Source organism: Eurosta solidaginis, chromosome 5 (genome assembly GCF_040869045.1).
Source record: "Eurosta solidaginis isolate ZX-2024a chromosome 5, ASM4086904v1, whole genome shotgun sequence".
NCBI classification, from domain to species: Eukaryota; Metazoa; Arthropoda; class Insecta; order Diptera; family Tephritidae; genus Eurosta; species Eurosta solidaginis.
This window is the reverse complement of record NC_090323.1, coordinates 136,357,950-136,646,307: the sequence shown is the minus strand read 5'-3', so window position 1 is coordinate 136,646,307 and position 288,358 is coordinate 136,357,950. Positions and strand designations below refer to the sequence as shown.

Genomic DNA, 288,358 nt, shown 5'->3' with positions numbered 1-288,358 from the left:
ACGTGTTTCAGGTAAATCTCCCATTGATTGCTTGCCGAGATTACGATTCAAAATAGTGCACTTAACGCATTTGTGATAAATGTTTCGTATCAAGCTTCGAGCTCCTATAACCCAATATCGTTATTGTAAAACTGTCTGCATGATGCGAGGCCCAGCGTGTAATGTATATTTGTGCATATCGTGGATGATCAACTTCGCAAGCGGAACGTTTTTGGGTAATATAATGGGATGTATAACGTCTGTCGACAACCCTACATTCTTCAACCTTCCTCCAACGCGTAAAACGTTTTTCTCATCTAAGTACGGCTGCAAACGCAAGAGACAGCTACGCAGTGGAATGGTCTTTTTGGCACTGCAAAGAGAGATCTCGTTAGAAAAATAGAACGTTTGGGTATACCTGATTAAACGCAGCTCGGCTTCAGAGATCTCTTGGCAGGTGGGAGCCCCGACTTGTTTCGCAGCGTGGATTCGAGTGGCAGCTCGGGCGTTGTAAGCAAATCTTAAAACATATGCAACTATACGACGAAGCTTTGAATACGACGAATACCTCGTCATAATTGACCAATGCTCGCTTGAAATCGTGACATGCGTGGTGACATTGTTTCTAATGCCAATCTCGGTTGTATGCTGCTCTGTTGACGTTTGATGCCAGAAAGGTTCATCGCCTTTTAAGAACTCTGGACAGTTCCACCAAAGATGATGATGCAGCAACTCCGATGGAGCCACTCCTCTGGAAGCACAATCTGCGGGATTCGACTCCGATCGAACATGGTTCCAACATTCAGCAGGCAGCACTTCTTGGATATCAGCAACTCGGTTTGCGAAAAAACGTCATCCATCTGCTGGGATGTGCCTGCAGCCACGCCAACGTAATTGTCGAGTCCGTCCATACAAATATGGGATAATTCAAATCATGCCAACTCTGTTGAATGTTCCGCACCAATTTAGCGGCAAGATGCCCACCGCATAGCTCCAATCGCGGCAGCGTGGTTGATTTGAGGGGGGCTACCTTACTCTTTGATGAGATCAATGCGACGGTAACCGTTCCATCTTTTCTTACCGTCCGAGCATATGCAACCGCAGCGTAAGCACGCTCGGATGCGTCAGAAAATATGTGTAACTTCGTGCTCGACTCAGTCGTCCCCAGGCCCAGCCAACGGTTAACCCTTAAATTTGAAAGAATTTGCAACTCAGAGCGATGTTCCAACCACTTCATTGCAATAGCTTCGGGAATAACGTCGTCCCATTCGACTTTGTTGCGCCAAACCTCCTGGAACCATATTTTTGATTTAACTACTGCGGGAGAGAGAAGTCCCAGGGGATTGAATAAGGTGCTTGCGTCCGACAAAAATGCTCTTTTTGTCATAATTTTAGGGGAGTTTTTCAAATCAACGGTGAACGTGAGATAATCTTCCTCTGTATTCCACATTACACCCAAAGCGTGGATCTCTTTGCTGTCGACTAAATAGTGTGAAATATTTTCTGGCGTATTCGAAATACTACTGTTGAACTCTGCACAATTCGAAGCCCATTTCCATAGCTCGAAACCGCCTTCCTTTAATATGTCTGTTACGTTTTTGTGCAAAATTAAAAGGTCGTGTTTTGATGATGTACCAGTAAGGAGATCATCCATATAAAAATCCTTTAAGATGACGCTGACAGCTTTCGGACAGTCGATCGCCGACTGGTTTGCGGTTTCTTGCAGGGCCTTCACGGCTAAGTGGGACGCAGCGGCTACACCATAAGTTACACGTAACATGCGAAAATCTTGTACAGGTAAACATGGATCTTGACGACAAACAATATGTTGTAAGTCGATGTGATCCTCAGAAACGCGTCCTTGTCTGTACATTTTTGCAACATCCGCTGTTACAGCATATCGATGTGTTCTGAAACGCGTCAAAATAGAAAATAAATCCTGCTGCAATTGTGGACCGACGAGTAAAGCGTCGTTCAGAGAATTTCCTTTGGTGGTTTTAGCAGATGCGTTGAATACAACCCTCAACTTAGTTGTAACGCTCGACTCCTTAACAACGGGATGATGAGGCATATAAAAACATTGGTGAGTTGATTCCTTTGCAGCTTTCATGTGATTCATGTCGATGAGTTCCTGCATGAACTCATTATAGCGCATACGAAGATCATCATCACAAGCCAACCGTCTTTCGATACGCAGTAGACTTCGCACAGCAAATTCTCGGGAATCACCTAAAGAAATGTTAGACCTTAGTGGTAGCTCTACAATGAATCGCCCGTCGGATGCTCTTCTATGCGTTCTTTCAAAAATCTCTTCACATTGACGTTCTTCAGCAGTGAGATGGTGCTTTTGAGGTCCTTCCTCTAATTCCCATAACCTGGTAAGGGCCTTATCTAACTTTACGTCGCAATGCAGCGACTGTAGACAAGTCGTAGCGGGTTCAAATTCATCGACACAGCCAAATAACGTCCAGCCGAACACGGTTCGTTGAGCCATGGGTGTACCAGGTGGCCCCTTCAGGAATTCGGGGTAAAGGATGAGCATGCCGGCTTGTAGAAGAATCACCAGTAGCGGTATTTAGTTGCGATGCGGTGAAATGAGCGGTAGTTACAACGGCTGCGGCGTTGGGCGTAGAAGTAGTATGATGTAAAAGCGTGTGATGTCGTTGATGACAAACCCTGCATCCAGATAAACTATTACATTTCGCTTTGTAATGACCAGGGCTCAGGCAATTCGTACATAAACCGGACTCCATAACAAATTTTGATTTCGCGCTTGAATCGAGATTTCGGAACTTTTCACAGCTATATACCTTGTGCGGCCCCTTACAATGCGCACATTCTACGCTCTTTTGGTTTGGCATAGCGTGAAATACATTCGCCAATTTGCCTACGGTGTTAGCCTTAGCTTTGATGGGTATTGGTGTGGTTGTTGAAAGAAGCGTTGAGAGTGAGTGACACCTAACTTCCAGAAATGAGACCATATTCTCGAATGTTGGCGGATCATCGCTGACGAGTGACAACTCCCACTGCTTCCGCGTCTCAAATGCAAGTTTGTTCACTACTTCGTATATGAGCCAAACATCCCAAAATTCAACAGGGCACCCTAAAGCCTTAAGCTCGCGTATGTGTTGCTGAAACGTATCTATTACCTCCTTAATCGACTCACCGGAGTCACTAGCTACCTTCTTCACGCTCGACATGGCTCTGAGATGCCCCTCCACTATTACACGCATTACCTTATAGCGCGTTTTTAGGAGCTCCCAAGCTTCTTCATAATTTGCGTCACACATTTAAAACCCATTTATAATTTTCAAGGCGTCACCTTTCAAACAGTTTCGGAGATAGTGGAGTTTTTGTCCGGCCGTCAATGCGGTGTTGCGATCAACCAGCGAAGAGAATGCGTCGAAAAACCCCATCCATTCCGTAGAGTTTCCGCAGAACGTAGGCAACTACATTTTAGGTAAGCGTATTGCTGCAGACACTGTTGTCGTTACCTTACTTACTTACTTAATTGGCGCTTAATCATCTAAACGGTTATGGCCGTCCAACAAGGCGCGCCAGTCGCTCCTTCGCTCCGCCAACCGGCGCCAATTGGTCACACCAAGGGAGTTTAAATCGTTTTCCACCTGGTCCTTCCAACGGAGTGGGGGCCGCCCTCTACCTCTGCTTCCATAGGCGGGTTCCGATAGAAACACTTTCTTGGCCGGAGCATCATCTTTCATTCGCATAACATGGCCTAGCCAGCGCAGCCGTTGCTTTTTAATTCGCTGGACTATGTTGATGTCTGCGTATAGCTCGTACAGCTCATCATTAAACCTTCTTCGGTACTCGCCATCGCCAACGCGTAGAGGTCCATAAATCTTTCGAAGAACTTTTCACTCGAACACTCCCAAAGCCGCTTCATCTGCTGTTGTCATGGTCCATGCTTCTGCCCCATATAGCAGGACGGGTACGATAAGTGACTTGTAGAGTATGATTTTCGTTCGCCGAGAGAGGACTTTACCTTTCAATTGCCTACCTAGTCCAAAGTAGTATTTATTGGCAAGATTGATTCTTCGCTGGATTTCGGTGCTGATGTTGTTGCTAGTGTTGATGCTGGTTCCCAAATAATCGAAGTCTTTTACTATTTCGAAATTATGGCTACCAACAGTAGCGTGGTTGCCAAGGCGCGTATGCGCTGACTCTTTGCTGAATGACAGCAGGTACTTCGTTTTGTCCTCGTTTGTATTCTGTTGTTTTCTTCCAGCTCAATGCTTTCGGTTCCGCACGAGATTTCAACCGTATCCTGTGCAGTATTAAAACGGACCCACTGCTCATTAAGTAGTTGTAGGTAGCTTTTCACATTTTCGGCATCCATTGTAAGCGATTCATCAGCAGCCTTCGTCATATACCGCTTGGCGGCATGGAGTGCGGAATCGCGAGTTTTGACTGCGTTTAACATTTTTGCAATTTATTAGTTTTGATTTATTTTGTAAATTTTTCCTTGAAAATGAATGTACGAATGTTTTTATAGTATGTAAGGATACCCATGCTGATATTTTGTTTGTTACTGTTGCAGATGGCAAATTAAAGTTAGTATGGATTATGAAAAAAACATACGAACGACGTGTGTAGAGAAAATTCGTAGAGGGCAAATGAAAGTTACGGCGGTTTTGCAAATATATAACTTTTCGTATTGCAATATATGTATGTATATTTAGATTTTATGCAATTATGAATTTTTGAAAATATATAAATATATTTGCGATTTTATACTTGCACACTGGTGAATTATGCGATTCGGTTCGATGGACCAAAAAATGTTGCGGCGTTTTACCTGTTGCGGGTGATACGATCTTCAGTTGATGTTGCGGTTGTTACCTTTGCAATTAGGCGGTGTGATACAATTAATAGACTAACGCGATCAAATGCTTTTGATTTATACTATTTAATTCGACTTTAATTAATGTACAAAAGATTGGAATTTATTTAGTTTAATTGCGGCGGCACTAGTGGACTGTATAGCAGAAGGTATAAAAAGCAATAATAAAAGAAATAGGGATAACACAAACGTCAAACACACGAGCTTGATGTGATTGAACGTTAACCCTTGCACGACTAACATATTATAGTTTATGATTTTAAGATATGCAAATTCGACCACAACACTGTAGATCAGGTTATTTCTGATAGAAATGCTCTTTATATTATTCATGAAAATACTCGTAGTCTACGGCAGAACTTCGATTCATTACTGTGCAACTTAGAAACATTTCCAGTCTACCCAGATGTAATATTTGTATCCGAAATATGGATATATTCTCATGAGACGAATTTTTACAATATTCCTAATTACGATTTTTTTGCTAACTATAATGATGAATATTCTTGCAGGTGGAGTAGGAGTTTTTGTAAGCATTTCACTGGATTGCAAATTTTTTAAATATAGTTTAACGAGCCCAGATATCTTGAAAGTTTCAATAAAATATGATAATAAGGTTTTAGCCCTGATTTGCGTTTACAGGTTTCACTCTGAATCTAGTCAATCCTTTCTGGAGGAATTCTCAAACCTTTTAATTAATGAAAAATCGAGTGTTGCAGTATACTAGGTGATTTCAATTTAGATATTTTACCATTTAATGCGAGTTCTGAGAACTATCTAGCATTAATGGCGAGTAACGGACTTATTTCCTATTTAAACGAACCAACAAGGATTTCTTCTGACACATGCTTGGATCATATTTTTTGCCGTTCCAACAGTTTCTGCACCTTCACTGGTATTAATCTGGATCTGAATATTATAGATCACTCCATGACTGGTGTCAAGATAGGATTTCCCTTTAAAAAAAAAGGACAAACCAAAAATAACAAAAATTAACTATTCGCTACTAAATGAAAAATTTCGTCAAGAGGATTGGGTTGATTGTGTAAGCAGTTACAAAAGAATATTAAGTCGCAGAGAGGTACTTATTTTCGTAATAGGTTACTAGAATGTAGCGGCAACAAAAAGAAGGAATGGGAAATTGTTAATAGTACTTCAACCCAAACGGCATCGGTGATGAGAAGTCTATTGCTCTAAGTGATCATGGCAACATGATTGACGACTCCTCTGCTGTATCTAATATATTTAACGATTTTTTTGTTTCAGTCGGTCAATCTAATGCCTCTTCCTGCAATTGTGTGATGTCAGGTAGGGAAGGAACTACTTCAGGCAATAATTTTTTGTTTGAACCTTTTCTGGCTCTGAGATCCTAACAATAATAAAACAATTTAACAACTCCGGTTCTTGTGGTCATGATGCTATTTCCAACCAATTGCTTAAAAATATAGCCCTTAACCTACTAGACATTCTGAAACATCTCTTCAATGCTAGTGTTTACTCAGGAACTTTTCCAGAAGACTTGAAATGCGCGATTATTTTTCCTCTATTCAAGAAGGGTAACAGGGAAGATAAAAACAATTATAGGCCAATTTCATTAGTACCTTCCATTTCTAAGGTTTTCGAGAAAGCCCTTAAAAGCCGAATTTAATATTTCTTGAAAGCAAGAGCTTTTTCAGCCCAAGGCAGTTCGGATTTAGAGCCAATCGGTCAACCGAGGATGCCCTATTAGATATTTGTATATTTATTCACCAAGAGTTGGACAGTAAAAAACATTGTGCAATCTTTTTTGTTGACATCACAAAAGCTTTTGATACTGTGGATCATGTAATTCTACTTGATAAATTATATCATACTGGCTTTCGAGGATTTATACATGAGTGGTTCAAATCGTATCTTACTGGAAGAGTACAACGCGTAAAAGTCTTCGGAACCCTCAGTAGCTCTGATCCAATTAAAGTTGGCGTTCCACAAGGTTCCGTCCTCGGTCATATTTTATTTCTGGTTTACGTAAATTCAATTTTCGACATGCCGATAGCGATAGCTTACGGCTCATCAAATACGTTCGACTTGATAAGTAGCATAAATCATGATGTACATATTTTAAGAACGTGGTTCGCTAAACACAAGCTCGTTGTCAGCAATAAAACCAAACTAATGTTTTTTAGCTTGAATGCAAAAATAAGGCTAGATGTAGACATTGTTTTCCACTCCTCCAGTTGTGAGCGTCTCTCTCTCCACGATAATTCGTGCCAAATGGCTCAGTATGATATTTTTAATCCGCTCGCTATTTGGCTATTTATAATAACGAATGCTTTATAATTGATGTTGTTGAAGACTTTCGGTATCTAGGTGTAACTGTAGACCAAAATATGAACTGGAGCATCCACATATCCCGCCTAAAGCATTATCTCCAATATTCTTTACGTTGTTTATATCATCTCAGAGGTTGCTGCTCTAACTATACCCTAAACAGTTTATTATGCGCTTTTTCATTCTAAATTGTTATATGGTATCAGCTGTTGGAGGGAGCGAGGGGGGGGGGGGGGGGGGGAGCATCCTTTAATAAAATTCAGTCTATCCTAGTTTTACAAAAATTCGTTATTCGTAAAATATCTAATGTAAATCGACTGCATCCCTCAAGAGAGCTTTTTAGAGGTCAAGAGATTCTTCCAATAAGAGACCTTTCTTATTTTAAAGTTTTAAAAATCTTTTTCATTAGGTGTGGTTATCTACAGAGTATGAGGTCGGAAACTTATATCTTTAGGATAAACTTTCATCCTACAGTTATTGTACCTCCTTCCAGAACAACACACTCAACAAAGTTTTATACAATTGTATCCAGGAAACTCTTCAACATACTACCCTCCGAAATTCGGGCCATGAGGAATATTCTACAATTTACAAAATGTGTTTGAGTTTCTCACATAATGAAATCGAAGTTTTGCTACGACCTAGTCAATAAGCAGTTTAATAACAGAGACTAAAAGAAAATAATAGTAGTAACTTTCTTTACTCTATTTTATATACCTACACCATTATTTTTTCTTTTACTTACTTTTAGCTTTTCCAATAGTAGCATCTTGTAATTACGCTAAAAATCATATGTAGGTTTAAAAAAAAAAAACATTATAACTTAATTTCAATATTTAGTAGTCACCCCACAGCACTAATATTTCATATTGTAACGAATTTGCTGCAAATCCTCTTATTTGCCCTTTTGCTAGGTTCGTATCGCTAAACTGTTGAATAAATAACTCCAATATTGAATAATGGAAAAAATGGCCTTTATTACAATACTTCACAATAACACTCAAACTGTGCAACGAATAGTTTAATAACCAAACTGATAGCTCAAATGAAACTCCACTAATACTGCTATTGAAATGAAAAAAATAAAATCAGCTGGTGAGATGAGCCAACCATATAGTTGAGCCATTGTAGGACTGAACTAAATACGTGTACATTGTATACATAAAAGATCTCGCCATATTTAAAAGCAAAAACACTGAAAGAGTAAACAACTTGAAGATGATGTAAGGAAAATAAATAGTTTGCTTGCGTGCGAAACTATTTAAATGTTAATAATTCTTTCAGTATCTTAAAATTTTGTGTACGTTTCTTCTTATTTTCTACAAAACAGATGTTTCATATTAGTGCTGCCAGCTCTCATAAAGTTGATCCAGATCGTTCTAATGAGATTTGAGCTAGAGCCAGAGCTCGATAAACCAATGGAACGGCCCTATAATGATTGAATTATTGATGTGCATTCACGTCACTGCTTAGCATCGGCTTAGAGACGGCAGCACTCCTTAGTTTTTCTAATATTCGTGACAATATTTATTTATTTGTTTGTTTACTCCCTTAGCACATTTAGACGCTGAGTCTTTTTTTGTACGTTTTACATATAAATTACAGAGTTTACTGATATTGGAATATAAAGTAACTTAAATTAGAAGAAACCTCATGAACGAGGCAGAGCGGGATGTAAGAGACATCCCTATGAAAAATGATTTGCAACTGCCGCCTTAAAGCATCTATCTGATTAAGTACATTTAATTGACATTGGCAATGAGTTCCATAGCCGAACAGCACTAACAAAGAACAATCTAGACCCCGGTAGAGTAACAATTCGTGGTACTACAATATTATTAGTACGGGAAGATGTTACAAAGCTGAGTTTTTCATAAAGATAGCCGGGTTTCTGGTACCTAATAATTTTAAATAAAAGAATTAAGTTCCTAGTCTGAAGGTAATTTTCCAAGCTCCTTCCAAGAATATTTTTTGTGTAGATGGGATGTGATCAAACTTTCTCTTACCGTATATAAACCTCACAGCATTATTCAGAGTTAGGTTTAATTTCCTATTGGATTCTGAGTCAAGATCTCCATATACAAGTTCGAAATAGGTGATTTGTGGGACAACGAGAGCCTTTACTAGTTTAATTTTTGTATTAACTGGAAGAGTAGCCACTGCCGCTAGTGCTCAAACGTATTTTGCTTACGTGTGAAAAACAAAAATCTGTCATAGAAGTACAATCACAAAGTCTATAGTACGAGCGTTCCATGGAAAATCTTGAGTTTTCGCCGATTTTCGAATTGTTCTTCTTATTAATTTTCAATGCAAGTATTAAATAAAATATATCACAACATACCAAGGAATAAATTAAAATTAGTATCAGGTTGAGAAAAATATTTAAAAACAAGTAAAGGTGTCTAAGTTCGAGTATAACCGAACATTATATACTCAGCGTGAGCTTCAATTGTACATTTCGTTTCAGATAAATTACTTTTCTACATAACACGTGGCACCGCCCATTTAAAAAAATTGTCTCCCCATTTCCTCTTACAATAAAACTTGATAAGTGAAATATCATTGATTCAAAACTATTTTTTTGCTAAATTATAGCTTATTATTCTAGTCTACGACACTTTTAAACTTAGTTTATATCTAAGTTGCCGTGCTCTTCAACCGATCTCGTTCAAATTTGTTTAGAAATATGTCCAGGGTGAATTTGTGTACCCAATTTTATTACGATCCGTTAATTTTTCTTCGAGTTATGGCTCCCGATTAGATGAGAAAATAAAGTTATTTAACGAGTGCGATGGAATATGGACCGGTTATATTAAATATGAAAATTTGTACTACTTTTGGAAAAATTTGAAGGAACTGAGTCCCGAAGGCAATGGGATTTCGCTTTTAAGCGGGTTTACTAGTCTATTGGCGGGCGGGTGTGGCTCAATCGATATAGTTGACATGACCGTTGACTTCCTTGATTTATGTGGGAAAGTAATTGACTTCGATTCTACTCAAAACGTCCCTATGAGATGTTCAACTCCAACATGCAACGTAATGGATACTCAATCTTATGTGCACAAAGAAATCAACGCTTCTAATAAAGGCCGTTGAAAATGGTGCTAATGATGCTTTAAAGGACAATCAAAATTACAACAACAGGTTGATTGATAACCTCGTGCCACTTAATAACGATTTGCCTGTGGATAGCTTAACCTCCAAAAAGGAGGAATTTTCAACACTCTTCGTAAAAGCTCTTTTCTGGCCTGAACCTTCTTCAACCGATCAGAAGACGAAACAAGTGAAGAAAAAGCTCACTCCAACTGTGGTAATAGCTTCAGACTATATGGAATATCAATGACGCTTGATTGAGGAAAAGCTTCAGAAAATGGCTTTAAATAGAGAAACAAAAGAAAAGAAATCAAAGGAAAAACTTCGGAAAACAGCCCTGAAAAAAGCAACAAAAGAAAAGGAGCCTCGTGAAAAAGTAAATCTGGAAAAATCTTTACTTCCTGAAAAATACTATAATGCAGAAGACTTTGTTGCTATCCAGTATGAAGGAGAAAAGTTTCCCGGAAAAGTTTTAAAAGTTATCAGTAGAGATCCTTTAAAATTTAAAATAAAAAGTATGTCCATGAGCGGATTTAGTTGGCGTTGGCCAGAAAAAGACGATATTCTTGACTATGAAGCAGACGAAATATTAAAAAAAATGTATCCGCCTCAGCAAATAAATAAAAGAGGAATATTTTCAGTAAACGACTTAAATTAATTCACTTATTTTAAACAAATTTTTCTTTGTTTAATAAGCTATTTGCATGTATAATGTTCAGTTTTATCATATAATTTGTAATTTCAATATACAACTTTTATTTTTTTTATATAATTATAGTAAAACGATTTGAATACTTAAAGTAAGTTTTAATTACTTTTGCTTTCATGAATTTTAACCGCACGCAACTTCTAAAAATGTTCAAATTATTCAAAATATGTTAATTTACTACGTACATATATGAAATCTTAAGTACGCAATCTAAATAATATATAATTAGCAATGATTTTACTTTTAAAATTACCTTTTCTCTAGTCAACACCAAAACTAATGGATTTTTCTGTTTTTTTTTTATTGCTGTATTGAGTACATAGGAATGTACTTTGTACCCAAATGGCTTGTCTTTTTAAACGGTTTTAGGTTTTATTTAGCTTGAGTTGACAGGCAGTCCGCATGCACGGCCGTTGTGAACGAATCTTGTAATTGAAGTTTAAGTAACTTCCCGATAAGCTACAAGCTTGAAACTTGGAATATAGTTCAGAACCCGATGACAATGCAATAATAAGAAAAAAATCGCCGCTAGGTGGCGCATGGATCGAGATATTCGCATTTGTGGTCCGATTTGGCTCATATTTGGAACACATAATACATGCAAGAATAGAAATCGACCTGTGAAAAAAAATCGCCGCTAGGTGGCGTAAGGATCGAGATATTCACAAAAACCGTATTTGTGGTACGACTTGGCTCATGCTTGGAACACATAATACATATAAGAATAGAAAGCGACCTATCAAAAAAAATCGCCGCTAGATGGCGCAAGGATCGAGATATTGACAAAAATCGTATTTGTGGTCCGATTTGATTTGGTCCATATTGGGAACACATAATACATACATGAATAGAAAGCGACCTATGATGCCCGATTTGGCTCATATTTGGAACAAATATTGCATACAGCCCAGTAGAAGTGACATCAAAATAGTTTGGAGTTGGAGGAGGGACAAGCATACGTGGCGCAGAGTCGAGTAAAGTCTTTGGAAGGATTATGTATTGAGGACTTAGATTGAAACAAATTGTCAGGAAAGAGTCCTTGTAATAATGAGTCACTAAATGAACTAAATAGAATGAGAAATAATACGCAATTAAATAAAGACTAAAAACTTGAAAATAAAATAATTAAAAAAAAATGTTTAAGTTGAACGGTTTTACTGAAAACAATACTTACATGAAATAATAATAATACGAAAAGCTAGAAAATAATTAGGTAGGTCCTAGGTACTAGTCATCACACTCCTCATCAATCTAGGGCGTTGATCAGACAATTAAATAAAAGCGTTGGACGCGTCATATTTCTATTGATAGTCATAAGTAAAACCAACTGAACATTAATCAGGTTATGCTACGCCTCACATTTTTAGAAATTGCACGATCCCAACGCTTTTATTTAATTGTCTGGTCTACGGCCTAGATTGATGAGGAGTGTGATGACTAGCACCTACCCTGCAAAAATCGCGAGTACTCCATGCATGCATGTATGGAGTACTCGCTATGGACCAACCGAGTACTCTAAAATTAACCACAATTCATATAAATAATATGGTCCAATTTACATTGCGATGTCCTAGGACTGGACCATATTTTATTCCCAAAATATTTAAAATATAACCGCAAACCCATTTTTTTAAATTTATAACGGATATAGGAACGCTTTTGCACGCGCAGTTAGGAACCGCACCAAATTTTCGCACGGATTTGGGAACAAAATACGTTTGTCGAAATATGCGTATAAAGCGTTAAAGTTTTGAAAATAAATTTTTTAGTAAACATCGTAAAGTCCGTAACAGATCTCTGAACCCACAGAAATAAAAAATGGATTTCAACGTGTGCATGTCTTAATAGTACTACGTAAATAGGGTACACTTATTTTACATAATACATAAAACTGTTGTTCTTGCACATTTCTCGAAAGTCTTCAGTAGCGCTGCACAGGTGAAAATCCTTGTTGGATATGACGCGAATTCAAATGGTTTGTTTTAACAAAGACCTCTTTCAATTTTTTTGGAACAAATTAAACATACTTAATTAAACATACGTAATGGAAACATCAATAATATGAACGCAATAATTAAGGACGACCTTACTTATGGAAGCCCACACCAAAGATACCCAAATATGAATCCCTGTAATTAAATCCGGTAAAGGTCCATCAATATTTTTTTGGGGAAAAGAATAATTGATTTTTAATTCTGTTAAATTCCTCTGCTCAACACAAGAATTCTGTTAAATTCCTCTGCCCAACACAAGAATTCTGTTAAATTCCTCTGCCCGACTCAAGAATTCTGCTATCACTCAGAAGGGCCGTTCCATTGGTTTATCGAGCTCTGACTCTAGCTCAAATCTCATTAGAACGATCTGGATCAACTTTATGAGAGCTGGCAGCACTAATATAAAACATCTGTTTTGTAGAAAATAAGAAGAAACGTACACAAAATTTTAAGATACTGAAAGAATTATTAACATTTAAATAGTTTCGCACGTAAGCAAACTATTTATTTTCCTTACATCATCTTCAAGTTGTTTACTCTTTCAGTGTTTTTGCTTTTAAATATGGCGAGATATTTTATGTATATACAAATGTACACGTATTTAGTTCAGTGCTACAATGGCTCAACTATATGGTTGGCTCATCTCGCCAGCTGATTTTATTTTTTTCATTTCACTGGAGTAGGGATTGTCAGAAGGAGATGGCAAACTTAAAAAGAAACCAACGAATTTACAACATTTTCTTACTACTTACAAATGCTGGTAAGTTTTATGTTTTCATTCCATTCCATTCGTCTAACACCAACACGCTAATTTTGGCAATGTGAACAAAGGTATGTTATTGCTGTAGAGATGAGCCAACCATATAGTTGAGCCATGAGTGCTACCAACTCAAAAGTGGTTAGCTGTCAAATAATCTACTACAGAAAACGAAACGAACAGAACTGCTATACGGATCAGAAATTGAGCCAGATAAATATCAGGATCACAACGTTGTTGTTGCATTTGCATGTTAAATTTCTATCCGTATCTCGCTCAAGTCTCAATGGAACGTAACTAGAAAGTTTCTGTCTGAACAGAATTCTTGTGTTGGGCAGAGGAATTTAACAGAAAAATGAGAGAAATATGAGAGTATGAGAGAAAATAACTGTGAATCCCCATGGCCCATGGTTGCTTTCAAATTTCAAAGAAAATTTCAACGGCCGTCTCATTATTTGATTGATTGATTTCTATTCGGTGTGTCGAGTTGAGATTTAGTTAGTTAAAAGTTTAGAAAATTTAAAATGCCGAAAATTAGGAAGTGTCGCGTTCTCGGTTGTACTTCGGGTAGTACAAAAAAACACTTAACATTTTTTTCGTTTCCGAGGAGGAAGGAGGAGCAGCAAAGGTGGAGGGATAACCTGCAAATCCCCACTTGTGAAGACCTTCCTCCTAAAAATTCATTTGTGTGCAGCCGCCATTTTGAGGAAGGTGAAAGAACGGAGAAGCGTTTGAAGCTTGGTGCTATCCCCACCCTTAATTTAGGTAAGTTATTTTCAATATACATAAGTAATACGAAGGCATGACATGATAATACGTGTCCAAAAATATCGGGAGGTGCAAAAAGACGCGCATTGGCCTCGACAAACAATAATCCGAAGGCGGAAAAGAAAAATTGTATCTCGGTTCGGAGATATTTACAGTTAAAGTTTGAGGTTTCAAAATTGTGAACATTAGTGTTTTGCGCGGATATAGTTTTGGTATTGTATTTATGTCCGGAGATATTTGCAGTTGAAGTTGGCATTTTCGTGTGGTTGTTGTTGTTTTCGTACCCACCAAAAAAATTGTACATCCCCGTGGCGGTAGCCACGGTTATACCACACACCCGGACTTGGCATGGCGTAGCCCAGGGTTATTTTTTATAAGCGCGGCCGAAGGCCACCAACGCAAAAAGATGTTCTGCGCAAAAATACTATGGATCCCACCCCCGGTTTCGGAGGTACCCGCGGGTCTTTTTTCGGTTTTTCGTTTCTTTCCCGCCTTCGGATTATTGTTCTCCAGACAGCCAGATTAATTCGCGTCTTTTGACACCTCTCGATATTTTTTGATGCGTATTAGTAGTCGAACCCTCAACTAGACCAAAAATACTTACCACGGATTATCTTTACATCGCTCTTAAAGGTTTCTAGCAATTATAGAATATTTACATCTATTCTATTCCAAAAAAAAAATATTTTTAGGCCTTTGAGCTCGGTTCGAACCTATGATCTTTCTCATTAATACGCTCATAAAACAACTGTTTATATAACTTTTAATTCACTTACTAAGGATGGTCATAGATTTGTGATTAAGCCAATTGTAGAATGCAAAACATATTAGATGCAGGTTCTATTTATTTTACGAACAAATTTATGCATAAACCATTTTCGGGGGTAATTTCCTTTCATATTGGCGCCGTTATGTTGTTGTGAATAGAGTGGAAGGCAGTGGACTGGGCAGTCGAATGTCATAAAATGAAGGAATGGTGTTCGGAGTTTTTTCAAAGTTAAAAGAAGAAAATGATAAAAGCTTTAATAAAATTAAAACTATTGTTTTAATAACAACAAAAACGCCTTATATATTACATATACATAAATTCGTAAGGATTATCTCACTTTAAAATTTGAGTTAAATAATCTAAAGTTTTGTTTTGAAACTGAGTCGAGAACTGTTCGTGTGAATGTGCGAATTTTCACCGATCAGCTGTTAGTTGCGCTACTTCGTAAAATTTACTATGATTTTCAGGTGTTTCCCTGCAATATTGCCAGCTCGAAAGTTTTCCGAAATAACAATATCCCAAGGGTTGCTGCTGTTGAATTTTTTAAGTATAAAAAAAGAAAACATAATATCCAAAAACAATTTTTTTTTGTTTACATATAATTTTTAATTTAATTTCCTAACATTTTTGTTTTGTTTTGTTAATTTCTCAACATTTTGGGCGTGTTTTAGCAGTCAAGTGCTAAGGCAGAAAATTAAAAAGTTTTGGGTCGGCTATGCATTAAGGGACCAATTGGTTTTATTCGTAAACCAAAGGGGTTTGAACTTTCAAATTTTGCACATAGGTTCTCAGGGAATTCCTTAACGAGAATCAGTAAGTAATTTTTAATTGTTATTAACAATTTACTAGTAATTAGTAGTAAAATTACCATGGTATAACTATCACTTTTTATCTACGAACACTTTCACAAGAATTTTATACATAATTACACTTTATAATGTTTATAAAACCACAATCAACTATTTTCATTTGTTTAAATTTGCGTATTATTGTAAAATTTAATGATTTATTTGTTTACTTTCCGCGAACACAAGCATACAGCCATTTTATCTAATTCACTGCTTGCTTGGTGCTACCAGATGCTTTAAATTGTTCCATCGAATGAAAAATTTTTAAATAGTACCAACGTCGTCGTCACTCGGCATAGTGTTTCAAGCATTATACGGCGTTATACACACTACTTTATTTTCGTGTATTTTTTCTTGTATTTTATCTCCAATTTTTTGTGGTACACATACAATGAAAAACTCAAAAAATTTAAAAGAAAGTACCTGCGTTATCGTCCGCAAAAACTAATTAATGAAACATGTTGCATATATTGTATAATGCATATATTGTATGCATATTTTGCATTTATATACCTAATTCTTTATGTATATGTTCTAGGGTACGAAGATGTTGATCATCAGTGGGAGAATTTGAAACAAAAGAGGAGCTGCTGCGTAAAGAGCTGCGTTACCGAGGTAAAGCAGACTCTTTACGAATTTCCTGGGGAAGAAAATGAGCGGAATAGGTGGGCCCAGGCTTGCAAAGTCAATGCTTCTTTCGATGTAATGTATGTATGTCAGAGGCATTTTAAACAGGAATATGTTAGTAGGAAAAAAAATCTTCCTGGGGGATTCCCTTGTCTTTGTTTAGATTTCGATTCAAAAGTTCGCTCCCCTTGTGATGGCTCCGTTTTGGAGTTTCCCCCTGTCGAGAATACTTATGAAGTCGTTACATTTGAAGCTTATTCTGATGATAACGTTGATGACTCAGATTCCGCAGTTCGCGATAAGTCATATCATCCGACCTTGTTTGGCCTTAACTTGGAGGATATAGAAGAAAAAAACCGACAACATCGAGTTGCTCATGCTACTCGAATATTAATGAAAAAATAGGTTGCAAGGGCAAAAAATTAATATGCTTATTAAAAAAATCAGGGACCTTAAAAAAGAAAATAAAGAATTGCGAAAGAAACGGTCAATAGTTGCTAATCGAAAAGCCAGCAAAGAGGCTATTATTTTCGCCAAAATGATAGTCAATGCAGGAAAGCGCGTTTATTATACGGAAAAAGAAAAAATAATTTGCCAAAACTTAAACTTGTTGTCTACTAAAACTTTTAATTTCATGCGCGAAGATTTGGGTTTCGCTTTGCCATCAGCAACGTCCCTTTTAAGATGGCAACCCATAAGATATGTTGCACCGGGCTTTAATGTGAACATCTGTGATAATTTGGTAAACATAGTTAAAAACTTTAATGAAGTAGAACGCCTTTGTTGTCTAGATTTTGATGAAATGACAATATAACCAAATCTTGCATATAATAGGTCGCATGATTTAGTAGATGGCTTTGAAGATCTTGGAGAAGGCAATCGTAAATTGTGCATTGCAAACAAGTGTTCCTTATTCATGATAAAAGGCATCGCTTCCAATTGGAATTAAACGTGTTCGTGATACTTTACATAATAATTATATTGAAACCAGTGATGGTGTCGCGAGTTTTGACGTAATTAAAGCGTTGTTTGAAATAGATAAAGAAAACCCTATTTTTAAAATATGTCCGAAGCTCACAGAAGTTCATATATCACCCCCATTATTCGAAATGAATGTAACACATGCAGCGCAGTTGAAACGCTGAGCAATTCGGTTGCTGCTGGAATTGATTTAGCGATAACTTATAATTTATTCAACAAAAAACATTTTCAAGTAATGAGTTACGCTAAAGATACCCAAGTTTTTGTCAAAAAATGTAACGACTTATTTGATGAACTCGACGCAATAAGTTTTTCTTCCAAAAATCGTCTTAAGTACCCTATTAAGCGAGGTAGTTCAGAAAAAATCGAAAGGCTTAAGAACACCCTGAAATATTTGCATTCTTGGAATGTCTTTAGGCTCAATGATGGAGGAAAAAAGGTCTGTAAGAATAAAGCAATTTTTTGCATCGCTGGTTTTCGCACCACCATCTCTGCCATGTTAATGATGTCAGAAGAATTATTTGAGCAGGAAAAAGATTTAAATTGTATTTTATTAGGAAAATTAAATCAGGATTCCTTAGAGAGATTATTTGTTAAAGTTCGCGCTAGCAAAGAAGCCAAAAATGCCACGGCATATGAAATTAAATACATTCTTGCTTAGTTTGCGTCTATGCAAATTCTTAGACCAAGGTTTGGAAAAAAAGATAATACTTTTGAGGACGAATTTGGAGAAAGTTTAGACTGGACTCTCAGTAATCACTTAGAGGGGCAAGAAAGGGAGAATTTTAAAATAAAATCAGCGACTCTGATAAATATTAGCGATAAAACCTTAGATTTAGCCTTATTAGATTTAAATATTCCGGAAGAAAGTTCCGTCAGCGCAAAGGACAAAGCTGTACTATACTGCCTATGGTATTTGCGGAAAAGTAGAAAGTCAGCTGCAGTGTGAACGTTGCACCACTTTTTTGACGAAGACACAACAAGATCACAAAAACTATATCGAAGCCCTGCTCAAAACAGGGGATTTAAATCCGAAGGACAGGGTTTTCGAAGTGTGTCGGATGCAAATGAAGTGGTTGGATCAGCTATTTCCTGAAAACGCGAATAGGGTACATATTAAAGATTTCCTGCTCCCTGTAATTCTTCACGAAACTGAAAAAGTATTTCCTGAATGGTTTGCTAAAATAGATCCTTGTTTCCTTCATCGTATTACCTTATTAGATTTCCTAATAACATTCCTCCTGTTTGAAACTGCAAAGTGGATGTTGCGACACACAACACAGTCGAAGGAAGCATTCGTTGGCTAAATTTTAGTTTGCAAGAGTGGGGATTCAAGGCGCTTAAGCAAATGGTTAAGATAAATTTTAAATTGGTAATTATATGGATGAAGTGAAGAATTCCCCAACATTTTAATAAACACCTGTATTATAGAATAATTATAATGAAATTATGGAAAGATACAAACTTCTATTGACTTACATTAAAAGTGCTGTTACGCGTCATCACTCGGAAAAATCCATCAACTCCATCTTGGACTATATTTCCACATCCAAAATTGTAAGTCATACTAAAGATGGAAACTACCATAAATTTTCAAATTACACACGTTTTATTCTAGATGGAAATCTTACAAAAGTTCTATGAAACCACACTGGATGCGTTGAAGGATGCCAAAAATGATAGCCTTTGGTTCAAAACCAACACCAAATTAAGAAAACTATACTTTGATCTTGGCGATTTTATTAAGTTACAAAAAAATACTTAAACAACTGCCCCAATCCTGTCAAACAGATGATGGTGAGGATGATTTGAAGAAGGGGACGTAATTGCTGGAAATTTATGCGTTAGAAATTCAAAGGTATACGGTGCAGAAAAACAATAAAAAAAAACTAAAAGCTTTGTATGAACAATCATTGCATATTAAATCGGCAATACCTCATCCCCTTATAATGGGCGTAATACGTGAGTGTGGCGGAAATGCATTTGCGAGAAGGGGAATTTGAAAAAGCGCATACTGATTTCTTCGAAGCATTCAAAAACTATGATGAATCTGGCTCCCCACGACGCACAACGTGCTCAAAATATTTAGTTTTGGCGAACATGTAAGTAGAGAAAAATATCTTTTATGAATACACTGCTAAATTCGATACTGTTGCCTTCGGGAATTTACCTAATTACTGGGAATGTCATTAGCGGTTGTATGAAGTTGCATTTGATAACCGCACTATTTACAGGGAGTTTTTTTTTTAACTCTTATTCACAGAAGCTAAATTAACTATATTCAAAGTTGTGAACGATAAGCGAGCGTTATTGTAACGATAAGGACATTTTGCGAGATTTCCCAGTTGGTTAAGGTGCTTAGAACTCTTCCGGCGGTAGGCATGTCTTTCTTTCCTGAGCCAATCGGGCTGGTACAATGTGTTTATCCGACAAATAATTGTCCATACTAGCAACACTTCCTTAATCTCCCCTCAAAATAATCAAGGAATCGATTCCAAACAAGTATCGAGGGAAACTACTCTTTACTGCTACTTTTTATAGAAGGCAATTTATTAGCGGAATGCAATATTATCAACATCAAATATATTTTTTGGGGAATTCTTATATTGGAACTTAGAAGTGCCAAGAGCTGCAAATCTTTAAATCGAATCATAGAAGTTTGAAATTGTCGGGGCAAAATTTGACAAGAGTAATCTTGCCCCGATACTGTGTCCATGTATACGATACCTAGGAAAGTATTTATAAGAGGTAATCGACTACTTGGTAGGTGGTGAGGTGAAAAAATTTGAATAAAACTTCCTTTTTTAGCATAACTCATTCAATAAACATCCATGTCGTCGGGACGTTGCCGTTATAGAATAGTTTTATACAAGTGTTGACTGTATATCGCTATTTGACATCTTCCTTTAATCTTTCTAGTTTTATATGTTTCGGTGCCTTATTCCACATACAAATAACAAATCTGTTTAAACACTCATCAAAGGTATTGTGGATAATTTGATAGGGGATTGTTGTGTATACATTCATGATTGTAAGAGGATTTCCCCCGTATAGACGTGGTTGTTGTTATTGCTGTTGTAGCAATGTTTCGCCCCACCTAATAGCTGCGACCGATCACAAATTGTCATCAATATCCTCTAACGGGAGTCCAAGGAAACTTGCTGTTTCGACAGAGGTGGACCATAATGAAAGGGGTGTTAGAGGCGTTGGTTCCACATTACAATTAAAGAGATGGTTGGTGTCATGTGGGGACACATTGCAAGCGGGGCATACATTTTGTATGTCGGGGTTGATTCTGGATATGTAAAAGTTTAACTTGTTACAGTATCCAGAACGAAGTTGAGCCAGAGTGACTCGCGTTTACCTGGGGAGTATGCGTTCCTCTTCCGCTAGTTTTGGGGACTGTTCCCTGAGTACTGGATTCACCGGGCAATTCCCGGCATAAAGGTCCGACGCCTGTTTGTGGAGTTCACCAAGGTCCTGCTTATGTTTTTTTGCTTATTGTTGTTGTTGTAGCAATGCTCGCCCCACCTAATAGCCGTGACCGATCACAAGTTGTCATCATCTCTCCAGTTTTTTCGCCTCGCGAAACCTGGCATTATCACCGACTAAATCTGCCGCTACCTTATTTACAACATGGACGTCCCAGATGTCGACCATTTTGAACATCCACGTCGATGGCACTATGCTACCGACTGCCCTACACCCCAAAATCTTGGGTGTGACGTTTGATCAAGATCTACACTTTGGTGAGCACGCAGCCGCAATTGGTCCGAAAATCCAGAGCCGTAATAAAATCCCCAAATCCCTTGCTGGCAGTACTTGGGGAAAAGACAAAGAAACGCTCATTACCACATACAAAGCAATCTTTTACAGGTTCGATTTATGTTTTATATGTCTTTTTATATTTCTTTGCAGAAAATGAGCAAAACACACAGGCACATTCAAAAATATCGTAAATAGCGCGCGCAAAGGTGCGGTGGAAGGTATTAAACATAAAGTTGCCAAGCCTTACAAAAAATTATAAAATTATGAAAAACTGCATAACGAAAAAAATTTATACCCATATACTTACTGATATATGTATATTTTAAAGTTATCTTGCTGTTAAACTAAGGAGTTATGAATCAAAAATGATAAGCAGAAAATAAAATTAAATAACATTATATAAACTGTAATAAATGCAGTCCCATATAATTATTTAAATAAGAGATTAAAATTAGTTAGCAAGTACGTAAGTATATGTGGATTAGAGGTTTACGGAGTAGCTCCTTACGGAGGGATTGCCCCTCGTTCACTTACTCCAGAGAGGCTTCGAACATAACCCCGGTTTTTGGAAGTGCAGCGTCTGCTGAAAAAAATGGTCACACTTTTGTCGGTATATCTCGGGGTAGTTTGTGGCTCATTAGTGGTCACGCACAAAGGCGACTTACGGTTGCTATTAATGGTCTTTTAATACTCATGCCTCTAGTGGCACATGTAGCTTCCAGATTTTTCGGCTGTTTTTAGGAGCTACAATTCCCGATATGCGAACAGTAGCAATCCCGACCACCAGTCGCTACCACACCTCCAGACCCTCACACCATATGACAGCACGGATGCTATAGGACTGCGAATCCGAACTCATACCTTCGTCGACGTCACTGTCCTAGAAGCTCTTGGTGTATGATATAAGAGCTCATTATGGATGACCGCGTTTCATACTAGTTCGACTGTCCACCACGGCGGCGGCGTTTATCGGCGGCGCATATCTCTAATGTGGATACAATATTTGAACCGTTTATTGAAATTGGCACAAGTACATTTTCGAAATCATTGAACTTATTGCAATTTTGGTAAGCTACAGTTATTTCCATTCAAGCAAGCATTCTTAAAACCGTATTCGAAAAAATTTAACTAAACCATTGGCAAAAATATGAAATTTCTTTTTTAGTTTTTTTGTTAATAATAATACAGACATATGAGTCCAGTTGATAATAAAATAATCGTAAAATTGAACATGTTTATAATCCAGACTGAACTCTACATAGAGTAAACCTACGACCGTTTTCATACTAGTTCGACTGTCCACCACGGCGGCGGCGTTTATCGGCGGCGTATATCTCTAATGTGGATACAATATTTGAACCGTTTATTGAAATTGGCATAAGTACATTTTTGAAATCATTGAACTTATTGCAATTTTGGTAAGCTACAGTTATTTTCATTCAAGCAAGCATTCTTAAAACCGTATTCGAAAAAATTTAACTAAACCATTGGCAAAATATGAAATTTCTTTTTTAGTTTTTTTGTTAATAATAATACTGACATATGAGTTCAGTTGATAATAAAATAATCGTAAAATTGAACATGTTTATAATCCAGACTGAACTCTACATAGAGTAACCTACCTTTACCGGTAGTTAATAATCAATCTAAATAATACATAGAAAAATGTACTTCTGACACTCTACAAAAAAACGGCTCATCTGTATGGTTATGCGCTGTTATTAAAAATACTTTTATATTGTTTCACCTGATTCACCAAAAAAGCTAAATAAAATGTGTTTTTAAACAAAAAAAATACAAAAACTTTAAGGCAACTTTTCACTCATTTTATTCACTTTCTTTCATAACAACATAACATAACAGCATAAACATTTCATACATTTAGTAATTTTTTAAATTAATTCGTTCTTAAATTTCATAAAATATAAGGCAATTTACAGATTCTATCTGTTTAAAATTTTTTTAAAACCACCAATTTCATAAAAAAACAACCGTTTAAACATATCATACTTCTAGTAGAAATTAAAATTAATTTGTACTTCAATTTCCTAACATATAAATCAATTTAAAAGGAAAGATAGTGTTTTATGCACACGTTTTTAAGATTAATAAACATCAAACATTTTAATAAGGAACTTACACCTGCGAACAGAAAAATAGCAGTCTCAATTCTTAATAAATTTCGTCACTTAAATCCTTCTTTTATTTCCGATACTTCACGAAAAAACTTCCATGATTTTTTTTTTTAACTGAAGCTATGAAAAACAACATCTAAAGCTTTTTCGAAAAGGTAAAAATTTACCGAAATTTTGAACTTCTTATTTATGGTTCTATGCATTTTTGGAGTTTGTAGCAAAATCAATTTTAGTATAACAAAGGACATGCATGCTATAGGTCTCCAAAAATTCTCGTTGATTTTTGATGGTGTTTGAGATTTTCTTCTATACAAATTGTGAAACAGTTTTTTATGAAAGAAAATCTCAAAGACTTTTCGGTAAAAAATACTCAAAAATCAATGCGAAATAAAAATTGTACTTTGTTCTACTAAAATTGACTGGGCTCAAAAAAGTTTTAAGAACCCCAAATAAAAAGTTCAAATTTAGGTAACATTTTCTCAAATTTTTGAAAAAGTTTTTGAGAAGGATTTGCAAAGTTCATAGAAGCTTTTTCTTGAAATATCGGAAATAAAAAAAAGTATTTAAGTGACGAAATTTGTTGAAAATTGACACTGCAATTTTTCTCTTCACAGTTTTATGTTCATCACAAGTATTAAAAATTTGACTCAAATTTTTTGAAAGTAAAACTAAGCTTAATAAAAAGATATTCAGTCCAACAAATTCCATAAAGTCCAAAAAACTTAATCGATATTACTCTAATAATTAAACATATGTTTGGCTCGCAAGTAAAATATAAAGATGTGTAAGTTGAAGTAATCTAAATTGGACTGTAGCACACTGTTGAAGTAGTGGAAGTACTGAAAATGTTTACATGACCACATAAGGCGCTCTACTTGATTTCGAATAGTTTATAAACTCATTAATACACAAATTTTCAAACCATCTCGAAATGTTTTCTGTATTGGTTCAAACACAAAACGTGTTCTAATACGTCGGTCGCTATTGTCGTGTAAACATGGTATCAGAAAATTAAAAAAAACGTCTTATTTCATAAATGGTTTGAACTACTACTACTTATAAATTTTATTCAAAAACATATCAGAGAATTTGTTTTAAAAACGCTCAGAATTTGTTTCGAAAAACCTTATCTGAGCGCGAATGCAATACATTTTCATATGAAACAAATTCTGAGATATGGCGTTTTCGAATAAAATTTATAAGTAAACGACAATAGCGACCGACATATTAGAACACGTTTTGTGTTTGAACCAATACAGAAAACATTTCGAGATGGTTTGAAAATTTGTGTATTAATGAGTTTATAAACTATTCGAAATCAAGTAGAGCGCCTTATGTGGTCATGTAAACATTTTCATTACTTCCACTACTTCAACAGTGTGCTACAGTCCAATTTAGATTACTTTAACTTACATATCTGTATATTTTACTTGCAATATGTAGTACTCGCCATTGTTATTTGCCTGCCAATTTTTCTAACAGGGCAACTTTTCGTTTTTCCAGCTCAAATTCCCTTTCAAACTTTTCTTTTAAAATTTCTTTGAACTGTTGTATGGCTTCGCTTCTAGCCCTTTTCTTGTCTTCCACTTCTGCTTTTTTTAGTTCAATTTTTTTTTCATAGTATATTTCGCGAGCAGTACGTTTTTTGCGTCCGACTGAATCAGATGAAGAATTATAATGTGAAGAAAATGAAGAGGAATTCGAGCAGGAAGGAGAAGGAGATACCGATGAATGTGGCGCAGCCGGTAATTCTACTGTCGATGTTGATGGAAGTGGAGAAACCGCTGATGATGGTAGTTGAGTTGGCGATGAGATATCTACCGACACCTTCTCGAATGGCCTGAGACCCTCGCAAACTGTATGGTCGTTTTTAATAATGGGTGTATTTCCAAAATACCGTGGTGTGATGGTAGCGTGCTCCGCCTATCACACCGTATGCCCTGGGTTCAACTCCCGGGCAAAGCAACATCAAAATTTTAGAAATAAGATTTTTCAATTAGAAGAAAATTTTTCTAAGCGCGGTCGCCCCTCGGCAGTGTCTGGCAAGCGCTCCGATTGTATTTCTGCCATGAAAAGCTCTCAGTGAAAACTCATCTGCCTTGCAGATGCCGTTCGGAGTCGGTATAAAACAAGTAGGTCCCGGCCGGCCAATTTGTAGGGAAAAATCAAAAGGAGCACGACGCAAATTGGAAGAGAAGCTCGGCCTTAGATCTCTTCGGAGGTTATCGCGCCTTACATTTGTTTATTTTTTTATTTTATTTCCAAAAATTTCATCCATGAGCTCCATATACGGAGCAAAACATGGACTTGCACCTGTGCTGCGATTGTTGTCCCGCGCCGCCTTATAAGCCTGAAGGAGTGTTCTAATCTTTGACTCCAAACACACCGGAGTTCTGTCTGAGTCCTAAGAGGAGGAAATATATACTTTAAATTTTAAAAATAGAAGTATTACAATTTTCATAACATACCGAGATACCAAATGATACCATGTCTTCCAAAACATTGGCGTAGGCCACTCTCTTCTTTTTGGGGTGCTCGAATTCTGTTTTTCGAGCCAGATAGCATCTCAGGAATCCCGTTGTTTCTTCACGGGACCATCTTCTGCGTTTTTTATCCTCAGACCTAAATAAAGATAAAGAGTAATATTTTTTTTAATAATTATTAGTAACATTTGCTGAGGAGAAGTGAACAGCTAAGTCGCAGCACAGCTGAACAACATTTTTGAAATCTGTCCAGCAGGGGTATCACCGAGCCTGGTAATGCATTGTACAAACGGGCCCTTGAAGTTGTCCACATGTTGTTTCTAAAATTTTCCGAAAGACATGCTGATGTTTGGCAAGTTCCAGGTTTGCAGTGAAAAAGGGGAGCAGTGTAGCTTCTTGACTGCTAGCTATAAGAGATATCGGGCGATATGACTCTCCATCGTTAGTTGGTTTACCAAACTTTAGTAGCGGTACCACCACAGTTTCGACAGTAGCGAAGACTTTAGAAACCGTTATGCTCCCTCATTTTACGACGAATTTCGATTAGACATAGCTTCCGCAAAATGGACAGCACTATCACCGCGCTAAACGCCATAAACACGAACTGAACCAGCAAAAAACTCATCATAGGACAGGGATCATGGCACTTTACCTGGCAAAAGGTATTGAAACATTCAACCAGGGAACATAACTCGAAGAAATAGAAGGTTCTCCCCCCCCCCCCCCCCCCCCCCCCCCATCTAAAAAGATCGGCCAAAAATTATCCTAGTGGTCGGAAAGCGTCGGTTAAACAGGGGATATCGCAGGGTGGTATTTTCCCCACTTGTTTAATTTCTACATATCAAAGCTGCCTTCCCTACCAAAAGGAGTTACCATAATTTCCTATGCCGACGACAGCACAATAATGACTTGAGGGCGTGCCCCCAATATAGGCGAATTAGTTTCCAAAATCTCCTGTCTTTCTGGTTCTGTCTCCTCGCACAATCTGGTACTGGGTACCGGCCAAGTCGACGGCCACGCTGTTTACGACGTGAAAGCAACAGATGACGCAAATATTTGAGGTTGTACCATTCGACAACACTCTTACCTTCAAGGCTTCCGAAATTGTCTCTAAAGTACAACACCGCAACAAGATCCTCAAGTCACTTGCCGGCAGCACCTGTGGGAAGAACAAAGAAATGCTACTATCAGCTTACAAACCATTTGGCCGGCCGCTCATGGCCCTCACGTCACCAGTCTCAGCGCCTGACTTAAAAAACACACACTGGAAAATGCTGCAGGCCAGCCAAAATACTGCGCTTATAACTGCTACGGAATGAACACAATTTAACTGCCGGACAGAATTTGATACTGTGCCGTGGACGAACGTGGTAACTATGGATGGATGGAAGGGCACAATATGCATTGTGATTACAAATCCTATCTAAAAGATCATTTGCAAACTCACGCCGCATCTTGAAATATGGATGCCGCTAATTTAACTACACAACAACTACAACTGAGGGCAAAATGCGTAATATATTACCATTTAAATCTTCATAACTTAAATAACTTTGATTTTCCTCCATTTTGTTCCAAAAAAATGTTCCTCCACCAAAAAAATGACTACTTTGCGTTTTATTTAATTGTAAAATGAAATATTTTTACAATTTTTGTTTTGTTTTGTTTTGCGCTTTTTGAGTGAAGTTGGCTGCGATAGTTCTAAATGTCAAAAAATTTCCTTGGTGTATTTTAAACCTCATTCACAATAGAGCAATTTTTTCTATTTTCAACACTACCTCTCAACTCGGTTATTGATTAGCCGACTTCGCGAGGACTGGATAAAATAACCGAGTTAGTGTTGTTGCTTTGAATGTAATTCGATGAATAAGCGAGTGTTCTTTTCGTGCTCGCATATATGCGCGTTCTATTCTAAGCGAGTGCGAAAAGAACGCCAAACTCGGTTAAAATTTCCCTGCATGTATTTAACAACCAACACTGGTAACATTTCAGCTGTCAAAATCATCTGTTGTTTATTATTGACGTTTTCTTTGTTATTTATATTACTGCAATGTCCGATAACGAGGATGAAAAAAGCTGCTGTGGTCTGTTGACGATGATACACTATTCCAGCCGCTTCGCTTAACCAATCATGGTACAGATGCTGGATGACGGTTTTTGTAACATGGAATGATGAATATTTGCTTAATTTTGTATTCAAAAGAGCGCGACGTACAAAGAAAATCAATTTGACCAAGGTGCGCTTGCCGTTGCCATTGGGAGAAATTGTGAACGTTATATTCATACTAGAAATTAATGCTTTCTTACTTATGCGAAGCGGTCAAGAATACATGCAGTTGACTAGCTAAATGATACTGGAGGTGGCGTACGTTGTATGGCTCCTGCACCCAATGTAGGATTTAGCTGTATACGTTACGTAGCAAGTGAAAAGGCACTTACATTGGAAATGTATCGCGATGTGCCAGATGTAGGTCGAAGTGTACCCATACTTTTACAGCGTTGTGATATAACGTTTGATGATAGAAATATATTCAACTGCTCGTGGGAAAGTGAACGTTATACGCTCGTATCTGAACAAGTAACAGCGGATAATTTGGACTTTTTGCACCATTTATTAAAGGGCGAAATGGAGTTAACTACAAGACAATGGCTGCATATCTTCACGGTATCCACAATTATCTTTGCTTTGGTTGTAGGTACTTGGAATGCTATACTAAAATAAAGTTTGTTATATATATGACGAGTATATTTTCCTACTTATAGCTTTATCGGAATCGAATAATTGTGAGTACGATATACACCAGCTATGCGCATATGCGACTAATATAGATTGCGAGGAGCGCCGTCGTCTTATATTTCTACAATGTGGAGCATTGACATTTTGTATTATTCACAACTAAGCAACACCATACAAGAGCACAGTATAGTCATAACGTATATGCACCACGTAGGCGTTGCTTGTATTTTACAGATGAAGAGCAGGTGGCGCAATTGCGTTTCAGCTACGATAACCAAATGGATACTTGTTTAGTTCAAGAAACGTACAAAGCCATACCTGGGATTGTGGCATGTACTTGGGTTGAAACACAGCAACATTTAATATGTATGAGTTGCAACAATATATTTTATAAAACTAATTTTGAAAATCCTGCCAATTTTCACCTCAAAAGTTATAAGCAGAAAATAAAACTAAATAACATTATATAAACTGTAATAAATGCAGTCCCATATAATTATTTAAATAAGAGATTAAAATTAGTTAGCAACTACGTAAGTATATGTGGATTAGAGGTTTACGGAGTAGCTCCTTGCGGAGGGATTGTCCCTCGTTCACTTACTCCAGAGAGGCTTCGAACATAACCCCGGTCTTTGGAAGTGCAGCGTCTGCTGAAAAGAAATAGAGATACATAAAATGGTCACACTTTTGTTTGTATATTTCGGCGTAGTTTGTGGCTCCCATGCGGTCACGCACAAAGGCGACTTACCGTTGCTATGGTTCTTTTAATACTCATGCCTCTAGTTACACAGGTAGCCTCCAGTTTTTTCGGCTGTTTTTAGGAGCTCCAATTCCCGATGTGCGAACAGTAGCAATCCCGACCACCAGTCGTTACCACACCAGTCGCTAACCCCAGCGGGTTATGGAGTCAGAATATTCCCGCGGTAGGTATGCCTGTCGTAAGAGGCGACTAAAATATTAGATTCAAGGGACTGTGCAGGGAGGGGATGGGCTGAAGGTTTAATGTGGCACATAAATCGTTCCCGAGATGGTCGCGCCAGCACTTTAATGGTGTTGTGGTCCCGGAGCGCACGGGATGTGTATCCGGCTAAGGACCATCACATCGATAACACTCCCCAAAGCCTTCGGGGAGCAACCTTATCGCTACAACAACAACAACAAAGAAACGCTGATTGCATGCTGCGCGTCCACGATATGGTGGGCAAGCCTGAAGAAGCTACAGGCCTGCCAAAATACTGCCCTCAGAACCGCCACGGGTTGCCTTCTTATGTCCCCAGAACATCTACATAATGAGTCGAGAATACTCCCATTACGGAGAGAAACGAAATGCTAACCAAACAGTTACTGTTGAATACCCAGAAACTTAGACATCCCAACAGACAGCTGATTGAAAAGGAACACCTCTCAGGGGGTTAAGATATCATCTCCGCAAGCATTATGAGGAAATACGGCACCTGAAAACACAGCCGTATGAAGAAAAAATTACAAACAAGCCCTCAGTTATATGCACAAAAAGGCTTCGAACATCTTTGGCAGGAAAATTGCCCTGTGAACCCAGTTCTTAAAGACAAACACACAGAACTCGCAGAAGAGGAACGCACTCTCTCTAGGGAGACGCGCGCCACTTTAATAGCAGGATAAACTCTTACATATTCAGAATCAGCCCCGAAATGCATAATGTATGTACTGCTTGTAACGTGAACCCACATGACACCAACCATCTTTTCAATTGGAATGTGGAACCAACGCCTCTAACACCTGTTTTTCTCTGATCCATCCTTGTTGAAACTGCAATTTCATCGGACTTTGGTTGTGTGACTTGTACGCCCCTACCCTTTGTGCCACCCTAATAATGTTCACAACAACCGGGGAGAGCGAACGTCATAGCTCCGTAGATATGTATCTAGACGGAATTTCGCAAGGTTGTATTGCTGGTGGGGTGGGGTTACACTGAAATGACAGTCCTTGGTCGGGAAAAATCCCGAGTCGCTCCGGTACATAGAACCGACTTGCCTTGGGAAGTGTTGTTGCTGGTCGAACCATCATATGTGGTAACGAGCTTATGAGGGTATAATACTCAATTTCAGTACTTAATAAATACAATTGCGGTTCCACCTAGAACTATAAATTATCAATTCACAAGTAATATTTACATGCAGAGGCATGTCTAAATACCTACATACGTCTATACGTCTATTTACAATTGCTAGCTACGCTACTGTATTTTGTTGCTTTCACTTTATAGCAATTGTGTTAGTACATACATAGCCGACATTTGCGATTAATTGAAAGTTCAAATGTTTATATTTAAAATATGACATTTTATTTTTTCGATATGATTTCTTTCTTTCTCGATGTTCAATAAAAATTAATTCATACAATCAATGCACATCATTTAAATATTTTCTTTCTCTAAAATACCTAAAAATATGTACAAACATGCATTATAAGTATAATTTTAAATTCAATTATATTTGCTTTTAGCATTGAACTAATTTAATTTAAAAATTATCCGGAAACAAAATTGTATTGACCACGTATTTAATGTTATTTTATTTTCTTTAACTCATCGAGATTATCCGCAAGATGGTGCTCTTCAATGTTGTTGTCTTCTTTACTTCTTTAGCATGTGGAAGTGACTCCTCTGTTGGCCCTGCAAGTGGTGTGGTATATAGTTTGCGAAACGTTCTTGCAGTCTATTAATTTCTTCATCTTCAGCAGCATGTAACGCTTGTAAATTGGTAACAACTCTTGCTGGCGTAGGCGTTGATTGTTGCTCATTCTCGTTTTCAATCTCCATCTCTTCTACCTCGTCCACTTGCCCTTTTTCATAAACAACCCCCTCTGCAGCTACACTTGGCGCATCGCCTGCTCCCATCTCGTGTTGACGCTCTACTGCAACTTGTGTATTTGATATATCCATTGGTGTTGCTGTTGTAATAGTTATATTGGGTGCATCAGTCAATAAAATACGTGGCGTTGCTGTTGTTGATGCAGTTGGCATTTCGCCGACAGGCTCTATCGGGAATACATTTTACGTTAAAGTGGTTAATTGGATTTGATTCGAACAATATAAAAAGTTTTACTTACAAACTTACCATCATCCATCATTTTCCGAACCGTTATCGCTTTCTGACGATGATGATGAGTTAATGTTACGTCAATGGTGAGTATTGCTGCTCAGGTAGCGATGGTGCAATGGGACGTGTTTTTCGTGCTGGGTTTAATGCATTGCAAAATAGCGCAACGAAATGTGGTATAATCAAAGTCTTCTTTTAAAGCCATGCCTATGTATTTGTTAAATACAAAATGTTCAATGTATATAAAATTTGTCTTTCATTCTATTCACACTCACCATTATGTGCATAGCACTCTTTGCTAGGAAAACGATCCTTTGGCCCATCACCAATACGTTCAAGCACACCTTTACCCTGCTGATTGACAATTGGAAAGGGTGTACGTCTACGTAACTCTTGTCCAGCAAAAATACCTGCATTAACATCTAATGGTCGCCGTTGCGGTGTAATTGGTAACGGTACACGTGGTAAAAGTGTTGGACCGCCAATTGACGTTGATGTACCAGTAGCAGCTGGCGAGCTGCGTACACCAGCCAACTGACGTAGTGTTGTTGTAAGTGTGGTGCTGCTAAACCGCTGGCGCAAGCGTAGATCTTATTCTTGACTACTAGCAGTTGCAGGACCACTCGGTAAATGGCCAATAGAAAGCCGTTGAGTTGTGGCATTTATTGGGCCGGCTGCGGGTGCACGTGGAATCAGAGCAGGATACAAAAAATTATTAACATTTGCAATTATGCCTTAGTAAATATTAAAAGTAACGTACATACCGTATAAAGATTTTTGTCCGCTACTTTTATCCCCATATCGTGCTAATAATCAATCAATGATGACATGATATAAAACTTCTCGCTCTCTGAGAGCGCGTGAAAATGTGCATTTTTTATAACATTGACCATAGATGCCATCATCCTCAAAATCAAATTTGGGCATTTCGGAATAACTTTGGGGTATTTTACATGGTAAAGGTTTAATTTATGATTTTCACCGAAAACTTACTCAAGATTGTCAAATGGGATATCAAAAAACTCGAATTTTTTCAGGATCACAAATACAAAAAAAAGCTTATTTTACCCGTTAAAAATTTTTCCGTGACAACACGTGAAATTTAATTTTTTGATAGCTAAGATAAAATGTACTTATCTCTTTTCGTGCGTTAATATAACAGCTCATTTAATTTTGTTATTTCTTGTACCTTTTTTACAAATTTTTGATCCGCTTATGTAGTTGAATACACTTGAAATGAAAAATAATGAAAACGCACCGATTTTCTTGGAATTTTTTTTGCGCGGTTTACGCAACTCTGATCTTCAAGACCCATTCTTGGAAACGAGTGAAGTTTGTTTACAATCGAATGAACCAATGTTTACAATTGAATGAACTTTAAGACCCATTCCTGGAAACGAATTGAGAGAGAATGAATGTTTCGTATCATGTCATCATTGCTAATAATTTTACGGCCACCTAAATGAGAAAAACCCTGGCTTTAAACTCAATGAAATAAGCGTATTTTCGTCTTTTGTTATATTCTTGATTTGATGCTTGATGAGATGATTTTTTTTTTTTTTTTTTTTTGGAGATTTGATTGCATGGAGGAGGACCTTCTTATATTTGAAAGTCCCAGTTCCAGGTTATTGTCCAATGCATAAAATGATTAATTTCTGGATTAACTTTCCAAAGTATGTAAGTAATTTAGGCTCCACTAGTACACAATGGTAATACCAACTGGCCAGAACCATGTGTAGTAGCTTGCTATTTGTATTTAACTAAGTGCTTTGTAAACTGGTTTTTTCATGGCACCACGCCAGGTTATTTTCAAATTATAGTTATATGTATGTTTGTTATTTATTAAATTTGTGTTTATGTCCAATTTAATTTAGTAAAGGTCTTTAATTTGTTGATATTTTTCCAAATCTTCATATCACAATAGTTTAAATTTTTGTTTATTTTCAGTTTAAGTTGGTATTTTTGTCCACTTTCTTTGTTTAAATTTTCCAAACTCCAATATCACTTTATGGTTGTATGATTAAAATCCAGTAATTTGTATAATCCGGTAAGTTTTAATATAATATATACAGATTCTCTAGCCCATTCAATTGTTGTTTTTGTCCAATTATGGTAATTATTTTCCGTTTATTTAATTTTTGAAGTATTTTCGTCTTATCAGGTGTTATATTTTATAATCAGGTAAGTTTTAATATAATATATACAGATTCCCCAGTCCATTCCATTGTTGTTTTTTGTCCAATTTTGGTAATTATTGTAAAATTTTGTAAAAGTATTATCGTCTTATCAGGTGTTATATTTTATATTTATTCTGGTTATGTGTACATGACTGTACATTAGTATATAATAAGGATATTTTCAATCCCGTTATTAGTTACTCCGTTAAATTGTCCCGTTTATTTCCGAGAATTTTATTTCCATTAGTATGTGTGTATATGAACATTAATTTTCAGTGGCTTGTTGCCAAGTGTCGTTTGATTTTTATGGCATCACGCCAAGTTTTCCGTTAGTTTATGTATGTATTTATAATTTTGAGGTTAGGTTTTTAGTTGGCACCACGCCATTTTTTAATGTCACTGATTCCTATTAGGAGTGCATAAAACCACCCTAACTCCAGGTCAGGGAGGCACTGCATCTCCTAACACCGCCAAAACGCCCGAGGGAAGCAAAGTAGCCAACCTTGAGGCCTATTTTATATTTTCCACTCAACGCAAAAAAGCCCGAAAATTGACGTTGAGTTGAGGATGACACTGCACGTCCACTCGCGCGAAAAGACAAGAACGGAATGATGAGATGATTTGTTATTTAAAAGCTATTTTCTTTGAAATTTGAAAGCAACCATGGGGGCCATGGGGATTCACAGTTATTTTCTCTACTCTCATATTTCTCTCATTTTTCTGTTAAATTCCTCTGCCCAACACAAGAATTTTGTTATCAGATGAACTTTCTGACAAATTAACGTTAATTTGACGATCTTAACGTTAATATACGAAACGAAGTGACTTCGTTTCGTTTATTAGCGTTGATTATCGTAACGAAATGATATCGTTTCGTTCGTTAAGCATGCCTGCTTTCTGAGTAGTGATAGCAGAAATCTTGTGTCGGGCAGAGGAATTTAACAGAATTCTTGAGTCGGTTTGAAATAAAATTAAAGAAAAAAAAAAACTTTTTTAAAAATAAGCTTTTATTATTTTGGTTAATAAAATTAACTAAAAAGTAAACAATAAATTGACTCTAAAGAAATATAACACTTTATAAGTTCATTGTAAGCTTAAACGATAATTAGGCTTTTTCGTCTGCGACAAAAAAATTCTATATTGTACATAATTATATATTTTTAACATTAAAACTTTACACCTAAATTATTAAATCTTACAGTTTATATCACAGTCCTAATTGTTCTATTAAGAACATTTAGGATCCCATTTTCTTGCTATCGCAATGTAACACGCTTTTATTAGAACAATTAGGACTGTGATATAAACTGCAAGATTTAATAGTTCGTTTTATGAACAAGTAATAGAAGCTTGTTCTTAGAAAAGCTTTAAATATAAGTATAGGGGGTGAAACAAAAACACATATTTCAGTTACATCTGCGTATAATGCGTATTGGAATTTATTAGTACACATTTTATGCGCAGCAACTTCAGAGGTGTATTTAAAGTTTAAAGCATTGTAAATATAAGTATTGAAGTCATGAGCCTGGGCATTCGCGCAATTTTAGTGATGTAAATTGCATGGCGCCAGCGCCAATGCGGTGCTAGCTCAATGGTAGCTCATTGACGAAATGACTCCAAGCGAATTTTTGACGCTACTTAGTAGTGAGTGCGTATTGAGTGAAACGACTTTTGTGTGTCAGGCACGAGTTTGGTGTTATTGGCGCTACTGGCAATGATGACACTGAGCTGTTGACGGTAGCGCTGGTAGTTCAGATTTTGAATCAGAGAAAGAATTGATGACCCGTGTGAATTATTATGGCTTTGGCCGTGTAAATTATTATGGTGTATTTGTATATTTTAGATTTAATGCACAATTAATATTTGTGTGTTTGAGCGGCCAAATAATAAGAGTAGTATTGCTAAAGTGCTGCTTAGTTGATGGAATGTCGCTAATTTCCTAGCGATGATCAGCATATTGTCAATATTTCGTTCAACGGACGCGCGAAATTGCCACATCTGCTCAAATTTTCCAAGATTTTCCATTCCTGATTTAACTTAAGCTGTTATGCCAATATTTTTCAGCCAGCTTTTTTCAAATAGGTAATTTTTCCAAAAGCAAAATAAATTACAGAAAAGATTACAGAGTTAAACAGCCTTAAAAATTCAGCTATGTTGGTTATACACAGAAATACAACAGAGGGTTGTGTCACCGCTTTTCGAAAGCGTTGAGATTCACCACGCGTAACACGCGTGATTCACCACGTCCAAATATCACAATCCACGGATAGGTACCGGCGGGTTTGTATGGGACTTAGGCTGTTATGCCAAAGTAAATACAAATCTTTACCGATAACTCTGTTATCGATTAATTTATCGCATTCTAACAAAGTAATATTGCATTGTCATCGGAGTTATACATGTGTGCAAAATTTCAGCTCAATCGGACACCGGTAAGTGTATCAAATTTAACTTGCAAGATTCCATTACAGACATCAAAAGTGAAACTAAATAAAAGCTTATAATAATTATAATAAAAAAGTACTAAAACTACCATACTGCCACACAGACAGATAATTTGCAGTCCACCTTTTAGATTGAGTAGATACTTTAAAGTCCAGCGGCAACGTTCTGTGATTGACGTGTCAAAGGTCTTGATAAGTCTATCGCTTCGAGTACTGTTTTATAATGGGGTATTGGTTCATTTCGCAATTTACTTGTGTGTTGATGTCATTTAGAGCAGTGGTTGGTAAGCAATTTTCGAAAGCCATGCTGATGATTGGCAAGTCGCAGGCTTTTGGTGAAATTACTACTGGCGATAGGAGAGAGTTCGGACGATATGAAACTCGTACGTTAGCTGGTTTTCGAAGCTATAGTAGCGGTACCGCCCTCACCAGTTTCAATTTGTGAGGCATTCAGGGACGGGCCTACTGCTTTAGATGATTTAGAATATTCGATGGCTTCTTTACCCTCTCTGGTGTTGATGGTAATAGAGGACAGACGCTTACCTAATAAAATTTATACAGAATAAATTTGAGTACATATGTATATATAAAGACAATGATCAAATCACAATTTTGCAAACAAGTTTCCAATAACTAGTACTTTCATATTTAAAATAGAGTATTATCATGGTTTAGCGTTTTTTGCTTCATTTCAAATTACAAATTTAATGTAGTTAAATGACATTTTTTAATACTGAGAATATGCCTGACCAATGATATAAAAACAGTTTTTGTAACGTATGGGTGATTGAATTTCTTAGACCAACGTTTAACGAAAGCCAAAGTACCTTTAGCCCTATTCACGCAAGATTCAATATGAAATTTAAAAGTCTGTGAAGGGTCCATTGTAACTCCTAGATCAATAAAGTTAGTGACTTGCTTAATTAAATAATCGCCAATAGCATAATCATGGGTTTGGAAGGATTTCCTTGTAAAACACATGAACTTACACTTAGGGAGGTTTAGTGACATGGCGTTTACATTACACCAATCAACTAGACTATTCAAATCCGCTTGATAGGCATTACAAGGTTGACATCATCAGCGTACATCAACGGCTTGCAGCACTTCAAACCACTTGGAAGGTCATTAATGAATAACAGGAACAAAACTGGACCAAGGTGGCTGCCTTGTGGAACATCTGAAGTTACGTTTATGAACCGAGACCAGCAATTATTAAATATAAATGTTTGTTTTCTTTCCTTCAAATAAGAAGAAACCCAAGAGAGGAACAATGGAGGAAATCCTAACCGATTAAGTTTGAATAACAGTATACAAAGGGAAACTTTATCAAATGCTTTACTAAAATCAGTAGAAATAACATAAACTTCACAATTAGTCTTAAAACTGTTGGATACAAAGGTTGTAAGCTCAAGCAAGTTGGACACGGTAGACTTACCCTTGCAAAAGCCATGTTGTGAAAAGTCAACTAATGAAGATACTCTAAAAGCTAAAGACCCATTCAGTGTCAAAACACTCAAAGATTGAGTGATCAAAACGTTTTCTCTATCATATATCGAGTCTTTGTATATTAGAGATGCTATTCGCTAACCCAAATTACATAAAACGGTCTTTCAATTCAAACAAAGTTGTATGGGCTTCATAAGAAAGTTACCCCACTGATCCTCAAATCATAACTTTCAATTTATCTTCACCAATTGTGATTTACTTCAGAATCGTTTACTCAACGATTAATCAACCTCTTATGTTGTTGTTGTTTTAATAATAAAGACGCTTGCTGAAGGCTTTGGGTAGTCAAACATGGAGTTGGGCATTAAATATACTATTTGCGTTACTCAAAAAGGTCTAACGCCTGAAAAAGAAGCATGCAAATCAAACCATTTTGAGGAATCTGCACGCCATAAGCGTTGTCTCCATTTCGCTTCTGCGTAGGATCTTGCGGGACTGTGCAAAGCTTAACACCCGCTTTCTCCCCTATTATCCTGCATTGATATCACTTTTCCATTTTAAAGAAATCTAAATAGTTAAATTCCTTTTATTTTACACAAATTTGCAAAACGTTTAAACAAACATTGCGTAGTAAACAAAAGTAAATAAACAAAAAATGTAAACATAAACATAGTTTGACATTTTATGATCATGATTTTATACCAACCGGAAATTGATCATCATCGTTCTTCCTCTTTTACATAGTTGCATTCATTCTCAATATCATATATTTCGTAATCTAGTACAATACAATAATACAATTCACTAACAGTTTGCAGAGTAACCATCTTACAGTTTGTAAACAGCGTTTCATTGATATCAGCAAATCGAAATTTATATATTTTAAAAACAATTTTTGTTGTTATATCGGCCTACTGATTTTAAGATCGCGGGTTCGAATCGAGCTCAAGGCCTAACAATAATTTTTTATCATTATTATTGTTATGATTATTTTAAAAAGTAACGTTGAAATTGTTGAAAGACAATTACAACAAAAATATTATTATGTTTTTAGATAAAAGAATAATACTAGGTTCACACACACCAAATTGGCAATTTATACTATTTGGGCAATTTATTACGCAATTTGTCATACAATAAATTGTAATAATAAATTGCCAATTTAAAACAAATTTCTTAATAAATTGTTTCAAACTGCAAATGCAACATTGTAAAGTGTGTTTATTGAGTATATTTAAAAATCAGTTACGCATGGCTGAACTATATGGTTGGCTCATCTCATCAGCTGATTTTATGTCACTGTAGTAGGGATTGTCAAAAGAAGATGGAAAAATCAAAATGAAACCAAAACATTGAACACATTTTCTTACAAAACACAAAAATTTCAAAGTTTTATGTTTTCATTCCATTCCATTCACCTAATACCAACACGCACATTTTGAAAGTCTCAACAAATATATGTTCTTACTGTAGAGATGAGCCAACCAGCTATCAAATTACTATTGTGTAAGCTAAATAGACTTGTAAGAACACCACTCAATTTAAATCGAAATAGCCTCAATTTATTTTTCTGTTTGAACATAGTATAACATCATTATGCAGCCTTGGTAAATTGTCCTATTGGGAATAGTTTCGTCCAAATCGAAGAGTACTTACATATAGGTTACGTTCAGTTGAACTGGCCGGTCAATAAAAACCTCACATAGATTGAATGTGTAGATGGTGATACCAGAATTTGTTCGACGACCAAACGGAAGAAATCCAATTAGGCACCAGGACGTGGGTTATAGAGGAACTCCGTTCTCTTTGCAAATACTAGAACATTTCTATGACCTGGCTAAATATTTTCCTCGAGATCTGGGTCCGAATCGTGGTATACGATCACGGTTGTGTACGCATTGTTCCTAGCTCAAATATCTCACTAATCCGGATCACCATTTTAGGCCTATTGAGGTTTAAAAAATGCATTCCGATCACGGATCGTAAAACATGGTACGGCCCCTGGCAGCTCTGCCGATGCTAGTAGCTAGAGCCTTGATCTCGCGAGCGTAAGGCATGAACACAGAACCTGCTCAACCGTTCCTTCCTGCAGCTCTCATTTCATATATCTGCTATTACAGACGAGGCCTGACTTACAAGCATGTGACGCCAGAAGGCAACATCCAGTTAAAATGTCCATCGTCAGCCTTAAGTTTTGAGGTATAAGAAACTTTGTGAGTCTAACGTAGTAGGATTTGCACTTGATCTTAGAACGTTTGCATCCCCGTACTTCCTGCTTTATGTAGCCTATGCAATTACTGACTCCTTTTGATTTCTCCCGAACGGATTGGAACCTCTACCGTTGATTCATCGAGTGGTGCACGCTTCCTCCAGAATTTCTGCTGCTTTCTTCCCGGCTACAATTTCCTCCTGAAGGACACTGCGGTGGCCTACTTATTTCTGCATCGACACAGTAAACATCAGACCAGCCCCCTCCATTAATTTGGAGTCATCGGCGTTTGGCCATTACATATAGGTAGTGAAAGGTAGTGAAGGTAGACAAAAGTTCTCTTGCTGAAATTAATTTTCTCGAGCTTGCCTCGAAATCGATTTGAATCCGCAAAATAAAGCATTAAATAAAACTAAATCATGACATCATCCTCGTTTTTGATTTTATTGGGCTGATTTTAACTGTGGAGGTGTTGAACTTTCTATAACCCCATAGTAGATGAAGAAAAAAGGTAGTGAGAAGATCTTACAGATGCTGTTCTCCAGTATCTAGAGGGCCATACCAATTTTATTCTTTAGATGATTGCTGCAGTGCTTTCATTTCGAGATAATGGGAGTTTGTTTAAAATTCATGATAAATCCCCCGTTGTACAACATTGCCTTTTCGCTTCAGAAAAAGCAACTCATTTACCAACTCACTTCTAGAGGATGAACAAAAGAAGCAGATGCGCACTGCTATTTCCTAGAAGCTAATATGTTGTGCCCGCCGTGGTGTGGTGGATGCGTGCTTCGCCCGCCTAGCACACTGAGTGTATTTCCGCCATGGAAAGCTCCTCATGAGTCTGCTTAAAACATGTATGTCCCGTCCCGCCAATGTGTAGAACGAACTAAAAGGAGCACCCCGCAAACTAGAAGAGAAGCTCGGCCCAAAATATCTTCGAAGGTTATCTCGCATTGTATTTATTTGTATACCTTTCATGAAAATCAAATGGTATATTAAGTTTGTTACGAATCTCAAAATTTTGAGTCCTAAAGGAAAAGAGATAGGCCCAACAATAATAAACCAAAAGGAGCAAGATGATGAGCTGAGTTGATTTAGCCATGTCGGTCCCTCTGTCTCACCGTCCATCTGCGTGTGTGTCTGATTGAACGCAAACTAATCCCTTAATTTTTGAGATATCTTAATGAAATTAGGTGAGCTGGTATATTTGAGTGTCCGATTGATCATTTGTCGGAACTGACCCTATATATAGCATATATCCCCCATACAACCGAAAAAGAGGGTTTTTGTCATTTATTCCTCATTTTAACAGCTAGAAGATTGAAATTTCAGATGCTCACAGATACGGCATGTAAAATCTTCCACATTTTAACAGCTAGAAGCTTGAATTTCACAAGACGCTTACACATATGTCATACGTTACTGCCTGAAAAAACCGTCAAGATCGGTCATATATATTATATATATCCCATACAACCGATTTTTCATATGAAAGGTTTAACGCAATTTCTTCTTCATTTTAACAGCTAGAGCCTTGAAATTTCACAGGTCGTATACATGATATACATATATCCCATACAACGGATTGATCAGATTTTATGAATTTTTGAAATTTCAACACGTTATTGTTCAGCTCCATTCAGGAAAGGTATGAGTATGAGGTCTTCGGCACAGCCGGAGACAGTCCCTTCCTTACTTGTTTTTATTTATAATAAGTCATCTCTTATCAAAGGGCATTACCGCAACGTAACGTAATCGAAGATTTCTTCTCAAAATGTTGCTGAGTGATTCAGAAGAGTTTGGGGAAACATGATCACAAATGCTGCAAATTCAATTGGAAACTAACGCTTGTTCATAGCTTTTGTGGATTTTTTTCTCATATGTTTATTGGGTAAGTATATAATTGGCCACATATATATCACGCACCTCAATTGAAAGGGGGGCAAATCAAAAACCACGAATTTTGAAATTTTTCATACTACCGTAAACTCTAATTCAATGCCTATCAAACTGTATATGGTTTAATAATAGGTCGACTAGTTACCAAGACATCGCTCTTTAAAAACAAAAAATTCTTTCAGAACATATGGACAGATACGCCAGTTTCTCGCGTTTTCCTAATAACGTGCTATCATTAGGTTTATCAATGTAATGCGCTTCTTTATGGAAAATGCAGTAAGTAAAAACGGGCAGTAAGAAAAATTGAGTAGCTTGCATTATAGATGCTTTTAGCTTCTATGCAATCCACTATATGCCATACGGGAAAACACTAGAAGGCACACACGCATGTATCCATAGAAATGTTGTGTGGAACACTCATGAGCCAGCCCATTTCGAGTAATTAGTATGCACATGTAGACATTTCAGTGGCGTCTAATATATTTTAGGTAGTAGCCCTCTAAGGGCACGAAAGCCCTCAATAAAAGTATTTTGAACTTAATTAGTTAGTTTCGTTCTGGTTGATGTTGACGTTGAACAAACTTATATCTAGCAGCCTTGTGATTGTTAGGTTTGGGACTTGGCTACAGTGGTGAGGAATAAACTAATTATAAATGGCCTAATTGCAGTTGTGACACTGGCTAGAGGTCCCTCCTCTAGCGTTTAATCAAAATTACCATATCATATTCTTCTTGTTGTAGTAGTGCTCCGCCCGGCCAATAAGTGCGATTACTCAATATTTGTCATCTAATTACCATATATCAAATTAACTGGGTATGTGCAACAAAAAATTCATCAAAAAAATCTATATGAATATTTTAAAAGTACTCTTTGACACTGGTTCATCTTATCAAAATGTTCTATGTAAAAGCTGTAATATTTTGGCAGCGAATGGAACATAGACCATCTACTTTGCTATTGTCTACTCGATGATTATGAAATGAGGGAGCTCCTTTATAAGGATGTTTGGAGTCCAAGGTCAGTTTTTCTAAACTTGGTGTGAATTCATGAAAACGTGAGAAAAATATTGAAAACATTCCTGAATAAACGGTTAAAAATTGAACACAAAATTTTAAGCTTTTGGAATACACAAGAAAATGAGACTTCTGGGTTCGATTTAGATTATAAGCTGTATGGTTTCAAATTAAACCACATTATTTTTTACAATAAGTTTTAAAATAAAACCTCTCAAGTGATAAACTGACTCTATTAAAATTTCCTCTTCGTGACAACTATATGTACTTTAAAATTTTTTTTATTCCTCCATACTTTTTCAATACATTTTGAAATTTCAACGTATCAATTCAATTCATAGTTGGGGGTAGTGCACTAAATTTTGAGGGCATAACACTTATTCATTAGCATTGCACTATAGTGGAACTATTTGGTTGCGCCCAATTTTTTTTAGCTTAGTCAACCATTACGTGTAATCTATAATAAAAAAATGTTCACTCTACTTCGAAGAGTGGTTCCCGTTGGAAATATAAAATTAATTTCTTATAGCTTTGGTGTAGCAGAAAGGAAATAAACATAACTATGGCAAAGCACGACGATACTACCATGGAAATTTTCATTTCTAAACAACTTTTTTCTGCAAGGTATTATCTTACTCCCAGTTTATTTCATTAATTTGTCAAACTAGAAACTATTATTAATGTAGCGATATGTGAGTAGAAGGTAGACTTACATATATCAAAAGTATAAGAAGAAGGTATAATTGGCAAGCTCACCCTGGGCCTCTAAAGCCGTCTTAAAGATATGTTAATGTTTTTATAAGAATCTTGAGTTTTTATCAAACCGGCAGCTTGGTATTTAACGTTCGATTTGACCTTTATTTTGTTATTGTAATAAATAGAGTGGTGAAGTGAGAAATTAATTACATTTTACAAAAAAAAAAAAAAACACAAGAAATTACGGAATCTTTCAAGCTTGTTCAATAATTTTCCCGTTATATGTATTAAAGGGCAACAAACAAATTGTTTCTGAGAACATCCGAACATCTTAAGACGCCCCTGTACACATATCCATGCACACATGGCGATTCTCGCTTTCTTAGAATTTACAGTGTTTTCCATCGCAACAACAATTACAAATCTGGATATGGATGCGATCTGTGGAAAAGCGTCATACTTTTACACATCTAAGCATTTTCGTAGGTATATCTATAGATTCGCTTAGTTGTGTTGATTTTATGTGATATATGTATCTATAGATACATACCTATGTCAGTATATACATATGTATGTGTAGATACAAAACTGCTTGGAAAAATCAGTTTTAATATTTTGGAACGTGTGCCAAGTAGTCCACTGTCAGTTGGAAGACGATCGTTGAAGCTTTTGGTACATTACTTAATAAAGTTGAAAATTAATCAAATATTTTAATTTATCTGAACCGGGGGAAAAAAGTAATGATGAGTTCCGTGGTAAGTTCCCGATTGTTAAAGAACAGTGACCTGTAAACAGAAATACTAAATAACCGATCCTAATTTTTCTTTACATACAAATTTGTGGTTGGGCTTCTTTCTGCAGGATGATGACCTTACACCAGAGCAAATCGCAGGTTTGTTTCCCCATTAAAATCTGAGACGAACTTTTGATCACATACCTATGGAATTATTTTATTTTGTAGTGCTCCAAAAAGCTTTCAACAGCTTCGATCATCAGAAAACCGGTAGCATCCCAACAGAAATGGTGGCCGACATATTACGCCTAATGGGTCAACCTTTTGATAAGAAAATTTTGGAGGAACTTATTGAAGAAGTAGATGAGGACAGTAAGTAAAAAATACCCATTAAAGAGCAGTCCGTGTGCACGGAAGAAGAAAAAATTCATAGAAAAATTGCTGTTTTGTTTTAGCATCTTTAAAATCTGTTGTAGAGATGCCGCAATGACCGTGCTCTGCTGGTTTTAAACCCATCGAGGTCGTTTATTAGGTCGAACTTTGTGCAAACGTGCATCACTATCGTTTTCGGCACTCTTTCTTCCGCAATGGGTCTTGGGTCGATATAGCCACATCTGCTAAATATACATAGGTAATATATACATATTAGTGAAGTATTATTTACATCCATTGATAAGCACTTGTTGACAAGGTTGATTTATTTTTTATGGTGACATTGTTTTAGCTGTTAACGCAGGCTTCCAAATAAACAACTGCTTTATAGTTTCGAATTAAAATCTGTAAACAGGAAAGTGGATGCTAATACGTGGATGTACAGATTTGTAGGCTAACCAAGACCCAATCAGTTCGCCGACGGTGGGCTTCCGATTTGCGCACTTTGCTCCAGATAGATAGAAATGCGGTATTAAGTGGGCTGACTGAATTCCAACCATATTTTACGTACGAATTGATGCATAATTTTTACCAAAGGCTCCGAGATATTGCTATTCTCACAGGCGGGTGTTGTAAGCGTCTTCCGTCGCCAAGGTTATGGGGAGTCGGGGGTAGGATTTCTGTTATAAGATATTGATTACAAGCTTTTCAGTGGACGTGACATTCGGGAGGGCGGATTAATGCTATAACGACAACAGCAAAAGCGTTATATTCTAAAAATCAAAAGTTTTTATAAAAATTTAAACCATAGCGCTCTTGATAGCCAAAAGTCTTCATTGGCCTTAGGCCCTATTTTTCGTTATATAACATTGGTGCAACTATATTTAATATTTTCAGAATCAGGTCGCTTGGAGTTTGAAGAGTTTGTTCAACTGGCCGCAAAATTTATCGTCGAAGAGGACTCCGAAGCTATGCAAAAGGAGTTGCGCGAAGCATTCCGACTCTATGATAAACAGGGCAATGGATTTATTCCAACCACATGTCTAAAAGAGATCCTAAAGGAATTAGATGATCAGTTGACCGAAGCTGAGCTCGATATTATGATCGAGGAAATTGATTCTGATGGCTCAGGAACCGTAGACTTTGATGGTAATAACACTTTAGCTACATAAATATACATATCACACACCTAGATCTAAACGGCGATCAATTAAAAACATTAAAGTTGAGAAAAAGCAAAACTGGCTGTCTCCTCCATACGACCTAATGTTTTAAATCACTTTAGATCTAGATGTGCTGTACGTTTGTATGTATGTTTTGCATTATTGGTACAGTGGCTAGAGTTTCTTGTCTATCATACGGAAGTTTCCAAGTATAGAACCGGACCGCCCACTGCCATAAAACGCTCCTTAGCAACAATAATTTTGCCTTAACAGATGCCGTTTGAAGTGCGCCCAGCAAGTGCCGATTGTAAGTAGGAAGAATTAATAATAATACAGTAGATGCTTACAAATTAGAACCACTTTGTTTTTGGGGTAATTCTAATTTTTGAAAAATTCAAACTCCTGGACGTTTTTTTATTGTATAAAACCTTAAAAATTAAGTAAATTTACGTAAAAAAATTGCTATGAAATTTTGTCTTACTCAATTATATTAATTAAAACGAGAAAACATATGGTAAGAATCCAGTGCAATACATATTACATGTTTTTTTTTAATAAAACATGCATATATCTATAAACTAAATCAAAAAAGATTCAATTAAAATAAACATATTTTACACGACAACTCACAAACACTGTAAAGAACCGCGACGAATACCTAATGTAAGATGAAGGAATTGGGGATTCCCCTTTTTATACCTTTCATGAAAATGAAATGGTATATTAATTTCGTCACGAAACCGAAAATTGTAAGTCCTTAAAGGAAAATAGATAGACCCACCATTAAGTATACCGAAATAATCAGGTTGAAGAGCTGAGTTGATTTAGCCATGTCCGTCTGTCTGTTTGTATGCAAACTAGTCCCTCAATTTTTGAGATATCTTGATAAAATTTGGTGAGCAGGTGTATTTGGGTGTCCGATTAGACATTTGTCGGAACCGACCGGATCGGACCACTATAGCATATATCCTCCATACAACCGATTTTTCAGAAAAAGAGGATTTTTGTAATATCTTACCCAATTTAACAGATTGAAGCTTCAAACTTCACCATATACTTTCGTATATTGCACATATTGTTGCCTGAAAAAATTTATGAGATCGGTCGTATATATAGTATATATCCCCCACAACCGATTGTTCAGATAAGGAACTTTTCGTAATTACTGCCCTATTTTAAGAGTTAGAGGCTTCAGATTTCAGCGAATGCTTACGTATATAGCATATATTGTTGTCTGAAAAAATCATAAAGATCGGTGGTATATATAGTATATATATGGTGGTATATATAGTATATATATATAGTATACATATATATATTTTCGCAAATTTTAGCCCCATTTTAACAGCTAGAAGCTTCAAATTTCACCGAAAATTTACTTATATAGCATATATTGTTGTCTGAAAAAATCATAGAGATCGGTTGTATATATAGTATATATCTCATACAACCGATTGTTCAGATAAGAAACTTTTCGCAATTTCTACCCCATTTTAACAGCTATAAGCTTCAAATTTCACCGATTGGTTACGTATATAGCATATATTGTTGTCTGAAAAAATCATAGAGATCGGTTGTATATATAGTATATATCTCATACAACCGATTGTTCAGATAAGAAACTTTTCGCAATTTCTACCCCATTTTAACAGCTAGAAGCTTCAAATTTCATCAACTGCTTACGTGTATAGCATATATTGATGTCTGAAAAAATCATTGAGATCGGTGGTATACATAGTATATATCTCATACAACCGATTGTTCAGATAAGAAACTTTGCGCAATTTCTGCCCCGTTTTAACAGTTAGAAGCTTCAAATTACACAAAATGCTTTCGTGTATAGCATATATTGTTGTCTGAAAAAATCATAGAGATCGGTGGTATATATATTATATACTTCATATAAACTGTCATATTGACCCCTTTTTTACGGCTAGAAGCTTCAAGATTCATCAAATTTCATCAAATAGTTACGTTTACGTCATATATTTTTGAAATACGTGATTCGTAGCCATAGTTTTTACATGCAGACCACAAAAAACGTGAAGCTTTGCATCCTAACACAGATTACCTACCTATTTTTTATTTTATATTTATCTTAAAAATCGTTTAGATATGTTCAAATTTCACCAAATGCTTACGTATATAGTATGTATTGTTGTGTCAAAAACTCATAGAGATCGGTGATATATATAATATATATATGATGGTATATATAGTATATATATATAATATATATATATAATATATATATATTTTTTTACGATTTCGGCCCCATTTTAACAGCTAGAAGCTTCAAATTTCACCAACTGCTTACGTGTATAGCATATATTGATGTCTGAAAAAATCATTGAGATCGGTGGTACACATAGTATATATCTCATACAACCGATTGTTCAGATAAGAAACTTTGCGCAATTTCTGCCCCGTTTTAACAGTTAGAAGCTTCAAATTTCACAAAATGCTTATATTGTTGTCTGAAAAAATCATAGAGATCGGTCGTATATATATTATATACTTTATAAAAACTGTCATTTTGACCCCTTTTTTACGGCTAGAATCTTCAAAATTCATCAAATTTCATCAAATAGTTACGTTTTCGTCATATATTTTTGAAATACGTGATTCGTAGTCATAGTTTTTACACGCAGACCACAAAAAACCTGAAACTTTGCATCCTCACACGAAGTACCTACCTGTTTTTTATTTTATATTTATCTTAAAAATCGTTAAGGTATGTAGATCTGTTCACTATATATTTCTTATCTTATACATCCGATTATTCGGAGATTACAAACGGGATAAGATTATTGTTCAGCCCCATTCATGAAAGGTATGAAGTCTTCGGCACAGCCGAAGACAGTCCCGTTCTTACTTGTTATATCTATTTTTCAACAAACAAACAAACATAAATACGCCTAGAAGTTAGAGTTTTCGATTCTAATTTCAGATCGTGTAAAGAATTGCAAAAGTTGATTATAATTTCTGGAAATTGTAATAACTGAAGGTTCTTATTTGTGAGTTACTACTGTAAAAATAAAAATAAAAGCTTGGTGCGATATACGCACGAAGAGGTCTAGACCGAGCTTCTCCTCCAATGTGTGTCGTGCTGTTTTTTAATTTTTCCTACAAATTTGGTGGCGGGACAGGACCCAAGTACATGTTTTATGCCGATTTCGGGCGACATCTGCGATACAAATAAATTATCGCTCAGAAGCTTTTCTTACCAACATTGCTGAGGGGCAAATTCTTTTAGTAAAACAGTTCTCAAGTATATATTTCAAAGGTTCCGCAACTCAAATTTGAGAAGAAGCCATTCCTATATATTTTAGAAGATAATGGTGCCAAGTTATTGCCCCTATTGCTAAAGTCGATCGAGCCTCTTAGGTTTCGTTTGTCCAAATCAATAACTAAAATAATTTTTTAAATAAATTTAATTATGCTTAAAATATATCCCTGTAGAAAAATTCCGCTACGAAACGGTAGGAAGTTATGCAAACGAGGTAATTTAAGGTTTGAAAATAAATTAAATTTTGAAACAGGAGAAAATCTTGTTTTTCCATGCAGGTTTTTAGATAGTTGTTTGTCCTATAGTAGTATTAAAAAATTCGAAAAAATATGCAATTAAATGTTTGGTCTGATTTCATGCATCCGGAATAAAAACATATGTATCTGTAGATGGTATTTATTTGGATGTGAGGCATCGTATATCGAAATTATCTTTTAATGCAAACATTTCGCAAGTTTTATTGAAAACAGATGTAATTCAAAATTTAATTTAGTTGGGAAAACGGAAACAAAGTTTTATTTTTCATAGAGTTCCATCATAAAAATGGGCTTCAAAGGCATATTTTAGTCTTTCTGAGTATTCTTTAAATGCAGCATAATCTTCTCTGTTAGTATATCAAAAAATCTAAGAAAGTCAAAATTTTGAGTTGAATCAGTGGCTGGTTTTCAATTCTATGTTGAAAAATTTACTACAGCTTCTGAAGTTGCATATTTGCAACGGCGTAGCATATGCAAGGCTGGATGGTTTGTTAGTGTATTGTGTAAATATACTACACCAGTTTGCAAATGCATGGATGCTATACAATTTGCACAAATCCCGAATTCCCTTACTAAAACAAAACACATAACAGAATATCTCGTCTCCTATGCTCAGCACTGAATTTCATTTCACTTTTAGTCGGATTTCAATTCATCTTTGAGTCATGGCTTTAAAAAAGTAGCTAGCTTTCTTCAATGAAAAAAAAAAAAACAGATAAAATTGCACTTTGGTTTATTGGAAACCAAATTATAAATATTTTGTCGTTGGCTTTTTATACTGCTGGAATATATTGGTTTTATTAGGAGGACCCATTAAACCTTATAAATGCCTTATAAAGTATGTAAACGTATAAATTTATCTAGTGCGTAAATTAACTGTCAACTTGTATATGAAAAATCATTTACACAATTTGTATAAATTTACGCGAACATTTCATTGTATAAACCTGGTAAACGTAAACAAGTTCTTGAAAACTTTTATTTGAAAGTCGAATACGATATATGTATTTATGAGGAGACAGATTTTGAAAACATCTTAGCTGTAATTTATTTTCGCACAAATTTATAAATACTTGTGTTAGTGCAGTTATGGATAAGTATCTTTTTATTTACAGAATTTATGGAAATGATGACGGGAGAGTAGACATAAGTCTGAAAGTATTTGGCCTCGCTGCTGCCGAAATTTGCAAAAATGATTGCTGATGGGCGAAGTAAATGTGTTAATTAGTTGTTATTATTATTTGTATGTATGGATGAGTAAATGTCGATTAATTGATACACATATGTACATATTTATTGCTATTGAATTTTAGCACTTCTGGTCACTCACGAAATAAGTAAAATAGTTTTTATTATTTTATTTCTATTAAACAATATTGATCTATTTTTACAACAATCTTTATTAAAGCTTTGCATTAGAGCATATCATGAAAAAATTTGAAAACATTGGATTTAAATACTTATCTTGGAAGATTTTAAAAATTGGGAAAATTGTTTTAAACACCTTGTAAGAACTGCGAAGTTCATTGTTTCCCAATAATATCTCTCCTTGGTATTCAACTTCAATGAGCGATAAATTGTTTGGGAACGATTAGAAAACGAATCGAATTCTAATGTATTTCTCTAAGGTAGAAGGTTAGAGTATGATATGCGAAACTTTCCAGCATCATACCATTCTCAAAAGAAGGGGATTTGTTCTTGATATCGAGAAAAATGTTGGAATTCCAATCGAATTCTGTCATCGAGCTGTTATTGGATTCTAGTGTTAATATTAAATTGAAGCGCAATTATAGTCAATTATTTAAAACCAACAAATTTTTTTTTTGTTTAAATATTTCAAATACTTTAATGGGCTATAAGCTTATATACTTAATATCATCAAAAAAAAAAAAAAAACGCTTCTAATAACCATTCAAAACCTAACTTAACGAAATTTTCGCTGACACTTACTTTATCAGTATTTGCCTCTGCACTGATTTGAGGTAGGTATGGATGGGGGCAAGATTTCTTCTTTATGCTGGTTTGCTTATTTTCCATCTATACATTGTTTTATTAACTTTTAACTAATAATTTTAATTATTACAAATGAAAAGCTGATTTTGCAACTACCAATATTTTCACATTTGGCGGCCACCGTGGTGTGATGGTAGCGTGCTCCGCCTACCACACCGTATGCCCTGGGTTCACACCCCAAACATCAAAATTTTAGAAATAAGGTTTTTCAATTAGAAGAAAATTTTTCTAAGCGGGGTCGCCCCTCGGCAGTGTTTGGCAAGCGCTCCGGGTGTATTTCTGCCATGAAAAGCTCTCAGTGAAAACTCATCTGCCTTGCAGATGCCGTTCGGAGTCGGCATAAAACATGTAGGTCCCGTCCGGCCAGTTTGTAGGGAAAAGCAAGAGGAGCACGACGCAAATTTTCTCGATTTTTATTTCTTTTGAAAAATACTATAGAGGAGTTAACATGCAGTACAAATTATCGATAACTGTAAAAACATCACATATCTAGTGTTTCTCAAATCGTTCTCTAATCGAATTCCAACCTAATTCTCTAACCTATTTTTTCGATTAGAGATGCATTAAAGAGTATTTATCTAACGTTAGAAATTTGTGTTTTTTATTTAACGGGCTCTCTTTTTTATAGCCCGACCTACGAAAAAAGCGGATAAAATAAATGGGTAAATAATATACCTACTACTAGTTTAATTTTTTGCCACAGTGCAAAAGTGAAAACCTTAGATAAAACAGAGGAACCAAAGGGAAAATCCAAGTTCGCTGTTTTTACAGGGTGGATAGAAATATTATATTCTTTATCGAAAATCTTATAAAATAAGTACCTACTCAAGCAGGAGGAACAATTAAAAGCTTTAATTTTTCCATGGTATGCTTTATTCTACATACATGCATACAAATGTATGTATTTACGTTATTAACTTTTGTATTTGAAGAGCCTTTATAACTAATTATAAACAAACAATAAAATATTTAGAATTCAAATTATTAAAGAAGTGTTCTATTTTATAAACATTATTGATTGCCCTCATATAACCAACGTAACATTATAGTTTAGCCAGTGTGTTTTGAATGATAAAAATTTTATGATTGACACTATCTTGAATCATCATACAACTGCACCCGAAATATGATAGACTTGTATTGAATAATATCAAAGGCATCTGGGGTCCCACTTGAACTAATGCCAGGTTTCAAATGTACATATACTACGTATTCCTTGAAATTCGAAAGCGCCAGTACACCATTGTTACTAACGGCCCGATTCTGAGCGTTACCGGTAAAATAGTACCTAGAAAACTATGTAACCGAATATCGTTACCAGTTCTTTTATTCGCGATTCTGGCCAAAGTGGTAACGCTGTCATCACCGAAAAACTCACCAGTGTCTATGGTGAAATTTAAAAGTTGGTTTTCTTCGCTTTACCCATGGCGGAATGATACAAGGTGGTAGCATGGGACAGCTGAATATAAACTTCTTTTATTTGATTTGATACATCAACTTCCGGCGCAGTACGATTTTGACATTTGTCCATCGAATTTACAAAAACAAAGTACATGGAATTTTTATTTATGTTTGTAGGTATATCATGCTGCCACCTTGTATGGTTCGGCCATGGCTTTACCGAAAATGTGTCACTCGTAGATACGAGACGAGGTTAACGAATAAACGGGGCCGATGTGTATATATGTACATACATGCATAACTTTTTACATAGCTATATTGTAATGTATACTATGAAAGTACATAACGTAAACAAATATGTATAGCAAGAGGCAACACTTTTTTACCTATTATGTTTACTTATTTGCGCCTACAGTTCTTTATTATTCAGTATTGCGTTTTTCTAAACAACAGCTTTTGTGTGGTGACATCGATGTTACCACCTATTTTAGTGGGCAAACAATTATCCGGCTACTTTCGTGGGCAGAATACCAAAGGGTGCAAAAGTTGCCACATGAAGAAAGTTGCCGTGGTGAAGAAAGTTGTTACCACATTAGAATCAGGCTTTAAAAGTGGAACTCTATAGCACGCAAAGACTTATGCGTGCGTTTGATAGATGGGTAAAATACATATGTTGGCCATTTCGGAAAGATCCGAGGTTTTAGCCTCAAGATCTCGCAGACTGTTCAAACATTTTCAAAACCTAGCCCCGGTCTTTGGAATTGGTACTGCTGGGTCTGCTGAAAAGAAATAGAGATACATAAAATAGCCACACTTTTGCCTGCATGTCTCGTGCAAAGCGTAGTTTCACCTGGGGTTAACTCCTAATAATCGTCGCGAACACAAACTCTTTAAATCATATGTGGCTCCTTGGCAGCCACGCACAAAGTTGACTTACGGTTGCTATTAATGGCCTATTAATACTCATGACTTTCGTGGCACAGGGCGCCTCCAGTTTTTTTCGGCTGTTTTTAAGAGCTACAATTCCCGATGTGCGAACAGTAGCAATCCCGACCACCAGTCGCTACCAGACCTTCTGACCCTCACACCATATGCCAGCACAGAGGCTATAGGACTGCGACTTCGAACTCATACCTTCGTCGACGTCATTTTCCTAGAAGCTCTAGGTGTAGCTCCGAAGACTTTCCAACGGATGCTTTTGCCGAGCTACACCAGAGAAACAAATTGAAACGTTAGGGAGTGCGGCCAACGATGCCGTCATTGCGTAATGGGTGAAAATCGTATAATCGTCGGCGCATCTACATAATTAAAATTTTACAGGAACCTTGGATAAATTTTTTAAAATGTAGACCAGAGTTTGTAGACGTTTGTGTTCACATAATTTATTTCAATAATCTTCGGTTAATCAAAACGATATTGTAACGAATTTACTTGCAAATCCTCTTATTTGCAACCTTCTGCTAAGTTCGAATCACTAAACTGTTGAATAAATAACTCTAATATTTAATAATGAAAAATGGCCTTTATTAAACTACTTCACATTAAATAACTCTACTATTGCCCGACAGATAGCGTGCTTAATTGAAACTGACTCTAGCGCCTATATCTGTCGCTGCCTTTTATACTCTTTGATTTCCTCGTTCGCATCTTTTAGGCGCTTCCATTTCCAGAATCTACTATTTGCCGATGAGCTATCAAATTTCTCAGCTGTAACTACAATTGCACGATTTTATAGCTTTTCTCATTGCATACTTTCGGGAGTATCTCAGATATATGCATGGGGTTGTGCGTTGATTCTCAGCTGCGTATACGTACATATGTGTAGACATAATGATTGATTCGTTTATGTAGATACATAATGATTGATTTATGGATGTGCATCTTAGAGATGACAGTACCCCTTAGTGTTGCTAATATTCGTAACAATATTGTAGAATGAAAGTCGACCGATTTTAAATTGAAAGATGTTTACTGCTGTTTTCCGCCCTAATGATATAAGAGCTCATTATTGATGACCGCGTACCTTCAGTTTTCAGACTAGTTCGACTTTCCACTTCGTTAGGGTAGTAGCACACACGGCCATTTTTACCACTGTCTTGGGAAAGCTTTTGCTTCACCACTTTGAGTCTTCTTGCGTAGGACAAAGCTTCACCTGTGCCTACGTATTCACATTTGTAAAAGGAGCCGTAACGTGTAGGTGATATTTAAACTTTGTTGATAGGCTATAATCAATGTGATTAACTCCAAGGGAATAGTTTTGAATAGGGCCGCCAACTTTATGTCAAACCGGGAGACTTGGGTGTTGAAGGATGAAGTGTTAAAATTAAAATTACCATTTCAGACGCTATTGTATAGTTTCGCAAATAAACAACAGATGTTTGAATGTAAGCCCAAGTGATTTTTCAAACGCTTCTCATACGTACATATATTCTCAACTTAAGTTACTTACTTACTTACTTAATTGGCGCTTAACCGTCTAAACGGTTATGGCCGTACAACAAGGCGCGCCAGTCGCTCCTTCGCTCCGCCAACCGGCGCCAATTGGTCACACCAAGGGAGTTTAAATCGTTTTCCACCTGGTCCTTCCAACGGAGTGGGGGCCGCCCTCTACCTCTGCTTCCATAGGCGGGTTCCGATAGGAACACTTTCTTGGCCGGAGCATCATCTTTCATTCGCATAACATGGCCTAGCCAGCGCAGCCGCTGCGTTTTAATTCGCTGGACTATGTTGATGTCTGCGTATAGCTCGTACAGCTCATCATTAAATCTTCTTCGGTACTCGCCATCTCAACTTAAGTATGAGGCAAAAAACATTTCAAAGAAGTGTTTATGCCTCTAGAACCTACTAAAGGATTTTGCATCACTGATTTCGCTTATGCTTTCAGCCAATCGCAATATAAAATTAAAAAAAAAACGGCACTTTTTTTTTGCTTTTTTTAACAACTTGAAAACAATTTGAAACGCCTTGGGTAATTTTATTTGAATTCATTGGGCATTATTTTTTGGAAAAAATATGCAAAGTGATTATATAAATTTATTATATAACGTTTCTTTTAGTGTTTTGTTTTAATATCTTGGTGAATTGGGTGATGCAAAGTCCGTGCTAAGCTGACATCGAAAACACCTGTTTTTTTTTAAATAACTCTTGAACAGTTAGAAAGAGTTAAATTTCGCAATTAGTTTCTTATAACTGACAGTGATGCGCATCCGTTAATACCACTTTCGACCATATCCGACCAATTTTCGATTTGAACAATAAATGGCTTAGACAGTCTTAAACGAGTAGAAAATATAGTACCGCGCCGGACGCCGCCGCCGCCGCGCCGATATTTTTCACATTCGGTGGCGGCGTGCGAAAAACGACTCTAATCGGCGGCGGCGTTTATCGGCGGCGTATATCTCTACTCCATAGGCACGCACGTATAAAAATTCGAAGTTAAGTCCGAAAACGCGTTCCAACGCATCAAAGTAGCATTCTTTTTACTTTCATGCGGCCAACTTCAAGCTTTAATAGCAGAAAACGTCTTGTTATTTACTGTTTTTAAGTAGACAGACTTAATTTGCGGTGTATTTTTGTGACTTTGTACGAATTTTTGTGAATATTTATTTGTTACGCCAATATGCTTTTATAAATTTTTTGCTTGTATTTCATTATTATAAAAAATTACGTAACGCAACCGCGCTCAGTTTCGAACTGTCAAACGCATGTACATATGTTAATGCGTACTATGGAGGTGGCCGATTTTTTCCCACGAGAACATTTAGAAACGCTTATACGCCTATCTACGCGTGCCAATGGAGTTTCGCTATAAGACTCATATGCTTAAGTATTATTTTTGCAATATTATAAGTTTTTATACTCAGTTGAGCAGAGCTCACAGAGTATATTAAGTTTGATTGGATAACGGTTGGTTGTACATATATAAAGGAATCGAGATAGATATAGACTTCCATATATCAAAATAATCAGGATCGAAAAAAAATTTGATTGAGCCATGTCCGTCCGTCCGTTAACACGATAACTTGAGTAAATTTTGAGGTATCTTGATGAAATTTGGTATGTAGGTTCCTGAGCACTCATATCAGATCGCTATTTAAAATGAACGATATCGGACTATAACCACGCCTACTTTTTCGATATCGAAAATTTCGAAAAACCGAAAAAGTGCGATAATTCATTACAAAAGACCGATAAAGCGACGAAACTTGGTAGATGAGTTGAACTTATGACGCAGAATACAAAATTAGTAAAATTTTGGACAATCGGCGTGGCACCGCCCACTTTTAAAAGAAGGTAATTTAAAACTTTTGCAAGCTGTAATTTGGCAGTCGTTGAAGATATCATGATGAAATTTGGCACGAACGTTACTCTTATTACTATATATACGCTTAATAAAAATTAGCAAAGTCGGAGAAGGACCACGCCCACTTTTAAAAAAAAAAATTTTTTGAAGTAAAATTTTAACAAAAAATTTTATATCTTTACAGTATATGTATATGTAAATTATGTCAAGATTCAACTCCAGTAATGATATGGTGCAACAAAATACAAAAACAAAAGAAAATTTAAAAATGGGCGTGGCTCCGCCCTTTTTCATTTAATTTGTCTAGGATACTTTTAACGCCATAAGTCAAACAAAAATTAACCAATCCTTTTGAAATTTGGTAGGGGCATATATTTTATGGCGTTAACTGTTTTTTGTGAAAATGGGCGAAATCGGTTGATGTCACGCCCAGTTTTTATACACAGTCGTCCGTCTGTCCTTCCGCATGGCCGTTAACACGATAACTTGAGCAAAAATCGATATATCTTTACTAAACTCAGTTCACGTACTTATCTGAACTCACTTTATCTTGGTATGAAAAATGAACGAAATCCGACTATGACCTCGCCCACTTTTTCGATATCGAAAATTACGAAAAATGAAAAAAATGCCATAATTCTATACCAAATACGAAAAAAGGGATGAAATATGGTAAGGTAATTGGATTGTTTTATTGACGCGAAATATAACTTTAGAAAAAACTTTATAAAATGGTTGTGACACCTACCATATTAAGTAGAAGAAAATGAAAAAGTTCTGCAGGGCGAAATAAAAAACCCTTAAAATCTTGGCAGGTATTACATATATAAATAAATTAGAGGTATACAACAGATGATGTTCTGGGTCACCCTGGTCAACATTTTGGTCGATATCTGGAAAACGCCTTCACATATACAACTACCACCACTCCCTTTTAAAACTGTCATTAATACCTTTAATTTGATACCCATATCGTACAAACTCATTCTAGAGTCACCCCTGGTCCACCTTTATGGCGATATTTCGAAAAGGCGAACACCTATAGAACTAAGGCCCACTCCCTTTTAAAAATACTTCTTCGCGCTTCTGTAAATGAGAATAAAATTGTCATTAAACCGAAAAAGAAGGGCAAAAAAGCTAAGGAAACCAAGGAAGCTCTAAAAAAAGTTGTCGAACCTACCGAAGGCCTTGTTAAAAATGTTAAAGAAGTAAATAGTGGTGCGATTATTGTAGAATGTAAAAATAAAGACGCCTGTGAAAAAGTCCAGCTAAAGGTAAGAGAAGGTATTGGAAACGATTACGAAGCAGAGAAAACAAAAAATATGGATGAAATAAAAAAGAAAATAAAAATTGTTGGTTTAACTGAAAAAGTTAGCAATGAGCGTTTGGTAGAATGCTTAACTAAGCAAAATGACTCATGTAACGGAAAGGATTTTAAAGTGTTAAAACTGTATGAAAATACCAATCGTAGAGAAGTAAGCTATATTGCGTTAGTGGAAACAGATGCAGTAACATTCGATAATGTGTTGCAACAAAAGAAACTATATATAGAGTGGGATACTTGCGTCACTTACGAGCATATAAGTGTTCTGAGGTGTTTTAAATGTCTGGGATATAAGCACAAAGCAGCTGAGTGCACGAATAAAGTAGCTTGCAGCAAATGTGCTGGACCCCATGATAGAAAAGAGTGCACATCTAACATTGTTAAATGTGTAAACTGTAGCGAACTTGTTCAAAAAAAAGTTATTGACGTCGATGTTAGCCATTACGCCTTCAGCAAAGATTGTCCTGCGTATAAAAAATATTCGCAGCCAAGAAATAAGGCACGAGTTTAGCAACGAATACCAGAGGAGCTAAGTTGTATATATTTAAATATTAGTAGTATCGTCGCCAATAAAGCTGAACTAGAGCGTCTGATAGATGTACATAAACCACATTTAATATTTTGTTCGGAGACTTGTTCGACTGAAGAAATAACGAATCAAGAGCTACAGATACAAACATATAAACTTGTACGGTGCGATTCCCACAGCAGGCACACAGGCGGTGTGCTAATATATATAAATGAAACAATTGAATACTCAATAAGTTACAACAGAACATTAAACAAGAACATCTGGTGTATTATACTAAAAGTTAAAAATATTTTCCCCCAATATCAAATAGCTCTGATATATCACTCACCGAGCTCAAGTGATGCAGAATTTATAACGTACTTATACGACATTTTAAATAATAACTGCGTAACTCAGGATAATATTATCTTCGTGGGCGATTTCAATATAAACCTTTACAAGAGCACAACTTATAGTAAACAGTTAGTTGACTTATTTCGATCCTTTGCTATGGAGCAAAAAATAGATTTTTATACACGAAAGGGCGATAAGACAGATACATTGATCGACTTGTTATTTACAGATAGTAGCTCTATATCATGTTTAAAATTAGAAGAGTTTCAGATTTCAGATCATGAAACGATTAAATTCAAAATCAAATTACATAAGTTATTTCAGATGAGAACGAAGAGAACAATAATTTCCTGGGAAAATTATACAAGCGACAGCCTTGTTGATGAATTACGCCAGCTTAACTACACTGACTTTGAAAATCTGAGCATCGAAAATAAGGCAACATTCCTATATCAAGCGCAGTGACCACCCTGACATACTCTAAAGAAGTCAGTGTCAAACTTATGAACAAGTGGTATGATTTTGAGCTGGCTAACTTAAATAAACGTAAGCTAAATCTTTACAAGATCAGCCTATCCACTGGAGAATGGAGTGAATATTATAGTGCGAAACGCCAATATAAACGGCTAATTAAGATAAAAAAAGCCAAGTACATGGAAAACAAAATCAACCATAGTGCTGGTGATAGTAAGGTCATGTGGAAAAACTTGAAAAATTCCATAAGCATGGCTAAAGAAAATAATGGTATTAAAAAAATTAAAATAAACGACCAACTCTACACAGAGGAAAATGAAATAGCGCAGTCTTTGAATGACTATTTCATTGATAGTATATTGGAGATTAGCATGAATATTCCTACTTCTTTTAGTAATGAAGGTACTATAGATGAGCAAAATGGCCCTAATGTTTTTAAGTTTCAGAAAGTATCCACTTCAGAGATAGTTGATATAGTAAGTAAGTTTAAAAATAAAATTGGAGGGAAGAAACTTGTGTCGGAAGGAGTCGTTAAATACTCCATAACGTATACAGGTTTCTTCTATTCTCAACTTGTTAATGAGAGCTTAGATAAAGGTCTCGTTCCTAGTTTATGGAAATCTTCTATAGTTGTGCCATTAGAAAAAGTTAAAAATACCATCAAAGCTGAGGAGATAAGACCTATTAACACGTTACAATGTGATGAAAAAATTTTGGAAACAGTGGTAAAAAATCAGCTGGTAAAATATTTAGAAGATAATGTAATTATTATACCTCAACAATCTGGTTTTCGAAAGAAACATTCATGTGAAGGTGCTTTGAATTTGGTTGTAGCTAACTGGAAAGAAGACTTAAGCAGGAAAAAACACATATTAGCTGTGTTTTTGGATTTAAAGCGTGCATTCGAGACGATCGACCAAAACTTAATGCTGAAAAAGCTTTCTTGCATTGGCGTTTCTGGTATAGAACTAAAATGGTTTCAAGACTTCCTAATTAACAGATACCAAAGAACAGTGATTGGAACGTCCGTATCGGATAAAAGGGAGGTACCTGTTGGTCTACCTCAAGGGTCTGTGCTGGCACCCATACTGTTCAATATATATATTACTGATATAACTAGCTCCATTAAGCACTGTGAAATAAAATTGTTTGCTGATGATGCATTGCTGATGATAAGTGGGAACAATATTACTGAAATATATGCTAAGCTGCAAGAAGATCTTAACAGCGTATATGGTTGGTTATGCGTAAACAGACTAAAAGTGAATGTCAATAAAACGAAATTTATATGGTTATATCTAGACGCAATTTTCAAAACAGTGAGCTACAAAACTTAAATATAAATAACGAACTAATTGAAAAAGTCAGCACCTTAAAATACTTGGGAATAAAAATAGATGATAAGCTGAATTTCAACGAGCACGTGGATTGTACGGTAGGAAAAATAGCGAAAAAGTTATATTCTACACAACGAACCTGCAAATATTTAAATAGAAGGTATAAAATCATCGTCTACAGATCTATAATCGAACCTCATTTTATTTATTGCCCAACTATATTTTTCATCTTGCGAGATAGTCAGATATACAAGCTACAAAAGCAACAGAACCGCGCTATGAGATTCATTCTCAAAAAACGGTATGACACACCTATCAGAGACATGCTATGCTCTCTTAATTGGCTTAGCATTAGACAGCAACTTTTTTATTATACCATAAAATTTATTAAAAACATAATAGAAGGAACTTTGCCTGCGTATTTGAGGACGAATATAAAATATGTAAAAGATATACACTCTGTAAATACTCGTAATAAAAATGATTTTAATCTGCCGGCTTATAAAACTGAAGCAGACAAATGTAATCTGTATTATAAAGGTCTTAAATCCTATAATGAACTACCGAATGATATTGAATCATGTCATTCCAATAAATTTAAACAAAATATGTACAATTATTGCAGAACACTACCAATTTAGTGCTGGACAGGCGGACTTCCATAGCATCGATAGAAGTGCAGCGAAACTATACTCTATATTGCTATGTAGCGCCAAGACTTCCAAGCTCTTGTACGCATACAAAAAAGGTTGCCGAAGCACATACTGAAGCGCATCACTCGATTAACTCAGTGCATCGCCGTGCAGATGTTGCCTTCGCGCTTTACTAACATGCGTAAAATGCCTACATACTACACAAGCACAACGCTTTGTTCGCATGATCTGGAAGTCTCCCATCCATAGTACTCCAAGGTAGGACATAGATGTAACTATTCTAGATTGCATAGTCCAGAAGACAATTATAAACATGTAAAATAGATTTAAGTTAGGCTTAGGAAAGCCGTAATAAATAAATACATTACATTATAACACCTTTCATTTGATACCCATATCGTACAAACAAAGTCTAGAGTCACCCCTGGTCCAGAAAGGCCCACTCCCTCTTAAAATACTCATTAACTCCTTTCGTTTGATACCCATATTGCACAAACGAATTCTAGAGTCACCCCTGGCCCACCTTTATGGCGATATCTCGAAACGGCGTCCACCTATAGAACTAAGGCCCACTCCCTCTTAAAATACTTATTAACTCCTTTCGTTTGATACCCATATTGCACAAAGGAATTCTAGAGTCACCCCTGGTCCACCTTTATGGCGATATCTCGAAAAGGGGTCCACCTATAGAACTAAGCCCCACGCCCTTTTAAAATAATCATTAACACCTTTCATTTGATACCCATATCATACAAACAAATTCTAAAGTCACCCCTGGTCCACCTTTATGGCGATATCTCGAAAAGGCGAACACCTATAAAACGAAGGCCCACTCCCTTTTAAAAATACTCATTAACACCTTTCATTTGATACCCATATTGCACAAACGAATTCTAGAGTCACCCCTGGCCCACCTTTATGGCGATATCTCGAAACGGCGTCCACCTATAGAACTAAGGCCCAATCCCTCTTAAAATACTCATTAACTCCTTTCGTTTGATACCCATATTGCAAAAACGAATTCTAGAGTCACCCCTTGTCCACTTTTATGGCGATATCTCGAAAAGGGGTCCACCTATAGAACTAAGCCCCCCGCCCTTTTAAAATAATCATTAACACCTTTCATTTGATACCCATATCGTACAAACAAAATCTAGAGTCACCCCTGGTCCACCTTTATGGCGATATCTCGAAACGGCGTCCACCTATGGAACTAAGGATTACTCCCTTTTAAAATGCTCATTAACACCTTTCATTTGATACCCATATCGTACAAACGCATTCTAGAGTTACCCCTGGTCCATCTTTACGGCGATATCTCGAAAAGGCGTCCATCTATAGAACTAAGGCCCACTCCCTCTTAAAATACTCATTAACTCCTTTCGTTTGATACCCATATTGCACAAACGAATTCTAGAGTCACCCCTGGCCCACCTTTATGGCGATATCTCGAAACGGCGTCCACCTATAGAACTAAGGCCCACTCCCTCTTAAAATACTCATTAACTCCTTTCGTTTGATACCCATATTGCAAAAACGAATTCTAGAGTCACCCCTTGTCCACTTTTATGGCGATATCTCGAAAAGGGGTCCACCTATAGAACTAAGCCCCCCGCCCTTTAAAAATAATCATTAACACCTTTCATTTGATACCCATATCGTACAAACAAAATCTAGAGTCACCCCTGGTCCACCTTTATGGCGATATCTCGAAACGGCGTCCACCTATAGAACTAAGGCCCACTCCTTCTTAAAATACTCATTAACTCCTTTCGTTTGATACCCATATTGCACAAACGAATTTTAGAGTCACCCCTGGCCCACCTTTATGGCGATATCTCGAAACGGCGTCCACCTATAGAACTAAGGCCCACTCCCTCTTAAAATACTCATTAACTCCTTTCGTTTGATACCCATATTGCAAAAACGAATTCTAGAGTCACCCCTTGTCCACTTTTATGGCGATATCTCGAAAAGGGGTCCACCTATAGAACTAAGCCCCCCGCCCTTTTAAAATAATCATTAACACCTTTCATTTGATACCCATATCGTACAAACAAAATCTAGAGTCACCCCTGGTCCACCTTTATGGCGATATCTCGAAACGGCGTCCACCTATGGAACTAAGGATTACTCCCTTTTAAAATGCTCATTAACACCTTTCATTTGATACCCATATCGTACAAACAAAGTCTAGAGTCACCCCTGGTCCACCTTTATTGCGATACCTCGAAAATGCGTCCACCTATAGAACTAAGGCCCACTCCCTCTTAAAATACTCATTAACTCCTTTCGTTTGATACCCATATTGCACAAACGAATTCTAGAGTCACCCCTGGCCCACCTTTATGGCGATATCTCGAAACGGCGTCCACCTATAGAACTAAGGCCCACTCCCTCTTAAAATACTCATTAACTCCTTTCGTTTGATACCCATATTGCAAAAACGAATTCTAGAGTCACCCCTTGTCCACTTTTATGGCGATATCTCGAAAAGGGGTCCACCTATAGAACTAAGCCCCCCGCCCTTTTAAAATAATCACTAACACCTTTCATTTGATACCCATATCGTACAAACAAAATCTAGAGTCACCCCTGGTCCACCTTTATGGCATTATCTCGAAACGGCGTCCACCTATGGAACTAAGGATTACTCCCTTTTAAAATGCTCATTAACACCTTTCATTTGATACCCATATCGTACAAACGCATTCTAGAGTTACCCCTGGTCCATCTTTACGGCGATATCTCGAAAAGGCGTCCATCTATAGAACTTAGGCCCACTCCCTCTTAAAATACTCATTAACTCCTTTCGTTTGATACCCATATTGCACAAACAAATTCTAGCGTCACCCCTGGTCCACCTTTATGGCGATATCTCGAAACGGCGTCCACCTATGGAACTAAGGATTACTCCCTTTTAAAATGCTCATTAACACCTTTCATTTGATACCCATATCGTACAAACGCATTCTAGAGTTACCCCTGGTCCATCTTTACGGCGATATCTCGAAAAGGCGTCCATCTATAGAACTTAGGTCCACGCCCTTTTAAAATACTCATTAATACCTTTCATTTGATACCCATATCGTACAAACGCATTCTAGAGTCAACCCTGATCCACCTTTATGGCTATATCCCTAAATGGCGTCCACCTATAGAACTATGGCCCACTCCCTCATAAAATACTCTTTAATGCCTTTCATTTGATACACATGTCATACAAACACATTCCAGGGTTTCCCTCGGTTCATTTTCCTACATGGTTATTTTCCCTTATGTTGTCACCATAGCTCTCAACTGAGTATGTAATTTTCGGTTACACCCGAACTTAACCTTCCTTACTTGTTAAGCCTTGGTTTTTGTAAAAACCTGGGACTGAATAAAATATAATTTCCAAAAACAATTTTAATCTCAGAATGTTGATTTTGAGTTTCAGGGTGAAACAATCGTCTAAAGGTTGCTGAGCTAAGGGGATTGGTAATGTAACCAGTTTCGGTAAATACTTTCTAATGAACAAGAATATATATTTATTTAGGGATTTCCAACATATCGTCTACGAAGACCTTCATAATCATAAAAAAAAGTATAGAAATACTGAAGCACAATACATAAATGGGATTTCCACAAACCATTTGCTCTGAAAAAAAAAGATTTTTTTTACCATGACATGCGGTAATAATAAACAAATTGTATTTCTCTAATAAAGGAGTTAATTAACTACTTAGTGGAGTTTTGTAGTGACAGCTTTTGATTTATGACCAATAATATTTCAAAAATGTATTTTGATAGAAGGCGGTGCCCCCCAATTTGAGCATTTAAAAAAATTTAAACCATTTTCTGGCAATTTCGTGATTTATTTAGAGGTTTCACTGACATTTGACCCTATATAACTCCTTGAATCCTGCAGAGTAGACCGACTAGGCTAAACTTCCTGTATTTCCTTGCTTGTCAGCTTATTTGACATTTTTATATCAACAACCCAATGTAAAAAATCCGGCTCTATACTAGGCTAAACATAATTTTATTGTTTTTGTATATTTCTTTAATCCTTGGTTCGAATCTCTGTGATCTGAACGTATTACGAAATTGCCTAAAGATGATTACGTGGTGGTTTTCGAAATTGAACCGTAATTAATTTTTGTTTTTTATTGTTTTTGTTTTAGATGAACTGCTAACAAGATTCGAGATGGGATCAAAAAGCAAACTCCGATTGTTAACCAAATACGTTGACGACTTATTTGCCATCGTCAAAACGAGCGAAATGGAAAACATGCTTAAACTACTAAACACATATTACAAATCCATACGATTTACTATAGAAGTGGAGAAAAACAACAGACTTCCCTACCTTGACACATTAATAATTAAAAATAATAATAAATTATACATTGATTGGTATAAAAAACAAACAGCTTCGGGTAAACTTATCAATTATAATTCCAAATACGCACCCAACACTATTTTGAACACAGCGAACAATTTTATAAGAAGGGTTCTTAACATAAGTGATAACGCACAACAAAAACATAGCGATAATTAGAAAAACCCTGGAACAAAATTCTTTTCCTAGGTCCCTTATAAACAAACTGATTCACAAACATCACACAGCGAACGCCAATTATAATACAACCGAGAAAGGTGATAAAATTTATAAATCAATGACATATATCCCAGGAGTGTCTGAAAGAATCAAGGGTTCAAATTTATATGACAGAGAGAAATATGAAATCTCGTTTACTTACAACAACACTACGACCAATTTATAGTAATTTAAAGGACAAAATACCAAATCATGATAAATCCAACGTGGTGTACAAAATTCCATGCAACGGCGACGTGTCCCACGTATGCGAACAAGTATATGTAGGGACAACTAAACTTAAACTAAAGACGAGGCTTTCCGCCCACAAATCAAATATTAAATTGAGAAATAATAATCCAGAAAACAAGACGGCCTTGGCTGCGCATTGCAAAGACACGGGACACTATCCAGATTTTGAAAACGTAACCATTCTGGAACATGAAAAACATTATAATAAGCACTTCATTTTAGAAACCTTACACATTTTGAACACCCCTAATGATATAAAAATGAATTTTAAATCAGATGTAGACCACTGTGCACAAACCTACAGAAATTTGGTCTTAAAACAACAACATCACGCTGCTGTCAGTTAACCACACTCACTAAACTTAAGCTGGAACAATAACTCTAGCAATGCTGAGAGCATAACATACATTAAATACGTACATACATACATATATATGGGGTATTCCAACCCATTTCGACCAATTTTGAACCCGACCCCTTTAGAATTGGCTGAAAGTTTCTATATCAAAATGAAAGGCGTTAATGAGTATTTTAAAAGGGAGTGGGTCTTAGTTCTATAGAAGAACGCCTTTTCGAGATATCGCCATAAAGGTGGACCAGGGGTGACTCTAGAATGCTTTTGTACAATATGGGTATCAAACGAAAGGTGTTAATAAGTATTTTAAAAGGGAATGGGCCTTAGTTCTATGGGTGGACACCTTTTCGGGATATCGCCATAAACGTGGACCAGGGGTGACTCTAGAATGCGCTTGTACAATATGGGTATCAAATGAAAGGTGTTAGTGAGTATTTTAAAAGGGAGTGGGCATTAAATCTATAAGTGGACCCCTTTTCGAGATATCGCCATAAACGTGGACCAGGGGTGACTCTAGAATGCGTTTGTACAATATGGGTATCAAACGAAAGGTGTTGATGAGTATTTTAAAACGGAGTGGGCCTTAGTTCTATAGGTGGACGCCTTTTCGAGATATCGCCATACAGGTGGACCAGGGGTGACTCTAGAATTTGTTTGTACGATATGGGTATCAAATAAAAAGTGTTAATGAGTATTTTAAAAGGGAGTGGGCCTTAGTTCTATAGGTGGACGCCTTTTCGGAATATCGTTATAAAGGTGGACCAGGGTTGACTCTAGAATGCTTTTGTACAATATGGGTATCAAACGAAAGGTGTTAATAAGTATTTTAAAAGGGAATGGGCCTTAGTTCTATGGGTGGACACCTTTTCGGGATATCGCCATAAACGTGGACCAGGGGTGACTCTAGAATGCGTTTGTACAATATGGGTATCAAATGAAAGGTGTTAGTGAGTATTTTAAAAGGGCGTGGGCCTTAGTTCTATAGGTGGACGCCTTTTCGAGGTATTGCCATAAAGGTGGACCAGGGGTAATCTAGAATGCTTTTGTACAATATGGGTATCAAACGAAAGGTGTTAATAAGTATTTTAAAAGGGAATGTGCATTAGTTCTATTCGTGGCCGCCTTTTCCGGATATCAACACAAACGTGGACCTAAAATGCGTTTGTACAATATGGATATCAAATGAAAAGTGTTAATGATTATTTTAAAAGGGAGTCGACCTTAGTTCTATAGGTGGACGACTTTTCGAGATATCGCCATAAAGGTGGACCAGGGGTGACTCTAGAATTTTTTTGCACGATATGGATATCAAATTAAAGGTGTTAATGAGTATTTTAAAAGGGAGTGGGCATTAAATCTATAAGTGGACCCCTTTTCGAGATATCGCCATAAACGTGGACCAGGGGTGACTCTAGAATGCGTTTGTACAATATGGGTATCAAACGAAAAGCGTTGATGAGTATTTTAAAACGGAGTGGGCCTTAGTTCTATAGGTGGACGCCTTTTCGAGATATCGCCATAAAGGTGGACCAGGGGTGACTCTAGAATTTGTTTGTACGATATGGGTATCAAACGAAAGGTGATAATGAGTATTTTAAAAGGGAGTGGTCCTTAGTTCTATAGGTGGACGCCTTTTCGAGATATCGCCATAAAGGTGGACCAGAAGTGACTCTATAATGTGTTTGTACGATATGGATATGAAATTAAAGGTATTAATGAGGGTTTTAAAAGGGAGTGGTGGTAGTTGTATATATGAAGGCGTTTTCGAAATATCGACCAAAATGTGGACCAGGGTGATCCAGAACATCATCTGTCGGGTACCGCTAATTTATTTATATATGTAATACCACGAACAGTTATCCTTCCAAGATTCCAAGGGCTTTTGATCTCGCCCTGCAAAACTTTTTCATTTTCTTCTACTTAATATGGTGGGTGTCACACCCATTTTACAAAGTTTTTTTCTAAAGTTATATTTTGCGTCAATAGACCAATCCAATTACCATGTTTTATCCCTTTTTTCGTATTTGGTATATTATTATGACATTTTTTTCATTTTTAGTAATTTTCGATATCGAAAAAGTGGGCGTGGTCATAGTCGGATTTCGGCCATTTTTTACACCAATATAAAGTGAGTTCAGATAAGTACGTGAACTGAGTGTAGTTAAGATATATCGATTTTTGCTCAAGTTATCGTGTTAACGGCCGAGCGGAAGGACAGACCGTCGACTGTGTATAAAAACTGGGCGTGGCTTCAACCGATTTCGCCCTTTTTCACGGAAAACAGTTATCGTCCTCGAATCTAAGCCTCTACCAAATTTCACAAGGATTGGTAATGTTTTGTTCGACATATGGCATTAAAAGTATCCTAGAAAAATTAAATGAAAAAGGGCGGACCCACGCCCATTTTGAAAATTTCTTTTATTTTTGTATTTTGTTGGACCATATCATTACTGGAGTTGAATGTTGACATAATTTACTTATATACTGTAAAGATATTAAATTTTTTGTTAAAATTTGACTTTGAACATTTTTTTTTTAAATGGGCGTGTTCGTTCTCCGATTTTGCTAATTTTTATTAAGCATACATAGAGTAATAAGAGTAACGTTCCTGCCAAATTTTGTCATGATATCTTCAACGACTGCCAAATTACAGCTTGCAAAACTTCTAAATTGCCTTCTTTTAAAAGTGGGCGGTGCCAAAATTTTACTAGTTTTCTATTCTGCGTCATAAGTTCAACTCACCTACCAAGTTTCATCGCTTTATCCATATTTGGTAATGAATTATCGCACTTTTTCGATTTCTCGAAATTTTCGATATCGAAAAAGTGGGCGTGGTTATAGTCCGATATCGTTCATTTTAAATAGCGATCTGAGATGAGTGCCCAGGAACCTACATAGCAAATTTCATCAAGATACCTCAAAATTTACTCAAGTTATCGTGTTAACGGACGGACGGACGGACATGGTTCAATCGAATTTTTTTCCATTCTGATGATTTTGATATATGGAAGTCTATATCTATCTCGATTCCTTTATACCTGTACAACCAACCGTTATCCAATAAAAGTTAATATACCCTGTGAGCTGTGCTCAACTGAGTATAAAAAAAAATTTGTATGCTGATACCCGTTTGTTTGGGTACACTTGTCAAATGTGGTTAATTGTTTAATTGGACTTTGATTCATGTATGTTTGTTTGTACGTATGTAGGTTGTTTCATATGCATAACACATGGCTCAACTATATACAGGTTGGCTCATCTGTAAAGCAACAAAATATGTCTGTTCAAATTGTCAAAATCTGTGTATTGGTGTTGGTGCGAGTGGTATGGAATGGAAACATAAAACTTAGCAGTTTTTGTATGTGTAAGTAAAATGTTGGCAATGTGTTGGTTTCATTTTGAGTTTGCCATCTCCTTTTGACAATCCCTTCGACCATGCAATGACATAAATAAAATCAGCTGATGAGATGAGCCAACCTGTACATAATTGAACCATGTGCATAACAGATAAGCCGAAGAAATGTCATCTGTGTCTTTTTTTCTGTTTACTGTTCTGTTTCTGTCTTGTAATATCCTTAAACTCTCTATTGTGAATCTAACCTTTTCCCGTTTCGCTTTGTCTAAGATTTTCGCGTTATACAGATCAGCTGTATGGCCGCTTGCTGTGGTATGTTGCGATAATGCAGTGCTATTTTTGTTTTTCCTTATAGCTGGAGACATTGGAGCTTTATCGGTAACCGTATCGGTAACCTTATAACAGCTGATTCGACCAACCTTATGAGAATCAATGCAATCGATTATTGGTGCCGCTAATACGCCAATTACACGGCTCAAGTATCCTTGTGCCAATTACCAATTTGCACAAGGATTTGACCGGTGTGTGCACTGGTTGCGCTATTTGCGCAAATGATCAAAATGATTTTGATATTTACGCATGTCTGCCAATATTCCACATGCTTTTTTCTTCGTGTATGGTGAATCTTACACAGTTTACCTGTGGTTCCTGATAATATAACATCAGTAATTATTGTTAAAAAATGTTAATATCGAAGGCGTAAGGACCATCTCTAGCTTGTAACAGGAATTCACACAAATTTAATAATACAAAATAATTTTTTATACAATTAGAACACATGTTTTATTTGTTGCGCTAGTTGAAAAATGAATATTGCGCAGTGATGCAATGAGTTGAGCTGGTCTTGAAATTAAAATATATATACTATAAATACAATGGAAAATAAAATCTTCTTGTGCGATTTTATCGACTTATACCGTGAATTACCAGCACTGTGGAAAATAAAGAATGGTTTTTTATGCAATTAGTGCCTTTTTTACACAATTAAAACACATGTTTCATTTGTTGCGCTACTTTAAAAACGGATATTGCGCAGTGTTTTTGTGCCGTGTATGTCAAAATTTTCATTTGCACCAATTTCGTCGTTTTATATTTGCGCATGGTTTTTATATCATGTATGGGCCGTATAAGGTCGTAACCGTATCGTAGCCAACCAATTGGGTTTTGGTTTACCGTCGTAACGATAAACAGCTGATTACGTTAGGGATACGGATACAGCGATACGACATACGGCACCAATGACTCCGGCTTATGTCAGTGTCGTGTTCTTTTAGACGAACGCCTAGTGCGCGTTTTGTTGTTCCTATGTATATTTTATTGCATGTTTGGTTTTCATCTCTTTTACATGCTATTTCGTAAGCAATGTTATTTTGTTGTGTAGTTGGAACTGGGCGTTTAGCGGATGTTGTCTAAATCTCTCCTCTTTACAATGGCAAAGATGTCGTCCACATACTTAATTAGAAATGATATGTTTATGTTATATTTTTCTTTTAGTTCTGACATGCTATCTTTTAACAGGTGGTCCATAACTATGTCAGCTATGGTGGGGGAGAGCGGATTACCCATCGGCATTCCAAACGTTTGGCCGTATAGCTTCTCATCCCACATGAAATAATTATTTTCCAATAGGCAAAAATTAAGTATGTCTAAGAATTGTTTTTTTGTTATTTTAGTTATTTTTGTAATTTCATCCCATTTCTTCAAAATTATTTTTATGGCAAGCATCGGAGGTATATTGGTAAATAGCGATACCACATCAAAAGACACTAGTATGTCGTCGTCACTAACGCTTGTGTTTTTAAGCCTTTCTTTAAATTCATACGAATTTTCATTCAAGGTTCGAATCGAATTCGAGCTCAAGGCCAGAACAATAATTCTTTTCTAATTATAATTATTTTTATTTTTTAATTTTTCTAAATTTGAAAAATTGTATTTTGTTTTTGGAATAGTAAGTAGAAAATTTTTCAGACAACCTGCCATAACTGCGCAGATAGATCCATTTCGAAGGGTGCTAAGCCTTCATCATCAGTACGCTTTATGCATGCTGCGCTAACCATTTAGCTATACAGCGGTGGTTTGTTTGACTGGCAAATTTGCTACTTCTATCCCTTTTTACCAACTATATTTATTCAGTGTTGCGCCATCTGGTGCAAATCACTGATAATGCTGGATTTTTGTTTATTGTCAATTACTTTGTTTGACATTCCCAAGTGCTCATGGTTTATTAACAATTGTTTTTGTTTTTATCGGCCTATTGATAAATCATTCAAGGTTCGAATCGAATTCGAGCTCAAGGCCAGAACAATAATTCTTTTCTAATTATAATTATTTTAATTTTTTAATTTTTCTAAATTTGAAAAATTGTATTTTGTTTTTGGAATAGTAAGTAGAAAATTTTTCAGACAACCTGCCATAGCTGCGCAGATAGATCCATTTCGAAGGGTGCTAAGCCTTCATCATCAGTACGCTTTAGGCATGCTGCGCTAACCATTTAGCTATACAGCGGTGGTTTGTTTGACTGGCAAATTTGCTACTTCTATCCCTTTTTGCCAACTATATTTATTCAGTGTTGCGCCATCTTGTGCAAATCACTGATAATGCTGGATTTTTGTTTATTGTCAATTACTTTTTTTGACATTCCCAAGTGCTCATGGTTTATTAACAATTGTTTTTATTTTTATCGGCCTATTGATAAATGATTCAAGGTTCGATTCCAGCTCGTAGTTATTGACAATAAGCAAAAATCCAGCATTATCAGGGATTTTGTACCAGATGGCGCAACACTGAATGAATATAGTTGGTAAAAAGGAATAGATGTAGCAAATTTGCCAGTCAAACAAACCACCGTTGTATAGCTAAATGGTTAGCGCAGCATGCCTAAAGCGTACTGATGATGAAGGCTTAGGACCCTTCGAAATGGATCTATCTGCGCAGCTATGGCAGGTTGTCTGAAAAATTTTCTACTTACTATTCCAAAAACAAAATACAATTTTTCAAATTTAGAAAAATTAAAAAATAACAATTATTATCATTAGAAAAAAATTATTGTTCTGGCCTTGAGCTCGAATCGAACCTTGATTATTTGACCAATATTTGCTTTAGTGCAAGTCAAAAGATTCCACTAGTACAATCCGACGTTTTGCTAATCATCTTAGCATCCTCAGGGGTGAACTAAATTTATTTTAATTATTTTTCCAATATCAATCAACAACAACAACATTATAACATATAAGATAAAAAAACAATAGTTAAGAATTAAATATGTAAACCTAACTGATTAATATCACAATTGTATATGGAGCACTTACAATTTTTGTATACGTCAATATGTTATTCTAACATATTGCACTTAACTTTATCTTCAATATACATATTTTAATTTAAATTAAATTAATTTAGTCAAACAAATTTTTTATGTTGATACCCGTTTGTTTGGATACACTTGTCAAATGTGGTTAATTGTTTAATTGGACTTTGATTCATGTACATATATTTGTTTGTATGTATGTAGGTTGTTTCATATGCATAACAGATAAGCCGAAGAAATGTCATCTGTGTCTTCTTTTCTGTTTACTGTTCTGTTTTGTAATATCCTTAAACTCTATATTGTGAATTTTCCGTTTCTCTTTGTCTAAGATTTTCGCGTTATGGAGATCAGCTGTATGGCCGGTTGCTGTGGTATGTTGCGATAATGTAGCGCCATTTTTGTTTTTCTTTATGTCAGTGTCGTGTTCTTTTAGACGAACGCCTAGTGCGCGTTTTGTTGTACCTATGTATATTTTATTGCATGTTTGGTTGCCATCTCCTTTACATGCTATTTCGTACACAATGTTATTTTGTTGTGTAGTTGGAACTGGGCTTTTAGTTTTTGTGAAAATAGTAGACAAAGTTTGGTTAGATTTGTAGGCGAAGCATATGTTGTTGTTGGTTTTTGGTATGCTTTTTTCTATGTTGTCTGTTAACCTAGGTATGTATGTTACGCTGTAATATTGTTTTGGTTGGACATTGATATTAGCTGTTGGGTTGTTGTTAATTACGTATTTTATTTGCGTTTTCTTTTTTTCAATTAAATTTTATATGAGACCGTAAGGGTAATTGTTTTTTCTCAATATTTTGGTTATTTTGTTAATGTTGGTGCGGCGGATTTTGTTCGATTGATTCGTTATACAAAATATTATAATATTATATTTATACTCTGGCAGTCGTATATGCACAAAAATGCATGTAATTTCACAAATTATAATTATTTAGGCAGCGGCGATCTTAACGAGATGAAAAGCACGAATCAAAGTCAGTCATTTTACTAGTTGTTATTAACTAACTATTGGAAGTTACGAACGATAGAATGAAAATGAATGAGAGAATGCAACTGTGTAGACTTGCATGTTAACCCTTATGCCTTTATGTTATCTTATTTGCATAAGCTCAACATTTTTAGGTACTCAACACAATATGTTTAAATGAACTCAACAAATGTTGACGTCCCAGAATTTTTCATGGCTGATTTTTAACACTTTGTCGATTAGGTTTTTGGCCGTGTTAACCTTATATTTAAGTGGTTGGGCTGATAAGTAATTAATCAGTCGTCCCGATGAAGTGGGTTTAGTATACCAATCTAGTACAAAATGCGCGTATCTAAAAAGGGGACGCTGCTATTATTTTCTATTTCCACAGTAAATTTAAGTTTATTGTGGTCCTTGTTTAATGTGTGGAGGATGTTGTTTAAATCTCTCCTCTTTACAATGGCAAAGATGTCGTCCACATACTTAGTTAGAAATAATATGTTCATGTTGTATTTTTCTTTTAGTTCTGACATGCTATCTTTTAACAGGTCGTCCATAACTATGTCAGCTATGGTGGGGGAGAGCGGGTTACCCATCGGCATTCCAAACGTTTGGCCGTATAGCTTCTCATCCCACATGAAATAATTATTTTCCAATAGGCAAAAATTAAGTATGTCTAAGAATTGTTTTTTTGTTATTTTAGTTATTTTTGTAATTTCATCCCATTTCTTCAAAATTATTTTTATGGCAAGCATCGCATGTATATTGGTAAATAGGGATACCGCATCAAAAGACACTAGTATGTCGTCGTCACTAACGCTTGTGTTTTTAAGTCTTTCTTTAAATTCATTTGGACAATCTATAACATGGAGCATTTATGGGCGAAACTATTGGACGGAATGGAAGGTCCGGCTTGTGTATTTTTGGCAGGCCGTACAGCCTTGGAGCATTCGCTTTTGTGCTTGTAAGCTGTTGTTTTTCTCTCAAGTCAATTGCTTTGTTTTTGTATAAAGTTTCGACTAACCTGTTATTTTTCCTTTGGAGTTCGTTAGTTGGATCACTCCTGATTGTTTTATGTACTTTTGTCGTCTAATATTGTATTGATTTTTCCGATGTATTCCTCTTTGTATAGTACTACTGTTTTATTACCCTTATCCTCGTCCGTTATAATAATATTTTTGTGTTTTCAAAAATGACCTAGCTTTGTTAAATGCTTCCAAAATGAATTTTTCTTTTGAGTTTTGTTTGTTTTGCTCCGCTTGTATTGTAATATTGTATTGCATAATTTGTTTAGAATATTACAATACAAGCGGAGGAACAAACAAAACTCAAAAGAAAAATTCATTTCGGAAGCATTTAACAAAGCCAGGTCATTTTTGAAAACACACAAAAATATTATTATAACGGACGAGGATAAGAGTAATAAAACAGTACAAAGAGGAATACATCGGAAAAATCAATACAATATTAGACGACAAAAGTACATATAAAACACTCAGGAGTGATCCAACTAACGAACTCCAAAGGAAAAATAACAGGTTAGTCGAAACTTTATACAAAAACAAAGCAATTGACTTGAGAGAAAAACAGCAGCTTACAAGAACAATAGCGAATGCTCCAAGGCTGTACGGACTGCCAAAAATACACAAGCCGGACCTTCCATTCCGTCCAATAGTTTCGTCCATAAATGCTGCATGTTATAGATTGTCCAAATACATTGGTGATATTCTCAAGAATCTGGTTTCTGAAGAATACAATATAAAAAATTCGTATGATTTAAAGAAAGGCTTAAAAACACAAGCGTTAGTGACGACGACATACTAGTGTCTTTTGATGTGGTATCCCTTTTTTCCAATATACCTGCGACACTTGCCATAAAAATAATTTTGAAGAAATGGGATGAAATTACAAAAATAACTAAAATAACAAAAAAAAAACAATTCTTAGACATACTTAGTTTTTGCCTAATGGAAAATAATTATTTCATGTGAGATGAGAAGCTATACGGCCAAACGTTTGGAATGCCGATGGGTAATCCGCTCTCCCCCACCATAGCTGACATAGTTATAGACGACCTGTTAAAAGATAGCATGTCAGAACTAAAGGAAAACAAGTAAGGAAGGCTAAGTTCGGGTGTAGCCGAACATTACATACTCAGTTGAGTGCTGTGGAGACAAAGTAAGGGAAATCACCATGTTGTAAAAGGAACCTAGGGTAACCCTGGAATGTGTTTGTATGACATGTGTATCAAATGGAAAGTATTAAAGAGTATTTTAAGAGGAAGTGGCCATAGATCTATAGATGGACGCCATTTAGGGATATCGCCATAAAGGTGGACCAGGCCTGACTCGAGAATTTATTTGTACGATATGGGTATCAAATGAAATGTGTTAATGATAATTTTAAAAGGGAGTGGGCCTAAGTTCTATAGGTGGACGTCTTTTCGAGATATCGCCATAAAGCTGGACCAGGGGTGACTCTAGAATTTATTTTGTACGATATGGGTATCAAATAAAAGGTATTAATGAGTATTTTAAAAGAGCGTGGGCCTAAGTACTATAGATGGACGCCTTTTCGAGATATCGCCATAAAGATGGACCAGGAGTGACTCTAGAATTTGTTTGTACGATATGAGTATCAAATGAAAGGTGTTAATGAGTATTTTAAGAGGGCGTGGGCCTTAGTTCTATATGTGGACGCCTTTTCGAGATATCGCCATAAACGTGGACCAGGGGTGACTCTAGAATTTGTTTGTACTATATGGGTATCAAATGAAAGGTGTTAATGAGTATTTTAAAAGGGAGTGGGCCTTAGTTCTATAGGTGGACGCCTTTTCGGAATATCGTTATAAAAGTGGACCTGGGTTGACTCTAGAATGCGTTTGTACAATACGCCTTTTCGAGATATCGCCATAAAGGTGGACCAGGGGTGACTCTAGAATTTGTTTGTACGATATGGGTATCAAATGAAAGGTGGTAATGACTATTTTAAAAGGGCGTGGGTCTTAGTTCTATAGGTGGACGCCTTTTCGAGATATCTCCATAAAGGTAGACAAGGGGTGACTCTAGAATTTGTTTGTACGATATGGGTATCAAATGAAAGGTGCTAATGAGTATTTTAAAAGGGTGTGGGCCTTAGTCCTATAGGTGGGCGCCTTTTCGAGATATCGCCATAAAGGTGGAACAGGGGTGACTTAGAATTTGTTTGTACGATAAGGTTATCAAATGAAAGGTGTTAATGACTATTTTAAAAGGGCGTGGGTCTTAGTTCTATAGGTGGACGCCTTTTCGAGATATCTCCATAAAGGTAGACCAGGGGTGACTCTAGAATTTGTTTGTACGATATGGGTATCAAATGAAAGGTGTTAATGAGTATTTTAAAAGGGAGTGGGCCTTAGTTCTATAGGTGGATGCCTTTTCGAGATATCGCCATAAAGGTGGGCCAGGGGTGACTCTAAAACTTTTGTGTACGATATGGGTATCAAATGAAAGGTGTTAATGAGTATTTTAAAAGGGTGTGGGCCTTAGTTCTATAGGTGGACGCCTTTTCGAGATATCGCCATAAAGGTGGACCAGGGGTGACTCTAAAATTTGTTTGTACGATATGGGTATCAAATGAAAGGTGTTAATGAGTATTTTAAAAGGGCGTGGGCCTTAGTTCTATAGGTGGATGCCTTTTCGAGATATCGACACAAAGGTGGGCCAGGGGTGACTCTAGAATTATTTTGTACGATATGAGTATCAAATGAAAGGTGTTAATGAGTATTTTAAAAAGGCGTGGGCCTTAGTTATATAGCTGGACGCCTTTTCGAGATATCGACATAAAGGTGGACCAGGGGTGACTCTAGAATTTGTTTGTACGATATGGGTATCAAATGAAAGGTGTTAATGAGTATTTTAAAAAGGAGTGGGCCTTAGTTCTATATGTGAACGCCTTTTCGAGATATCGCCATAAACGTGGACCAGGGGTGACTCTAGAATGTGTTTGTACGATATGGGTATCAAATTAAAGGTATTAATGAGGGTTTTAAAAGGGAGTGGCCCTTAGTTGTATATATGAAGGCGTTTTCGAGATATCTACCAAAATGTGGACCAGGGTGATCCAGAACATCATCTGTCGGGTACCGCTAGTTTATTTATATATGTAATACCACGTACAGTATTCCTTCCAAGATTCCAAGGGCTTTTGATTTCGCCCTGCAAAACTTTTTCATTTTCTTCTACTTAATATGGTAGGTGTTACACCCATTTTACCAAGTTTTTTTCTAAAGTTATATTTTGCGTCAATAGACCAATACAATTACCATGTTTCATCCATTCTTTCGTATTTGGTATATAATTATGGCATTTTTTTCATTTTTCGTAATTTTCGATATTGAAAAAGTGGGCGTGGTCATAGTCGGATTTCGGCCATTTTTTATACCAATACAGAGTTCAGATAAGTACGTGAACTAAGTTTAGTAAAGATATATCGATTTATGCTCAAGTTATCGTGTTAACGGCCGAGCGGAAGGACAGACGGTCGACTAGGCGTGGCTTCAACCGATTTCGCCCTTTTTCACAGAAAACAGTTATCGTCCTAGAAGCTAAACCTCTACCAAATTTCACAAGGATTGGTTAATTTTTGTTCGACTTATGGCATTACAAGCATCCTAGACAAATTAAATGAAAAAGGGCGAAGCCACGCCCATTTTGAAATTTTCTTTTATTTTTGTATTTTTTTGCACCATATTATTACTGGAGTTGAATGTTGGCATAATTTACTTATATGCTGTAAAGATATTAACTTTTCTTTTAAAATTTGAATTAAAAAAAATTTTTTTATAAAAAGTGGGCGTGGTCGTTCTCCGATTTTGCTAATTTTTACTAAGCAGACATAAAGTAATAAGAGTAACGTTCCTGCCAAATTTCATCATGATACCTTCAACGACTGCCAAATTACAGCTTGCAAAACTTCTAAATTACCTTCATTTAAAAGTGGGCGGTGCCACGCCCATTGTCCAAAATTTTACTAGTTTTCTATTCTGCGTCATAAGCTCAACTCACCTACCAAGTTTCATCGCTTAATGCGTATTTGGTAATGAATTATCGCTTTTTTCGATTTTTCGAAATTTTCGATATCGAAAAAGTGGGCGTGGTTATTTTCCGATATCGTTCATTTTAAATAGCGATCTGAGATGAGTGCCCAGGAACCTACGTACCAAATTTCATCAAGATACCTCTAAATTTACTCAAGTTATCGTGTTAACGGACAGACGGACGGACGGACATGGCTCAATCGAATTTTTTTTCGATACTGATGATTTTGATATATGGAAGTCTATATCTATCTCGATTCCTTTATACCTGTACAACCAACCGTTATGCAATCAAAGTTAATATACTCTGTGAGCTCTGCTCAACTGAGTATAAAAACAAGTAAGGAAGGTTAAGTTCGGGTGTAACCGAACATTACATACTCAGTTGAGAGCTATGGTGACAACATAAGGGAAAATAACCATGTAGGAAAATGAACCGAGGGAAACCCTGGAATGTGTTTGTATGACATGTGTATCAAATGAAAGGCATTAAAGAGTATTTTATGAGGGAGTGGGCCATAGTTCTATAGGTGGACGCCATTTAGGGATATAGCCATAAAGGTGGATCAGGGTTGACTCTAGAATGCGTTTGTACGATATGGGTATCAAATTAAAGTTGTTAATGAGTATTTTAAAAGGGAGTGTGCCTTAGTTCTATAGGTGGATGCCGTTTCGAAATATCGCCATAAAGGTGGTCCAGGGTTGACTCTAGAATGTGTTTGTACGATATGGGTATCAAATTAAAGGTATTAATGAGGGTTTTAAAAGGGAGTGGTGGTTGAATGATGTATATTGGTGGTTGTTGTATACGTGGTCGCCTTTTCGAGATATCGCCATAGAGGTGGACCAGGGGTGACTCTAGAATGCGTTTGTACGATATGGGTATCAAATGAAAGGCGTTAATGAGTATTTTAAAAGGGAGTAATCCTTAGTTCCATAGGTGGACGTCGTTTCGAGATATCGCCATAAAGGTGGACCAGGGGTGACCCTAGAATTTGTTTGTTCAATATGGGTATCAAAAGAAAGGTGTCAATGAGTATTTTAAAATGGAGTGGGCCTTAGTTCTATAGGTGGACGCCGTTTCGAAATATCGCCATAAAGGTGGACCAGGGGTGACTCTAGAATTTGTTTGTACAATATGGGTATCAAAAGAAAGGTGATAATGAGTATTTTAAAAGGGAGTAATCCTTAGTTCCATAGGTGGACGTCGTTTCGAGATATCGCCATAAAGGTGGACCAGGGGTGACCCTAGAATTTGTTTGTTCAATATGGGTATCAAAAGAAAGGTGTCAATGAGTATTTTAAAATGGAGTGGGCCTTAGTTCTATAGGTGGACGCCGTTTCGAGATATCGCCACAAAGGTGGAACAGGGGTGACCCTAGAATTTGTTTGTACAATATGGGCATCAAACGAATGGTGTTAATGAGTATTTTAAAAGGGAGTGTGCCTTAGTTCTATAGGTGGATGCCGTTTCGAAATATCGCCATAAAGGTGGTCCAGGGTTGACTCTAGAATGTGTTTGTACGATATGGGTATCAAATTAAAGGTATTAATGAGGGTTTTAAAAGGGAGTGGTGGTTGAATGATGTATATTGGTGGTTGTTGTATACGTGGTCGCCTTTTCGAGATATCGCCATAGAGGTGGACCAGGGGTGACTCTAGAATGCGTTTGTACGATATGGGTATCAAATGAAAGGCGTTAATGAGTATTTTAAAAGGGAGTAATCCTTAGTTCCATAGGTGGACGTCGTTTCGAGATATCGCCATAAAGGTGGACCAGGGGTGACCCTAGAATTTGTTTGTTCAATATGGGTATCAAAAGAAAGGTGTCAATGAGTATTTTAAAATGGAGTGGGCCTTAGTTCTATAGGTGGACGCCGTTTCGAAATATCGCCATAAAGGTGGACCAGGGGTGACTCTAGAATGTGTTTGTACGATATGGGTATCAAATTAAAGGTATTAATGAGGGTTTTAAAAGGGAGTGGTGGTTGTTGTATAGGTGGTCGCATTTTCGAGATATCGCCATAAAGGTGGACCAGGGGTGACTCTAGAATGTGTTTGTACGATATGGGTATCAAATGAAAGGTGTTAATGAGTATTTTACAAGGAAGTGGGCCTTAGTTCTATAGGTGGAAGCCTTTTCGAGATATCGCCATAAAGGTGGACCAGGGGTGACTCTAGAATGTGTTTGTACGATGTGGGTATCAAATGAAAGGTGGTAATGAGTATTTTAAAAGGGATTGGGCTTTAGTTCTATAGGTGGACACCTTTGCGAGATATCACCATAAAGGTGGACCAGGGGTGTTAATGAGTATTTTAAAAAGGGAGTGGGCCTTAGTTCTATAGGTGGACGCCTTTTCGAGATATCGCCATAAAGGTGGGCCAGGGGTGACTCTAGAATTTTTTTGTACGATGTGGGTATCAAATGAAAGGTGGTAATGAGTATTTTAAAAGGGAGTGGGCCTTAGTTATATAGGTGGAATCCTTTTCGAGATATCGCCATAAAGGTGGACCAGGGGTGACTCTAGAATGTGTTTGTACGATATGGGTATCAAATGAAAGGTGTTAATGAGTATTTTACAAGGAAGTGGGCCTTAGTTCTATAGGTGGAAGCCTTTTCGAGATATCGCCATAAAGGTGGACCAGGGGTGACTCTAGAATTTTTTTGTACGATGTGGGTATCAAATGAAAGGTGGTAATGAGTATTTTAAAAGGGAGTGGGCCTTAGTTATATAGGTGGAATCCTTTTCGAGATATCGCCATAAAGGTGGACCAGGGGTGACTCTAGAATGTGTTTGTACGATATGGGACTCAAATGCAAGGTGTTAATGAGTATTTTAAAAAGGGAGTGGGCCTTAGTTCTATAGGTGGACGCCTTTTCGAGATATCGCCATAAAGGTGGGACAGGGGTGACTCTAGAATTTTTTTGTACGATGTGGGTATCAAATGAAAGGTGGTAATGAGTATTTTAAAAGGGAGTGGGCCTTAGTTATATAGGTGGAATCCTTTTCGAGATATCGCCATAAAGGTGGACCAGGGGTGACTCTAGAATGTGTTTGTACGATATGGGTATCAAATGAAAGGTGTTAATGAATATTTTACAAGGAAGTGGTCCTTAGTTCTATAGGTGGAAGCCTTTTCGAGATATCGCCATAAAGGTGGACCAGGGGTGACTCTAGAATGTGTTTGTACGATGTGGGTATCAAATGAAAGGTGGTAATGAGTATTTTAAAAGGGATTGGGCCTTAGTTCTATAGGTGGACACCTTTGCGAGATATCACCATAAAGGTGGACCAGGGGTGACTCTAGAATGTGTTTGTACGATATGGGAATCAAATGAAAAGTGTTAAAGAGTATTTTAAAAGGAAGTGGGTCTTAGTTATATAGGTGGACGCCTTTGCGAGATATCGCCATAAAGGTGGACCAGGGGTGACTCTAGAATTTTTTTGTACGATGTGGGTATCAAATGAAAGGTGGTAATGAGTATTTTAAAAGGGAGTGGGCCTTAGTTATATAGGTGGAATCCTTTTCGAGATATCGCCATAAAGGTGGACCAGGGGTGACTCTAGAATGTGTTTGTACGATATGGGTATCAAATGAAAGGTGTTAATGAGTATTTTACAAGGAAGTGGGCCTTAGTTCTATAGGTGGAAGCCTTTTCGAGATATCGCCATAAAGGTGGACCAGGGGTGACTCTAGCATGTGTTTTTACGATATGGGAATCAAATGAAAGGTGTTAATGAGTATTTTAAAAAGGGAGTGGGCCTTAGTTCTATACGTGGACGCCTTTTCGAGATATCGCCATAAATGTGGGCCAGGGGTGACCCTCGAATTTGTTTGTACGATATGGGTATCAAATGAAAGGTGTTAATGAGTATTTTACAAGGAAGTGGGCCTTAGTTCTATAGGTGGAAGCCTTTTCGAGATATCGCCATAAAGGTAGACCAGGGGTGACTCTAGAATGTGTTTGTACGATATGGGAATCAAACGAAAGGTGTTAAAGAGTACTTTAAAAGGGAGTGGGCCTTAGTTCTATAGGTGGACACCTTTTCCAGATATCGCCATAAAGGTAAGCCAGGGTGACTTTAGAATTTGTTTGTACGATATGGGTATCAAAAGAAAGGTTTTAATAAGTATTTTAAAAGGGAGTGGGCCTTAGTTCTATAGGTGGACACCTTTGCGAGATATCACCATAAAAGGTGGACCAGGGGTGACTCTAGAATGTGTTTGTACGATATGGGTATCAAATGAAAGGTGTTAATGAGTATTTTACAAGGAAGTGGGCCTTAGTTCTATAGGTGGAAGCCTTTTCGAGATATCGCCATAAAGGTAGACCAGGGGTGACTCTAGAATGTGTTTGTACGATATGGGAATCAAATGAAAGGTGTTAAAGAGTACTTTAAAAGGGAGTGGGCCTTAGTTCTATAGGTGGACACCTTTTCCAGATATCGCCATAAAGGTAAGCCAGGGGTGACTTTAGAATTTGTTTGTACGATATGGGTATCAAAAGAAAGGTTTTAATAAGTATTTTAAAAGGGAGTGGGCCTTAGTTCTATAGGTGGACACCTTTGCGAGATATCACCATAAAAGGTGGACCAGGGGTGACTCTAGAATGTGTTTGTACGATATGGGTATCAAATGAAAGGTGTTAATGAGTATTTTACAAGGAAGTGGGCCTTAGTTCTATAGGTGGAAGCCTTTTCGAGATATCGCCATAAAGGTGGACCAGGGGTGACTCTAGAATGTGTTTGTACGATGTGGGTATCAAATGAAAGGTGGTAATGAGTATTTTAAAAGGGATTGGGCCTTAGTTCTATAGGTGGACACCTTTGCGAGATATCACCATAAAGGTGGACCAGGGGTGACTCTAGAATGTGTTTGTACGATATGGGAATCAAATGAAAAGTGTTAAAGAGTATTTTAAAAGGAAGTGGGTCTTAGTTATATAGGTGGACGCCTTTGCGAGATATCGCCATAAAGATGGACCAGGGGTGACTCTAGCATGTGTTTTTACGATATGGGAATCAAATGAAAGGTGGTAATGAGTATTTTAAAAGAGAGTGGGCCTTAGTTATATGGGTGGACTCCTTTTCGAGATATCGCCATAAAGGTGGACCAGGGGTGACTCTAGAATGTGTTTGTACGATATGGGTATCAAATGAAAGGTGTTAATGAGTATTTTACAAGGAAGTGGGCCTTAGTTCTATAGGTGGAAGCCTTTTCGAGATATCGCCATAAAGGTAGACCAGGGGTGACTCTAGAATGTGTTTGTACGATATGGGAATCAAATGAAAGGTGTTAAAGAGTACTTTAAAAGGGAGTGGGCCTTAGTTCTATAGGTGGACACCTTTTCCAGATATCGCCATAAAGGTAAGCCAGGGGTGACTTTAGAATTTGTTTGTACGATATGGGTATCAAAAGAAAGGTTTTAATAAGTATTTTAAAAGGGAGTGGGCCTTAGTTCTATAGGTGGACACCTTTGCGAGATATCACCATAAAAGGTGGACCAGGGGTGACTCTAGAATGTGTTTGTACGATATGGGTATCAAATGAAAGGTGTTAATGAGTATTTTACAAGGAAGTGGGCCTTAGTTTTATAGGTGGAAGCGTTTTCGAGATATCGCCATAAAGGTGGACCAGGGGTGACTCTAGAATGTGTTTGTACGATATGGGTATCAAATGAAAAATTTTAATGAGTATTTTAAAAGGCAGTGGGCCTTAGTTCTATAGGTGGACGCCTTTGCGAGATATCGCCATCATAAAGGTGGACCAGGGGTGACTCTATAATGTGTTTGTACGATGTGGGTATCAAATGAAAGATGTTAATGAGTATTTTAAAAGGGAACGGGCCTTAGTTCTATAGGTGGAATCCTTTTCGACATATCGCCATAAACGTGGACCAGGTTTGACTCTAGAATGTGTTTGTACGATATGGGAATAAAATGAAAGGTGTTAATGAGTATTTTAAAAGGGAGTGGGCCTTAGTTCTATAGGTGGACGCCTTTGCGTGATATCGCCATAAAGGTGGACCAGGGGTGACTCTATAATGTGTTTGTACGATGTGGGTATCAAATGAAAGGTGTTACTGAGTATTTTAAAAGGAAGTAGGCCTTAGTTCTGTAGGTGGACGCCTTTGCGAGATATCGCCATAAAGGTGTACCAGGGGTGACTCTATAATGTGTTTGTACGATGTGGGTATCTAATGAAAGGTGTTACTGAGTATTTTAAAATGGAGTGGGCCTTAGTTCTATAGGTGGACTCCTTTTCGAGATATCGCCATAAAGGTGGACCAGGGGTGACTCTATAATGTGTGTGTACGATATGGAAATCAAATGAAAGGTGTTAATGAGTATTTTAAAAGGAAGTGGGCCTTTTCGAGATATCGCCATAAAGGTGGACCATTTTTGACTCTAGAATGTGTTTGTACGATATGCGAATCAAATGAATGGTGTTAATGAGTATTTTAAAAGGAAGTAGGCCTTAGTTCTATAGGTGGACTCCTTTTAGAGATATCGCCATAAAGATGGACCAGGGGTGACTCTATAATGTGTTTGTACGATATGGAAATCAAATGAAAGGTGTTAATGAGTATTTTAAAAGGAAGTGGGCCTTTTCGAGATATCGCCATAAAGGTGCACCATTTTTGACTCTAGAATGTGTTTGTACGATATGCGAATCAAATGAAAGGTGTTAATGAGTATTTTAAAAGGAAGTGGGCCTTAGTTCTATAGGTGGAAGCCTTTTCGGGATATCGCTATAAAGGTGGACCAGGGGTGACTCTAGATTTCGTTTGTACGATGTGCATATCAAATGTAAGGTGCTAATGTGTATTTTAAAAGGGAGCGGGCCTTAGTTCAATAGGTGGAAGCCTTTTCGAGATATCGCTATAAAGGTGGGCCAGGGATGACTATAGAATTTATTTGTACGATATGGGAATAAAATGAAAGGTGTTAATGAGTATTTTAAAAGGGAGTGGGCCTTAGTTCTATAGGTGGACGCCTTTGCGAGATATCGCCATAAATGTGGACTCTAGAATGCGTTTGTACGATATGCGTATCAAATTAGAGGTATTAATGAGGGTTTTAAAATGGAGTGGCCCTTAGTTGTATATGTGAAGGCGTTTTCGAGTTATCGACCAAAATGTGGACCAGGGTGACCCAGAACATCATATATCGGGTACCGCCAATTTATTTATATATGTAATACCACGAACAGTATTCCTGCTATGATTCCAAGGGCTTTTGATTTCGCCCTGCAGAAATTTTTCATTTTCTTCCACTTAATATGGTAGGTGTCACACCCATTTTACAAAGTTTTTTCTAAAGTTATATTTTGCGTCAATATACTAATCCAATTACCATGTTTCATCCCTTTTTCATATTTGGTATAGAATTATGGCATTTTTCTTCATTTCTCGTAATTTTCGATATCGATAAAGTGGGCGTGGTCATATTCGGATTTCGGTAATTTTTTATACCAAGGTAAAGTGAGTTCATATAAGTACGTGAACTAAGTTTAGTAAAGATATATCGATTTTTGCTCAAGTTATCGTGTTAACGGCCGAGCGGAAGGACAGACGGTCGACTGGGCGTGGCTTCAACCGATTTCGCCCATTTTCACAGAAAACAGTTATCGTCATAGAATCTATACCCCTACCAAATTTCACAAGGATTGGTAAATTTTTGTTCGATTTATGGCATTAAAAGTATTCTAGACAAATTAAATGAAAAAGGGCGGAGCCACGCCCATTTTGAAATTTTCTTTTATTTTTGTATTTTGTTGCACCATATCATTACTGGATTTGTATGTTAACATAATTTACTTATGAACTGTAAAGATATTCAATTTTTTGTTAAAATTTGACTTTAAAACTTTTTTTTTTAAGGGGTGAGTTCTAGAGGTTTACGCCGATCACTTTATCGGCGTACGCCGGTGTTCTTACTTTAAAAAGCTTGATTTTTCTATCTAAAAAAATATTATTTAGGAAAGGTTTTTTTTGTATGTATTAAAGGAAATCAATGTGTTGGCCATTTCGGAAAAATTCTGGGTTTTTGCCTCAAGATCCCGCAGACCGTTCAAAAATTTTCAGGAGTAGCTCATTCCGAAGGGATTGTCCCTCGTTCGCTTACTCCAGAGAGGCTTCGAACCTAACCCCGATATTTGGAATTGGTACTGCTACGTCTGCTGGAAAGAAATAGAGATACATAAAATAGCCACACTTTTGCCTGCATGTCTCGTGCAAAGCGTAGTTTCACCTGGGGTTAACTCCTAATAATCGTCGCGAACACAATTTCTTTAAATCATTTGTGGCTCCTTGGCGGTCACAAGCAAAGGCGACTTACGGTTGCTATTGATGGTCTATTAATACTTATGACTCTCGTGGCACAGGCCGCCTCCAGTTTTTTGGCTGTTTTTAAGAGCTACAATTCCCGAAGTGCGAACAGTAGCAATCCCGACCACCAGTCGCTACCACGCCCCCTGGCCCTCACACCATATGCCAGCACAGAAGCTATAGGACTGCGACTTCGAACTCATACCTTCGTCACTTTCCTAGAAGCTCTAGGAGTAGCTCCGAAGACTTTCCAAAGGATGTTTTTGTCGCGCTATTCTGCCAGCTACACCAGAGAAACACCTTGAAACCTTAGGGAGTGACTATTCGGCCAAGGATGCCGCCTTCGAAATCATAAGCAATCTAAGTGGAAGTCATTGCGTAATGGGTGAAAATCGTATAATCCTCGGCGCATCTACATAATTAAAATTTTACAAGGACCATGCATAAAATTTGTTTAAATGTAGACCAAAGTTTGCAGACGTTTGTGTTCACATCATTGATTTCAATTGTCTTCGTTAAATCAAAACGATAGTTTAGAATGAAAGTCGACCGATTTTAAGTTGAAAGATGTTAACTGTTGTTTTCCGGCCTTATGATATAAGAGCTCATTATGGATGACCGCGTAGCTTGGTTTTAAGACTAGTTCGACTGTCCCCTGCGTTAGGGTAGTAGCACACACGGCCATTAGTTCGACGGTCTTGGGTAAGCTTTTGCTTCACCACGTTGAGTGTTCTTGTGAAGAACAAAGCCTCACCTGGTAAATATATGTGCCTACGTATTCACATTTGTAAAAGGAGCCGTAACGTGTAGGTGATATTTAAACTTGGTTGATAGGCTATAATTAATGTGATTCACTCCAAGGGAATAGTTTTGGATAGGGACGCCAACTTTAGGAAATGTCCAACCGGGAGACTTGGGTGTTGAAGGATGAAGTGTGAAAATCAAAATTAACATTTCAGACGCTATTGCATAGTTTCGCAAATAAACAACAAATATTTGAATGTAGGCACAACTGATTTTGCAAACCCTTCTCATACGTACATATATATTCAACTTAAGCATGCGGTAAGAATCATTTCAGGGGAGTGTTTATGCCCCTACAACCTACTAAAAGATTATGCATCACTGATTTCGCTTATTCTTTTAGCCAATCGGGATATACATTTTTTTTTTTTTTAATCGGCACCTTTTTCGGGTAATTTGCGTTTTTAACAACTTGAGGAGAATTTTATTGGAATTCATTGTTCATATTAATTTTTTGAAAAAAATATGCGAAGTGAGCATATAAATTTATTATATAACTTTTCTTTTAGTGTTTTGTTTTAATAACTTGGTGAATTGGGTGATACAAAGTCCGTGTTAAGCTGACATCGAAAGCGCCTGTTTTTTTAAAAAACCTTTGAACAGTTAGAAAGGGTTGAATTTCGCAATTAGTTTCTTATAACTGGCAGTGATGCGCATCCGTTGATACCACTTTCGACCATATCCGACCAATTTTCGACATGAACAATAAATGGCCTAAACAGTCTTAAACGAGTACAAAATATAGTAACGCGCCGGATGCCGTCGCCGCCGCCGCCGCGGCAATATTTTTTACATTCGGCGGCGGCGTGCGAAAAACGACCCTAATAGGCGGCGGCGGCGGCGGCGTTTATCGGCGGCGTATATCTCAGGTGTGTTCGTCATTCGATTTTGTTAATTTTTATTTAGCACACATATAGAAATAGGGGTAACGTTTCTGCCAAATTTCATCATGATATCTTCAACGACTGGCAAATTACAGCTTTGCAAAACTTTTAAATTACCTTATTTAAAAAGGGGGCGGTGCCACGCCCGTTGTCCAAAATTATACTACGCTTCTATTTCGCGTCATAAGGTCAACCCATCTACCAAGTTTCATCGCTTTCGCCGTGTTTGGTAATGAATTATCGCACTTTTTCGGTTTTTCGAAATTTTCGATATCGAAAAAGTGGGCGTGGTTATGTCCGATTTCGTTCGTTTTAAATAGCGATCTGAGATGGGTGCCCAGGAACTTACGTACCAAATTTCATTAAGATACCTCAAAATTTACTCAAGTTATCGTATTTACGGACAGACAGACGGACGGACATGGCTAAATGAATTTCTATATCTCTCGATTAGCTTATGCCGTTACGGATTACCGTTATGCGAACAAAATTAATATACTCTGTGAGCTCTGCTCAGCTGAGTATAAAAATCAAGCTTTTTAAAGCAAGAACACCGGCGTACACCGGCGCGCCGGCCACGCCGCTGGTATATAATAGAGCCTACGCCGCCGCGTATATCTCTAAAGCCTACTCACTCTACCACCCATATTCACACTCCCATTACCTCCCTCACTCCTACTCTCACACCCAGTGACCGTACAGGAACTTCTTTTACTGCTGCTGTTTCAAATGATATATTGAGCTTTGCTGATATTCAAAGATAACTTTTGCTCATCGAACCAAGTCGCCTGGCCCATAGTGTTCGATTTATTGGCTAACACACACTGCTATATACATTTGCACGTACTATGTAGGTATATTTATACAAATTTATACACACACTTATATAGGTAATACCTATATGTTGTATTAAGTTTGGTTCGCATGCTCTTTTTGATTATTTTGCCTGGTTATTCAACTGTTTTTCGAGATTGTCTTCACAAGCTTTTTGAGCGCTTATTTAAAAATGTTACAATCAGTTGCTTAATTCACTTAGTACGATTAGTACGCCGCGGCGATCGCACCCGTCGTCAACGCGACATATAATCGTTGTTGTATGTTGTCAGTCAGGAATATTTTTTTGGACGGAAATTCTCGTATTGCAAACGGTCATATTTTCATGCAATATTAATTTTATTCATAACATTGCAAATGAGTTTTGTGAATTTTTAGTAAATACCCGGATAGTTTTTGGATGTATAATTATCATACGCGTACATGTGCTTAAATTATACAAAGATCCATATGAACAGACATTCATAAATACATTCGTTGTGTTAAAATATAAATAAATAAAAAAACATATTTACAATATAAAACAAGCAAAAGTGATCGTCATGCCACAAAGGTACGCGTTAACAAACTCACACACACACGTACACGTTGTCACCCAGTTAGCACTTTTAAACAAACACGACCCAATTTCAGAAATATAGCATTTTCAGGTCAAATGAAACTTTTTTCAAGTCAAATGAAACTTTTTTCATTTCAAATGAACCTTTTTTTCATTTTAAATGAAACTTTTTTCATTTTAAATGAAACTTTTTTCAAGTCAAATGAAACCATACTACTAAGGTAATGTCAAAATATATTTATATCGTACTTTATAACGCTATTTATCAAATTTTTCTTTAAGACAACTATTTCTAATTAGCCACATTGAAGGCAAAATTTTTGCTTCAATTTTCTTTGTGAATTTAAGCTGCAGTTAAGGTCGGCTTAGTTTAATTTATTTATTTATTTTGATCGTTTCATTTTTTTAATAGATAAAGTAGCAGGGTTATACGCTAGGCAATTTATATACTACAGTTTAACCACCCACTTAAAATAAGCACCTATATTTTTTACTTGCATCTACTCCTCTTATATATAAAGCACATCTTTCGTTAATAACGTAGGAATAAAGCAACGTAGAGAACAAATAGAAGGAACCAAAGAGCATGATGCGAGCGTATTTCGTATTCACTGTCTGACACCAACTAACACATCGGTTGAATCCTCTGTATTATGCTTTTCTCTTTGACCAACGGCTTACCAAACAACATAGAACGATATCAAGGTATTGAAAGAAACATTACTTTTACCAACTATATAGTAGGGCATGTGGACTGTTAACTATGCTGAAAAACATAACGGTAAAAAGTGATCTTTTCTACTCTATGGCGTAGTTACATTGCACTTCACTCGTTTGGGCCTTTGAAAGTATATATATTTGTTTTTATTTTATTATTTTTCATTGTATATTATATAAAATGTAATATTTAGAATATATATATTAGAATGAGCCGATTTATTAACCGGTATCGCGCCATCGGTGTTTCGATAGGATTTGGGGTCAGGAAAAAAAGTTTCACTACGCATACCCAAACGAATAATTTTTGAGCCTGCGAAATTAAATTTTTTTTTTTTAATTTTTTTGACTTTGATTTTTAAGGGTTTTTTCATGACCTACTAAAAAAATGTCATACGTCCGACCCAAAAGCGTCCGCTAAAAACGCTGGTATACATGAAAATTATACAATCAAATGAAAATTTTATAGTGTTCATAGTGTTCAACTATGGCAAGGCTAAACTACGCCGACCTTAACTGCAGCTTAAATTCACAAAGAAAATTTAAGCAAAAATTTTGCCTTCAATGGGGCTAATTAGAAATAGTTGTCTTAAAGAAAAATTTGATATTAATATATTTTGACAATTACCTTAGTAGTATGGTTTCATTTGACTTGAAAAAAGTTTCATTTGAAATGAAAAAAGTTTCATTTGAAATGAAAAAGTTACATTTAAAATGAAAAAAGGTTCATTTGAAATGAAAAAAGTTTCATTTAAAATGAAGAAAGTTTCATTTGGCCTGAAAATGCTATATGGCGCGGTCGTTATATGTACATATATGTATAAGGGCAGCCAGAATTAAAAATTTACTGAAACTGTCGATGCGGCATCTTTTACTCAATTCCGTTATTGATGCATATTTTTTATTTTTTGCTGCTTCATGCCATTAGGGTGGGCCAAAAAATATGTATTTTTTTCTTTGGTATAGTGAAAACATTGTTCACGATAACTCAAAATATAACCTGTAAAAATTTCAGCTTCTTATTTTAATGTTTACAAGAGCCCCAATTTGAGGCTGAACTTTAATCTGATGATAGTTTAGCGGATATAGTGATTTAGGAACTTGGGATTATAGTTTTCATACTGTAACGAATTTACTGCAAATCCTCTTATATGCAACCTTCTGCTAAGTTCGAATCACTAAACTGTTGAATAAATAATTCCAATATTTAATAATGCAAAATGGCCTTTATTAAAGTACTTCACAATAAATAACTACTATTGCCCGACAGATAGCGTGCTTAATCGAAACTGAATTATTGCGCCTCAACTGTCGTTGCCTTTTATATTCTCTGATTTCATCGTTCGCATCTTCTAGGCGCTTTTATTTCCAGAATCTACTAGTTGGCCATCAGCTATCAAATTTCTCAGCTGTAACTACAATTGCACTATTTTATAGCTTCTCTCATTGCATACTTTCGGGAATATCTCAGATATATGAATGTGGTTGTGCGTTGCTTCTCAGCTGCGTATACGTACATATGTGTAGACATAATGATTGATTCGTTTATGTAGATGCATAATGATTGATTTATGGATGTGCATACAAGGCGCTGCTTAGCATCGGCTTAGAGATGGCAGTACCCCTTAGTGTTGCTAATATTCGTAACAATACGTTCTTACGTAATTGGCGCTTACCGTTTGAAGGGTGCGCCGATCGCTTGTTCGTTGTGCTAACTGGCGCCAATTGGTATCACCAAGTGAATTTAATTCGTTTTCCTCTAATTTTCCAAACGGGCCGCCTTCCTCTGTTTTCATGTGCGGGATCTGATAAGAATACTTTTTTGATCGGAGAATCATCTTTCATTCGCTTATCATGTTCAGCGTAGCCGATTTATTTTAATTCGCTAGACTCTGTTGATGTTTACGGAAAGCTTGTACAGCTCATCATTGAGTCTTCTCGGGTACTCTCTAAAAGCTCATATGTACATATTTTGAAGAATACTTCTCGCGAGCTATGATACACTTTTTATTAAAACTGGGAATTACCCCATACGATTTATATGGAAAAACTAAAGTCACGATAAGGCACCTGTAAAAAGCTGACATTTTTACAGGTTATCCTTTTGGATGTCCTGATCAATATTTTCACTATACGAAAACGAGACAAAAAAAATTTGTTTGGCCACCTTTGTATGCATGTATCGCACATCTACATCAATAGGAAGCTAAGTCTAAAATCTGAAAATTTGAAGTTATGCACACCACAGGGTTTCCAATTTCAATAAATAGCGATCTGTATACTCCATTTAATATTACTTCAATTACTCTCCCAGATAGAGCTTGATAAAATTTAAAAATTCCACTGCCGCATATGGGAAAGTCAATCAGTTTTTTACCTTTCCAGAATATTTTCATTTATTTAGTAGATCGCTCTCTTGATCTAGGTGTACGATATATGTAATATGTTGAATTCACTATTATACTTAAAGGGCGGTATCCAGATCGCAATAAAACACTCAGGAACTTATTTTATTTTCCCTTTTTAAACTCCTGCCCTTGTTTATTGATTTTCATTATACATTTTTTCCGAGATGCGTTCTGCAACCATAAATTTAAGCCTGCAACTATTTATTTAGCATAGAAGTATTTGTAGGTTCAAATTTGTTCTTTCTGACACGTCTGGAAAGAAATTTCAAAAATAACATGAATAATAAGAAAGGAAAAAACCTAAGAAAACTTACAGTTTTGCTTGATCCGGATATCGCGCTTTATATACAAAAACTGGTAGAAAATATCGCTGAGAGTTGTATAAGACCTATAATTTGATTAAGAGCTTAGTTTAGACAGTACGCACGGTTGAAAGTAAGACCCATTCAATTTATAAATTTACTTCTGCCAAGAGAATTTGGTCCGATCTGATTGTTCTTGGTCTTAGTTAAAGCAAAATGAATGCATCTTCATTAATATCCTCAAGTGCGCAGGTGTAACATAGATCGTGGAAGTGGCATGCCATAGGCCTCTAAGTTCAGATTATGCTATGAAGACTCAATACATTAAAAAAGATACTTAACTGCTTCCCGTCAGGACCAAAAATTGATGTATATATTACTATAATTAAAATTAAAAAAAATTTATTTGGATTTTTTAAATATTCATAGAGAAACCTTAACTTTGATCCCTGTGAGACATCTCCTAATTGTCTCCAATCGGAGATCAAAATTTAAATTTGATATATTTGACTTTGATAGTACCGTTTGAATAGGAAAAATCGGAAATTGATAAACGACCACGCTAATATACGTACATACAAGCATACACTATACATGGCAGGAATTCGTTGAGATTAATGATAAAATATCTTCTAGGAACCTTTCATCAGAATTTCCTGGAAGGTCTGAAAGAAGAGATTTTAAAGTGGAAAACGTTCTATCTATCTACTGGTACCTGGGTTGAAGGAACCCCAAAGATAGCTTGAGCCACTTCAGTTAACCCTTTGCTGGATTCTTATGTATTTTAAAAGTTTAATATGTATATCAAAATAATAATCGGAAGCCACTTTTTATTATCAAACGATTTGATTTTATCTTTCAACGATTTACTTTTGACTTGGGGTCATTGCTCCCTATTTCTTTTAAAATTGCCTTAACGGCATTAAATTTTGATGAGATTGACAGTGCCAAATAGTAAACAGTTTGATAATGCATACAAAAAAATTAGAAAGAAAACAATTAATCTATTGTAAATTTATTGAATGAAAAATTGTACCCTTCAAAAATTAGTTCGACTTTCGGTTCGGATCAGATATTTGTAAACTATTTTGGTTCGGTTAATAAAAAAATATGTTAACCGGTTGCAAAACTTTTAAATTTTCTTTTTTAAAATATGGGTCGTGCCATGTTTAACAAAATTTTTATTTTGAATGATCGGATGTAAATGGTGGAACGATGGGTGGTTGATCGAAGTCTAAGTTGTACAATAATGGTAGAAACGGTAAACGATGAACTAGTGGGTTTTTGATGATGAATAGTGGGTGGTGGCTGATTACCCGTGGAGACAGATCGGTGGCCGAGAACTGATGTCCTACTTAACCAGCGGATCAGTGAATTTTGCCCAAATTCAGTAGGTGGTCGGCCTTCGTAAGTACGGTGGCAACTGACGTACCAGCGTCTTGGGATCGAGGAGGATGGGAAGCATCAGCCCGCGACCGCTACAAGTGTCAAAACCGTTGGTGAACGAAGGTACCTTATCAAAATCGCGCTTTTGATTCCTTTGTAAATTGTAAATCATTTATATTTCAATATCACTCGTGATTAAGCTTTTGCGCACTATGCCTGTATAATTTCATTTTCTTGCGGATAGTTTTTATGTGGAGGCGAGTATACTGACAACAAGAAGTGTGACTGCTACTGAAGAAGTCTTGCGGATCGAGGTGTGGGTACCTGTGATGCTACTAAAATCACCATTACAAAGTATCCACGTACAACTTTTTGTGTATAAACTGAAAATTTGAAAGTTGAAATAGTAGTGACAACATACAGTCGTATGGCAACAATGCACTCTTTTTTTTAGAGATTTCCCAATTCAGTCAGACCACAAGTGTGAACATAACCCTCATCCAACTAGATTCACATTCGACCAGGATTATCACAATAGCAAAATTTCTTCAAAATATCCAGGGAGCAGTGTGGCCTCTTTAAACCAATTGCCTTAAGCAAGTTCGTTCAGAAAATAACTTAACTTACTTTATACAAACTTTACGATTTTTTGGTTCTTGAGTTTGCCAAATCTTTTGTAAAAATATCTGTAGACAGAAACACGGCTGCCTCTTTGGTCCGTTTGGACCAAAAATAGTCCTTTCCAACTTCATTTGGTCCGCTGTTCCCATCTTTCCAATTTTGGTCCTTTTTAGGCAGGCGCAACGATTTTGGTACTTTTCTTTCTTTTTCTTGGCACTTCCCATGCTAAAATTTTGAAAGTGTTACCTCTCGCTTGGCACACCAATATATAATTTCTTCTCACACAGTTCAAAGAAATCAATGAATTGCAGACCCGAATTCCAACCTTCGCTAAAACTCCAATGCTAAAAGTATCTAAAATAGTATTAAGTGCACAGACAAGTATGCAACATTTAGTACCATATGATCGTAAGGGATAACCGCCTAAGTCCCATATAAGAGTACTAAAAATAGGCTGTTATTCTTTATAATCTACTAAACGTTGCACATTTTTGCGAATTTGTTATTGTTTTGGATATTTTTAGTGTTAGCGAATGTTGGAATTTGGGCGCAGGACTATTACTAAAGAGGATATATATTGTAACGATTTTACTGCAAGTCCTCTTATTTGCAATCCTCTGCTAAGTTCGAATCACTAAACTGTTGAATAAATAACTCCAATTTGTAATAATGCAAAATGGCCTTTATTAAAGTACTTCACAATAACACTCAAACTGTGCAACGAATAGCTTGCTTAATAACCACACTGATTGATAGCTCAATGAAACTCTACTATTCAAAATAATTCTGCTATTGCTCGCTAGATATTGTCTCAAACGAAACTGCTTGACAACTCAAATCAAACTGAATTTCAGCGCCTCTACATCTGTCGCCTTTTATACTCTTTGGTTTCCTCGTTCGCATCTTCTAGACGCTTCCAGAATCTACTAGTCCAGTAGCTCTCAAACTTCTCAGCTGTAACTACAATTGCACAATTTTATAGTTTTCCTCATTGCATACTTATAGGAGTATCTCAGATATATGCATGGATTTGTGCATTGACTCTCTGCTGCTCGTACACGTACATGGTACATATATGTAGACGCGGTCGTTTATGTAGATACATGATGATTGAATTATTGATGTGCATTCACGTCACTGCTTAGCATCGGCTTAGAGCTGGCAGCACTCCTTAGTTTTGCTAATATTCGTAACAATATAATAAGAGACGTCGCTCGTTACTTGTAGACATATGTTTTCTTCGAGGTAGTCGCCGTTTGGTTTTTTTTTTGCGAAATGTGCATAAAATATCTTCGATACATTTTCGTGGGGTATTTGTGTTTATTTTTCCGACTGTATTTAATTAATTAATTAATTCTCTTTCCAAAAATAAAATAAATAAATTAAAAATGTCCCTCTTAGAAAACATTAGGCATACATTTTTTTAATTTCCAGCGAGTTACTCGCCGCTCGTAGCAGACTGGTGGCTCTTATTATGTTTATCCTCTTTGCTATTACGATATTAAGCCACGCAAAATACTTGGCATTTATTTTACTCGTTGGCTCACTCTGGAAAATGTTTTCGGGCGTACGGCCCACTGTTAACTCAAAAGTCTAAAGTTTAGAACTTATGTGTACCTCCGAATTCCCCAATTCAATACGAACTGTATACTCGATTTGCTAATACGTTCACTAATCAGCAAGAAAAGACGTTGTAAAAAAACAACTTTAATTGGCGCATATGGGAAAGCCCCTTAGTTTTTTGCGTTTTCCGAACATTGAGATTTTTTGAAATTATCGCTCTTTTGATCTAGGTGTGCAATATGTTCTATCTTCGTGCCTAGAAGATAATTGCGTTTCCGCTATACCATTGTCAATTTCCGGCCTAAATTAACTGTATTTGCTTTGTTGTTCTGACAATTGAAAATTTGGTTTTTATTTCAAAAATATTGTGCACTAATATACAATAAAAATCAAGTTATTTGCGAAGTAAGTTAACGAAAAGGTATGCAATAATTTTAAATGTAATATATGCTATTTTTTTGGGAAACGATTTGGTAAAAATAATTACAATAAACAACATAAAGTTATTAACAAAAACATGTCAAACTCATTTATTAAGTGGGAAATATTGGTCTTTCTTACTCTTGTTGGAAATTGTTTTTGTAATTTTATTTTCCGCTACGTTTCGTCAGTATTTCAAGCTTGAAGTCGAGGCAGAAGTAATGCCATTTACCTACATAGGTATTGCACAATAGAGATACTTTTAAGATGTTTGATTATAGTCTGAGGCCTGGTACGGACGTTTCAACCTTAAGGGAAAAAGTAAGCATCTATGAAATTGGCATCAACGAGAATGCTTTAAATAATTGCTTACTTTCATTAATGGTTTACTTAGTTAAATATGTACATAGCTCGGTAACAACATAACGCAAATTTTTTGAGACGTGCCTTGTTAAAACCTAACTGCGCTATAAGTTTTAGTTATTTCAATCAACAACGTAATGTTGGAACTAAGAACTTTGTGAGCAAAACTAGCCTTTAACTACTGAGGTGAAATATTTGGACGTAGTTATTGTGGTGGGGGTAAATTTTACCACTTTATAATCTATAAATAATTTTTGTCAACGAAAAATTTTTTTTATATTATTCGTTTTTAATTGGAATAATAAAACGCATTTTTAAATGCATAAAATAATAAATTTAAAGAAATCGAACTTCTAGTTTAACAAAACAAGGACTTTGTTTCATAGCCACTTTTCTTAAAACTAAAAAAAAGCACAAACCACATAGCCACTTTTCTTAAAACTAAAAAAAAGCACAAACATAACTTAAAAAAATTAAAAAAAAAAACCAAAAACACATAAAGACACTTTTCACAGCCAAACTTATGACATTAGAATCACAAAAAGAAAACAAACAAAAATTATGTTATTTTATATATAAAATTATGTAATACGTAACCCCGGACGAGTGGTAATTTTGACACCAGCCCTGGTATATGTCCGCTTATACAATACCCATGACTGTCCAAACACAACTGAATAATACTAATAGAATAAAGAGAAGATACCAAGAGAATGAAATTGATCGCACTTAACTCAAGATAGTAAGAGAGAAAACAAACTACGAAGGGTAAAATTGACCACCACCTCAGTACTTAAAGGCTAGTTCAACCACGTTTGGTTGGTGAAAGACATATGGCTAATCCTATGTATTGAAAAAGTGTTATGCATAAAAAATAATCTTTATTTTTATTTGTGCAGTAATTCTTCTGTTAAGTAAGTGCTATGATTTAGCCAGTTTTATATAGGAAACCATGAAAACAACCTAAATTAAGGATTTTACAGCGAATGAATGAATTACCTAATTGTTTGTATACTAATAAAATGATACAAACGTTTGATCCTTTTTTCGTTGAATATGGTCCCAAATAAAATACTGGTGTGGCAACCGTGTACAGAAATACGATTTTTTATTTTCGCTTTTGGTTGTTGATACCGAAATCATGTATACCGAGGTCAAAACATGTATTTTTTTCAGTTTCAAACCTTCATTTTTAAATCCTGTTGCTGCAGTAAACAGGCTATTATTATAGTTCCCGAGATTTCTATACAAATTTAGGCCCTTTTGGTTTTTATACTAAACATACATATGTTGATTTTGTATAAACATTTTTCGGTAAAAAATATGGCATGGTTGTCGCATGTAGACATTGCTGCAGCGGCCTAGATGTGCGCACTGTTGAGGTATGAAGGAGACATTTAGTTACCTGGAGTTCCTTTATTAAACATTTTACACTGATATGACATAGCTAAGCACAAGTTACAAATGAGAAAATTGTATTTGAGTAATGCCGAAACGCCCCTGCAAAAAATCGTGTTACTTATTCCATAGATCTCTTTTGTCTACAATGGGCTATAATTCATCGCCACTAGTCTCTTATGGGTATAATTTTGATTACTCCGTTTTATATATATGAAAGCGACTCCAAGGAATAAGAAGATAAAACTGCATTGAAATGGGTGAAATAAAGGAAATCCTGTTAAATAAAATAAAACTTAATCAGAAAATATTTAAGATAAATGAGAGCTGCATATCAAACCAAAATATTAGTACCTTTTTTGAATTATTGTAGCGTTTTCTGTTTTTCTAAAATATAAAAACTATACCCCCAGCGGGTTAGGGGGTCAGAATAGCCGAGGCTCTGGCGACCCCGAACTCCTCATGGATCTAGGGGGTGGGAGGGCGGTATGGCCAAAAAGGTTGCATGTGGTTATAACAAATCGTTCCCAAGATGGTCGGACTTGGTACCGGAACGTACCGGATCTGCATCCGACAAAGGACCATCAATATCGATAACACTCTCTAAGGCCTTCGGGGAGTGTCCTTATCGCTAAAACAACAACCAAAACATTAAAAATAGGTTATAAAGAAGGCGTGTCCGACAGCACCCGTAGCGGTACATAAAGGACCAGCCTGATAGTACCCCCGCAAGCAGAAACAGGTATAATTAGTCTTTCCACAGGACACGCTCAAACAAAATATGTCAGTTTAACCTTATAAACATTGAAACTAGATACTGTCGCATGCCTCTTTTCAATCCCTTTCGAATTCATCAGAAATTATATATTTACATATACATATATCGCTAAAAAGAAAAGACATCTGTTCTATGCACAATAATCTTGCAAATGCGAACTGCGTATATGTACATACGCACACATGACTGTGTTTGTAATTTAAATATATACATATGCGAATAACCCTGCAATAAATGCTAATAAAGTGGAATGCCTACCGGATATTACAAAAAGGAACATATCATCAACAGAATTTTGAGACAAATTTAAAAACATATGAAATCTACTATCAGCGGAAATGAAGTGAGAAGATCTCTATGACACTAAAATAATTCAAATATACCTTACTAATAAAGAAGAAAAAACCAACGTTTCGAAACTTACGAGTCGAAGGCTGAGATGTCTTTAGAAATAAGATGTTTACGTGAATTAAAAGAGATAATTTTCCGCTGCACAAGTTGGCCTAACCAACTTATTTAATATCTTATATATTATTTCTAATTGTTCGCTCTTATTTGGAATCCAAATATATAAATAACTAGCAGACCCGCCAGACGTTGTTCTGCCCTAAATTTGGTCTATCTGCATACATTATAATAAGCTTTTCCGTCTAACTCTGCCCTATCCCCTCTACACTTTTTCCCAATCTTTTTATTCACTCCTCCCTCCGTCTTTTTCGCTTCATCTATCTCCATCTTCGTCTCATTCTATCTCTTTCTCAGTCTCCTTCTCTCTTTTCTCTTCTCTCAAGTTTTTCTCATTCTTTTTCATCTCTTATTGCCAGTCCCAGAGGGTGGTATGTATTTTGTTCCAGTCCCATTCCTCGTCTCAGTCCCAGTCACACTCCGAGTTTCAGTCTCAGTCTCTGTCGCAGTTCTAGTCCTAATCCCAGTCCCAGTCCGTCTCTGGTCTACTTCCCTGAAAAAAGCATCGTAAATACTAATATAGAGAAATTTATATAACAAATTTCAGGCAAATCGAATAGGACGAATGTAAATAGGTATGTGGGTATTATTAATTCATGTCTTTATTTCGGCTTCGCATGCATTTTATCAGTTTTGCCAGGTTGATGCGACTAAATCGAATATCACAATTAAAATTACTTTAAAGCTCTCAGCAACAATTTCATTTGATATCCATAATACACACACATTCTAGGGGTATCCATGTCTTGGCCTATATCTCGAGACCCTAGTCACCCAGCGGTGTAAAACTTACTCTGAACTAAAGCACACATCAAGAGCTTTAATTTGATACCCATAATGTAAAAACACATTCTAGGTGTATCCGGGTCCTTGTTTTGTCCTATATCTCGAGACCCTAGTCACCCAGCGGTGTAAAACTTACTCTGTACTAAAGCACACAGCAACAGCTTGAATTTGATACCCATAATGTAAAAACACATCCTAGTGTTACCCTCTACATAAAGCACTAATCAATCACTTTTATTTGGTATCCATATTCTATAAACACATTCTAGGGGTACCCGGGTCCACGTTTTGGCCTATATCTCGAACCCTAGTCACCCAGGGGTATGAAAATTACCCTCTACTAAAGCACTCATCAAGAGATTTAATTTGATATCCATATTCTATAAACACATTCTAGTGGTACTCGGGTCCACGTTTTGGCCTATATCTCGATACCCTAGTCACCCAGGGTTATGAAAATGACCCTCTACTAAAGCACTCATCAACAGATTTCATTTGGTAACCATATTCTATAAACACATTCTAGGGTACCCGGGTCCACGTTTTGGCCTATATCTCGAGACCCTTTGCGTCGATCGTAACCAAACCACCGTGCAAACCACCGCGTGAGGTATACGCAACTTATGTGAAAATTTGAACAAAATCGACCGGATAGTTTTTGATTTTATAAGCCCCACACAAACGGAGATTAATTTTTATATATATATACATATATATAAATATATATATATATATATATATATATATATATAAAGTTTTGGTTGTAAAGTTGGGGATTCGTGCTGTTAGCGAGCTTTGGGCATAATTAGTCGTAGCGCTTTTTTTTAGCTATGTATATTTTATTAAAATAATTTGTTAAAAATAAACGATTGTGAGCACACAAAGAAATATATTTATACTATGGCACTATTGTGAATATTTGATTAGAACTAACACTGCATTAACGGCAGTTGCTAACATTCGTCAGATGGCAGCGAAGTTAATAGATGTTTGCCATGTAAGTTTATAGATGTTTGATTGATAGAACGGCTGATTTCTGTTGATATTTGATTTGAGACTTTTATATTTGTTGCGCAAGCAGCAGCCATGCCAGTCATAAGGGCTGATTACATTCACGACGGCGGTGTAGACGCCACATTTGTCATATTATTTTTACACATGTTCTTATGAGCATCGTTATTTTCGGCGCGACAGAGCAGTACGACAATCAATCACGAAAGCCGTTGTAGCTAATTATATTTTTGGGAAGCGACAGTGAGTAGCGTCCTTTTTATTTTGTCAATAAACACTAAAACAGAAGTAAATAAGAGATAATAAAAGCTAAAATCATTCTTTTGGGATTTTTTTAAACATAATTCATATTTTCATATATTTTTCGCTACTGTTTGCTGTAATTTATATTGGTGGCGGCCGCTTTCAAAGTAATCAATAAGCCAATGATTGCTACGGTTGTCGTCAAGCTTTGCCTTATTGTGGTTTTGGTCTGTAGACGCCGTGTTGAATGTGATCAGCCCTATACGGATATTCTCTATATCTTAAGGCCGAATTAATGGTGACTTATAACCATAAAGCCATAACCAGATAAAACAGTTGATCGAACTTATCTTATGGAAATCAATGTAATCGATTAATGGTGCCATACCATAACGCTAACTTGATTACATTGATTTCTTTAAGGTAGGTTCGATCAGCTGTTTTATCTGGTTATGGCTTTATGGTTATAAGTCACCATTAATTCGCCCTTTAATTTTACTTATGTGAGGTATTGCTGCGTATATTTGTCAATACATATCGCGCACCCATGATTCAATCACTAGAGGCTAGAGGTTTGTTTTTTAATTTCAGCAGTCCTTTGACACTCCCAGAATTCAAATTGTACTAGAAAAGTTCCTTAGGTAGTATATTACTATTGATAGTAATTTTGAAAATGCTAACAGGTTTTGGGGAAATTATTAAATTTTTACTTAATATTTCGTGATCGTTGGATCATATGGTCCACTGGAGTATTTACCATTATACTCCACTGTAATGCAGCAATGGATCAACTCATGTTTCTACACGAACATATTGTAAGCCGATCATTGCTCGCTTTTAACGATTGCAATCACTACACGATGTTTATTGGGCTGTGGGTACTCCAAGGATTACTCTGATGTATGCGGAGCTGGAGTATATGGTCAGTCCTAGGACATCGCAATGTTAATTGGACCATGTTTTTTGTATGAATTGTGGTTAATTTTGGAGCATTCGCTTGGTCCATAGCGAGTACTTCATACATGCATGCATGGATAACTCGCGAGTTTTGCAGGGAAGGAGTTATATTGCTTTTGTAATTTTTCCAGAATTATTTGATTCAAAAACACACTATCTCAGAATTTAATTCAAAACCACCCTATCTGAGCATAAATTCAATACATTTTAACATAAGAAATGAGGTTTATAAAAAAATTCTAAGAAAGACCGTTCTTCAACCTTATTCTGAGATAATGAACTTAAAAAAAAGCTCATATTGAAAATTTTTGAAAAGTACTTTGAGAAAAGTTGCGTTCGATATAGGGTGATACTCCACTCAGCAGCAAAATAGAAAAAATGCTGATTTGCTTAGAACTTTAACCTTAGGCTTTGACTTTGACAGAAGAGTTCAGCTTATGATTGGTTTTGTGTTCAGCCATGAATTAAACTTTCATTTAGGTTTCGTATGTGCGTAGGTTTACAGAAGTGCCCGATTCCATAGTTTTCATAAAAAACCTTTCTTCATCCTCACTTATTTCTTTACTTACCTAATTGGCGCTTAACTGTTTAGACGGTTATGATCGTTCAACAAAGCACGCCAGTCGCTTCTTCGCTCTGCTAACTGGAGCCAATTGGTCACATCAAGGGAATTTAAATCATTTTCCACCTTCCTTCCAGCGGAGTGAGTGGGCAACCCTCTTCCTCTTCTTCCATAGGCGGGTGCCGTTAAATATACTTTCTTAGCCGGATCGTCATCTTTCGCATAACATGGCCTAGCCAGCGTTGCCGCTGCGTTTTAATTTGACGGACTATGTTGACGTCTGCGTAAAGCTCAAACAGCTCATCATTCAATCTTCTTCTGTATTCGCCGTAGCCAACGCGTAGAGGTCCATAAATATTTCGAAAAGCTTTTCTCTTCCTCTTCACTAATCCAGGATATACTACGACAGAATAAAAAAAATATAAGTGAGTTTTAATATAATTAATTTTATTAAGCTACACTTAACTAACAAAACTTACCTTGAAATAAAAAAAAAATTGTACTAAACAAGCAAGGAAGGCTAAGTTCGGGTGTAACCGAACATTACATACTCAGCTGAGAGCTTTGGAAACAAAACTGTCTTTTTCATGGATACATACAAATGGTAATACTAACAAGTAAGGAAGGTTAAGTTCGGGTGTAACCGAACATTACATACTCAGTTGAGAGCTATGGTGACAACATAAGGGAAAATAACCATGTAGGAAAATGAACCGAGGGTAACCCTGGAATGTGTTTGTATGACATGTGTATCAAATGAAAGGCATTAAAGAGTATTTTATGAGGGAGTGGGCCATAGTTCTATAGGTGGACGCCATTTAGGGATATAGCCATAAAGGTGGATCAGTATCAAATGAAAGGTGTTAATGAGTATTTTAAAAGGGAGTAATACTTAGCTCCATAGGTGGACGCCGTTTCGAGATATCGCCATAAAGGTGGACCAGGGGTGACCCTAGAATTTGTTTGTACAATATGGGTATCAAAAGAAAGGTGTTAATGAGTATTTTAAAAGGGAGTAATCCTGAGTTCCATAGGTGGACGCCGTTTCGAAATATCGCCATAAAGGTGGACCAGGGGTGACCCTAGAATTTGTTTGTATAATATGGGTATCAAAAGAAAGGTGTTAATGAGTATTTTAAAAGGGAGTGATGCTTAGTTTCACAGGTGGACGCCGTTTCGAGATATCGCCATAAAGGTGGACCAGGTGTGACCCTAGAATTTGTTTGTACGATATGGGTATCAAATTAAAGGTATTAAGGAGGGTTTTAAAAGGGAGTGGTGGTAGTTGTATAGGTGGTCGCCTTTTCGAGATATCGCCATAAAGGTGGACCAGGGGTGACTCTAGAATGCGTTTGTACGATATGGGTATCAAATGAAAGGTGTTAATGAGTATTTTAAAACGGAGTAATCCTTAGTTCCATAGGTGGACGCGGTTTCGAGATATCGCCATAAAGGTGGACCAGGGGTGACTCTAGAATTTGTTTGTACAATATGGGTATCAAAAGAAAGGTGTTAATGAGTATTTTAAAAGGGAGTGGGCCTTAGTTCCATAGGTGGACGCCGTTTCGAGATATCGCCACAAAGGTGGACCAGGGGTGACCCTAGAATTTGTTTGTACAATATGGGTATCAAAAGAAAGGTGTTAATCAGTATTTTAAAAGGGAGTGATGCTTAGTTCCACAGGTGAACGCCGTTTCGAGATATCGCCATATGGGTGGACCAGGTGTGACCCTAGAATGCGCTTGTACAATATGGGTATCAAACGAAAGATGTTAATGAGTGTTTTAAAAGGGAGTAATCCTTAGTTCCATAGGTGGACGCCGTTTCGAGATATCGCCATAAAGGTGGACCAGGGGTGACCCTAGAATTTGTTTGTACAATATGGGTATCAAAAGAAAGGTATTAATGAGGGTTCTAAAAGGGAGTGGTGGTAGTGGTATAGGTGGTCGCCTTTTCGAGATATCGCCATAAAGGTGGTCCAGGGGTGACTCTAGAATGCGTTTGTACGATATGGGTATCAAATGAAAGGTGTTAATAAGTATTTTAAAAGGGAGTAATCCTTAGTTCCATAGGTGGACGCCGTTTCGAGATATCGCCATAAAGGTGGACCAGGGGTGACCCTAGAATTTGTTTGTACAATATGGGTATCAAAAGAAACGTGTTAATGAGTATTTTAAAAGGGAGTGATGCTTAGTTCCACAGGTGGACGCCGTTTCGAGATATCGCCATAAAAGTGGACCAGGTGTGACCCTAGAATTTGTTTGTACGATATGGGTATCAAATTAAAGGTATTAATGAGGGTTTTAAAAGGGAGTGGTGATAGTTGTATAGGTGGTCGCCTTTTCGAGATATCGCCATAAAGGTGGACCAGGGGTGACTCTAGAATGCGTTTGTACGATATGGGTATCAAATGAAAGGTGTTAATGAGTATTTTAAAAGGGAGTAATCCTTAGTTCCATAGGTGGACGCAGTTCCGAGATATCGCCATAAATGTGGACCAGGGGTGCCCCTAGAATTTGTTTGTACAATATGGGTATCAAAAGAAAGGTGTTAATAAGAATTTTAAAAGGGAGTAATCCTTAGTTCCATAGGTGGACGCCGTTTCGAGATATCGCCACAAAGGTGGACCAGGGGTGACCCTAGAATTAGTTTTTTGAACAATATGGGTATCAAAAGAAAGGTGTTAATGAGTATTTTAAAGGGAGTAATCCTTAGTTACATAGGTGGACGCCGTTTCGAGATATCGCCATAAAGGTGGACCAGGGCTGACCCTAGAATTTGTTTGTACAATATGGGCATCAAACGAAAGGTGTTAATGAGTATTTTAAAAGGGAGTGGGCCTTAGTTCTATAGGTGGACGCCGTTTCGAAATATCGCCATAAAGGTGGACCAGGGGTGACTCTATAATGTGTTTGTACGATATGGGTATCAAATTAAAGGTATTAATGAGAGTTTTAAAAGGGAGTGGTGGTAGTTGTATATGTGAAGGCGTTTTCCAGATATCGACCAAAATGTGGACCAGGGTGACCCAGAACATCATCTGTTGGATACCGCTAATTTATTTATATATATAATACCTGTCAAGATTTTAAGGGTTTTTTATTTCGCCCTGCAGAAGTTTTTCATTTTCTTCTACTTAATATGGTAGGTGTCACAACCATTTTATAAAGTTTTTTCTAAAGTTATATTTCGCATCAATAAACCAATCCAATTACCTCACCATGTTTCATCCCTTTTTTCGTACTTGGTATAAAATTATGGCATTTTTTTCATTTTTCGTAATTTTCGATATCGAAAAAGTGGGCGTGGTCATTGTCGGATTTCGTTCATTTTTCATACCAAGATAAAGTGAGTTCAAGTAAGTACGTGAACTAAGTTCAATAAAGATATGTCGATTTTTGCCAAGTTATCATATTAACGGCCATGCGGAAGGAAAGACGAACGACTGTGTATAAAAACTGGGCGTGGCATCAACCGATTTCGGCCGCTTTCACAGAAAACAGTTAACATCATAAAATCTATGCCCCTACCAAATTTCAAAAGGATTGGTTAATTTTTGTTCGACTTATGGCGTTAAAAGTATCCTAGACAAATTAAATGAAAAAGGGCGGAGCCACGCCCATTTTGAAATTTTCTTTTATTTTTGTATTTTGTTGCACCATATCATTACTGGAGTTGAATGTTGACATAATATACTTATATACTGTAAAGATATTAAATTTTTTGTTAAAATTTTCCTTTAAAAAATTTTTTTTTTAAAAGTGGGCGTGGTCCTTCTCCGATTTTGCTAATTTTTATTAGGCGTACATATAGTAATAGGAGTAACGTCCCTGCCAAATTTCATCATGATATCTTCAACGACTGACAAATAACAGCTTGCAAAAGTTTTAAATTACCTTCTTTTAAAAGTGGGCGGTGCCACGCCCATTTTCCAAAATTTTACTAATTTTCTATTCTGCGTCATAAATTCAACTCATCTACCAAGTTTCGTCGCTTTATCTGTCTTTGGTAATGAATTATCGCACTTTTTCGGTTTTTCGAAATTTTCGATATCGAAAAAGTGGGCGTGGTTATTTTCCGATATCGTTCATTTTAAATAGCGATCTGAGATTAGTGCCCAGGAACCTGCATACCAAATTTCATCAAGATACCTCAAAATTTACTCAAGTTATCGTGTTAACGGACGGACGGACGGACATGGCTCAATCAAATTTTTTTTCGATCCTGATTATTTTGATATATGGAAGTATATATCTATCTCGATTCCTTTATATATGTACAACCAACCGTTATCCAATCAAACTTAATATACTCTGTGAGCTCTGCTCAACTGAGTATAAAAAGTGGAGCAATTTGCTTTGCTATCTTTCTTCAGCTATCAATTCGTTTTATTTGAATATTTTTTTAAATATGAAAATTTGGTTAAATTTGAACGCATTTCTTTATCACTTTTTTCACACCTGAAATATTTTCGAAGCGCTCTTGGAACGATTTTCCTTCATCCTTTGTGAAATAAGGGAAAATCATCATGTAGGAAAATGAACCTGAGGTAACCCTGGAATGTGTTTGTATGACATGTGTATCAAATGAAAGGTATTAAAGAGTATTTTAAAATGGAGTGGGCCTTAGTTCTATAGGTGGACGCCTTTTCGAGATAACGCCATAAAGGTGGCCCAGGGGTGATTCTAGAATGCGTTTGTACGTTATGCGTATCAAATTAAAGGTATTAATGAGGGTTTTAAAATGGAGTGGCCCTTAGTTTTATATGTGAAGGCGTTTTCGAGATATCGACCAAAATGTGGACCAGGGTGACCAAGAACATCATATGTCGGGTACCGCTAATTTATTTATATATGTAATACCACGAACAGTATTCCTGCTATGATTCCAAGGGTTTTTGATTTCGCCCTGCAGAACTTTTTCATTTTCTTCTAATTAATATGATAGGTGTCAGACCCATTTTACAAAGTTGTTTCTAAAGTTATATTTTGCGTCAAAATACCAATCTAACCGCCATGTTTCATCCCTTTTTTCGTATTTGGTATGGGATTATGGCATTTTTCGAAATTTTCGATATCGAAAAAGTGGGCATGGTCATAGTCGGATTTCGCCCATTTTTAATACCAAGATAAAGTGAGTTCATCGATTTTTGCTCAAGTTATCGTGTTAAGGGCCGAGCGGAAGTACAGACGGTCGACTGTGTATAAAAACTGGGCCTGGCTTCAACCGATTTCGCCCATTTTCACAGAAAACATTAATCGTCATAGAATCTATGCCCTTAAGAAATTTCACAAGGATTGGTAAATTTTTGTTCGACTTATGGCATTAAAAGTATTCCAGACAAATTAAATGAAAAAGGGCGGAGCCACGCCCATTTTGAAATTTTCTTTTATTTTTGTATTTTGTTGCACCATATCACTACTGGAGTTGAATGTTGACATAATTTACTTATATAATGTAAATATATTCAAGTTTTTGTTAAAATTTTACTTTTAAACATTTTTTTAAGTAGGCGTGTTCGTCATCTGATTTTCATTTAGAACACATAGTAATAGGAGTAGCGCTTCTGCCAAATTTCATCATGACTTCTTCAACGACTTCCAAATTACAGCTTGCAAAACTTTTAAATTACCTTCTTTTAAACCTCGGCGGTGCCACGCCCATTGTTGGAAATTTTACTAATTTTCTATTCTGCATCATAAGGTCAACCCACCTACCAAGTTTCATCGCTTTATCCGTCTTTGGTAATGAATTATCGCACTTTTTCTGTTCTTCGAAATTTTCGATATCGAAAAAGTAGGCGTGGTTATAGTCCGATTTCGTTAATTTTAAATAGCGATGGCTAAATGAATTTCTTTTTTCGCCCAGATCATGTCTATATCTATCTCGATTAGTTTATGTCGTTACGGGGTACCGCTATGCGAACAAAATTAATATTGTTACGAATATTAGCAAAACTAAGGAGTGCTGCAATCTCTAAGCCGATGCTAAGCAGTGACCTGAATTCACATCCATGGATCAATCATTATGTATCTACATAAACGAAACAATAATTGCGTCTACACATATGTACCATGTACGTATACGAGCAGCGGAGAATCAATGCACAAACACAGGCATATATCTGAGATACTCCTATAAGTATGCAATGAGAAAAACTATAAAATTGTGGAATTGTAGTTACAGCTGAGAAGTTTGAGAGCTACTGGACTAATAGATTCTGGAAGCGCCTAGAAGATGCGAAGGTTGAAATCAAAGATTATAAAAGGCGGCAATTGTAGAGGCGCTGGAATTCAGTTTGATTTCATTTGTCAAGCAGTTTCGACTAAGACGCTATCTAGCGAGCAAGAGCAGTATTATTTTGAATAGTAGAGTTTCATTTGAGCTATCAATCAGTTTGGTTATTAAGCAAGCTATTCGTTGGACAGTTTGAGTGTTATTGTGAAGTACTTTAATAAAGGCCATTTTGCATTATTACAAATTGGAGTTATTTATTCAACAGTTTAGTGATTCGAACTTAGCAGAGGATTGCAAGTAAGAGGATTTGCAAGTCAAATCGTTACAATTGGTGTCAGAAGAGGAATTGTTGAATAAATTCCGGAGGACAACAAGGACATGGCAAAGTTCAGTGAATTGAAGATCCAGCAACTGAAGAAGGAGTTGGAGAGCCGTGGATTGAATACAAGCGGCGTTAAAGCCGAACTTCAGGCACGGCTACGAGAGGCAATGGAAGCAGAAGGAACTGATGTGGACGAGTATGTCTTTTATCCTGATGAGGATGAGACAACAGCAAAAAATGAAGAGCAAAATGAAACACCGCAGACAATGGCGAACACAGACCTGAACATGATATTGGCTGCAATATCGGCACAAATGTCCGAAATGTCATCACAAATATCCAGCAATATGTCATCACAATTGGAATCGCAGGACACACGCATAACATCGAAGATTGAAGCACAGGAAACACAAATTTCTACACAGCTCGAAGAGCAGAAGACATATATGGCATCCCAACTGGAGTCGCAAGAGACACGTATAACATCTAAGATGGAAGCACAAGAGGAGCGCTTATCATTGCAGGTGGCGCAAATGTCTTCTAAGTTGGAAGCACAGGAAGCAAGAGTAACATCAAAGCTTGAAGCACAGGATACAAAAATTGTGCAGCTCGAGGACAAAATTGATGCTGAGATAGAAGCTTTTAGAGGTCGTATACAGGAGTTGCAATTAAATCGCCCAACAGTTTCAGCGAGTAATCCAAAGGTAAAGACACCATCCTTTGACGGTTCCGTTCCTTTCCAGGTCTTTAAGCTACAGTTTGAGAAGACCGCAGCAGTGAACAACTGGAATGCTGAAGATAAAGTCGCAGCTCTATTCGTAGCGTTAAAAGGACCAGCTGCGGAAATCTTACAGACCATCCCAGAGTACGAGCGGAACAACTACGAAACATTGATGAGCGCTTTAGAGAGACGTTACGGAAGCGAGCATAGGAAACAGATATTCCCAATTGAGTTGCAAAACCGCTACCAAAAAGCAAATGAGACATTGTAGGAGTTTGCTTCAGATATTGAAAGATTGGCTCATCTGGCAAATGCGGACGCACCCGTGGAATACACTGAAAGGGTAAAAATCCAGAGCTTCATAAATGGCATATGAGATGTGGAAACGAAGCGGGCTACATATGCGAATCCAAAACTAACGTTTGCTGAAACGGTATCGCATGCACTGACTCAGGAAACAGCCTCACTTTTGAGTAAGCCAGCGTACAAAGCCCATCGCGTGGAAGTGGAAAAGCCAGACTGGGTAGACGCAATTTTGGAAGCATTGAAGGGTACGCAGCAGAAGAATAATGATGCAGTCAAATGCTTTATTAAGTGTGGAAAGCCAGGGCATATTGCGCGTTATTGCAACACCAACCCTAACAGTTCCAACAATGTGGGTGGTCGTAAACGCAGAGCAGAAGGAGATGAGCAAATCTCCAAGACAAATCAATCGTTAAACTAAAGCGAGTCAGCGGAAAGGAGCGACAGCTGACTCCCTCGAATGCCCCATAATCTCTATCTCACAAAATGGAAGAAGGTCGAGCAATCTTACTGTCGGAGGACATGTGCATGGAAAGGAACGTTTACTGACTGTAGATACGGGTGCATCACATTCCATCATTCGAGCGGATTTAGTCAACAAGAAGATAAGACCATTGCATGGAGCAATATTGCGTACAGCCACTGGAGAAGGCAGCACGGTTCTAGGAGAAGTATCATGTGAAGTTGCAATTGGGAACGTCACGGTAGTACACAATTTTATAGTGGCAGAAATTGTTGATGAAATCATAATTGGAGTGGACTTCTTAATCGACCAGGGCATCAAGATCGACATGCAAAGCAAGACGATGCGATATAAAAACATGGATGTCCCACTTAATTTCGGCTACGAGAGAGGCTACAGCAGTAAACGAGTGCTGGTGGAAGAGAGTCAACAAATACCACCAAAATCCGAAGCAGTCATCTGGGCAAAGATTGATGGAGATTGTGGGACAAACAAATTGTGGGTTGTCGAAGCAGCAAACAAAATAGCACTAAACATACTTGTAGGAAAAACCTTGGCTATGACAAACAAGATGGACGTATTCCGGTAAGAGTACTCAATGAGTTCAAGTCACCACTCAAACTGACTAAAGGAGCTATTTTGGGAAGATGCCAAGAGGCTGAAGTAGTTATTAACTGTGAACAGCTCCAGGAACACTTTTCAGCTAGTAATACTGATCTTTCAAATGACATCACGGCATGGACGCAGGGGCTAGAGGAAGCATATCAGAGTAAGGCAAAACAACTGCTCTTAAAGTACGCGAACATATTTGACCAGGATGGTTCTAAACCAGGCCGCACCAACGTTGTGAAACATTAAATTGACACTGGAGATGCGAGGCCGATCCGTCAAGCTCCACGTAGTGTTCCACTGGCGAAGCGAGAAGTTGTGAGTCAAATCATTTAAGAAATGAGCGACAGCGGCGTCATCGAACAATGAGCTAGTCCATGGAGCTCACCGGTAGTACTTGTAAAGAAGAAGGATGGAAAAATGAGGTTTTGCGTGGACTACCGGAAGTTGAATGACGTAACGAAAAAGGATAGCTACCCATTGCCAAGAATTGACGACACTGTGGACTCGCTATCTGGTACGAAATGGTTTTCCACGCTGGACTTGAAAAGCGGCTACTGGCAAGTGGAGGTGAAGGAGGAAGATAAAGAGAAAAAAGCCTTCAGCGTCGGTGATGGTCTTTGGCAATTTACAGTGATGCCTTTTGGACTTTGCCATGCACCAGCTACTTTTGAGAGACTCATGGACCAGGTACTGATAGGACTACATTGGAAAACATGATTGGTGTACCAGGACGACATCATCGTATTGGGCAAGAATTTTGATGAAAATCTTGGAGGAAGTTTTCCAAAGAATAGCTGGCGCTGGTCTGAAGTTAAGTCCCAAAAAGTGTGCGCTGTTTAAAAAGGAAGTAAATTATTTGGGTCACAAGGTAACGACAGAGGGCATCTGCACTGCGAACGAAAAGATAGAGGCTGTAAAGGATTGGCCAAAACCACAGAACCTACATGAATTAAGAAGTTTCCTTGGGCTGTGCACATATTATCGCCGATTTGTACCAAATTTTTCCAGCGTAGCCCATAGCCTCCATAAGCTTACAAGAAAAAATAAAGCTTTTGAATGGAAGAAGTCTTGCTCCTTCTGGCTTTCCAAACATCGGAGGAGCGTTTGTGCACTGCCCCAATGTTAGTATTCCAGGAGCAACATTTATTCTAGATACAGATGCAAGTGGATATGCTATAGGAGGCATTTTATTACAACTGGTCGATGGACAGGAGAAGGTAGTTGCATATTACAGCCGTTCGATTGGAAAACCAGAGAAGAACTACCGCGTTACGCGGAGAGAGCTGTTGGAATTGGTAGGGTGCATTAAACATTTTCACAAATACCTCTACGGCCAGCGATTCCGTGTCAGGACAGATCACGCAGCTTTAAAATGGCTTCCGCAGTTCCGTAATCCGGAAGGACAATTGGCACGGTGGATCGAGCGACTACAAAGCTATGACTTTTCCATTGAGCATCGAAAAGGTAGTACCCATGGAAATGCCGATGCAATGTCACGAAGACCATGTAGTTTGGAATGCAAGCACTGTTCAAAGGCCGAGGCTAAAGAAGACATTATAGATGTCGGGCTAATGACTATAACATGTACAGATGAATGGGACAAGGAACAGCTAAGAAAGAGTCAGCTAGAAGATACAGATCTGCCACGTGTTATGCAAGGGCTCGAACGAAATGAAAGACCAAACAGAGAAGAGATGTCAGCAGAGAGACCCATTGCGAAGTCATATTGGGCACAGTGGAACAGTTTAGAATTGATATCCGGTTGCCTTCATCGAGTATGGGAGAGTGAGGATGGTAAATGCAAGAAGAAACTGATAGTTGTTCCCAGAAAGAGGATTCCTGACGTGCTCAGCGAGCTGCATAATGGTCCAAGCGGAGGTCATATTGGAATCACGAAGACGGTTGCAAGGTATGGTGTACCAATGGAGTTACATTCTGACCAAGGCAGGAATTTCGAATCAGCTGTGTTCCAGGAAATGTGTAAATCATTGGGCATTCGAAAAACACGAACAACTGCATTGCATCCTCAATCCGATGGTATGGTAGAACGATTCAATAGAATATTGGAGAAGCACTTAAGGAAAGTAGTAGACAAGTACCATAAAGAGTGCAATACCCGCATACCATTATTCTTGATGGCTTACCGATCAGCAGTGCATGAGACAACGGGCCAAACCCCTGCAAAAGTAATTTTTGGCAATGACCTTAGACTGTCAGCTGATTTGAAGTTTGGGATAGATGCCAATGCGAAGAGAAATGTCAAGAAATCCACTAGTAATTTGGAAGAAGAGCTAAGAGAAATACATGATCTGATAAGGCAACGAACAAAGATTATGAGTGACAAGATGAAAGCCAGATACGATAAAGCAATTAAGGAAGGAGATTTGGTGCTGTTATACTCCCCACAACGTAAAAAAGGTTTGTCTCCGAAATTACAGTGTAATTGGGAAGGCCCATACAAAATTGTAAAACGGATCAACGATGTAGTGTACCGCATACAAACCATCGGTAAACCACGAACCAAAATGAAAGTGGTCCATTTGGAAAGGCTGGCAACGTTTAGATCGGGAGATTTGTCTAATCGGGACGATCAGACTTAGGTGGAGGGCAGTGTTACGAATATTAGCAAAGCAGTGACGTGAATTCACATCAATCATTATGTATCTACATAAACGAAACAATAATTGCGTCTACACATATTTACCATGTACGTATACGAGCAGCGGAGAGTCAATGCACAAACACATGCATATATCTGAGATACTCCTATAAGTATGCAATGAGAAAAACTATAAAATTGTGCAATTGTAGTTACAGCTGAGAAGTTTGAGAGCTACTGGAGTAGTAGATTCTGGAAGCGCCTAGAAGATGCGAAGGTTGAAATCAAAGAGTATAAAAGGCGGCAATTGTAGAGGCGCTGGAATTCAGTTTGATTTGAGTTGTCAAGCAGTTTCGACTAAGACGCTATCTAGCGAGCAAGAGCAGTATTATTTTGAATAGTAGAGTTTGATTTGAGCTATCAATCAGTTTGGTTATTAAGCAAGCTATTCGTTGGACAGTTTGAGTGTTATTGTGAAGTACTTTAATAAAGGCCATTTTGCATTATTACAAATTGGAGTTATTTATTCAACAGTTTAGTGATGCGAACTTAGTAGAGGATTGCAAATAAGAGGATTTGCAAGTAAAATCGTTACAATATACTCTGTGAGCTCTGCTCAACTGAGTATAAAAATTATGCAGTTCAGTACCTACATGGTAATTGTGAATTGCTTGCCTGATTTCTACTACTAATATATTTCATAAGTTTGCAATGAAACAACGCAGTCATTGTGAATTCATATGAAATCGTAATGTTAATGGGTGTCGATTCAATTTGGGAGTAAGATGGCTGCAATTGTCATAAATTTTGTCAGCCGAACAAACCTCTTGTGATTGAATCGTGTAGTCATAACGTATTTCGAAGTAGAGCTGGATTTCGATTCGATTCTCAATCGATTTAAATGATTTCACTACTGCCTGCCTCGAGGCGGACCGTGGTTACTTCAGCATTGCTGAAATTAGAGAGAATAAAAGCTTTAATCTCTTTTTTAACAAGCACACAGGATCTAGGCCTACCTGCCTCCCCATGAACCGAGGTGTTGAATTTTCCAGTCCTTAATACAGAAATCTTTCTGCCGTTACTACTCAGCCACGGCTCCTAGACAAGGACTATATGCACTCCGCCTTTTTCAAGGCACAGCAACAAATTTGTGGAAGCCGCCTTAGAGTGCTGAAGACTGATTTGACGGATTTCCATCAAAACCGCTCTTCTTCCGCACCCCATACTTGGCGGATTCGTGTTAGTCTTGTCATTCTAAAAAGTCCCCCCTACAGGTCGCTATCCGGAGCCGATTATGTAGTCGCCCTTCAGCGGTCTCGTGGTTATCTGTGCTACGCAGGGAGGCCACGCGAGGGTTGACGCATTACCTTATGGGCAATGCGTTCAAAGCCAGATCGGACGCAAAGCGGGAAAATTTTCAACCGCACCTACACCACCAACTTAACGGCGACGGAGCCGGAACGTACCTTGAGGCCCGCCACGGTTTTAACGGGACGTGGGCAGGTGCAGCATTAGCCTACCAGCCATTTCGGCAAGGTATCACCACGACCTACTAAGGTGGCAGAATACCGCACTGCCATTGCCAACTTAACTAGAGTTTAATCCTGCCAAATCGGCCGCTTAAGCTCAGCTTAAACTTCAGTTAAAATATACTGAAAATCTCCAGAAAAAGTTTAAGCTTAGTTTAACTGACAAACTAAGTTGAACTTGTATTGAAAAACTCGGCCTAACTAAACAAATCGCCCGTTTTTTGTACACATTGGTGAAACTATGTTCACATTAGAGGTTTACGCCGATCACTTATTCGGCGGCGGCGTGGTCGGCGCGCCGGCTTACGCCGGTGCTCTTACTTTAAAAAGCTTAATTATTATATTTAAAAAAATAATATTTAGGAAAGGTTTCTTAGTATGTATTTAAGGAAATCAACGTTTTGGCCATTTGCCTCAAAATCTCGCAGATCGTTGAAAGATTTTCAGGAGTAGCTTCTTGCGGAGGGATTGTCCCTCGTTCACTTACTCCAGAGAAGCTTCGAACCCGGTCTTTGGAATTGGTACTGCTGCGTCTGCTGAAAAGAAATAGAGATACATAAAATGGTCACACTTTTGTTTGTATATCTCGTGCAAAGCATAGTTTCACCTGGGGTTAACTCCTAATAATCATCGCGAACACAATTTCTTTAAATTATTTGTGGCTCCTTGGCGTTCACGCACAAAGGCGGCTTACGGTTGCTATTAATGGTCTATTAATACTCATGACTCTTTTGGCACAGGGCGCCTCCAGTTTTTTCGGCTGTTTTTAAGAGCTACAATTCCCGATGTACGAACAGCAGCAATCCCGACCACCAGTCGCTACTACACCTCCTGACCCTCACACCATATGCCAGCACAGAAGCCAAAGGACTGCGACTTCGAACTCATATCTTCTTCGACGTCACTTTCCTAATAGCTCTAGGTGTACCTCCGAAGACTTTCTAACGGATATTTTTGTCGCGCTATGCTGCCGAGATTCACCAGAGAAACGCCTTGAAACGTTAGGCAGTGACTATTCAGCCAAGGATGCCGCCCTCGAAATCATAAACAGTCCAAGTGGATATTATTGCGTAGCTCATGGGTGCAAATAGTATAATCCTACATAATGTGACGAATATTAGCAACACTAGTATCCTTTAGTCTCTAAGCCGATACTAAGCAGTTACTTGTATGTATATAAACATATGAGACATTATGTATACACATATGTACATACGAGCAGGGGAGAGATAGTCACAAAAGTATGCAACCATCAGTGGAAGTATTACTCACACATACACGCGGCTATGCGAGAGGCTATAAACGTGCATCTGTAGTTTATAGCTGGTAAGTTTATAGCTGGTAACCAAGTAGAAAATTCTAGCAGAAGAAACGCCTAGAAGTATGCGAACGAGACAGCAGATAGTATAAAAGAAGCGATGATGATTTAAGCACGCTATTGATTGCGAAGTATAAGCAGGCTATCGGGCCGCCGCCGCCGCGCCGCGCCGATATTTTTTACATTCGGCGGCGGCGTGCGAAAAACGACCAAAATCGGCGGCGGCGGCGGCGGCGGCGTATATCTCTAGTTCACATAAGAGCTGCAAAAGTATCGATATTCGGCTTACTCGATATTTTCGAAAGCGCTTACTCAATTTAAAAGCAATATCAGGTAGGTTAGGTTAGGTTAGGTTGCAAGGGCTGAACTGGACACTATGGTAATAGTTCACTACTTAGGCCACCAGTGGGCCCATTGTAATACCCTATACGGTCTCAAAGAGGACCCCTACCCTGCCTAAAGCGGGCCAAACCACCTCGTGGAAATTATAAATTTTGCTAGAGCCTTTACTTCAAAGCAAGAGACCTCAGCGAGGTCATGTAGAAAAGGTTTACCAAGGATAGCCATCCTACGCCTACTAAGCGCTGGATAGTGACAGAGAAGGTGCTGGACGCTCTCTTTCTCTTCTGTACATCTGCAGCTGCGACAATAGTCGAAGGTCGTTACCCCCATTCTAGCACCATGCGTGCCTATTAAGCAATGCCCTGTTAGAACCCTTATCAGGGACGATAAAACTGATTTGTTTAAAATCAGAAGCACTTCTGTGCGCCCCTTGTCATATTAGGGCCAGGTTTGCCTGGATGTCTCACACGATGATATGGCTGACCATAGTCCATTTGCGATTCTTATGGTGCTTGTGTTCACACGAAGTGGCCATGGGTATGCCTACCGAATCATTTCCCGGAAGGATATGGTCGGTGGTGCCTCTTCTGGCCAGCTCGTCTGCTCTGCAATTGCCATCAATATCCCTGTGCCGAGGTACCCTTATAAGGCTGATACTGAAGTGCTGAGCCATCTCGTTAAGAGATCTGCGGCATTCAGTGACCGACTTTGCGTTGTCGACGAATGAGTCCAGGGCCTTTAATGCGGCCTGGCTGTCTGAGAAAATAAACACCCGTTTACCATCCTTAGGCATAGACCCTAGATGGTTCACAGCCCTGTGTATTGCCAGCATTTCCGCTTGGTAAACACTAAAGTAATTTGGTAGGCGAAAAGAGATCTCTAGACCCTGATCCGGCGAAAAGAGGCCTGCTCCCACCTTCTCAAGCTTAGAACCATCCGTGAATATGTTGATGGTACCCGGTACCGTATGTCGTCTGGTATTCCAGTCCTGTCGCGATGGTATATATATACTATAGTTTTTAACGAAGACGTTTTTGGACATGCAGTAGCCTGTGCGCACCGGTATTGGGACTGGGGCGTTCGTGCCCAGGATTGTTGCGTGTCCAATAGATCCATTTGACCAGAGACCTGTTTCCCTTATGCTTAGAGAGGCGATGACCGCTATTTCCTTCGCCACCAGGTCAAGAGGTGGAAGGTATAGTATTGTGTTGAGTGCTTTAGATGGAGTGGAGCCGAGAGCCCCGGTGATGCAGAGCTCCGAACTCCGTTGCACCTTTTGAAGCGTATTAAGATAGGTACTTTTAGCTAGTGCAGGCCACCAGACCAAGGCACCATAAAGAAGAATCAGGTGCACAATGGCTGTATAAATCCAGTATGTCACCTTGGGGGAGAATCCCCAGGAGGTTCCAATTGCCTTCTTGCAGGTGAACAGCGCTGCTGCTGTCTTCTTGCATCGCTCCACTATATGGTCACTCCATAATAGCTTCCTATCCAGAATTACTCCCAAATACTTGACTCGATCGATAACCGCTAAAAATGACCCCCAATTCTTGGCGGTGTTATATTTGGTACTTTGTACCTCCTCGTGAAGAGGACAAGCTCGGTTTTATCCGGGTTGACTTCCAAGCCTGTGGATGTGGCCAAGTGCGAAATTTTGGATAGTGCCCCCTCCATTAGGTTGCAAAGAGTTTGCGGAAATTTCCCCCGCATGGTGACGCAGATGTCATCTGCATACGCGATCACTTGGTGACTTTCTGATTCCATGAGGCGCAGTATTGGTGACGGTAACCACCCAAAGTAGCGGAGAGAGAACACCTCCCTGCGGAGTGCCTCTGCTGACCGGTCTGCGGATCACGCATCCACCTAGCTCATTTTTAATCTGCCTACGCGTAAGCAGATTGTATATAAACTCCACCAGGCACGCGTGCACCCCCAGATCGGTCAGCGCCGAGGTAATGACCTCCGGGAGAACGTTGTTGAAGGCACCCGCTATATATAGAAATGCCACCAATGTGTATTCCTTGAGGTATAGTGACCTTTCGATAGCGGATACCAGTGAGTGCAAGGCCGTGTCAGTTGACCTGCCCTTAGTATAGGCATGCTGAGCTTGCGAAAGAAGCGACGGCTCAATCCTCCTCCTGATGTGGTCCTCTAGATGTCTTTCGAGCGCTTTAAGTAGAAAAGAAGATAACCTTATAGGCCTATAATCATTTGGTTTTGAGTGGGAGGGTTTCCCTGCCTTGGGGATATAGACCACGTTCACTTCCCTCCACGATACTGGTACGTAATTGAGCCTAAGACAACCTATAAACATCTCTTTAATCCAGGGCCTTATAAGTTCGGCAGTACACTGGAGCTGAGCCGGAAAAATTCCATCCGGCCCCGGCGATTTATAGGGCTTGAAGGTCTGTAAAGCCCAATCTATCCTTTTATCATCTGTGATTTCGCTTATCAGCTGATCATTAGGTGACCCTCCGCTGACAATACTTGAAGACACGCTCGTACTTGCTGAGAAGTGCGTATCCATTAGCAAGTTTATGGTTTCAGCGCTGGAGTCCGTCCAGCCCATCCGGATTTTGTACGTAACTTAGCTGAGTTGGAGATTTCGATAGCACCTTCCTTAACCGGGATGCCGTGGATGTGGCTTCAATCCTGCCGCAGAAATCCCTCCAGGAGGATCGCTTTCCATTCCGGATTAGTTTTTTCTATATATTTATTTTCGCTTTATAAGCAGCCCATGAGGATTCATGTCCATCATGCTTTGCTTTATTAAAGGCCGCCCTACATGACTTCCTAAGCTTATCAAGATCAGACGACCACCATGGTAGTTTGTGAGTTTACAAAACCGTTTTAGTCGGGCAAGCCCTATCTAAAGCATTCCTACATTTTTGACTGAAATTATTTACAAACACGTCTAGCTCCTCCTCGCTGGTACCTCTTCAGATAGCTTTTTACCTATTATCTTTTTATAGTAGCCCCAGTTAGTTCTTCTAATATTTTGTATGTACTTAGGACTTGCGTGCGCCTGTGATATAGGAAAACTTTTATATCTATGGTCAGAAAAGGAGTGCTCCTTTAGAACTCTCCATGAAACGATCAGGTCACTGAAAGAGTCTGTGACCAGTGTTTTGTCAAGGACCTCTTCGCAGTTCCTCGTAATAAAAGTGGGATCATTTCCCCTATTACATATACTTAGATTATGCCTAACAGATAGTTAAATAAAGACTCACTTCAGCCATTTGTATCACTGCTGCCCCACTGGGCGTGATGAGCATTGGCGTCGCCTCCGAGTAGGATGAAATCGTTTCGTGGATTTGCCGCTCTCACGAAATCCCTGAAATTATCCGGTGGTAATGATCCTTGGTGATCGAGCGCTAGGTAGAAAGAGGCAAGTTTAAAGCTCCTCCCTAGCACCTTGACGCTGACCGCTGTCAGATCCTCATCGCTATAATTGGGTAGACGAAAAACATTAAGAGTACACTTAGCCAATATACATGTGCGAGGCTTACCCTTTTCCTGAGCGCTATAAAGCTTATACGTTGGCGTCCGCAGGCCACAGATCCTATTGGCAGCGATCCACGGCTCCTGGACTAGTACGATGTCTACCGCACCTGAAGACAGGTGCAGTAGGAGTGCAACTGATGCTGCTTTGCAGTGATGCAGGTTTATTTGGAGGACCCAGATCACTGTTTGTTTGTGCTCTCTACCATGAGCGTCGCGTCCGAGTCGCCACCCTCCAGAAGCTGACCCTCAGAGTACAACCCTCTGAGGGCCAGGCTTCCGCTCAAGCCTGACGAAGCGTAGCCACCAGCTTCTTTGCCCTCGTCTACCTCCATCTCGTCTTCACTGGGGGGAGTTCACCTCCGTACGAGACGCAAGGTTTATCAAGGCTTCAACGTCAGCCTTATAAACCTTAAGGCTTATATTTTTGAAGCCGTAGCTTACCCTGAAATCCTGCCTTTTCAACGCTTCGACGCTTGCGCTGTCGAGCAGCAGGACTATCTGCATCGTGACCCGTTCAGTCTTCTCCACGTTAACCACCTTCCAGTTTTGGGTCGGTAGACCCGGGTTGTACTCCTGGAACAGCTCCAGCATATCAGCGGGGTTCTTTGGCGTCACTGGAACCCAGGCTCTCGCCCTTGGTCGTGAGGGGATATCACACGCCTCCACGCGCGCGCCCGGATACACCTCCCCTATCAGCGAGACGGCGGCTTTGTAAAGCTTCGCCGACCTGGCGTCGTCACACGCAATTAGTTTGATATTGCCCTGGAACCACCCCGCATCGGTATAAGAAATCGACGGACCAGGGTTATCTTTTTTGACCTTAACGGCCACAGTAGCGAGCGCTGCCTCAATCCACTTCCACTGCTGTTTCGGGATCCTGCCATCTTCGCTCTCGTCCATAACACCAATAATCTGCCGATCCTTAGCTATTTTGGAGAAAGACCGAGTCCAGCCTCCCTGCGTCTTGGTCCTTTTCGGTGCCGTAGGGTTGGATTCATCCATAGACCGCTGGCGCTTCGAGGCTTCATCGCTGTCGACCCAGTCCAGCTTGAACTCCGGCAACATCTGCTTCGCCCAAGCAAGGTCGCGCTGAGCCTTCGTCCAGTCCTATGCGGAAACTTCCCCCTCCCTTATCGTCGAGGAGGCATTCCTACGCAGGATCCGGGCAGCCCAGCGCTTGTCCTGATGACTGGGCTTTGGGTCTCCCTTGACCCTATAGCCGGCCACCCCACACCCCTGGAGCCCCCAGCAGCCAAACCGCCAGACGCTTGACGCCGAGTGGCAGCCCTGCTGGTGGCTACGAGATGGGCGGCAGCCGCCCCAAGGGCCTCACGGTCGGTGGCCCCTCCCCGAGGGGTACCGGCATTTGGAATACCCAGGCTGAATTTTCCCCATCTCCCTGAGGCCCCCAGCAGTCGACCCACCAGACGCTTGTCGCTGGGTGGAGGGTTTGCTGGTGGGGTCCAAGGGAGGGGCGGTAGTAGCACTGATGGCATCCCGGTCAGTACCCCCTCCATGAGAGGTACTGGCCCTCGGACTGCTCGAACCGGATAATCTCTCTGCCCTTTTCTGCCTATCTGCCGCTGCAGCAGCGAACCTCTAGTTCTAATTTGAGGCCCGGCTGAGTCATAGCCTTTGCGGAGCAAGCTTCTAACGACTTCTTATTTGGAGAGCCGCCCTCCTTACTATTTTTGAAAAATTTTTCCTCCATACTAAACATCCCACGAGTAGCGGAGAAGGGGAAAGGGGAAACATCGCGGATCTTTGTCCGGGTAAGGCTTAATAGCATCGAAGGTCGCCCGGTATTCAATGCACTACGTTAACGACTGGGCTATTTATGGGCCCCCAGCCAGGCTGATCCTCGGCACGGTTCGTATAACACCTTGATCCAGCCCATTAAGGAGAAGGGGAGAGAAAAAGGAAGAGGAAGAAGAAAGGAAGATAGGGTTGAGGGGGGTTGGAAGAAAGGTCGCCGCTCGAATTAGCCGCCGAAGCGTTACCAGGTGCCACCACGAGGAGGCCCCTGCATGAGGGAGGGAGGGTGTAAAAAACACCTACGAGTCGACGGTTTGGGTTGACGCCGGTGAGTGTAAGGTGCAAGCACCCCCATGAAAGGCACCCCAATATCAGGTATATATCAGATATTTATGTAAATACAATATGTACATGTATATATATATATATATACATGTATATGTAATATTGTCTTCATAACTTCGAAACGATTATAAAACACATTCTGCAAAGTTTTCCGCGATGGTAGCTTATACAACGAAACGAGGGTATATACAAAGTTACATAACCCTTCGTCATCCACTATGCGAAAAGGTCGAACGTCTCCGGTGACTAAACCCTAGTAGGGTGCTGTCAAAATCCTTTTTACGTGGTGATGGATTTTCATATGTTTTTTTCATATAAAAATCAATCTTATTTGGCGAGCTATGTGAACCTAATTTGCAGTTGTATGCGATCGTTCTAGATGGCGAAACAAATTGGACGTATTACCGCTAGTTTTATAACATTTCTTGCAATAGTGGCATTTTGCAAAAGTATTACTGATTTTGTCAAAATGGATCCAAATGCTTGACTTTGTACTTCGTAGCTTTTTGGCAACACAATTTTCGTCTTCCAACTCAATGATATCTTCTGTTGCGTATATATCTACATATACGAATACATGTATATATGTGTATATAATATGAAAAAATAACCCACCTTTCACATTGAATTTTTCACTATTCAGAGCCATCAACTTGTTAGGTATTTATCTAAAATAAACAAAAATCTGACATAATGTATGTAATTTTATTTATTCATGTTTTATTTGTCTTATAAAAGTTTAAACGCTGGTAATTGTGGAATAAGAAATGGGAACATAGTACTCGATACTTAGAAAAAAACATCGATAATCGCACCATGAACCTAGTACTCGATGTATCGATATTTATATCGATACTTTAGCAGCTCTAGTTCACATACATAGAGTACTCCTAGGGGCAAAGATGTTTGTTATAAAGCTGTATAAAAAATTAATTTTGTTTGCGTTTTCCCAACAGATTGAAATTTTGAATTCCATCTGCTATAAATGTAAAATGTTTCTGGTGTTAGTTAGGTAAACCTCGAAACAAGTACTATAAAAGGTAATTTTTTATTTTCTCAAATATTTTTAATTTGTCTTTAATTGGGACAAAAACTGTAAAAATACGTACGGTTTGTGCCTCACCCACCGTGGAATGCTCCATATATACTATGGATTTTTAGTAAACAATTTAAAGTTAGCTTTTCGTAACAAAAATATTGACAGTTTGGACAGAATAATTCCCTGTTATTATGTACACAATTCATAAATCTTAGTGTCAACATTATTTTTGCTCCTAATGACGTATAAATGTACACCTTGCTCTAAAAGAGGCTAAGTAAAAAATTTACATTTTGGAAAATATATTTATCCCAGTTACTTTAATATAACGACGACCGAACCGTATATCCGATTTCTTCATAGCCTCCCCCTCTCACCGAGAAATGGTTTGGTAAACATTTGAAATTTCTCGGGCGTATGAGAATTTCCGTAATTTTTTCGCGTTTCCCAACAACGTCCATTTTTACGTTGTTTGCATGTGGTTAGCAATATGTCAGTTTATATACACAATTTTATCAAATTTTTTATAATCAGTAGTACTTTTTGCCATCTAATAAATTAACCAAATATAAGCACAATCGATTGTGTAATCATAGGTACTTCAGTTACTTGTTATTTTGCCTCGTGCGTAAAATGATTAATACGTAGTTAATTTTAAATAATAAACTTTGTATATTCACATTTAATGTGGCCTATAAACATGTAATTGAAATTATTTTATTAACAAGGAATTGTTAGGTATATACTTGCTAGCAACACCGAGGATTAGTAATAATCCTGGTTATCTTCTACAAACAATGCCTCAAAATCTTTATTAAACGTAGTCATGTATGTAGTCACGTATGTAATTGGCGTAAAAGGGTTTCTGATTTTTATCAACCCCATTATTGAGGAGTATAGATCATGGCGAAAACTAGAAGCATAAATAAAAGTTCTATGTACTTTGTTTTTGTAAAGGGCCTGCCAATGTTGACATAGTCATAATGCCATAAGGGCCAGTTAATGGTGACTTAACCATAACCAGATAAAACATCTGATCCAACCAACCTTATGGAAATCAATGTAATCGATTAATAGTGCCATATTATAAAGCTAAAGCCATAACCATACCATAGCCAACCAATTGGTTTTTGGTTTTTCGCCATATCCATAACCTAAATATATTTGAGTTGGATAATTTATAAGGTGGGTTTGGTCAAAGGCTGAGGTATGCTCAAGTCAATCCAGAGTCGGATGGAGGTTACACTTCCCCCACCTAAATAAATACACAGTAAATTAGTGTTTTGATTTCGAACACACACACACACGCGGCTCTCAGGCTAAAATATCCACAACCTTGAATCCAGGAGAGAGAGAGAGAGATGTTCATTAGGTAGTGTCGCTGACAATATAGTGTAACCCAAGGACGACGGCTCTCCACAGAGAGAGGGAGATAAAGTGCTAGCTAAGCGGTGGCTGAGATGGTGAAGACGACGGTGGCTCTCGCTAAGGGGTGCTAACGGCGATAGTAATGACGGCGGTAGTTAGGATAACGCCCGAAGAGAGAGTACTGAGTGACGGTGGATCTCACCAAATAGCTATGACGACGGTGGTGGCTAGACTTCGGGATGGGATGTCCAAGAATCGGTATGGCGATGATGTTGTACCTACGGCGAAGTGTCGATATTAGTATAAGGCTAACTAACTACAATATATTGGCTCGGGTATTCGGCTAGGGTAGTAGGGGAGTTTGTCCCGCCGCAGGCGTTGGGAAGTGTTCCCCTCTTACCTCAGCCGTATATCCGTGCATTACCCTTCCTCTGAGTATAAGGGGGGGGGGGTGAGTCCCGTCGTACTCAGAGGAGATGATAACAAAATATTAGGGTTTCCCAATAGGCCGGGGGGAGAAGTACCATCGGCAGAACCGACCTTGTAACTTTACCCCCCCTCGACCCAAAGGGAGTCCCTGGAATATGGGTAAGGCTGCCCAATAGGCCTGGGGGAAGTACCATCGGCGGAGCCGACCTTGTAACTTTACCCTCCTCGACCCAAAGGGAGTCCCTGGAATATGGGTAAGGCTGCCCTATAGGCCTGGGGGGAAGTACCATCGGCAGAGCCGAACTTGTAACTTTACCCCCCGTCGACCCAAAGGGAGCCCCTACAATGTATTTATATTGGCTCGGGCAGTCTGCCAGGGTAGTGGGGAAATCCGCCCCGCCACTGGCGTTGGGACAGGTTTCCTTCCTACCCGAGAAGGCTGCTCGTGCATTACCTTTCCGAAGAGTAATAAGGGGTGTAAATCCCGTCTTACTCACCGGATATGTAGGTAAACCTGCGGGGTGTCCGATAAGCAGGGGGGCGTACCATCGGTGGAACCGACCTTGTAACGCACCCTCCTAACCCAAAGGGCACCCCTAGTCGACCGCCAATGGCGGCCGACACGCACTTCACTTACCTACGGCGAAGTGTGCCTGGTGTATTCCGGCCAATCATTTTATTCATAGGTAACTATGAACACGTTGGGAATTATGCTCGCATTGTCGCGCACAGCGCGTCACGAATGAAAATTCCCAAGCATTGTGCGTTCACCATCGCTGGCTTGCTTTGTGCTTGCGCGATGGTTGTTGGGCCGGTATGTATGTATATATGTATGTCGGTACATAAACTACTAGGGGTGGGCAGTAAATGGAAAATATGATGTTAGGGGTGGGCGCTAAATAGGAAATAGATATTGTGGCGTAGCATTTGCTACGTTACAGTCCCCCTCCTACTTCGGCGGACGAAAGGTTGTGGTATTCTACGGTTTATGCGCAGAGGCCTGAACTACCATAGGCAGAGCCCAGGTATGTTTTACCATCGGTTGAATCCGATGGCTCGGCCGACATGTGTGTATATGTGTTCGTTGATGTTTTTATTATTATGATTTTTTTTTTCTTCTCTTTTTTTCAACAATAATGTGTACATTTCATTTCTGTTTAAATTTACATTGCAAGTACGAAATTCATTTTATTACATTTCAAGATTAAGGTATTTACATTTCATGTATAGAAAACTTATCAAACTAGGTCGGATCTTGCTTCTCCTCAGCCGAAGCGAATCGTACCATCTTGGAGGGTTCTTTCAGCTTGATTATGGCGTGATCTTCGTCCACCCTACGCGCCGTGTTACACCCTTTTGCGATTTAGCCATAGTCCGGGCGAAGAAGTCTGGGGCGTGGTTTCCATTAATAGTATCGTGTGGCTCTCGGTTTGGTGCATAAGGTATAGTGTCACCAGTGGTTGGTTTGTCGCATACGATGGCGTTTGGATGGCCGGCTATTAATGGCTGGCCCCAGAATATCTTAGCGTCCAGTATTCGTGGCTTATTTGCGGGCCACGGTACTGCGTCGAATGGAGGCGGTTCTTCGGGCATGGCATATTTTGTTCGTGCTTCTCTCAGCCCCACGAAGTAGCGGTTAAAATTTATTTCGACGGTTGATTTGTGTTGGGTCGTATTTACGGCGAACGCTTTTTGTGGTAATTCCTGTTGCCAGTTCCGATGGTCTTGTTTCGTACGTTGTGCCACCCTTGTTTTGATAACGCGATTAACGCGTTCGGTAGGATTTTTGTGGGGGGCACACGCTTTGGTAAATCGGTGGGTGATGTTATGATCCTTCAGGATCGTTGCCGGAGCGTTAGTGACGAGTTGCTCACCGTTGTTGCTGAGGAGGATGGCCGGGTAATAACGTTGTTTTAGTGTTTTGTTGTGTCTGTGTTCTGCGGCAGTGTTTGGCCCTTTTAAGAGTATGGGTGCTTTTTGATGTGTTTCTATAAGCTCTAGGTGTTCTCTCTTTCGCTCTTCGTTGAGGTGTTCCGCTTCTCTTATGTAATGCAGAGTTACGTGTGCGTTTGCCTTCGTTGTACCGGCTGTCGTAAGGGGCTTTCCATCCAGTGTGACGGTAACGTTGCGCTTTGCCAAAAAGTCCATACCCACGATAACACTCTCAGCCAAATTAGGGATAACAGATACCAACGTACTGGCTGTTTGATCATTGTATTTGACCTTGACCGGGTAGGAGTGGGTGCTCGCAATGCATGATTGGTCGGCGAGTTGCACGTTGCGACGATTGGATAACGGTGGAATCTTTCGTCATTCCAGATGCCTTCTTATAGCTTCATGGATGTATGTCACGGTGGCCCCCGTGTCGATCAGGGCGCGGCACATCAATCCTTCGATGGACACCTGTATGTAAAAACGTCCGTCGTTCCCCTTCTCTTTGGCTACGGATGATAATAGTGCGGGTGTTATCGGATTATTTCGGTTCATTCCGTAGCATGCACATTCCCTGGTGAGCGTTCCGTCTCTGCCACATCTAGAACAAACAAGTCGTCTTTTGTTGGTGCAATGGGAGCGGCGGTGGCCGCGTTTCTTGCATCGCCAGCAGGTGTTTCTTGCATCGTAAAAGTCAGTGAGTGTGGGCAGGGAGTGCGTTATCTGATCATTCTGCTCCTCCAGCTCCTCGATTATTACAGTGCTTAAGCTATGTGCTAACAGTCGACTCTGTTTGACTTCTTCGCTCCGCAGTAGTTCGTAATCGTCGGTGAATTGCTCTATCGTTTGGAACTCGCCCCGCTTCACAAAAAGTCGATACTCCACCCGTAGTCCGTCGTATATGCGTTCTAGATGATCTTCTTTGCACAAAGTCGGGTGGCGGCGAATCATCGTCTGGAGGGCGAGGATATAGTCCTTGGCCTTTTCTCTGCTCGTCTGTTTTCTTTGGCGGATAGCGTCCTCTAGCTGGCTAAGGTGTCGCTTCGGCAGAAAGAATTTTCCGGCTTCGGAGCGGAAGTCAGCCCATGTGTGTAGTTGTTGTTTTCGCAGGCGGAACCATTGAAGGGCTTTGCCACGCAGTATCTCTGGAAGGGTTGGGAGGAGTTGATCTGGCTTAATCAGATAGCATTCTGCCAGTTCCTCAATCCTTTCCAGGAAGTCGTATAATGTGTCGCCTCCAGCGTAATGTACATCCCAGCGGCGGACTATGTTCATGACCTCCGTGTTACCTATGCCGCTCTGCTCGCGCTGGGGGGATATTGCTTTAATTGTGACGACCGGCGTGGTGTTTTGCGTAGATGTGACTGGCCGGGCCTCTTCGGCGGCGATCTCCATCTCTACCTCTCTCAAAAGATTTTCTGTTGACATACGCTTTCGTTGCTCTCGGACGTATGCGCTGAGTGTGCTGCGCAATTCGGCGACGGTATATCCTTCGGTGTAGATTCGGTAGCGTTTGCATTCTTCGATTAGCCTCTCTTTCTTCAGCAGGTAAATCCAGCCTAGAGAGTCGACGTTGAGCGTGGTGGTGGTGTTTTCGCTTATCTTTGTGTCAATTGTTGGTGGTGTGTTCGGTGAACCCGTTCCTACAGTGTTGGTGCTCTCGCTGGTTTTGGCACAGTCGCCTGAGAAGACGGGTCCCTGCTCGGGCGCCATTTATAAGGTGGGTTTGGTCAAAGGCTGAGGTATGCTCAAGTCAATCCAGAGTCGGATGGAGGTCCCACTTCCCCCACCTAAATAAATACACAGTAAATTAGTGTTTTGATTTCGAACACACACACACACGCGGCTCTCAGGCTAAAATATCCACAAACTTGAATCCAGGAGGGAGAGAGAGAGATGTTCACTAGGTAGTGTCGCTGACAATATAGTGTAACCCAAGGACGACGGCTCTCCACAGAGAGAGGGAGATAAAGTGCTAGCTAAGCGGTGGCTGAGATGGTGAAGACGACGGTGGCTCTCGCTAAGGGGTGCTAACGGCGGTAGTAATGACGGCGGTAGTTAGGATCACGCCCGAAGAGAGAGCACTGAGTGACGGTGGCTCTCACCAAATAGCTATGACGACGGTGGTGGCTAGACTTCGGGATGGGATGTCCAAGGATCGGTATGGCGATGATGTTGTACCTACGGCGAAGTGTCGATATTAGTATGAGGCTAACTAACTACAATATATTGGCTCGGGTATTCGGCTAGGGTAGTAGGGGAGTTTGTCCCGCCGCAGGCGTTGGGAAGTGTTCCCCTCTTACCTGAGCCGTACATCCGTGCATTACCCTTCCTCTGAGCAATGGGGGGGGGGGGGGGGGGGTGAGTCCCGTCTTACTCAGAGGAGATGATAACAAAATATTAGGTTTGCCCAATAGGCCGGGGGGAGAAGTACCATCGGCAGAACCGACCTTGAAACTTTACCCCCCTCGACCCAAAGGGAGTCGCTGGAATATGGGTAAGGCTGCCCAATAGGCCTGGGGGGAAGTACCATCGGCAGAGCCGACCTTGTAACTTTACCCCCCGTCGACCCAAAGGGAGCCCCTACAATGTATTTATATTGGCTCGGGCAGTCTGCCAGGGTAGTGGGGAAATCCGCCCCGCCACTGGCGTTGGGACGGGTTTCCTTCCTACCCGAGAAGGCTGCTCGTGCATTATCTTTCCGATGAGTAATAAGGGGTGTAAATCCCGTCTTACTCACCGGAAATGTAGGTAAACCTGCGGGGTGTCCGATAAGCAGGGGGGCGTACCATCGGTGGAACCGAACTTGTAACGCACCCTCCTAACCCAAAGGGCACCCCTTGTCGACCGCCAATGGCGGCCGACGCGCACTTCACTTACCTACGGCGAAGTGTGCCTGGTGTTTTCCGGCCAATCATTTTATTCATAGGTAACTATGAACACGTTGGGAATTATGCTCGCATTGTCGCGCACAGCGCGCCACGAATGAAAATTCCCAAGCATTGTGCGTTCACCATCGCTGGCTTGCTTTGTGCTTGCGCGATGGTTGTTGGGCCGGTATGTATGTATATATGTAGGTCGGTACATACACTACTAGGGGTGGGCAGTAAATGGAAAATATGATGTTAGGGGTGGGCGCTAAATAGGAAATAGATATTGTGGCGTAGCATTTGCTACGTTACAGTCCCCCTCCTACTTCGGCGGACGAAAGGTTGCGGTATTCTACGGTTTTTGCGCGGAGGCCTGAACTACCATAGGCAGAGCCCAGGTATGTTTTACCATCGGTTGAATCCGATGGCTCGGCCGACATGTGTGTATATGTGTTCGTTGATGCTTTTATTATTATGATTTTTTTTCTTCTCTTTTTTTCAACAATAATGTGTACATTTCATTTGTGTTTAAATTTACATTGCAAGTACGAAATTCATTTTAAATTTACATTTCAAGATTAAGGTATTTACATTTCATGTATAGAAAACTTATCAAACTAGGTCGGATCTTGCTTCTCCTCAACCGAAGCGAATCGTACCATCTTGGAGTGTTCTTTCAGCTTGATTATGGCGTGATCTTCGTCCACCCTATGCGCCGTGTTACACCCTTTTGCGATTTAGCCATAGTGCGGGCGAAGAAATCTGGGCGTGGTTTCCATTAATAGTATCGTATGGCTCTCGGTTTGGTGCATAAGGTATAGTGTCACCAGTGGTTGGTTTGTCGCATACGATGGCGTTTGGATGGCCGGCTATTAATGGCTGGCCCCAGAATATCTTAGCGTCCAGTATTCGTGGCTTATTTGCGGGCCACGGTACTGCGTCGAATGGAGGCGGTTTTTCGGGCATGGCATATTTTGTTCAGCCCGACGAAGTTGCGGTTAAAATTTACTTCGACGGTTGATTTGTGTTGGGTCGTATTTACGGCGAACGCTTTTTCTGGTAATTCCTGTTGCCAGTTCCGATGGTCTTGTTTCGTACGTTGTGCCACCCTTGTTTTGGTAACGCGATTAACGCGTTCGGTAGGATTTTTGTGGGGGGCACACGCTTTGGTAAATCGGTGGGTGATGTTATGATCCTTCAGGATCGTTGCCGGAGCGTTAGTGACGAGTTGCTCACCGTTGTTGCTGAGGAGGATGGCCGGGTAATAACGTTGTTTTAGTGTTGTGTTGTGTCTGTGTTCTGCGGCAGTGTTTGGCCCTTTTAAGAGTGTGGGTGCTTTTTGATGTGTTTCTATAAGCTCTAGGTGTTCTCTCTTTCACTCTTGGTTGAGGTGTTCCGCTTCTCTTATGTAATGCAGATTTACGCGTGCGTTTGCCTTCGTTGTACCGGCTGTGGTAAGGGGCTTTCCATCCAGTGTGACGGTAACGTTACGCTTTGCCAAAAAGTCCATACCCACGATAACACTCTCAGCCAAATTAGGGATAACAGATACCAACGTACTGGCTGTTTGATCATTGTATTTGACCTTGACCGGGTAGGAGTGGGTGCTCGCAATGCATGATTGGTCGGCGAGTTGCACGTTGCGACGATTGGATAACGGTGGAATCTTTCGTCGTTCCAGATGCCTTCTTATGGCTTCATTGATGTATGTCACGGTGGCCCCCGTGTCGATCAGGGCGCGGCACATCAATCCTTCGATGGACACCTGTATGTAAAAACGTCCGTCGTTCCCCTTCCCTTTGGCTACGGATGACAATAGTGCGGGTGTTATCGGATTATTTCGGTTCATTCCGTAGCATGCACATTCCCTGGAGAGCGTTCCGTCTCTGCCACATCTAGAACAAAAAAGTCGTCTTTTGTTAGTGCAATGGGAGCGGCGGTGGCCGCGTTTCTTGCATCGCCAGCAGGTGTTTCTTACATCGTAACAGTCAGTGAGTGTGGACAGGGAGTGCGTTATTTGATCATTCTGATCCTCCAGCTCCTCGATTATTACTGTGCTTAAGCTATGTGCTAACAGTCGGCTCTGTTTGGCTTCTTCGCTCCGCAGTAGTTCGTAATCGTCGGCGAGCCCCATAAGCTGCTCTATCGTTTGGAAATCGCCCCGCTTCACAAAAATTCGATACTCCACCCGTAGTCCGTCGTATATGCGTTCTAGATGATCTTCTTTGCACAAAGTCGGGGGGCGGCGAATCATCGTCTGGGGGGCCAGGATATAGTCCTTGGCACTTTCTCTGCTCGTCTGTTTTCTTTGGCGGATAGCGTCCTCTAGCTGGCTAAGGTGTCGCTTCGGCAGAAAGAATTTTCCGGCTTCGGAGCGGAAGTCAGCCCATGTGTGTAGTTGTTGTTTTCGCAGGCGGAACCATTGAAGGGCTTTGCCACGCAGTATCTCTGGAAGGGTTGGGAGGAGTTGATCTGGCTTAATCAGATAGCATTCTGCCAGTTCCTCAATCCTTTCCAGGAAGTCGTATAATGTGTCGCCTCCAGCGTAATGTACATCCCAGCGACGGACTGTGTTCATGACCTCCGTGTTACTTATGCCGCTCTGCTCGCGCTGGGGGGATATTGCTTTAATTGTGACGACCGGCGTGGTGTTTTGCGTAGATGTGACTGGCCGGGCCTCTTCGGCGGCGATCTCCATCTCTACCTCTCTCAAAAGATTTTCTGTTGACTTACGCTTTCGTTGCTCTCAGACGTATGCGCTGAGTGTGCTGCGCAATTCGGCGACGGTATGTCCTTCGGTGTAGATTCGGTAGCGTTTGCATTCTTCGATTAGCCTCTCTTTTTTCAGCAGGTAAATCCAGCCTAGAGAGTCGACGTTGAGCGTGGTGGTGGTGTTTTCGCTTATCTTTGTGTCAATTGTTGGTGGTGTGTTCGGTGAACCCGTTCCTACAGTGTTGGTGCTCTCGCTGGTTTTGGCACAGTCGCCTGAGAAGACGGGTCCCTGCTCGGGCGCCATTTATAAGGTGGGTTTGGTCAAAGGCTGAGGTATGCTCAAGTCAATCCAGAGTCGGATGGAGGTCCCACTTCCCCCACCTAAATAAATACACAGTAAATTAGTGTTTTGATTTCGAACACACACACACACGCGGCTCTCAGGCTAAAATATCCACAAACTTGAATCCAGGAGGGAGAGAGAGAGATGTTCACTAGGTAGTGTCGCTGACAATATAGTGTAACCCAAGGACGACGGCTCTCCACAGAGAGAGGGAGATAAAGTGCTAGCTAAGCGGTGGCTGAGATGGTGAAGACGACGGTGGCTCTCGCTAAGGGGTGCTAACGGCGGTAGTTAGGATCACGCCCGAAGAGAGAGTACTGAGTGACGGTGGCTCTCACCAAACAGCTATGACGACGGTGGTGGCTAGACTTCGGGATGGGATGTCCAAGGATCGGTATGGCGATGATGTTGTACCTACGGCGAAGTGTCGATATTAGTATGAGGCTAACTAACTACAATATATTGGCTCGAGTATTCGGCCAGGGTAGTAGGGGAGTTTGTCCCGCCGCAGGCGTTGGGAAGTGTTCCCCTCTTACCTGAGCCGTATATCCGTGCATTATTCTTCCTCTGAGTAATAGGGAGGGAGGGGCGGGGGGGGGGGGATGAGTCCCGTCTTACTCAGAGGAGATGATAACAAAATATTAGGGTTGCCCAATAGGCCGGGGGGAGAAGTACCATCGGCAGAACCGACCTTGTAACTTTACCCCCCTCGACCCAAAGGGAGTCCCTGGAATATGGGTAAGGCTGCCCAATAGGCCTGGGGGGAAGTACCATCGGCAGAGCCGACCTTGTAACTTTACCCCCCATCGACCCAAAGGGAGCCCCTACAATGTATTTATATTGGCTCGGGCAGACTGCCAGGGTAGTGGGGAAATCCGCCCCGCCACTGGCGTTGGGACGGGTTTCCTTCCTACCCGAGAAGGCTGCTCGTGCATTACCTTTCCGATGAGTAATAAGGGGTGTAAATCCCGTCTTACTCACCGGAAATGTAGGTAAACCTGCGGGGTGTCCGATAAGCAGGGGGGCGTACCATCGGTGGAACCGACCTTGTAACGCACCCTCCTAACCCAAAGGGCACCCCTTGTCGACCGCCAATGGCGGCCGACACGCACTTCACTTACCTACGGCGAAGTGTGCCTGGTGTATTCCGGCCAATCATATTATTCATAGGTAACTATGAACACGTTGGGAATTATGCTCGCATTGTCGCGCACAGCGCGCCACGAATAAAAACTCCCAAGCATTGTGCGTTCACCATCACTGGCTTGCTTTGTGCTTGCGCGATGGTTGTTGGGCCGGTATGTATGTATATATGTATGTCGGTACTTTAACCGGCTTAATGCCCACGCAAAGTTGACATATCCATATCCATATAAAACAGCAGATCCAACAAACCTTATGGAAATCAATGTAATTGGTTAATGGTACCATACCATAACGTCGTAGCCATAACCATACCGTAGCCAGCCAATGGGCTTTTGGTTTTTCGCCATATCTATAACCTGCAAATATTTGATTTGGTGAATTTATTAACTTTTGTATATTTTATTTACTGTTTTGGATATGTTTTAACTAAGGGACTTATTATTTGTGGAATGTGTTTGTAATTTTTTGCGTTGTCATAATTTTTATGAAAATTTCACGATTTTTAGGTTAAGGCACCAATAATGATGCCAATTTGATATGGATAAGTAAAAATGTGGTTATGACTATGGCGTTATGACTATGTCAACTTTAACTGGGCCTATATTCATAACCATGTTTTTACTTATCCAAATCAATTGGAATCAGTTATTGGTGCCTTAACCTAAAAATCGTGAAATTTTCATAAAAATGATGACAACGCAAAAAATTACAAACACATTCCACAAATAATAAGTCCCTTAGTTAAAACATATCCAAAACAGTAAATAAAATATACAAAAAGTTAATAAATTCACCAAATCAAATATTTGCAGGTTATGGATATGGCGAAAAACCAAAAGCCCATTGGCTGGCTACGGCGTTATGGTATGGTACCATTAACCAATTACATTGATTTCCATAAGGTTTGTTGGATCTGCTGTTTTATATGGATATGGATATGTCAACTTTGCGTGGGTTTTAAGCCGGTTAAAGTTGACATAGTCATAACGCAATAGTCCATAGTTTTACTTATCCATATCATACTGGCATCAGTTATTGGTGCTTTAACCTAAAAATCGAGAAAATTTCATAAAAATGAAGAAAACGCAGTAAATTACAAACATATACCACAAAAAATAAATCTGTTTGTCAAAACGTATCCGAAACAATAAATAAAATCTACAAAAAGTTCACAAATTCTCCTACTGAAATATTTTTAGGTTATGGATATGGCGAAAAACCAAAAAGCAATTGGTTGGCTATGGTATGGTTATGGCTTTAGCGTTATGGTATGGCGCCATTAATCGATTACATTGATTTCCATAAGGTTGGTTCGATCAGCTGTTTTATCTGGTTATGGTTAAGTCACCATTAACTGGCCCGTTAAGTGGATACACTAATATCAAAATCGTACTGCGCCAACTTGCCAACCTTATGGAAATTAATTTAAGTGGTCAGTGGTACCATACCATAACGCCCTAGCCATACCACGACATAGCCAGCCAATTGGCCTTTCGCCATATCCATCACCTATACATATTTGAGTATTTTTCAGGTTTTTATGAAATGAAATTATTACATTTTTTAGGTGAAGGCACCATTAATTGATGGATATGGTTAAGGATCCAAAGGCGTTATGACTATGGCAAGTTGGGCATAAGCTTAAGGTTACCATTCCAAAACGATTAATGATGCCTCAACATAAAAATGTGATAATTTCATTAAAAAGAAGAAAATGCAAAAAAAATACTTACAAGTTACTAAGACATCGAGTAGCGAAGATCTTTTGCAATTCCGGGATTTGAAAATGACAACCCAGGAACGCCGGGAGTTTTCGGGATCATACAGAGACTGTTATCTTTGAATTTTGGTTCAAAAATAATTATGTAGCCTAAACAAATATCACTAGTTTACCATAAAACGTTTATTACAAAAATATCTGTTTCGTTTGAAATCGGATCATTGAAATTGTTAAATAAGGCTGTACTCTACCAGGAAAAGAGGATTTCCTGTGGTGTGAAATTGAAACTTAAAAAAATAAACCAGCTAAATATATTTAAATTTGCTATATAAGATCCGGAAGAAATCCAGGGATAATTTTAATTGTAACCCGGTATTTCGGGACTGCAAAATGGCTCGGGAGGCACGGTATTCGGGATCTGGATTCCCGGGACTCGATGCCTTACAAGTGACATAAATAACAAGTAAAAACAGTGGGATGACATAAAGTCAACGGCCAAAATGTTAATTGACGTTATGAACACGTCAAATGATAATAAGATCAATTGGCTTATGAACAAGAGGTTAATTGACGTTATGACCACTTCAAATGACAAAAGAATCAGTAGTCTTATGACCACTTCAAATGGGCTTAAGTTCAACTGAATTTATAACCATTATTAATTTGACTTTGTAGTTATTTAGGAAATTTCTACTTGACCTTATGATTATTTAGGAGGAAAACCGTAGCTTCAAAACCACTTCAAATGGTCAATGTCCTATATGACCTTTCTTAATTTGACTTTTGTGCCAGTTAGGTTATTTCCGCTTAACCATATGGCTACTTTGGGAAAAAGCCCCTAACCATGACCACTTCAAATGGGATTAAAGTCAATTGACTTTATGACCTTCCTTAAATTTACTTTATGACCCTTAAAAAAATTCCGTTTGACCTTATGACTATTTCGACAAAAAGACCAGGACCATATACTACAAAATCGAGCTAATATTCATTTCAAATTTTCATTTAAAAATACTATAAGCTTTCTGGGACCTATGCTACTTGTCGCTTCTAGATCTGGTAGCCTTATGGCTGGAGTCTTAGCTTGGCATGTGCAGGGCATAAGCATAAAACGTCCTCGACCGTTTCCTTTTCTAGTCCACACTTCCTACTTCTGCTATCACTGGGAAGGGCCAGTTTAAAAGAATGTGACGCTAGAAGGCAGTGTACAGTCAGAACACCCATCAATTATAAAAGTAACTTTGTTAGTCAAAGGTTGTAAGATTTGCACATGATATTCGGCACTTTGCAGTCCCGTACTTTGCTTGACGCCTCTCCTGTTTCGTAGCCCATGTGCAGCTCTCGCCTTCTTCTAATTTCGACCAATCAGATTGGGACGTCTAGCTACAAGGTTCAAAGTATGCGCCATTTTGACTAACCCATCTGCTTTTGCGATTTCATCTTTTCCCACATGCCCAGTGACCCAAAATATATGCATATTTCTCCCTATAGCGATTCTTTCCAGGGATTGTTTATAACCGAACACATTTGTATATGTTGTGCTATGAGAATTATTGCCTCAATTGCTGCTTGGTTGTCAATGTAAAAATTGACGCGCTGCAGTTCAAGCTATTTTCCTACAGTGTTGCTACTGCTTTAGATATGCCTACTACTTCCGCCTGAAAAACACAACCGTGATCTGTAGGATCTGTTTATTTATCGCAGTTTACCACACACCCTACTCCTCCCATTACTTTGGAATCATCGGTGTACACGTGAAACGCCGCGTATGCCATTTGCGTGCCCTAGCGCCAAACTTCCATCTCTATTGTGGCCCTAAGCGACTTATCGAAGTGTAGACAGGGAATTAGGTACTCTGTATTTGATGACGCTATACTACCATGTCCGTATTAGAAGTTTACGCCGCTTACTTTATCGACGGCGGCGGCGTAGACTCTATTATAAACCGGCGGCGGCGGCGTGGGCGGCGTGCCGGTGTACGCTGGTGTTCATACTTTAAAAGGCTTGATTTTTCTAAAAAAATAAAATTAAGAAAGGCTTTGTTGTTTATGTATTTAAGGAAATGGACATGCTATTTCCATTTAGGAAAGATCCGGCGTTTTTGCCTCAAGATATCGCAGACCGTTCAAAAATTTTCAGGAGTAGCTTCTTGCGGAGGGATTGCCCCTCGTTCACTTACTCCAGAGAAGCTTCGAACCTAACCCCGGTCTTTGGAATTGGTACTGCTACGTCTGCTGAAAAGAAATGGGGATACATAAAATAGCCCTTATTTTGTCTGTATATCTCGTGAAAAGCGTAGTTTCACCTAGGGTTAACTCCTAATAATCGTCACGAACATAATTTATTTAAATTATTTGTTGCTCCTTGGCGGGCACACACAAAGGCGACTTACGGTTGCTATTAGTGGTCTATTAATACTCATGAATCTCGTGGCACTCCAGTTTTTTCGGCTGTTTTTAAAAGCTACAGTTCCCGATGTGCGAACAGTAGCAATCCCGACCACCAGTCGCTACCACGCCTCCTGACCCTCACACCATATGCCAGCACAGAAGCTATAGGACTGCGATTTCGAACTCATATGTAACTTCGTCGACGCACTTTGTAACGAAGCTTTTTTCCTGCACCGGTGCTTCTTCAATAAGTGCTTGGGGTATACCCGCCGTATCCAAGGTTCACTTACAATAAATTTGTAATTCGGGACACCTTACAAATCGTTTTCATATAAAATTCACTTTATTTCTCTAACTCTATATATTTTATAACTATAATGAAAATTAGGTAATAACAGAAAGATGTATTTGAATTCTTCACTTCGCTTTATGTTTGCTCTATGATTAGTGTTGGGTTAACGGTCCTCGTGTCCCATTAGGATCGCCCCGTTAGGACGCCTTGCTGGTCGTTGCCTGGGTGTGTGTAAATGTATTTCTGTGACGCCTTGCGTCGGCGTGTCTCTCTTACGGCTAGCGACTGCGCGTCTCGGCTGCGGCTTATGTCGGCGTGGGTGTAACTCCCGTATGGTTGACGTCGTATATTGGCGTAACTCTGCTGTGGTCAATGTATTAAGCTTGCGTAGCGCTGTTGCGGCCAGCGTCGTATGTTAACGTAGTGCTCTTGCGGCCAGCGTCGTATGTTAGCGTATTGCGGTTGCGTAGCGCTGTTGCGGCCAGCGTCGTAGGTTATCGTGACTCTGCTGTGGCCAACGTCGTATGCTTGCGTATGGCTGCGGTGGCGCGGTCACCGTCGGCGCAGGCGGGCGGACGTCACCTGTTCGCGGGTGCGCGTTACTGTGGCAGAGCCGTTGCTTCCGCGGGTGTGAACGAAGTCTCAAGCGGTGTTTGGTGGTATAACAGACACATTCGTAACTTGAGGGCACGACTCACTCCTATGAAACGATCTCTCTAGATGGTACAACCGATACCTTCGAGATGCGCTTCACTGGTAGCTCCGGTCTGCTGTGGCGCGGTCACCGTCGGCGCAGGCGGGCGGACGTCGCCTGTTCGCGTTACTGTGGTAGGGCCGTTGCTTACGAAGTCTCAAGCGGTGTTTGGTGGTATAACCGACACATTCACCACTTGAGGCCACGACTCACTCCTATGAAACGATCTCTACGGATAGTATAACCGATACCTCCGAGGGACGCTCCACTGGTAGCTCCGGTCACGACCACAGCTCTGTGCTAACTAACTGCTGTACTGCTGTGTCGCTCCTTTTATAGCTGTTTCGTTTGGTGTTGCTAGCTCAAATGGTTGCGTTGCCATGGTTACCGTGTTGCTATTAAATGTTGCGAACGCTCGTTGTGTTGCTGAGACTTGTTAGTTTGTTGTGTTGCTATTAAGTGTTGTGATTGCTAGTCGTGTTGCTGAGATTTGTTGGTTTGTCGTGTTGCTAGGGCCTTTTGTGACTGGCTGTTGTGTTAAAGCTGTGCTGAATACGTTGTGGGGTCGTTTTGTGTGGGCCAAATTAATGGTGTTTTATTTGGTCCCCACAACTTTCCTAGAAGCTCTAGGTGTAGCTCCGAGGACTTTCCAACGGATGCTTTTGTTGAGCTATGCTTCCGAGCTATACCAGAGAAGCACCTTGAAACGTTAGGGAGTGACTATTCGGCCAAGGATGCCGCCCTCGAAATCATAAGCAGTCTAAGTAGATGTCATTGCGGAATGGGCGAAAATCGTATAATCAGCGGCGCATCTACATTATTAAAATTTTACATGGACCCTGGATAAAATTTTTAAAATGTAGACCAAAGTTTGCAGACGTTTGTGTTCACAACATTGATTTCAATAGTCTTCGTTAAATCAAAACGATCTTTTAGAATGAAAGTCGACCGATTTTAAGTTGAAAGATGTTAACTGTTATTTTCCGGCCTTATGATATATGAACTCATTATGGATGACCGCATAGCTTCAGTTTTTAAACTAGTTCGACTATCCACTACGTTAGGGTAGTAGCACATACGGTCGACTGTTTTGGGAAAGCTTTTACTTCAGCACTTTGAGTGTTCTTGCAAGGTCAAAGCCTCACCTGGTAAATATATGTGCCTTCGTATTCACATTTGTAAAATGAGCCGTAAAGTGTTGGTGATATTTAAACTTGGTTGATAGGCTATATCCAATGTGATTCACTCCAAGAGACTAGTATGGTATAGGGCCGCCAACTTTAGGAAATGTCAAACCGGGAGACTTGGGTGTTGAATAATGAAATGTGAAAATCAAAATTAACATTTCAGCCGCTATCGTATAGTTTCGCAAATAAACAACAGATGTTTGAATGTAGGCCCAAGTGATTTTTCAAACCCTTCTCATACGTACATATATCCTCAACTTAAGTATGAGGTAAGAATGATTTCAAAAGAGAACTGATTTCACTTATTCTTTTAGCTACTGGCAATATAACATTTTTTTTTAAATCTGCACCTTTTTTGAACATTTTGATTTTTTAACAACTTGAGGACAATTTGAAAACGTGTTCGCCGTGGGTCATTTTATTTCAATTCGTTGTTCATTTTTAATTTTTTGAAAAACAAAAATATGCAAAGTGAGCATATAAATTTATTGTATAACTTTTCTTTTAGTGTTTTGTTGTAATTACTTACTTACTTACTTAATTGGCGCTTAACCGTCTAAACGGTTATGGCCGTCCAACAAGGCGTGCCAGCCGCTCCTTCGCTCCGCCAACCGGCGCCTATTGCTCACACCAAGGTAGTTTAAATCGTTTTCCACCTGGTCCTTCCAACGGAGTGGGGACCGCCCTCTACCTCTGCTTCCATAGGTGGGTTCCGACAGAAACACTTTCTTGGCCGGAGCATCATCTTACATTCGCATAACATGGCCTAGCCAGCGCAGCCGCAGTGTTTTAATTCGCTGGACTATGTTGATGTCTGCGTATAGCTCGTACAGCTCATCATTAAATGTTCTTCGGTACTCGCCATCGCCAATGCGTAGAGGTTCATACATCTTTCGAAGAATTTTCTCTCGAACACTCCCAAAGCCGCTTCATCTGCTGTTGTCATGGTCCATGCTTCTGCCCCATATAGCAGGACGGGTACGATAAGTGACTTGTAGAGTATGATTTTCGTTCGCCGAGAGAGGACTTTACTTTTCAATTGCCTACCTAGTCCAAAGTAGCATTTATTGGCAAGATTGATTCTTCGCTGGATTTCAGTGCTGATATTGTTGCTAGTGTTGATGCTGGTTCCCAAATAAACGTTGTTTTAATAACTTGGTAAATTGAGTGATGCAAGGCCCGTGTTAAGCTGACATCGAAAGCGCCTGTTCTTTTAAGTAACTTTTGAACAGTTAGAAAGAGTTAAATTTCGCAATTAGTTTCTTATAACTGGCAGTGATGCGCATCCGTTGATACCACTTTCGACCATATCCGACCAATTTTCGACATGAACAATAAATGGCCTAAACAGTCTTAAGCTGAAGTCATTGGTGCCGTTTGTCGTATCGCTGTAGTCGTATCCCTAACGTAATCAGCTGTTTATCGTTACGACGGTAAACCAAAACCCAATTGGTTGGCTACGATACGGTTACGACCTTAGCAGCACCAATAATCGATTGCATTGATTCTCATAAGGTTGGTCGAATCAGCTGTTAAAAGGTTACCGATACGGTTACCGATAAAGCACCAATGTCTCCAGCTTTAAACGAGAAAATATAGTAACGCACCGGACGCCGCCGCCGCCGCACCGATATTTTTGACATTCGACGGCGGCGTGCGAAAAACGATCAAAATCGGCGGCGGCGGCGGCGTATATCTCTAGTCCGTATGAACTGCGCTGAAGCTTGCACGTGGCATTGATTCTCGATGCATTTGTTAACGCTATTTTCTTCGCTATGTGAAATATGCAACCTATGGGGTTGTTTTAGAGCTACTGTTATGCATTGTTTACTATATAGTTTGGCAGCTTAATTCGAGGTTATGTTGCGAATAGAGTGGAAGGCACTCGCAGGCCGTGAAAATAGGCACTCGAATGGGGTGGAATGAAGAACAGTAGGAAGACCAGAGTTGCATTGGATCAATCATTGCATCAATATTAAAGATAAATTTAGAAAAAATAATTAAATACTTGAGTATAAGCAAACATTTTCTTTCAATTACTGCAATTAAGGTGTCCTAAATGCTATATATTCCAAAATTATAACATTTTATGTCTGTTTAAAAATTTAACTTCAATTTTCCTAAGATTTCCGTAATATGGCCATTAGTGATGTTTGTGTGTGTGTGCAAGTTTTCAGCGATCAGCTGTTAGTTGCGCTACTTGGTAAAGTTTACAATGATTGATAGTCTGCATACCGCGACTAATATTTGGAAGAAGAAACTTTTTTCCGTCCACCAAACAAGGACTCCATAGTATGGGATTAGCTTTACAATGGCTGTAAATATACAAGAGAGAGATAGGGCGATAGAGCCCACGTACACCCCAATATTCTTTTAAATGCATAACGTGCCGTCGAGGCCTTCTTCACTCTCTCTTCCCTGTTAAGCTTCCACGACAACTTACTCTCTGGAATGATTCCTAGATATTTGTTACATACCTTATCTCCTGAAGCGCCCAATCCATCAAAAAGCTCATTGTAAGAAAGTACTTTCCACTTCTGACAATTGCAACGTCATCTGAGTATGCCGTAAGTTTGACGGGCTCTTCATTGTACACCAAAGGCAAGTCGGTAGACAAGTCACTGGGTACGGCGGTTACAAACATAGATATAGCCTTGGAAAATGGTGTAATTTCTACGCTGAGTTCTGAAATAAAAAATCTGGGTAGTATTGTTGCTACATTTGCTAGCGATCTCAAATCTTCTGCAAAAGCAAAAGAGCCTACAACCTAAAACAAAAGAAAAGGCAATGATTTGGCTGGCTCAGAAAACAAAATTAAATCGAAAGTTGATACGGCTGGCTGCAAAAACAAAAGAGGCAACCCCTCTCAATGTTGAAAATGCAAAAGCAGTTCAATCAAGTGTTACAAGCGAATCAAATTGCAATGATGATACGTCTGTGAATGCAAAACAACCATCAGATGATAGGAATAGCAATATCTCGACTGTACCAAATAAGCAGTGTGATATTTGCCGTCTTTCAGTGAGTTTTACAGCTCCGGCTCACGCTCAATTCTCACGGGAATGCTCTGGATCATTGAGAGACTTGAGAAGCAGATGTCATGAAATTTTCGCACACGTGAAATGTGATAGGCAGATGTCGCCGCTGTTTTTCATTTAACTCATGCGGCGAAAGGCTAAGCAGCGACATCTATTTTTGAAGAAGTAGGTATATTAAAGGCCGCGTTGCCAACCTATAAAGAAGTAATTAAATTATCTGGCTCACAAATTGAACCAGACTTCTATCTGGCTCAAATCGTTGTTGTTGCATTTACATGCAAAATTATTTATCTGGCTCAGGATTTTGCCACCGGATGATAGCTATTGTTGATTTGTCTTCTTCACCCAGTTCGTTTAGTGCTGCTGTCGCTCGTCCTACTAGTGATGCTAATATCAGTTCTGCTGCACCTGATAATAATAACACCGGGTATTCCGAGGTTGTAGCTTTTGGCCTTCAGAGATCAGCCGCTACTAACCTAATATTTAATAATAATACTAATTTAATATCTAGTATTTTAACATCTAATGATAATAATAATATTTCAAATAAGTTAATCAAAGCACCAACCATTGTTGTGGGAAGTAATTCAAACGCAAACCTTAACTTAGCTGTTCGTTTGAAATGGTTGTATTTGTCATCGTTTAAGCCGACGTACAGTGTTTCGTGTAGAACAAGCTAGCTGGACAAAATTCTTTTATGAGATTTTCCGTTTCATATGCAGTCATTTATTACAACTACGTCATTTTTTTCAGCCATATGTTCTTTTTTTTATTGTTTTCCAAAATTTTACTTCATATGCATACATTTGCTTATTTCATATACAGTAACTCATGTGAATAAGTGACATAGATCCAAAAAAATTTAAAGGACTTAAGAATATTACTTTATTGTACTTAAATTGAATGGAATACAAATCTCAATACTCTAAAAAATTCTAAAAATTCGGAAAAAAATTAAAATTTTTTATGAAAATTCGTCGAATTTTTCAAACATTTTTTAAATAAATAAAATAAAAATAAAAACAACATCAATTATTTAAATATAATTTAGTTTTTGTTATAGATCGTGACAAATTTTCTTATGGGAAATTAGTTAAAATAAATTTGCGACAGCGAAAATTGTAAGAATTGTCCAAAAAGGGGTGTCTACTTATTTATGTGAGTGACTGACTGTACATATGTACATACATATTTTGTATTTATTTGAGTATTTATCCTGGCACTACAATTTTTACAAAATTATCTTATAGTACCAGTCAGGAATGTAAAAGTGAATTACAATAATAATAATAACAATGTAAATAATTAAATTAATTATGTGAAAATTACTTATTACAAAAACATAAAAGTAAAGTATCATACAAAGTAGAAAAGACAATAGATTTAAATTAAATAAAACCTGATCCAACAAAAAGTTATAGGGTAGGGGGTAGGTTATCTTTTATAATTATCTTATTATTCGCTATCATCACTTTCATTCGATGAGTCACTTGTGGAATAGTCATGAGCATCAGCAACGCTACTGTGAAAGCTTGAAACAACTGGGGTATTTATTGACTCCTTAACATTATCGGGGGACAGTAAATTTAAAACTTCTGAAGTCAGACTTTTAAATTTTTTCTTAGGTATCTCCCTAAAACTGTTAACTAAATGATCCGATGTTATAAGCAACATATTCATAAGACCTCTATTCGTGGCTTCACGCGACTGCTTTTGTGTGTTATCATCCCTGCATCGCTCCAATCTTTGTTACGTGCTTCCTGTGCTTCCTCAGAAAATTGACCAATAGCCAATAGGTAAAATTGCTGATTTTATAATATCAGTACTATGCACTAAGATTTTATGAACTGTAACAGGCATATTAAACCATGAATAGAGATCTATGTATAGTTTTTCTCGACCGCAAATTTTTCAAATCTTTGGATATTCATATTGTACCCAGATGTTAATGCGCGAAGGAGAGTGTCGAATCTCAGAATTTTCCAAAAACCTACGAGCAGTGTTGCCGTCATTGGTATTGCCGAAACCTGGTTTTGGTTTATCTACTATCAATCCAAGTACACTTTTAAATTTATTCTGGATTATCTGCCTCATTCCTAAGCTGCCATTTTTATACTCAGTTGAGCAGAGCTCACAGAGTATATTAAGTTTGATTGGATAACGGTTGGTTGTACATATATAAAGGAATCGAGATAGATATAGACTTCCATATATCAAAATAATCAGGATCCAGAAAAAATTTGATTGAGCCATGTCCGTCCGTCCGTCCGTCCGTCCGTCCGTCCGTCCGTTAACACGATAACTTGAGTAAATTTTGAGGTATCTTGATGAAATTTGGTATGTAGGTTCCTGAGCACTCATCTCAGATCGCTATTTAAAATGAACGATATCGGACTATAACCACGCCCACTTTTTCGATATCGAAAATTTCGAAAAACCGAAAAAATGCGATAATTCATTGCCAAAGGCGGTTAAAGCGATGAAACTTGGTAGATGGGTTGACGTTATGACGCAGAATAGAAAATTAGTAAGATTTTGGACAATGGGCGTGGCACCGCCCACTTTTACAAGAAGGTAATTTAAAAGTTTTGCAAGCTGTAATTTGGCAGTCGTTGAAGATATCATGATGAAATTTGGCAGGAACGTTACTACTATTACTATATATGTGCTAAATAAAAATTAGCAAAATTGGATAAAGAACACGCCCACTTTTTAAAAAAATTTTTTTTTAAATTCAAATTTTAACAAAAAATTTAATATCTTTACTGTATATAAGTAAATTAAGTCAAAATTCAACTCCAGTAATGATATGATGCAACAAAATACAAAAATAAAAGAAAATTTCAAAATGGGCGTGGCTCCGCCCATTTTCATTTAGTGTGTCTAGAATACTTTTAATGCCATAAGTCGAACAAAAATTTACCAATCCTTTTGAAATTTGGTAGGAGCATAGATTCTATGACGTTAACTGTTCTCTGTGAAAATGGGCGAAATCGGTGGAAGCCACGCCCAGTTTTTATACACAGTCCACCGTCTGTCCTTCCGCTCGGCCGTTAACACAATAACTTGAGCAAAAACCGATATATCTTTACTAAACTTAGCCCACGTACTTATCTGAACTCACTTTATCTTGGTATAAAAAATGGCCGAAATCCGACCATAACCACGCCCACTTTATCGATATCGAAAATTACGAAAAATTAAAAAATGCCATAATTCTATACCAAATACGAAAAAAGGGATGAAACATGGTAACTGGATTGGTTTATTGACGCAAAATATAACTTTGGAAAAAACTTTGCAAAATGGGTGTGACACCTACCATATTAAGTAGAAGAAAATGAAAAAGTTCTACAAGGCGAAATCAACAGCCCTTGGAATCTTGGCAGGAATACTGTTAGTGTTATTGAATATATAAATAAATTAGCAGTACCCGACAGATGATTTTCTGGATCACCTGATCCACATTTGGTCGATATCGCGAGAACGCCTTCACATATACATCTAAGGGCCACTCGCTTTTAAAACCCTCATCAATACCTTTAATTTGATATCCATATCGTACAAACACATTCTATAGTCAACCCTGGTCCACCCTAATGGCGATATCTCGAAAAGGCGTGCACCTATAGACCTAATGCCCACTCCCTCTTAAAATGCTCAGTAACACCTTTCGTTTGATACCCATATGGTAAAAACATTCTAGAGTCACCCCTGGCCTACCCTAATGGCGATATCTCGAAAAGACGTCCACCTATAGACCTAATGTCCACTCCCTCTTAAAATGCTCAGTAACACCTTTCGTTTGATACCCATATCGTCCAAACATTCTAGAGTCACCCTTGGTCAACCTTTATGGCGATATCTCGAAAAGGCGTCCACCTATAGAACTGAGGATTACTCCCTTTTAAAATACTCATTACCACCTTTCATTTGATACCCATATCGTACAAACACATTCTAGAGTCACCCTGGCCCACCCTAATGGCGATATCTCGAAAAGGCGTCCACCTATGGACCTAATGCCCACTCCCTCTTAAAATGCTAAGTAACACCTTTCGTTTGATACCCATATCGTACAAACACATTCTAGAGTCACCCCTGGCCCACCCTAATGGCGACATTTCGAAAAGGCGTCCACCTATTGAACTAATGCCCACTCCCTCTTAAAACGCTCAGTAACACCTTTCATTTGATTCCCATATCGTACAACTAGAGACACCCCTGGTCCACCTTTATGGCGATATCTCGAAAAGGCGTCCACCTATAGAACTGAGGATTACTCCCTTTTAAAATACTCATTACCACCTTTCATTTGATACCCATATCGTACAAACACATTCTAGAGTCACCCTGGCCCACCCTAATGGCGATATCTCGAAAAGGCGTCCACCTATGGACCTAATGCCCACTCCCTCTTAAAATGCTCAGTAACACCTTTCGTTTGATACCCATATCGTACAAACACATTCTAGAGTCACCCCTGGCCCACCCTAATGGCGATATCTCGAAAAGGCGTCCACCTATGGACCTAATGCCCACTCCCTCTTAAAATGCTCAGTAACACCTTTCGTTTGATACCCATATCGTACAAACACATTCTAGAGTCACCCCTGGCCCACCCTAATGGCGACATTTCGAAAAGGCGTCCACCTATTGACCTAATGCCCACTCCCTCTTAAAACGCTCAGTAACACCTTTCATTTGATTCCCATATCGTACAACTAGAGACACCCCTGGTCCACCTTTATGGCGATATCTCGAAACGGCGTCCACCTAGGGAACTAAGGATCACTCCTTTTCAAAATACTCATTAACAGCTTTCATTTGATACCCATATCGTACAAACATATTCTAGAGTCACCCCTGGTCCACCTTTATGGGGATTTCTCGAAAAGGCGTTCACCTATAGAACTAAAGCCCATTCCCTTTTAAAATACTCATTATCACCTTTCATTTGATACCCATATCGTACAAACACATTCTAGAGTCAGCCCTGGTCCACCTTTATGGCGATATCCCTAAATGGCGTCCATCCATAGAACTCTCTTAAAATACTCTTTAATACCTTCCATTTGATACACATGTCATACAACCACATTCCAGCGTTACCCTAGGTTCATTTTCCTACATGGTGATTTTCCTTATTTTGTCTCCATAGCTCTCAACTGAGTATGTAATGTTCGGTTACACCCGAACTTAGCCTTCCTTACTTGTTTTACTTCGAGGCGATAAATTATGTGAAACAAGCATTCAAAGCATCTTATCCATGCATGGAGAGTAGACAAACCAAAACCAAGATTATCTCGGTTAGGCATAAAGTCCCGTAACTCATTATTCATATCTTTTGGAGTGGCACCACAAATATAACAATTGTGTGCGGAAGAAGTTTCAGTCAAAGCATTGCAAACTTTCCGTCAATCATTGTTAGAAACATATTGCGATTTACGGGAACTTCGTATTACTCGAGCATGTACATTGTTGGCAACAACGCATTTATCTCCTCTAAAACTTTGTTTGTTTCAAAAACAATAAAATCTTTTGTTTCTTTAGAAAAAATAAATTTAATTGGACGACAATACATGGTAGAAGAAGGTCGAGGATTCTGCCAAACATCCTGTAATTGAAGAGGAACGATAGAAAATATAAGCAGAAACTCATCAGTGTCAGAACTGCATGTAAACTTTTGCTTATATGTGCTATGGCCAGAGTTCCATCGCAACCCCAATTGCTGATTAAAGTATACGTGAAGTTTGTAGGTAATAAACTAACAAAAACTTCTTGATTTGCTAAAACTAAACGCTCAACAGTTTTATCTAATACGGACTGGACTTTAATTTCCGCACGTGTTTCACCCACATCAATTTCATTTGGATAGCATTCTGCCTAATGATGGATAAACCTTATGGCCTGCCTTGATGCTCCACTTCCGAGTCGTTTTGTACCCATGAGTCGTCGACTTGCTATCTACGTAGTATGCTAAAGCTTCTACATTGTTCAAGCATCTTGCATCTGGCTCACATGTCATCTTTTTGCCGGATATTTGAGTGGTTTCCTGTGATTTTTTTTATAATGTTAGCAACATTTCTTCCGGACATACGCGTTGATACTTCTGCCGCATAAGGTAACTCACCAGGACTTCTAGATTGCAAGAGGTTTGGTTTTTTCACTGCAGCTAACAAAGTCCTTCTTTCGTCTTCCGTGGCCGGGGTTACCTGAAGAAGTGGTTGGTTGGTCTGATGGCAACTTTGAATCCACCGTTATTGTAAAAGTGAAGTCTGGACCCGAAAGCCACTCCGAGTTTGTATTCAAAAATCGCTCCTTTTGTCTTCCAGAAGTGTTCCACTTTTGATTCAGCTTCGACGAATATGCAGATATTTGTAAGCTTAAACTTTCTATCGAATACTCGGCTGCTTCGCTTAAATTGTACTTAAGTACAACAAAACTCAATAATTCTTTATATCTGGTTTCCTTCTAATGTTGAACCCAAATGTCAAAAAACTCCCTTCTTGGTACGGTTATAACTAAACTGCTTTGTGTTGTTGATTTTCCGACAGGGTGAATAGTTGATGATTGTTGTGCTGCCATCTTAAGTGCCGTTGATCGTTCTGATTTGTTATCAGTTGTGCAGTATTTATATTACATTCAGGTATTGGCGTAGATGCTACCAAATAAGGTTGTTTTGTGTAGCGTTCCTGTGTGGTTATACCTGCATTAGGATTGCTCTGTATGTACCTGGTTTTATGCCAGGGTGACTGGGGCGGTAGGTTGTGGCAGGTTGAAGTCAGTGATCTTCGCCTTTTTGCTTTTGGTATGATCTTGTTGACCTTGTGCGTTTATTTTTGTGTGTTTTATGGCTACGTTTTTGTTCCCTGTACCTGTGAATTGGTTTTGCCATTTGTAGATCAGCTTTAAAGGTTCAAATATCTCGCCGCAGCTGGTACGTACATACATCCTATTTTATATGTAGAGATAACTAAATCTACAAAAAAAAAAATTAAAAATAGATGTGCAAAGAATTCGCAATGGTTTTTTCTTTCGACTATTAGATAATACTTGCGACTATAACATATGTAAAATTTAGCCCGGATGTCCGCGGATGTATGTAACTTTTTTGTCCCTAAATTTAAAAATATAGAGAAAAAATACCTTTTCTTCTTAATAACGGAATGTTAAATATATTGAAAATACTCTAATTTCGCAGGAATTACTATTAAGAAATTTTACGTACCTTCGAGCTTAGAATTCATCAAAAAAATTATATAAAAGTGTTCACTTAAAATAAATATGAAGCCTAATATTCAACAAGAATTTTGCAAATTAATCAATGCATTTTACGGCCACTCCTGCCTTATTACTTCGATTACTCAATATATATGAGCAAAAATATCAAAAAAAAAAAAGCAAAAATCCCATTATTTTGTTTGTTTTCTTTCATTTCTCATTAAACTTTTCTTGGAATAAGAACTTTGTTTTTGTCCAGCTAGCTTGTTCTACACGAAACACTGTGCGACGGTAAATGCTAGCGATATTGTCGCTAATGTCTCACATAATGCAAACATCGCGCCTTCATTAATTCATTGCTTTAAACTAATAAAGAAAGACGTTGATTCCTGTTTACTATTAAGATGTAATTTTAAACTTGGAGTCTCGCCTACATTATATAGTAAGCTTCTTGAGTCTTCGTTATGGTCATCGGACGTCAAAATTATACCTTTCCGTTTTTTCAAAAAGCAAAGGGCTCAATTGCCAAACCTTAGCTAAAGGCGTTAATATAAAAACAAATATAAATATTTATTATCAAAATGTTTCGGGGTTGAGAACGAAATCTAAAGATATATTTTTAGCCACCTCACGGTGCGATTATGATGTCTACGTCATTGTTGAGACTTGGCTTAATGATGACTTGTCTGACTCAGAATTTTTTGATCAAAGTCTGTTTCATACTTTTCGTAAAGATCGAGACCCTATCAAAACAGGACGTCTTAGAAGCAGTGGGGTGTTAATTTCTGTAAGGCGTTCTCTTCTCTCTTCTTTTGTTCCGCTCTCTAATGGTGATATTCTATTAGATCAGCTTTGTGTCTGTATTACTGGGCCATATGGCAATTTATTTATCTGTGTTTCTTACATTCCGCCTTGCAGCACAGATTCGCTGTACTGTGCTCATGTCAATAATATATTTGACCTATATGAAAATAATGGTGATAGTAATTTTTGCGTTTTGGGGGACTTTAATCTTAGTAAGGTTGTTTGGTCGAAAATACTAGATGATGATATCTTAACATCTACTAATGTTCACCATTCCCACACGAGATTAATTTATTAGATACCCTTTTTAGTGCCAATCTAGTTCAGATTAATAATTTCGTGAACCAGTTAAACCATATTTTGGACCTAATTTTTGTCGATGAAAATCTCACAACTTATTTGACTGAATGTGTGTTTCCTATATATAAATCAGATATGCATCACGTACCTTATCTTTATCTGTAGAATTCTTCGACCTAGTGCCGATAAACATAATAAATAATAATGGGCGCTCCTATAACTTTAAGGATGCAAATTATGAATATCTCAACATTCTCATATCTGAAATAGACTGTACATCTATTTTCTTTGCTAAAAATGCAACTGAATGTTTCGATGCTTTTCTGCTAAAGTTGGCTGACATATTCAGTAGGAATCTCTCTCTGCTTCCGGTTAGGGTTCACAAACTACCCTGGTGCAATACTAGGTTGAAAAAGTTGAAAAATCAAAGAAACAAGTACTTTAAATTATACAAGACAACTAGCGATATTGCTTTTAAAGATCTGTATACTTCTTATATGACGCAGTTCAATGTTCTTGATAAGTTTTTGTACAATAAGTACGTTTCTCGAGTTGAAGATGAATTGAAAATTAATCCTAAATCTTTTTGGAACTATGTTCGTTCAAAGAAAGGTTGTTCTAATATACCAACCTATGTTAAATTTAATGACATTTGCTCTAATAGTTTGGTCGATTCGGCAAATCTTTTTGTTGACATTTTTAAATCTACTTTTTTTGTTGAGTCGGATAACTTTGATAACAGGTATCTTACTGATAGCCCCAAACCTTTAGATTTTGGGTCTTTGTCCGTATCTGAAACCGATATTATCTTGGGTATATCCGCCTTTTAGTCCTCAATCAAAAATGATATAGATGGATTGTCCTCTGTTTTACTTAAGAATTGTAGTAGTTCTATTTGTGTGCCATTGTGCCATATTTTCAATATTTCGCTATCGTCTGGAGTTTTTGTTGATCGCTGGAAGCAGAAGTCTGGCAATAAAAATGAAATAAAGAATTACAGGCCAATATCCAAACTGTCAACATGTGCACAACTTTTTGAAAAGGCAGTACAAAACAATTTATCATTCGCTATCAATAGAATAGTCGATCCATGTCAGCATGGCTTTATTGAGGGACGTTCGACCGTCATAAATCTGGCTATTTTCTCTCAGTTTTGTGTCTCTGCGTTTAAGGATGGATGTCAAGTTGACACCATATATACGGATTTTTCTAAGGCTTTTGACACAGTTTCGCACAAATTGCTTGTATGGAAACTTGAAAACATGGGCTTTAAATCAAGCTTTCTGTCGTGGCTGAAGTCGTATTTGGAAAATAGAATCTCTTTTGTTGAAATCGAGAAAACTAAGTCTTATAATTTCCAGCAACCTCGGGTGTACCACAAGGTAGCATCCTTGGGCCTATTTTGTTCTTAATGTTTATTAATGATGTTGGCTCATGTATAAACTATTCAAATTATTTGCTTTATGCCGACGACTTAAAACTCTTTCGGAGGATCTCCTGTACCTCTGATGCATTCCGTCTGCAAGAAGATCTAAACGCTATTAACAATTGGGCTATTCAAAATAATCTACAACTCAATATTAGTAAATGCTGTCACATAACGTATACAAAGTTTACGAATGTGTTTTCTTTCATGTATTCGATTTCAAATGTAACTCTTGCGTCAGTTAATGAGTTTCGCAATCTTGGCGTAATTTTTGACTCAACTTTTACTTTTGGTAATCATGTAAACTTTCTCATACCAACTTGGCTTTCTTGCGACGAAATGCTAAGGATTTCAAGGACCCATATACCAGGAAAATTCTATACAATGCCTTAGTGCGTTCAAAGCTAGAGTATGCTTCTGTCATCTGGAATCCGATATACTCTTCAAACGCGTTAAGAATTGAAAGAATTCAGCGCAAGTTTATAGGAATTGCTCTTCAACCTCTACACTTTGATAATCCCCTGTGATCCTACAATGCTAGATGCATGCTTATCAATGTATTGTCACTTGAAGTTAGGCGTTTTGTTCAAAACGTTATGTTTATTTTTGACATAATATCCGGTGTCATTGACTGTTCAGAACTACTTAGACAGTTGACTTTCAATGTCCCTAACAGGCTGTCCGGTTCCACAATACATTCTGCGTTGATGTGCTGCGTTCGAATTACTTCAGTTTAGCACCTCTTCTAAGAGGTATTGTAGAATTTAATCGCCTATCCAGAAGCCTTGATCTGGACTTTGTCATGCCAAGGTCTCTGTTTAAGGCACGCATTGAGTCTTATTACTTATCTCAGTAAACCTCATTTTAAAATTGTTAAACTAGTTAATCTGTAATCTAGTCAGTAAGGTTGTTCCCATTTGACTTAATAAATATATATTGTAACAATTTACTGCAAATCCTCTTATTTGCCCTTCTGCTAAGTTCGAATCACTAAACTGTTGAATAAATAACTCTAATATTTAATAATGCAAAATGGCCTTTATTCAAGTACTTCACAATAAATAGCTCTACTATTGCCAGACAGATAGCGTACTTAATCGAAACTGATTTTAGCGCCTCTACTGTTGCTGCCTTTTATACTCTCTGATTTCCTCGTTCGCATCTTCTAGGCGCTTCCATTTCCAGAATCTACTAGTTGGCCATCAGCTATCAAATTTCTCAGCCGTAACTACAATTGCACAATTTTATAGCTTCTCTCATTGCATACTTTCGGGAGTATCTCAGATATATGCATGTAGTTGTGCGTTGCTTCTCAGCTGTGTGTGCCTACATATGTGTAGATATAATGATTGATTCGTTTATGTAGATACCTAATGATTGATTTATGGATGTGCATACAATCACTGCTTAGCATCGGCTTAGAGATGGCAGTACCCCTTAGTGTTGCTAATATTCGTAACAATATGAAATATGAAAAATCAGTAGTTTGCCTTATACATTGCCGGGGTTTCAACAATGTACCTTAGCAGGCGATCATGAAGGGTCTAAAGTACATATAAGTACATCCAGTCCAGATGTATTAGCTGCATGCCAGATGGATTAGCTGCATGCTTAATTGTAGAAGATTACTTCGTATTGGGGCTGTATGAGGCCACAAAATTGGTGGGCAGGGGCACCCTATAGGGCGGAATTATTGCCATAGAGGGTAGAGATGGCAATAATTCCGCCCCAAAGCAGTTTTTCATCCATGTTGGACTTTATATATCTATCAGCCTCTCAGTAGAAATGTCTTAGTCTTTGGGATACATATGCTGATCTTCCCCACCTTTGCTAAGAAAACTATACAAGCAGTTTTCCAAGAGCTCTATGTTATATCAAGAACATTGCTATATGTTGGACCAACATATGGAAGGACACTCTGTTAACTTTTTGCATAATGCTTTGCAATATGTATAATTTTTGTAGCCTCCTCCCCACGCAATGTGGTGCTCAATGGCATACGCGCCTAGGACCAACTGCCCTTCTTATTCCGCTGGCCTCTTGCACTACCTAGGTGGTGTCTCCGCAGTATGGGTCATATAGAAGAATGTCAGGCTAAATGCCTGGTTATTCTTCCAGTCGATGGTCCTCAGTAGTGTAATTAGGCAGAATATACGAGTGTAGCTGTTCCCTTACCATGATTGTAGCTCGCACTCTTCCTTCATATTGCGCGTATCAAATGCTAAATGCACCTGCGCTGAGTTTAGAAACCTTTCCTTCCTTAAGGCTTAGGAGGAGTTTTCTCTATGCCACTTTACTGTGTTGGAAGTATAACTATCTATAAGATTCGTAGCACCATAAGGCTGCTTGTCCACCTCCAGCACCTTCTTCGTGACGTATACGTCCTCCTCTTGCCTTTTTGGTTTAAGGTTTTCGAGGTCCTATGCAACCTCGGGGTCTGGCTTTGCAAAAGGCGCAGCGCATCCTCCGAGTTAAATACGCATGTTAACCATACTTTGACTTCTGGTATTGTATGGATCTGCCCTCTATCCCTCCCTTTCATCCGCGCTTTCGTTCCTTGCCTTTGGACTTTTGGAACAACTTCTTCTAGCCACGATGTTGTCGCAGGCTAGAATCTTTACACCATTGTACCAAGCATCATCTTGCTAGTAAGCAGCCTTTCTACAAATATCCACCGTTCAGTGGTTACCTGTTTGCTACAATCAATCAGCACTGCAGTCAGTGCCTGCTTGGTCACATCACTCATTCTCTTGCTAACAGCCGGAGTCTTTGGCACCGGTTGCAATACCGATGGTTTCTCGCAGCAAAACTCTTGAACTGCCTTCGACCTACTTCTACCGCTTCACGGTACCATTTCCAGCGCTCATTGCCGAGGTGTGTTGTGTTGATCACTGCTCCCAAGAGTTGGACAATTCTTAGTGCGGAAAGGTAAAGCCAGAGAGCTACTTAATCGCTCTGCTCCGTACTCTTTTCCACTCTACTTTTCTGTTTGGATTCACCTTCCGTTCCATCACGGAATTCCTTGAATCCCCACTCCTTTCGCTTTCCGAGTCCGACGCATCCCTCATTCTCCTTATTACAAAAAGATCTTGATGTTGTCATCTTGATCATAACTGCCCGACAAGACGGGCTCAGGGACGAAAACCGTCCTCCACAGAAACGCCTCTTACTGTGATAAGGCCATCGTTATTTCCCGAGGCGGCCCGGTATCAGGAACAGCCGAATATATCCCCTGGCTACAAATCATCCAAGAGGCACGACCCGCATAATACCCTGGGTTAGGGGGGTTGTATTTCCCCCCTATGAGGCGAAGTTGCCAGCCGTTAAACCACTTAGCAATATAGTCGGGCGCTCTGAAGTTCGGCTAAGCCCTCACACCATCGCCAAGGTGCCTACCCTAGTTAGGAATATGTGTGCAATTGAAAACTTTTTTTATAGCCGAACATACTTTATCTGTTTTTATCATGCTCGTTGCGTTAGACCTGCAAAAGCTATTGATACGGTTACCACGGTACGTTACTGCAAGACCTGGAAGGGTCTCCCCTTCCCCCAAGTCTCAAAAGGAGGACCGCAAATTATCTGTCTGGTTGGCATGCATCGTTGGAATTCACATAACGTAACATACAAACCAAGAAGAATTAAGCAAGGGGTGCCACAGGGTGGGGTCCTATCCTCGCTTTTGTTTACCTTCTTCACCTCCAGAAGGAGTCACTGTCATTTCCTACGCCGATGATGGCACAATAATGGCCACAGGCCCAATCCCACAGATCGATGAGCTTTGTAACAAAATAAACAGCTATCTCCTTGATCTCTCCAGTTTCTTGACCTCGTGAAACCTGACATTGTCACCGACCAAATCATCGGCGAGCTTATTTACAACATGGACGCGCCAAATGTCGACCATATTGAACATCCACGTCGATGCCACCACGCTACCGACTGTCTTACACCCTAAAATCTTAGGTGTGACGTTCGATCAGTATCTACATTTTGGAGAGCATGCAGCCGCAATTGTACCGAAAATCCATAGCGGTAATAAAATCCTCAAATATCTTACCGGCAGCACTTGGAGTAAAGATAAAAAGAAGCTCATTACCACTTACACACCAATTGGCCGGCCGATTGCATGCTACGCGTCCCCGATATGGTCGTCAAGCCTAAAGGTTACTCACTGGAAGAAAATTCAGGCCTGCCAAAATACTGCCCTACGAACCGCTACGGGCTGTCTCCTTATATCCCCAGAACACTATCTACACACCTACAGGGCATCCCAACAGACATCTGATTGATGAGGATATACCGCCCAGGGGCTTAAGGGATCATCTCCGTAAGCATAATGAGGAAATACGGCACCTGAGAACACAGCTGAAGGAAGCAAAAAAGCACAAGCAGCTCCTCAGTGATATCCATAAGCAGGCGTCGGACCTCTATGCCAGGAATTGCTCGGCAAATCCGGTACTCAAAGAAAAATACCCAGAACTAGAAGAGGAGGAACGCACTCTCTCTAGCTCAACTTCGATCTGGATACTGTAACAGGTTAATCTCTTACCTATCCAGAATCAACCCCGACATAAAAAATGTATGTGCTGCTTGCAATGTGTCCCCACATGACACCAACCACCATCCATCTCTTAAATTGTATTGTGGAACCAACGCCCCTAACACTCCTCTCATTATGGTCCTACCCTGTTGAAACAACAAATTCCCTTGGACTCCCGTTAGAGGACATTGATGACAATTTGTGATTGGTCGCACCTATTGGATGGGGCGAAGCACTGCTACAACAACAACAACACCAACAATAACAACAACAACAACTTTTTATGGTTTAGCATCTACAATGGAGCAGTAAGGAAGGCAGTCGGAATGATCTAGTGGTGCTCTGTGGCTAGTCATGTCGGCTGGGCGGGGTTCTTTCCAACCTTACCGTTCTGCGCCATAACAGGAAAAAGTTTCTATCATCCCTTTTAAATGGTCACACAGCGCAGAACTAATTCAAAATAAAACAACATCCGGTCGAACCGGATGCCACCGACAGACCGTTAAACATTAAAAATTCAAAAAAAAACTGAACGCCAAAAAAATTACCGAACCGGACATGACCGGTTACTAACTCTGAAAATCAGAGGAAAAAAATGCTGAAAATAAACACAAAAGGGGGATAAACAAAAAGGGCCGAATATAACTTGGGGGCGTCACGGGGGTTGTTGCGACGCCCGGTGCATAGTCCACCCTCAAAAACCATGGCCATCGACGCACCTATTTTTCGGTGGCCCCTTACCTGTATACCCTAGTACCTTCTAATTAAAACTGAATGCCAGCATTCCCATTATTACAATATTTTTATTTACTACTCATTATTAAATAGTATTAGCAAGTTCATTATAATGTAGCTTATCCAAAACTGAAATTTGTTGCGTGATTCCAAAACAAACTAATCTTTTTACTTAATCTTACTTGATTTAAGACTAAACTTATTTATAGGTTATTTTGGTTTTGCCTATTTATTTCGAAAAGGGGTTCAAACAAAATCGTTAACTTTTGACCCAAAAAGGAGAAACGAACACGTTAAACTTATTGAAAAGCGGAACATTAATGAAATCTTATTCTTTTGTATATTGATAAACCTAACAGTAAATGCAGTTTATTTTAAAATTATCAAGTATTATGAGTTTTTATGAGAGGCCTTCTATCTCATTAATGGTTATGTGGTTAATCGTGTTTTATATATTAATTTTAGTTATCTCTTCACTTACTATTTTCATTTTATCTTGGTTTTACCTGATTTTATTTTGATTTATTTTTATTTTATTTTGTAACATCTTTATTCGTAAGCATGTTATTGCAATTATGTAAATTTATGTATGTATAGAGTTGTATTTATGTAAATGGGTTTGGGTATTTGTTCGTTGTATTTACTTATATTTACTTACATATGACACAAGTACAGAACAAATTTTATGTAAAAAGTCTTAATGAGGTTTACATTAAATACCTACATCTATGTATACTTTTAAATATGTAGCGAACGAACACGCCCTTACATAGATGTACGTATGTCGCAAGTAAAGACTAAAAATTTGGTAGTCTTAAATGAAATTTATATTACATACCTACATCTACGTATACTTTTAAATATGTAGCGAAAGTGCACGCCCTTACATAGATGTACGTATGTCACAAGTAAAGACAAAAATTTTAGTAAAGAGTCTTAGATGAAATTTATATTACATACCTACATCTATGTATACTTTTAAATGTGTAGCAAACGTACACGCCCTTACATAGATGTACGTATGTCGCAAGTAAAGACTAACTTTTATACAACAAGATTTAAATGGGGTTTATATTATATACCTACATCTATGTATTCTTTCAAATGTGTAGAAAACGTACACGCCCTTACATAGATGTACATATTTCGCAAGTAAAGCTAAATTTTATACAAAATATTTAAATGGGGTTTATCTTAAATACCTACATCTATGTATGCTTTTAAATATGTTGCAAACGTACACGCCCTTACATAGATGTACGTATTTCGCAAGTAAAGACTAAATTTTATACAAAAGATTTAAATGGGGTTTATTTTAAATACCTACATCTATGTATGCTTTTAAATATGTTGCAAACGTACACACCCTTACATAGATGTACGTATTTCGCAAGTAAAGACTAACTTTTATACAACAAGATTTAAATGGGGTTTATATTATATACCTACATCTATGTATTCTTTCAAATGTGTAGCAAACGTACACGCCCTTACATAGATGTACATATTTCGCAAGTAAAGCTAAATTTTATACAAAATATTTAAATGGGGTTTATCTTAAATACCTTCATCTATGTATGCTTTTAAATATGTAGCAAAAGTACACGCCCTTGCATAGATGTACGTATTTCGCAAGTAAAGACTAACTTTTATACAACAAGATTTAAATGGGGTTTATATTATATACCTACATCTATGTATTCTTTCAAATGTGTAGCAAACGTACACGCCCTTACATAGATGTACATATTTCGCAAGTAAAGCTAAATTTTATACAAAATATTTAAATGGGGTTTATCTTAAATACCTTCATCTATGTATGCTTTTAAATATGTAGCAAAAGTACACGCCCTTGCATAGATGTACGTATTTCGCAAGTAAAGACTAAATTTTATACAAAATATTTAAATGGGGTTTATCTTAAATACCTACATCTACGTGGATTATCTATATGTAGTATTTTTTCCAAAACCCAACAATGGTTTACTATATTAAATATGAGAAAAAAAATTGGTTTCCGTATTACGGAACGAACTCATCAGGTTTAGTTTCTGGTCTTGGTGTCACGCTGGGTTCGTTGCAGCAGGCCTATATTCGGCGGCCCTGCTGGTTCTTGCTAATAAAGTTGATGTTGCAGCAGGCCTATATGAGGCGGCCCTGCTGGTTGTTGTCACTAAAGTTGATGTTGCAGCAGGCCTATATGCGGCGGCCCTGCTGGTTGTTGTTAATACAGTTGATGTTGCAGCAGGCCTATATGAGGCGGCCATGCTGGTTGTTGTTAATAAAGTTGATGTTGCAGCAGGCCTATATGAGGCGGCCCTGATGGTTGTTGTTAATACAGTTGATGTTGCAGCAGGCCTATATGAGGCGGCCCTGCTGGTTGTTGTTACTAAAGCTGGTGGTGGTGGTACGCCCGGTGGTTTCGTTGGCGCTATAGCTGGTGGTGGTTAGATATTGGTGGTCGTGGTGCTAGCGCCTATTTACACTCTTCTGTCCCATTTGCCATCACTGGGGTGTGCAGCCAGCTACAATTACTGGAGGTGTTCGGCGTATTAACACTTGCTTGTATGTTTTGATGTTGGACGATTAAAATGAAATGCATTAAATGCAAGTGTTAGCCTTGCAGATTGCTATTGAGATCTTCAAACTTTTCTGCCTGCCAGGAGCACAAACTTATTCGTGAATGGATACACACACTCTTAGTTTCTTTGTTGAATCTCCTTATTTTCGAGTAGGAACCCACACAAATCACGGTAAGAATTTGTAGCAATATAAATGTTGTAGGCTCTTGCACTTTTTGCTCTCTCTAATTTGGACAGCCATTCAAGGTAGCAAATTTTTCTAAATAGCACTCAAGGTTTTCCGTTCAATTCCTTATTTTCGTTTTCGGTAATTTACTATATTTTTTTTTCTTTTATAAAACAAAGCAGCCATTCCTGTTGTCAAATTGATTGAGCAATGTTTAAATCTTATTATTATTTTTTTTTTTAAATCTATTTAATTGTTTTTTTCGTTTGATTTTCCACCAAACTCAGTGTCGTCTGGTTGATTCATTTTCGTTGGATAGATTAGTCACAATTTTGGTTGGTTTTTGTTGAATAAATCCAAAGGAGGAAACTTTTTAGCTTAAAATGCGTTACAACGTCACAATTTCGTTTGGTTTTTGTTGAATAAATCCAAAGGAGGAAACTTTTTTAGCTTAAAATGCGTTCACAACGATCGAAGAGAAAAACCAGCATGCACGAATGCGGAAATAACAAGCAAGCTGTCAGCGGATTCAAACAATTTTTTTCTTTTTCCCAAAATGGCCGCACACGCCATGTGTCGTCAAAAAAAATTTTTCCTTCCATTCAGCGATGGAAAAGCGCAGTTATCTAACTGTGGCGGCGATTATCGATTGGTTCATTGTTATCGTTAGCTCATCCCTACAGCACTATACAGGTCGCGTTCCGGTTGTCAAACCCTTGTATTGATGATAGGTGAATGGAACGTAGAGGAAGCATAAAACTTTGCAACTTTTGTGTCCTGTGGGAACGTTGTGCGCCGAATTAGGTAAAACTTTACTACCACGCAGTGCATAATTGCTAATGCATCGGTTGCATTTTACGTTCGCCATCTCCTTTTGACAATATCCATGCCAGTACAATGAAACGAATAAAATCAGCTGATGAGATGAGCCACCTACATCATTGCGCCAGGTGTTATTGAAAAAGCTGGAGTCATTGGTGCCGTATGTCGTATCGCTGTATCCGTATCCCTAACGTAATCAGCTGTTTATCGTTACGACGGTAAATCAAAACCCAATTGGTTGGCTACGATATGGTTACGACTATAGCGGCATCAATAATCGATTGCATTGATTCTCATAAGGTTGGTCGAATCAGCTGTTAAAAGGTTACCGATACGGTTACCGATAAAGCACCAATGTCTCCAGCTAAATTCGTCAATTGCCGTCATCCAGTGAGTTTTACAGCTCCGGCTCACGCTCAATTCTCACGGGAATGCTCTGGATCATTGGGAGACTTGAGAAGCAGATGTCGTGAAATTTTCGCACACGTGAAATGTGATAGGCAGATGTCGCCGCTGTTTTTCATTAACTCATACGGCGAAAGGCTAAACGGCGACATCTATTTTTGAAGAAGTAGTAGTAAGTATTAAAGGTAGCGTTGCCAAACTAAAAAGAAGTAATTAACAAATTATCTGGCTCACAAATTGAAACAGAACAAGGATCATAACAAACTACCAAGTGGATGTTCTATTCATCCCCTCCATCACGCCGTTCAACAAGTCAAGGGTTTGGCGCTGCCAATTGTAAAATTATGTTTTTATTTCTATTCCATAGCTATCAAAACTGTCGATCTCGGAAATCTCAGCGCCACCTACCGACATTACCAGACTGTTACCAGACAGCTGATAGTGAGTGCAAAAACAATGCAAAAAGCAGCTGGGTACGTCAAAAGATGGATGCCGAGAAGGAGGAAGCTAGGAATTTGGTAAGCAAGTTTAACAAAAATACTTAAAATATGTTTTGCATTTATAAGTCTTTTTGTAACAATTGCAGCAAGTGGAGTTTGAATGGGTGTTGAAAGAGGAAGTCCATGCAATACTAAAACAGTTGAGGAAGATATTGGTGGAGTGTGCACATCTCTTCCCAGTACCTTTATATGCTAATGAGGGAAAAAAGACTGAAAAATATATCATGAGTGTAGCGCCAGAAAAGCTTCGTGCAATTGTTACGCTTACAGGTGATAGCATAACACATGCCGTAAGTACCCAATGTCTGAGAAAAGGCGATATATAGGAAAATCAAAAAACTCCTTAATTTTTGATTGTTTTGTTTACTTATAGGACATAACTTTTAAGCTTTCGCGGCCACCTCATCAACAGCAGAAAACGCATATAAATCAAGATTCGCCATGGAAATTGCAACAAATACAGGATGCTGCTAACCATCTTCAACAAGCAATCAACCATATTGATGATGTGGATGCAACCTATCACTTCAAGTGAATTCTCATGTTTTTCCTGAAGAGTTTGTTACTTATTTTGTAATTGATATTTTGTAGAACGTCCGACGAGGTAATGACTGTTGTTGGCAACATATTGGAGGCAATGCAGCGCGCCAGAACAAGTTTAGTTATACCAAAAAAGAAACCTATAGCCGATCTCATAAAAAGCCGCAATATGGTTAGTAAATTAACTTTCTTTATGAGGAATTTAACGCCTTTTTTATTTCAGAAATCCTTGGCTCCCAACTTATCTGAAGATCTGGCTGTTAGTTTCTATCTGCAAAGTCACAAATTAATCATGGCAGTATATCAGCTTATTACTGTACAAGGAACAGTGTGCTTTGACTCATACCAAGCTGAGGCGACAGTGCAGTGGCTAAATGATGTCATGCCGTTGCTTTGCGCCGGTCTAAAACTCTGCCAACAACTCAAAGACAAGGTTAGAATTCTCTATACCACCCATGGCGGAACTAGACATATTCTTGCTGAACTTTGATTTTAAAATTTTACACAGAAATTGTAAAAATATTTATAAGATAAAATATAAAGGTGGATCGCAATTAATTGACCATATATATCGATAAGTCAACTCCTTTCCTGCCAACTTTCCAATCCAATTAATATGCGCTAATATGCCAAAATTTTAAAATGAAAGTTCAGCAAGAATATGTCTTTGTGCAAGGACACATTTTTCGCTGATTTTTCTCCATTTTAAAGGAAGTGCTTAAATCTTTGTTTATAAGAACTTTGGTAAATATGTCCATAAACACCATATCGTGCAAAAAACCTCGTTAAACACTGGTACAGTTTAATAAAATCCATGCAATGACATGCAAGCGAAGCCGCTCTGCTGAGACGGTAGAAATAAATCATTTACGTTTGTTTGTTTTAATGGTGTGTTCAATTTATACTTATTATTAAGCATTCATGAGCTTAACACCGGCTTATAATAATTGAATATTCAATTATTATGTTTTTTCTAAGAGAAACTGAAAAGAAAGAAAGAAGCATTTACTGGCATATTGCGATAGTACTATTTCGAAAACCGCCACGAGGCAACTGCAGTTTCATCGTGTGATTCGTGGTTCGAATCTTGGTGAAACCTTTGATAACATTACGAAATTGCCTGACGATGAATTCGTGGCGGTTTTCGAAATAGTACTATCGCAATATGCCAGTAAATGCTTCTTTCTTTCTTTTCAGTTTCTCTTAGAAAAAACATAATAATTGAATATTCAATTATTATAAGCCGGTGTTAAGCTCATGAATTCTTAATAATAAATCATTTACTTCAAAAATTCAGAAGGTTTATGGCGTTTCTCTTTTTCATTCAATAATTGCTGTAGTAGAAAACGAAAGGACTATAAATCTAGTTTCTCGGGGCGATGTCCTTGCTCGGGTCTCTAACTATTCTAACTACAATAAAATCGAATGATCGAATTTCTTTAACGGCAAATGCTTAAATCTAAAGCTCAAACATGGAGTAGATAAGTCGATAAATTAGAACTCGACGGGCAAATTTGAATATACAAATATACAAATAAAATTCCAGTAGCGACAATTTCAGCACCATACGCTTGACAGATTCGAACTCACACCGTGGTACACACACTATGGAAGTCTTATTTTTCTTGTAGCGATAAGGGCACTCCCCAAAGGTTATGGTTACTGTTATCGCTGTTGATGGCCTAGACCGGCTTTTAATACCAGTTGAGTGTTTAGGGGAAAAGCAGCAGCCTCACTCATCAATAGTGGTAGTGGAGCTGAAAAATATTAAACTATATTTTGAAATCTGTTAGAGAAAATATTTACTGTTCTCGTCAGTGCAAAAACATGTTTGTTGTCATTTATGTCATTTATCACACACAATAAATATATCGTAGAGGCCGCAGTAAAATCTGCGAACTCTATCCAACAAAATTTTGCAGTAGAACGCTTTTCTTGCGTCCGATGACCTGTGGTGGAAACCCGCTAGGACCGATGCATTTTTATATCTGTTTTCAGTAATTGTCCGAATGAATAATTTTATTTTTGTCAAAAGGATAAGAGTGTATGTAGTTTAATCATATATTATATTATATGTTAAAGCGAATGCTAGAGTGTTTCAAAGTAATAATTTGTATGTCTCTTTCAGATATCTGTATTCTCCGTCTACAAGGATTTTACTGTACAATCGCATGCAACATCTGCGTTTTCGTATTGATAAACTTTGACACCAATTCTCTCTAAATTTACAAAAGTAGACAAAATTAAAACTAATTAAGAGCAATTTTCCTAAACTTTCTAATTAATCATATAAAATTGCTGATTGTGTTCATGTTTTTACGAGAATAGCCAAATATTTGGGTGCATTTACTTTATGCAATTACATTAGCAAAACATCACACGAAGAAACCATATATGCATTCATAAAAAATCAAACATTACATAACACATATACATACATACAGTTTAAATAATGTAGAAGGCCCATTCCTAATTCACCCACTCAACCACATTTTTTAACTGAAATTATTAGCTTAATTAAGATAGATATTTATATAATTTATTAGATAAAAAATATCTACATACATATACGTAGATACATTCGCAAAATAATGTATCTCCTAAGATATATATTTTTTTAATTAATCGTGTTTACTTAAGACCTTATTTAACTTAACAATTTTCCAACGCCGATACAGTACTTCAACTATCGCTCCATATATGTAGATTTTTTTTCTAGATATTAATTAAAAACATCGCCTTGAAACACCATTATGGCCTCTTAAAAAGGAGACAGGTATGCCTTCACACTTTGCCTTAAGAAATCAAGAAGTATGTAAGTTCCTCTATATAGAGTATGCATAATTATTAATGCGTTTTAATTAAAATTAATATTTCCGAAAAAAAACTGTATACACATTTCGTTATACTATTGGGTAAAATTTTAAAGTTTAATGTGCGTAGACCCTAATGGTGCACAAATTCCTGAAAAGCTGAGCAAGCCTAGTTAAGGTTGTAGGTAATGGTAACTTAGCCTTTTTAAGAACAAATTGAAGTCTGTGATGACCGTCTGTAAGAAAATACAGGCCTGCCAAAACACAGCTCTCAGAAACGTTTCGGGCTGTCTTCTCATGTCCCCAGAACACCATCTACACACTGAGGCAAGAGAATCCGGGCGGGTTTTGTCTGTCGTAAAAGGCGACTAAAATACGAAATAGATGCATGGGGTTGTGTAGCGCAACCAGCACAACTGGCAATCTCACCTATCCGTGGCGAATCCTCTTTAATTAACAGCCGAGGCTCTGGCGACCCCGAACTCGTCATGGATCTAGGGGGTGGGAGGGCGGTATGGCCTAGATGGTGGCATATTGCTCCGGGACGGTATCGAACCCAATCCGGGTCCGTCTCCTGACCCCGGTCCTGAGAAATGGTTTTGCTGCATCTGCCGGAAAATAATCTTTTTAGGACGGTCATACTCTTGTCAGTGTGTCTTGTGTAAGGGATGGTTGCAGCGGACAGGTTGTTCTGGGCTAGATCCCAAAACCAGACGTCCACGTAACTTCTATAAATCTTTTGTGGTTCCTTGCTGTTCACGCCTTAGGACGTCCCATAGTCTGCGCCCTAGAGCCCCCACTACCTTCGAGCAGCCCCGCTGCTCACCAAGCCACAACAAGTACCCGCTGCTGCTCGCACCCCACGGCGCCACCAACTCTTCCGGCTGCTCCCACTCATATCTACAATCTCCGTAGTAGAGTCGGGAACAATGCCGAGCATCAGCCCCTTCCCCCGTCTTCTCCCCCTCTTTTCCGGCAGCAATCGTGTAGGTCAGGGAAACAGACTCTTAGTCCCTACCTCCGTTTGCACCGTTTGCCAGCACAGAATATATATGTTTGCGACATCTGCCCAATGCAGCTCGTGCCTTGTATTTAGCGCATGTCTTCAACCTGTCTCTTTCCACCTCTGTCATACCCAAGAAATGGAAAATGGCCAAGGTGGTCCCGCTACTAAAGCCTGGGAAACCAGCTAACATAGGAGAGTCGTATCGTCCGATATCTCTCCTATCGCCAGAAGCAAAGACGCTTGAAGCCATTTTGCTCCCTTATTTCCAAGCAAATTTGCAGCTAGCCTCTCATCAGCATGGCTTCAGAAAACTCCATAGCACTACCACCATAGAACAGTACTCGTAGCGCTAGACCTATCAAAAGCTTTTGATACGGTCAACCATGGCTCGTTACTGCAAGACCTGGAAGGGTCTACCCTTCCCCCATTTCTTAAAAGGTGGACCGCAAATTATCTGGGTAGTCGGCAGGCATCGGTGCAATTTAGAAACGAAACATCAAAACCAAGGAGAATTAAACAAGGGGTGCCACAGGGTGGTGTCCTATCCCCACTTTTGTTTAATTTCTACATATCTAAGCTACCTTCACCACCGGAAGGAGTCACAATCGTTTCCTACGCCGATGACTGCACAATAATGGCCACGGGCCCAGGCCCAAAGATCGATGAGCTATGCAATAAAATAAACGGCTACCTCCCTGATCTCTCCAGTTTTTTCGCTTCGCGAAACCTGGCATTATCACCGACTAAATCTTCCGCGACCTTATTTACAACATGGACGTCCCAAATGTCGACCATTTTGAACATCCACGTCGATGGCACTACGCTACCGACTGTCCTACACCCCAAAATCTTGGGTGTGACGTTTGATCAGGATCTACATTTTGGTGAGCACGCAGCCGCAATTGTTCCGAGAATTCAGAGCCGTAAGAAAATCCTCAAATCCCTCACTGGCAGTACCTGGGGAAAAGATAAAGAAACGCTCATGACTACATACAAAGCAATTAGCCAGCCGATTACGTGCTACGCGTCACCCACATGGTCGCCAAGCCTAAAAATTACCCACTGGAAGAAGCTACAGGCCTGCCAAAATACTGCTCTCAGAATTGCCACGGGCTGTCTTCTTATGTCCCCAGAACACCATCTGCATAATGAGGCGAGAATACTCCACATCAGGGAGAGAAATGAGATGCTGACCAAACAGTTCCTGTTGAACACCCAGAAACCTGAGCATCCCAACAGACATCTGATTGATGAACCAGCACCGCCTAGGGGCTTAAGGAGTCATCTCCGTAAGCATTTTGAGGAAATACGGCACCTGAGAACGCAGCCGTATGAAGCGAAAAAACACAAGCAGGTCCTTGGTGTACTCAAAGAAAAGTATCCAAAACTCGCGGAAGAGGAACGCATACTCCCCAAGGAAACGCGTGTCACTCTTGCTCAACTTCGTTCTGGATACTGTAACAGGTTAAACGTTTACCTATCCAGAATCAACCCCGACATACAAAATGTATGCCCCGCTTGCAATGTGTCCCCACATGACACCAACCATCTCTTTAATTGTAATGTGGAACTAACGCCTCTAACACCCCTTTCCTTATGGTCCACCCCTGTTGAAACAGCAAGTTTCCTTGGACTCCCGTTATAGGATATTGATGACAATTTGTGATCGGTCGCAGCTGTTGGGTGGGGCGAAGCACTGTTACAACAACAGCAACAACAAGTGTCCTTATCGCTACAACAACAACAACAGTTCTCCATTAGGTAGATAAATGAAATGCTGAACAGTTCTGTTGAATGCCCAAAAACTTGGGCATCCCAATAGACATTTCATTGAATAGGCCCCGCCTCCCGGGGAAATAAAAAGTCATTTTCGCAAGCATTATGAGGAAATACGGCACCTGACTCACACCTTTCCCCTTGTCTAAAAAGATGGACCGCTAACTATCTGAATGGTCGGCAGGCGTCGGTCCAATTTAGGAACGAAATCTCTAAACCTAGAAGAATTAAACAGGCAGTTCCACAGGGTGGTTTCCTATCCCCGCTTCTGTTTAATTTCTACATATCAAAACTCCCTTCCCCACCAGAAGTAGTTACAATCATTTCCTATGCTGATGACTGCACGATTATGGCTACAGGACCTGGCCCTTCAATTGATGAATTTGTTTCTAAAATAAACAGCTATTTTCCCGATATTTTCGGTTTCTTCACCTCGCGAAATTTGGCATTATCACCGACCAAATCCACGGCTACTCTGTTTACGACGTGGAAGCAACTGATGTCGCAAATATTGGACGTACACGTCACACTACCGAATGTCAGTCACCCAAAGTTCTTAGGGGTAACGTTCGATAATACTCTAACATTCAAGGCTCATTGTTTCTAAAGTACAAATTCGCTCATGAGCTACGCCTCACTAGTTTGGTTGCCTGGTCTTAAAAATACACACTGGAAAAGGCTACAGACCCGTCAAAATGCTGCAAGCAGAACTGCCACCGGATGTCTCCTTATGACCCTCGAATACCACTCACATATGGAGGCCAAATAGCTTAATTGTCACAAACCAGGACATCCTAGCAAACAACTGCTTGATCTATCCTCCACGGGGATTAACGGAACATCTCCATAAGCAATATGACGAGATCCGGCACCTGCCAACACAGCCGTTTGTTCCAGGGAAGCATTAGCAGGCCCTTAGCCAAATCCACATAGAATCGGTAAACGCCTTTGTCAGGACGCGACCGGTGAACCCCGTTATTAATACGCAATATCCCACCCTTGCAGAAGAAGAAAACACATTACCCAGTGAGATAGAGGTTTACGCCGATCACTTTATCGGCGGCGCACCGGCGTACGCCGGTATTCTTACTTTAAAAAGCTTGATTTTTCTATTTAAAAAAATAATATTTAGGAAAGGTTTTGTGCACCTACAATTCCCGATGTGCGAACAGTAGCAATCCCGACCACCAGTCGCTACCACGCCTCCTGACCCGCACACCATATGCCAGCACAGAAGCTATAGGACAGCGACTTCGAACACATATGTACCTTCGTCGATGTCACTTCCCTATAATCTCTAGGTGTAGCTCCGAACACTTTCTAACGGATGTTTTTGTCGCGCTATGCTGCCGAGCTACACCAGAGAAAGACCTTGAAACGTTAGGGAGTGACTATTCGGATGTCATTGCGTAACTCATGGGTGAAAATCGTATAATCCTCGGCGCATCTACATAAATAAAATTTTACAAGGACCCTGTATAAAATTTTTAAAATGTAGACCAAAGTTTGAAGACGTTTGTGTTCACAACGATATTTTAGAATGAAAATCGAAGGATTTTAAGTTGAAAGATGTTAACTGCTGTTTTCCGGCCTTATGATATAAGAGCTCATTATGGATGTTTTCAGACTAGTTCGACTGTTCACTACGTTAGGATAGTAGCACACACGGTCATTAGTTCGACTATCTTGGGAAAGCTTTTGCTTCGCCACTTTGAGTGTTCTTGCGAAGGACAGAGCCTCACTTGGTAAATATATGTGCCTACGTATTCACATTTGTAAAAGAAGCCGTAACGTGTAGGTGATGTTTAAATTTGGTTGATGGACTATAATCAATGTGAGTCACTCCAAGGGACGGGTTGGGGATAGGCCCGCCAATTTTAGGAAATGTCAAACCGGGATACTTGGGTGTTGAAGGATTAAGTGTGAAAATCAAAATTAACATTTCAGACGCTATTGTAGTTTCGCAAATGAATGTAAAAGTCCAAGTGATTTTTCACTTTTTGTCATATATCTTCAACTTAAGTATGAGGTAAGAATCATTTCAAAGGAGTGTTTATGCCCCTAGAACCTACTAAAGGATTTGGCATCACTGATTTCGCTATTCTTTCAGCAATGTAAATTTTTTTAAAAATCGGCACTTTTTTGGATAATTTGCTTTTTTTTTTAACAACTTGAGGACAATTTGAGAACATGTTCGCCTTGGGTAATTTTATTTGAACTCATTGATCATTATTAATTAAAAAAAAAATATATGCAAAGTGAGCATATAAATTTAAAAAAAAAATGTTTCTTTTAGTGTTTTGTTTTAATAACTTGGTGATTTGGGTGATGCAAAGTCCGTATTATGCTGACATCGAAAGCGCCGGTTTTTTACATAACTTTTGAACAGTTAGAAAGAGTTAAATTTCGCAATTAGTTTCTTATAACTGGCACTGATGCGCATCCCCCAGCGGGTTAGGGGGTCAGAATATACCCGCGGTAGGTATGCCTGTCGTTAAAAGCGACTAAAATACCAGATTCAAGGGGTTGTGTAGCGCAACCTTTTCAGGTTGCCAGTGCAATATATTTGGAGAAGCTATATTGCCCAAATGTCAACCTCACCTATCCGTGGCGAATCCTGTTTCATTAACAGCCGAGGCTTTGGCAACCCCGTACTCCTCATGGATCTAGGGGTAGGGAGGGCGGAATGGCCAAGAAGGTCGCATGTGGTTATATAACAAATCGTTACCGAGATGGTCGGGCTTGGTACCGGAACGTGCCGGATCTGCATCCGGCAAAGGACCATCAACATCGATAACACTTCCCAAGGCCTTCGAGGAGTGTCCTTATCGCTACAACAACAACATGCGTATCCGTTGATACCACTTTTGACCATGTCCGACCAATTTTCGACATGAACAATAAATGGCCTAAACAGTCTTAAACGAGTAGAAAATATAGTAACGCGCCGGACGCCGCCGCGCCGATATTTTTGACACTCGGCGGCGGCGTGCGAAAAACGACCAAAATCGGCGGCGGCGGCGGCGTTTGTCGGCGGCGTATATCTCTACAGTGAGACACGAGTCATCCTGGGCCAACTTCGTTCTGGATATTGGAACAGGTTAAACTCTTACTTGTCCAGAATCTACCCCGACATACGTAATGTATGCCCTGCATGCGATGTGTCCCCACATGACACCAACCATCTTTTAAATTGTAATGTGGAACCTACGCCTCTAACACCTATCTCCCTATGGTCCGCACTGTTGAAACAACCGGTTTCTTGGACTCCCGTTAGAGGAATTTGATGACAATTTGTGAGTGGTCGTGCCCATTGAATGGGGCGAAGCACTGTTAATACAACAACAACAACACGGCACCTGATAACTCAGCCATATGTAGAAGAAAAGCACAAAGAGGTCCTCGCTGATATCCAAAAAGGCGACTAACCTCTATGCCAGCAATCGACCAAGATAAATACCCTAGACTCGCAGAAAGGGAAAGAAATCTCCCTAGGACGCCTGTCACTCTAGCTGAAATTCGATCGGATCTGGATACTTTTACAGGTTAAACTCTTACCTATCCAGAATCAACCCCGACATACAAAACATATGTTCTTCTTGTAACATGTCCCCTCATGACACCAACCAACGCCTCTAACACCCCTCTCTGCCTCCCTGATGAAGCTGCAAGTTTTCTTAGACTCCCGTTAGAGGATATTGCTGACAATTCGTGAGTGGTCGCACCTATTGGATGGGGCGAAGCACTGCTACAAAAACCACAACAGCAACCGTCTGAAAATTCCGATAGTGTATGGGTCAAATAATCTCCGCTTTGGTTGTTGTTGTATTAACGATAACTCGTCGAGAGTAGAGCTTATTTGTAAACATGTTTTTTAAGAGTTATCTAGTTAAAATCTGATATAATATGCTTCCATTTTTATGTGGTTGGCAATAACGTCTCTCCAAAATTATTATCGTTCTCTGTGTATACTTGCGTGCTGTGTCTATTTGTAAAACAGTTTTTCGTCTTCAAACAAATCTGTTATTTTTTTAAGTCAATTTGGAGTATTCCAGATACCGACGGTGAGTATGGAAGGAGGTATAATGATCAGCTATATGAGCTTTATTACAGGCATGTTCTGCATTTAACTTTCACTCGAATTAGCCTAGTCCCTATCAAACTCGACTAAGAAAAGTACTCGAAGCGCTAGACTTACCAAAAGTTTTAATATAGTCAACCAAGGCACCCTCTTCCTTCTAGTGTCAAAAGGTGGATCGCAAATGATCTGTCTGGTCGGCTGGCATCCGTGCAATTCAAGAACGTAACATTTAAACTCAGAAGATTTAAACAAGGGGTGCCACAGGATGGTGTCCTATCCCGGCTTTTGCTTAACTTCTACAATGCCTCTCAGAGATTTAAGAAGTCATCTCCGCAGTTATTATGAGGAAATACGGCACCTAAGAACTCAGCCCTGTGTAGAAGAAAAGCAAAAAGAGCTCCTCGGTGTTATCCACAAAAAGGCATCGGACCTCTATACCGGGGGTTGCCCGCAAGCCCCGTTCTCAAAGTGAAATACCCTGAACACGAGGGAAAGCAACTTCCCCAGGGAGACGCGCATCACTTAAGCTCAACTTCGATTTGGATACTGTAATAGGTTAAACTCTTACCTATCCTATATTTATGGCGATGGCGAGTACGGAATAAGATTTAATGAATGTACGAGCTTAACGCAGACATCAACATAGTCCAGCAAATTAGAACACAGCGGCTACGCTGGCTAGATCATGTTATGCGAATGAAAGATGACGCTCCGGCTAAGAAAGTATTTTTATCGGAACCCGCTTATGGAAGCAGAGGAAGAGGGCGACCCCCACTCCGCTGGAAGAACCAGGTGGAAAACGATTAAACTCCCTTCGTGTCAGCAAATGGCGCTACTTGGTACAGCAAGCCATAACCGTTTTAATGGTTAACCGCCAATTAAGTAAGTAAGTGCTTGCAATGTGGAACCAACGTCTCTAACACCCCTTTCTCACTGGTCCTCCCGTTAGAGGATATTATTAACAAATTAAAAATTTATGAGTAGTGGCACTACTACAACAACAACAGCAAAAACAACCACAACAACACCAAGGTACACACAGCCTTCGTTGACCCACAGCACGACAACTTCCTTTCCATCGCACATCAAAGTATTGCAGTTAAAATGTAACGGCATCATTATCTATAATTATGTGCAATACAATATTTTTATACTCAGCTTAACTTTGATTGGATAACGGTTGGTTGTACAGGTATAAAGGAATCGAGATAGATATATACTTCCATATATCAAAATCATCAGTATCGAAAAAAAATTTAATTGAGCCATGTCCGCCCGTCTGGCCGTCTGTCCGTTAACACGATGACATAAGTAAATATTGAGATATCATCACCAAATTTGGCACACGAGCTTATCTGGACCCAGAATAGATTGGTAATGAAAATGAGCAAAATCGGATGATAACCACGCCCAATTTTTATAAAAATAACATTTTGGAAAACACAAAAACCCTGATTATTTAGTAATTAATACACCTATAATGTTGAAATTTGACGTGCGGACTGATATTGAGACTCTTGATAAAAATTGGAAAAAAACTTTAAAATGGGCGTGGCACCGCCCTCTTGTGATAAAATCAATTTTACAAATATTATTAGTCATAAATCAAAAATCGTTAAACATATCGTAAAAAAAATCGGCAGAGAGGTTTCCTTTACTATAAGGAATGCTTTGAAGAAAAATTCGCGAAATCGGTTAAAGACCACGCCCACCTTTATATAAAAGATTTCTAAAAGGGTCGTGGACGAATAAAATAAGCTATAAAGAGCTTTATATCAATGGTATTTCATTTCCCAAATTGATTTATAACAATAATTAGGAAAAACTTCAAATTTTAAAAAATGGGCTTGGCACCGCCCCTTTTATGACTAAGCAATTTTCTATGTTTCGGGAGCCATAGCTTGAAGAAAAATTAACGGATCGTAATAAAATTGGGTAAACAAATTTTCCCTATAGCAGGAAATATTTCTAGAAAAAATTTTCGAGATCGGTTAAAGACCACGCCCACTTTTATATAAAAGATTTTTAAAAGGGTCGTAGACGAAAATAATGAGCTGTATCTTGCCGAAAAAGAGCTTTGTATCATCAGAATTTTACTTTCTAAAATGAATTATAACATTAAATTGTAAAACACTAAAATTTTTGAAAATGGGTGTGGCACCGCCCCTTTTATGACTAAGCAATTTTCTATGTTTCGGGAGCCATAACTCGAGAAAAAATTAACATATCGTAATGAAATTGGGTACACATATTTTCCTTATAACAGAAAATATTTCTAGTAAAAATGGACGTGATCCACGGCAACTTAGATATAAAACAAGTTTAAAAGGGTCGTAGACTAGTATAATAAGCTATAACTTAGCAAAAAATAGTTTTGAATCAATGCTATTTGACTTATCAAGTTTTACTGTAAGAGGAAATGGGGAGACATTTTTCTTTTAAACGGGCGGTGCCATGTGTTATGTAGAAAAGTAATTTATCTGAAATGAAATGTACAATTGAAGTTCACGCTGAGTATATAATGTCCGGTTACACCCGAACATAGACACCTTTACTTGTTGAATCAGACACCTTTACTTGTTGAATCTTCGCGGATGGCAATCGAATCATCTTAGCAGATTTTAATCACCAACTGTGACATTCAAACCTACCAGCAGACATAAGTGGATAAGCGATTTAAATGGAGGGCACGACACTCGGCTTACATTCAATACTCTCCATCAGAAATTTTAACGAAAATGTGTTTAAAATGGTAAAATGATTTCTACCTTATCTTTCATATATTACATTAATGCCAGCTTTAAAATTAAGGTCAAATGCAACTTCAAAGTTCTTTAAGAAATTCCTGCCTCTGGTTGGCCATCATTAACACAAACTGCCGTAGGCTTAGCTACTTACCGAAATCTCGGAACATGGCCAAGGTTATTTTCATTCCGAAGGCTGTCAGAAGATCTCATGTATAACCTAAGGATTTCAGGCCAATCGGTCTCTTGTCTTTTCTTCTTAAGACGTTTCAGCAGTTGATTGACCCTTACCTACGGAAAAGTATTCCTCGAGAGTTACTGTCGACTTCGCAGCATGCCTATTGAATAAATAGAGGGATCCCTAGAACACAAAGAGTTCGCTCTGGGTGTCTTCCTAGACATCGAGGGGGCTTTTAACATTGTCTTACAAGGGCAATCGAAAGGGCTCTGGTTGGTTTAGGAGTAGAGGGGGCTCAAGTTGAATTTATCAACAAACTTCTCTGGAGCAGGTTGGGGAGGGAGGGGCAATAATCGAGAGAAAGGTGTGCAGGGGTTCGTCACAGGGGGGTGTTCTATCTCCTCTGCTCTTGGTTTGTGGTAGTCGATGAGCTGAACCCAATGGCTGTCGGTTGGTTGCCTATGCAGATGACCTGTCTGTCTTAGTCAGGGGAAAGTTTCTGGTTCTGATAACTAACTCTACTATTGCGCGACAGATTGCGTGCTTAATCAAAACTGCTTGTAGCGCCTCTACCTTTGGTGCTTTTATACTCTGTGATTTACTCGTTGCATATTTTTTTTATTTGTTCAAGTCTATAAATTTTAATCCTTACAGACTATGATACAATGAAAATTTAAAAAATACTTATGCCTAAAAGTAATCGGTTTACTTAGAAAGCAGACTTCAAAATATTCATAAATTCAGCTCTTTGTATAGAAAAATCAAGAGCAGCGGAATTACTTATTGAGTTAACTCCCGAATAGCACGCGTAATGGGAGCATTACCAGCGTAATTCGTTCTGAAATAATCGTAATAAAATGGAAAGGAATTTCTGAGATATCTTTGGGGAACATTAAATCGAATCCTTTCCAGCAAATAAGGGCAATCAATGTAGCCATTAATAACATTATACATGAATGACAAGCACAGTATAGATCTACGATTTTCCAAAGACTTGAGGCTTAAAAGTAAAAGACGTGCAGAGTAGGAAGGAATCGGCTCCGAAAAGTTTAACGGCCGAAGGGCATATTTAAGGAAAATTTTTTGAATTCTCTCAATTCTGCAAATGGCCGTTTGGTTGCTTGGTCTCCAAATGAAGACAGCATATTCAATATGAGATCTAACGTATGACGTGTAGAGCAGCTTAAAGGTATAGGGGTCTGAGAATTTTGAAGCATTGCGCCGTACAAATCCGAGCATAGAATATGCTTTCGATGTTAGGTAGTTAATGTGATTAATGAAGGAAAACCTTTTGTCAAAAACGACACCCAGGTCTTTAATCTCATCAACACATTGAAGTTCACAGTTAGATATACTGTATTTTGTAGACAAATTGTTAGTTGATTTTGAATAAACTATTTGGAAGCATTTTTGCGTATTTAAAGAGAGACAGGAATTCAGGCAACTTTGGTGAAGCTTATTTATATCATCCTGCAGCTTTATGGCATCTTCTTGCGATTTAATAGCTGAGAATATTTTTAAGTCATAAAGTAAACACTTTGAAAACGAAAAACAACTGCTGATGTCATTAATAAATAATATAAATAAAAGTGGGCCTAGTATACTTCCCTTGGGAACGCCAGAAGTCGCAACGAACGGACTAGACATTTTCCCATCAATGGTAACAACGCAGTGTCTATTACTTAAATAAGAACGAATCCACAAAAGAAACGTTGAATGAAAACCGATACAGCTTAATTTTTTTATCAGAACTGTATGAGGAACTCTATCAAAAGGTTTGGAAAAGTCAGTGTAAATGCAATCAACCTGTAGTCCAGCAGAGAAAGAATCTACACAGTATTCGCTAAAAACAGCAAGATTTGAAACCGTGGACCTATCAGCAACAAACCCGTGCTGGTGGGGTATATAAGGGACTTGGCATTCACAGCATACTCAAAAATTTTAGAGATTGTGGACAGCTTGGATATTGGTCTATAGTTACGCACATCGTTCTTATTTCTACATTTGAAAACGGGCGTAATCGAGGTGAGCTTCCAATCATCGATGAACGTCCCAGATGATAATGATTTATTGAAAATCAGAGTCAACGGATAGACCAAGGCTGGACAGTTTTTTAACAAGACAGAAGAAAACCCATCAACGTCAGTTTGGGATGAGGATTTAAGTATAATAATAGCCTTACTAACACCCTCACAGGAGAGAGTAAGCGTACCGAAGTTCAGGATACTAACGGCATGCAATGAAAAATCAACCGCTTTATTATTATCATCCTGAGAAAAATTTGACTTAAAAAACTCAGCAAATAAGTTCGCTGCCTCACTTAGAGATCGCGCAGGCTGCTCATCAAGGAAAACTCCAGAGGATACACTGGAGCCACCTTTTTTTGACTTTATATAGTTCCAAAAAGTTTTAGGATTCGATTTAATATTCGACTCAATATTATAAATACAGTTATTGTACAGAAACTTATCTAAATGATTAAATATCCTTAAATAGTGCTTGTACTTAGTAAAGAATATATATGTTAAAGCACGGCCCTTTTACTGTATGAACTGTTTCAAATATTTTGTCATCCTTTTTTATTGTTCTATCATCATACATATGTACGTACATATGTCACAGTCTGTTTGTTTTATTGAAACCTGGAAATTGTCCGCTAAACATGAATACATATGTGAAAATGTCTCGCTCTTTCGCATAGGTACATAAATTTGACTTCATAACAGTTCAATTATATTTATTTGTAAACCGCAATGTTAGTCGCTCTAACTCTTGCATACAAAGTTGCTATGAATTTGGTGACCGTTTTAGTCGTCGATGAAGAATTGGAGCGAACAACACTGCGGTAAGTACTGTTTGTTAGCTTGTTAAATGTTAAGCATATTTGTAATGGTTTCCTTTAAATATGTAGAAATAAACCCACAAAACACCCGCAAATAAATTAATACGTGGAGTTAAATTCGCAAATCGTAACTGACGACAGATTTTTATTTCGCATCGACGACACATCTTTATTTCGCAGTGTAAATACATTTACATATTTATGGAACTCGTCAAATCGTTGGGGATAAAAATAAGTAGCCGCGCAGTGCCCTTTTTATGGATAAATCCCCACGCCGTAGTACTCGTTTAAATCCAGTCATTGGTAAGCACAAAATAACAGCCATGCCTTTAATAGAAAAAGACGTGCCAATGTCAAACACAACACTTAGTATGCCTGCAACAAAACCAGCCTCGCCTATAATTACTTCAGGTTCCTCAACAACTTCAGCAGCAAGTCAAGAAAGCGTGGTTAGCGAAATGCAACAACGTATAGCCGTACTCGAAAGTAACCTCAGAGCTGCTCAAGCAAAGTTGAGGGATCATGAAGCGCAAAATGCAGCAAACAATGGTATGGGTGCTACGTCGGCAGCTCCCCAGCCACCAACGACCCAATTGCCATCTGCGCACCGACGGGAACGCAAGAAATAACAGCTACGACTGCTAATACACCACCTTTTCCATTACTAGCCGACATTCGTTACTCGCCGCCACTTTTCACTGGCTGTAGTACTACGTCTACTGCAAATTGCCAATATATTTCGCTTAATAATATGTATGCTAATCCGCTGCCAGCTGTTAGGACCACTCCGCTAGGGTTTAACCCTGCCAGCACTCCTGCCTATACACAAATGAGTTCTGTAGCTGCACCGTCGTCTTGCTTACCTAGAAAAATGCAAGCTTTGCCGGATTTCTGTGGGAAACCAGAAGACTGGCCAATATTCTATACTGCCTTTACAGAATCTACGGCAGTCTACGGGTACAGAAATTTCGAAAATAATCAGCGGCTACAGAGAAGCTTGAAGGGCGAAGCTAGAGAATCGGTAAAGTCTCTACTTATTCACCCGAACAACGTTAGCAACATAATAGAGCAACTTAAATTTAGATTTGGCCGGCCAGAACAGCTGATCCGTAGCCAGCTAGCACGCGTAAAAGAAATTGCACCCATAGCGGAAAATGCAATGGTAAAAATTGTCCCGTTTGCCAGCAACGTGAACAATATCTGCGCTTTCCTACAATCGGCGAGAGGAGGAGATCTACATTTAGCCAACCCTACGCTACTCGACGAGCTTGTCATGAAATTGCCAATGAGCAAACGAATCGAGTGGGCTAGTTATGCGGCAACGGTACAACCATATACGACCGTGAAACAGTTTAGCGAGTGGCTCACGAATCTCGCGAGTGTCATCTGTACAGTTCAGGATGGTGATCCAGTGCGGGACCATAAACGCCGGGTCGTACTTCACACTGCGCAAACTTGCCGTCAATCAAATTGCGCAATCTGCCAGGGTCAACATAAAACAGCCGAGTGCAAACAATTTATTGAGCTGACTGTTGCAAACAGGTGGGCTCAAGTAAAGCAGAGCCGCCTTTGCTTCGGGTGTCTTAGCTCTGGACACGGTATGCGTGATTGTCAACGGCGCAAGCCATGCGCTATAGAGGGTTGTAGGAGAATGCACCATAAACTCCTACATGAGGTCGAACGTCCAACGACCAATTTGCCGAAAGCAGTAAATTCAGCCAAAAGACACGAAACTTCGATGGTTCAAGCCAAGAATCACACCGTAATGCACACGCAACCGCCAGTAGGTAGTCAACAGCCAAAGGACGCAGAAGCGGCTGTGCTCAGTTGCAGTAACGGCGCTGAAAGTAAGTTATTATTTAGAATTTTACCAGTCATTTTGTATGGAATCAACAGATCGGTCGAGACGTATGCGCTATTAGATGAAGGCTCTTCAATAACAATGATTGACAATACTCTTCTGAACGAACTTGGACTACGAGGACGTGAGCAGAGTCTGAACTTGCAATGGTTCGGTGGTCGCGCAGCACAGGAGCCAGCCGTCATTGTTGACCTGTCAATAAGTGGAGTAAGTGTTCGCAAGAAGCACAAGCTACGAAACGTATATGGGGTTTCAAATTTGAATTTGCCATCTCAAAGTTTAAGTAAGTCCGAGTTGAATTGCCATGGGTCGCATCTAAGTGAGTTGCCAGTACAGACGTATCCGCAAGTTAGACCGAAACTTCTGATCGGTCTTGACCATTGCCACCTCGGATTGCCATCCACTACCGTAAGAGTTAGAGAGAGTGGTCCTTTCGCTGCGAACACCGAACTAGGATGGGTATTGTTTGGCCCAACATCGAGCATATCCATACCTATGCCCGCCCCAATGATGTCGTCATGTTTGCTGCTGAACAATTGTAGCGATCAGTCACTCCATGATATGGTGGCCAACTTTTTCGATACTGAATCCTTCGGAGTTAGATCCGCACCGCCAATAGAAAGTGAATCCGACAGCCGAGCACGACAGATATTGCATTCAACCACACTTCGTATTGATGGAAGGTTCCAGACTGGGCTCATTTGGAAGAGTGACCACACAGTACTACCCGATAGCTTCCCGCTAGCACTGAAGAGGTTGGTTGGTGTAGAGAAGAAAATGAGTCGCGACGCTGAATTTGGCGCTGCATATGAACGCATCATAAACTCATATATAGAGAAGAAATACGCACGTAAGCTCCTACCAACAGAAGCAGCCGTATTATCGCCCAAAACATGGTACTTACCTCACTTCGCCGTCAGAAATCCCAATAAGCCAGGCAAATTACGCTTAGTCTTCGATGCCGCGACTCAGGTTGAAGGTGTCTCTCTTAACTCGTGCCTACTGAAGGGACCGCAGGAGTACAAAGTATTGCCCTCGATACTCTTTCATTTTCGCAAAGGTGCCTATGCAGTATGTGGTGACATAAGAGAAATGTTTCACCAAGTGCTAGTGCAACCAGACGACAGATGTGCGCAGCGATTCCTGTGGCGCAATGGTAACTCCACAAAACAGCCTGAAGTTTATGAAATGCGAGTGATGACGTTTGGTGCCGCTTGCTCACCATGCTCTGCAAATTATGTTAAAACCATCAACGCAATGGAATATGGAAATACCGACGAAATTACATCCCGAGCTGTAGATGCTATTTTAAATCATCACTACGTAGACGACTTTGTGGACAGCTTCGCAACGGAGCAAGAAGCAATCACGATCTCAGAGAAAGTACGGGAAATCCATTTGAAAGCTGGTTTCGAGCTTAGAAATTTCTCATCGAACTCACAAAGGGTAGTTAACATGCTACGTGGTAACGAGTGCACACGCCTAATGGGCCAAAAAGAAGGCATTTTGTCTGAAAGGGTTTTAGGTCTATTTTGGAAACCATCAACCGACTGCTTTGGGTTTCAGTTAAAATTTAATAACGTCGATCCCGCGGTCATAAGCGGATCAAGATGCCCCACTAAGCGTGAGCTATTAAGTGTCGTTATGTCTATTTTCGACCCCTTAGGTTTTCTAGCTCATTTTATTGTTAGCGCCAAACTAATAATGCGAGAGGTATGGAAAATAAATATGCGATGGGATGAGTCACTGCCAAATGACATCAACGACGCGTGGGTAAAGTGGCGAAACCAGTTGGCTGCGGTCAGTGAGTACACCATGCCCCGTTTTTATTTTCGATGTGGCACTCCGCGAATGCTGCAGCTTCACATATTTGTAGATGCAAGTGAGGAGGCCTTTGCAGCTGTAGCCTACTTCAGATCGGTAAGTTCGAGCGGAGAAATAGAAGTATCTTACATATGCGCCAAGTCCAAATGCGCCCCTATAAAGCCACTAACTGTGCCGCGACTTGAACTACAGGCGGCTGTGTTAGGAACTCGCCTACTTAACTGTGTGCGTGAAGATCATCCGATAGACAGTGAAAACTGCTATTTGTGGAGCGACTCAATGACGGTTTTAAGGTGGATCAATAGTGAGCACCGTCGATATAAGCCATTCGTGCAACACAGGGTTGCAGAAATATTGGCAACAACAACAACAACAAATTGGAGGTGGATTCCTACTGATCTTAACGTTGCAGATGTAGCCACACGTACAAATAATCAGGTGCGACTCGATTCGACAACGCCCTGGTTAGCCGGCCCACCATTTCTCAAAGCATCGCATCTTTCTTGGCCTACTGGTGAATCTCTGTTTTGCGAGAATGCAGATCCTGATGAAGAGCTCCGATCTAAATATGTTTTGGTAATTATTGACACTAATCTCTTTGAATTTAAACGTTTTTCTACCTTCAGGAAACTGGTCAGAACCGCCGCCTGGGTATTGCGTTTTATTGCCATTTGCCGCCGCCAAACACAAGCAAATGAATGTCATGGTCTGTCCGCTAGAGAAACTGAAATAGTAAAACGCTTACTATGTCGACTTGTACAACGTGAGACGTTCTCCACGGAAATCCAGCAAATCGAAAGTGGACAGAACATCGCCCATAATAGCGAGCTCGTCCCTCTCTCGCCGTACATTGATGAAGAAAAGGTGCTCCATGTAGAAGGTCGTATTGACGCTGCCAGTTGGCTGCCCATAAGTTCTAGACGCCCTATTATATTGCCGCCGAGACACGCATTCACAAAGCTTGTCGTAACGCACTATCACTGTATCATGCATCACCAAAATACAGAAGCTACCATATGTGAAATTCGTCGAACTTACTGGATTCCACGTCTGAGAAATTTGTTACGTGGTGTAATAGCACGATGTTTAGTCTGTCGTATAAGTAGAGCACAGCCGAAGGCCCCTTTGATGGGACCACTGCCTCCTGACAGGCTTACACCATATATCCGGCCATTTAGCTATACAGGACTGGACTATTTCGGCCCGGTAACTGTAACTGTACGACGCAGCACGGAGAAGAGGTGGGTGGCACTCTTCACATGTTTGACTGTGAGAGCGGTTCATTTGGAGTTGGCCCACGATTTGAGCACCGATTCCTGTATCATTGCAATTCGAAATTTTGTAAACCGTCGCGGTGTACCTATACGCTTGCGTTCGGATAACGGGAAAAATTTTGTGGGTGCTGACAAAGAGGCCAAGAGATTTAGCGAAGTTTTTGATTGTACTCGCGTGCAAGATGAGTTGTCTCGACGAGGAGTTGACTGGGTGTTTAATTCGCCATTTAATCCAGCAGAGGGGGGTGCTTGGGAAAGGTTGGTGCAATGTGTTAAGCGTGTCCTACGGCACACTTTGAAAGAGGTAGCACCACGGGAACACACCCTCAACTGCCTTTTAATTGAAGCAGAAAATATAGTCAACTCAAGGCCTCTCACTCATTTACCTGTAGACGTGAATCAAGAACAACCACTCACACCCAATGACTTTATCCTAGCCGAATCTAATAACGCACAAACGCCAGCTGTGGGCGACGTCATTGAAAGGGTATCTGGTCTACGCCAACAGTGGAGAATTGCCAGGCAGTTGAAAGATCACTTCTGGAAGCGTTGTATTAACGAATACCTCCCCACGTTGACGCGTAGGGTGAAGTGGTGCCAACGAGCAAAGAAGTTGCAGGAAGGGGACCTTGTCTTCATTTGCGACCCGAACGTGCCTAGACGCGACTGGTGTCGCGGTAAAATAGAACGCATTTACCCTGGGCACGACGGCGAAGTTCGGCGAGCGGACGTTAGAACTTCTGGTGGCGTAAAACGTAGAGCGGCGTCGAATCTGGCCGTCCTTGACATAAATTGTGGTGAATCTGGTTGATTCACGGAGGCGGGGATGTTAAAGCACGGCCCTTTTACTGTATGAACTGTTTCAAATATTTTGTCATCCTTTTTTATTGTTCTATCATCATACATATGTACGTACATATGTCACAGTCTGTTTGTTTTATTGAAACCTGGAAATTGTCCGCTAAACATGAATACATATGTGAAAATGTCTCGCTCTTTCGCATAGGTACATAAATTTGACTTCATAACAGTTCAATTATATTTATTTGTAAACCGCAATGTTAGTCGCTCTAACTCTTGCATACAAAGTTGCTATGAATTTGGTGACCGTTTTAGTCGTCGATGAAGAATTGGAGCGAACAACACTGCGGTAAGTACTGTTTGTTAGCTTGTTAAATGTTAAGCATATTTGTAATGGTTTCCTTTAAATATGTAGAAATAAACCCACAAAACACCCGCAAATAAATTAATACGTGGAGTTAAATTCGCAAATCGTAATTGACGACAGATTTTTATTTCGCATCGACGACAATATGATTCTTTGAGCGTTTGAATTTACGCAAATATTTATTTTTTATGTTCTTCAGTTTTTTTAATTCTTTCGAATACCACGGAAGTTTATACGGCCTCTTTCGCTTTACCGGAATTTTATCCAAACAGTGACTAAATAGAATGGATTTGAACGTGGCGAAGCAGTTAGAGGTATCAAGTCCCTCCAGTAATTCGTCCCAGTTTATTTCCATTAAAAAATCGTTAAATCTAGGAAAATCGCACGAATTGAAATTGAACGTTAATCTGCTATCTGAAGTATCCGACGCATAATAATAAAAACTACAAGTAATGACCAGGAGTAGGTGATGCCTATCCTTGGGAATAACTGCATTAAAGCATTCGCTGACTTCACAATTAATGTTGTCACTTATAAATACTAGATCCAATAATCTATTTAGGGCATTAACACTTTTACTAATTTGCTTTAAATTGAGACTCAATAAATTATCAATGAAATACAGTTCGTGATTCAAAGAAAGATTATTAGGTGTGAGACCATAACTAGAAACATTTGTTGACCAGTGAATATTACAAAGGTTGAAGTCTCCAAGCACGCAGAGGTGGTCATCATTAAGGTTTCGTAAAACAAGAGAGATTATGTTATCAGCATGTGCTTTGTATACATCAAATGCGATGCCTGGTGGAACATACGAGGCAAGCAGATATAGGGAGCCTTGTGCAAATTATATGTTTATTCAAAACAATTATTACTTGAATTATAAACTTTATTAAATTAAAGCGTTTTTACAAAAATCTCTTAAAATATTGTTTCGTTTTTACAACCGGAGTGATCTGCCCGTTGGTCTATTTGCAACAACCAGCACTGCTGTTAATTCTAATTGGAAAGAGCTGAACCCCGCTCTCTGTCACATTTCGCTGCCGGCTGCTCTGTTTGCTCTCACAATTATTCAATCAAACTATTATTGGAGTCGTTTGCTGTTAAATGCACTGATCGCTCTCACATTAGTTCGCCCACGCTTGTTTTCGAACTATTGGTTATGTTAAGTCGTATGCAATCACTGTTCTCCAACAATTCGGTTTATGCGAATGATGTCTTTGCTGTTGTTATCCACTGATCGCTGTCACGGCAATTGGTTCGCACTTGCTTTACAACTACTGGGATGTAAAGTAGTATGAGATGATGTCGTTATCGCTGTTAACTACAGTGATCGCTCTCACAGCGTTCGGTGTTCACTTGCCTAACAGGTTTTGGTAATGCTGTATGGTTGTATGCTCGTCATATTCACTAGATGGAGGGCATCAGAGAGCAGAACCTTTTACGTGGGTGACCAGCAGTTATTAGTGCTTAACTCCTCCCCTTCTAAATGAGGGACGTCCGCGGGCCTCAACAATAATGCCAAAATTAATTTAATTTGTATGATTGGTTTGGTAGGTTATCACAACGATATTATTGCATAAACTTCTGAGCAATTACAGTGTTGCACATAGAATAGGTTGAGTTATAACTTTGTATGGTTATGGTTGAGTCATCTTTACTTTTGGCATTAGTTCCGCAGACCCATACATAGATTGTAACAGAAGTGAGTTACAAGTTAATGACTGAGATAGCGAGCACGACGATAATGAGTAGTCGAGCATTGAGAAATTTAATAGCAGTTTAGCAGCGGTATGATAAATCCATGAGAGCTCTAATATGCTGGTATTTGTGAGTAAGTTGCAATTACGTGGTTGCCAAGTCAGTTTTTCTTAAAACTACTAACTATCGTTATAACTTAACATAAATTTCCATTTCATTATAGTTAACAAAAATTTCAAAGTACAGAATTTTTACATAGTGCAAATGAATTTTCGTGAAATGCTCAGTTACCTAGTCACCATAAAATTCGATGTAGCAAAATTTTATTTTTTGTAATAAGCCTAGGTTTCTGTTATTGGAGTTTCAAAGAGGAAATGGGGCCAGACTAGTATTTATTTCAAATTGTCTTTATGGACCACCCTCCCTTTAATTAAAACTGTACTCCCTAGGTCTTTTTCAATTGTGTGTTTCTCATAAAGTGGTGTTAACTTATTACCTAGTCTAGTATTTCTTTTTACCATAACTTTATCTCCTTCCTTGAAAACACGCTCTGTTCTGTTTTTGTTGTGACTTGTGAGCTCTTTTTGTTGCGAACATCTAATACGTTCAGATATTTCATTATTCGGTTCATAACTGGTGGATCTAAATATGTCTATTGGCCTCAATGTATTGTTTTGTTATATTCAATGGTTGATAGCAAGATTAGATCCACCGTGTCATCAATACATCTTTCCAACTTCAGGCATCTAGCAATTTCAATTAAAGTGCTGTGAAACCTCTCTACCTGACCATTGGAGCAGCTATGCAAAGGTGGAGCATTGACGATATTAATACCAAAATTATTGGAAAGAAGTTGTCTGACAGTGTTTGAATTCAACGATTTTTCGTTGTCACAATAAATAGTTTTTGCTTTTGGAAAAATGTTCAAAATTTGTATTAATTTGGGCTTTATGTCCAAAATTGTTCTCGACGCTATGGTCTGAACGATTGCGAATTTTGAGAACTTGTATAAACAAGTTAAGAAATACTTTGAGTCGGTAGCAAAAATGTCAATATGCAGGATCTCTCCTGAGTATAGTGGAATGGGTGTATCTGCTATTTTATGTTTCCGATGCTGCCAATTGTACTTCGATTTAGAGCAGATCCTACAGTTTACCACAACCTCTTTGGCTTTCTTTTCCATCTTTGGGAAAAAGTAGTCCCTCAATATTTTCTTAACATTTTCCTGTGCTGCACGGTGTGCACGATTATGCTCCGTAGCTATTATTTCCAGCTGATCATTCGGGTCAAAAATGTCCGTTACATATGTTTTAGTATATCTGAATTTTGTACTTGGAAACATTTGCACCAAGTCATGCTGAATGTAGGCTAGTATGGATAAATTACAATGCATTGCGTTAACTGCATTGGTATTCACAATGTCCTGAATAGTTCCTAAGAGCGTGTTTCTGTCACAAAACTGTATGCAGTGTCTAGCTTTATTCCCAAAAATAATGAAAGTTCGTTTTGATGGAAACTCACTTTCTTCAATAATTATTTGGTTCCTAAAACAATTAACAGGTTTTTAAACTACCTCTATGGTGTACGTTAAAGATCTTTCGCTGTGAATCGTGGCTGAATCTGAGTTCATATTTCCATCCATCATATTGACTTGATGACGTGAAAGAGCATCGGAAACGTAGTTTTCCTTTCCTTTATAAGCCTATAATAAAGCTTCGCATTATGTTCGTCGATAAATGCTTTCCAACGTTTAATTTTTGCATTTGGATTTCTGTCAGAAACCGTAAACGTTAGCGGTTGATGATCAGTAAAAATATTCAATTGGCGTACACCATAAAGATAGTTACGAAGGTTCTTTAGTGCCCAGACTATGGCCAAAAGCTCCCTTTCATTAGTGGCAAAGTGAAGTTCATTGTCTTTTAGGGTTCTGGAAACCATAGTTATTGGTCTGCCTTCCTGAGAAAGTACAGCACCCAAGCCATGGTTGGACGCATCTGTAGTTAAATCAAATGGCTTTTTAAAATCGGGGTAAGCGAGCATTACGTCTTCCGATACTAAAATGTGTTTAAGTGTCTCAAATGCTTGCAGTTGTTTTGAATTTAAAAATATTTTCACTATTTTGGATCTGTAAGCGCTGACTCTTCCATTTTCCCCCTTCAAAATATCAGTCAATGGTTTGGCAATACTGGCAAAGTCTTTCACGAAGCATCTATAATAGCTTGCTAATCCTAGAAAGGATCTGAGACCGTACGAGGTTTCGGGGGTTGGGAAGTTCAGCATTGTGCTAACTTTATCTGAGTACGTCTTAATGCCACCCCTTGATACAATAAATCCGAGATACTCTGTTTCAGTTTTAAAAAATTTGGATTTGTCGACTGACACCCTCATGTTAGCGTCACATAGACTCTTCAAGACCCAGTCTATGTCTTTAATGTGTTGTTCTTTAGATTCGGAATAAATAATAACGTCATCCACGTAAACAAAGCAGCTTTTTCCTATCTTTTCCCTTAAGATGTCGTCTATAGCTCTTTGAAAAATACTCGGAGCGTTTTTTAATCCGAAAGGTAAATTCATACTTTCCGTTGCTAACGGAAAGTCTGTTTTTTCCCTGTCTCGCTCAGCGAGCTCGATCTGGTGGAATCCAGACTTCAAATCACGCGTTGTGAAGTATTTTGCAAGTCCCATATTTGATAAAATCGAAATGACATTTGGTATTGGGTATTTGTCGTCAATGGTATTTTCGTTCAGTTTGCGAAAATCTACCTCCAAACGCTTTTTTTTATTGCCAAACTCATCAACGCCCTTCTTGTCCACGACCCAAATGGGGTTATTGTAGGGAGACTTAGATCGTCTTATAATGCCATTTCATAAAAGCTCTTTTATTTCATTGTTAACAAAGTCAACTACCCCCATTGGATAAGGATACATCTTAGAATAAATCGGTTCTTCATGTTTTGTGCGAATCCTAGCAACTACATTTGTGTTATAGGGCAGATATTCATTGGGATCGGCGAAAGTCTGTGATCTTTTTTTAATCATATTTGAAAAATCCCCCCTTATTGCAAGAGGTACGCTTTCCTGTTCAACTTTCAAAGCATTAATGTTGTCAATTTTTATAAAAAATAATTTTTTGATTCCAAAATCATGAACTATTTCACCTTTTTGAAGGTCCACGACTGCGTTGACTTGCGTTAGCAGGTCAAGCCCAATTATCGCGTCAAAGTTTATCAAGTTTGATAATATTATAAAATCCGAAGTTATGCCAAACAAGTTAATTTTACATTTTTGCCCTACTTTGCTCTCGCCGTGAACTGACTTAACTACGAACGGTCTCGTTAAAGGAACAATGCCTTTTAATTCAGTAAGTGGCTTTATATAGCTTTTTGAAGCTCCTGTGTCCACTAACATTTTTATCTCTTTGCCCTCAGCTCCTATTGTTCGTTTGAACCAAGGGAGCTGGGCACCCGCCCTAAAAAATTATTTTCGTCGATATCTTCGACTTCCCGTTCCACAATACTATCGTACGAAGTTTTTGTTTCTACATCTTCCGATGTATCTGATATGTGGTGGATTCTCTGGACTTTTGGGCCAGTACTTCTATCTAAAACAGGAGGTCGCTTAACTTGTTGACCTTGATTGCCTGTATTAAAAGGGATTTGCCGATTATTAGAGGTTTGTATATTTTGGGACTTATTTTGTTGTAAAAAATTTCCTGTGGGATTGTGGTGCTCGAACTTTGTTGAGCGGCGGAGACGAGATGTGGATGGATCTATGTCCATTGGTTCAGTGCCCTGATCTCTATTATTACTCGAAAGATTGCGCTTTTCTTGTCTGTTTTGGAAGTAGGGGTTTTTATGACCGCTACGTGATTCTATTTGGTTGTTCTTGGTATCATCTATTCTCTTAACTGAAGGGTGACCCCGGTCCTTGTCCTCAAGATGTTTAGAGTAGTTTGATGCAAACATGTATCGTTCATGATTTGCTTCTACCTCCTGGGCAAGTGCCAAAGCAGAAGGCAAATCTGTTGGACGAGTGGAAAAGAGTATATCGCAAAGTGGCTTCCTAAGGCCAGAGACAAAAACACGTAATGCGTCTAACCTATATTTATCATTTATTGAGTTAGCTATATGACTTTCATATGCCATGATAGTTTTATTGGTAAGCAACGTAAGCTTTCTTTCAACTTCGTCGTAGAAATTCAACACTGTCAGATTTCCTTGCCTCAAGGTACTTAGCTCCTGTTCAATTAAATATATTGGCCGCTTATCAGCGTACGTGAAATCTAATCTTGCCACTATAGCCTTAAAGTTAAGAACAGTGTTGAAAGACGCTAAAACAGCATATGCAGCGCCTCTAATTTTATTCCTTATAATGGCCACTGCCTGATAATGTTTAGCGCTTCCATCATAAGGTTCATATAATTTATAGGCCGTATGTGCGGCTTGCCTCCATGAGACGTAAGTCTCTTGCCTACCATCGAATTCAGGCAAAGATTTAACTAGGTCAAGAGTTTCCTCGCAACGCACGGTACCTGAAATCCTAACCTCTTCGAAACTCTCTACGTTAGCTGTCGACGTACTTGTAAATCTTTTTGAGACTTCGTTCAACTTTTTGTCGAATTCCTCTTTTTGTGAGCTTAAGGCGGCTGATAGCGTAGCTGTTACTATAGCAGTTAACTCCTCAGTATTCATTTTTGGTAAATCTTTATCTTTCAGAACTAAACTATTTAAAAGGCTCGCTAAATCTTCGTCGCACATTAAAGTATTGACCGCGCAAAAACCCGGTATAATAATATACCTCAATCACAAATCAAGTTAAATTTATAAAAAAGTTTCGAAAATACATTGAATTCCAATGATGATCATAGTATTTAAATATATTTATTAAAAAAAAAGGCACTGAGCAAGTCACTTACGTAATTTACTTTCTCTAAGCACGAGGTTTAGTTTGTTACATTCATAAAGATAATTTTTCCAAAGGTTAGCCAAGCCCGTAAGATACCACACAGCAGGTGTTTCAAAAATTGGTAGAACTCAGTAATTTTTTCAGCAATGGTTAGATTTTCATGTTTTCGTCCCCAATCATCCAATTTAAAGCAATATGAAAAACGTGGTTTAAGCTCTTCTGTGGACGGGTTACTTTTTGGTCAGCAAACAGCAATATTCACGTGTTAGTTTTAACTTTTCAGTATTTCGTGAAATCCGAAATTTTAATGCGTTGGGCGCCAATTATATGTTTATTCAAAACAATTATTACTTGAATTATAAACATGAATTATTTATGAATTATAAACTTTATTAAATTAAAGCGTTTCTACAAAAAGCTCTTAAAATATTGTTTCCTTTTTACAACCGGAGTGATCTGCCCATTGGTCTATTTGCAACAACCAGCACTGCTGTTAATTCTAATTGGAAAGAGCTGAACCTCGCTCTCTGTCACATTTCGCTGCCGGCTGCTCTGTTTGCTCTCACAATTATTCAATCAAACTATTATTGGAGTCGTTTGCTGTTAAATGCACTGATCGCTCTCATATTAGTTCGCCCACGCTTGTTTTCGAACTATTGGTTATGTTAAGTCGTATGCAATCACTGTTCTCCAACAATTCGGTTTATGCGAATGATGTCTTTGCTGTTGTTATCCACTGATCGCTGTCACGGCAATTGGTTCGCACTTGCTTTACAACTACTGGGATGTAAAGTAGTATGAGATGATGCCGTTATCGCTGTTAACTACAGTGATCGCTCTCACAGCGTTCGGTGTTCACTTGCCTAAAAGGTTTTGGTAATGCTGTATGGTTGTATGCTCGTCATATTCACTAGATGGAGGGCATCAGAGAGCAGATCCTTTTACGTGGGTGACCAGCAGTTATTAGTGATTAACTTGCACCAGAACCAGAACCATTTATACACACGCATATTTGGTCAAGTAGCGAGTCGTCATTGTTGAGCGGAAATAAAAATGAACGCAGCTGGCGCTTGACAGCAATTAAAACAGCACCACCGCGAATGCAACCAGTTTTCCCAACATCCCGATCCTTGCGATAGACATTGAAAAGATGTGAGTCAAAGAACTCACTATCAAAAAATTTTCATTGAGCTATGTCTCGATGAAGACAAAGATATCATAATCCATTTGCGCACTAAAATATACACAAGATCAGACTTGGTTCTCATGCCAGATACATTGTGAAAATATATCCTTAAGTCGTTATTGCTGTTATTAGCGGGACGATTTCTCCCTACTGTGTGCGAGGAGGCTTTTTGTGAGCCTTCCGAAAAAACTGAAAAGGCTTCACCGTAACATTAGTAGGCCAAATTTCGGAGCTGAGCAATGTGTCAAATGATGACTCAGGAACTCACAACTTGAAGCTAACTCTATTCAGATTTGCCAACGCAACATCTTTTTTTACTAGCTTCGTACAACTTAATGCGGTTTTATTTAAATTAGCTTGCCTAGCCACATATTCAATTATATTATCTTCAGTTACAGATGGCGAAAAGGACGATATATGTAGCCATTTGTAACGATCAGCAACCACCAGATCGCTCGATACGTTAGATCCTCTAATAAGAATTCGAGAATTAGTATTTTTCATTTTAGTTCTAGTTTTAGACACATTTGCCCCCTGTCCATCATCCTTAATAGACGCATGAAATATCCGTCATTGGCACGGCCGTAATTAATGCATACGTATTGCGAGAATTATTTGAAGTTGAAATAACACTCTGAGGCGTCGACGTCACAGCATTGGACACCGTTGTTTAGTAATGCAAGCAGCAGCAGTACTAATATTTGAGATAGCACTAATCGATATTACAGATGATTGAGGATTCATAGGCACTGACGTCACAACACTAGGCGTTGAAGTTTTAGTAGTGCAAGCAGCAGCACTAGCCGATAGTACGGATGGTTGGGCACTCACTGGCACTGACGTCACAACATTATTATGTATTGTATCCGCATGCACTGACGTCACAACATTAGGCGACGTGATTGTAATGGCACAAGCAGCAGCATCAACAGCAACAGGCGAGCGAGCATTCTCATGCACTGACGTCACAACGTTCGCTGTATTAGAAGTATTTGATATGTTAGCACTCATTAGTTGTGGGTGGCAGATGAGAGGGATTACCATTCCACACATCGGCATTACCTACATGCCAACCTAATAAAACCGCACTGCGTTTTTTTAGCGCACGCAAACAACCCGCGTTTTTTGCCCTAACCCAAATAAGCATGCGTTGCGACAATGTAAAGCATGTGTGCAAACGTCAAATCTAAATGTCACGCAGAACAAAAATTGGAAATCGAGTTAGGTTTTCACGCAGCAAATTCAATTTGGGTTGCTCTTATACAAGTTGTATGTGCATGAGACATTTTTGACAGAAAATGACTTGCGTGCGTTTATATTAGGTTGGCATGTGACTCATGACTTGTTTAACTGCGACTTCAAAAGAGCCGCGTAAACAATTTATTTCCGCGGTGAGGGAAGCAATTGTATTGTCTTTTTCTACCATATCGCGCCGAAACGCTAGGAGAGCTGAGTGCAAGCTATCAAATTTTAACGAGAGTTTTTTGTTATCATCTTTTAGAGCACTGACCACATTAAAAACACGAGCATTCTCTGCTCTAAGAGAAGATATTATATTAAATAAAGATACCAATGTCGGTTGTTTTTTGCTGACGTTGTTATTACTGTTGTCACTTTTTATCGCATTGTCAGGCTTAGATTTCGTAGATTCTGAAGAATTACTTTCTGACAAATTCGAATTTTTGGAAATAGCCTTTTCATCCGTCACGAGAGTTGGGGGAGGAGAGCGAAGGGAATTCCGACGCTGAGTAGCACAATTTTTACAAAAAAAACTGCTGGGAGTTCAATAAAAAATCGACGTCTGACTAACGGATATCAACACAATGTATGTGAAAGAGATTGTTGCACTTAGCGCACTGCACTTTCGGTTGATTTCTATCAACTTTTTGACCGCACACACAAGGCGCTTCCAGAATTAACTTAGTTACTACCATATAATTATAAATACAGATGCACGTGTATAGCTTCTCATATGCGCGCGTATTTGTGAGCGACAATTCCACAATTACAATTGCATACTTTCGGGAGCATCTCAGATAAGATATATGCATGCGTTTGTGCACTGCTTCTCCCTGCGTGTACGTACATATGTGTAGACATAATTTGTTGATTCTTTTGTGTAGATACATAATGATTGATTTATGGATGTGCATGAAAGTCCCTGCTTAGCATCGGCTTAGAGATGGCAGTACCCCTTAGTCTTGCTAATATTCGTAACAGTATTTTGAACTTAATAAAAAGTGTTATTTATAAAGTTTACATATGTAAACTCAAAAGAAACATTATTTGCAACCCGAAGTCTTTTTATGATTTCGTATATTCTAAACGCAAAAGTAACGGGTTTCCTTTTGCCATGAAGTTTTGAAATTGCATTTCCAGCGACAATGAAGAGATTGCAAACTTCTTCGCACAATTCTTTCACTCTAATTGCTCTGCTGTGGTTGATTCATCACCTACAAATTATCCATATGAGCTCCATTCTATTAACTCAATACATGCTCCACATTTGTTGCCTGAAGATGTTCTATTACGTCTAAAGACCCTAAAAGAATCCTTCAATTACGGTCCCGATTTGATACCAACATGTTTTCTTGTGCGGAATACATTTACTAGCCCCTTACTGATCGGTTTAATCTCTCTTTAAAAAATGGCATTTTCTCGATGGCTTGGAGGGAATCTCTTCTTATCCCACTCCATAAAAAAGGAAGCAAAGTCGTCGATTGAAAACTACAGGCATGCTTAACCAACGAAACGATATCATTTCGTTATGATAATCAACGTTAATAAACGAAACGAAATAACTTCGTTTCGTTTATTAACGTTAAGAACGTCAAATTAACGTTAATTAACGTTGATTATCGTAACGAAATGATATCGTTTCGTTGGTTAAGCATGCCTGGAAAACTATCGTGGAATAGCAAAGCTCTCCGCTATCCATAAGCTTTTCGCAGCAATCTTTACTAATCACCTTACATTTTCGATTCAGCATGGCTTTTGTAGAGGCGAATCAACCACAACCAATTTGCTTGAATTTACAACTCACGTCTTTAATGGGTTTAGAAACAATCATCATACCGACGTTATATACACTGATTTCCTCAAAGCATTAGACAAAGTCTGCCACTCATTACTTGTCTATAAACTCGAATTGCTTGGCTTTCAACCTAGCCTAACTCGCTGGATGTCCTCCTATCTTTGCGACAGAACTCAAATAGTAATTTTTAAAAACATTTGTTCGAGTGTCATCGATGTTCTCTCCGGTGTGGCTCAGGGCAGCCATCTCAGTCCGCTTCTGTTTTTGCTCTTTATAAACGATATTTCCACAACTATAAAACATTCTAAAATTTTAATGTATGCCAACGCCGTAAAACTTTTAAAGTCATACCCGTCGGTTGAAGAACGTTCTGTACTACAGTCGGATTGAAATTGTTTAGTTACTTGGTGTAATGCGAATTGTATGCCGCTCAACATGGAAAAATGTAAATTCATGTGTTTTTCATGTGGGGACGTACAGCCAGCTTCTTACACAATTAATGGCCAAACTCTGGAAATGTTTTTGTCGACTTGGGAGTTACAATGAATTGCAAACTTAGTTTCAACCCTCATGTTAATGCCACAGTCAATAAAGCGAGAGGAGTTTTAGCATTTGTGAAAAGATGGGCAAAAGAGTTTAGTGATGCTTACGTTCCTAAAACCCTCTTTACATCATTGGTAAGACCGATATTAGAATATGGATCGATAATTTGAAATCCGCGTTATCAAGTTCATGGGGTTAGGCTAGAATCAATTCAAAAACAGGTTTTACTTTTCGCCTTGAGAAATCTTCAATCGGACTCCTTGTATAATCGGTTAAAACTAAAACATCTTCCTCTTCTTGCAAGTCGTAGAAAATGCTAGGTGTACTATTTATGGATAAACTATTAAATGGATCGATTTCAAGCCAATTTCTTTTTTTATTTATTTATTTATTTTTATTTATTTGAATTTTAATTTGTACAAGTAAGACTATGTCTTTTAGATAGTATATCAATCAGATCTTACAACTACAAATTACATATAAAAACGAGTTTTCTTGAAGAATGAAAGGAAAAGAAAATAATAACATTTAAAAAAGAAAATATCTTAATTTTTATGTGTACACTGTTGAATAATCAATGATATAATTATATAATTTAAAGTAAGTTGATAGAATTATATAATTTAAGGTAAGTTATGAATTGAGGAAGGATATTACTGCTAGTTTGAAACATCTGTATTTTCTGATTGCTTTCGTTTTGGAGGGTAGCGAATTCCAAAGACGGATTGTACTGACAAAGAACATTCTGGAGGATGTCACGTATTTAAAGTTCGGGATCAATAGATTCAAAGTCCTAGTAGACTGACACAAAGTTAGTTTATTAAATAAGTAAGGCGGATATTGCAAATGCAGTAGTTTGTGTAAGAAACATAAATTTCTCATTTTTAGGAAATTATAAACGTCGCTTCCGAGAATTTGGGCAGAGTAGGAAGATATATGGTCAAACTTCCTCTTAGAAAAAACGAACCGGGAAGTATTGTATATGGCTAGCTGCAATTTATTAAGCGACATCGAATCAAGGCTACCATAAATAAGTTCTCCATAGGAAATGTGAGGTATTATAAGAGCTTTGACTAGCTTCATTTTAGCGTCTCGCGGTAATAAATAGGCAGTTCTGTATAAGATACGAAGGATATTATAGAGTTTACCAACCACAAAGTTGATATGGTTAGTGTAAGTCAGATTTGAATAGATTTTGAATCCTAAATTGGTAACAGCATAATTTCAGGAAGGCTACTTAAATCATATGTTACGTTCGATATTTCCATCGTCTTAGATTTTGTAGCATTAAGAGACAATTTATTTAAAAGAGCCAAGTTCCCGATGCATCTTAAATCGTCATTCAGCTTAATAAGTAAATCTTAGGAAAGCCCGATCGGACGAGACATATAAATTTGGGTATCGTCAGCATAAATATGAAAGAGGCATTATGGCAGCAAGTGACTATATCGTTAATAAACAGAGTAAACAATATTGGGCCTAGGACGGATCCTTGCGGAACACCATGTCTGCATGGGTTTCAAATCAGAAAACTTATCATCACATTGAACTTGCTAAAAGCGGCCAGTGAGATAGCTTTGCATTAATTTAATTGCAAAAGGGCTGAAGTTGTAGGCTGTTTCGAGCTTGCGAAGTAATATTTTATAATCAACCATGTCAAAAGCTCTTGAGAAATCTAGAAGAACTGGAACTGTGAGTTCATTATGGTCGTAGGCTGGACGTATATCCTCAAGGATTTTTTACATAGATGTAGCACAACTATGTCCTCTTCTAAATCCAGACTGAACCTCAGATAATAAATGGTTATTATAAACATAGTCAGTTATCTGCTTTTATAGTAATTTCTCGTATACTTTGGATAGCGCAGGCAGCAAGCTTATTGGTCTAAAGTCTTCGCATGAATCCGGAGTCTTTGATTTAGGAACCAGAATGACATTAGCCCTTTTCCACTGAGTAGGAAACAAACAGGATGTGATTAAAAAGTTAAATATATGCGTTATTGAGCAGGTTACATAAGGAATAAATTTGATAAAACGTACGCTAATACCATCGATACCTACTGCATTGGATTTAATAGCCAAAATAGCATCCACCACATCACTCTCTGTTACTACTGTGAACTCAAAAATATTGGTTTGCGAATAGACCGCAATCATATCTTTGTTATCCTTATTGACATTAGCATTGGGTGTACTATGGATTGTATGACCACGCAAGAAATGTGCAACAAAACATTTAGCCCGAACGTCACCTATCTCAATAAATATGCTCTCAACCTCATTTCCATGCTCTGGCCGATACACTATTCTTGGATTTAAGAAAGCTTTACAGTATATAGCAACACCTCCACCACGAACGTTGTCTTTTCTGTCGTTTCTCAATAATACTGTGACGAGTATTAGTGACACTAAGTGATACTCACATCACTAGCCTGATGCTAGGTAAATGAACCCACAAAAACAATAAAGCAGGCAGTCACTTGTATCTACATAAACGAATCAATCATTATGTCTACACATATGTACGTACACGCAGCGGAGAGAGACGCACAAACACATGCATATATATTATTTGAGATGCTCTCAAAAGAAGCAATTATCTGTGGAAGTATCACTCACATATACACGCGCATATGAGAAGCTATAACGTGCATCTGTAGTTATGTTATAGCTGGTAATTTTATAGCTGCTAGCAAATTCTAGAAATAGAAACGCCTAGAAATATATCAACGAGGAAATCAAAAAAGTATAAAAGCAGTAGCAACTGAGGCACGACGAATCAGTTTGATTTAAACACGCTATCTGTCGAGAAGTAGTAGTGTTATTGTGAAGTACTTGAATAAAGGCCATTTTCCATTAGTGAATAGTGGAGTTATTTATTCAACAGTTTAGCGATACGAAAGCTAGTAGAAGGTTGCAAATAAGAGGCATTGCACTAAACTTCGTTACAATTGGTGTCAGAATAGGAATTGTTGAATAAATTCCGAAGATTTTGAATACAACTTGGACATGGCAAAGTTGAGTGAATTAAAGATCCAGCAACTGAAAAAGGAGTTGGAGAACCGTGGATTGAATACAACCGGCAATAAGATTGAACTTCAAGTACGGCTACGAGAGGCAATGGATTCACAAGGAATTGATGTGAACGAGTATGTCTTTTATACTGATGTGGAAGAATCAACAACAAAAATGGAAGGGAGAACGGAAGTCTGAGTCCAGTCGCAAGCGGTGAGAATAATGCGATATTAGGTTTGTTATCTCAGATATCGACAAAGATGGAAAACCAGGAAACACGTATAAGTGAAAGTATAGCATCTCAACTAGAATCACAGGAGACACGTATAGCATCCTAGATGGAAACACAAATAGAATCCCAGGAGAACCGTATAACATCCAAGATTGAAGCCTAGGAGAGACAAATGTCATCCCAACTGGAATCGCAGGAGACACTCATAAACTCCATCTTTTGACGGCTCTGTTCCTTTCCAGTTATTTAAGCTTCAATTTGAGAATACGTCAGCATTTAACAACTGGAATACTGAAGATAAGGTTGCTGCGCTGTTCGCCGCATTGAAAGGACCTGCAGCGGAAATCTTACAGATCATTCCAGAGGGAGAACGAAACAATTACGAAACATTGATGGGCACTCTAGAAAGGCGATACGGAGACGAACACAGGAATCAAATATACCAAATAGAATTGCAAACAAGAATCGCTACAAAAAATTTAACGAGACTTTGCAGGAGTTTGCTTCAAACATTGAAAGATTGGCTCATTTGGCAAATGCGGACGCATCCGTGGAGTACACCGAGAAGGCAAAATTCACAGTTTTATATATGGCATACGGGACGTAGAAACGAAGAGAGCGACATATGAAAACCCAAAACCCACATTCGCAGAAACGGTATCCCATGCACTGACTCAGGAAACAGCTTCACTTTTGATTAAGCCCGCATACAAAGCTCATCGCGTGGAAGTGGAAAGGCCAGACAGGGTAGACACAATTTTGGAAGCATTAAAAGGAACGCAGCTTTAAATGCTTTAAATGTTCAAAGCCAGGGCACATTGCGCGCTATTGCAGTACCAATCCTAACAGTTCTAGCAATGTGGGTGGCCGTAAACGCAGAGCTGAAGGAGATGAGCAAATCTCCAAATCCACTCAATCGTTAAACTAAAGCGAGTTAGCCGCAAGGAGCGACAGCGGGCTCCCTCAATTGAATGCCCCATAATCTCTACCTCGCAAATTGGAAAAAGGGCAAGGAATCTTACTGTCGGAGGACATGTGGATGGAAAGGAACGGTTACTGACTGTAGATACGGGTGCATCTCATTCCATCATTCGATCAGATTTAGTCAACAAGAAGATAAGACCATTGCTTGGAGCAAGATTACGTAAAGCCGCGGGAGAGGACACCCAGGTAATTGGAGAAGTAGCATGTGAAGTAGCAATTGGGGAACGTCACGGTACTACACAATTTTATAGTGGCAGAGATTTTTGATGAAATCATAATTGGAGTGAACTTCTTAATGGACCAAGGCATCAAGATCGATATGCAAAGCAAGACGATGCGATATAAGAACATGGATTTGCCACTTAATTTCGGCTACGAGAGAAGCTACAGCAGTAAACGAGTGCTGGTGGAAGAGAGTCAGCAAATACCACCAAAATCCGAAGCAGTCATCTGGGCAAAGGTTGATGGAGATTGTGGGACGAACAAATTGTGGGTTGTCGATTCAGCAAACAAATCAACACAGAACATACTTGTAGGAAAACCCTGGCTATGACAAAACAAGATGGACGTATTCCGGTAGGAGTACTCAATGAGTTGAAGTCACCAATCAAACTGACCAAAGGAGCTATATTGGGAAGATGCCAAGAGGCTGATGTAGTTATTAACTGTGAGCAGCTCCAGGAACACGTTTCATTTAGTAATACTGATCTTTCAAATGACATCACGGCATGGACGGAGGGGCTAGAGGAAGATTGTCACAGCAAGGCAAAACAACTGCTCCTAAAGAACGCGAACATATTTGACCAAGACGGCTCCAAACCAGGCCGCACCAACGTTGTGAAACATTAAATTGACACTGGAGATGCGAGGCCGATCCGTCAAGCTCCACGTAGTGTTCCACTGGCGAAGCGGGAAGTTGTGAGTCAAATCATACAAGAAATGAGCGACAGTGGCGTTATCGAACCATCAGCTAGTCCATGGAGCTCACCGGTAGTACTTGTAAAGAAGAAGGATGGAAAAATGAGGTTTCGCGTGGACTACCGGAAGTTGAGTGACGTTACGAAAAAGGATAGCTACCCATTGCCAAGGATTGATGACACTCTGAACTCGCTATCTGGTACGAAATGTTTTCCACACTGGACTTGAAAAGCGGCTACTGGCAAGTGGAAGTGAAGGAGGAAGACAAAGAGAAAACAGCCTTCAGTGTCGGTGACGGTCTTTGGCAATTTACAGTGATGCCTTTTGGATTATGTAATGCACCAGCTACTTTTGAAAGACTCATGGATCAGGTACTGAAAGGACTACATTGGAAAACATGCTTGGCGTACCTGGACGACATCATCGTATTGGGCAAGAACTTTGATGAACATCTTAAGAACTTGGAGGAAGATTTCCAGAGAATATCTGGCGCTGGTCTGAAACTAAGTCCCAAAAAGTGTTCGCTGTTAAAAAGGAAGTAAATTATTTGGGTCACAAGTTAACGCCAGAAGGCATCTGTACAGCGAATGAAAAGATAGAGGCAGTAAAGTATTGGCCAATACCACAGAACTGGCATGAATTGACAAGTTTCCTTGGGCTGTGCACATATTACCGCCGATTTGTACCAAACTTTTCCAGCGTAGCCCATGCCTCCATGAGCTTACAAGAATAAATAAAGTTTTTGAATGGAAGAAGGAGCAAGAAGTGGCTTTCCAAACATTGAAAGAGCGTTTGTGCACTGCCCCAATGTTGGCATATCCGATTCCAGGAGCAACATTTATTCTAGATACAGATGCAAGTGGATATGCTATAGGAGGCGTTTTATCACAACTGGTCGATGGACAAGAGAAGGTAGTTGCATATTACAGCCGTTCAATTGGAAAACCAGAGGGGAACTACTGCGTTACGCGGAGAGAGCTGTTGGCATTGGTAGAGTGCATTAAACATTTTTACAAGTACTTCTACGGCCAGCGATCCCGCGTCAGGACAGACCACGCAGAGTTGAAATGGCTCTTGCAGTTCCGTAATCCAGAAGGACAATTGGCACGGTGGATCGAGCGACTACAAAGCTATGACTTTTCCATTGAGCATCGAAAAGGCAGTACCCATGGAAATGCTGATGCAATGTCACGAAGACCATGTAGTTTGGAATGCAAGCACTGTTCAAAGCCCGAGGCTAAAGAAGACATTTCAGATGTCCGGCTAATGACTATAATATGTACAGATAAATGGCACAAGGAACAATTAAGGAAGTGTCAGCTAGAAGATACAGATCTGTCACATGTTATGCAAGGACTCGAACGAAACGAAAGACCAAATAGAGAGGAGATATCAGCAGAGAGTCCCATTGCGAAGTCATATTGGGCACAGTGGAACAGTTTAGTGTTGATATCCGGTTGCTTGCATCGAGTATGGGAGAGTGAGGATGGTCCAAGTAAGAGGAAACTGATAGTTGTTCCAAAAAAAAGGATTCCCGACGTTCTCAGTGAACTACATAACGGTCCAAGTGGAGATCATCTTGGAATCACGAAGACGCTCGAGAAAATTAAGCAGAGATTCTATTGGGTTGGTTGCCGTCAGTCGGTCACTGAGTGGTTTGCGAACTGCGAGGTTTGCAGCAGAGCGAAAGGGCCCAAAACCCGAAGTCATGGCCAGATGAAGCAATATAACTCAGGTGCACCATTTGAAAGGATCGCAGTGGATGTCGCAGGTCCATTTCCCACTAGCAACCGCGGAAACAAATACGTATTGGTGGCTATGGATTATTTCAGTAAATGGCCAGAGGTATACCCAATCCCAAATCAAGAAGCGGAAACAGTAGCAGAAGTGGTTACAAATGATTGGGTTGCAAGGTGTGATGTACAAATGGAGTTACATTCTGACCAAACAGAAATTTTGAATCAGCTGTGTTCCAAGAAATGTGTAAGAACTTGGGCATTCGAAAAACACGGACAAATGCATTGCATCCTCAGTTCGATGGTATGGTGGAACGTTTCAATAGAACCTTGGAGGAGCATTTATGGAAAGTAGTAGACAAGTACCATAATGAGTGGGATACACACATATCATTATTCTTGATGGCTTACCGCTCGGCATTGCATGAGACAACGGGCTAAACTCCCGCAAAGGTAATTTTTGGCAATGACCATAGTACAGGTTTACAAGTATGATATGTATGAGAAGGAAGCAACTCCTTTCTCTTTCTAACACATTGCAGTTTGACACTTCGGTCAGTGTCAAACTATTGTGGAACTCAGTGGAACCTGCGTGGAACATGCGTCTGACACTGAACGAAGTGTCAAAATTACCGGGGTTGCTGTCGTTGGAAGCGACGCAGGGAAACAAAAAAAGGAGCGGAATACCAGATATGGGTTGCTGTGATGGTAAATTTTTTGAACGAATATAGTAAGAAAATGTAGTGCACCTATATGGGTCCTACAGAGGGATATCAGAGGACGCGTAGTTCTTCCAGTATTAAGAATACAAACACGTGTGCTAAGTTTTTCTACCCGTTCAAAAGTTCGCCGCGAAAAACAGCTTGAAACCGAAGTTGACTGCAATAACCCGTCCAAAAATGTTGAAAGAGAAATGAAAAGACACGTTTTGTCCTGTTTTCAATAGTCCAAAGGCGAAAAAGTATTCGAATTATTGGAAGCGAGGCAAAAACGCGTCTATTAATACCTCCCCCGACGGTTTTGGTTGTGTTTTAGCAATCGTCCCCGTTAATAAAGTATCACAATTTGTTAATTAAAATTGTCCAAAACATATGGGTTTTAAAGAGGGATGTAATTAAGTGCTCGTTTGAAAGTAAATAAGGGCGTTTCTTTGTAATTTTACGATAAAAATTTAACGCAGTTTTCGTTAGCAGCTACTACACTTTTCTTGGACCTAAGAAGTACAACAGTGCCAAATAGCATCCACAAAAAAAAAAAAAAAAACACAAGAACAATCATTTTATCAGGTGAGCGTGGCTGTGTATGTGCATGCTGCTACATATCCTACTTGTAGACCTGTACTATGGCAATGACCTTCGACTGCCAACTGATTTGAAGTTTGGAATAGATGCCGATGCGAAGAGAAATGTCAAGAAATCCATCCAATCGTTCTTGGAAGAAGAGCTGAGAGAGATACACGATCTTGTAAGGCAACGAGCAAAGATTATGAGTGACAAGATGAATGCCAGATACGATAAAGCAATTAATTCGGAAGGTTTGGGAAGGAGATTTGGTGCTGTTATACAACCCACAGCGAAAAAAAGGTTTGACGCCGAAATTGCAGTATAATTGCGAAGGCCCATACAAAGTTGTAAAACGGAAGTAAACATGAATGTTCCATTCCGAGTTTCAAGGTATTATACCTATAATTTTTAAATAATGCAGAAACAATTTCCAACTAAACGAACCTTTTCTATGTTTGTGTGAAGATTATAACTCTCACTCGAGAATAATTGATGTTTCGGACTCGCTCTTTGCCATGAAAAAAAAAAACGGTTACATCTTCTCTTAATAATTAAAAAATTATATGTATACTTTGAATCTATTGTATTTGTGAATGTATGTTTCTCAGCTTATGAGTTTCTCTGTAGCTGTGCAGTTTTAGATTTCGGCGCTTAAGAAGCAACTGCCTCTCAAAGACTCGGTAGCAATAAAAATTATAAATTTTATGTGACCCGGCCTATGAAAAGGTGGTTTATGACTCAAAAAAGAAACAGCGGTTAAAGATAAACAATGCATTTCTTCAGTTTCTTAGTAGTTTTACTTTTGCATTATTTTTTGAATCATAAGCCACCTTTTCATAGGCCGGGTCACATATGTAAAACATAATTAAGAATTAGAATAAAAAAATAAGTATTAAAAAAAAAACAATGACCAGGATTTCATCGGGCCACTTAAGGGCAGTGCGCTTCCACAACGTCCGAGATAAAAGGAACTGTCCTGGAGACCCAATGTGGGAGATAGGACCGGGGGCCGCAGTTGCCTTGAATTGCTATCTGTCTATCGATAAGAGATGGGGGCTCTCGCCAGGAGTAGGATGCTGGCTAAAAGACGGAGATGTTGATATCAGCGGTTGATATCAGAACAGCACCTACCTTGGAATTAAATGTCATGCTGAACATACATCAAGTAGATATTGCGGGAAAGGCAGCCGCGGCCTGGTCATTGGTCAGGCTTCATGCTATGGGTTATGGGCTTTCTAACTTCGGACACCCAAGCCTTCCTATCAGGTGCAACTTTATCCCTGACAGGACGGACTATTGCATGCCGATAATTGCTCCCTTTGCAACCTTCACCCCAGTCATTCCCCCAAGAGACGAATTGGGAAGGCGACTCATCGGTGGCAGGCGACCGGTTATCTTGTTCACGGATAGGCTGAAGTTGGACGGAAAGTTTGGTGGTAAGTCTTTTTTCAAGAGCTAAATGTAAGCCGCAAGTTTAAGTGGGCTGATCACTGCAGCGTCTTCCAAACAGAAGCTACTGCGATTAAGGATGCGGTGGATGAAATACTAACCAAAGCTACTCTGATAGTCAAGTGGCAATCAAGGCCTTGAGTTCAACTAAAGTGCGATTGAGCGTGGTCTGGGCGTGCGAATCCATACCGTATGTCTCAATGTACTTGAAACTCCATCCCGCTGTAGCTGTATGGAGGATCATGAGGTGGAATCACCGAACCATTTTATGCTTGTTTGCCCATGGTTTGCAAAACTAGGCGAAAGTACTTCGGTTGCAACTCACTTAGATTTCCGGAGGATTTATCCTAGGTTGAGATCAGTCTCATTCGAAACGATATCATTGGTATACAACGATTCTACCTTCGTCCGCGTTATTTTACCGTACGGACCTTCATGTTGTCCAAGTGAGCTTCCCCTATCAGGGAAGCTACCACCTAACCTAACCTAACATTTATGCGATAAAACTTATAACTACATATGACGTCCCTAATTATAATTATTTAGGCTGAATATTTTTTTGATTTGTATTGATACAACGAGGATTTCCAATAATTGCTTTTAAATTTATTTTACATTTATTTTAAACAGTTTTTAGTTTTTAATTTATTTAATAATTTGGGAAAATTAAAAAAACGTGACATCAGGACGAACAAAGTGACAGTTGTTGCAATTATAACTTGCAAATCTGTTCAAAGCCTTTTAATCCGGGAGTGAGAATCGAACCCGGACTCCTCCGATGCTTCAATTGTTAAAAAGCATTCAGCCACGTCATGCATTAGTTGTTTTATTGTAAGCTAACCCAATTGCCTTCTTTGCATAATTTATTCTTTTTACAGTACATACTTCGTATATTATGATGTGTCAAATATATGGTTTTTGTTGTTGGCTGGTTTCAATGAAACTGGTACTTTTTTCTATTTCGTAGTTACAGTAATTGCCTAAAAATGACCTACTTTCCGAAATATCGTAAAATAGTGCAGGGAATGAACAGCTTATATTAAATTTTTCAACCATGTATGTATATACAAGTGTACATTTAAATGTATATACATATGTACATGCATAAGTACTTTAATATTAAGAGGTATTGTGGTATGTACTAAAGGTATGCCTTTGATATCAACATTTAATAAAAAACAACTTGGACCATGGCTCTAACCTACAGCCTACAGTCACAGCGATTAGCCAGCTTACTTGGCCATTCTCTTTCTTCTGATCAAAGCTTGCTTTTAGTAGTCTCGCTTCTCGTCATTCAGTTCAAAGCAACAACTCAAGCAGGTTAGTCGCACAGTAAAGCGAAAAGCTGGCGATTAGTAGTGTAAAAAAATATTCGCCAAAATTTTAAGGTCTGTAATAAGTATGTGTGATAAAATTACACGGGTTTCGGTGCTGGGCCATGATAATTACAATGACATTATACTTAAGAGTTGCGTGATTTGACTCTTCAGAGTCATTCAATGTTAATTAAGAGTTGGAGCTAGAATTAACCTATTTTGTTTTTGTGTTTTCAGAGTTATAAAACCAGTTTTTCCTTAATTTGTTTTAAGTGCAGTACGAACGTATGTATTAATGTGAATATGTACATATGTACATATGATTTCCGAAATAATTATAACAAGTAAGGATGGTTATGTTCGGGTGTAACCGAACATTACATACTCAGTTGAGAGCTATGGTGACAACATAAGGGAAAAAAACCATGTAGGAAAATGAACCGAGGGAAACCCTGGAATGTGTTTGTATAACATGTGTATCAAATTAAAGGCATTAAAGAGTATTTTATGAGGGAGTGGGCCATAGTTCTATAGGTGGACGCCATTTAGGGATGTAGCCATAAAGGTGGATCAGAGTTGACTCTAGAATGCGTTTGTACGATATGGGTATCAAATGAAAGGTGTTAATGAGTATTTTAAAAGGGAGTGGGCCTTAGTTCCATAGGTGGACGCCGTTTCGAGATATCGCCATAAAGGTGGGCCAGGGGTGACTCTAGAATACCTTTGTGCATTATGGGTATCAAACGAAAGGAGTTAATGAGTATTTTAAAAGGGAGTGGGCCTTAGTTCTATAGGTGGACGCCTTTTCGAGATATCGCCATAAAGGTGGACCAGGGGTGACTCTAGAATGCGTTTGTACAATATGGGTATCAAATGAAAGATGTTAATGAGTATTTTAAAAGGGAGTGGGCCTTAGTTCCATAGGTTGACGCCGTTTCGAGATATCACCATAAAGGTGGGGCAGGGGTGACTCTAGAATTCCTTTGTGCAATATGGGTATCAAACGAAAGGAGTTAATGAGTATTTTAAAAGGGAGTGGGCCTTAGTTCTATAGGTGGACGCCTTTTCGAGGTATCGCAATAAAGGTGGACCAGGGGTGACTCTAGACTTTGTTTGTACGATATGGGTTTCAAATGAAAGGTGTTAATGAGTATTTTTAAAAGGGAGTGGGCCTTCGTTCTATAGGTGTTCGCCTTTTCGAGATATCGCCATAAAGGTGGACCAGGGGTGACTTTAGAATATGTTTGTACGATATGGGTACAAATGAAAGGTGTTAATGAGTATTTTAAAAGGGCGTGGGGCTTAGTTCTATAGGTGTACGCCTTTTCGAGATATCGCCATAAAGGTGGACCAGGGGTGACTCTAGAATGAGGTTGTACGATATGAGTATCAAATTACAGGTATTAATGAGAGTTTTAAAAGGGAGTGGTGGTAGTTGTATATGTGAAGCGTTTTCCAGATATCGACCAAAATGTGGACCAGGGTGACCCAGAACATCATCTGTTGGATACCGCTAATTTATTTATATATGTAATACCTGCCAAGATTTTAAGGGTTTTTTATTTCGCCCTGCAGAACTTTTTCATTTTCATCTACTTAATATGGTAGGTGTCACAACCATTTTATAAAGTTTTTTCTAAAGTTATATTTCGCGTCAATAAAACAATCCAATTACCTTACCATGTTTCATCCCTTTTTTCGTATTTGGTATAGAATTATGGCATTTTTTTCATTTTTCGTAATTTTCGATATCGAAAAATTGGGCGTGGTCATAGTCGGATTTCGTTCATTTTTCATACCAAGATATAGTGAGTTCAAGTAAGCACGTGAACTAAGTTCATTAAAGATATGTCGATTTTTGCTCAAGTTATCGTGTTAACGGCCATGCGGAAGGACAGACGGATGACTGTGTATAAAAACTGGGCGTGGCATCAACCGATTTCGCCCATTTTCACAGAAAACAATTAGCGTCATAAAATCTATGCCCATACCAAATTTCAAAAGGATTGGTTAATTTTTGTTCGACTTATGGCGTTAAAAGTATCCTAGACAAATTAAATGAAAAAGGGCGGAGCCACGCCGATTTTGAAATTTTATTTTGTTTTTGTATTTTGTTGCACCATATCATTACTGGAGTTGAATGTTGACATAATTTACTTATATACTGTAAAGATATTAAATTTTTTGTTAAAATTTTACTTAAAAAATTTTTTTTTTTTAAAAGTGGGCGTGGTCCTTCTCCGATTTTGTTAATTTTTATTAAGCGTACATATAGTAATAGGAGTAACGTCCCTGCCAAATTTCATCATGATATCATCAACGACTGCCAAATTACAGCTTGCAAAAGTTTTAAATTACCTTCTTTTAAAAGTGGGCGGTGCCATGCCCATTGTCCAAAATTTTACTAGTTTTCTATTTTGCGTCATAAGTTCAACTCACCTACTAAGTTTCGTCGCTTTATCTGTCTTTTGTAATGAATTATCGCACTTTTTCGGTTTTTCGAAATTTTAGATATCGAAAAAGTGGGCGTGGTTATAGTCCGATATAGTTCATTTTAAATACCGATCTGAGATGGGTGCTCAGGAACCTACATACCAAATTTCATCAAGATAACTCAAAATTTACTCAAGTTATCGTGTTAACGGACGGACGGGCATGGCTCAATCAAATTTTTTTTCGATCCTGATTATTTTGATATATGGAAGTCTATATCTATCTCGATTCCTTTATATATGTACAACCAACAGTTATCCAATCAAACTTAATATACTCTGTGAGCTCTGCTCAACTGAGTATAAAAACACAAAATGCGGTAGTGCATGCACACGTGCGTCTAGCGTATACAATAGCTTTGTATCTTCTTGAATTTTTAAATCTATTGGCCGTGACCGAGATGCATACTAGTACATATGGGCATTTCCTACAAAATGTCAACAAAGACTAAACAAATAAAGACCATGTTGACACATGCACTGTTTACAACAAAACTTTTTTTCTGGACAAAGGTTGTAAAACTATTAATACAAGAGGGTGTTTTAAGGTGTCTTCCCAGTTATAAAAGCTTTAGGATAATTCTATACGACAGCATGACACTCTTAATATACGTCCAAAAATATTAAGAGAGGTATCAAAAGACGCGTTTTTGATCCAGAATCGCGAATCTGAAAGCGGAGGTCAAACGTTTTGGGCCTGTCAAGAGATATTTGTGAAAGAAATTGAAAATTTTCATGTGGGGTATCCACAAAACAAAACTGTGGGTAAAAGTGTTTTGCGCAGATATAGTTTTGGTCTCAAAACCGGTGTTGAACCCTCCCATATAAGCGGGCCGAAGCCGCCAATGTAGAAAGGTGTTCTGCGCAAAAATACTGTTGATCCCACCTCCGGTTTCAGAGCGCTCCGGAGCCATTTTTCGTTTTTTGGGAAATATGTTTTGAGCTAAAATTTTTATTTTCTGCCTTCGGATTATTGTTTTCGAGGTCAGTACGTTTCTTTGGACACCTTTCTCGACTCGAAGTATTTGCTAAACCACTACCGAGAGGCGACCCCAATTAGAAAAACATTTTTCTAATTAAAAAAAAAAACGTTTACTATACATTTTTTAAAATATTAACAGCAGCTGCTTTAAGATTTTACCACCAAAATGGTGTCTAAATGGAACGCCCACCATGACCTAGGAAATGCCCGTTTTTAAAGAGTTTCTCGTTTCATGGCACACATTCGAGGGTTTTTATATAAAATTGTACAAAAAAGCAATTAGACACAAAGAAATTAATTAAATGTTTTTGCATATTAAAATTTATTATTTGCGAATATTTTGCAAAATTTTGTCAAATTATACCTTGTCACTGTGTCTGCTAAATTAAGTTCGCACATAACTTAAAAAACGCGGTGCAAATCTGTCAACGCCCTTCGAACTGCCTGCAAAACTTAGAGTTAAGAAACACAATGCGAGGCTTAACAACACACCTCTTGGAATATCCCAAGGGAAAATAAAAAATTCCTAATATAACCATCCAGTTCTCCGGTGTATCATAAAAAGCATCGCTCTTGTTAAAAGCCAGTAGCTTAGCCTGTAGGTATCTTTTGCAGATGAGAAGCTTAGCTTGATTTATTTGGTCCCTTTAACTAAGACGAGCATTAACATTTTAAGAAAACGACATTGTTGCTTAAATTCGCACTGAAAAATTGGGCTTAGCCATCAAAAATGACAGGGCTAAATTATAGTCATTGGTAAGTTGCGCTGAAATCCCTGTCCTAAGAGTGTACACCTGCCATGTACAATTTTTACACAATAATTTCTTTTTGATGCAGTTTCTTAGAGCAGGATATACTAAATCATTTAGAAAAATAGTAACAAATTAGTGGCTATTCACCAAGTAGGCATGCTTTATATTGATTTTATTTATTACCAGTCCGTAAATTCTATTTAGATACAATTTTCAGGCATTATTTCTATCAGCCTTTATTTATACCTAATCGCATTCCTTCCTTTCGGTTTCAGGTTTTATTACCGTACGTAGTTAAAACAAATTGAGGGTTCAAAAGACTTAAGCAACGAACTTGTTTTATTGTTTTCATAGGCATGCCTTTATTTTTTCGATTAACGAAATCTAGTAGTGCTATAGCGAATTATGAAGACATGCAATCCCAATAGCGTGGCGCAGACCAATTTTAAGTTGTCACGGCCGAATACCATGAAAATCAGTTTCATCATATTCCCGGAGAAAAAAAAGATAATTAAAGCATCGTTCCCATCGATCCAGTGATCCAGATCCCGAAAAATTTAACATGCAAATGCAACAAAAAATTGAATCATATAAATCATATTATTGTATTTGCAAGCTAAATGTTTATCAGGATCTGAGTAACTGCGTTTGGACTGCGCTACGTGTTTGAAATCATGATTACAGCAGATTTTACCGCTGCGTCGACGACATTACTAGTAAAACTAACAGATTTTTTTTTTTTATTAAAGAATCTTTATAACGAAGAATATGGCAGCCATGAAAAAAGGATGTGATGGTGAAGTGGTTTTAGTAACGGGAGGCAGCGGCTTTATCGGACAACATTTGCTTAAATACTTACTGCGGGAAAAAACACACTTGGGTATTAGGGAAATCCGTTCTTTGGATACATTGCCCTACACGAATACAATACGTGAGTATAAATTACATACATAAATATTGTGGATTCTTCGCTTATTTAGTCTTAATAAAGCTCGCTTTGTGCCGTGATTGTCATAATCTAACAGCCAATTTCAAGAAGCAATTTAAATAAAAACTTGCTATCAGATTTTCTCATAAAATACCAGGGACCCGTTTTAATACTTAGGTTGAAGTATATGGGATCCCCATTGGAGTGATGAATCATGCATCCTTTTTATTTTTCAGACTTTTTTCAAAAAAGTTAAAAAATAAAAGTAAAATCCAGAATTTACTCTTTAAATGCGAAAATGAAAGTCAAACTTTTATTTTCAAGGGACAGAATAAAAGTCCGTTCCATTACTAAGTAACTGTCCAACCAAATTATAAAATTTTTACCAATCGATTCTTCTAAATATCTGGTCCAAAAAAAACTCACTTAAACCTTTGAGAGGCTGATGGATGTGTATATAAAGTTCAACGTGGATGAAAAACTAATCTCCACAACATAACATGCGTACACCAAAAGCAAGTCGGTACACCAGGCACTGCAAAAGGGTGTTATAAACCTACAGAAAGCCATGGATTATAAGGAGTATGCCTTAGGAGCCTTTTTAGACATTGCTGGTGCTTTAAACAATGTCCCTAAAGGGGAGATTGTGAATATATGAAGCCACGAAATCAGTGAACAGGGGCAAGCCACAGTGCGGAGTGATGTCAGCTCTTTTGTGGACGCTGGTCATCATGAGGGACCTGTAAACTTACGCAGATGACGTTTCAACTGTCACAAGTTAATGCCTTCCAAAAATCAGCTCTAATGTCGGGATAACCGCCAACAATACTGATGTGGTATTTTTTTACCAGAGGTACAATTTCCCAAATTGTACAAGACCTAAGCTAGGAGAGATGACCCTGAAGGAAAAACTTTGCACAAAATATCTAAGAATCTTTATAGACAGTAAGTTGTCGTGAAAACTCAACGTAGAGGAGAGATTGAAGAAGGCCTCGACAGCGCTTTATGCATATCGTGTATCGTCCTCTCTCTACACCGATGGTCCCAAAGTAGTGGAATAAGTAAGGTCTGCGGAATACTGTGCTAATCCGGAAATACAAAGATTCTACAAGCTGCCAGATTATTGACAGCCAAACAGCAAATGAAGTATTAATCTCGCATGGCTTAGCATCTAAGTGTGTTACAGTGTAAGCAATTCCTGGAAAGAATCGGGACGGGGAAAATCATACATCTGTATTGGGTTCCAGCGCATATATTAATATATGAGAATGAAGAAACGGATGAAATAGCTAAAAACGGCTCATCCCTTGAAGCTTTCTACGCAGACGTCCCAATTAGATTGAGCGAGATTAAGAGAATACGAGAGTTGCACATGATCGACCAAGAGGAAAAGGCGTGGACCCAAGCACGGCGCTGTAAATGTCGAGGATCATGTGTAGGTCTTACAACCTTAGATTAACAAAGTTACTATTATTATTAAGAGAGGACTCTAGACTCATGACGGGACTGACTGGATACTGCCTTCTGGTGTCACATGCCTTTAAGTTGGCCTTGGTCACTGATAGCAGACGTAGGAAGTACGGGTTCGAGGAGAAAACGATCGAGCACGCTTTGTGATCGTGCCTTGCGCTTGCCAGACTAAGACTCCAGCTATAAAGAGTGATTCACCGATTTTAGTAAAGCATTCGATAAAGTATGCCACTCTTTACTTGTATATAAACTCGACATGCTTGGGTTTCAACCTAGTCTCACTCGTTGGATTTCCTCCTATCTCCGTGGCAGAACACAAAGGGTAATCTTTAAAAATATGTTTTCGAATATAATTAGTGTCACCTCTGGAGTTCCTCAGGGCAGCCATCTTGGCCTGATTCTTTTTTGCTATTTATAAATGATATCTCTGCAACTATAAAATATTCTAAAATTTTGATGTATGCTGATGATTTAAAATTTTTTAAGAATTATGCGTCGATTGAAGAACGTTCTTTACTTCAGACGTATTTAAATTGCTTAGCTGCTTGGTGTAATGTGAATCACATGCCGCTTAATCTTCGGAAATGTAAATTTATGTGTTTTTCGCGAAGGAGTTTACAACCAGCTTCTTACACAATTAACAACCAAAACCTTGAAAGTATTAATGTTTTTGTAGACTTAGGAGTTACAATGACCTGCAAGCTTAGCTTCAACACTCATATAAGTGTCACAGTCAATAGAGCTAAAGGTGACTTAACATTCGTGAAAAGGTGGTCAAACATTGGTTAGACCGATATTAGAGTATGGCTCAATAGTCTGGAATCCGCGTTCTTAAGTCCATACTGACAGGCTCAAATCAAAACAAAAACAGTTTTTACTATTCGCCTTAAGGAATTTTCAATGGGACTCTCCATTTAATTTTCGACCTTATACTAATCGATTAGAACTTATCAATCTTCCAACTCTTGCTAGTCGTAGAGAAATGCTTGGCGTAATATTTATGACAAAACTACTGAATGGATCGATTGCAAGCCCATTTCTTCTGAACGAAGTGAACCTTAGCGTTCCCTGTCGCACTGCAAGACACTACAAACCTCTTCTATTAAAACAATGTAGAACGAATTTCGAACTTAACGAACCTTTCCGGTGTTTGTGCCAAGATTACAACTCTCACTCAAACACATTTGATATGTCGGACTCCATTTTTTCTGTGAAAAAGGCTGTTCTTATCTCTCTTAATCGTTAATGCTGTATATTTTTGTTTCTATATTCGATTAATTTAGGCTTTACCCTCAGCAGGGCAGTGCCCTGCCACAACGTCCAATTATTATTATTATTATCTAGAAGTGGCATAGGTCCTAGAAAGCTTCTAGTATTTGCCAAGAAGATGGAGTTATTTCCAGGTTGGTCGTTAAACAAACTTCTGGTAACACTATATACTCATTCCGTCTATGTGAGGTCATCACAGACCGACCAGTTCAAACTCACCTTACCTAAATTTTATTTACGGATTGATAAAATAAAAGTTCGGACTTAACAATTTTTTTCGGACAAAAAATATTAAGTCTGGAAATAATTTATTTTGTTCGAAAGACTTTTATTATAAAAGGAATAACAGTTTTGGTGCTTGTAATGGCTTAGAGAAATGGCTAGAGAGATGAATGGATGTATAAATTGAATCAAACATAAATGAAGCCTTATTCCTTTCAGCCCAATATGCTTTAAACAAAGGCATGCCAGTCGATGCGGCATTGCATAAGGTGGCCATGAATATTGTAACGAATTTACTGCAATTCCCCTTATTTGCAATCTTCTGCTAACGTTCGAATCACTGAACTGTTGAATAAATAACTCCACTATTCAATAATGCAAAATGGCCGTTATTAAAGTTCTTCACAGTATAACGTACTTCACAACACTACTATTGCTCGCCAGGTGGCTTCTTAAATCAAACTGATTATACTGCTATTGCTCGCTAGATAGCGCCTTAAATCCAACTGAATGTCGCCCCTCTACTGTTGCTGCCTTTTATAGTGTTTGGTTTCCTCCTTAACATTTCAAGGCGGTTCTGTTCTAGAATCTACTAGTTGGTTATCTGCTATAAGTTTCTCAGCTATAACTACAGATGCACAATTTTTATAGTTTCTCTCACATGCGCATGTATTTGTGAGCGACACTTCCACAATTATAATTGCATATCTCAGATAAGATATCTGCATGTGTTTGTGCGTTGCTTCTCCGCTGCGTGTACGTACATATGTGTAGACATAATGATTGAATTATTGATGTGCATACAGTCACTGCTTAGCATCAGCTTAGAGATGACAGTACCCCTTAGTGTTGCTAATATTCGAAACAATATATAGAATTTTCTGGAACACAGGAATATACCAAAGGTGCTTTTCTGAACATTGAAATGGCTTTCAACAATGCCTCGAAAGGAGCAATCATGAACTGTCTCAACTCGATTGAAGTGCATACATCGCTAATAAATTGGATTAGATTCATGGTGCAGATTAATCACGACGCTATGTATAGGCCCTATAGCGACGTGATAGAGTCAGAAAATCTGTAATTAGAGGAATGCCACAGGGTGGCGTATTATCCCCAACGCTGTGGATGTTGGTCATCAACCAATTGTTCAGGCGCCTCGACAGAGGACCAGTCAAGTGTTTAGAGTTCAGTCATTAAACGAAAGATCGAGGCAATAGTTGTTTCATTGGACTACTTTTAGAGCAATATTCTCCTTTCACAGCGTAGATTGATTAGACATCCCAATAAGGGACATTGGCATCGACATATTTCTGAAAATCTTATTTACCTATTATGATATTCAAAACGTAATAAGTTTTATTATTTATATTTCTTCCAGCCATCTCGCGAATAGACGAATTAAAGCTCTACGTCGGAGATATTTGTGAACCAAAATCTGAAATAGTGCAGAGTGCCTTTAATGATGTAAATTGTGTATTTCATTGCGCGGCAATTGTTAGTATTGCGTATCCTCCCAACTTGTCCGAGTTAGACCGTGTAAATGTTCAAGGCACAAGTAATGTTGTAGATTTATGTGTGCAATACAATGTTGGAAGGCTGATATATACGAGTTGCGCTTCTGTGTGTCTTGTTCCATTTAAGGGATATAGCACTTTCACCATTGTCATTAACCAAACCGAGTCTAAGGCCAATACTCCTATATTTAATGCACAAGAGCGTGCAGATTTCGACAAATGCTTCTTAATACCAGGCTATTCATCAACTAAGTTACGGGCGGAAACCATAGCATTGAATTCAAATGGAACGCTACTTCGTAATCAAAAGGGCAAGTATTGTTTTATTTTTATTTGCTATAGTCTATTGGTTCAGAATAAGCAAGTCTAATTATATAATGCGTTTTTAGATTATCTGCAAACTGTAGCTATACGCCCACCGCTCACTTATGGTGAGGGCGATGAGAAATTTGTGCCACGCGTTCTGGAATACTTGGAGAGACGTGGGTTTAGTTATCCGCGTATTGCTGGATCTGGAGGAAAGCAACAGTTAGTTTATGCAGGTAATGAATTATAATATTAACAGTACCACAAGAAGTCTGATTAATTTTTATATCATTTATCTTAGGTAATGTGGCGTGGGGTCATCTATGCGCATATAAAACATTAAAAGCAACACCAAAAGCAATTGCCGGCCTGCCAGTGTTCATAACTGATGATACACCAATCAATGATGTGACAAGATTCATACAAAAAATGGCGCTACTAGGTGGAAAATTTAAAATCGATTTAACCTTATGGTATTTGCCACATTTCCTTTTCTTTCTATTGTCCTTCCTTTTCGAGTTCTTCGTACAATTACTTCATCCAGTAACGAAATATAAATTGGCATGTTCACTTCGTGCAATCGCTTCCTTCACAGCGTCTGTGTTAATGTTTAACCGGTTGCGTGCTTCTATACATATGGATTACGTGCCTTTAGTTGACCCAGAAGAGGCTGCGCAAGTAAGTGCTCGTTGGTATGCACAGTGGTGGGAAAATCATCGAAGCGGAAATAGAGCGAAAACGAACTGAAGAGTTATTGTAAATTCAAAAAGTATATGTCACTTGTGTAATTTACACTTGTGCACTTATTTATGTACATATTAGCCGGGTTTTTTGAAATTGGCATACGTACACGAAAATGTGTTAACGCTAATTTCCAATCTGATTTAGCACAATATTTCTTTTTTCATCTTTTTTTTTTCAAAATCAATGCCACTTAAAACAAAAACCCAGTTGATATGTATGTACGCATACTCGAAATGAAATTAAGTTGTTACTTTGCTGTAGTATAAGAAATTTTTATATTTGTTGTATTTTTCTATGTTGTACATTTGTTTTGTGGCTGGTGAAAAGTTTTCTACTCAATATATTTAAGTGTTAAAACATCTAAAGATAAATTTTTGTTAAAACTATATTATTATCTCTTTCTTCTAGATATCTAAAGTTAGTATGCTGGTTTATAGCGAATACCAATTTGTAAGAGAAAAAAAACATCGCAACCGTTTAAACGGTTTTCACAATTCAAGAAATGACGCCAGTCACCTATGCGTTGGGCGACAGTTGGTAACACCAAGGGAATTTAAATCGTATTCAACCTCATCTTTCTAGCGGATTTGGGGCCGACCTCTCCATCTGCTTCCGTAGGCAGGTTCCGATAAGAATACCTTCTTAACTGGAACATCATCTTTCAATTGTATGACATGGCCTGGACAGCGTAGCCGCTGTTTTTGAATTCGCTGAACTATGACGATGTCTGCATACAGCTAATCATAAAATCTTCTTCGTTACTTGACGTCGCCTACATGTAAGTTTTTCGAAGAGCTTTTCTTCCGAACACACCCGGACCCGTCTCATTAGAGGAATTTTCATTGCCCACGCTTCCGCATTATATAACAGGACGGGTACGAAAATGAGAGAGGTCTTTATGTCTCATTTGCCTACTTAGTCCAAAGTAGCAATTGTTTGCAACAGTGATTCGCAGGTTTTCTAGAGTGACTTGTCTACCAAAACGCAAATGTGCCGACTCTTTGTTTGGTAACAGCAGACATTTCATTTTGTCGTCATTCACTATCAAACCCATCTCTTCAGATTTTTTTTCAAGTTTGGAGTAAAAGTAGAACTTCCGGCGTGGGTGTTCAGGCTAATGATATCAAGGTCATAAGCATACTCCAGTAACTACACGCTTTTATAGAATATTGTTCAAGAGTGGTTAAGTCCTGCAGCTTATATTATTTTCTCCAGCATCAAATTAATGAACTAGCGCAGTAGGCCGAAACCTCGTTTAGTTTTGAACAACTCGGAGAGGTTCTTTCCAATTCTGACTGGTCAATGGTGTTGCTCAAGGACATTTTGCACAGCCGTGTAAGCTTTGCGGGGAAACCAAATTCAGACATTACGCCATACAGGCAAGCTTTAAAATCGACGAAGGGGTAATGGGTGTCAATTCATTTTTGGTGTTTTTTTCAAGGTTTGACGCACAGTGAAAATCTGGTCGATGGTATATTTACCATGTCTGACGCCTCACTGATAAGGTCCGATCAGCTGATTTACGGTGGGCTTCAATATTTCGCACAATACACTTTACAAGACCTTATATACTAAGAAGGCTTATTCCGCTATAGTTACCGCAGTTTTCTGGATCCCATGTGTTGTGGACCTGAGAAGGAATACTAAGATTCCAATCGTCAAGCATGCTTTTCTCTGACCATATGTTGCATAGATGCTGATACATGATCCCTACCAATTTGTCATCACCGTATTTAAAAGGCTCCACATGAAATCCGCAGCACGCCCTGCCTTGTGGGTTTTTAATCTGGGTGTTAATATTCTGAATTCGACATAGTCGGGTGGGGGCACATTATTAGTTCCATCATTATCGATGGTAAACTCGGTTTAATCTTCTCTAAGCGGTACATTGCCAAATCCATTTAGGAGGACAGAGAACTATTCCCTCCATAATCAAAGTACTTTCTGTTAGAAGTTCGCCCTTTTCGTTCTTATATAATTTTTCCCCGGACTTAAAACCTTCCATCTGTTGTCAAATTTTTGGTAAAATTTGCTGGTGTTATTCCTGGTGGCTAGAGTGAAGCTGCGAAATCATTTTCAGTATGCTGCCATTACTGCCTTTCGATGTCTAGCTTTTTTGGCGGCGGTGAGATAGTGGTCCCAGTCGATTTTATGTCCTCGAATAGTACGCACGTCTAAAACATTGGGAAGATGCCATCCGTTTATAACAACGTGATGGTTCAGGTTGCATGTATTTCATTCGGGGTACAGTCATGTGGCTTGATTAATATTGTGGCGAATATTAGAAGTTTCTATACCTCGATATGCTACTAGTAAATAAATGCACAATAACAGCGAAGCAAGCAGAACAACATACATATAAACAGCAAAGCTAAGAGGGAAGAGAATATTTCACATCAACAGCCAAGAGAGAAGAGAAAAATAGTCACATATACATGTACTCAGCTAAGGGCGAAGATGACATTACTCACGTATATACATGCATATAGATAAATAAGCGGCTTTTCGAGAAGGCTGTTCGCTATGAATCTAGACCTTAGGAGAAAAAGGAGAAAGAGGCAACCGAGAGCATAAAATCAGCGCAAGTTAAGGAATAATGAATCAGTTTTATTTTAAACGTTCGCGAATGATTTAATTGTGAAGTACTACTACCATAGTATTGTTAGAAACAAAGAACATTTCACAGTTCAGCGATCCGAATGATTAAAGAAGGTGCAGAATAGTCAATAAATCGTAACACAATTTTAACGCATGTACTTGGGGGCCAAAAATACCTCCACAATTTGCACGACTTTTATATAATTACGAGAACAGTGCCTTTATTTTCATTGGATTATGGTTTTTTGTTGGCGGATCTCAGTCCCAGCGCACACCCCGGACTGCGGGGATGAAAGTGTTACTTCCACGTCTGTTTAGCAATCGGCTTGATCCAAGACAAACGTCCGCTTGCAGCCCCACCTTGTGGTTATCAGATGAAATCCTTCAGCTAGCCCTCGAACCGGTTATGACGGAGTTGTAGGTTGTCACTTACATTAGCTCAACACCAAACGGATGTTTAGTAGCTACCCAGAGGATACTTGGATGTAAGTGGCCGGAAGTAGGTGGATAGGGGTCAGAAACTTTACTCTAAATTTTAAATGATTCTTGGGTTTAAGCATTTTTTCAATAACTTGTATTTTTTTCTGGGTTTGAAATAAAGCCTAAGAGCTTTTAGTACTAGTTTTTCAGCAACAAAAAATACAAAATTTAGTTTGTGATAAGTGCTACAAGCCATAGATTCTTTTTCAGTGGGTAGGGCACACTGAGTGAGAAGGGTAATCCGATGCGTGACCTTGACACCGCCCACTGCAACTTTTCTTTTATTTTAGCTACAAGTGTAGACCATTCTGGTAAAAAATTGAAATACAGTTCTGCGCTCTTATTTTCACGAAGGCCGGCGTAATCTGAATTTGTAACCAAATTCAGTTTGGTGATATGTATAGTACGAGAAAGTTTCAGATTTAGGATCAAACCTTTAACCGTTTATGTATGTTTGTAGCTGCCAGTAACAAAAAAAAAACGTTTAAAATGCATTTCCTTTGAACAATGTTCATGGGTTTATTGATTCATATATTAATTCAATCATTTATTTATATATGTACTTCATAGAATTGTTAATTGCTTAAATCTAGAGTTTTTCTTTTAAACTTAATTTCGATTTTTGTGTCTTTTTTTAATTATTTTTTTCTTAAAATCATCATCATTCAATAATAGTAGTGATAATATTGTTTTCCCTTATGTTATATATGCTTACATACGTACATTTTACTGTATCTCCGAATTAACTTTTTTACTTATTTTACTATTAATTCTTACACGCAAATCCTTTCCATTTTTTTGATGTTTTTTTATTTATTTCCTTTTCAAGCATTTTCTTTTGTCAACTTTCTGTTTTACACGTACAAACTTTCAAATTTTTTTAAATGTTTTTTTTTTTTGACTGCTTTGTGTCTGTAATTATTCGTAGTTTTAATATTTCACTAACGAAATTTGGATTCAATCTCAATTTGTTTTATATATATCTCGAGTTTGTTTCACTGACTTTTGTGGTGTTTTAGTTACTTTATTTTGAAATTGAAATCATTTAAAACTTGTATGAAAATTAAAAAATCTTATAATTTAGTTGCTACACACGAATGCTCCAAATTTTGACTTTGATTTTTATAAAATCCCATTAAACAAAAGTCTTTGTGTATGTATGTTATAAATAAAGTTTTTTTTTTGTTTAAATACATTCATACATATATGCATATTTGGTAAATTTATACTAAATATTGTAGGTTACTTAATTTTTTACAAATTCGCTTGGTTGTATTTCATGCTGTTGAAACTTTTCGCGGTAAATTTTTACAGTTCGCCTATTCTTAATTTTGCAAATTTAGATTTCCGTTTTACTTCAGCCCACAGGTTGTTTTTCATAAAGATAAATTAATGTTTGTATTTTTGTGTGTGCATCTCTTTTTTCATTTTGAATTTGTAACAATTTTTTTAACTTTCTTTTACAAATTCAATCAGGAATTTTTGGTTATTATTTATTTTTATGTATGTGTATATGTTTGTATATTATAACAATTATAACCATTTTGAGAAAATTAACAGCAATCGTGTTCCTTATTAGTTGTTAAATCTGTAGTTATTAGTTAACAATATAATTGTTGTTATATATTTACATAATGAAATATTTCTTAACTTGATATTTTTATTTAAAAAATTGTAATTTTGCAGTTTTTTTTAAAGTATTTTAAATCATATTGATCATATATGTGCATGCGTGTGTATATGTGTGAAGACGCTAAAATTAAGTTTGCAAGTATGTGTATTCAATGAAAAGCTTCATAAAAACCTATCTGCTTGTTGCTGCTGTGTTGCTTAGTACAAAAATATTTCAAATGAATTATATCATTTATATTCTGAAAATATCAAATCTAAAACAGTTCTGGGAAAGGTTTATAAGGCCTGCCATCTGTTTACTAGAACATTTTTGAAAGCTGCGATTAGGTTATTTGGTTTAAAAGTAGAGCTTACGATTTCGAATTTGTTCGAAAAAAAATTTCTCTCCATATTCTCGAGTCTGCAATGTCAATATTATATAGAGCTTACGATTTCTTCTGCAACACAAGCGAAAGATTTCACAAAATCACAAGTACAAAACAATGGAGTGCATGTAACCTCTTCGGTCCCGAGGCTAAAATAAGTTAACAATATTTTTGTTATTTTTCTAGGTTAGTTTCTGCTTCTTAATTCAGTAACAATAAAATTCACATTTTATTATTGTAGCATATAAATATTCTAATTCTAATTGGCTCGTACGCCAACAAAAAAATACCGTTTTAAACTAAGAATTATTTTGAATCATTAAAGAAATTTGGTTTAATATCGAAACATTTAAATAGATTAAGCTTACTTCAGTAAATGCTTAATGTAGTACTAATTTCTTACGAATGGAATTCCATGAAACAGTGCCTATTTCTGGCAATGCACAAAAACACATTTGAATGTGGTCTTTTGTTTGCATCCTTCCTTACGGCATCTCATAAACTTGTTTTGTCCTGGACACCACAAATGGGCAAATGTCTGTTTTCAGCCTCGCATCTTTTGGGATAAACAGATTTTGTACTGCGGTCATCGGAATCATGTGAAAAACTCGTAGTTGAACGATTAGGAACGAAATTTCCTTACTTACCTTATAGATTAAGTAAGTTTTACTTGATTTTAATATAAGATTAAACTTTATTTGAAGAAATATAGCAAAAATAACTACTCAAAGCACATTCTATAAGAACACCGGTTTTTTACCAAATAACTGTTCAGCTATTGGATTGTATAACAATAGGGTTTTTATGCAAGCAAAAGAAAAAACGATTCAATTGTACACTTCAGATGTTCAGGTATCCACAAAGTTGGATCGAGTTAAAATTAATTTGTTAATTTTTATTCTGTGTCTACTTAAAAAGTGTTCAGCAGGCTATACCAAAGAACGAGGAGCATAAAACTGACAGTGTAGATACTCATTTGTGTGGCTCATGAAACCTACGAGTATTACGAGATTCGAGAATCTCCGGAAGAGCTCAGTTCTCGATTTCTAGAGTCTCGAACTTCCCGCTTGTGGTCAAAAATGCTGGGATGTCTTCCGATTGGAAAATTTTAGAATTACTAACTAAGTTATATATACATACATGATGTCAGTGAAGTATCACACGAAACGCAATATTTTAAGCAAAAAAACCACAAGTGAAAGAAATGGGTGCATTAATACTGTCATATAGCAACGAAATTTAATGTCGAGAAGCTCGTGAGAAGCCGAGTTCTTGATTTATCATTTATTTAAAACTATGAAATAATTGAACTCAGTTAATTTATTTAAAAATTTTGCTGGCAAAGTAAAATATTAAAAGCGATATATGCTATTTCTTCTTCACTACTTAAAACTGACAAAAATTTAATAGCATTTCGCCCCGGTATATCATTAACCACGTTGCTACATTTGAAAATTTTTCGTTACAACTTGGTTACTGCATATAAAAAATATAGATGCGTGGTAAATGAAGGAGCTTTAAACCACGAAGGCAATTCATTTTGACAAACATTTCACATAAAAAATCAAAATTTCTCAAAAAGTAATAAAATTATGAATTTAAAAAACTAAAACTAGAGATAAAAATTTTCGCCAATAAATTTTGAACACCCATTAACCGAAACAGAAATTTTCTCTTGTTTAGCATTCATATACATGTATATATACACACACACACACATACCTTCAAATTAATTAATGATGTATTGGACTCAATACATTTTGCTTCAGTAGCTACTTATCAGCATTTATCAACTTTATATTGCAAATCATATGTTTATATTATTAAATATTTATTTAATTTGTTTTGCATAAAAATTTTTAAATATTTTGCTTAATAAATTGACTTAATCTGCAGGAATATATTTAATAAGTGTACTGATAAATATAATAATAATAATAATGACAATTTCGTGTGTTTTTTGTTTAATGATAATAAAAATATTAAGAATAATCATAATACAAGCATTCATTGCAATAAAAGTTTTAAAAATAACTTAACTATTACTTTGCATTTTCTTAACAAAGGAAAGTTCAAATATTATTTATGTAAGGCGTACTAACATTCAAGAACATTTTCGTCTTGTCAATTCGTACACAAACTTGGTATTCATACATTTCTATCCAACAATGTATGCATTTATGAAATTGATAGCAAATTGTATTTTAACCATTTCTTTGGATTGTTGTTGTAAATACACTTTTTCTCATTTATTTCTATATTTTTCACTTAACATAATTTTTTGTTTTTATTTTTTTATATTCTTATATAACTATTTTTGCATGTTTTTCATTTTACAATGATTAAATATGTATATATATATACTTGTATATATATAGTATAGTGTAAAATATATTTATATATATATGTATATATAAGATATTGTCAATATAGTGAAGGAGTTTGTCAGGAATTCCATCGCAGAAGAACGCGCAAAGAATTCGATATAGCATAATCGAGTGCATTTATTATAAATGTACATATGTATGTATGTTTGCTTGTTTATGTAATTTAAGAAAATTAAATTACATACATACGTTAATATGTACTTGCTATATTTGTATATCATCGTTATATAATACAAATTCTCGTTGTGTAAAAATTATTGAAATGAAATTAGTTAGTATATGAAGGAATATAATTCTACAAAAAAAACTCTTGTATATACCACGTAAACAAATACTGCTTACATTCATTGGTACTCCAGACAAATTTATATAAAAAATGCGCATGAGACGTTTTCATTGCAAGTGGGACAAGTCCATTTTTGAAAGAAAATGAGGTAATGCCAATATTAGTAAGCTACTAGTATTCGCTTTTTAGATCTAAGGAAAACTGTTGTCCGTGTCAATGAAAATCCACTAAACTCCATTTTTCAAAGTAGATTTGTCATTATTTTTATATACCCTTTTATTCAAGCACGAATAATTGACAACTCCGATAATAAGGGTTTACATTTACATTTTAAATTTTTTGCTATATTTCAAACTGTGTACGGGAGTACTGAAAACCCATTGTTTTACTCTCAAATTAATTTATTTTGTTTTAAGAGTAGTTTGAGTGCCAAAAATTTTACTTCCTTTTAATAAAAAAAAAAAAACAAAAATAAAAACAACTAGCTTTGAAAATATGAACACAAGCCATTTTAGGTACGTATAAAAATGGACTTATACCACTTTCGAGAAAAACAACTTATTATCGGGAAGGGGAAGTAGTAAACAAAAGAAACGTAAAAATATTTACAGGAATTAATAGCTGGACATGCTTTATGTTTAATTCACATATCAAACAGTTTCTTTTAAACGTTTATATGTAATTTATTTAGAACGATGTCCATTGTGAAACACCACTGTCGGGAAAAACGAAAATTTTTCAGAGCTCGTACAGTTTCAGGAGAAAAATGCATATATTATGCAGAACATTTGTAAACAAATAAGGAAAAGCGGAAAGTTTTATAACTTTTAGTAGAAACTGTAAACTTTGGAAAAGGAGAAATGATATGTGTATGTTTATGTTATTTTTATCATTATTTTGGTTCTCATGTACGTTCTTACGTTTTTGAGTAAAAAAGTGTATTATTTATTTGCTATAGTTTTTACTTATATATTAATATTATTTCATCAATATTTGAATTGTTGCTTCATCTGTATTTTTTTATAACTTTTCCTTAACATTTTACTATCTGCTTTGGCCTAAATTGACAAAAGTCTGGTTGCGCCACAGAGTAATGAACCAGCAAAGTAATAGCCAGCGTTCTCCTCTGTGTAATCGCCTTTTTCATGTTAATATATAAATATAGTATTAAACTTTAAGTATTTAAAGCTTTTGCGATTTAACGCTTACAAAACTGCGGAGGCGTTCACGCCTTTCATATTTGTTCTTTTGTTTCGTTTTTTACATATATCAAATTTGATTTAATAAAGCAGAAAAAAATTTCTGAAATGCGTTTAAATTAATTTAAGATGTTAAGAAATAAGCAAAACAAATTATGCTGTAAATTTGACTGTTTGGTCGTATTTTGTGTACTATCTTAGCTATTATTTATTTTTATTTTTTAATTGACTAAAATTGATTTTGTTCTAAAGGACGCATTGTTCATATATCGATTTATTTGCCTATTATTGAAAAATCTTTATATCTTATTTTAATTATGAATGTCTTGTCAATTTTAAATTTAATTTAAAAAACGGAGTAGCTAATATGCTGAGATTAAAATGACTTAAGCCAAATTTACTGATTGTACTTTTGGAGTATCCAGTAATAGTATAGACGAAAATAAAGTTTATTTGAAATGATTTATGGCTGCCAGATATATAGCTCGGTTTTTAATTTTGGGATATTTTGGTAAGCCTGTGACAACAACACCCCCTTAAGCACTTTGGTAATATTATTTAATTTAAAAAGGACAAAAATAAAATACCGGCGGAGATTGCTCATCGTCTGTTATCTTGTGTTGAGAAAACAAAAATAAGTATATTTTGAAGTTGATGCCTGGCAGATTCTGAACTCATATTTGGCACTTGTGATATGGTCAAAAATGTTATTATATTTTTATAAAAGAGTGTTTTTGTTTTTTTCTTGCTCTTTTTCATGAGTAGGAGAAAAAATTTATTTATGCCACCGCGTTATACTCTTATGAAATTAGCACACATTAGGGTGTGCAATCATGGGCTACAAAAGTGGAAAGTGGTTGTATAAAAATTGTGACGAAAAGTTAAAAAATCATTAATACAAACAAGTAAAATATTGTTGCTGGCAATTAGTAAGGACACTTTATATAAATCGTCAGTTATTTGATTAATCGCAATGAAGATGTAAATATTTCACATATTAAACCGCTAATGAATTTTGAGCTTTACTTAAATTTTTTGAAAAGAAATTTTAATGTTATGCTTAAAAGTTTTGATTTTAAATTATTAAATTTACTTCGATCAATTGGCCGGCAATTGCGGCAAAAAGGATTTTAATAATAAAAATATTTTAAGAATATTATTTGTATTGAGTTTTGGATTTCTTTTTAATATGGTTTATGTTAGCCTGGTTGGTAGTCCAGCCATCTCGCAACATCATAAATCAAATCATAAAGTTCGCTTTACTAATACATCGGCTTGTAAGAGGGAATCTAGAAAAGCTCTATTGAATACCTCAAAAAATGTAGGGTTAAGCATTTTTTTCCGAAGTTAAAGCTTAGTTTTGAAACTAAAGATCATTTAATAGTTACCATGCAAAGAAAATATTGGAGCTAATAAATGCAAAATTAAATACATTTTTATGTGAGTAAGGAATCATGGCTAAATTGTTTCTGTGTACAATTGTGGCTCCGTTAAATTTACCATCTAATATTTCAAATGTTTTTGTTTTTGAAATTTCGTAAGTTGAAATTAATTCTCTTAAAAAAGGATTAATTATTATATATTTTCATCATGTGAATATAAAAGCATATTTTTTCGATAGTGTTTTATCATTTAGCGGACAAACTTTTCTTGTTCGTAATGGCTTATGTCCGCGGAATCTTCATTTGTCACTGTTGATTGTGTGCTTCAAGGGGCAAGGTATGGAAGAGTAGAATGTGGTTCCTTGGCTCCAATACGATATAATGGCTGTGTGGCAAGCCAAATTATAAACTTTTGTGTCACACATATATCACTAGCTGTCCTCCCCACAAACAAAACACCTCACATATACCGATATTATTTTCTTCATGCCGTTTCCCTGATTGCATTCCGATTAAAGAATCATGACACACACGGGCGTTCTTGAACAGTTCCATTTAAAAGAAGAGAACTCAATATGAGAATATAACGGTTTATTACACAAAAAATTAGTATGGGTTAGTGGTAATATATTCATAAATTTGCTTCGTTTAATACTTATGGGAAATTATACAATTTACTATTCATCTGCTCTCGCTGTTGACGGTCGGGTTGCATATGCGTAAAAATCAGTAAATAACTGTCTGAAATAGACAAAATGGTGTGGGAACGGACATATTCGATGAGTTTCAGTTGTCTGTCAAAAGCTCTAACAAAATTTGTTCAGAAAGAAGTAAAACAGGAAAAAATATTGTGTAAATGCATTTGATTAAAAATGTTAATAAATATATTCTTTTCGATAAATTTAACTTTGTTGCATCTCTTGTATAAACTTTCGAAAAGACTTTGCACAATAAAATAAAAGCTTTAAATGTGAAGTAGTTTAGCTGGCATGAGCACGAGTCTATACTTCTTCAAAAATTAAAATTAGTTTTAGAGTAGATAATTATTCTCGCCATGATTGTGCACAAATCAATTTGCTGATCGTTAAAATGTTATCGATGTATTTATATACCAAGATGCATGTATGCATGTAAAATGATTCCAGCAGTTATAAAATATGCATGTATATTTTTTTACTTAGAAATGATCATATTTATAAGAATCCTGCTGGCCCACATAAAGTAAAATGTAACAGCTTGCAGTAAAAGAAAATTTTTTAATATTTTTTTAACAGTCGAGTAAATCTAATTTGGGACTCTCGTTATGGCACCTTTTTTTTACTCTTATGTATGTAGTTTTTTAGTTTTCATTATACTAATGGTTTTATGTATATTCTTAAATTTTTTTTTTTATCTTTTTATATGTTTTTTAGCTTGTTTAGCTTAGTATTAATAGATAAATATTTGTTTTATATGTATAATTTGTATATAACATTAGACTATGCTTGCTTTTGTTTTGTTGTTTTCTTTTACCAATACATCATTTTTCCACATTATTATATAAGTATGTATATCTTTTTGTTGTTGTTTGTAATTATTGCTTTTAGAACATTTCTTAAAAATATATATATTTATTTATTTATAATATATGTACGTGTGTATGCATCCTTGACATAACATGATTTTTTTCTTTCTTTCAATTTGTGAACCACCTGGGCTCATCAACTTTTTATTTTGCAATATCTCATAGTATTTATATACTACATACACGCATTCATTTGAATGCATGTATGTATGTAAGTAAACTTTCTGTAAATATCTGTGTATTTATGTATATTGTTTGATTATTATTATTCTTTGTTTTTGGTAATGTGTGTATAAATTTTTATTTTATTTATATTTAAATGTATATTACTTACTGATTTCAGCCAGCCATAAAAGGCGTCTTAACAGTAATAAGAGTACGTATGTATGTACTTGAGTAGATTATGTATGTATGTATGTATATTTTTTTGAATAGATGTATGTATGTCTTTACGTATGTATATAACATTTATACCAATTGTATAAATATATATGTATGTACGTATCTATGTATGTGTGTGTGTAAGTAGACGGTGTATGCTTGTAAACATTTGCATTTTGGTGTTTATACTTGTGTGTGTATAATATATATATATTTTTTTTATTGTATACAGATAATTGTATTAGCCGTGGCGGAATTTTTTTTTTTGGTTTTTTTATTTAATAATTTGCATACTTCTTATATATTTAAATATTAATATTTCGGTTAGAATGTTTGGGTTTTATTCCATTTCTTTTTAGTTTATTTAAAGTAACATCATTGGACAATTGTCAATCAATTGATCATCACACTGCCATTTGATTGACCTTTCAAACTACCTTCAATTACTCAATTGTTGGTAGTTGATCAATCTTTAAGCCACTTTGGCTATTTAGCTAACAAAAAAAATTTGCTTCAGTTATTTTTGTCATTTTGCTAAAGCTTTTCTTCTACACTTCACCTAACTATGCTTGGTCCCATTCTAACTACGAACTTAAGTGTCCAGCAACTACATACATACGAAACCAACTCATCTGTTGTTATATCGTATGTATTTCGCAGCATTTGGACACTTATTTTAAATTATACTTGGCTCAGCGTTTAAATGGTTAAGCATGGGTAACAATTCTTCGCCTAATTTGGTAGCAATTTTTCATCTTTTAATACATTTTTTCTTTGTTTGCCTCAATTTCGTCCTATCTATATGCTACAAATTTAATTTTTCCAAATGTAATATTAATTATGATTTCTATTCTTGCTATTTTGGCGTTTAAAATTGCTCCACTTCCTTTAATTCGTACGGATTTTTTCAATTTCTCAGCTAAATGATAACCCAGGCAAATGTCGTCGCTTGACGCAGTTGCTCATTGGCCAAATATAAGCGCATATTAATTTTGTTATTTGATTGCTTATGCAATTTTTTATAATACAGCTAACGCCATAGATTTAGCGCACCTAACCTAATAGCAATATTTTATATCTGCTAATATTTTTAGAAACTAGACGTTTCCAGTAGTAATTAAAATAAAGGCATCCCGCCATCTTTAATAAAGATTTTACGAGGAGACGAGGGAAGCGGACGAGTACCGAATTAATTGCTTGTGCTCATCAATTTGGTTTATGATGTCTTCTCCTATGACAAATTTTTTTAAGTTCAAAAATTTTAAATAAAAACTGAAATAACACGATAGCCGTTTAATGCATGAAAAACGTGACGCAATTATACAAATCAACTAGGAAACGTATTTTATTAATACTGTTTAAGTTTTTAAAAGATTCAAGGTTCGATTCGAGCTCAACGCCAGAACAATCATTTTTTTTTATAATGATAATTAGTGTTTTTTAATTTTTGTATAATTGAAAAATTTTATTTTGTTTTTGGAATAGTAAGTAGGAAATTTTTCGGACAACCTGCCATAGCTGCGCAGATAGATCCATTTCGAAGGTTGCTAAGCCAAGAACAATAATAAACCAAGAGCACATGGGAATGTGAAACAGAGTAATTGACAATAAACAAATCCAGCAGTATCGGTGATCAGATGGCGCAACGCTGATTAAATACAGTTGGTAAAGAGGAATATAAGTAGCAATTTATCAGTGTTAGCGTGCCTAAAGCGTACTGATGATGAAGGCTTAGCACCCTTCGAAATGGATCTATCTGCGCAGCCATGGCAGGTTGTCTGAAACATTTTCTCTGAAACATTTTCTCTTTACTATTCAAAAAACAAAATACAATTTTTCAATTATAGAAAAATTACAAAAAAAAAAAAACATTAATTGTCATTATAAAAAAATTATTTTTCAGGCCTTGAGCTCGAATCGAACCTTGAATCCTTTATCAATAGGGCGATAACACAAAAACAATTTTTTTTAAAAGATTAAATTGGTGTTTAAATCTTACAGTTAAATGAAATTTATTCACTTATTATGTGCTTCCAATGCAACTTGTCAGATGGGACAATGCAGTTTTTCAGGTGGTCACAAGCTAAAGTGCTCCTCTATTTTTCTTGGTTAAAAAAAAACAGGCTAAGGAACCAATTGGATGTTAATTTCTCATTACAAAATACGATACAGCAAATTTTTATAGTTTGTCTAAAATTGGAAAGTGCAGTCATACCCTTACATAGACGGGTGATTTCACACTTAGAAACAGGTAATTTGTGTGTCTTAATTGCATACCTAAGCTTTATGTTTCAATAACATTTCCAAACTTTTATAGTTACTATTTAAAGATAAACTACTTTAAGGTTGAGTTAAAGTCGATTCAAAAAATTTCACACATACCCATGGGGGTAAGCCATGTTAAAATGGAGTGCACAAAACCAAAAGAGAATTTGCCGATAATACACAATAAACATTTTTTGTGTAAATACAGTCTTATTGGTAAGAGGTTCCTACCAGTGACAACGGAAAAAATTGGGATCTGGGGCTAGATTCACTAAGTATGAGTTTTGAAAGTGCACTTTTTTTTATTAAAAATTATATGAAAAGAATAAAAAATGTGTACCAGCATTTTAAAACTCAATATGCCGGAATGTTTGAGAGCTTTTGTTAAATTAATTCTTAGAATAGTCGCGAATACCGTTATGAAAATCCGGTGTTTATTATCAATCGAATAATAAGATTAATTTGCAGTATTGAATGATTTTCAAGAAAAGAATTTCGAGTTTTGTGGTAGTTTTGTATTACTGAGATTTCAAAGTAAGGTGCGCTAAATTTCTGGTTACGGCTGCATATACATATTTTCTCATTATCTCTTTACTTTTTTATTTTTAAGATTTACCACTTATGCGAGTAGCGGTAAGGCTTTGGAAAAATGATTTTGTTCGTTTAAAAACATGCACCTTTACAAATCATAACAATTCTTCCCCTTCGTTTATCTTATTATTGTGTGTAATTTGCTTCGAGTTGCCATTTAAGCTTTGCATTTGATTTTAGAGCTTTCAGTTTCTACTTTGATTGCAACTTTTAACATTTTTATGAATAATAGTTTTTTTCTATTCGACATTCCCTCATGCGAATCTACATACATACAAACATGTATGTTTTAGGTCTGATTCTGTGTTTGTTTTTGCAAAACTTCCCTTTATATGAACGCCGTTATACCTTTGCTTTAGTTGATTTAAATATTTTTATTATATTTTCACTATACATAAGTATAAAGTTCAATTTCATTTTAAATATTTGGTTTTTCTGCTTTGTATGTATGTATAATTGTTTTAGTCACTTCGTAGTTTTCGTTTTTTTGTTTGTTAGTTAATCCTCATATGTTTGCATGTATATAAGTTTATTAATCAATGTTGTAATTAAATATTATAATTTTCACTGTAAGTATGTATGTATGAAGTGCCGTTCTATTAAAATTGGTGTTTTAAATTATTACCACTAGCTTTTTTTTTAATATTTATGTATGTATATTTTGGTTTTGTAGGTAATATTAAGCATGTGTTCCACTGCAGCCATCTTGTTTTTGCTGATGTTGTATAAGCGCAAATACACAGGATTTACATAATTCTTAAATTTTGTTGTTGTTTATAGGGCCTTGATAATTGCGCAGGAAAAATGGCGGTTTGTTGGTTGTATTTTCTTATTTATTTATCGCTTTATTATATTTTTTTTTGTTTTTAGTTATGGTAGTTATTGTTGCTTTAAAGTATTTTTTTTATTGTATATTATGTAAAGTGGTTTGGTGATGTTTGTGTTTAAAAATATTTAATAAGTGTATACCAGCCCCAAACTAAAAGACTGTATTGAGTTTTGGCAAATTTCATAGGACTCAGTGTTTACATTTTTTGAAAATTTAAATCAAATTAAATATAATTTTTGCGTTTAGCACATCACTTTTTATAAATGTTTGTATATATTTTTATGTATCGTTTATTTAAGCAATATTGAATTAGTCTTTTGACTCATCATTAAGGGTTTGTTCATATCTCATTTCACAATTTCTTAAAATTACATTCATGTATTAGTTTGAGTGGATTTTAAAAAATAAGTTGATTTGAAGCTTGCAAGAATCCATAGGAGATAAAGTGTTAATGTAAATAAAAACTTGTGGTTTATTTTGCTTGCTTTTATACCTGATCAATGTGCGGCAAGGGAGCATCAATATCGACAAGACTCCCCATAGCAATCGGCGAGTGTTTTTATCGTTAAAAGAAAAGGAGGAGTACGACAGACAAATTTCCTGATAAGCAAGATACTGGCACACCTCGTTACTTGGGTGGAGAGCTAGCGTAGCTCAATTCGTTCACGTGACACGTAAAACGTGTATAGGATCGACGATGTTATGTCTGCGATCAAAAAGAACGATGCATATCTATTTCAAGTCATTTCGAAAGTGTTCTAAATGTTCGTTTTTTAATAATCGGCTCAATTTAGGACGTTTTTCATATAGAATTGGCTGTTAGACTCTGTAGGCCGGAAGATTTCTTTATACAACGGCAAACTGCTCATAGACGTTGCCGAGTGCTCATCGATGTCTTTATGAGCTTCACATACGTTTTACTAAATCAGTAGCTCAGGAAGGTCGCAAAAAAATGGCATGGCTTCCGGTGATTTAAAATATTTACATGGTTTTGAAGGACCAAACTTATCATTTTCAAAAAAACAATAAAATTAAGCTATTTTCAGCAGTTGCTGTTGTTGTAGTAACACAGTTAGAACAAAGATGATGATACCAACGCCAAACCACCAATCAGCACTACAGTTGCTTTGTATTTCGATACAAAATGGTTTAAGGGAAAATACTTAAAAAACTCCTTAAACCTAAAAAGGATAAAATGCAAGCAAAGCAAACCATCAAGGCGTATAGTATCAGCCAAACAGACGAACTTTCATAAGAAAAATTACCAGCATACGATAATCGGTAGGTATGTATGCTCTCGCAATGTATACTAATTTAACTACATAGATTTCTCAAAGCTGCTAAAAGAAAAAACCTTTAAAAAAACTAAATAAAATGTCTCTATAGTAACAATGGACTTTTTCATAAAAGTATATAGAAAAAATAGCTAACGAAAGTTGCAGGATTTGAGTTATTATTTAGTTCTATTCCTATATGACGTCACTTACTGCAGTCAGGTATTCATATTTTAATAAGCCGCAAAGGGTTTAAATACTAATAATTCTAATGCAAAGCGAACACTTTTTCGAACGAAGCTTCAAATGTGCCGTATGCTATTAGTCGTAAAAAAATTAAAACATTGCAATATATTTTCACTACCTAATCTGAGAACAAACAAATGGTATTACACCTACAAAAAAATAATAAGTAAATTACTTGTGATAGTAATAAAGAAAAATTGCCATTAGTATCTAACGACTAATGAGTGATATGTTTGCTATTAAATGTGACTAATTAACGAACAAGAGCTATTCAGTGGCGTACTAAATTTAATTCAAATCAGGGGATACCTTCTTTACGAATATATAAAGCTGTATTTGGTTTTCATTTTTATGTATGTATATTGAAAATAGATTTATATATATCGACCCATCCTAATAGAAAGTTCGTATCTTAAAAGTTTTGTTAACAAAGCCGTATCTGAACGAAGTCGCCAATAACGTTGTATATCAGGAGATCGATTAAATAGGTTGTAGATGATAAAATTATTTTGTTGTCAAAAAAGCTTTGAATTTAACTTAATTTAATTGCTTCGCAAAAGACATAAATTTATAAACTTCAATTAGATTACTGTGTCTTCTAAAGTAAAGTTTAGCATATTAAGTAGTTAACGAATTGTGTACAGACATTTTTTATTCAATTAAAAACCGTTTTAACCATCCTCCTGAGATATGACTTTAATGAAGACCTCGATAAGGTGCGATCTTATTAACATAATGTCTGAGATACGACCTTTTTAACAAAACTTTTAAGTTACGTCCTTTCTATTAGGATGGGTTAATATATGAATTGTGACTAAAAGCATTAACTAAAGTTTCGTTTTAATGAGCAAAATAATTTTAAAAAGTAAAAAGTGAAGTGGCAGTCAACATTTAATTGTGTGGAAGAATATTATAGGGACTCGCTCTGTCTCGCAAACAATACACGGACTACTCGTAATACATGAATTACACGAATTGTAAACTCACAGCAATAAGAAACACTCAAAAATATTTTGTCGTAGGATATAAACAGTCCGTGCAATGCGTGCACCTTGCTAGACAAAGTGAATTCCCTTATTGCATATTTAAGCTGTTTGGAGGCAGTTCAGTACAGTTTCTCACCTAGTTCCTTTTTTTAACTTAAACATGATACATAAGAAAAACTAAGTTAAAGTATAACAATGGTTAAATAGTTGTATCCTTTGAAGGTAATACTTCTTTTAATAATTTAAATAATCATAATTTCCCTACCCGCATAAATTATAAATGTTCGCACCGAAATTGTATGAACATGTCGTAAAATATCTCTACATTTTTTTTAATAAGCACGCAATTAAGGTAAAATCGAATGGACATTAATAATAAATATCAATTAAATATTTATATACATAATTTTCTTTGTATACATAAATCCTTTTTATGAAAATTTTCCTACAAACACTTTTCCAATTTTATATCACATAATCAATATTTTATGAAGATGATAAATTATGTCATTTATACACTCATTAATCAATTTTATAAGTAATTGCTTAACATGAAATAATTTAAAATTAAAATTTGCTACGTATTTTGATTTACTTCTGCATTCTTTCTTAAGGTTACGTATACGACACGGCGAACATTGAACAGCGGTTTGATGTAGAGGTAAATGGGATTTGCTTTTGACTCATTTTATGTTGCGAAGTTCGAGTAGATTTTCAAGTGGAATAGCATTCGTACATTCTTACTACCCCCTCTTTGTTGCGTTCTTCTTTCCTTTATTAATCAGCTGCATAATATGGTTCCCTCAATTTATTAGTAGTTATTTGCTGGTTTGTATAAACGCAATTAAAGTTGAATTTGTATTAATAAGTACGCGTGTTCACATATTTGTCTTTTTACATGCTTCGTTAGCATTAATTCATTTAAATATTTTGTTGTTTGTGTTAATTATTTATATATGTGTGTATGTATGTTTGATTGTAATGCGTTTGTTTACTAAATTCCTTGTGTTTATTTTCGGTAAATTTTCTGCATTCGTTCTTTCCATTATGTGTACTTCTTAAAAAAAATGTAAAAAATAATATTTCTTTTTTATATTTTTCGCGATATTTAAAACATTTTTGTTTTGCTGTTGTTTTCTTGTATTTTGTGTGAAGTTTGTTGCAATCTATTATAACTGTTTAGTGGTATCCATTTGTAAAAGCTGCAGGAATAAGTGGCCCCTGGAAAGATACAAGAAAATAAAAAAAAATTCAAGTGCAAAATAGAGAGTGTAAAGAATTAAATAAAAAAAAATAAATAAATGTAAGGCGCGATAACCTCCGAAGAGATCTAAGGCCGAGCTTCTCTTCCAATTTGCGTCGTGCTCCTCTTGATTTTTCCCTACAAATTGGCCGGACGGGACCTACATGTTTTATGCCGACTCCGAACGGCATCTGCAAGGCAGATGAGTTTTCACTGAGAGCTTTTCATGGCAGAAATACAATCGGAGCGCTTGCCAGACACTGCCGAGGGGCGACCCCGCTTAGAAAAACTTTCTTCTATTAAATTTGGAATTTGCTGCCAATAAGAAGATCACAGTGAAGCGTAGTTTGGCATTTCTTCTTTGTTCGCATACACAAAATTTGATCTTAAATGCCATAAAAGTACATAAATATTTTGCAAATAATCGATGCTCCAAAATTTTGTGTAACAAACCAAGAAAAAATGTCCCTGTACCTTGGCGATTCTCTCAATCTAGGAAGTGTAGTTCTAGATGAAATATAAAACACCCAGTGAACGCACCACTTAAAAGAGTAATATCCCTGCGATCTGATTCTGCATTTAGCACCAAAAGTTGAATATAAAATGTATATTTTATGCAATAAAAAAATTACAAAACTCTCGCGCACTGGATATTGTTAAATATTAAACATCCAGTTTCAGTATTCCTGTCAAATTTATAAATTTTTCATTCAAATACTAGTCTTCCCGGCAGACTTTTTTTGCCTACATTTAAAAAATTAGCCACTATCTCGTTATCTTCTACTGTATTTTTTTTCTTGTTAATCCCTTATTCTAATATCTCCATTCCCATTCTCACTCCCACTCCCCCTCCCCCTCCCCTCCCACTCCCATTCACACCCCCACTCATCCCCCACCACCATTTACTCATATATGTTATATTGAAAACCTGCTTCAAATAATTGCGGAGATAAAGCGAAGTTTTTATTCATAGAGGGCGCGACACCGCCAAATTTTCAATTTTTTTTTTTCCTAAACCATCCGTGAGCCATAACGAATGAAACAAAACAGATTTGAGGAATCTGTCAAGCCGTTTTAGATTTAGCGAGACTAACCCATACCAAACCATGTTTATATACATATGTACATATGTATATAATGCCTGGGTTTGAGTATAGGAAAAGTATATAAAAACCGTAGACAATTTTCCACAAAGGTCTTTTGTTGTTGCGTGCATAAAACTTTTGACAGTAAAATGGTAAACGTTCCATATTTTCTAGGACTAATAGGCAGAGAAAATACTCCTAAGGCTTCACCAAAATTCGAGGTATACAAAATTTTAGGTGGCATACTTACAAATTTTACCCCATATGCAGATGGACAATGCTTTGCAATGAATCTGATACACTCGTATATACGTTACGTATAAATATTAAAAATATGATAATAATAAAGCTAGCCCTAAGCAATACAAATCCTAAATAAGTACTGTGCATATTAAACAAATTTTTCAATTATTTATTTGATTAAATTTGTTCTGCTTTAGCTTAAGCATTCCCCTACCTTGTGCAACTGTTAAGTTTTCTGTCTATGTGTTGTTGTTAATTCAGTCTTATGCATTTTATATGTTAGCCATCGCAAAGTTCAACGAATATATCTGTGCAAAGCAAAAGAAGAAAACAGAGAAGTAGAAGGGAAGAAAAGAAAAAAATCCGTTTAATAATTTTTATGACTGACCAACATATTTCACATCAAAAGAAAATAATAAAATCTAAAAATAACTTAAGCTTTTTTGGTTTTATTTGATGTAAAATTTATTTGGAATTCATGAAAATCTGTACACATGATTATTACCACACACCTTTATATTGATGGGTCGAAATTATTTATATTAATTTCTTATAAAAAAAATTTTAAATTAGCAAAGTCTGTCTTAAAGTTTTTGTGAAGAAGTCGTTTTCGATTGCTGACGTTGAAGACCTGAACTTGTATTTTTGTTGTAGTAAACAAACTATGAGATATATCCAAATTTAAATTGACAAAAATGGACCGAAAAGAGGTTGCAAAAATACAAACTTCTTTCCAAAATATATTTTAGGTACCTTACTCTAGATATCATTTATCACTAAACATACGTGTAAAGATATGTTAAAAGTATATATTAGGCTGGGTCGGCCCCACACGAAAAAAAACTTAACTCTCAATTTCACGCAAGAACCTACTCTAACTGTAGTTTCAAGATCTGATAGCTGTGTTGTTTCTTGTAGCTGATATATTAATTTGCTGAGCCTTAATCTGAATATACGAACTCAGGGCGTGCTCAATTATTCCCTTTTTGTTCATGCGACTGTAGAGTGTGCAGTTTTTCTAAAAATAGTAACACAACTTTCCCCAGAAATGACCTGCTGCGACCTGGTAACTTGTAGGATCAATTTATTACTGTATTACCGCAGTACATCCTACTTAGTCAGACATTTACCCATTATGATTACCAAACCGTCACCGTGTCTTAAATAAAGCTTCCTCTATCATTATTAGTACCATAACTAATGCACTGTCTACAGATTTTCTTTTAGTCCAACTTTAGCATTACGCGCTCCGTGATCGGAGTGTATGTATACACTTTTTACAAAATTTCTCAAATTACGAATTTCTTTCCTGGATTTGACTTTCTTATAGCACTCGATTTGCGCCCAGAAGTATTTCCTTGCCAGAGCAAAAGGTCTGTAACATTTTTTTTAGATCATTGACATAAGTATACAAATATTCATGCTAGCACTCCGCGCATTCTATGTCGTTTTGTAACTTAAACCTATTTCTGCTTCCCAATATCCGCAGCTTTACAATGGATTTTTTATAAGCATGTCACGTCAGAAAGCAACGTTTGACGAGCCCTTTTGTAGCGCTCATGTCAAATATACCCTACAGTGCTATTCGAGTATCGAATTTTCTTCTACATAAGGTGATATGGCTACAATAGAAGAAGTATTGTAGGCGTTACATTAAATACCTACATAGTTTTTGCATAAACCATAGCGGGATAATCAGGCGATTTTTGGAGAACAAAGAAAAAAAAAATTTTCTGAAAGTACCCGTGGTGCTACATTTCGCAGTCGGTCACTTTAGTTCGGCTTAAAATACTATAGTTTTTTTTTGTCGGGATATGATTTCAGGCATTTAATTCTAAATTACATAATTAAATTTTACTTAATTCGTCAATAGTTAAGTCATCAGAAGTTAGTTCGTAAACCGTAATTTGTTAATAGTTATTTGATACCTACTTAATTCGTGAATATTTAATACGAAAAGGCAACAGTCATAAATACCTAGTTCACCACTTACTTAATTCGTTAAAACCCAATTGGCGCATACTTAACTCGCAATTACCAAATTAATTCATATTTATTCCGTATATATACCGAAATAGCTCATTCATATTGTGAAAATGCTTAATTCACTAATTCGTAATCTATTTAATTATGGCTAATTCGCGCGTACCTAATTCGCTAATTCTTGTTTCGCTAATACTTAATTGGGTTTCATATAACTAAGTACAATTTAATTCGCTCGTGCTTAACTCGAAAATACTTAATTCAATCCTCCTTATTTCGGTATAACGTAATTCGTCAATATCTAGTTCATACTTACTTCATTCAAGAATACTTAATTCAGATATACCCAATTCACGAATAACTAATTCAGAAATACCTAATTGAGACCTACCTAATTAAGCAAACCCTAATTTATGAATACCTAATTCGTCAATACCTAATTTATACATACCTAATTCAGGAATACCTAATGCATACATACGTAAATTCTTCGATACCTACTTTGTCTCTGCTTAAGTAGCGTAATGCTACAGTCACCTATGCCGAATACTTTTTAAAATTTTTCCATGCCTACTATTTGTTTACCAATTATGGTACCAATAAGCAGGAAAAATAGCAGTAAGTACCGCAAGTCCTAGTTCAGCATTAGTTGAAGGTGAGTGAGATTTTTTTTGAAAGCTTAGCGGGAGTTGACTGCAAGCTGAAGAAGTCAGTTAATGATGGGCATCTGAACTGAAAACTAGTGAAAAAACATTTTAAAATGAAAAGACAAATGTTCTAAGTCCCTTTAAGTTGGGCAAATAAGACCTTATAATGAAAAGTTAATTCTAAAAGTTAGAATTGAAAAGTTGAAAATTAGTGAAACAAAATTTTAAAAATGAAAAAGCAAAAGTTCTAAGTCCCTTTAACTTGGGCAAATAAGACCTTATAGTGAAAAGTTAATTAAATCACTACAAGACGTTTTCTTCTGCCACTGAGCTTATAAAAAAAAAAAAGAAAAAAAAAAAAAAACTTTTTAGATGCGGGAACAATGGCGTAATTCTGAAAGATAGAATTGAAAAGTTGTGCGTTTAGCGTTTAAAGGAAATGAAGAAATGACCCTCCTTTAAATTAATGAAAAGAGCGAATATGTTCCTGATGTAGCTGTTTCTGTTCCTGGGCTCCTGTTCAAGGCTAAGTCATACACGAAACCCGTAGTGCCAAAGTTTTCGTTTCCGTCAAAATAACAAAATTTCTAAGTTGATGTCGTTCAGCGTACCATAATAATATTTAGATCCAATGCGAATGGAAAAATAATGCTCTGGTTTAAAAAGTTATATATTTGAACATTTCATTAAAGAGGGTATAACCCCATTAAGTAATTAAAGAAAACAGAGATAAACGTATATAATTAACACTAAGATTTATATAGTAGACAAAAAAAAAAGTTTCAGTTAAAGTTAAATTGCAAAAAAAAACAAAAAAAAAAAAATGTATAATTAAGACTACCAATATTGACATTTTTGGCGTTTAAGCATAGTGCATAATGTGAAATATTCGCAATATTTTTTCTTGTTACATAGTTCTGAGCGCTTTATCGCGTAGGTGCGTCCATATCGGGGTGCGTGTGCTGGCGAAGAAGACCACATACCTCCATTAATTTAAAGTCGCTAATCAGTCAATTTCATAGTAGAAGGCAAACCAATTCAAAAGTAAATTTTAATTTAAAACAATTAGCTTACAACAACATGAACAAGCTTCCATTGTCGTCGTCGCTGGGCCCAACGTCGCATCGATGGATCAACCGAAGTTATGTAAGTAAAGTTTATCAATCCTAATATCCATGATATGTGTTTCGATCGAACTTACTAATTTCATGAAGAATTTTGTTGATTGTGTATCGATCTACATTCAGGCGATATATAAATTCATTTCTGGTTCACTTAGTAAAACTCCACGTTCAAATTGAAGAATCAAAGTAAATCTACACGTTAATGAGTTTGGGTTGAAGAAGATGTAGAATTTTTAATTTTATTCTGTGCTAAGAGAAATTTCTTAAAAAAAAAAAGGAGAACAGTAGAAAAATTGCGAATATTGATGACTAGGCTAATTTTGGTTGTTATATATGAAGATTAACAACTAGGCAATAAATTCCCATCAGATCTTTGCTAGTACATATAACAAGTAGAATTTTTTTTGGACATAAATATTATACACTGAGTTCATAATTTCTTAAAATAAAATGTGAAACTTGCGTTTTGAAATGAACGACTAAACTTTTCTTGGTCGATGACGAAATGTAGGTATATTATAAGCTGAAATGACGTAAGTAAAAATAGGGTTAACCTAAACGAATATCTCTCCCAGGTTAACAGGTTGGGTGGGTATAGACAGGGGGATTTTTCCACCTTTTTTCTCCCCTCGGCATTTGCTTTCGCAAACTACTCCATGTACCCAGATTTTCGAGACAGTTAATCGCAGGCTGTTTTTGTTATAGATTTTTTTTGTTTGTTTGGCTGCAGTTTGCATTTCGCTGGTTTCGTTTTGGTTTTAATTTTTTTTTGGTTTTCGGCATACAATTTAAATCTTTTTGTACGACTTCTCTGCGCAAGGATGAAGCAAACCCACCCCCTTTTCCCTGAGCTAAGCTGAAGCAGAGCTAGGTGTGCCACCCCGCTTCGATCCGAACGCACCTTCGTAGGTTTCCCTAGTTTAAGCAGCAGTGTGAGGAGAAGTTCGTTACACTTTGACGTTCCGCCTAAACTCTTGGTTGATACCCAGCGTACACGGCAGAGGTGATAATACAATAGCCACAGGAATTTAGCATGCTTGGAATGAATTTAAGACCATCCAAGATCACTTGTTTATAGACATTGTTGAAAGCCCCGGTAATATCTGTGAAGACTCCTAAAGCGTACTCCTTATATTTCAAGGCTTTCTATATATTTACGACTACCGATGCAGGGCCTCGTCTGCCACTTGCCTTCGATGTACTCATGTTGGTGCAGAACAATCTTCATCCATGTTGGACTTTATAAACTCATCCATCAGCCCTTTCAAATGTTTTGGGCAGTAATGATGATAAGGTATGGCAGATAGATCGCCCTTGGTAGGAAAATGACATGAGCAGTGTGTGGGGTGCAATCTGTTTTAAGCCATTCCACGATCGATCTGCTCGAAATTTGTAGCATGGGAGAGAATATATCATTTAGGCCCGGCGTTTTAAACTTAAGAAAAGTCACCAAGCCAGGCATTGCTCGCTCAGTGATCGTAGCGTATATCATAAACAGATCCCTATACTCGTTCCTGCGCGCTTCATCTTCCGAGAGTATTGCTAGCTTAAACATTTATTTTACCAGTCTTGTAAGAAGACTCAGCTCTTTGCTCCACCATGTCGGCTTTGCCTTTCCTCTGGCTTTTCTAAGCCAAGCGCTCTGATTGCAACAAATTAGAGACTCCCTTCTATAACTTGTATCGTCTCCTCCCCACACATTGTGTGCACATTTTCATCCGCGTCTACGACAAACCGTCTTTTGTGGCCTTCCTCTACCACTAGCCGGCGAAAACTCAGAATGAAACAATTATTTCTGGATTTCTATCCTACGTACATTCACAAAGATCTACGAAATACTTTGATTTAGGTTTTTATCAATTATATTAGCACAAACAACATGCCAACTTGTTTTTCGACCCAGCCTACTATTCGAGTAAATAAAATTACTATACACGAACAAAAAAAGATTATAAGAAAGCAGTAATAGGTCGTTGATATGATTTTTCTTAAAAGTAATTTTTCAGTTTTACTTACCGGACTATAATTTAATGGTGCCCGACTCACAGCAATTGGAAATCCAGAAGGCTGTGGACTGGTTGCCTGCACATAACCGACATTATCAGCAGCATTCGTGCTGTACATATCCATGGTTGGTCCAGGGGAATTAGTGGAGGGGAACCCTTGCCTGGTCGCGGTGGTATGTGGGGATGCAGATGGTCCAAAGTTATGAGCTGCTGCTTGATAGTTGTTCATAACTGTAAACAAAAATTAATTTTTTATAAAAAAAAAAAAAATGTCTATGAAAAGATATTTTTAATTCGTTTAATGCATTAAGTAATTTTGGGTACACCATCATCTTATCTTCTGTTTTATAGGGGTAATGTATTGTACACTTGGAAGAAGAAATCCTGTCCTAGATAGTACTCTTAGCTGCCTCGGCAGATGGAAGCAGAGGAAGAATAAGTCCTCACTCCGTTGAAAGGATAAGGTGGAAAACAATTTGAGTTCCTTTGATTTGACCAAGTTCAAAAAAGATCGACCGACGACATTTTTTGGACTGTGAACCTGTTTGAATGGCTAAACCCAATTTGAATGAATATCTTTACACCTTTTCATACCACTGTACAACGTTCATTTTGCAACAAAGTAACCATGTTATTTTTTCAGACATGGCATCGTACTTGTAATCAAACACGTCTAGCTTATATTTTAAATATATGTAAAGGTTAAAGTAGGCGCAAGGTGTACCTCAACCATGTGTATGGAATCCTGAAGATATTGGTGTATGAGTATATTGGTCCTTATGTAATAAGTAACATTTAATTCTAATACTTGAGGAAATTGCACCGTTTCTCCTTCCACCCCTTTTTTTATTTTTTTCGAAAGGCATCAAGAAGTTGCTACGTGTTGATGTAAAATATTGCTAAAGATTTACTCGGCATTTCACTTCTGGGGTAAAAATCTGTAGTGGAGAGCTAAAGTGTTATTATGAAATATTAAGCTTATTTGTAACTTTTCCAGATTTTTGAACTATTTTATAAGAATCACAAGGCTCATTTAGTGAAAAAAAAAGATCCAGAAGTGCTCTACTACAAGTATGTTTGGCGAAACTGATCTAGTGTTGTCACTTCTTCCAAAACCGATTCCTTGGCGGAAATTTCTACCGAGAGTCCTACAATATATTTTCTGTATAAAAAGCTTGACCCTAATATAGTTTCGGGTGATTACAAAATATTTTGAAATGCGTGTTGATGAAAATAGTCTGCTGTAAAAATCTGTGATCAATATATTGGCATATAAAATTGTAGTCAATTTTTAAAAATGGTAAATGAGGTAGAAAGGGAAACTTGCCAAAAATGTGGTAGATCTATAATTGTGGTAAGGTGGCTACACTGAACTACTTCGAATTATGTCCGTTTTCCGACAAATACTATGGTTTTTCTGTCATAATAAAAATGTCCCATTTTGTTTTACTGTGGGGGAGTTCAGAATTTTGTGCAAGTGGTCTATATTGTATAAATATTTTTACAATACACTAACAAAATACATGGCTATATATTTGCTACATCAGTGCAAATGCGCAACATTAAGACCCACAGCTAATTTTTTCAAAACTGAATAGCAAATCAGCAATTGACAACACAAAACAAAATGTGCAAAGAAAATGTTCAAAAGGAAAACGTTCGGTCACGATCCGTAGCTTATATTTGCTATAGAAACATTTCCGATATCAAATGCACAACATTCTGAGCACTCTTTTTGGTATCCGAAAGCTACATATTCCTAATAGTGCCAGGACATTCCTGATCGTGCCAGGAATTTATTGAATGAGAAATATGCTCCCTAAGCTGTCCGTTAAAAAACAATTTGCTTTTTCGTTCGGAATATAATATAGTATGATCTAAAAATAAGTTGTACAAAATTTCAGTCGTTGCATTTGAAAATTTTTAAAACCACATGCATTCAGGCTGCAACTGTTTGTTTAAAATAATTGATAGCCGTGATTTGTTAATCATTTATTATGTGAAAAAAATCAGAGACTTATGTAATGATAGTAAAAAACCAGTAAACGTGTCTGGAGTCTGAGATTTCCTGAAGTTATCGACTTTCAAAATACCAGAACTGCGAAAACGATTTTCACCACGTTACAGACCTTCTTTCGTCCCAAAATTCCGCTATATAATGTCTCGAAAAAAAAAAATCAGATTTTTTTCGGTAGCCACTATCGACTTAAGTCAACCGGTAAAATCGGTAGTCTCAACCGAAAAAAAAGTTAATGGTAGCATTACTCACCCATGCATGGGTCTATTCGTCAGCCTATTTGTCCGTGGGTAGTGATGGAACTTAAAAAAGAACATCGATACCGGTACTCATTTAAAACACTCGGACCAAAGTATCGATGCTCGTACTCATACTCAGTGAAAGTATACTCGATCAAATTGAGTACTTCGGTTTTACTACCAAAAGCGAAGGAACTTTGTATTTTTTTAAATGAGAGAACACAAGTAAGGAAGTTTAGGTTCGAGGGAAATCAAACATTATATACCCATCTGCGTACCCTCAAATATGGGGCTTCATACCAAGTTAGTGTAAATGTTGTCAGAAAATGTACCCTTCCTGTGGAAAAGAAGTGAACGAAATATGAACGGATTGCGATTATACAGGATGTCGAAAGTTGGATTTTTGTTCCTTATGCTCTTTTTCAATAAGTATTAAGGTCATCAAATTTCACCGAACAAAAAACCTGAGATAATTTTTATAGCATTTTTTTTTCGAACTTAAAACAAAGAATATCAAAAAAATAGATAAATATTTCGATTATTTTTTAAAAATTATTTTATAAAATTTTAAAAATGAATGAATGAAAAAATTTAATTGGATGACAACTTCACTCAACATTCTACATTTTAAAATGTATTTAAAATTTATGGATTTTGGAAATGTGTGATACTGGAAACTAAACACCTACTAAACTACCACCATGTGCAGAAATCGGCTCCAATTCCACAATTTTTTATACTCAGTTGAGCAGAGCTCACAAAGTATATTAACTTTGATTGGATAACGGTTGGTTGTACAGGTATAAAGCAATCGAGATAGATATAGACTTCCATATATCAAAATCATCAGCATCGAAAAAAATTTAGATTGAGGCATGTCTGTCCGTCCGTCCGTCCGTTAACACGATTACTTGAGTAAATTTTGAGGTATCTTGATGAAATTTGGTATGTAGGTTCCTGGGCACTCATCTCAGATCGCTATTTAAAATCAACAATATCGGACTATAACCACGCCCACTTTTTCGATATCGAAAATTTCGAAAAACCGAAAAAGTCCGATAATTCATTACCAAAGACGGGTAAAGCGATGAAACTTGGTAGGTGGGTTGAACTTATGACGCAGAATAGAAAATTAGTAAAATTTTGGACAATGGGCGTGGTTCCGCCCTTTTTCATTTCATTTGTCTAGGACAAACTTTAATGCCAGAAGTCGAACAAAAATTTACCAATCCTTGTGAAATTTCGTAGGGGCTTAGATTCTACGACGGTAACTGCTTTTTGTGAAAACGGGCGAAATCGGTTGAAGCCACGCCGAGTTTTTATACACAGTCGACCGTCTGTCCTTTCGCTCGGCCGTTAACACGATAACTTGAGCAAAAATCGATATATCTTTACTAAACTCAGTTAACGTACTTCTCTGAACTCACGTTGTATTGGTATAAAAATGGCCGAAATCCGACTATGACCACGCCCACTTTTTCGGTATTGAAAATTACGAAAAATGAAAAAAAATGCCATAATTCTATAACAAATACGAAAAAGGGATGAAACATGGTAATTGGATTGGTTTATTGACGTAAAATATAACTTTAGAAAAAAACTTTGTAAAATGGGTGTGATACCTACCATATTAAGTGGAAGAAAATGAAAAATGTCTGCAGGGCGAAATCAAAAGCCCTTGGAATCTTGGCAGGAATACTATTCGTGGTATTGCATATATAAAATAATTAGCGGTACCCGACAGATGATGTTCTGGGTCACCCTGGACCACAGTTTGGTCGATATCTCGAAAAAGCATTCACATATACGACTGCCACCACTCCATTTTATTCCTTTAATTTGATACCCATATCTAAAAACACATTCTAGAGTCACCCCTGGTCCACCTATAGAACTAAGGCCCACTCCTTTTTAAAATACTCATTAACACCTTTCATTTGATACCCATATCGTACAAACAAATTCTAGAGTCACCCCTGGTCCACCTTTATGGAGATATCTCGAAAAGGCGTCCATCTATATAGAACTATGGCCCACTCCCTTTTAAAATACTCTTTAATACCTTCTATTTGATACCAATGTCATACAAACACATTCCAGGGTTACCCTAGGTTAATTTTCCTACATGGTGATTTTCCCTTATTTTGTCTCCATAGCTCTCAACTGAGTATGTTACACCCGAACTTAGCCTTCCTTACTTGTTAAAAAGTAGTTTTGAATGAAAGGTGGATTAGCAGCGTCCACGATATTTTGAGTTAATAATTTTCCAAAATATCTTGTGAATGAACTATACTTAAACCTTTAGACCATCGACACGGTGAAGTATCGGGGAAAAGTATCGATACTTTCCTCAGTATTTGGTAAAAAGCATCGAGTATATAATGCTCAAGTATTTTGTTGGAAAAGTATCGATACTACTCACTCAGTACTCGCATCGTTCTATCAATATCCGTGGGTTCATCATCACACGTTTTGCAATAATTGTCATTTAAAGAAATCTTTTGTAATGGAATTTAACATACTACTTCTCCTGACCGCTACTAATATTCCTTTAAAAAATAAATATTATATAAAAATGAAATATAATTCTGCGATAACTCAATACTTAATTAGACATTTCCGTCATTTATAAAGCTACACTGCAAAAAATGTATATTATCAACTTCGTAAGGTTCACTTAAAAACTCTATTTGACTATCTTCAAAAACGATTGAAGATGTGATATTATTTATAACCATCTTTTCCTTTCAAAATAGAATTGCACTACACAAGAATCACAAAATAGGCTGAATACTACACCCACATACAAATTTGAGATCTGTAGTCTCTATCGCTTTTTTCCATGTATTAGCAAAGAAAAATATATGTTGTTCAAAAAACTACATTAATGCAGCAATTTCAGATAATAATAAATGGAATGAGGACGATCGACATCGCTATTTCCTGAAATATTTTCATATCCAGCTCAAAGTTTAAACATTTAAAGATCCATAAAGCTAAATGGCTGTTAGCCGATCGAAAAATATGCCACAGAGTACAGGAAAGTTTTAAAATATTACCGAAAATGCGGCGAAAGACGAAAGGTCGAATTTCGGTAAGAGCGAAAGGGTCGACCTGGTAACCAATGTTCAGAGAGTGCTCAGATTCTAGAGGGAAGTCGTATATTTCTTCTTAAACAGAGGCAGCGTTGAAGCACCCAGCGATGTTGATAATGTTAAGCCCGTTCTTCACAATAATAGCTATAGGATCATTCCACGGTTGGTACGGAAAAATCGTATACATTTTTTTCATTTTTAGACCTTAACTAAAACAATAACTTTTCCAGACAAAGTTTTTAGTGCATTAGGATTGGTATTATTTTGGTACATTTGTAAATAAAAATAGAAACCAGCTCTTGAAATATTCGTAAACTTGTGTGAAAAATCACAAAAAAGCATCCGTTTGTACGGGACACCAGTCAGTCAGGTGAAACTTCATCTAACCTATTAATAGTAAAAAAAAAAACAAGTAAGGAAGGTTAAGTTCGGGGGTAACCGAACATTGAGAGCTAAGGTGACAACATAAGGGAAAATAACCATGTAGGAAAATGAACCGAGGGAAACCCTGGAATGTGTTTGTATGACATGTGTATCAAATGAAAGGCATTAAAGAGTATTTTATGAGGGAGTGGGCCATAGTTCTATAGGTGGACGCCATTTAGGGATATAGCCATAAAGGTGGATCAGGGTTGACTCTAGAATGCGTTTGTACGATATGGGTATCAAATGAAAGGTATTAATGAGTCTTTTAAAAGGGTGTGGACCTAGGTTCTATAGATGGACGCCTTTTCGAGATACCGCCGTAAAGATGGGCCAGGGGTGACTCTAGAATGCGTTTGTACGATATGGGTATCAAATGAAAGGTGTTAATGAGCATTTGAAAAGGGAGTAATCCTTAGTTCCATAGGTGGACGCCGTATCGAGATATCGCCATAAAGGTGGCCCAGGGGTGACCCTAGAATTTGTTTGCACAATATGGGCATCAAACGAAAGGTGTTAATGAGTATTTTAAAAGGGAGTGGGCCTTAGTTCTATAGGTGGACGCCGTTTCGAGATATCGCCATAAAGGTGGGCCAGGGGTGACTCTAGAATTCGTTTGTGCAATATGGGTATCAAACGAAAGGAATTAATGAGTATTTTAAGAGGGAGTGGGCCTTAGTTCTATAAATGGACGCATTTTCGAGGTATCGCAATAAAGGTGGACCAGGGGTGACTCTAGACTTTGTTTGTACGATATGGGTATCAAATGAAAGGTGTTAATGAGTATTTTTAAAAGGGAGTGGGCCTTCGTTTTATAGGTGTTCGCCTTTTCGAGATATCGCCATAAAGGTGGACCAGGGGTGACTTTAGAATTTGTTTGTATGATATGGATATCAAATGAAAGGTGTTAATGATTATTTTAAAACTGCGTGGGGCTTAGTTCTATAGGTGGACCCCTTTTCGAGATATCGCCATAAAGGTGGACCAGGGGTGACTCTAGAATTCGTTTGTGCAATATGGGTATCAAATGAAAGGAATTAATGAGTATTTTAAGAGGGAGTAATCCTTAGTTCCATAGGTGGACGCATTTTCGAGGTATCGCATTAAAGGTGGACCAGGGGTGACTCTAGACTTTGTTTGTACGATATGGGTATCAAATGAAAGGTGTTAATGAGTATTTTTAAAAGGGAGTGGGCCTTCGTTCTATAGGTGTTCGCCTTTTCGAAATATCGCCATAAAGGTGGACCAGGGGTGACTCTAGAATGAGTTTGTACGATATGGGTATCAAATTAAAGGTATTAATGAGAGTTTTAAAAGGGAGTGGTGGTAGTTGTATATGTGAAGGCGTTTTCCAGATATCGACCAAAATGTGGACCAGGGTGACCCAGAACATCATCTGTTGGATACCGCTAATTTATTTATATATGTAATACCTGCCAAGATTTTAAGGGTTTTTTATTTCGCCCTGCAGAACTTTTTCATTGTCTTCTACTTAATATGGTAGGTGTCACAACAATTTTGTAAAGTTTTTTCTAAAGTTATATTTCGCGTCAATAAAACAATCCTTACCTTACCATGTTTCAGGCCTTTTTTCGTATTTGGTATAGAATTATGGCATTTTTTTCATTTTTCGCAATTTTCGATATCGAAAAAGTGGGCGTGGTTATAGTCGGATTTCGTTCATTTTTCATACCAAGATAAAGTGGGTTCAAATAAGTACGTGAACTGAGGTTAGTAAAGATATATCGATTTTTGCTCAAGTTATCGTGTTAACGGGCATGCGGAAGGACAGACGGAGGACTGTGTATTAAAACTGGGCGTGGCATAAACCGATTTCGCCCATTTTCACCGAAAACAGTTAACGCCATAAAATCTATGCCCCTACCAAATTTCAAAAGGATTGGTTAATTTTTGTTCGACTTATGGCGTTAAAAGTATCCTAGACAAATTAAATGAAAAAGGGCGGAGCCACGCCCATTTTTAAATTTTCTTTTATTTTTGTATTTTGTTGCACCATATCATTACTGGAGTTGAATCTTGACATAATTTACTTATATACTGTAAAGATATTAAATTTTTTGTTAAAATTTTACTTTAAAAAAAATTTTTTTTTAAAAGTGGGCGTGGTCCTTCTCCGATTTTGCTAATTTTTATTAAGCGTACATATAGTAATAAGAGTAACGTTCCTGCTACATTTCATCATGATATCTTCAACGACTGCCAAATTACAGCTTGCAAAATTTTAAATTACCTTCTTTTAAAATTGGGCGGTGCCACGCCCATTGTCCAAAATTTTAATAATTTTCTATTTTGCGTCATAAGTTCAACTCATCTACCAAGTTTCGTCGCTTTATCGGTCTTTTGTAATGAATTATCGCACTTTTTCGGTTTTTCGAAATTTTCGATATCGAAAAAGTGGGCGTGGTTATAGTCCGATATGGTTCATTTTAAATAAAGATCTGATATGAGTGCTCAGGAACCTACATACCAAATTTCATCAAGATACCTCAAAATTTACTCAAGTTATCGTGTTAACGGACGGACGGACGGACGGACATGGCTCAATCAAATTTTTTTTCGATCCTGATTATTTTGATATATGGAAGTCTATATCTATCTCGATTCCTTTATATATGTACAACCAACCGTTATCCAATCAAACTTAATATACTCTGTGAGCTCTGCTCAACTGAGTATAAAAAAACAAATACTCATACAAACACAATTTAAATACGTTTATTCGAAAAAAATTTTACTTAAAAATAAAAGTGTGCAGTTCACTTTTCAAATTTCGATTTTCCCTATATAATATTTAATAGCTTGCTCCACCTCCCCAAAAATCCTGGGTTCGAACCCCGGGCAAGGCAACTTCAAAAATTTAGGAACAACTTTTTTCATTTAGAAAACTTTTTCTAAGCGGAGTCGCCCTTCGGCAGTGATTTCGAGTGTATTTTTGCCATGGAAAATTTCTCAGTGGAAATGTATCTGTCTTGCAAATGTCGTTAGGAGTCGGCATAAAACATATAGGTTCCGTTCCATCATTTTAAGAATTAAAAGGAACACGACGCGAAATTGGAAGAGAAGCTCGCCCTAAATCTCTCCGGAGGCTATCGCGCCTTACATTTTTTTGTTCACGTGATCTTGATTTCCCCCGTTATTCGACCCTTTGGTTATACGGTATCATTTTACAGAATATAAGGAATTCTACGGTACTGCCGTTGCGTTGGCAACTTCAACCATGTCGTCGAACTGAGATTATGAAAATTAGTTATACCATACTACTTCTTTATCTTAACATTTTCATCTTTAAAAACATATATTTTGTGTACAAAATAAATTTCAAGCATTATAATGAAATTGTTTTATAACAAATTTCTTGTTTATATTAAAAAGGCACATTCCAACAGGTTAAAACGCTCAAAAAGTCACCAAGAAACGAGCGCGATTACTTTAAAAAACAAAAGAGTTACAACGGTTTTTTGTGCATAGTGGAAAATTTGAAAATGTGCACACGTGTCCTTTTTTATAATAAACGATTTATTCGGCACGTCACTTACCTGAGAGCGCCTGGGTGAGTAAAGGTGTGTTGTTATTTGGCGTCAATTGTCCATTAGTTAAATCGACTGTTGTTTCCATTTAGAGGATGTCAAGAAAGCATGTGATTGGAAAAGGACAAAAAGAAGAGAGATGAAAACGACACCTATTAGTTGCGCTGAGAATTAATTTAGCTACAACTGAGCTATAAATTACAAAACTAGTACAAAAATATTGTTATTACATAAGTATTATTTACTGAGTTTTGAAACATTTTACGAGTAGGAGTATGTAGGTTTGCGAGTAAAAGTGATTACACATTAACTAATTTTCAATAAATATGAAATAAACTAAATTTTAATAAAAAGGAGAACAAAGATATAAGCAAACAGATAATAAGAAAATAACGCTAGTATATATTTAAGTATTTGACAGCTATTTTTGTTCATATATATCACACACCTAGATCTAAGGGGAGATAGATCACTTTTGATTTTCTTTATCTTCGCATATTATCGAGTTCTTTATTCACAGAGAAAATATTTGTTTTCATCATTTGAGAGATGCGATAAGTTGTCCATGTTTTTTGAGCAACATCTCTTTCAAGTTCATCGCTGTTTAGATCTAGTACTTACTTTTAGAAAAAGTATCGATACCGGTACTCATATAAAATACTCAGTAAAAGGTATCGAATTTATTTGATCCAAGTGAGTACTTCGGAAGATTTACCAAATGTGAGATTTTTTTTTTAACTGAGGTCGTATGTTTTTTGTTTTTAATTTTGGGCGCAACCAAACCATAAGTGTGTTCTTACATATAGTTTAAGGATAAATTTAAAGAGAAACAGGACGAACATTAAACAATTTAAAATAATCGACTTATGGCATTTGAAAAAAATTTCAGTTAGAAAAAATTTTTTAAACGAGCTTGCTTCCATAAAAAGCATCTCAGTGAAAATGTGTCTCGCCACCTGAATTTGTAAGGAAAACAAGTAAGGAAGGTTAAGTTCGGGTGTAACCGAACATTACATACTCAGTTGAGAGCTAAGGTGACAACATAAGGGAAAATAACTATGTAGGAAAATGAACCGAGGGAAACCCTGGAATGTGTTTGTATGACATGTGTATCAAATGAAAGGCATTAAAGAGTATTTTATGAGGGAGTGGGCCATAGTTCTATAGGTGGACGCCATTTAGGGATATAGCCATAAAGGTGGATCAGGGTTGACTCTAGAATGCGTTTGTACGATATGGGTATCAAATGAAAGGTATTAATGAGTATTTTAAAAGGATGTGGACCTAGGTTCTATAGATGGACGCCTTTACGAGATACCGCCGTAAAGATGGACCAGGGGTGACTCTAGAATGCGTTTGTACGATATGGGTATCAAATGAAAGGTGTTAATGAGCATTTTAAAAGGGAGTAATCCTTAGTTCCATAGGTGGACGCCGTTTCGAGATATCGCCATAAAGGTGGCCCAGGGGTGACCCTAGAATTTGTTTGCACAATATGGGCATCAAACGAAAGGTGTTAATGAGTATTTTAAAAGGGAGTGGGCCTTAGTTCTATAGGTGGACGCCGTTTCGAGATATCGCCATAAAGGTGGGCCAGGGGTGACTCTAGAATTCGTTTGTGCAATATGGGTATCAAACGAAAGGAGTTAATGAGTATTTTAAGAGGGAGTGGGCCTTAGTTCTATAAATGGACGCATTTTCGAGGTATCGCAATAAAGGTGGACCAGGGGTGACTCTATACTTTGTTTGTACGATATGGGTATCAAATGAAAGGTGTTAATGAGTATTTTTAAAAGGGAGTGGGCCTTCGTTTTATAGGTGTTCGCCTTTTCGAGATATCGCCATAAAGGTGGACCAGGGGTGACTTTAGAATTTGTTTGTTTGATATGGATATCAAATGAAAGGTGTTAATGATTATTTTAAAAGGGCGAGGGGCTTAGTTCTATAGGTGGACCCCTTTTCGAGATATCGCCATAAAGGTGGACCAGGGGTGACTCCAGAATTCGTTTGTGCAATATGGGTATCAAACGAAAGGAGTTAATGAGTATTTTAAGAGGGAGTGGGCCTTAGTTCTATAGGTGGACGCCTTTTCGAGATATCGCCATAAAGATGGACCAGGTGTGACTCTAGAATGCGTTTGTACGATATGGGTATCAAATGAAAGGCGTTAATGAGTATTTTAAAAGGGAGTAATCCTTAGTTCCATAGGTGGACGCCGTTTCGAGATATCGCCATAAAGGTGGGCCAGAGGTGACTCTAGAATTCGTTTGTGCAATATGGGTATCAAATGAAAGGAGTTAATGAGTATTTTAAGAGGGAGTGGGCCTTTCTGGACCAGGGGTGGCTCTAGACTTTGTTTGCACGATATGGGTATCAAATGAAAGGTGTTAATGAGTATTTTTAAAAGGGAGTGGGCCTTCGTTCTATAGGTGTTCGCCTTTTCGAAATATCGCCATAAAGGTGGACCAGGGGTGACTCTAGAATGAGTTTGTACGATATGGGTATCAAATTAAAGGTCTTAATGAGAGTTTTAAAAGGGAGTGGTGGTAGGTGTATATGTGAAGTCGTTTTCCAGATATCGACCAAAATGTGGACCAGGGTGACCCAGAACATCATCTGTTGGATACCGCTAATTTATTTATATATGTAATACCTGCCAAGATTTTAAGGGTTTTTTATTTCGCCCTGCAGAACTTTTTCATTTTCTTCTGCTTAATATGGTAGGTGTCACAACAATTTTGTAAAGTTTTTTCTAAAGTTATATTTCGCGTCAATAAAACAATCCTTACCTTACCATGTTTCATCCCTTTTTTCGTATTTGGTATAGAATTATGGCATTTTTTTCATTTTTCGCAATTTTCGATATCGAAAAAGTGGGCGTGGTTATAGTCGGATTTCGTTCATTTTTCATACCAAGATAAAGTGGGTTCAGATAAGTACGTGAACTGAGTTTAGTAAAGATATATCGATTTTTGCTCAAGTTATCGTGTTAACGGCCATGCGGAAGGACAGACGGAGGACTGTGTATAAAAACTGGGCGTGGCATCAACCGATTTCGCCCATTTTCACAGAAAACAGTTAACGCCATAAAATCTATGCCCCTACCAAATTTCAAAAGGATTGGTTAATTTTTGTTCGACTTATGGCGTTAAAAGTATCCTAGACAAATTAAATGAAAAAGGGCGGAGCCACGCCCATTTTTAAATTTTCTTTTATTTTTGTATTTTGTTGCACCATATCATTACTGGAGTTGAATCTTGACATAATTTACTTATATACTGTAAAGATATTACATTTTTTGTTAAAATTTTACTTTAAAAAAATTTTTTTTTAAAAGTGGGCGTGGTCCTTCTCCGATTTTGCTAATTTTTATTAAGCGTACATATAGTAATAAGAGTAACGTTCCTGCTAAATTTCATCATGATATCTTCAACGACTGCCAAATTACAGCTTGCAAAATTTTTAAATTACCTTCTTTTAAAAGTGGGCGGTGCCACGCCCATTGTCCAAAATTTTACTAATTTTCTATTTTGCGTCATAAGTCCAACTCATCTACCAAGTTTCGTCGCTTTATCGGTCTTTTGTAATGAATTATCGCACTTTTTCGGTTTTTCGAAATTTTCGATATCGAAAAAGTGGGCGTGGTTATAGTCCGATATCGTTCATTTTAAATAACGATCTGAGATGAGTGCTCAGGAACCTACATACCAAATTTCATCAAGATACCTCAAAATTTACTCAAGTTATCGTGTTAACGGACGGACGGACGGACGGACGGACGGACGGACGGAAATGGCTCAATCAAATTTTTTTTCGATCCTGATTATTTTGATATATGGAAGTCTATAACTATCTCGATTCCTTTATATATGTACAACCAACCGTTATCCAATCAAACTTAATATACTCTGTGAGCTCTGCTCAACTGAGTATAAATAAAAAAAGCACGACGCAAATTGGAAGAGAAGCTCCGTATAAAATATCCTCCCAGGCAAATCGCGTTAAGTATTTTTTTTATGTCATTAGCCGTTTTGTGGAGAAATTGACGAAATAGATATTGTTAAAGCATTGTTCTTTTTATCCATTTTTGAAAGTGTGCGTGGATATAATCTGATTTCGACCATTTTCAATATATCAATATATCGTCGAAGATGCTGTAAAAGCTGCTAACTCCACCAACAATGAACACATACTTTTTTTTACCACCATATACAGAAATCGTTTCCCATTCCACCTTTATAATAAATCGGTTTAAGTTAAATGCGTAGCTTTTACCGCATTATCGATGATCTCAGTTTATGCTCAAGTTATGGTTTTAACGAACTGTTTATATTAAACATGTACACCATAGGCACATGGTAAAGTATCGACGTAAAGTATCGGGAAAAAAGCATACGAAATACCCTAGTAGTTTTAGAAAAGTATAGATACTACTCACTCAGTACTCGTATCGTTCTATCTAGGCGTGTGATCTGATGGATTTAAATTGAAAACAATAGCATTGTTATTCGATTATGTACCTACTTAATTTTATTTGGCAAGCAAATATGTAAATCGATTAATTTCAGTTGATTATAGTGAATCAATAATATGGATAGTAGAGAACCCCGGAAAAGTCTAATAATTAACATCATAGCTGTGTATGTGATAGCATTACACAGAGCATCTTGAAAATTCATAGACAATATTCGGTGCACTTCAGTGCATGAGAGCCGCTTGGAAGACTCTTTGAAAATAGGCTTTCACGATGCGAACGCTAATCGTTACGAGTTTTATAAAGTCAAAGTATTATCTATATTGTAATATATGTATGTCATGGTGTGCCTAGTGCTGATTGCTTTAAGCTATTCTATTTATGTGGAATTTATGCCTAAACAGGCCAAATAAATGTCTTATTAGTATTAAAAAGAGCAGTATATGAGGTCAATGAGGCACATACAAAATAAGACTAGAAAGACTCTCAATGGAGTAATATAACAGGCAAAATATGAGCTATTTATAAGCCTTCTAGAAGTCATATCGGAGTCCTTTTCAGGTTCATATCATGTATGAAATTGGACTCATATCAGACGACCACCGCAAGAAGGAAAATACATTCTTTCCATTCTCTTCTAATAGCTCATAATGAGCGTAACTGCTCCGTCTTATGACAATTTTCTGGAAATTCTAGTCCGAATGTCTACTGGGTTTTCATATTTTGCAGCAAATATAAAGATGACAAAACTATGAAATTTACACACATTTTCTAATTGCAAATGTTCATTGTAATAACTTTTTTACTTATTTCTATTAATATTATAATCACCGCTTATTGTAGATTTGAGTTAAATGTTTCGTTTAAAATATTCGCTGGGAAGTATCAATACGCTACATGTAGCTTTTTTATAATTTTGTTAAGTAGTAGTACCCTTTTCATAATGTGATAGTTCTCCGTCAGTTCGGCATTAGTGCGAGTCGCTGCAGAAAACTTTGGTGGCCGCCATGGTGTGGTAGCGGTTTTGCAAACACTCCGAGTATATTTCTGACATCGAAATCCTGCAGCGAATATGCGAGAAAGTCACGGAAAGCGACAGTTTCGCACTATTGATTTAATAACCATCTCAGGACAGGTGTTAATTGAATGCACAGAGACCGGTAGCCACGGTTTTGCAACAGCGTTCAAGTGTGAACTACATACATATATGTATCTATTATTTAAATAGGCAAATAGGCCAAACTATAACTCTAAGGTATAAAAAATATGTTTTGATAGGCCTTCTTAAGGTCAAGTGCAGGCCATTCAAAAAATTTCAAAAGGTAATCGATTTAAAAATGATACCACTACATAAGTCAACACAAACGCTATACGTGTGACTATATGATGAGGCTGAAAGCAATACCTTTAATGTAACTATGCATAAAAATGGTGAATGTTTTGCTTTTGAAGTAGACTCATACGCCTCAAATATAACTAAAAGTGTATATAACTTTTGTTGGAATTACAGAGCCAGAGACAGCAAAGATGATTGAATGCGTAATTTTCATACTGATAAACAATAAAGCACGTGATGAGGCATTAATTGCAATGTTAATGTTTTTGTGTTTTCCTTGGTTGTAAAATTGTTGCGGTGCTGTATATAAAAATTTTATAAAATAAAATTTTTAAAAATTAAATAAACTAAAATAAAAAAGATATAGTAAAATAAAAAAAAAAATAAATATAATGAAATAAAATAATGTAAATGAAAATTAATTAAACTTAGAAAGTTAAATAACTAAAATCGAAGCAAAAAAGTTAAATCAATAAAACAAAAATGGTAAAGCCAGAAAGCAAAATGAGAGAAAAAACAGAAAAGGAAAAGTAAGCCAAATTAAGAAGGAAATGGAAGGAAGCGAGAGTAAAGCAATGGAATGGAAAGGAAAGCAAAGGAAATGAAAGGAAAGCAAAGCAAAAACTAAGGAAGGAAGAAAAGATAATAGTGTATTATTGTTGTACGTGATATGCCTACAGACAACTGCAGTGCTTGTTGAATTTCAACCACTGGGCAAACCCTAGTATAAATTACTTAACAAAGGCTGCGACTATTGCAGAATGACATATCAATGTACCAGCTATGAACACATTCTAAAGGTCTACAATTTTAAAAGTGTCAGTTGAAAGCACTGCCAGGGGACAGAATTGGAACAAGTACCGTATCTTGATGCAATATTTATGCGCTGCTCACTTAACACATCTAAGGTCCTGGCTCAAGGCCATGGAAAAACAACATAAAAATTGTTTAGAAAACGTTTTCTAATCGGAATCGCTCCTCTGACGTCTTTGGCGACACTCCCGAATGTATTTATGCCAGAAATTTAATGCCGCTCGGATTCGGCACAAAACATATAGGTCCTGTCCATTCAATTTGTAGGAAAAGTAAAGCAGGGAAAACCTTTAACAACCCCACATGTTGGTTTGACGAAGTCATTAAGCACCATACAAAAAGGTATCGAAAAATCAGCAAAAGCTTAAAGCTATTGAAAAATTTGTGAAAAATTTGTCAAAACATATTTCGCATTGTTCGTGGTTTTTATATATATATTTTTTCCTAAAAATTTAACAACTATTATTTTCGATTAAAAGCTAAAATATAATTGTAATTTTCGGTAAACCGTAAATAAAATATATCTTGAAAAGTATTCGTATGGTCTTAAAGTAGTTGAAAGATAGAACTTTTTTAACAAAATTCATAACGACTATGGTCTCTGCAAAATTTGCTAGCATGTTCGCGCAGTTTCTTGCTAATTCGCATCAGTATCATTCTAATTAAATTTAAAACGCGTATTTTCTTTTCCATTTTAGTTCGAATCAACCACAGTATTAAATTCATTTGAGTTTCTTGGTAAATTAATTCAGTATATTAGTTTGTAAATAATTAATTTCTAATGAACCGTAAAAATACTAAGCCTTGTTTTGCTATTTACGTTGGGTTGGGAAAATGAATTAATTAAACTAAGTTGAAGTTTTTTCGAGACCAAGCGATTATTCTAATTGAATTGTGAAAATATAAAAATACATATACAAATGTACTTTTTCGTGTGCACATACATACTTACATATGTATGAATAAATTAAAGTGTATAGCTATTCCACGACTTTTGAATAATAAAATCTAGCCTTTTTTAGATAGGTAGTACAAATTGTGTCTTTATTTTTAGATATTTTATAGAAATCATACAAAATATATCGAGACTTACGGTTTATAAGGTTTTCCTTACTATTTTGTTTGCGAACACAACTTGTTCTGTTTTTGGAGAGGTGTAACTTTTATAGATTTAGAAAGGTTTAGTTTTTGTATTCAACAATTTCCTAAGATATAAAAGCAGTAAAAACTAATAACTCGTTTTTAATTTTCAGTCTATCAGCATTTGAATTCGTTCGATGATATGAATATGTATGTCTGTCGACCGGAACGGGTCAAATTGGATATCTATGCCTCCACCTATCGTAAAAGAGAGTTTCGTCCTTTATTCCATATTTTGATAGTTTATTCGAAATTGTAACTATTTCTCGCAAAGGGTATATAGTCGACGACGCGGTGAAATATGTTAACTCCATCAAACAAAATTTCACAGTACAATGAAAAAGCTAAATCGAATAAAAACTTTGAAATTTTTACATTTATTGCAAGTATGAGGAGACATCATCATCGTCAAAAAGTCGTTTTGAGTAAAACGAGGAATTGGCAGCTCTTACCCCGGCGTCGACGATATGTTCACTGTCATATAGTGTTATTCATTGACAAAAAATTGTATAATCAGAAAAAGTTCTTTAGCTCATATCCAACGTCTTAAATTTTTATTTCATTCTTAATGAAGTTTTCTGACAGAACTGTACAAGGATTATAATATTCCTAAACACCGCTGCGTTCCTTACCCTGGACTTGCCCATTTAAGTAGTACGTAGGTAGTAAGCCTATACTGCCTACAATACATTTATAACTTAAAAAAAATGTACATCGTACACAAACCTCATTTTGTTAGATTAATCATAAATTAGATTACTCATTTAATGGGTTGGTGTCGAAATTATGTATGTACAAAATTCTAAAAACTAAATTTTGCTTTTTTAAAATTCTGCTTTCTAAAATTAAAATATAATGTTAACAATGTTAAAGAGGTCATGTAATTATTTTAAAAAGTGCGCCATGCACAGTAATTCTGCGTAGAACACCTTTCTGCCTAGGCCGCTTTCGGCCGCGCTTATAAAAAATAACCCTGGGCCAAGTCCGGTTGTGTGGTATAACCGTAGCTACCGCCACGGTGATGTCCTTCTGCGTAGTATAACCTTCTGCGTAGGCGGCCTTTAAAAAAATAACCCTTAGCCGATCCAACACCGGCTAAGCCATGCCATGATTGCAGAATTTTGACTTCCAGAATTAAACATGCAGAATTTTGAAAAAGCAGAATTTTAGAAAGCAGAATTTTAGAAAGCAGATTTTTAAAAAGCAGAATTTTAAAAAAGCAGAATATTGTTCAAGCAGTATTTTTTTGCAATTTACATAATTTTGTCACCCAGAATTGTGTAATGCAGAATAATTACACGCTACCCATTTAGTCGGGTAATTCTAATCTGCTTTTTTGATTGATCAATAAATAAATAATGTTAATGGATTGTTTTAAAATAAAATCATTAGACTCCCTGAGGAAGAAGTAAGAGCTTCGAAACGCGTAGGAGGGAAAAGGAAAATTTAATTTTGCCTTCTTTATTTAAGTAAAAGCAAGCATAAATAAAATGATTAATCGAATTTCGCCACCCTTTTATAATTCATATGTCGAAGTCCCCTACTGACTCTATTAATCGTATTTTTTCGTTTTAAAAATTTTCTTTTCGAATTAGATTAATTCACGCGAAGTATAATTTTGCTTTTCATTCGAATATGTGAGCAAAATAATAAATTTTTGACTAAACAGTTTTAAAATTAATTTAGTAATTTTCGATTTTGATTAATAAATGTATCGATCGATTAACTGATTATTCCAAATTTTCGATTAACCGCATAAAGGCGTAACTTATTTATAAGGAGTTCCACAGCAAGCAAAATTATTGTACAGATATCATCAGATCTAAGTATTAATTTTTTCATTGCAGTAAAATGTCCATATTACGACGTATATATGTGTATAACCTCACCGTAAATCATAATCCGTTTGAGATATAATGTTGAAATTCGGCAGGGAGGCTTTTCTTGCTACTATGCATATATGTATGTACACACTACGTGAAAATTAGAAAAATCGGTTGGTGACACGCCCATTAAAAAAAATATTTTATCAATTATACTGATATTAAACGTCAGAAGTGATATGATAAAGCAATGTAAAATAAAAATAATTGCAAGGTGCATTAACTCCCAAAGCGATTGGCCGTACAAGACATACATGTTTTACGCCGACATCGAACGGCAACTGCAAAGTAGATGAGATTTCACTGAAGAGCTTTTCATGGCACAAGTACTCTCGGACATTTTGCAAAATCACTTCCGAGAGGCACTTAGAAGAACGTTCTTGTTGTTGACAAAACTTGTTTAAAAAATGTTGATATTGCTTTGCTCGGGGCGTGAACCCAGGATTTTCGGTGTGGTAGGCGGAGCACGCTACCCCCACAGCACGGCGATCACAAAGTAGGAGAAAAAAGTAGAGAGTTAAAATTGACCCCCATCGCAGTGATGATAACACATTTTTCTTAAATATCATCTTTTATATCCCGCCATCCGTCTGTCCTTCCATCTTTTTTCAGAGGGCTCTTAAAGGCACAATAGAGGTGGATGGTTGGCGCAAGGATGCTCAAATGTGTACAAAGATGGTTCCAAAGTAGTGAAAAGAGCAGGGTCTGCGGTATACTGTGCTGATCCGTAAATAAACAGATCCCACAAGCTGCCAGATCAGTGTATCGTTTTCCAAGCGGAAATATTAGCCGTAACCAAAGCAGTAGAAACACTGGAAGATAATAGCTTAAACTGCCGACGTGTTATATTTTATATTGACAGCCAAGCAGCAATTAAGGCAATAATCTCGCTTAGCACACCATCTAAAAGTGTGTTAGGGTGTAAGCAATCCCTGGAAAGAATCGGGACGGAGAAAAGCATACAACTAAAATGAGCCCCGGGCATATGGGAATAGATGGTAATTAAAAACCGAATGAAATAGCTAAAAAGGCGCATCCCTTGAAGCTTGCGCCGTAGACGTCCCAATCAGATTGGGCGAGATTAAGGAAAGACGAGAGGTGCACATGCCTGCGCTTGCCAGCCTAAGACTCCAGCCGTTAGAAGTGATACAGCTATCAGATCTGGAAGCAGCAATGGCATAGGTCCTAGAAGGCTTCTAGTATTTGCCAAGAGGACGGAGGTATTTTATAACATAGGTCCTGGTTTTTGATAGGGTTTTTCAGTTTGGTAGTTAAAGAAACTTCTAGTCACACTACGTACTCATTAACTCCATGTGAGGTCCCCATGGACCGGCCAGTTCAACCTAACCTAGCCTGACCCTCCTCCCCCTTCTTAGTTAAACTCTCTGCAATACTTTAAATGCCATGAGTCGAACAAGATTTGCCCAACTTTGAAGAAATAGGTTAACAAAGTCGTTTTTAGCATTTTAACTGTTTTATAGCCTCTTCCGAAACACGATATTGTCATATCATTAAGTGTTCGTGATACTTATATTTGTATCTTCAAATGTATCCTTAATATAAATATAAGACCACACATCTGGCTATATAATGTTCGGTTTTGATTACTCGTCAGTTAATGAATTAATTATAATCGCAGAAATGTATTGGCGACAATATTCCTAAAGTTTCCTGCCGTTTGGTAAGGGCGGTTGCACAGCTAAGTTGTGTTTTGTAAAAAGTAATTTATTTAAGCACTTTTCAACGCATTTAAAGGAATTTCGTCTTGGTTAACGTTGTGACTTGTTTTGATAAGCGAAAAGATTCTTACTTATGGTCTGAGTATTTAAAAAAATTCGACGCAAAAATTTTATGGTAATTTCGTTTTTACATGGAGATTTTTATTTGCTGGAGTTCATTGTCTGCTCCTTATGATTGCTAATACGATTTTTTGTGTTGGGTATTCATATGTACATAATCAGATAAACATATGAATGCACATATGTACGTATGTCGACCACGTTAGCCCCTGTCCTACAATTTGTAGCAGAAATCATGCTGATTAGGTATTCACTAAATAAATATAATTTTAAATGAGTTTTACGTTCATACGAATATACCATATGTAGAATATGTTTAATATATAAATACCGAGGTATTAGACTTGTATGTTTGTGTATATTTTTGAGTGCATAAAACTAAAATTGTATGTTAGTATGCATTTACTATTTATTCGTATATATATGTGTATATAACGTTTTATATGCATATGTAATACTGAATCTATAAACTACTCTATGTATTTGTTGACTATGGAAGTTTCCTTAGTTAGTTAGACAATTTCATTTGAATACAGATTAAAATACAATCAACAATCAACAGACAATCGTATATGGACATTATTGTAAACTAACTATGGCAATTATTTAACTACATACATACATTAATACATATGTACTAGCACATACATTAAATATATTGAAGTGTTACTATGAATAAATGTTAGTATGTATCTATGTATATATGTATATTTACTTATGGCAAACGGCATATCTATCATATCCTAAAGACATAAATTACAAAATTATTTTAATGTTAAAATACATTTTTCATATTAATTAAGAAATTGTGCTATGCTAGCCAAATTATATACTTTTGACAAAACAATTTATTTATTGAAAGAACAAATGATTTGAGGGTACATTAAAACCATTAATTGATTACAATTGCTAATTTGATAAATGCCAACTATTTATTTAAGTATATTTATCTAATAATTGACAGGTACCTGACCTGTTGTTCCCAGTGTGACGCACCGTTTGCTCTGCGACAGTTATTGTTATTGTGCGTAAGCAAAGCAGGATTCTTGACTCTTTCCTCTGAAAACCTGTGAGAAGTTTCCTCATCCTTCGATATATTTTTTGCTTTAACGGCTTAACTTTGTCGAGCTGCATTCGCTGTTTCATTGCATTGCACTGCAGATAAAATTTGCTTCACATATTAATTATTAAATCAGTTTTAAGAGGACATCTATACTACCACACTTATTATTTCTTGAAGTACCTATCAACAGTGTTTTATTGCGTATCTTATAATAAAATAACTATGCCCCATAACTTGGTGATTATTTAAATAATTTCGTGCATTTATTTATACCTAAAACTTCGGAAGTGAACAAAATTATATAGTCTACGGAGTTTGTCATTCATCTTTGATACGGTATTCTATGAACAAAAAACATACATCAATTCCCCTGACTAGCCATTGGTATTCTGTTATTTTGCCAATATTTTGACGCTCTTTACTGCTGCATGCTGTAACTCCGCAATGAGCTGCTCTCGTGGTGTTGAATATTTTGTCGTAGGATATAAACAATCCTTGCACCTTGCAAGGCAAAGGGAATATCCCTATGGTGTTGGTTGAGAAAAATTTGTTTGTTCCCTGCTAGAAAGCAACATCTTTCAAAAAATGATGACGAGAATAATTGAAATTTGCTAGTTAATACATATGTACATATATAGATGATGCTTACTTTATATAGAACTAGCAGACCCGGCAGACGTTGTTCTGCCCTAAATTTGGCCTACCTGCATACATTTTAAAGAGCTTTTTCCGTCTAACTCTGCCCTCCCCCTCTTCACTTTTCCTAATCCTTTTATTCACTCCTCCCTCCGTCTTTTTCGCTTCATTTATCTCCATCTTGGTCTCATTATATTTCTCTCTCAATCTATCTCTTTTATTCCAGTCCCAGTCCTAGTCCTAATCCCATTCGCAGTCCGTCTCTGGTCGGAAAAAAGGATCGTAAACACTAATATTGGCAAATTTGTATACCAAATTTCAGGAAAATCGAATAGGACGTATGTAAGTAGGTATGTAAAATAAATAAATGTAAGGCGCGATAACCTCCGAAGAGATCTAAGGCCGAGCTTCTCTTCGAATCTGCGTCGTGCTCCTCTTGATTTTCCCTAAAATTGGCCGGACGGGACCTACATGCTTAATGCCGACTCCGAACGGCATCTGCAAGGCAGATGAGTTTTCACTGAGAGCTTTTTATGGCAGAAATACACCCGGAGCGCTTGCCAAACACTGCCGAGGGGCGACCCCGCTTAGACAAATTTTCTTCTAATTGAAAAACCTTATTTCTAAAATTTTGATGTTGCTTTGCCCGGGGTGTGAACCCAGCGCATACGGTGTGGTAGGCGGAGCACGCTACCATCACACCACGGTGGCCGCCGTAGGTATGTGGGTATTATTAATTCATATCTCTATTTCGGCTTCGCATGCATATTTATCAGTTTTGCCAGGTTGATGCGACTAAATCGAATATCACAATGAAAATTACTTTAGAGCTCTCAGCAACAGCTTTCATTTGACATCCATATTACCCACACATTCTAGGGGTATCGGGGTACACGTTTTGGCCTATATCTCGAGATCCTAGTCATCCAGGGGTATGAGAATTACCCTCTACAAAAGCACTCATCAACAGCTTTCATTTGTTATCCATATTCTATAAACATATTCTAGGGGTACACCGGCGACCAACTAACACACATTTTAGCCCTTTCCTTTTATATATATAGATTTTTATTTTTAACACTTCACTATAATATTAAAACGAAATGCAGATATTCATTGCTTTTGAAATTCGGCTTAAAAATTCCACATGGAACAACTAAAGACTCTCCTGAATTAAAAAAAAATGTCTTAGTATTTCTAAATCGCTGGCCCCCTCAGAAACCCCGGTCCGGGGGTAATCAGTCAACGGGTTGGATTTTACAACAATTTATTCATCATAATACTTTTATTCTACATTCTGCTACCTCGTTAAATAAGTTGCTGAACAATTTACAAACGTTTTTTGCTGTTTATGATAAAGTTTTATTTTCTGATACCTGAGAAATACGAAAAAGAATTGAAGGTTATACGTCACCTTGATCTACTACTATACAATTTTCAAAATACAACTGCCGACTCCCTAATCCGGAATCGCGTTATTATAGCATTTCTTATTTTAAGGGTCTGTCGATGACTTGCTTCCTCGTTTAAATTGAAGAGTATCTATCCTATATTTTCCATAGAAACGGCCATCTAAATAAAATACTTTAAGTTATATTTGAGGATTTATTTTGTTTTGTTGATTGTCTGACAGGGTGGATAAATGATGATTTCCGTTCTCGAGAACGTTCTTGACATTGATGATGGCACAACGCCGAAACCGGTTTGTCTCGAAACCAAATTTGACAACGGATGACCGAAAATCGTTTCAATATACATCATTTATATTTGAGGGTTTTTTGAGAATGAATTATGCTCACATTTAATTTCTTGACTGCGTCCTTTCAGTGCAGATTCAGGGTTGGAAAATCCGCTTTCATCCGCTCAAAACATTGTCACTGGTATTAGAACAGTTCTATTTTTGTGAAGCAGAACCCAGGTCTTCGTGGTAAGGTGAATATGGTAAGAAACTATTAAAGGAGTATCGAAAAACACCACCATTTTGTCTATTTCAATATAGCTTTTGATATCGCTAAATGGTTTACTTTTTCACATTTCACAAGTTTAATGTGACGCTCAATGGGGTAGACTCCAAAAAGATTTTTCAAATTCAAATTTCTCAGAAAATTTCAAAACTAGAGCCCTCAAAAAAGTGTCTTATAGGAAATCGATGACAGTTTCAAAATTAAGAATATTTTTAAAAAATATCGTTTCGCGCTTTGCTGTTCTTTTTTAATTACAAAAAAAATTTAATATTTATTTTTCTTAAGAATGAAACCTATCCTAGATTTTGATATGGTCACCTGAAACACGTACAAAGTTTTCATGACCAAAATAATTTTTCATGACTAATTAATTATCATCCTAAAGAACTTCCAAATATTGTTTTGATGTGCAAATACATAGTTTTCAAAACAAAATTGTAAATTACTACAAAACCTAGCAGTGGAAAATGTGTTTACAAATGTGATTTCAGTTTTTTAGATTTTTGAATTTGTAAAATATTAATACAATTACAATTTACTAAGTAACAACAAACACTCATCCCAAATTCACAGTAAATTAAAAACAAGGTTCTATATTTGGTTGTTACTTGAAAATTTTTAAATTTCCCAAATGGAAATTAAATTTTCTCCGGTTTCACTTTTTACACTTTACTGCCTTTTCGCGACGTACGTATAGTTTTTAAAGATTTTGAGACGCCGAACTTGAATATGTGATATAAGATTAATATTACATTGACATTGCGCCATAAACTCGATTTAATTAGATATTTTTGTGTTTAATGCCTACTGCTAAACTCCAAAATGGCTCATAAACTCGAGTTTATGGCGCACCGTGAATGTTATATCATGTATGAAGGGGACTCTCTTTGTCTTGCAAACGGTACACGGATTGCATGGAATGCATGGATTGCACGGATTGTAAAGTCACAATGACAACATACACATAAAAAATTATAATATCCATGTAATCTATAGTGTGCCCCAAGCTACGTAGGAAATAAAAATCAACCCTGCTTCAACGATATTCCCCTCAATCCTCTCATTTCGCTCTTGAAAAGATGAAGCAATTCCGCGCTTTTTGATCAGTCGTTGAGTGATAAATTTCTGAATGCATCGTTCAGTAAATACGATCCTATCAAAGCTTGGAATTTTACGTCAAATTAATGAGCCGAAATTTTTTTCGCCAAGTTTGCTCAACTTTATGGCGAAGTTTAAAATTTAAGCATAGTTATTTCATTTGGCAGTTGGATCAATCGCCTTTCAGAGAACAAATTTCTATCACTCGATTGGCGGAAATATCAACAAAAAATAGTGTTCTCTGAAAGCACCCATATATTGTAATTTTATTTGGCAATGTTTTGAGGCTTCTTACTGATACATGCTATAACAATGGAGTGCTCTCGTAGTCTTGTATATTTCGTCGTAGGATATACCTTGCAAGACAAATTCCCCTAATGTTTTAGTTGCAATTTGTATATGAGCCAATTTCTTAGGACTACTGGTTGATTTCTTTCGATTTGGAAGTTCGCTCGTATAAAACGAAGATTACAAAAACCTATCAAAGTCATAAATTTTGACGACATTCTTTGTTTGAACGCTCTAGCTTTATTCGTTGCTGAGAAATTTGATGGTGAATTTTTTTAAATTTAAGTTATTTACAGAAATTTTCTAATTCTGATGAAAAACTCAACAAACTATGCATTCGCGCCATTGCAAAATGAAATAACGACATATTCATATTGTATATATGTATTCAAATGTTTATTAAATCAGTTTTAAATAACTTTTACCTTAGCATTTGTCGGATCTTTGATTTCTTAAATAAATACTTTGTTTTATAAGAATTACATAGCAAGCAAATAATATGTTCTTTGCAACTCTTTCATCCTTTTTTATATGTATTTTAGATCCGTTGTCTTCAAATCACAGAATACATGTATATGCAATTATATAATATATAAGTATATATAAATTTAAGCGGATTTCGCGTGAATTCTAAGTGCTTTTAAGTGTGTTGGTGTATTTATGTTTTTGTAAACTTTCCTCTTTTGATAGATTTAGTAATTTTTATGTTATTTTGTACGGTATGTGTGGGCGTATATTGTTTTCCAAAGCAATTGAAATGCATAATTAAGCATATAAAATATGTCGAGATTTTAATTAACATTATTCCTTATAAATATTATGCGTTTTTTTTTTAAAGCATACTTAATACTAAGTTTTATTTTATTTTTGTTTTATCAACTTGCCAAGCGGTTGGGCAATACTATATGTGCAATGTATAAGCAGTTATCATAATTATTTTGTTTTGCTTTATATTACTTGAATTTCAATCAATTATCTATTTTAATTTGTATCAATTTTCAAAACTTTTTTCGGTTGATTCAATCAGTTATTTTTGGTTGGTCCAAAAGATTTGCTATTAGGAGCCTCAACCGAAGAAATCGGTTTCAGCCATCCATTCGTCTGTTAGAGGGTATAAGGGATGTAAAGAAAGTGATTTTACTGGATGCAGAATTGGAGCTTAAAAATTTAAGGGAATCGGATGTGCATGATATTTAGTTAATTTAAGAGGGTGAAGAATAAAATAATACAAATAAAATTAAGGCTTGTTTATTGAGTTGTTCTACCTTACGCCAATTTGAAATATTCCGCATTAGTTGCTTTTTGTTTTTGTTTAATGAGTCTGCTCAAAATTAAACTAGAGAAATCTAGATCACGAATTTCTGCACAAACTTTTTTGTTAGATCAAAAAACAAATTATTAGTTGGCCAAATCAAAATTGAAGTTTTTGAATTTTAAACTTAAATTATTCATATAAAAAAGGAAGGCGAACAAATTTCACACAGAGAGTTAATGAAACAAGATCATAAAACAGATCACAAAATCCAAATTTTTTCAAACATCGACTCAGCTTTGCTTGGTATTTCGGATTTAATTGCGGTCGACGTGGTGTGATAATAGCGTGCTGTGCTTGCCACACCGAAGATGCTGTGTTCACGCCCCGGGCAAAGCAATATCAAAATATTAGAAAAAAGACTTTTCAATTAGAAGAACATTTTTCTTAGCGGGGTCGACCCTCGGCAGTGTTTGGCAAGCGCTCCGAGTGTTTTTTAGAGGTCGGACGAATGGGTTATCGATTAACCCAATAACTTGAAAATAACAGTAGTCGACTACTGTTATTCGGTTAGCAATATTCGGGTAGCCGAAAGCTTTTGACAAGTCGATGAAACGGCCACTTTCGACTACTATGTTAGCAGGTACTTTTGGGGTAATCGAAAACTATGAATAAGATTTTTTTTAATTTTAACAGAAACGCGTACATGGGTGTACAATATTAATAAAAAATGCTTAAAGTTTATAAAAATCTTTTAAATGAAATTTCCATTTGAATGTCCAGTTACAAGACTTTTACAAACCTTATTTAGTTTTTATGAAATGAAAAAGTTAAGCTAGAATTTTTCATCCGTCATCTTCAGTCTATCTGTCGCAAGAGTTATCCTCACATTTATTATTGCAACCAGTTTCATTTAAATGAAGGTAAAAATCAGAAAATACCACGCCCTTTTTTGCATCAAATGTTTTCTACAAATATATTCTTTCAATATTTCGATAGTAGTATAGGCTGACTTACATTTCGTACAGAAGGAAAATCGGTTACAGAAATTTGGTTTGCTACAGTAGTCGAGTAGTCTAAGCAAAGTGACTAATAGAGCAATCGAAGCTGGATGATTATTTGAATACCATAAACCGACTAGTAACCATGTCTTCGATTACAAGTGGAATAATCGGTAAATCGATTAATCCAGCAATTTTATTTTGATTGGCTTCAAACTTTAAGAGGACATTTAAACCATTTTGTGAAAAAAAAAAAATATATATATATGATTATTATTATGTTCGTTTATGAAGCAAGTGCCCCGTGGGAAAAGGAAAACTTAATTATTTGAATGAAAAACTCGATTATCTCAAAAATCTGTGTGAAATTGGTGGGTAAATCTAAGCAATTCTTTGAAGGCAGTTTTTTAGTAATTTCGTCGATTGGGCTGTTAACATAAAAAAAAGAGTACATGTAGATAAACGTTTCGAGAAGATTAACATTTCATGCGAAATATATAGGCCTTTACTTTTAAGATTGCCACAAGCCGACTTTTGATATTATATGTATGTATAAGTTATTGGCAATTTGAGCAAACTACTTGTATCTTCTTTTCAATTACGTTATCAAGAAGTCAATCAAGCATGAGTTCTTCGCACAGCCAAGCCTATCTAAAACCTTATCACAAAAAGACTTTTTTAATTTGCACTTCGAATAGACGTAGCTTTAAAACTTTCTTACTTATTGCTCAAAAATCTTGAATTCTTCTGACAAAGTGCATTTGTGGTATCCCAAATTGACGCCTTTAGCTTGTCAAATATTATTTAACCTGTTTGTTCGTTTTAAATCACAAGCAATTTGTTTTGGGAGTTTGAGCATGTTAAACCATTTAACTCGTTTAACAGCAATTGGACAATGACCTCGCGTTCCAATGAACAGTTATCCAGATACGGATAAAAAATTAACATGCAAATGCAACAACAAATTGATCCATAAGGACCATATTGTTGTTGCAAGTACATGTTACATTTCTATCCGTATCTGGATCATGCTTCATTGGAATGAAACAAGAGTTGCATAAGTAAGATTGCGCAATAAACACAGCTGTTTTAATCGAACAGGGAACGTATCGTGTGTTACGATTCCTATCGAAATAAAGTGTTTAGTCAAACTTTAAATCAAAATATCTCCGAAACCGTGAGTCCGAATAACGACATATGTAAACTAGAGACTTCTCATACTAGTTGGATTTATAATTTATCAGGCCCCTATTTTGAGACAAATTCGACCTTCGACTGTGGTCGAAAGAGCTGATCGAACGAATTTTCATTCGGTATTATGACGCGCGTTCGATGAAGGCAAGCGTTATTGTGAATTTCGATAAATTCAAAAGTTCACAATAGCACATTTCTAATACTCTGTCAAATAAAATAAAATAAATAAACAAAAGCAGAACTAGTTATTAAATGCAAATATTAAAAATAAAAGTATGACTAAGACGGAATTGTGGTTTGATGATTCTTCAGATGAAGAGGAAAGCTTACTGGAGCTAGCCAGAACTAGAAGACGGTTGAGGGATACTTCAAATCCTTTGGAAATGAATTACATCACGTAAGTGTAGCTTTCTAAATAAGTTGTTAAATTGTTGAAATTATAAGTTTTGTTTATAGATTTATTCAAAACTTCAGACTGTCCACAGAAGCGTTCATGGACTTGTTGTCCAGTATAGATGAACTGCTGCAGCAATGCATAAGGGCCAAGTCTATTCCTAATATTCTAAAATTGGCAACAGTTCTCCGATTTTGTACTCAGGGATCCTACCAACTGAGCATTGGAAACGAAATGCACTCGGAAGTGCACTCGGTCGGCTGGGCAAGACTGTGTCTGTGGTACTATCAGAGGTGTGACGATGTGTGAAAGATGGATAAAATTCAATTACAAGGAGGCTGAGCTGCATCAAGCAAAGTTGCATTTCTATAATGTGCAATTTCCCTTTTGCTATATGGGGATTTTGTTCCATAATTGAAACCAGCCTTTCAAGCTGTTGTTTTGTACTCACAACCTTGGACATATATAAAATTAATTCAAATAGGCTAAATTACTACTAGGTAGTAAAAAAGTAGAACATAAATACAAAAAACTTACATTTTAAACAATTCTTTTTCTATTCGATACAGCGTCGACAGCAACTTTCTTTTCGCTTGAAAATTAGATACACAACGAAAATTTCGACAGAGATGAGCTGTCATAATACCAATTTCAAATTCGATTTTCGATGTTCGATAGACAGCGAAGATAGATCGAATAATGCTCATAATAGGGGCCTCATATTTTGTATAAATAGCTTGGCAGTTTCATATTTATAAATTGAGTGAAGAATGGATTCCGATATGAATCGTAACACACAATACGGGCTCTGGTCTAAAATAAAGAAAACTATTCAAAAATTTTAATTAAAAAACAAATTGGAAGCTTAGGAATAAAAATAATAGTAAGGAATAAAAATAAAAATAAGGAAGAAGAGGTAATAAGTCAAGACAAGTCCATATGACCGAATAAATATGTTCTCTACCTATGTAATCTAGTTCTTATGCTGCATTATTAATAAAGAAGCTCAATATCAATTATGCTTTTGAATGCAGTGTTGAGTATAATTTTCTTGTAGTTAGTTAAACGTTTGTTGTGGTTTGCTTCGCGGGTCTTGTTGGGTACGGGGCTTTTGATGCGCTGATCTACTGTACATGATCAACAATAATCGCTGAAATATTTAGTTTCAGGCTAGTCATTACTTTTAACATTGCTTTGAGTATATTTTTAATTTAGCATTTCTTTAATGGCTGTCAAACTTTTAATAGCGATTTAGCTTACCTAATCGTTTGTATCAATATTAATTGTGAAATATGTATGTAATTAAATTTTTTTAAACCTATTAATTACAGTTACTTAGCTTTGCAATATTTATATATTTAATTTAATTTCGGTTGTTTCGAGTTTTGCAGAAAAAATGGATGGATAATTCATATGTTTATGATTTTTTTCGTATTTGTTTAAAAAAATTCCATTGACTAAAAAATTCGCAGTAAAAAATATAATTTAACCATTTACCTTTGCCTCTGTTTACATACATACGTATTAAAGATTTGTATTTATATGTGTGTCATACAGTTTTTTATATTATCTAATACTGTATCCATATACCTAAATTTATATGGAAATATATAAAAATGGATTAGTATAGATTTTCAAGTAATGCTTTATGTCATTAAAAGAAGCGTTGAAATTAAAACTTAATAAATAGTTAATATGAGAAGCTAATGGGAATTTTTATTTTTGCATGAAAATATATTTAAATGCAGATTCAAAATTAGAAAAAAATCTCTACCGATATATTTTTAAGAGGAAACTTAAACATTTTATTTAAAGAAACATGCCTATTCGTATTTGTAGGATAACATACTTGTATGCGATTTTGTATAACGTGTGCTCGTATTTTTGTAAGAATGGATATAAGGAACCGTCATACATATAAAGGTAAGTATATATGTAGAGATTGTTACGTCTTTTTATATGTATGTATGTATGTATAGAGTCTAATATATTTTCTACAAAACGACTACTTTGTTCGCTACGTTCTAAATATATATAATCGTACAGATATTAAGGATTCAACTATATGCGTATATATTTCATATATATGTGTGTATACTTATATGCGGTTATATATTTATCTGTGCTTTTATAGAGGGTTATATGTATGTATTGAATGCAGCTGTAAAGACTTCCATAGATTATAAGCTCACCAGAGTCTTGTATGTATGGATATGGGTGTTAAAAGTATGCTTTTGTTATCTATATGAAATATGCGTTTTTTATGGAGTAGGGTTCATGTGTTTATGCAGGTAAGCACCTAATATCTGTATGCACCAGTGATGCCATATTTTTCAAAATTCTTAAAAATTATCAAAAAATACATTATATTCGTCACGCACTTAAAATAGCTTTTCATAGCACAAACATTTTGTCAGTTGAATGGAAATTTTTAATTTTGTCCTTACTTTTATTATATAATATCAGAGTACCCGACGTCGTATAGACTAATATATTAGACTAATACCAACCCCTATTTGTATGGGAGATGCCACGCCCCTTTTTCGCTATCCCCAATTTTCCCCGAGGGGTAGGGATAAGTCTTATATAACTACTCACCTAATTTCAGTCGTCTATCCTTAATACTTTCAGATATACTGACTACGAAAAATTGCAGTTGTATGGGAGGTGCCACGCCCCCTTGTCGAAAACTTTTTTTATATATCCTACAATAGATTGACGCACTCAAGGTATGTCATTGCAAAATTTCGTTCGATTCCATTCTGCGGTTTAGGCTGCAAGTGTGAACATACATACAGACATACTTTCACAAATATATAGTAGATAAAGGTCTTTTTATATTTGAAAATTCTGGACCCTGTTGCAAAACGGCATGTTATGTTTTTACTCGGACTTAGCTCCTGATGAGGAGTTAAGCTCGTACATTTTTGACAGATTTTAAAATTATCTCTGGGTCAAAATTTCATTTGCTGTTTTGCAAGTGGACATAAAAATTAAAAGAATTATATAACTTATTTCAGATTGAAAGGTATTAAGATTTGAAAAGTTCAATGGGGCAAAGTTATAACTTCATTCAACTACAGGAATACGCCAATGCCATTCGCAATCATAAACATTTTTCAGTGGTTGCCGTCCGGGTTTATAAAATATCTCAAAAATAAATTTAAGACATTTATCTAAAAACTTAAACCACTCGGGCGATGCGAGATTTTTCTTATAAAGAAACGTTTTAAAGTAATTGAGACGTTTCTTTTATATATGTACGTATAAACAGCATAAGGGAATTTTGCTTGCGTGTGTTGTATCAGTAATACACACACATATATATGTATTGAATAGTATGCATTAGGGTGAGGCAAATAAAAAAGGTCTGTGTTAGGTATAGTAAAAGCATTGTTCAGGACATCAAAAAAGCCTGTAAAATGGCAGCTTTTAATTCTTATTTATAGTTTTACGTCATCGCGGTTTTCGATTTTTTATAGGGACACACATTTTCTTGCGGTCCACGCAAACCAACTTTTCCTTGGATAACTTAAACAGTTACCTTATTTGATAGAGGGTCAAATATTAGGATTTTTTCTTGCATTCTTTGCAAAAAATTGCGAACTTAAAGTGGAATTCTCCTTCCTTGTATTGATCATAATTCCTCTAAGATATTTTAACAATTTTTGTTTACATTAATACAATATTTTTACAGAAAATTGAACAATCTACAAAAAAAAAAAATCTAAAATAATTTTTCTTTGCAAATTTTGACTCTTTTAGAAGCTATTTGAAGATATAGCTCAAATCGTAAGCGACGATTCCCATAGTTGTTCAACTTTAGCACGAATAGCCCAGACGAAACGTAGCTTGTTATTTGACATGCATACATTTATGCTGACATATTTTTTGTACATTGATAAGGTAAGCTTAATTAAGAATTTAAAACTGAAAGTTTTACAGGCTAACTTTGTCCATGTCCTGAATATAATTTTAAAACCTGGTTTTGTAGCACGGGAAAAACCTTTCAAGAGGGGTCAGGACTTTGAATGGATTTTATTTGTTATACAAGTTATTTTAAATGGCACAAAACAAATTTTTTTGCGATTTCGAAAAACCTCAGAGAGTTATTTTGTAACACATATGTTAATAGATAAGAAATTAAGACTGGAAAACGTTTATTTGTGCACAATAATCAAAGAATACATGAAGGAACGGCGGCAAAGCAAAAAGGGCTATGAACATTCTTTCAAATCGCAGTGAACCCAAGTGAAAGTAATCGGGTTGCCTCCGCGTAAATCAAGTGAACAGCTACATAAATCACAATCGATGAAATGGACTGCCTCGGTAATTTTTCTATCCAAGCATACTTTTCTAAACAAACTATGCAGAAATTAATGTCCACCTCCACTTAAGTTTTAATCAGACTTATGTATTTTATTCTACAGAATTTTTTATCTGCGACAGCTTTTCTTACACCTTTCACATAAGCCAGGCACAGTTTTTGCCAATGTCGAACGGCCAACTTCAGGCAGGTCGTACCCAACAAACAATTCATAAGGTTCCATCCGCGGTTTGGCTGAAGATATTACAAAAATCATTTGGTGTCTCTTTTCGCCATAACAACAACGACTATTAGAAACCGTCCACAAACCTGTTTTTCAGGAAATCGCATAGTAAGCTACACAAGGGCTAACTTTCTACAAAAAAATGCTCAACAGGCGTCGGTTGTATAGATTGCATCAATAGTCCGACAAACAAGTTTTTCCAATCGAAAAATTAAATACATTATGCGATTTTTTTATTTTATCACTTTACAGAACGCGAACAGCCCTCCTAAATTTTTCAAAGTTCAGCTTTGTTTTTCAAAATATTTTTTATTTAATCATGCCGAATTTTCTATTAATATTAAGAAAATCAATAATAAGTAGCAACCCTTATAGAAGCTTAGTCAGAGTTCTGGTAATCTGGAGGTAGATTCAGTAAGTATGAGTTTTAAACTGTACAAAAGCAAAGTTCAACATTGAGGAAATTTCAATTTTGAGGTAAATACGACTTTCGTGAAGTGATAAAATAAAACAAATTTAAGTGTCATCTACAGCATTATATCGACTCGTGACGTCAGCTTACAAGACAGTCAATCTTGTTAGTGCAGAAATATACATAAAAATATTACTGCTAAATATTTCAAGCATATCTGACTGAGTCTTTTGTACAAATAATAGTATTATGCTTTACACCTTTTATAACATTGACACAAAAAACAAAAAAGTGGTCTGAACTAGAGTCCGACCGAATGTTTGGCTTAGGATTCGGCCTTCCGATTCATCTGTAGTGGTGATACGCTCGTAGTCGGCGTCGCCAAAAAATGGGCGAAGAGGAATTAGAGATAAGAAGTCTTGTTGATTTCCCAAAAATTCCTCACTTTGCTTAAATTTTTGCGTTTGTTTGGTCATTTGAAGTAAAGTTGAGGCTGACAGAAATACCGACAAAAACCATTTTTTTTTACTTAGTTGACTATCAGTGAGTTTAACCCAATATTAGCGAAAATCGCGGGTTCGAATCGAGCTCAAGGCCTAACAATAATTTTTTATCATTATTATTGTTATGATAAATTTTTTTCTTAATTGAAAAATTTTTTTTTTAAATTAGAATAAAAGAAAGAAAAAATTTTAGACAACTGCCAAAGCTCGTTGTATAGATCCATTTCGGGAACTGCTAAATTCCATCGGCAACGTTTAGGCGCCGCTGCTATAACCATTCAGCTATCACAGCGGTTTTTTGTTTGTCTTCATTAATCCTACTTCTATTCTGGTTCGTGCCAATTGATATTTACAACACTGCGACATCTGTTGCAGAATAGCTGTGAAAATTGGACTTGTTTGTTGGCAATGCTGCCATAGTGTCATATTTTTTTTTTTTGTTTTATTGACACTTTTTTCCCCGTGCTCTGGGATGTAGTAACAATTTTTTGTTGTTATATCGGCCTACTGATTTTAAGATCGCGGGTTCGAACATCAAAAAATTGTTAATACATCCCAGAGCACGGGGAAAAAAGTGTCAATAAAAAAAAAAAAAAATATGACACTATGGCAGCATTGCCAACAAACAAGTCCAATTTTCACAGCTATTCTGCAACAGATGTCGCAGTGTTGTGAATATCAATTGGCACGAACCAGAATAGAAGTAGGATTAATGAAGACAAACAAAAAACCGCTGTGGTGGCTGAATGGTTATAGCAGCGGCGCCTAAACGTTGCCGATGAAGGAATTTAGCAGTTCCCCAAAATGGATCTATACAACGAGCTTTGGCAGTTGTCTAAAATTTTTTCTTTCTTCTATTCTAATTAAAAAAAAAATTTTTTCAATTAAGAAAAAATTTATCATAACAATAATAATGATAAAAAATTATTGGTAGGCCTTGAGCTCGATTCGAACCCGCGATCTTAAAATCAGTAGGCCGATATAACAACAAAAAATTAGCGAAAATATTGATGCAATCGGGCGCCGATATACATATGATATAAAGCAAATCTAATTAAGTTTGCAATTGGATCCTTATTTATTAAGTTTATCGGCAGGGACACTATACATGCATATATTTAGGTGTGCGTGTGTAATCATGAACGTGTAGAGTTTGAAATAATTGAGTGTTACTATTTAAATACTTCAAATTCACTAAGACTAAATTTTTTTGGTTTGTTATTGCATTAACAAATTCTAGTACACTAGGCTCGCACTTACGACTGAAATTATTGTAAATATGTATGTGACTAAGTAGCGAAAAACAAACTGAATGAACCAACAAACGAACGATTGAACGAACAACAGCTACCAAAAATTATTTTCCTACGAAGAAAGTCGGCTTACTTGTATGCGGATATTTAAGACTAACTACAAGGATTAGCAGTTGAAATACTTTGTGGTTACGTTCTCTAATAGTTGGAGTGTATTTAAAATTACGCTAAGGTAGTATATATTTCAATTAGTGGATATATAAACGATTGAAAAGACCACTGTAAATTCTCCCCTTTTTTATATAATATAAGAATCCCGAAATTTGATTACTATTTTATGGTTGTGGTATTGAGCTGGAATTTTGTTTGTAAGGTCGCGATTGTGGCAGCTGGCTGAATGGCTGGTATTTTGGTATTAGACAAATTCATTCGTTTTTATGCATTTCGAATGTTGTTATACGTAAATGTGCAGGGTTGCATTAAAAGTTTATGTTTCCTAAAAATTGTGATTTGATTGCAGCTGTACGAGTAAGCGCTGTAGCCAAAGGCAAAGCTAAAGCTGCCTGATGATATCCAGCTGTTGGTTGTGAATTGACCGAGTTGCCACTACCAGTACCGGGCCTACGACTACCAGCCTGTGTCGTAGTACTACAGGTACCGAAACTTCTACCGATCCCACATATTGTTAAGCCTATAACAAAAGCGAATACAAAAAGCACACAATTCGTAGAAGTGAGTGTAAGCCAAAATTGTAAGAGAAAATATAAGAAGTGTTGCTTAATATATTTAACAAATAAAAGTAATTGTATATAGATACGTAACCTACTTATGAAGGGGTCTACTAAAATCTATAAAGGAGTTATAGAAAAATTATTACGAAATCTTAATTTGACTCACAATAAATTTCTTAAATTAATATGCAAGCCATTGTGGATAAGACAAGTGTGAGATCTTCGTCATAGACGTCAAAATTACAAACAGAACAGATGGCATAATTTTTGGTCGCATCATGTATCTCTTTCTATCACCCGCTGAAGATAGCCGACCATCTGTGTCACCGTACTGAACATCCTATAAAGACTGCCAAAACGTATAAGATATCACACTTGTTTTGCACATAATGATGCAGCCTACGTCCTTTTAAGATGCCAATTTTTGTTCTATGCTGTTTTTTTTTTAAGATTAATGATTAATGTCGTAACAACTGAAATTTATAGGCCAACAACATTGCCAGAACAAAAAATGTATGTACTCGTAAACCGAAAGTACTTTACACAAGCGGTCACTGCAGTGACCAACAAAACAGTATTTAAGGTGCTCAATGAAATTCAACCAAATATTTACCTCGTTAATACTTCGATTAAATAAAAATATTGTATTGTGGCGCATACAATCTTGATGGGTAGAAGATAAAGATTTTGTATTTAAATAAAGGAAATTGGCTATGAAAGATTACAATAAAGAAATGTAGTTTAATTTGTAACAAAGTAAATATGAAGTGTTTTTTAGACCTGGGTTTTCATGACATATACATAAGTAATGCATATATCGTTAGCTTATTGTGAAAATGTGCTAAGTAACTTTTTTTGAAAAATTTTATTTTAATGCAGGTTTGAAACTGAATTCAAAATACATCGTTCACAAAAAAAAAATATTTTAATTTTTCATTTTTACGTGCTGTAGGCACGTGTAAATGTGCTAAGTCGTCAGCTGTTAAAAAGGATGTGGTTAGTCAACCTGTGCGCGTTTTTTATTTATTTATTTAATTCATTAAGTCCAAAAGTACAAGCTTTTTTATTGTTGTTGTTGTTGTTGTTGTTTTAACGATAAAGACACTCCCCGAAGGCATTGGGGAGTGTTACCGATGTTGATGGTCCTTTGCCGGATATAGATCTGGAACGTTCCGGTAACAAAGCACTATTAAGGTACTAGCCCGACTATCTCGGGAACGATTTGTATGAGATCATTAAACCTTCTAGGCCATCCTGCACTCCCCACCGCTAGTTCCATGAGGAACTTGGGGTCGCCAGAGCCTCGGATGTGAATGAAACAGGATTCGCCACGGTTAGGTGAGGTTGACAATTGGGTTGGAGAAGCTTTATATTGCGCTGGCAACCCCTTGAGAGGTTTGCGAACACAACCCCTTGAAATTGGATTCACCCAATAAGACATGTCTTTGGTCTTTGATAAATGCTTTGCGCTGACCATAATTTACTTAAATTCTTACATGTCGATAACTACATGCTTTCTTACAGACTAGTTAAAAATTGAAAACAATTCAAGCTTAAACTTATATAAGCTGTTGTTAAAATTAATAACACTACTGAATCGATTTATAGATGTTTTATGACTTATTTCGATAAATAACACTGGTCGACGGCCAAAATTTACCAGAGACGCTGTTATGAAATTCGTATGTAAAACCACCCCCTGATTTCGAAAATCGAGTTCATTTTTGATTCTATGGTACCGTTTTTGAGATATTTGCAGTTTACCGTTATTCGAAAAAACCAAAAAGATTGCTCCATTTAATTACGTATATCTCACGAACGGGTTTACAGAATCGGAAAGACGATAAAATTTGCTATAAATGCATCATACATTATTTTTTGCTCAACTATATAGTTTTCGAGATATTAGCTCATCATTTCAGATTTTTGTTTTTTTTATGAAAAAATATGAAAAAAATTACTCTTTGTGAGGGCAGCATTCCAAAACCACAACTATTTTTTCAGATATTTTTTCTCTACATAAAGCTCCGTTTAATTAGAAAAAAGATAAGCTATCACTGAAGAAAATCGATGTAAAACTACGTAAGTTATAAGCGATCAAATAAAAATACCCAGGTTGCGCAACTTCAATGTATGTATACATACATATATTAAAGGTATAAAGTGCAAATGGGATATTATCCGGATAAACGAATAACACCATAGCAATGATAATAATTTTTCTTTAAATAAATCAAATAGTACTTTTAATACTCGAATTGTTTTATAGTAGGTAGAGTGGTTGCATCGAAAGGAAGAGTGGTTGGGTTCGAAACCTGCTGTAGGCATGTAGTTATAAACATGTATTTCCGTCACTTATGGGTAAGTATGCAGGTAGATTTTCAAAATTATTAGACACAGAAAATTTTTAAAGCCTACATCTAAAGCAGGTAGTATTTTCTCTTCCCGACTTCGTATAAAAAGGAACCTTTCTGTCTAGGTAAGATTTAATTTTTTCAATTTTATTCTTGTTCCGAGTATAAATATGAGTTAATGCGCCTTTAAACTTCATAACATCTGCAAGGCTCGCCGGAGATAGTTCAGTTCATAAGTCAAATTACAAAACCGTGATTTATTAAAAAAAAATAAAATAAAATGAGTAAAAGGACGCGAGAATTTGAGTGTAATAACGATCCAGATATGTTCTGTTTCATGTGTGGCCAATATACTATCATAAGGCGACGACGAGTGTTCTCAGATCATATCAAAACTTTATACTCCAAGTATTTTGGCATTGAGCCTAAAAATGCTGAAAAACCATGGACACCGAACACTTTGTGTACATCGTGTCGAGTAGAATTGATTCAGTCGGAATCAGGACAACAAATAAAATTTGATACACCAATGATATGGAGAGAACCTACTTGCCATTCAATAGAGTGTTATATTTGTTAAACAAAAGTACTTGGCGTTGGAAGATCAAAAAGAGTAACCTATGCCAGCGTACCTACAGTGACAATACCAGTACTACATTCAACGGCAGTTGCGGATCCAGTTCCATTGCCAACAGTAATATCTGAGTGCGGGGAAAAGTTGTACTGAATTTCGCATGGGAAACGAGAGAAACGTTCTGTCGCAAGCACAACTTAATGATTGGATAAGAGATTTGGAACTATCTAAGGAAAAGGCCGAGATCCACACTTCTCGTATGCAACAATTTAAATTTGTGTCATCCGATGTTAAGGTGATATATTGTAGAACTCGTCACGAACCATTTTCCAAACACTATACCAAGAAAGACAGTATATGCTACTGCAACGACATTCCTGGTTTATTCAAAGAGTTTGGTCAAATATATGATTCAAAAGAGTGGCGATTGTTCATAGACAGCAACAAACTGAGTTTG

General features: G+C 37.4%; 5 protein-coding genes and 2 pseudogenes across 18 annotated transcripts in view; 5 read left to right on the top strand and 2 right to left on the bottom strand.

The window, feature by feature from the left end:
* Positions 1-17,184: 17,184 nt before the first annotated feature.
* On the top strand, positions 17,185-19,802 carry LOC137234037 (COP9 signalosome complex subunit 2-like; annotated as a pseudogene).
* Positions 19,803-28,040: 8,238 nt separating this feature from the next.
* On the top strand, positions 28,041-29,289 carry LOC137254297 (uncharacterized; annotated as a pseudogene).
* A 1,855-nt stretch (positions 29,290-31,144) lies between these two features.
* On the bottom strand, positions 31,145-34,687 carry LOC137233646 (uncharacterized). 3 transcript variants are annotated; one of them, XM_067756849.1, is made up of 5 exons: positions 33,358-34,687; positions 32,664-33,289; positions 32,175-32,573; positions 31,918-32,106; positions 31,145-31,837 (listed from the first exon to the last, which is right to left on the bottom strand). In XM_067756849.1, exons 4-5 carry the CDS (start codon positions 31,928-31,930, stop codon positions 31,434-31,436), a joined length of 417 nt encoding a protein of 138 aa, XP_067612950.1. In that variant the 5' UTR covers positions 31,931-32,106; positions 32,175-32,573; positions 32,664-33,289; positions 33,358-34,687; the 3' UTR covers positions 31,145-31,433. The 3 variants fall into 3 exon arrangements, with proteins under 3 accessions (XP_067612950.1, XP_067612951.1, XP_067612952.1); XM_067756850.1 differs by having other exon boundaries at positions 32,664-32,705; positions 34,278-34,687; XM_067756851.1 differs by having other exon boundaries at positions 31,910-32,106; positions 32,664-34,687.
* Positions 34,688-44,401: 9,714 nt separating this feature from the next.
* Positions 44,402-52,605, top strand: TpnC73F (Troponin C at 73F). Of its 3 annotated transcripts, none has more exons than XM_067791266.1 (6): positions 44,402-44,541; positions 44,648-44,678; positions 44,748-44,891; positions 45,789-46,040; positions 46,257-46,361; positions 52,242-52,605. In XM_067791266.1, exons 1-5 carry the CDS (start codon positions 44,527-44,529, stop codon positions 46,322-46,324), a joined length of 510 nt encoding a protein of 169 aa, XP_067647367.1. In that variant the 5' UTR covers positions 44,402-44,526; the 3' UTR covers positions 46,325-46,361; positions 52,242-52,605. The 3 variants fall into 3 exon arrangements, with proteins under 3 accessions (XP_067647367.1, XP_067647366.1, XP_067647368.1); XM_067791265.1 differs by having other exon boundaries at positions 50,716-52,605; XM_067791267.1 differs by lacking the exon at positions 46,257-46,361 and having other exon boundaries at positions 44,407-44,541; positions 50,716-52,605.
* Positions 52,606-91,141: 38,536 nt separating this feature from the next.
* Positions 91,142-169,413, top strand: rogdi (rogdi atypical leucine zipper). 2 transcript variants are annotated; one of them, XM_067791619.1, is made up of 7 exons: positions 91,142-91,281; positions 165,849-165,999; positions 166,068-166,271; positions 166,355-166,512; positions 166,573-166,693; positions 166,745-166,954; positions 168,650-169,413. In XM_067791619.1, the coding sequence occupies exons 1-7, from the start codon at positions 91,271-91,273 to the stop codon at positions 168,716-168,718; spliced, it is 924 nt and encodes a 307-aa protein (XP_067647720.1). In that variant the 5' UTR covers positions 91,142-91,270; the 3' UTR covers positions 168,719-169,413. The 2 variants fall into 2 exon arrangements, with proteins under 2 accessions (XP_067647720.1, XP_067647721.1); XM_067791620.1 differs by lacking the exons at positions 91,142-91,281; positions 168,650-169,413 and adding an exon at positions 167,233-167,452.
* Positions 91,148-221,459, top strand: LOC137253986 (3 beta-hydroxysteroid dehydrogenase/Delta 5-->4-isomerase type 4). 6 transcript variants are annotated; one of them, XM_067791614.1, is made up of 5 exons: positions 91,148-91,281; positions 215,365-215,546; positions 219,886-220,332; positions 220,411-220,563; positions 220,629-221,459. In XM_067791614.1, the coding sequence occupies exons 1-5, from the start codon at positions 91,271-91,273 to the stop codon at positions 221,072-221,074; spliced, it is 1,239 nt and encodes a 412-aa protein (XP_067647715.1). In that variant the 5' UTR covers positions 91,148-91,270; the 3' UTR covers positions 221,075-221,459. The 6 variants fall into 6 exon arrangements, with proteins under 6 accessions (XP_067647715.1, XP_067647713.1, XP_067647714.1 ...); XM_067791612.1 differs by lacking the exon at positions 91,148-91,281 and adding an exon at positions 206,345-206,450; XM_067791613.1 differs by lacking the exon at positions 91,148-91,281 and adding an exon at positions 206,457-206,794.
* A 3,180-nt stretch (positions 221,460-224,639) lies between these two features.
* Positions 224,640-288,358, bottom strand: part of Rbp6 (RNA-binding protein 6) — a 1,756,398-nt gene continuing 1,692,679 nt past the window's right edge. For 3 of the 4 annotated variants that reach the window (XM_067788144.1, XM_067788145.1, XM_067788146.1), the window contains 3 exons: positions 257,199-257,264; positions 247,878-248,098; positions 224,640-240,757 (listed from right to left, as the gene is read on the bottom strand). In XM_067788144.1, coding sequence (XP_067644245.1) covers positions 240,716-240,757; positions 247,878-248,098; positions 257,199-257,264 — 329 coding nt within the window. In that variant the 3' untranslated portion in view covers positions 224,640-240,715. Of the gene's footprint in view, positions 240,758-242,321; positions 242,416-247,877; positions 248,099-257,198; positions 257,265-288,358 lie in introns of all 4 variants that reach the window. The other variant, XR_010953559.1, reaches the window with a different exon arrangement.

Coding starts and splice junctions, on each gene's coding strand:
- TpnC73F (XM_067791266.1), top strand. Junction 44,679..44,747: donor TACACCAGAGCAAATCGCAG/GTTTGTTTCCCC, acceptor TTTATTTTGTAG/TGCTCCAAAAAGCTTTCAAC. Junction 44,892..45,788: donor TGAAGAAGTAGATGAGGACA/GTAAGTAAAAAA, acceptor TAATATTTTCAG/AATCAGGTCGCTTGGAGTTT.
- rogdi (XM_067791619.1), top strand. Junction 166,513..166,572: donor GATGCAACCTATCACTTCAA/GTGAATTCTCAT, acceptor GATATTTTGTAG/AACGTCCGACGAGGTAATGA. Junction 166,694..166,744: donor TCATAAAAAGCCGCAATATG/GTTAGTAAATTA, acceptor TTTTTATTTCAG/AAATCCTTGGCTCCCAACTT.
- LOC137253986 (XM_067791612.1), top strand. CDS start 206,368: ATGTCGCAGGTCCATTTCCCACTAGCAACCGCGGAAACAAATACGTAT. Junction 206,451..215,364: donor ATTTCAGTAAATGGCCAGAG/GTATACCCAATC, acceptor TTTTTATTAAAG/AATCTTTATAACGAAGAATA. Junction 220,564..220,628: donor GCAACAGTTAGTTTATGCAG/GTAATGAATTAT, acceptor CATTTATCTTAG/GTAATGTGGCGTGGGGTCAT.